This window comes from Marmota flaviventris, chromosome 5, assembly GCF_047511675.1.
Source record: "Marmota flaviventris isolate mMarFla1 chromosome 5, mMarFla1.hap1, whole genome shotgun sequence".
NCBI classification, from domain to species: Eukaryota; Metazoa; Chordata; class Mammalia; order Rodentia; family Sciuridae; genus Marmota; species Marmota flaviventris.
The window spans coordinates 95,672,351-95,960,708 of NC_092502.1; the positions used below are offsets into that span (position 1 = coordinate 95,672,351).

The window sequence follows — 288,358 nt, forward strand, 5'->3', positions numbered from 1 at the left end:
AAAACCATATAAAGGTCTCACCTATATTGGCATCAAGTATCAACACTCAGGGATCAAAAATCTTATTACATAGATCTTTATTGAATCCTAGTAAAGAAAAAATATTATAGTATTTATGAAAGATTGTAAAACAGACTTTATTCAAAGGGGGCCATGGAAATAGGTACAGAGATCACTGCAATGGGGTCTTGTAGTGAAGGAGAGAGATCAGACTCTATTCTGATTCTAATAAAGAGAAATAGGGATTTATAAGCCTGGAGCTGGGTGGGGGTCAGGATGAAAAGTTTCTAAAATTAAACATTAAAGATGAGGGGTTTCTGGCTAAATAGACTTGATAGTATTATTGCTAAAGGATCATCAGAGATTGAGTGTGGTGAGATTCTAAGGGCTAGAGATTTTCACTAAACCGACTTAGAAATTCTTGCTCACACTAGATTCTATAATGACTTAGAGGGAAGCTCAGGGTCAGGACTCCTCAAGAGAAGAACTAAGAAAAGCCTGACTAAAGTTTTAATCAAAGGAGAGAATAATTATCAATCCTATCCAAGGTCACTGCCACCGAAAAGAGACTGTATTTGTGCATGTTGTATTAATTTTGCTACACCTGGGGCAGAGATTATGAAATAATCATTTTTGTGTCCCTATCACCATCATCACTACCATGTAACAATTAGTACCAGGCCTTTAGTATAGTGGTGATTTATGCTGAATTGGACATGACTTTAGAGAAGTTATTCTTTAGTATGTTGTTAAGCCTTCTTTACAATCAAGCCTTCTTGATTTTGAATAGTCCTAAAACAAAAGAAAAAGCATTTCAATCCTAGATGAATGATATTTTGAAAATATTCTCTTTCCTTTTTATTTACTTTCCTTTAGTACCATTCTGTTTCAGAGAAACTAGGTATTTGCTATAGGAAACTTTTTTTTCAGATGTATCCTGACAACTGGGAATAAAAGTAGAATATCATTTTAGAGCCAATGTTAATTGTGTGTTTGAGAATTGTGAAGGGATTCAGGTTTTAGAAAACTAATTGCAAAGGTTTATTTAAAATGTCAAAAACCCAGTCAGTAGCTGAAAGGTTAGGGTTTCATGTCAGATTTTAAAATAAGAAGGATATTGTTTTGTGATCATAGATGTAGTTTATTTTCTCCTGTACACCTTTTTTCCTTTTCATTCCTACTCTACCTGAAAAATGTGATCAATGTTAATTTTTACACTTTTTTTTCTTTGTGGCCCTGAAACAGAAACTATATGGACATAAATATGCTAATGTGTTTGGGAAATAAGAAGTAATTAACCAAGCCACTGAATGAGACATTTTATTTAACTCAAAATATTATTGGTCATCCCCTGCCCTCTACTTATATTTTCTTTTCATACAAGTTCTTCCTATGTCACTCAGGTTGGTCTTGAACTGGCAATCTCCTGCCTCAGCCTCTCCAGTAGCTGGCCTTATGGGCATACACCTCTGTGCCCAGTTCTCCCTTACCCTCCTAATTCCCATTTTCTTCCTTTACTCTGAGCATCAGGAAATCTGAGTTTTTTACTTTCATTGTTTCCAAAATATTAAGATAACTAGAGTAGAGTCTGAAAAAGAGGAAAGACTGTCTTTAAGCAAGTCTGTGGTGGCCAGTAGATGACACCTGCTCTGCATAGCCTGACCTCTGCAACCTAGGGATTAGATGTAATACTTGCAGTCAAAATATTAAGAATCTGACTAAAAATAATACTGGAACATATTTTAAGAACTGAAGCGCAAAGACATTGTGTTTACTTTTTAAAAGTCGATGAAATGTTTCTTGTTAAGATTTCACTGTTGGGTAGTGTGTAATGAAATAGCAATATTTTCATTGTCAAGTTGTGAATTTCTATATTACTTTTCAGGAAGACTAGATTCTGCTTTTTTTTTAATTTGTTCCAGCCATTTCCATTTAGTAGCAGCGAAATTTAGTAGCAGTGACTTAAAGGTAATAGGTGAGGAGTAGAGGGTAAAGGGGAATTGGCCATGTATTGACAATTATTGAAATATGTTTCTCTATGTTCTTCATTTTCTTTAGAAATAAATTAATTAAACATAATAGGAGTGAAATACTAGATGCTTTTTTCTTGAAGTAGACACAGCAATAGATAAAGGCACCAAATTCTTCTGCTGTAAAAGTACCAAACAAACCAGTGTTCAACCAGTTCAACAAGAAAATGTCATTCAGGCCAACTGACTAATGCACCATCTAGCCTGCTTTTTTTTTTCTTTCTTTTAATATTTTTTTTTAGTTGTTGATAAACCTTTATTTTATTTATTTAATGTGGTGTCTCACACACACCAGGCAAGTGCCCTATTGCTGAGGCCCAGCCCCAGCCTTGTGGCCTGCTTTAATAAGAATAAATCATATATAAGCCTTAATGTATGACATCAAAAACAACTTTATTCTATAGATGGTTTGTTCAGATACAGCCCAATCTCCATGCTACCTGAAAAAATATGGTCAATGTTAATTTTCATTGACTAATATTTGTTAAACTTTACAAATACAGTTAGAGCAGTGATACAGGCTTTTCCATATTTATCTTCCTAAATGAACTATGACATTGACATTCACCAATTTTATTCACATAACTATGGAAGTCATATTCTGCTAATTCCCCCAAATGCCCCTTTTCATTTGCCTTGGCATAAGACTAAGGTGTTGTCAAATATCTTTCAAAAAAAAAAAAAAAAGAGAGAGAGAATTGATTCGATATACATAGCTGTCATGAGTCTAATTTCACAAGTTCATTTATTTAGATCACTTCTTTTTCTGCCCATATTTTGTGCCTTTCATTTTTTTTTCTTCTTTTAAAATTATTCTTTCTCCATTAGGCTACATTTTAGGTTGTCCACAATTTGTTGGACTTGTTACTTGCCATGTCCTTTTTAGTGTCAACTTATTTTCTCATTCTTTCAATTTTCTTAGCCAATTTACTAGTCCATATTATCAACAATGTTTGAGAAGTATATGTATCTCCAATTTTACCAATCACAAACGGTATAAATTTGAGGAGTACAAATAACTGTGACAAACTTTACTCATAACTACATCCAACAAAAAGTTCTCCCTTTCCTAATCCTCTAACTACATTTTCACAGAGGGCAGCATTACATCATCTTGCCATCTTGCCTCGCTGTATGGCTCTAGGTTTTGTCATTTTTATCTGTTTTTTATTTGTCCCTTATTAGGAAAACTTCTTGCTATAGGGAAAATCCATCTTTCTGGTATATTTGAATACACTTGATATACAGGAGATACACAGGATACCCAATACACAGGAGATAAGGTAGCCCAAGTGGGACAAAAGTCAAAACTAGTAAAGACTTTCGGAATCATTATAAATTTTATATCTCAAATGCATTTTTAAAAGTCATAATAAAATGTAAATCTTTTAAGCATTAATGATAGCTTATAATGCTAAGATTCTCTAGAAGCAATAACGAAGATGGGACTCTCAATAAAACACTAAAACTACCATACACTTTGACTTCAAAGATAGAAACGGGGAGAGGATTGGCTAATAATCAACAGAAAGGTAAGGGGGAAAGTACAGGGCCACCTTAGCAGCAGAACAGTAAGGACCAGTCACGTCCACTGTTTTTAGTTTTCCAACCATGTTCCATTCCCAGAGATTTCTCCTAGTGGTCCAAGAATTCTTCCTTCCTTGGCTGCCACACCCATCTTTAAAAGAGCTGGGAGTGGGGCTGTGGTTGTGGCTCAGCAATAGAATGCTTGCCTAGCGCGTGCGAGGCCCTGGGTTCGATCCTCAGCAGCACATAAAAATAAATAAATAAAGGTATTGTGTCCAACTACAACTAAAAAGTAAATATTAAGAGAGAGAGAGAGAGAGAGAGCGCTGGGAATGCTTCTGTCTTAGGACCTTTACAGTTCTCACTCCCCTCAACTCCTCCACATCCCTCCAGATAACCAATAGGCCTGCTACTTTCTTAACTCTTTCAAACTTTTGCTCAAATGTAATTTTCCCTCTAAGGTCAATATTTAAACATTGACACTCTCCAAGCTTTTTCCCACTTCTTATTACCTAATGTGAATTTATGTCAACCTACTCCAACCAATTTACTACATCCCATTTGGACACCCTTGCCTGTCGTTTCTTTAAATCCTGAAAGGGGAGCGGTTAAGGGGAGGAGCTAAGTTAAGGACTCACAGACCAGAACAACCGGCTCCTTAGGCTCCGCCCACCTGTGTCATCAGCTGCCGGCCGAAGAACACCGAAGACACTCCCCTCTTAGACGGCTCCGGAAACGCCTCTGTCAGCAGGCTCAGCACGTGGTCGTGACGTCAGCGCGCCCGCGCCAGCCGTCCTGACGCCCCAGGCTTCCGCGGGATCCTGGTGGAGTCACGTCTGCTTCACACTAAGGTGTTGCTGTGATTATTATTATTCTTATTATTTTTTTGTCCAGACCTTCCTTCTGGGCCTGGGCCTGGACGCTAAGATGTACCACAACAGCAGCCAAAAGAGACATTGGACTTTCGCCAGTGAGGAGCAGCTGGCGCGTCTGCGGGCCGACGCTAATCGCAAATTCAAATGCAAAGTGGTGGCAAACGGGAAGGTGAGGTCTCTGGCGGCCACCCGCTCTGCCCCGGCCTCAAAACTTTGAGCAGTTGCGGAGCTCTTTGGGCTTCCAACGCAACCTCTCACTCCCGCTTCCGCCTCCGCCTCCGCGGTGCGGAGTGTGTTTATCCAATAAGTAGGCGAGCATTGTGCCAGGCTCGGTGGGTACGGGGACTAGCAACGCAGTCCCCACAGTAGAGAGGCAGGCTGACTACGTCTTTGTAAAATGGCGAAGAACAGACCATAGATGCTGAGGCAGTGATGTCAGAGATGTCGGGGAAAGCTTTTCCCAGTAGTTGATGGGAAGAAGATGGGAAAAGAACATGCGCCACAAACAGCCGCATTAGTAGAGTGGAAAATCAAAAGCTGCATGGCAGGTGCATGGAATGTTTGAGGACATTTGGCTGAAACTGAGTACCTGTGCAGCAATAGCCTAAATAGGCAAGAAATTTTTAAGCCCAAGTAAGGACTTTGAAATTTATACAGAAACTATGGAGAACTTTTGAAAGATTTTAAATGAGAGGGTAATCATATCAGGTCCTCGTTATAGAAAGAGCCCTCTGGCAACCTGGAGGTGGATTTCTTGAGGGAGTAAGACAGGAAACCTTCAAACCATTTGAAGATGTTTTGCAATGTGACCTCCTAGCCAACTCCCTGTACAGCCCTCAGCCTCCTTTTTAATCTCTCTTACAAGTCCCCCTACCCATTCCATGCCTCCAAGCCTGTTGCTATTGAGCTCCTTTTACACTTAACTGATTTCATATTTTAGTACTTGTATTACTTTGTTAGGGATGGCTTTAAAAAAAAAATCTCTAAGAACTGGGAACTAAAATCATAGAAATTTACTGAGATATTTGCTGTTTTTAATCTCAATTCATGTGACAGTGATTGACAAAGGATGCTGAAAACTTTCCATCCATGAAAAAGGTGTGTCTTCTTTTGAATTTACAATTAATGACATTAAACCTGCAAGCATATACTGTATCATGATTGTTTATGTATTCATGAAGCAACGTCCAGCTTACATGTGAAATGGTATAGTTTTAGTTCATCGGTATTTTTATAAAGATATTTTGTGCTATGCTTAGCAAATCTATAAAGAGAATGGTGGGTGGCATATTTTCCTTTGTTGCAGTTATAAACCTAATTTAATCTGAACAGAAGACAGTTTTACAGTTAATTCACTGAATTTATATTGTAATTTCTGCTCTAAAGGTTCTTCCAAATGATCCAGTCTTTCTTGAACCTCACGAAGAAATGACACTCTGCAAATACTATGAAAAAAGATTACTAGAATTCTGTTCAGTGTTTAAGCCTGCAATGCCAAGGTCTGTTGTGGTAAGTTATTATAGTAATGAAGTATGATGTCCTTTACCTGGCTTATGAAATCTGACCTTTTCTAAATTTCTAAATTCCCTATTCCCTCTAATCTGAAAAAATTCATCTTAGGTTGTATTTGTTTAGTTTTTATCATATCTTTCAATAAAACCCTTAAATTATGAGTTTCTGTATCATATCTTGCAAAGTATTTCAAATCTTATAGAATTTTGAGGTCTGGGTAAGCCATAATATCCTTATTTTATAGAGAAAGAAAAAGATACATTTTCTCTCCAGGTTCTCAACTAGTGAACAATAGAATTCGGAACAAAGATTAGTACTTTTCAATTCTGTCACACTCAATATATGATTGGAATAATGCATTGGAATAATGCAATAGTTAGTAATCATGTCCCAGTTGAAACTCATGCCATAAATTTTTTAAAACCTTCATTAGTAGAAGCTGGGGATTTATCTTTGATTTAGAAATTGTCTTCTGGTTGTTTCGTAGATACAGTTCTGAGATCCCTGTTTGTTTTTGATGGGGAAGACAATGGTAAGGAGAAATAGGTAGCTTATATTAAAAAGCAGAATGATAATGACAAAAGCCAGAGTGGAAGAGTGTATAAAACATTTTTACCTTGCTTATTATCTCACGGGGTTTGTTGTGAAGCTCAAATACAAAAGTCAATATATATTAAGTGTTAAAGTTATGACCCAGTATAGAATCTCTCGTTAGGTGTCTTCATTTTTATAGTTGAAAAAAAAAATTGAAGTATATTAAAATATAAGTTCAAAAATATTTGTTATTTCTTAACTCACAGATCTTTATCTGAGATATTAAAGATTCACAAAGAATTTTAGAATACTTTGTTAGTTTCTATCTTGAAATTTGGCTCTTTGCTGTTAAAGGAAGTATAAAATGAAGTAGTTGGTATAAGTGATTTTAGGATGAAGAAGCAATCCTTAAATTAACTTATGTAGAATTTGTCTTTATGCAACATGTTTATGACTGGTGAAGAATTTTTTATATAAAATGACAAAATTTTTAAAAAAATATTTGAAATGAATATTCTTTTTTTCTGTCATAAAGTAGATTAAATGGTTATTTCAGTAGTTCTAGCCAAATAACATGTTTGTTAAAAATATAGACAGCTCTTCGTTGAATTCAGCCCTGTTCATTATTAGCTATCTGAATAAATCACTTAACCTGGTTGATTCTCAGTTTCTTTTTCTGTAGACATAGTAATACTTCACCAAGTTGTTGTAAGGATTAAAATAGAATGATAGTTTTGTGCTTGGCACAGAGTGGGACACATTCAGTAAATAGTAGATGCTGCTTTTACAGTTCATTTCAGCAGCAGTGATCACAGTTATATCTCAGATCTCCTATGTCATATCTTATTGGATTAGTGGATTGAGAGCAGGTTTATTGTACCAACTATGATTTTCTGTTAGGACTTTTCCAACATTGGTTAGTTAATTTGTGACCATTTGTATTTTTCTGACTCTAGACTTTTTTGAACTCCTTAGTTCTAAAATAAATATATATGTTTTAAAATCCAGTGACCATAAGGATTACTTAGAAGGCTTGATGTCAGATGGCCAAAGGGTGGGAAAGAATCTTCTAACTATGAAATTTTCATAATACTTAATCACAATTTATTTTGATTAAAGGAAAATTAGCAGTTATTGATATTTGTCTGGAGAGCATTTTCAGAGAAACCTTTGCACAAATAAGTTCTTTTTCACAAAATTTATCATGTATCATGTGCCAATAGAGCCTGATAATATATATATGTATATTTTTTTTTAACCTTAGGGTACAGCTTGCATGTATTTCAAGCGTTTTTATCTAAATAACTCTGTAATGGAATATCACCCACGGATAATAATGTGAGTATAAGTTTGTTATTTTCATTAAAGACCTTTATACTGTGTGAATATTTGTGTGTGAGGTGTGTGTATATGTAAGAGACGGGGGATGGGGCAGAGGGACTAGGGAATTTCTCACTAAGGCAATTTAGATTGGCATTCATGTTTCATGTTCAGAATTTAAAATCCTTATTTACTTTTATCTCCTATAATATAGATGGCATCTGAACTTGTCCAAATTCACATTATTTTTCTCAAACTATTTCCTTAATACTGCTTTTTTTTTTTTTTAGTGACACTTTTGTTCTTTCAGTTGCTAAGCTGAGAATCATTTGTGGTGATGCCTTGCTGTCCCCACCCATTCAGTCTACAGATCTTGTAACTTCATTTTAACTTTAGTTAAACAGAGGTCTGTTTTGTTTCTGCTTTGCTAAGCATGGTGCTCTTTAATGAAGATAAAAATAGTATGAGACTCAAGACTTTAAAATCACATTGTTCCTACTTATTTTCTCTTTTTCATTCCCATTCCTACCTGTCAAGCTCAGGTCTTTGATCCTTTGGAACTTCCAAAAGCTCTCTGCAGGAGCTTTCTTCTGGTTTTTGACTCTGAACTCATATAGTCACCACTTGAATTTTATAGGTTTGCCCATGAACTCATCATCCACTACTCAGATGACTTCAGAAATTTCTACTGATGGCCTTCTGAAATGTTCTTTTATTTTTATTTTTTTAATACCTTTATTAATTTTTTTTATATTGTGCTAAGGATTGAACCCAGGGCCTCAAACGAGCTAGGCAAGCACTATACCTCTGAGCCACAACCCCAGCCCTGAAATGTTCTTTTAACTTAAATCTTTTTTCCATAGTCATATGGTACATACATATATACTGTTCTCTTTTTTAACTCCATAGTCATATGGTACATACATGTATACTGTTCTGGTTTTTAACTCTTTTATCTACATTTCATGATACAAACTACTGTTCTTTCTCAATTATTTTTTTTCCAGATTTGAGGTTGAACTATTTGAAACTACCATTGAGTCAATGGCCGAATGCCATGGCAATATTAGATCAACCTGATTTTATAGTTTGTCTTATGAATGCTAATGGATAGAAGTTGAAGAGGAACTCCCCCTCCCCCCCACTAATTTTCTGCAATATTTAACGTAATGACTTGTGAATATTAGGCAATTTTAGAAAGTACTTTTAGAACTAAAACATTTAGCTATTTCTCAAAAGTATATGCATGCACCTTCACTCTCCCTTATTTTTTCTTGTAGGCTTACTTGTGCATTTTTGGCTTGCAAAGTAGATGAATTCAATGTGTCTAGTCCTCAGTTTGTTGGGAACCTTCGGGAGAGTCCTCTTGGACAGGAGAAGGCACTGGAACAGATTTTGGAATACGAGCTACTCCTTATACAACAGCTTAATTTTCATCTTATTGTTCACAATCCTTATAGACCGTTTGAGGGCTTCCTCATTGATATAAAGGTAACTTATTATATGAAGTAAACTAGTGAGTATACTACTTCCTATTCTTTTAAAGAATCTAGAATTTTATAACCTTTAATAATCCTGAATTTCTCTCTTCTTGTGTGTCAGTGTAAATAATATGAGGAACTAAGTAACTCTTTCAATAGTAGGTTTGTTTATACCAGCATCACCAGAAAGTGGTGCATCATGCTATGACTTTATAATAGCTGTGAAATGACTAAATGATAAGAATTTTCAGCTCCATAATAATATTCTGAGACGATAATCATATATGTGGTTTATCACTGAAGGAATTGTTATGTAGCACATAACTGAATATGTAATTTGAATTAAACAGTTGCTCTTTGAAGTGGAAAAAGGATTGAGAAAATGTGGTAACTGGTAGAAACAGAAGAAATGCTTTTGTTTTGTGGAAGAGACTAATACATGTTTCAATACTAATCTAGGGAACTAATAGTGAGAGAAAGATTAAAGGAAAAATGGAAACTATATAGCTCAAGTTTCTCTTTTGGAGCAACGAAGAAGGGGTTGGCCTGGGATGCAAGGAAGAATTAGCATTGGAAGGAATGATAGCCCTTCCTTTTAACAAAAGAAAAAGAAAGTATGGATGAGGATATTGTTAGGCCTGAGAATTTGGTAGTGGCAGGAAATAGTGCCTTTCTTTGTTAAGAGCAAAAATAATTTTCTGAGAATGATCGAGTTTCTGAGAATTATCAGACATTGAGACAGATGGAAATGTTGACCATACTCACTGAAAAATTGGAAAAAAAGTTTTCTATGAAAATATTATCTCTGCTTGGTAGTGTAAAGAAACTTAACATAGTCATGAAACATGAATTTTTAGTAACATTATCAGACTTCTGGCTGTATGTTTTTTTTGGTACTACCCAGAAATCTGGGTATAGTTGCAGAACAGAAGGTTGTTTGCAATCAAATAACAGTTGACGTTAAGTAGAAATGTGTTGGCAATCTATTGGAGAAGGGAATTCAGGAAGGAAGTGGGGACTAGAGAACACTGGTAAGTGGGATCAATTACAGGGATGTGTGTGACCAGAGATTCTGAGCAGGGAGACTTGCTGTTAAGTATTAAGCCAGTGTACTGGGGAAAGAACATTAGTGCTCAGAGTAGAGTGTATCATCATATCAGGGCAGGCATCTTGGGATAATGATAGGCCTGTGTGGACTACACAGTTAAAACTCTGGATATTTTGTTTCCAAGTATAGACAGATTTCGTACTGTTTGAGGTCTTGATTATGAAGATCTGTTATTAATAAGAGGGTTTAGGATTTAGAGTTAATCTTAAAGGATATGAGGAATTATCAGGAAATATAAGGTCTTCCATATATCTCGGGCCTATTCTAAAAATAATTCCGTATGTTTTTGGAGAAGTCTAGTAGATTCAAGAATCATTAAAGTAAACTTTAGAAGAAATTTCCTATCAAAATATGGTGACATGATTCCTAAATATGGCCTTTTATCTGAATCACCTGGATCACTTGGAAAGTCTACCTGGGAATATGCATTTCTTGGATCTACTTTAAATCTACTTGAATCTCTAGAATCTGAATCTCAGGTGGAAAAGGGTAAAGAGAAGGGATTAACATAAATTTAAAATAGCATCAAGTGCTACTGTGCTGGGAACTTGATGTTATCTTAAAGCATATATTTCTTACTGAGGTATTCAGAAAAGTTTGAAAATCACTGAGTTAAAGGATAATATCAGAGAAGACATGTTGTTTGATATTCAGAATTTATTGGCTTAAATTTTATTCATTCTAATAGTGCATACAAAACAATCTCATATTAAAAATTCATTTCTTGTTGTGGTATACAGAAAAGGAGTTCTTTAGCATTTGTATTAAACACTTTCTAGTCAATATAAATATTTTTGAATTGTAAGTACTCTATTAAACAGAAATGGTAACATTTTTTGCAAACTTTATTTCTAGACCCGTTATCCCATGCTGGAGAATCCAGAGATTTTGAGGAAAACAGCTGATGACTTTCTTAATAGAATTGCATTGACTGATGCTTATCTTTTATACACACCTTCGCAAATTGCCTTGACTGCCATATTATCTAGTGCCTCCAGGGCTGGGATTGCTATGGAAAGGTATTAATTTGTGTTTTACCTTAGGTCAGATTCAGTCACTTGATTTAATTCTTACTGGAGTTTAAGTTTTTAAGTAAGGTCCACTTGTGATTCTAGTTCTGTATATTCCTTGTAGCCTCTGAAAAAGTTGATGAGGGAAGAAATGAGATCAGTTGCCTTTTAAAGAAGTCTAAGAATTAAGCAAAGTATGGTTGAATTAAGAAAATACATTTATGATTAAAGTAAAACAGGTAATCTTGGAAAGATTGATATACTTATTAGTATATGGAGAATCTATAAGTTTACAAACTGGTAAACAACTTGAATATAGCAAGTGTATTTGCTTTATTTTAATCGTTACTGCTCTGCTATGAAGCATATGTGAAACATGGAATTCAGTAAAGGTTTGTGGAAAGAATAATACTTTAGATGATGTCCAAATAAATTATAATTGAACCATAAATAGTAATAGCTAACAAATAAATTGCACACCCACCGAGACCCAGGCTGTATGATAAGCACTTTATGTGAATTAAAATCACTTGATTCTCACAATGGTACTCTGTGTAAAGATTAATTAAATGTTATAGATTATGTCCATAAATGAATTTACCAGTACTCTGGTTATAATTTGTTTAATTGGAGAGGAGGAATAATGATGTAACAGACATATTTGCTTTACTCCAGTTGCTTACCAAATTAGACTATTTTTTTACTTTCTTTATTTTTTTTTATTCATGATCTTTAAAATTCTTGTGGCTTTATTCCTAGAAATAGCTGAGGAAGGAAGATAAAACGTTTTAAACTTTAACTGTTTTATATGTTTATGTATCTAGAATTTTGAAGTCCAAATGAGGTGGTAGCAAGCATGAACAAATGTGATTCAGTTATTACCCCACTTAGTAGGAGTATTTATGTTTCCTTGCAGAATAAAGGATTTTGCCTCAGACATCTCTGAGGTATTTCACATATCATAGTATATACCAGGTTACTTTTCTAAAACATGAATAATTCTAAATTTTAAAATACATCTGCATTCAAAATAAGGGATTGTGGGCTTATTTTTTTAAATTTATGGTTTGCTTCTCTGCAAAGAAGAACTAAGCAACTGTCTGTATATAAGTATGTACATTTAATCATAAAATTATTTATACTCCATTTGTTTACTCAGCCATAACATTTATTAACTGCTTTCAAGGTCCTATTGTGAACTGTACTACATTTTAGGAGTGTGAAAATGAACAAGATATAAATCCTTGCCCTACTTAGGAAAGATAGCCATGTAAATCGTTGATATTTATGGAGTTTAGGTGTGGAACTTTCATTTTTTTCCCACAATTTAGATAGCCAAAAGTCATTTAATCTGTTGAAGCATCTTATTCAGTGTATACTGCAGGTTTTTTTGGGGGGTGAGATTTTAGTGATGTGGGAGTTATGTAGTGATATTTTTAGTTAAGCATTCTAAGGTCCAGATTACATTTTTAGTTTAGTTATAATTCCAAAGAGAAAAAAATGAAATTGTGGTACCCTGGTTCATTGCAGCTTAAATAGCTTTTATGACTTTCTCAAGGACTGTAGACATTGAGCATTTTTCCCCTATTAGGGAAATACTTCCATTCATTATAAACTTAAAAGTGATTTACAGGCAATCTTTTGGGATGTCAGAATTGCCATTTACATTTATTGGTTAACAGGAAGGCTCTTGTGATATTGTTTACATTTGGGACAGTGCCTCAAATGACTACTCATAGAATGTTATTTTGGGGTTCTCTTTTCAGTGGATATAGAACTTTATTTCACATTTACTGGTTTGATTTGTTAAGTATTCTTATTTGCCTGTGGATTTTTAACAAATTAAATATTAAAAGTCCAACTCAGAATTGAGATTGAGTTTAAAAACTTTCTTAGATTTAAAGAGTCTGGCCAGCTCTCAAAACCAAGTGTATCACTCTTAAGCTTAAAAAATTGAAAGGAGGGGCTGGGGTTGTAGCTGAGTAGTATAGCTCTTGCCTAGCATGTATGAGGCACTGGGTTGGATTTTCAGCACCACATATAAGTAAATAAACTAAAGGTCCATTGACAACAACAAAAAAAAAATGAATAAAAAAAAAGAAATTGAGAGGAGGAGGAATAAAAAGAAACAAAGATGGCAAAAAGAAGGCAAAAGGGAATGACTAGTTATTTTGAATCACTTATGACCAGAAATGCATTAATTGTCAAAAAAGTTATTGATTTCCATATCCAAAATTAGTTCCCATAATAGACAATGAAGATATAATATCAAATTTACAAGATGGTGTTAAACCTTGTAATAAAGTTTAAATAATCTGAATAGCGATAGCAGTTCTTAAAGTGGTTTTTTAACTATTTTTCCCAAGGGAAAAACTTTTTTGTACTTACGTTTCAAAGATTTACGCTTTAAGAATCTGTTCACTTGGGCTTTTATCGAACTATAGACCAATTTTGGGTACATTAAACTTCAGACTAAGTAAAAACTTAAACATACAAATTGTATTTTCATACTAGTATAGTGATTCTTAGAAAAACATATAATTAGGCTTTGTATCACATTGATGGAAAAGCACTGACACCTTTGATTGGACTTGATACAAATAAGATGTAATAGATTTATAAAGCATGGGGTGATATTGTCATTGGTTTGAATGCCTTTTATTCCTTAGAAGTACAATTATAGGTAACATGATCTTGATATTCAAAGAGAAAATCCTTACTAATGCCAAATTCTAGGTCTATTAGGTAACAAGCTTTATGACTTGGTGAAATACAAGGTCATGATTTGTCCATCCCTATAATTAAAATTCCTTATCCATCAAATGAAGTTAGACTTACAGAAATTCTAAATCAGATAATATAAACATTATAAATATTGATTCTTATTGCTGTTTTCTTACTATTTTCCCTCTGCATTATAAAATTTGAATTAGTTAACTTTGAATAGTGAATATTTTTAAGCTCAAATGAGTTGTAATAAATCCTTAAGACTGTAATTGTTATAAATTATACTTTTATGGAGTTCAAAGGGTTATATAATATTTAAAAAATATATTAATTTAAAAATTGCTTTTGATAAAGAAATGAACCTAGAAGCAAACCATTTATAATGTCAAGTTTTCTAATATGCTGTATGTTTTCAGTAGATTGAAACTGTTTTTTTTTTCTTTGCCAGTTATTTATCAGAGAGTCTAATGCTGAGAGAAAATAGAACTTGCTTGTCACAGTTACTAGATATAATGAAAAGTAAGTAAAACAGAATACTTTACAAATTGGTCTGTTACAAAGCTGTTTTCTGAATAAATATATGGTATTTAACTTAAGATAGCAGATTTTTGTTTAGATTTACTTATATTGGATTTTTGTATTATAGAAGCATTAAAAATACATTGGTGGAGAACAGATAAAAGGTACATGGAAGGAACTAACTTAAGGATAATGTTTGAATTCAGTGAAGGAACTTAGAAGATCCTTCACCCTCAGCCTCTTGAGTGTTAGAATAATAGGCAGGGACCACCACAACATATATAGGTCTTCAGACATATCAGGAAAAGAAAATCCGATTCAGAAGGGGATTTGTGAGCCAGCAAGATTCTTTTAAAGTATACACAATCATGTGATAGGCACTAAGAAAGATCAAAGGAAACTAACTTATGGATAATGTTTAAATTTAGCATGTCTATTTTGTATATATAAGTCAATTTTAACTAGCTAACATGTCACTTGTTGGTCATTTTGTTAGTTGATAATAACAAAGGCCATGGTTCTTAACTAGGGGTAATTTTTACAATTTCTGGAGATATTTTTGACTGTCACAATTTAGAGGGTAGTAATGGTTAACAGCATCTAATAGGTGGAGGTAAGATTGCTTCTGAACATCCTACAGTATACAGGAGAGCTCCTGTAGTAAGCAAAAAAAAATGGCTTCCCAACAGAGATCCAAGTCCTATTCCCTGGAACCTGTCAATGTTACTTTCTATGGCAAAAAAGAACAAAGTGAGATTGTGGGTATTTGTGGATAATTTAACAATCCTGAGATGGTAGCATTGATCTGGATCACTGAGGTGAGGACTAAATGCAGTTACAAAGTTTCTTATGGGAGAAAGGTAGAGAGAAATTTGATACACACAATGTTTAGACAGCAGAGAATTTGAAGATGCTGGTTTTGAAATTTATAGGAATGTGGCCACAAGCCAAAGAATGCTGGCAGCCACTAGAAGTTGGAACAGGCAAGAAATGGATTCCTCATTAGAATCTCCAGAGATAGTTACCCTGCCCATACCTTAATTTTGGCTGAGTGAACCTGATTTCATACTTCTGGGCTACAAAACTTTGAGAGAATATATTTTGGTTATTTAAAAATGCCACATTTATGGTAATTTTAATAGCAGGCTCAGGAAACTAGTCTAGCCCTTTACAGCAAAGAATAATTCAGCCCAGTGTGTCATTAGTGCTAGTGTTGAGAAACCCTGTTTTAAAGACTGAGTAGAATCTCTACATAACTGATTGGCATTCCTCTTCATTCTTATTCTTGCCTATGACACTGATTTTTCACAGCTACTAGACTACTCCTTAGGGTTAAAATTTCTTTTGTTCACAAAATTTTTGTGACTATTATTAATTAAATTTGTAACTAAATGTTGACTAAACCAATAAAATATAAGATTTCAGATCTTGATTTGGGATGACAGTAAATATAAACATTCTTATGTTTACTTTAAAAGTTAGGATGTTTGGGGGCATATAGACTTCATTTCTTATTTCTCCAAAGTGATCTTGAGGGCTGAGGGCTTTCCTCTTTGAGAATGATGGATTTGATCATAAGCTGTAGGTCTTCACTTTTACCACCAGAGGGTTCACTTCCAAAGCTAATTGTTATTTGGCCAGATACCTGGAAGGGAGCCTTAAAGATAAACCACTGTACTCATTTAAAGCTTTGAATTTTATTATTAATTTCTCAGTACTTTTATTTTGTTCCATTTATTTATATAGGAAAAAAATAATTCTCCATAAAATACTGAGTTTGAACAATGTTAAATATTCATGAGTTTAACACAACAAGTATACTGAGTTCTAAGTATTAATTCAGTTGAAAACATTACTTTGTTTGCATTATGAAATAAATCAGTAATATAGTTACCCATTTGGAGCATGTGGCTGGCTAATAATGAGCCTAGATCTTTGTTTCCCTAACCTTGAAATTTATATTCTTTGATTTACTACACTTGAACAACAAGATCAGCTAGAGGATTTTTTAAAATTTTATTTTATTTTTTTACAGTTATAAAGTTACTAATAGTTTTCTTTTAACCTAAAGGAAGATATGACATGGGTTTATTTATTTATTTATTTGGTGGTAGGGTCACTGGAGATTGATTCCAGGAGTACTGTAACACTGTGTCACTAAGCTACATCGTGATTCCATGCCACCGGCCCTACGTATATATATATATATATATAAAATTTATTTATTTTTATTAATTAATTTATTTTTTTAAATTTTGAGGTTGTTGTTGCTAAATTACCCAAGCTGGCTGGCCTTGAACGTAAAAGATCCTTTACCCTCAGCTTCTTGAGCGTTAGAATTACAGGCAGGGACCACCACACCCAACTTGACATGCTTTTTACTATACTAAATGTTCCTTTTTATTACATGTTATATAGTAACAGTTTCTTTTGTAAACAAGAAGTATACTCTTCGCCCTCCGTCTTTAAGATACAAAGTATGTTCCCTATGTTTGTGTAGGAATTTTTAAAAAGAAAAGCTAAAAACTTAAAAGTGAACATGGTAATATTTGTAAAAACATTAAAATACATGTTTATCTTTATGTACCACATAGATGGCATAAAGAGCAGTCAGCTATAAATTACTGGAATTTAAGTGTGGTACTTCTTGGATTTTAATCCAGAATAACAAATCCTGTTAATCATGTCGAGTGTTTTTTTGTGATTTGCTATAACAAGACGGGAGATTATTATTCACTCCCTTTACCATGAGAAACCTTTTTATAATTCAGTGTAAATCATTTTTTATCTCCACACAGGCATGAGAAACTTAGTGAAAAAGTATGAACCACCCAGATCTGAAGAAGTTGCCATTCTAAAACAGAAGTTGGAGCGATGTCATTCTGCAGAGTTTGCACTTAATGTAATTACGTAAGTAGAAAGAATTATTCAGATATACTTATAGCTGTTATCTAATCCAACTAGTTTTAAGACTGTAATTTTATTGTAAAAATTTGTTCGTGTGGGAAAAACTGACTTGTTGATCAGATTTTTTTTTTTTTTTTTTTTTTTTAGCTGAGTACATTTCTAATAGGATTAAACATAATAATTGATTTGGCTTCCCTTGTACAGTTCTGATTCTGCTTTCACCAATGGCTTTGGCTTATAGGTCTTTTCCTATTCTGTTTCTCCTTGTAGGAAATCAGTGGGCAGGCTTTCTAGAGAACTCCTGAACCTTTTCCTGCCATTTGCTCTGAGGAGCAAGCATATGGTTTAATAGTTTCTTTCAGTAACAAATTATATTGAAGATAGAACCAATAGGAAAATGTGCTATTAGATCTTTTCTTACAGCCACGGGAATATCCTTAATGTCTCTTAATTTGTAGGCTAATGTGGAATAACCATAAAATTTACACTGTTTTATATAAAGGATCCACTTAAACTTTAGATGATAGGAATGATGAAACTAAAATGTTCTACATCTTTGGTGGATTGCATTCTAATTAGAAATTTCTTCTACTTTATTAAGATTTATAGTGGGAGTTGGCTGTGGCCTCTGAGAGTTAAGATGTATTTTAAATATTTTGATTCCTATATTTGGTGAATATATGCTAATGGATATGTATGAAAATCCTGAATGACATTTTCAGAACATTCAGAACAGGTATTATGACTCAGAATTCCTTAACTGTACAGTTGTAGTAGGGGAATATCCAGGAATGTATGGAGTGTACAAATTAAAGAACTATTTTTTTTCTTTTGGTACCAGGGATTGAACCCAGGGATACTTAACCACCAAGCCACATCCCCAGCCCCCCAACCCTCGCCTTTTTTTTAAGTTGCTGAGGCTATTTATGAACTTGTGATCCTCCTGCTTGGCCTCCCAAGCCATTGGGATTATAGGTGTGCGCCACTGTGCTCAGCTAAGATACTATTTTATTATAATCATAGCTATAACTTGCATGGCTTAGCATAGATCTTGAAATTGGTAAATTACACCAATTTCCCAGATTTCAGTAGTAACTATAGAGTGTTAGAAGGTTATAAAGAAATAAAAACATTTACTTTAGTGAATAAAAGTATTAGAGAACTCATTGGGTTTTCAGGTTGATTTTGAAATGGGCTTAAGCCAGGAATTGGCAGATTGTGGCCTACCAGCCAGATCTAGCCTTCACTTGTTTATATTGGAACATAGCTACCCATTAGTTTACGTATTATTATAGCTGTATTCATGTCATAGCAGGAAAGTTGAGTGTTGTGACAAACTGATTATATGGCCTGCAAAGCCTAAAATATTTACTCTTTGGCCCTTTAAAGAAAGTTTTCAACCACTGCTTTATTTAGACTATTAAACTATTATTCTTGCTAAGCATTTTACTCCAAGTTATCATCTGCTTAAGACTCTTTGACAATTGAGATTGTACATGAGCACCTGAAGACTGCTTTTCAAATTGTAATATTTTTCTAAAAAATTTAAGACATACTTCTGTAAAATATAATAAAAAATGATTTGCTAGAAAAATGAGACATACAAAAATATAAGTTTAAATTTTATTATGAACAGTCAAAATTGTTCTGTTAAATTGATATGAAAGTTTCTAAATACACAATTTCTATACTACTTATCTCACTGCAAACTGGAAACAGTTCAAGAACCACACTATGAGTAGTACTACTTTAAGACAAAATATTTGTTCTTTGACCTTTAAATTTATTTTATTTTTTTTTCATTACACAAGAACTATATTGTCAGTCAGTCAACATGGGTTAAATCAAAGGTCCCTTTGACCAAAACCCAAATCTCAGGATCTCAGAAGTAACTTATCATTATTTGTTGCCAACTTTTATCAGGGTGTGTGTGTGTGTGTGTGTGTGTGTCTGTCTGTCTGTGTCTGAAATAAGTATATCTGTTTTCCCTTTGTATTTTGTCATACATATTGTACAACACTTATATTAATCTTTGCCAGTGTGGGTGAAAAAAACCTTCACATTTGTATTTTAATTTGAACTTCCCTGGTTACAATGAGGCATTAATATTTCCATGTTTAACATTTATATTTCTTCCATATTGGCTACTTATGACCTTTCCCACTTTTCTGGTGTTTTTATAATGCTTTATATAAGTTCTGTATGCTCATCTTTTTATATGTGATTCAACTATTTTATTGTTTGTTCTCACTTTTTCATATATGATTTCTTTTGCTTTATAATTGTATATCCGAATGTCTTTAGTATTTTTCTCTTTGTTCAGCTTGTAAAACCACTTGGAATTGATTATGAATTTGGTAAATTTTTTCCAAATATTTTTCTCCCCGATTGCTTTTGAATATTTTTTTTCCCATTTAATTGAACTATTCTTTGACAGATTAAATTCCTATGTATATAGTCATTTCCTACCTTCTTTGATCATTGATGTATAGTTGTTAATAATATGCTTTTAATTACCTTAGTTTTTAGTTTCTTTTTATGATAACTAAGATAATATTATTCTTTTTCAGATTCTCTTCCCATAATCTTTCCTTTGTCAGTGGTAGAGTGACATGTTCCAAGAAAAAAAAAAAAAACTAATTAGAACTGCATTCAATTTAAACATTGATTTGAAAAGTAATGTCTTTCCATAATTCTTTTTCTTTCCACTTATCCAGGCCCTGTTCTTTATTACATAAAATTTCAGATTACCCTTGTTAGTTTATTGCCAGTTTATATTTTTTAGTTTCTGTTTCCAGTACCAGATTGCTTATTGATAATTGCCTAATTACAGAAAGAAGAGGAAAGGTTATGAAGATGATGATTATGTATCAAAGAAATCCAAACATGAAGAGGTATGTTTACTACAAAATGAACTTTAACTCATACATTCTGGTATGACATATAGTTGAGATTTATTGTTCTGGATTATGATGGAGATTTAGGTTTTCCAAGTCTTCATTTTTTGCATACTTCTTTCTGTATACTGTCCATTACATAAGGGATTTTTCTTGCTTGCCTTAGCCTGTTCTGAAGCATGTAATAGTTATTTGATGAAGAATCTTTCCTATGTTCCTAGAAGGCAGCAGGGATACAAACACATGCTAAGTTTTTGCTTTGTTTCTTATTCTCCAAGAATTCTTCCCTTGTCTCTTTTCTTTAAAATTGGCAAGCCAGAGATAAAATGAAAAATCAGAGGCAAAAGGTCACAAGTATAAGCTTTACTCCTGATTAGAGTGCTCTGGTGAGATCATGCCAGTATTACTATTAAGATTATGATGAACTTTCCTGTTTTATCTTCTATAAGCATAGGAAAAAGAATATTTTCCTAAGGAGAGGAAAGGAGGTAAAATACACTGATTTTGTTTCAACATCTTATCCTTAACAGGTTTTCTTTTCTGTTTTTTCCTTCTTAGGAAGAATGGACTGATGACGACCTAGTAGATTCTCTCTAACCATTTGAAGTCAATATTGTCAGTGCTAGCGAAAGTAGCAGAAGTAGGAAGCGTATGTGGCACTTTATTCAAAAAGTATAATGTGAAAATATCAAAATATATTAAACTTTTTTTGTTATTTTCCTTTTGTGAAGTTGCTTTGTATAAAAAATGTCTTTATAAAAGCCAAAATGGAAGGAATTAATTTGAACAATCATGCCTCCCCACCACAACTAGTATCAAATTAAAACTGTAATGTGTTTATTGTTTTAAACAAAATGTGATAAGTTGAAAAAAGGTCTTGCAAAAATCCAAACTTAGTGGTCACCTTTAAAAGTGCTAAGGAGTGTGTTTTGCCATCTGGAAACTTTTGTAAATGCTAGCCTGATACACTTATTTGTGCATAACTACTGAATTGCACAACATACTGCAACTATTACTTGGTAATGAAAAGCAGTCATCCTAGGTAGTGAATTTTTTTTTGTCCTTAATTAGTTATCAGAAAACATTTCCAAATATATTTTTTAAAAATCCAATATGCATTCTTGAGTAGCTGTCTAGATAAGAATTTACTTATAATCTACTATAGTACCTTATATGAATCCAGACAAATAGGTGTTACAGTTATTAGTAGTTTTGAAGAATATGGCATCAAATTATTTTGGTATTTATCAGGGCTGTCTCTTCTTTGCCATATGACCTTTTAAGTTACTAAACCTCTGTGTACCAATTTTCCAAGTTGAAAACAGGAAGATAATGTCCACTCCTCATAGGATTAAGCAGTGTCTGCATATGCTAATACTCAACTGCCCTGAATCTAATTCAATTGTGTGAACACACACACTTCAGACTTGGCGCATCCCAGGCTGCACTGTCTATGAAGGTAGGTAGCAGTTTACTTTTGTCTTGGTATATGACAGAAGTATTTATTATGTGCGTATCCATCTCTAATAATTCTTTATATTTTAGGCTTGAGATTTTGGGTTTGTTTTTTGTTTTGTTTCTTTCTTATTCTGGAATGAATGGAATAAAATTGACAAAATGGGACTTGACAAAAACTAGAAGCCAAAGCTTATGGTTCTCCAATATAGTTCAGGTTAAATGGTACTATGCTAGACACAAAATAGAATTCCAAAGTGTTCACAATTTATGTCTTCCTTTCCTTTCAGATCAATAAACCTTGGCATCAGAGCAAGGTCCACATTTATCTCTGAAAATTTCCTACCCAGCCCCATTAAAAAAAATTAACGTTTGAGAGATTTTATAACATTGATCACCTAGTTACCATAGGGTCTACAAAGGTAAGTAAAAAGTTTCCCATTCCAATTTAAGGGAGTCTCTTAAGTCTTTCAGGTTTCTGCTTTTAGTTAAGTGGCAGAAAAGGGAGAAGCATTTCAGACTACAGAATGGCAGATAAATTTGTATGGCTATAGACTGAGGTATGTCTACTGGGAGGGAATTACAATCCCTTGAACTGGAGTGCAGACCTTTTTTCCTGTTAAAACATGTTAGGAGATATCACTAGTCCTTATCTCTTAGTCTTCTATCCTGTAAACCTACAGAAAATAGACCAACTGTGGAACTCTAGCCAAAAAAACAGAAGAAATGGAAAAGAGGAAAGAAGTGATAGGATAAAGAAATAACAAAGGAGAGAATGAAACGCATTGATATCAAGGAAAAGGAGTACAGGATGTATTTTTTGGTATCATCGGTTACCATAAAGCTAACTGACTCTGTAGAAATAATTGCCTTGATAATTGCTGAAAAATGATACTAAGTATCCATATTTTAAATCTTGGGACTGGGGGCATAGTTCAGTGGTAGAACACTGCCTACTTAGCATGCACAAAGCCTTAGGTTCTGTTCCTTGCACTGTAAAGAAAAATAAACCCTTGATTACAAATCATCATTTTCACTCATACATATCAGGTGTAGATTCAAGTGTTGCTCTTGAAATCTAGGCCTTTAGAAAACTTTTCATTACTATGTGAACTGGTGGTCTTCATACCTTGCTTGGATCCTGTCTCACTCAAAACTGTTTACTAACAATAGTTCATATGTCTTATCTCCCCTGTCCAGTAATGGGAAGGAAGGAGATGTTGCTAAAAAAAAAAATACATATGGAATGAATAAATGGAACCCTTTTCCAAAGAGACCATTAGCAAAAATACTGACTGAAGTTTCATCTTCTCCCTGGGCCTTGCTCTGGTGCTAAAGTTTGAACTGCCCCTAAAGGAAGAAGAAAATAATGAAATTAAATGCTTAGCTATATTTAGATATAATTAATCAATTATGCAAGATATCCCTTGGTTTTATTTTAACTTAACCCTTGTGAATATTTCACAAAAATACACAAATAAGCAAATAAAACTATATAGTCAAACTAAATATCCAGCAGATGCAACAAGTAGTCAGATCAGAGATGGATTAGTTGTTTAGTGGCTGATGAGGTTGTTTGCACAAAGGGGTAACATAGAAAAATCAACTTGTAATTAAAAGCATTGGAGCATTTTTTTACAAAACAAAACTGGTAATTTATAAAATGTCTGAAAGAGTAACGTGCATTCAGTACAATGACCAGTAATATTTACTGAGTTCAAGCTATTTACTGTTGTAAACATTTAACAAAAGCATTACAAGCTCTAAATACAGTCTTTGACAATTTCAACAAAATAAGTGGTATGTTTAAAAAATAAAGCTGATGAGCAATAGATCAATTCTATATATTTTCTTTCAACAGTTCCAGAAAGAGAAATAGCACAGTATTTTAAAAAAGTATACAGCAAAGATTGTTCCTATTATAATGGCAAACTCTGGAAACTGTAAATACAAATGAAGTCATTGAACAGTCAAATGGTCATATTCCTAAACAGGAAGGAATTACAGTAAGAACAGTCTGCAATCCAGTTATACGCAATTGTCAATAGAGAATGCTTTTCCTCCTCAGTTGTTTTCATAGTTCTTTTTCCGAGAGACAGCAACACTTTGGCAATTGGTGTATTGAAAATATATTTTCAAAGTTCAAGATACAGTCATAGCATTTTTTGTGAAAGGTGATCTGTACACCAAGGCTCAGAGTTTGGTAAAGATTCCATGTGGAAAAAGTGCAAATATCCTGCACAGATAGCTTACAAAATGGCTGGCACAGTTATTACCGACAGAATCTTGGGTTTTGTTTGCATAGCTCACACATCACTGGAATGTGGAAAGGTGTGCTATTTTTTGGCAAGAGCAAAGGAGACAATTATACTGATGTGAATTACCATGTTGGGCATGCTGAATCCATGCAGATCACTGAGGCAAAGGCTGCTACCTGACATCATTGGTTTTTGTATACTGGTTTTGTTTTTGTTGAAGCAGTTCTGTTATAGCCAGAAGCTTTTTCAGTACATGCTAGACAGAAAGAAACAGTGTGAAAATAATTAGTAAATAAATGAAAGCTTGGGCTGAAATTCAGGTTGGGAATCTGTATTTGAAAGGAGCCACATCAAAGAAAAGGAATTCATAAAACAGATTCATTAGCAATCTACCCCAAGCATAAAATCGTTGGGTTCCTATTATTCAGACTTTGAGTATGTTTAGTTGTGACCAAGATAAAGAATAACAAAAATTTGTTTGTGTTTTGTTATCTCCTAGAATAATCTCTAGATAGATCATCTTGCCAGAATACATATTTGCCATTAAAAACCTAAAGTTATCAAAAAAATTCTAAAGTAGAATTCTAATGAGGGAGACAATTATCTTAATTTGGAAAAAAGAAAATATCTAGAATACCAGGTTGAAGACAACCCAATCACTAAATGCACTGCTTTAATTTCTTTTGCAAAATCCCAAATGATTATCCAGTGTAACAATAATATTCACTGTATATGTAGTGTGCACTTTGATAAAACTGCTCCCACTTAACTTCCTGAAAGTAGCCCTTATCTCAGTTCAGGCCATACAAAACATAATTCATTTTGTTCTCTGCTTCAAGATAAAGAGGAACCAGAATTTTAAAGGACTTAGAGTAGTATTCCAATCTGTATATGTTGAGTCTAATAATATCAAGTAGTATTTCTTAAAGTATGAGCTATGATCCACTTGTATTTAAATCATTGTAAAAGCTTATTAGAAATGTAGTTTCAAAAGCCCACCACAAAATCTCTGGATATGGAATTTGAAATACGTAATTATTTCAGACTTCCCTAATAATTCTCATGTTTCATAATTTGAGAATCACTTTGGCTGTGTACTCCGTATGAGAGAGAGTAACTGAAATAAAAATTTTTAAAAATAACACTATTAATCAGTTCACTTGCCATTTTCACATATGCCATTATGTGAAAGTGTTACACCATCATTTTTTAGTAGAGTTAAAAATTTAGACTAGAGCAGCTCTGCTATTTGGCAGTATCAAAAGTATTTTAGTCTGGGCCCTTTATTATTTGCTGAGATCTTTTTGGTTGATTCTTAAAAATTTAATAACTATTAAAATGTTGATCAGAATTTAGTTATTTACTACATCTCAGAGTCTTATGCTGATATTTTTGCTTAAGTGTTAATAAAACATCATTGTTAATGGTAGCTGGCAAAAACCTACCTGCTGTGCACCTCGCTCATTACTGAGTGTTCTCAGTTCATCTGAATGAGCCACACAAATCTCATGCAGTGCTGCTAAATCACGTGACAGGTCAGTTCTAGAATGCTCTGTAGTGTCCGGAAGTTCAGGTACATTCTTTAAAGGAATCATAAAACTGCATTTAGAAATACAAATCTTTATAATCTCTTCTGAAATGTTCTTAACTGGATATAGTAAACAGAATTTTCAACATAATAACTTCATATTTAAATGTCAGAATTTTTAAAATTGTAAGGGTTCTTGTTGAAATATTCAGCATTAAAAGTTCTGATAAAAATGTGGATTGTCGGGCTGGAGATGTGGCTCAGCAGTAGAGCACTCGCCTAGCATGTGCGATGCCCTCGATCTTCAGCACCACATAAAAATAAAGGTATTGTGTCCAACTAAACTAAAAAATATATATATTTTTAAAAAAATGTGGATTGTCTAACTTCTGTATTCACACGAAAGCCAAGATCCATTTTCTTCCACAGCATGGCAGAATATGGCACAACACTGTGAATCTAAAACAATGGATTTCCTATAAGTTAGCATCTAGAACATATGCTAGATAAAGAGTATAGGGATTAGCTACTAATCTAGATTAAATGCATTTTATGAAACTACTGTAGTTTGTCCAAATTGATCAACATATAGGTAGGAACTAAATTACAGTACAATAAAAAAAAATCTTATCTGTTTTGTAACTGGCTAATATGCTCAAAACAATTACTAATTATACTATCTTTAAGTAAGGTTCATTAAGTAACTTGGTCATTATGGTCAACTTATAGAACTTTTTAACTAGCACTAAATGCTAGAATTATTTCAAACTTTGAAATAAAATTTAACATGGGTTTGGATTATCAATAACTTTATATAAATTCATTCGCCTCTTTAATGATAATGTTTTCTATACATTCCTAAAAATTGGAAAACATTTTTTTGTGGTAAGAAACACAATCAGAACAATATATTCATTCTTATTGACTGTTATTCTTATTCATTCAGTGACTAAAGGATTAAAGACATGTATTGCTTAGTGAACAGGGAAAAAAATTAAACCAGTCATAGCAACAGTTATGTATCATAGATATGCAGGGGGAAACCAAGGAAGCAGAATAGAGAGATGTTTTAGGAATTCGCACTATGCAAATTAATTTGAATTATGCAAGTAGTGAAGGAATAGAAGAGTATGAGGAAACTGAAGGGATATCAGAATATTGCCAGATTACACAGCCTAACTAGAGAATGATAGTAAAGTTGGATTACAGATATTTGTGATTATGGAAAATAAATGGAATTCAAACCACGAATCTAAAAACCTAGAAATATAGCTTAAAATAAGTTATCCAGCCTTAAAGTTGGGCATGCATTTCCCAAACAGCTCATTAAAAATAAAAACAAACAAATCTTTTTCTCTAATCACTAACCAACTGTATTTTTCTGGGTTGTTCTATCTCCAAATTTGCTCAGGAGTTCACAAATAGAAACATAATGGACGTTTAGCATTCACCCTTTTATTTCTCAATCTCCTTATAAATATAGATATTTGCTCTAAAATTCTTTCTCACTAGTTTTTATACCTGACTTGTAAACTAGGAGCCCACAGACAATTCTAATTTGTTTGTCTCAGTGCTGTGATTGCTACTTAAAAATATTTTAACAGAATCTGAATGTATTAAGTAAGGTAAAACATGGGTACCTCAGACTAGCATTCCCTAACATCATACATTTGGCTCAGTTCACACCTGAAAATACTAACATACTGACTTTAAAACTGATTCAATGTGAAAAAAAAATTCTACATAATCCATAAAATTTAATCTTACTAAGAAATGCAGGATCTTAGAAATTATAAATATATCCTCATTTTTTTTAATTTTTTATTGTTGGTTGTTCAAAACATTACAAATTTCTTGATATATCATATTTCACACTTTGATTCAAGTGGGTTATGAACTCCCGTTTTTACCCCATATACAGATTGCAGAATTACATCAGTTACACATCCATTGATTTACATATTGCCATACTAGTGTCTGTTGTGTTCTGCTGCCTTTCCTATCCTCTACTATCCCCCCTCCCCTCCCCTCCCCTCCCCTCCCCTCTTCTCTCTACCCCCTCTACTGTCATTCATTTCTCCCCCTTGTATTATTTTTCCCCTTCCCCTCACTTCCTCTTGTATGTACTTTTGTATAACCCTGAGGGTCTCCTTCCATTTCCATGCAATTTCCCTTCTCTCTCCCTTTCCCTCCCACCTCTCATCCCTGTTTAATGTTAATCTTCTTCTCATGCTCTTCGTCCCTACTCTGATCTTAGTTACTCTCCTTATATCAAAGAAGACATTTGGCATTTGTTTTTTAGGGATTGGCTAGCTTCACTTAGCATAATCTGCTCTAATGCCATCCATTTCCCTGCAAATTCTATGATTTTGTCATTTTTTAATGCAGAGTAATACTCCATTGTGTATAACTGCCACATTTTTTTTATCCATTCGTCTATTGAAGGGCATCTAGGTTGGTTCCACAGTCTTGCTATTGTGAATTGTGCTGCTATGAACATCGATGTAGCAGTGTCCCTGTAGCATGCTCTTTTTAGGTCTTTAGGGAATAGACCGAGAAGGGGAATAGCTGGGTCAAATGGTGGTTCCATTCCCAGCTTTCCAAGAAATCTCCATACTGCTTTCCAAATTGGCTGCACCAATTTGCAGTCCCACCAGCAATGTACAAGTGTACCCTTTTCCCCACATCCTCGCCAGCACTCTATTTATAAAGGCCTGTATGAGGCATAGGTAGAAACACTGAAGCAAAACACCAAATCCATATTTGATTCCTAGAAAAGCCACAAGAACACCCAGTCTCTAGTCTATTTACTTTTTTAATCTGATCAGAACTGTGGATTACCCATCCTGTTTCAAATCTTATAGCAGATGTAAAGTGAAAGCTAAGGAGATAATAAATACCACAGTTACTGATATGGAATAGCCAAGAAGATAATGAACAGCAAGACAGAAACTAATACATTACACAGGTAGGTCAAAAGCCATAATAATGTATGCTTAGCATAAACCATGAGTCTTTATGACTCAAACAAAAATAAAATCTATTTCAGTTCTGGATACAAATCTTCCTAAAGATTTTTAAGTACAGGTCTCAAAGTACTTAAAAATTATATACGTACCCCAAGTTCATCTAAAAACATGATCATACGATGTTTGTTGCTTTTGATGAATGGATTGACACCTTCCATATAAGGCTCCTAAAAATAATTAAAATTAAAAGCTTACCATATCCATCAGAAACAACTGCTTGAAAAACTACACATGTAGCAGGAATTCTTAGAAATCTAATGTCTATAAATAGCAGTTTATAGGACTTAATCACATGACACCATATTTCTTATAAACTGTTATGTTAAGGAGTTATGGCATTTTTAATGAAAGAATGATAAGTTCTGGACCAAAACACAGATCATAATATTAGTCTGGTAGACTCAAATTACTTATATGTACGTTCAAAAGTAATTACTAAAAAAACATCTAGATGTTAGAACCAGCAGAGATTATAAGGAATTTAAAAAATACAGTGTAACATTCCACAATATTAAAATATATAATTTATAACCTGTCTCAGAATTCAGATAAGGAGTTTATAAAACATGGTTTAGCTTTTGAACGTATCAAACTAAAATCCAATAATACTTTAAAATATTCTATAAAACATAAAACGATTAATATTAATACATCTTAAAATGAACAAGAAATTCAATAACACCTCAACAGGCAATTCCAAAGGTGTAGACATGAAAGTCTAAGAGTAATGAAATGAGACACAAAGCAACATTATGCCTATTAAATGGGAAAAAAATGAAAATATCTACTGAGTTTCGACAAGGCTATGGGGAGCAAAAAAATCTTAGGGCAATATAACATAGCAAAAGCTATAATGTGTTTATTTCAATTTGTAATCCTACTTCAAAGTTTAGGAAATAAAGGAGAAGCCTGAAAGGAAGTGTATAAAAGGATACTTATTATAGCAATAATAGTGATAAATAGCCATGTAAATATCCAAAAGTGATTTACTTCCAGGTATGGAAAGAAGTCTGTCACATATTAAGTGCAAAAGCAGTTGACAATATGATCCCAACCAGAATATTAATAGTTATTTAGTATAATCATGTGTGTTTTTAAAACTCACCTGAATTTTAATTTATTTATTGTGACATTTGACTTTACTAATAACTTTGTTCCATGATTTTTATATTTAAAAGCAAGGGAATCCTGAGAAATTTGTTTTCTATACTGGTGAAAATTATTATTTTTACCACATAGGTATCTACTACTTAATACGAAATATCTGCTACTGGAAATTTATTTGAGCTATATTTATGACTTTATCATGTAAAAGTTTCCTTCACAAATGACATTTTAAACAAATTGTTTTTACCTTAGCTCCAAATTCCACAAGATTTGCTAAATTCTGCACAGATTTAGCTACTAATATCAGTGTTCTTGCAGCAATTGGAGATGGCGAATCTATAAGAGAAGTGGGCACAGGTAAACAATTCTAAATTTAGCACTTTAGTATTTCATTGCTCTTAAAATACTAACATTCTTCTATTAAGAACTCATAATGCTTGAAAAAAAGAACTTGAGTTCAAAGGGGAAAAAAGGAATGCACTTTACTGTGCTTCTAGTTTTGTGAAAAGGGCACTATGAAGTTCAGAAATTCCAAACTTGTTGAAACTATTTCAGAATACCTCAAAAAGATTTTTATTCCTAAAGACTGTCATTCCGCATATCTTTTACAACAATTCTCAAAGTCCACATATCTTTCAGAACAATTCACAAAGTTAATTTTAAACCACTAAACAATTTGGAATTTAAGCAATTTCTGGCTCCCAACTTTATTTCCAATTTATCTATAGATAATTTACTTTAAAGAACAAGAACAAAGGTATTCTGGGATCTCTGCTTTATTTATTAATAAACTTCAGAAATATTTTAAAGTTCAGTTAGGATACACTTCTAGAGAACACAGTTGAATGTAAATAAAATTTTTAGCTATTAAATATATAAATATTTATGTCGTAAATATTATAAATAGAAATATTAAAATTAATATAATTATTTACCTGCAATATCCTGTAGGCAGTCTCCCTGACTGCTTGATTTTTTTAGATCATACTCTTAAAGCAGCTGAGCTATAAATATTGTTGAGTAGCAGATAAGAGGCCAACATTAAGATAAATGTTTCCAAAAGAATTCTAAACTCCTGAGTCTTAACAGACTCATAGATTTACTCATTTTAATAGCAATAAAAAATAACTACTGGGATGTGGTGGTTCTAAAAGTAAAAATCAAGATATCCCAAAATATTTTAGTTTTGAGCTTCAAATTATTAGGACAGTCAGGTGCAATGGTGCATGCATGTAATCCCAGAGGCTGAGGCAAGAATACTATAAGTTTGTGGCCAGCATGAGCAATTTTGTGAAACCCACTCTCTAAAAATGAAAAAAGCTGAGGATGTAGCTAAGTGGTAAAGTACCGCAATCAGATTCAATCCCAAAAACTGCAAAAAATTTTCTAAAAATTTTTAAATTATTAGGATAAAAACAGATCTAATGTCTTCTATTAATAATGGCTCATTATTAAATTTGAAATTTAAGTATCACAGTTATTCTTTCTTTGAAAGAAGCCTACAAGTATATCCAAAAGTCATTCTATAATGAACATGTAGGTAAATAAGAAAAACTGAGTCACATTGTATTAGTGGTTAAAAAGGCTGATTAACATCATATAACTGGTAACAAATTTTCATGGGAGGAACCAGCTGTAACATAAACAAAGAGCAGTACTGTGAATTGAGGTAGAATTTTAATTAGATCTTAAAAAGAAACTCCAGTGTACATCAATTGGGCATGGATTAAGCACGCAAAATTTCCCAACTTGCAAAGGCCCAATTATAGTCTGTAAAATGTCTTAAGAATTTGAGACACAAGTAGGGATGAAAAGAAAGTGAAATGTGTATAATTCTGCCATCTCAGCCTTAAAATAGTAGATGAAAGAAAAGCTAGGAAGCCAAATAGAAAAGGTAAAGAAGTGAAGAATGAAAGGGAAGGGTGCTTAGAATTTGATAATTTTCCAAAATCAGATTTAAGAGTATTCTTACCAATTAATATGAACTGTTTGCTAATTTTATTTTCATTTCAAAATTCATCAAAAGCTAATTACCTGAGATGATATTAAACATCCGTGGATTCAGGATGGCAGGACAGATAAGCCGAAGAAAAACAAAACCACTGAATGGGAGGGAAATTTTCTTTTTTAGAAAATAAATATAAACAATTATTAATACTCATAGAACCACAACCTTTACTCTGAATTAACGCAGGGCAGCCCAAAGATAGAAAATTTAAGAAAAAAGTAAATCAAAGCATTGCATTTTGAGAACATGTATATCTACTTCTTGAATATATATTACCCATTTTCTCCAAATTGGGGTTTAGATTAATTTTGGGAAGACATTAAATTTCATACAGCATTTACTATCTTAGCTAAGAATTTCTGAGATGCTATAGTAGTACAAATAAACTCTTTCATAGATGTACAGTTCTGTATTCCTATTACTCTTGATTCTTTTTTATAAACAAAACATCCCAGTAAAGTCTGTTATAAATCAACTTGGTTGTTATCAATTTTGTTGATGAGTCATAAAAATAGAAATCCAAAGGGACTTCTTATTGGTAAATGAAAGTGTTTACTACAGTAAATAGAATGATGAAAAGCTCTTAATAAAGAAAAATACTTTATGAATTCTAAAGTTTATCAAAACTTATAAAGTTCATAAAATAGCAAAAATTAGTAGAAAGCATATGGCATAATGATGAGATTTTATCTGCTGATTTTACTCAGAGAACAATTAACTAACTTATTATATAGATATATTCCTACTGTACCTCCTTTAGTCACTTGTACCAAGACTATATATATTGTCCAGTGGATTATTTTCTTTTAGGAGGAATCCATACTAATACTTGACCTACTAAAAGACAAGCATTATTCCCTAAATAGTTTATAAAAAGTCCATCTAGAGACTACTGGCACAGTCTTTGTTATTTGTTAACCTGCAAATGTATTCTATATTGTTAATTTTGGACTGTTAGAAAATAAATGCTATTTCTCAAACAGCATTTGTAGCAATTATGTAACTATAATTAAATCTTTAAATCTGGATTTCACTCTAGTAGGCTTTGTGAACGTAAAACTTAACCTGGCTCCATGTAAGAATGCAAAAGTGGACAAATCTACTTTGCTAGTTTTTAGAGATTATTTTAAATTTGAAAGGAATATGTAAGTACCTACACATATTTAAAAGGTTGGCCCCTAAAACACCTGGTGATACTATATCAATATTATAGGAGAATTTTCTACTGTGCTTAACAGTTAATTTTCATGATAAACATAACTATTGAAATATTGTTTGTAATCCTTTTCCTTTCCTCTGTTACCACTATAACCAATAAGTAGAGAATTTATAATTTTTAAATATAACCAATCAAGAGAGTTATTTTGAGGTGGTGGTTTTTTTTTTTTTTTTTCTCCTCTCTTTGCATAATAGTGGTACGGGGTCTAACAAAGGGCTTTTGCACATGTTAGGAAAGTGCCCTGGTACTGAGCTATACCCCTACCTACCCAGGAAAAATTTCATGTGTGCAAGAAGTAGAAACACTTGAAAAAATTTAGATTGGAGGGAGGACTAATACACATTTCAAAACTAATTGCTAAAAGACACCAATATATAATATTATATATTGGTGTCTTTTAGTAATTACCTGTTTTTTTGAGATCTGACATAACTGACAGTATATATTTTACATAATAAATTATTAGAAAACTGCTTCATTTCTGATGCATTTGCACTAAACTTCCAATGATGTTGTATTGGTAGGGTTGTGCTTACTAACAAAAGCTTGCAACAATGTTAAAGATATCCGGTTGAATTTGCTTTAGTTCTGTCTTGGTTACTAATATTCCATATATCCTTAGGTGAACAATGTAACTTCTTTAAATCTGTTTCTTCATTGGAAGAGTAAGTTAGAATGATAATAATGAAGTTCCCACATATAAGCTCCCAAATTCCAAAGAATTACCAAAGCAGTTTTACCTAATTATTGTTCAATGATCAAACTGAAATAAGCTTTGGAACTGGAGGCTTTGGCTGAAGATCAGCCCTAAGTAAAAGACTGTGTTACAAATCAATTAATCAGTATATAAATGGTTCAATTATTGCTCTTCTCTCTTAGCACCAAATGTCTCTCTCTTTCTCTATATGTGTATATGTGTACGAATACCTAAATAAAAATGTGTACGTACACACACACAAAAATCAGTGTGTGCTATATAGAATGTTGTAACAAATGAATTAATGAAACTTACCTAACAACTCTTGTTCTCATGGTGGTATTTGTAGGCCATTTGTGTTGAACAGATTTCTGTAAACACCCATAAATATATCTCAGTGTCCTGCCAAAATAACACAATCATCTCAATACAGAAAAAAAAAAGTAAAAAATACTGATTTCACGGCAGCCAAAAGTTTTACCCAAATACACCACATTTTAATTCAACTGGCCTTTCCCCTCAAAAAAGTATTTTGGGAAAAGTAATAAGAAACACATTTAGCAAGAGGTAAGGAAAATATAATCCAGTGAGTTTATCATGATCCAATTTAGACTGCCTGTCTTTAATGAAAGTATGGAACAAATATTGGAATGAGGATAGATAACTATCGTGGTATAAGTTCTGTGGAAAAACACTTTGACTTGTTAATTACATCTACTTGAATAAGAATGTTCGCTAACACTGGAGGCCCTTAAGCAGATATAGAATGATATTGACATCTGGAATACATTTTTTAATTTTTTTCTTTTTTATTGCAGTGCTGGGGAAAGAACCCAGGGCCTTGTGCATGCTAGGTGAGCACTAGTCCAGAGCCACATTCCTAACCCTCTGGTATACATTTTGAACAAGAAATTCAAATAGACAACATGTCTTTCATATCTTCTTAAATCTGAGGTGACAGGCCCCCTTTATTCACTTCACAAGATACTAGATAAGCGACCTATATAAATGCATGGTTTGTTTTCCAAATCTAAGTATTTCATTCGACTTTCTTTAAGAATATTTTTCTCTGGATACTTTCACTCTTTTTCCTTAAGTACAGTTCACCTTGTAAAGATTTAAAACTATAACTTTTTCAGAGTATAATAATATCAGGAATAGACAGCTTACATATACTTTAGAAAAACAATTTTTTCAAAACACAAGTAGACAATTCTTGTCAAATGAAGATTTTACTACTTACGGTGGAAGTATTTCTGAAGCCATGAATATTTTCTCTACAAGTTCTGAAAGTATGTTCAATAGGTGTGCTAAATTAGTGTTCACATCTTCATTTTTTTCTAATTTGGATGGACTTAACTAAGGAACAGATAAATATAAATCCATTTTGGCAATGATAAATACAAATAAATCAAGGTAAACAAACAGTTTTCAAGATTCTCAATTTTTCTATTGTATCCGTCTTTCCTTTTATACTTTGCATAAACGGGAATTTTAAGTAGCTGCTCTATCATTCATTCCCAACTATTCAACTGAAAACCAAGCAGTGATTAATTAATTTTATTTATCTGAAGGAAAAAATGATTAAATAAAAAGGCTTTTCTGAATGAGGTGGGACTTATATAATGGCTAATGAAAATACCAATGCCTTAGGCAGAATCATAATCCTTTCTGAAAACTGAAATCTTAAAATTAAGTTCTGGACTGGTGTCAATGGAGTGGGTTTAAGAAAGTATGAATTCCTTCTATTAGGAGTTCAGGGATTCTCTACAGACTTGCTGCATTTCTGCATCATCTTTCATGGTTAGATCAACTATGGCATTATCCTAGATTTTCAACGCCAGATCACTCATCTCTTCCCTTTACTAAATAAGAACTGACAACTTAGTGCAGAATTAACATAATTTTAAATTATTTTTGTCAATGAATCTTTATTTGTATTTATATGCAGTACTGAGGATTGAATCCAGTGCCTCACACATGCTAGGCAAGCGTTCTACCACTGAGCCACAACAGCAGCCCCAGAATTAACATTTTGACAGTTCCAACATTAAAAGAAATTCCTTATTATTCAAAAAGGTATAATCAGTATCTTTCTTTTTAACTGCTCCACCATGAAAATAATATAATAGCCATGTGAGTTTCTACTCATCATCTTATATATAATGAAGCTTTAATCATACTAAAAACATGATTTTATTTGCTTTCCTTATAATCACCTTTCCCCAAAAGACCTTCCAAGGACAAATCTGTGTTGTGAAGTGTTATGTAGTTTTACAGGTTAAGTAAGCATCCCTAATTGGAAAATCCAAAATCTGAAATGTACCTAGTTACAAAACTTGAGTGTTAACATGTTGCCACAAGTGAAAAATTCTATACTTGACTTCATATGGTGTATCTTAATTAAAGCACAAGCACACTAAAAATATCTTATAACATTACCCTCTGTGTGTATAAAGTATATAAATTAGTTTTGTGTACATGGAAATGTCTAAAATCAGGGGCGAGGGGGAATCCCAAATCTGAAATACTTCTGGTCCCAGCATTTTGGATAAGAGATACTCAATCTGTTCAATAAAAGTCCCTAAAACACTCAAATTTATGTGATGCACATGAAAGTAGCAAATTCTTGTTCATTAGTATAGTAGGAGAAAATCAAAATGAAAATCATGAATTTCGGGTACAATTTAATAGTTTCTAATTCCAAAATAAAGCACATGTGTGATGCTGGAGATTAAACTCAGTACCGTACACATTCTAACAAGTGTTTTATGACTGAGCTACATGCTAAACCCCTACTCCTGAAGTACCTCTTTTTTTAAAAAAAATCTTTTTCACATTTTTATAAATGTATTACATACATGTCCAAATACATTTTATAAATGTATTACAGAAGGTATAACTGCTTTGATGGATAGTTTTAGAAAATGTATTTTCCTTAAAATGCAATTTGTTATAATAATTACTAATTAATATATGCTATTTGCTGAAATACTTAAAGCATTAAATTCTTACCTCACAAGATTGTTTGCTTTCCATTATCTTTAAGATGGAGTCTTTCAAAGCATGATGAACAAATTGTGTAGCAGTGGCTTTCATATATTGCTCCATCAAGGTACTTGCAAGTGTTGTGGCTCTAAACAGAGTAGTGGCTTCATCTACACAAACATTTATATTAAAAGATGATTTGTAGAGGACTCTACTAAGGTGACCAAATTAGAAATTAAATTATTTTTCTGCAACAGTTATAACCTTTAAGTGCACTATGCAGCACTGAAGTATCGATTATAATGACATAATTCTAACAACTCTTTTTTGTAAAAGACTTTCATGTGTGGCAAATCAAAATTAGATCATAAGAAGGAATTAACACCATCATTTTCATATGGAAAAAAGGAAAACTCAGAATCGTTATATCACTTGTCTCAGATCAGTTAGCTAGTTAGTGATAAGACTGAAACCAAAAAATGCCTGCTTTGCTATCTCATTTCATGCTTTGAAAAGTCTGAGTCCATTTCCAAATAATAACATAAAACCCGAGTATAAATTATTAGTTATTGAAACATTTTAATAAATATTACTGGAAAAGAATTTCACTGTAAAATATATACCACTATTTTATCTACTCCTTGACAAATCTATGTATTTTTACAATTTTTATGATTAAAAGGAAATAGTTCTAGACTTTGCAATGTTTTTAGGGAACTTAGAAGCAAATACTGGTACTAAATCAAAGTACTGGGAGGAAATGGATTATTCTGACATTATTAGTAAAGTGGTTAAAAGGACTGTGTGTCCCATGGCCTGGGAACTACTAAGCAAGAAATAAAATTTAACTGACATCAAATGTCCATTAGTAAGTAAAAAGACATTATAGTAAGTATACTAAAGTTTTCTTAATAGAGAAGCTCATTGGGCCATTGATCTAGACTCAGAAATCACTTTCTTAGAGCTTGTAATACATACCTGTTACATCAGGAACATATTAGAAATATTAGCCTCCCATATTAACCAATGTAAGGAGGAATACTGACGTTTCAATTGCAATTTTTAAATGAAAAAACAGAATTAACTTTTCTCTGCTATGATTTAATTATCTGAAGACAGAGCCCAGATATTTACATATTTATATAATAAACATATAAATCTAATTATTAGCCCATTTTTACACATCCATACTCACCTTCCATGCTTATTTCTCTGTCATTTAGTGTACATAACAACAATGATTCAAGCTTTTCATGAAGGAAAATCCTTAGTAGGATGCTAGCCAGTAGTGTTCGGTCTTGTCCACATACATGTGATAAAGCATAGACTACATGAAGTTCTTTTTGCAGTATAAGCTAAAATGGCATTTTAAAAAAGATGGTTGAAAATTCAGAGCATTACATATTCTCGGTGAGACTAACAGGAAATAGTTGTTTTTCATGTTATTTTTAAAGAAGTAGGTCCTGAATAAATTTATTTAAAATACCAGTATGTTTGATGCCTACATATTTCTTAATTCTTTTTTTGGTATTGGGGATTGAACCCAGGGGCTTTTTGCCACTGAGCTATATCCCCAAGCCCTTTTAATTTTTTATTTCGAGACTGGTTCTCACTGAGTTGTTTAGGGGCTCACTGGATTGCTGAGACTGGACTTGAACTTGTGGTCCTCTGGCTTTAGCAGCCCAAGTCACTGGAATTACAGGCATGAGCCACCATGCCTGGCCATATTTCTAGTCTTGTAAGATCAAAATTATACCACATGATTTTTAAGCTCTGGTTATCAGTATGCCACTAAGCTTTGAAATTACTATATTTAACTTAATGGATCTTTTATTAAATGGTAAATGTTTCTATTAAGAATGTCATTAAAAATAATCAGACTGGCGAATAACACAGTACCTCTTTAAATTCACTGTACTCTTCTTCTGGCATGATTTTTTCCATAGAATATCGTGCTCGAACACGCAGAGATCCTGGTTCAATACCTTTTAGTGGTATGTGGGAGCTGAGCAGAAACCATTCGTCTGTGGCATGTCCTTTCTGTAACCTGCTTAACTGGCAGCGCATAAATACTTTGAAAGGAAAACAATGACTTCATTAAATTTCCAGTCTTCTCCACAGTGTTACATGCTTTTTATTAAAGGGGTTTTCTACCACAAATTCAGTACTTATTAGCTTACTTCATTTACTTAATGCCTACTGTATGCTAGGTTGTGATAGATGGGCATGGCATATAGAGATGATTAAGACAGGGTCTTGCAAGAAATCGATTATGGTATAGTGTGATAAGTGCTGTAATAGTGGTTAATGCTTTTTAAAGAAATAGTATCTAATTCAGCCTAGGAAAATTAAAAATTCATTCCAAACAGGTAACTCTTGAGCTGATTTGTAATAGGATAAGTGAAAAAGTAGAGGGGAAAAAAGAGAGATTACAGTCCAAATAGGACGTATGGCTTTCCTTTTCTATGATTACTAAGCACATGAAAGTAAAGGGGAACCACTAAAAAATGTTATGTTTAAATAGTATAGCAATTACAGAATAAACATTTTATAGAGATAAATTCAGGCTTTGATCTATCAGTTAATACATATCACTTCCTTCCCTAAGCTTGAGTTTTAAGATGGTATTAACCTAATTCACCCTGATGTGAATGCTAAATCCCACTGACATCTGTTCTAGCAATAGTCTGAGAAGAAGTGTGCTGCTGCTGAGAACAAGAACTAGGAGCATTTGGAGATTAGAGTGAACAAATAACATACTCTAGTTCAAAGAATCCTTTTTTAATAGAGTACTTTTTTACTTAGATATGCTAAGTACAGGAAAGTAGGAAAAAGTAGAAAGGAAGAAGGGAGAGGGGAAGTCCCACGGAAAAATTACCACTGTTACCATTTATTCTTTATTTGCTGGAGAAAGACGTCTGTTTTAGTCTTAAGGGCTTAGGTTTACAATATGTACAATTTAGCTATTTTTTTCTTAGATACACCCTCTCAAATAATCTAAACTTTAGATTACAGTAAGAAACTATCTCGAATTACAGTACTTTCATTTGTTTTTAATTTCCATTTTAAGATATATCATTGTGATTCTAAAAATAAATAAAGGATGCTATTTGTACTTTAGAAAGTTTCTATATCAACTTACAGATATCAGGATCTTTGCTTTTCTTTGTTTTATTACTAAGCGTGATTTCAAATCTATTGATGTCAGGAGGAAGATCACTACAGAAGCAAGGAGAGAAAGAATTAACAATATGTTCTAACTACTTGATTTCTTCAGTATTAATGCTAAATAAATCCTCAATTTCTGTTAAAAACAAGTGTGCTACACTAAAAACTAGATTTGACAACATATTTTATTATTTGGTATACAGGAATGCCTATAAGCACACTTTTCTACCATTTTTAATGTCCTAAACTACCAATAATTCATTCAAATAGGTCATAGAAACCCTAGTAATCATTTTGTATGTTTTTGGACTTATCAATAATGCTAATTTATATTAATAATTAGGTGAAAAAGCCAAGGTCATAGCACTTTACTAATAAAGGTGAACAAATGCAACACAAAAGAGTTATATTAAAACATCTAGACTTGATTCCTTGTTCTGACAGTATAGATTACAGAGACTCCCCTCCAAAAAAGGAAAGAAAATGCAATATAGTTTTTTTTTTTTTTTTAAGTGATTTAATGTAATGATAAAATAAAACTTACTCAAAGACAAACTCCTCAGACCACACTGGGTTTTGCCCTTCCCTTGCATGAGTTTTTGCTACTTGGACGCTATTCAGGTAGATATTACAATATGGATTAGTAAAATGTTTTACTGGTAGTTTATGGGCTTCTTCAATATGTAAAACAAGGCTGCTGACCTGAAGAAAACACAAAAATGATTACCCCAGGTTGAAAGAATTATACATTAGGTTTCTAAAACAATTATTATGAAATAATAAAAAATAGTGACTTGTTTTTCTGCTTGTCTTCTTTCATGTGACATACTACAGAATGCAACATTTAAGCATTTAAAATAATCCTTCTCACTTAAAATTTATCTCAAATAAAAACACAAATTTTGTAAGTTATTTCTATTATTTTCTTGCAGAGTAATGAAATACACCTTTCTACCATATACAAAAAGTAGACACCTCTCACTACCCTGAATCAAAATCTTGAATGATGGATAATACTAACCTGAAATATTTTATCACTACAAAAGAGAATTCATTAGCTAAAAAATGTTTTTCAAACACTGTGTCTGCCTTGTGATTTTACAGAAAAGGATACAAATCCAAGGAAGCTTAGTTGCTTATCAGTGTTGGTCCAAAATTCAAGACCTTCTGCCTCCTAGTATCAAGTCATCTTTTTCTCTAATCATCTACATGTGTGGACTTGGACAAGTCAGTCTGTTTGAGCCTTGCCTTTCTCTCATGTATAAAATGTATAAAGACTGCACTGAAGGTCATAAGGACTAGAAACAGTATATATAGAGCACATAGCAGAGTATCTGACACACAAAAAAGGCTCACAAATGTTAGCTATGATTATAGCTACAATTATAAGTTTCATACAACATACAATTTGCTGCTATTTGAAAAAATCCAATCTGATTTTCTATAACATTTAAAATTTTTATGTTTTAATGACATATGGCGATTATGTATATAATTAAATGTCCTTGCAAGAAGGGCCAGACTCTAGATTACAGGGTCTGGTTACTTAAATTGCCATTTATCCATTTCCAATAGAATAGTATATTAAATTTGACAAGCGTTTTGGAAATTCTTTGGTCAATAAATATGTATTATATTAAGCCTTTCTAAAAATCCCAAGAATTTAACAATTTTTTCCCCCAATAATCTAGGGATTCCTATGAAGAAAAAAAATCTAAAAGCTGAAGAATATAAAGTTGCTCTTACATACATATAAAAAGAGAACTCCTAGCTTAACTTTCCAAAAATCGAAGTATGGGCCTTGTTATTAATGTTTCAGATTCCTTAAGAGTTATGAAGTAGGTTTCAAAACAATCACTATATAGTAAAAAGCCCCAAAATCACTCAGGTTAGTACTCTATGTCAGATAACCCTTTCAATAATACTTTCAGTTCTACATTTTTGGGATAGGCCAAAACAATTTTTTGAAGGAAAAAAAATTCCCAACTGAATACATTACTTTTCTTGGTTTGAAGAACAGACTAAGAACCAGAGGTAGGTATACAGAAAGCACTGTCTTTCATAAAGAAATAACACATTGTTTCTACTACTAAAGCAAATGGTAGAAAGGCTTTAAAATGCCTGAAAAGATTAACCTTTCTACAGAAATGTTGCAAAAACATAGAAACATAAAAAGATAAAAAGCAATAAATGAAATATAATGAAACTTGACAATTACAAATCAAATAAAGTTTCACCTGACGAAGACGTTTATTACATGTTCCTGGACTACTTTTCCGTAAATTGCAAAATGCCTGCAGACCTTTCATCCAATCCTACAAAAAATAACATACCATTTGAAAGACATACACATTAATTTGTTTGGTTTCCAACTGTCAATTTATTTTCTTCAAATTAAATTTTTTTCTTTAGATTTCCTTTTCTAGTCTAAGACTATTCTATACTATATTTGTGCCCCAATGGAGTAAGGAAAAAAAAATATATATATATATGTAAAAAATTGCTTGAATTTATGTAGAATCCCTACATTAATTTTAAGTATATCAATGAATGACCATTAATTAACCAAAAGTGTTTCTCCTCAACAAGTACTACCTTGGAAGAAATGTCTGTCTGTAGTTAAGCTTTTAACATTTTATGAGGAGAGAAGGCCAATTTCAAAACCAACTGATAATGTGATAACTGATATGAAAAGCATTCTAATTTTTACCTCAGACCACAATATAAAGGTAGAAACATGTAAGTGAGTTGGGTTATTTCCAGCCCTTTAGATATAACATGAGATTTTAGAAATCATTTTGGCCTGATATTTAAATTATAACTACATTTTAAAATGTTAAACATCTACTACTCTGGGAAAAAAAAAGAACAATTTAGGTTTATTAAAAAATCTAAATATTTATTTTAGCTTAAAATTTCTGAAAGACTCTATACTGCTTTATTTTAATTTTTGTCTAGTTTGTTCGCTCTTTCAATGAATCTAAACCGTCTGTATTTAAAGAATATTAAAGGAGAGCAAATCCAATCCAAATCAATTATCACAACTTTCAGAAATAGAAAAGAATAACTAGACACCCTGCAACCCCAACAAATTGACAAATATTTTTCTTCTTCATGACTGAACTTTTATTTCAAGACTTGGGTTCAACCAGTGAAAAATCCCTCATTTGGACTTTTTATGGTACATGGAAAGTAGATTATGGAAAAAGCATATAAAAACATTTTAAGTGAGACTTGGAAAAAAAACTGAAATGTCATCAAGGTATGTGACACATCTTTATTCAGAAAGAAGGAAAATGACAAAATATCTAGAAGATAGGATACTGGCATTTAAATTTCTATCCCTAAATCAATTTCTATCATTAAAAAAAAAAAATCTAAGTTACCAAAATGTTTTGAGCCCTACTTTTCTCATCTTAAAATTGGGAATATATACCTACAAACAAACATGGCATTATTAGGAAAATAAGTATTTGAACTATTTTATAATGATTTGAAATATGACAAACTATAAACTAAGACTCATCATCCATTATATTTTTTCTGAGTCTGAATTTTCATAATTTTTGAGTCAGGGGCCCATACTAGGACCCACAGGATTGTTAAATTATTATTATTAGTTTGTTTTGTTATGTTTTATAGTACTAGGGATAGAACCCAGGGGTTCTATACACTAAGCCTTACATCCAGCCCTTTTGATTCTGAGAAAGGGTCTCAGTTGTTGAGACTGGCTTTGAACTTGCAATTCCTGTTTCAGTCTCCCAGGGTTTGAAGAGCATTTGCCTTATATACATGGTTAGCAAATCTGTTCTACTTCCAATCCAGTGAAGCCACTTTAGTTGCTTCTTAGCCATCTTTAAGTTCCTTCCATAAAGTAAAAGCAGAAATAAATCCATATTTGTACAAAATACAACTAAGCATGCCAGAAATATTAACATTTAAAGAAAATGTTTTTAAAAGGAGACTTTTGAAAACATTTCTTCAAAGACTTACTTAAAAATTTTATGTTACAATGATACTGCATATGGGTCAACGGCTAATGCTAAACTTAGACCAAGAGAATATGTAGAAAGAAAATCCCTAAAATATTTTTCCTCTTGATGATTGAACTTTTTGTTCATACAAGGGTTTAACCAATGTAAACAATAATAGTTAACAAAACTAACTGATTTAACTTTGGATTTCACTGAGACTATCTATAATCTTTAATGCAGAGATTTTATATAAACATTCAAAGACTTGACATAGTTTTTAAAGTTCAATTTTAAATTAAAAATAACCCTTCACTGCATTTGTTTTTGCATTTCTTTCAAAAAAATTTTTACATGTGAAAGTTCTCTTAAAATAAAAAAAGATTAGATTTCAGACATCCTTTTATTGCATCTTAAAGGTAAGAGTTTTCTATTCTAATTTAAAAGAAAACATGAGCTAACAGAAATATTTCCAGTAGTTAAAGAAATAGGATCTGTTTTAAAGTATTTTTTTAGATGTTGATGAATCTTTATTCATTTATTTATATGTGGTTCTGAGAATGGAGCCCAGTGCCTCACACATGCTACGCAAGTACTCTACTATCAAGTCACACCCCAGCTCAAGAAATAGTATCTTACCTCTGCTTGTTCTGGTGTTTCTCCTGCAAAGTAAAAGATGTAATGTTCTTCACTGAAGTGCTGAACTACTATCTGAAAACAGTTTGGCCTTTAAAATACAAACAAAAAGTATACTAAGAAACCTAAGTATTAAAATATTTACATCAACTTTTAAAAAAAATCAATACATAATCTTATACATATTAAACTGTCCTAATTTAGAGAAACAATACCCCATAGTTACTAGAACATGACTAAAAAGAAAATGTCACCTGCATGTATTTTAGAAAATGTTGTTAATACTACTAAAATTTTATCAGTCTTTCCAAGTATAAAGTACTGTGTAAAGACAAACTTTTCCTGTGTGCTGAAAAAAGACACATAAGTTGGTTAGGGCCTTGCTAAATTGCTGAGGCTGGCTTTGAACTTGTGATTCTCTTGCCTCAGACTCCCAGGCTGCTGGGATTGCAGGTGTGCACCAACATGCCTGGCCAGAAGGAATTCTTGATCTAAAATATTTGAATGATCCTATCATGAAGCCTCATCATCAGTCACAAACTTAAATAGAATTTTCATAGACTTTTGTTTCAAAACATTCACTCACTATACTTCATCCTTAATAAGTATTTCTCTGAACAGCCAATGATTTTCTTCTAAATATTTCTGTAATGTCTATAGAATTATCTGTCGTAGTGAAAATGCAGTCTCTAGATACATATGTACAACTTAATTTTCAATTCACAAAAATTGAAATTTTTTTACTGAAAATACTGAGTAGTATCTACTACTATTTGAAAGTGATGACCACAAACAGAATTGGCAGTTTCCATGAAGACTGGTAAAACAAGTAATTCTCCAGCTCCGTGTGAAGCATTATTGCTTCAGCTTTAGCTATTAATTGCATGATCTCATAACAAGCTTCACAAGTTTAACATGATACCATAGGAATATATCTATGAGAAAAGAAGAGGGGTAGGGTGGGGGAAACAAACTGTTTTTCATTTGAAGTTTACATTTCAACTTTTGTCCTCCCACAGGAAATAGATATTTAGTGGCATTGTGCTATTATAATGCACTTGGCATCACTGACTTATTTAGAAATGCTAATACAAATAAAATTTCAGGTTGAGAAGAAAAAGATTTACTGGGTTTAGAAATCAAAGTTTAGAATATTTCTTATAAGTAGCCTAGTAAGTGGGTTGAATTACTTTTAAATAGGCTACTATTTTATCCTGTGAAACTAATGACTTTTTTAGTATTATCACCAAATTGTCTTTTATAGTGGTTTCAAAAGTATCTGTACATTAAAGCCAATTGTAGCTGGGCTTGGTGGTGCATGCCTGTAATCCCAGCGGCTCAAGAGGCTAAGGTAGGAGGATCTCAAGTTCAAAGCCAGCCTCAGCAATTCAGGGAAGCCCTAAGCAACTTAGTAAGACCCTGTCTCAATGTAAAAAATAAAAAATGCTGGGGATGTGACTCAGAGGCTCAAGCACCTCTGATTCAATCTCTGGTACAAAAAGAAAGGGAAAAAAATTGTAAAAGTAACAATGAAAAAATATCTAAATTATATTCTTTTCAAGAATTCATAAATATTTTACAATAATGAAAAAATTAAATTGTATTAATAAACTAAATGTAAAAGCAAACTAATTTATGCATCAACATGAAAAGAAAATATCATTAATGACTGACCAAAACAGGCAAATTAAATAATATTTAGAACATCAGTGATTTAATGAGAAAGACAGAAATAATGAAGTATAGTCACTATAAAGAGTTTTCTGTCTGCAAATGCTATACACCAGTTCTTTTGCTCTAATAAAATAATGATTTAATAGATTATAGAGGGAGCCATATAATTTAAATTAAGTGTTAATTTGAAATGTAAAAATTTTTACTATTTTAATTATAATAACATTGTAAAATTACCAGTATCTCAAAAGGTACCTTAATGATCCATAGCACACTGGTTGAGAAGCTCTGCTTAACTATTCCAAAGAATTTATATCCATCTCAGCTCAAGAACCACCTACTTCCTATTATAGCTGGCCTTCCATATCCATGGGATCCAAACCCACAGATTCAACCAAACACAGATCCAAAATTACTTCTTCTAAATACGTCTGTACTAACTGTACTGAATAAGTACAGACTTTTCCTTCTCATTACTCCTTAAATGACAGTTTGACAACTATTTACATATCACTGACATTGTATTAGGAATTACAAGTAACCTAGAAATAATTTCAAATGCATAGTAGGATTTATGTAGGTTCTATGCAAATACAATACCTTTTTGTTTGGGGGTTTCATGAGATTTTTTGCAGTGCTGGTTATCAAACGCAGAATATCATGCATGCTAAGCCAAGTACTATACCAATAAGCAATATCCTGAGTCCTACTTTGCCATTTTATATAAGGGACTTGAGCATCTGTGGATTTTGGTGTTCACGGTGGTAGAACTAATCCCCCAGACTTAGAAGAGACAGACTACTTATCTCAGTACAGTTGCCTCCTAACATCTCATCCTTACTTAGCACTAATACAGTTATTGATAAACTGCACTAGTTGATATTGAATACTGTTGCTGGATCCCCAACATCTACTTTACCTACACATATATAGTAAATATAGCAGCCTTATTATTCATAGATCAATTCCACCAAAAAGCCTCATTCATCGGGGTAATCTCATTCATCTGCAATCCTAAGAATGGTTCTGAGGTGCCTGTATTCCCAATATTTTCAACAATTAAGGAAATGAATGTTTGCCTATACTGTAGGAAATTGGTTTTGAAGAAAATGCAACATAATAAGGAAAGGCAGAGCAAAACTAAAGAAAAGAAGACAACCAACCACATGTAAAGGCCAAGATTCCATATGATATTTTTTCTAATTGACACAAAAATTGTACATTTTTATGGAATACCATGTGACTGTCTCAATACATGTATTCACTGTGTAATATTAAAATTGGTATAAGCATATTGACTTTCTTTCTCCCTTTAATAGTCTTCTTCTGTGGGTAAGTGATGTTGTCTAGTAGCGTTTTTGTTTGTTTGTTTTTAGTTGTTGATGGACCTTTATTTTATTCATTTATTTATATGTGGTGTGAGAACTGAACCCAGTGCCTCACACATGTGAAGCAAGTGCTCTACCACTGAGCCACAACCCCAGCCTTTTTTTGGTTATTAGTTTTCATGTGTCTATTATAGGTTTTTACTTGATTACTAGGAGGCTTACAATAAAATATCTTTTGATTATAACAAACTTTTTAATTGACAATCACCTAACTTTGTAAAGTTAGGAAAACAAATGCATAGATTAAAAATAGTAATAAAAAATCTACTCTTGCTCTTTATCCTTCTCAGATTTTGAATTTTTGATGTCCCATTTCACATCTTTTCATATTGTCTATCTCTGAACATACTAAGGTAGTTATTATTTATAATTGTTTTGTTTTTTAGTCTTGATTAAAGACATCACGATTTATGTGCCATTTTTACCATATTAGCATGTTCTGAATTTCTCAGTATAATTAATCCTACCAGAAAGTTTTATACCTTCTGATATTTTATTCTTATTCAGCATCTCTTTTCAGTTTGAAGAACTCCCTTTAGTATTTCTTATAGGACTAGTCTAGTGCTGATAAATTATTAGCTTTCATTTGGGAATGTCTATCTCTCATTTCAGAAGGACAGCTTTGCTGGGTACAATATTCTGGTTGGCAGTTTTTTATTTAAATCTCTCTTCCCATTCCACCTTGATTTCTGCTGACAAATTAATTTTCAGATAAATTGATACATCATTATGCATAATTTATTCCTTTTCTCTTGCTTTCAGAATCCTCTCATTAGAGTTTGGTTAGAATGTCTTGGGATAAGAGTTAATGAATTTAAGATTGATGACCTCTGACCTTCCTTTTCCTTGTATTTGTGTACTTCTCTAAGTTTGTGAAGTTCTCTGTTATTCTCTCTTTGCAATCAAGTCCCTCTTGAACCTCAATAACCCAAATCCTTGTTCTTTTAATACTGTCCCATAGTTTCTGTAAGCTTTCTTCATTTCTCTTTTTTTCTTCTCTGACTATATTTTCTAAATAGCTTTAGAGCTCACTGCTGCTTTCTTCTGTTTGATCATTTCTCCTATTGATGTCTTCTGTTGCATCTTCCATTTAATTTATTGTATTTTCAACTACAGGATATCAGTCTGATTCTTAAAAATGACTACAATCTGCCTATTAAACTTCTCTAAGTTTGAGTATGTACAGCTCAGGAATAGAAGGTGCTGGGTTTAATCCCCAGCACCACCATCCCCCCATCTCATCCCATCCCTGCCAAAAAAACTGGCAAATTACTAAACTGTTACTGTGCTTTCCTAAATTTCATTGAGTTTCTTAAAACAACTCTTTTGAATTTTGTGTCATAAAGTTAACATGCTAGTTGCTATGTGGTTGATTTCTGGCACATTTTTTCTCTACTAGATTAGGTCCTGGTTCCCTTTCAATGGATGCTTTTTAATATTTGACAGTATCTCACATTGAAGGATTAGAAATTTACTCCAGTCTTTACAATATGGTTTTAATTTGTGTCTGTCCTTCCAGAAAGTCTAGGTAAGCTGTTTACTATGTTTTCTGACCCTGCAGTCAATGCCACTATTTTCAACACTAGATGGTGCCCCAAGCCCAAGTTTGTTACAAATTCAAGTTAGTATATTGTTCAGCATGGAGGGAAGAAGATGTGTGGTAAAAAACTGAATACAGTCCTGTTGTCTATAACCCTCAGCTTGGGACCAGGGTGGGCCCCTGATGTCTTGTCCACAGTCACTATGGTCAGACACAATGGGTTCTGTCAGCCAGACTCCAAAGCAACAACTTACACTTCTTCCCCCATGTAATGACTCTCTCCATGTTGTGCTTCCTAAGGCTAGGGAAGGGATAGATAGGACAGTCTACAGCTCCTACAAAATGGGTCACATCCAGAGCCCACAGTCCACCAAGACCAGGGCAGCAAAAAGGCAAAACCAAATCCCATACTATGGCCTGCCTGCTATCATAGTCTATTCATAGTCTGAGACCACTGCAGGCAGCTAGAACTTACAAAATACTTCAATAAGTAATAAAAGTGATGAGCACCTCTACAAAGACTCTAGCACGAAGTATTCATAAAGCTTATGGTGAAAGGTAAAGCCATTAATCTTAAGCAAAAATCTAAATATAATTACAAGATGGATTTGTCTTGTAATGCTTGGTATTTAGCTTATAATTTCATATTTGATTTAAAATCAAAAACGTTGAAATCAATGTAAGAAAATTCAAATCTGAAATTTTTTTTGGACTGAAACAATTTAGCTTTTTTTTTTTTTAAATCGAGTTCCTTGGGGAAATGCCTACAGATAAAAGCAGAATTGAGTATACCTAGCATAATCAGATGCACTGAGTTAAAAGAGAATGTGATAAAATTAGAGAATAGGTGAAAAGACCCAAATTAAGTCATTCAAAGGATTATTAAAAGAGGCAGAGAGAAAACAGGTTATAGACGGATCAAGTACTACTACAAATGTCAAAAGATTAATAGAATAATTTTTTAAAAAAGAATATTTTATTAACTATTTTTGATGATAATAAATTATTTTCTAATTATCTTTTGATGATTTCTATATTTAACATGGGTAAATAAACTTGATTTAATGATTTAAAAAGAAAAGATTTCTGCCTAATATAGTGGAGTAGAATTTTAAATACAAGTTAGTCTAAAATAAACAAGGAAAACAAAATTACAAAGTAAATCTAAATTTTTTAGATGATTTTATGTTCTGAAAAGCATTTTTGTTATGCTTTAAAATGATGTGAATATACCTATTATTTTATTAAAATAATTACAAAAGCAAAATAGAGAACCAGTCTTACCTGCCAAAGAGACTATCATGAACAACATACACAGAACAAACACTGAGATCTATTAATCCTTTTGGTTTTGTAGCTCGTTTTTCACTTTCAAAATAAATAAGTTGGGCATCACTGCCCTCTAAGATAAAATATAAATTTTTCCAACGTTTTCCTTTGCCTGTTAAAAAATAATTGTTTTCCTTTAGCCAAGCATGAATTGTAAAATCACATAATAAAAAGCTGATGATTATTAAACACATTTCAATTTTTATTATAAAACTTAAATAATACACCAATCCTTTTTGGAGGGAGGGGGCCACAACACCTTTATTTGATCTATTTATTTTTAATGCACTGCTGATGATCAAACCCAGTGTCTCACACATACTAGGTAAGTGCTCTACCACTGAGCTAAAACTCCAGCCCCTACACCAATCCTTGAATGAGAAAATTTCTGAGACTTCTTTTTGTTTTTAAAATACTTTTTTAGTTGTAGATGAACACGGTACCTTTATTTATTTATTTTTATGTGGTGCTGAGGATAAACCCAGTGCCTCATGCATTCTAGGCAAGCACTCTACCACTGAGCCAAAACTCCAGCCCACTGTAACTTCTTTTTAAAAGTGCCTTCTGTTATACTGCTTATTTTAATGAATCAAAGAACAAATGACAAAGATATTTTAACTGTATCTTCAGAGATTTCACTGTGATAAAATGTTCAAAATTCTTATTTGGGCATAATACTTTATTCTAATCTTAAGGAAAGAATTCTTCCAATAAAACACAACTCAATTTCCTCAAATCATCCCAATGTCAAAAATAAAAACCCCAATACCATGAGTGTGCAAGCAGTTTCTCTCTGTTTACAAAAAAAAAAAAAAGTCATGGAGACAGGGAGCAAAGAAACACTTGGAACTACCTGAGAATTTAAGAACATTCTTGGAAATACATAGGCTGTTTTCTAAAACCCTAGTTGGAAATATGGACAATATACATATACTTGGGCTTAAAGGATGTCAACTTACTAAATTACAATTAAGTTTTATGTCTGATATTTGCAATCTCTCTATCAAATGGATTAATAGTAAAATATTAAACTGGATCTTTATTCTAAAAGTTCACTTACCCTTTTTCAGAAGATAACCTTTCTTAACAATATTTTTATAAAAGGCATCCTTTGTTTTGCGACGTATTGTATTATAGATTTCCTTGCCATCTACTGTATCATTGAGTACTTGTTCTTGATCCTGAGTTTAAAAATATTTAAATTATTTCATGAATTCTTAATCTAAATAAGGAAAAAATATACCAAATCAACCATTAAAAACCAGAGAAAGGGTTTTAATACTAAAATCCAGATGTACCTAACAGATAAGATTCTTTATTTTCCAAAGATATTCTCAGAAAGATTTCCTTATTATTTCTCAAAAACATGGACAACTTTCCCAGAAATTTTCCATACCATTTCCTAAGAACATATCTCATGGAAGACAAATAAGCCATTTCAAACACTATTTTCAATTTGTTATTTTATAGCAAATTATGTTTTATAAATATTAATTTGTCCTACATAACTGGTAAATTAGTAGCCAATCTGAAACATAAAGCAAATTATTGTTTGCTTATGTACAAGTAAAAAAAAAAATTAAGTGAACATAGAAAACTGAACCCAGCTGAACTTTAAACACCTGAACAAAACACACCCCCCATCTCAAATACCTAACAGTTCGCATAGTTCACTACTGTGTGATATGTCTGTCTCACCCATCTATCTATCCACGCCTGGTGTTACACTTCAGATAATTCTCATTCTACCACTTCACAATTTTCTCATGTTTCAACACCCCACTTCCACACATAAACTTCAAGTTTTTATCAAGTGAAAGTGTCATATTTATTATAATATTTATATATTTCTTAATCATTTAGAATGTATAAAGTTATGCCACATTTTTATTAGGAACCCTGTCTTTTGATGTGTCACTGATGAAGTGAGAAGTGTTAGACTTCTAACTTCACTTTCCTTCCCCACAAGCCCTGTGGTTTTTATTGCTTGATTTTGCATATATTACATTATAGCATAGCTGATACATAGGAATGCATCTATCACATTATAGCACAGCTGATATTAATCACTAAAATGTCCAAATAACGCCAAGAATTAAGTTAGAATGTAAAGAAAAGAGTGCTTTCAATCAAGATCTTCCCAGAATAAATCAATCTTCAATTTTACTATTGATTGGGGTCCTGTTAACTCAATTTTAGTGTTTTGATTCCTTTTTCAACCAGTTCTTATATTTGCAAGAAATGGTATTTTATAAATTTTAGTCTTAAGAGACTTTGTGAGTCCATTCAATCCTTTTATAAATCTAAGATGCATTCTGGGATTTTCATAATCTTCTTTGTCCCACATTTTGAGACATTCTATTGTTTCATCATCCTTTATTTCATTATTACTCAACAGTTATTCCCAAGTATGCTAAAAAATATACTAAAATAGTAAGAAAATAGAAGCATGAATTACCTAGAGCAGAGGTGGCCAATTGTAGCATGCATGCTAAATCCAGCCCACCACCTGTTTTTGTACATAAAGTTTTACTGGAACACAGCTGTGCTCATTCTTTCACATATTATATGTGGTTGCTTTCAACTACAAATGCAGTTTAGCAGTTGTGACAGATTGAATGTCCACAAAACCTAAAATATTTACTATCTGGCCCTTCACAGAAATACTCTACCAACCTCTGGCTTAGGAAATGATGCAATACTAAAATAATCAGCTCTATTGCATCATTCTTTTATTTCTTTACTATGTTGCCAAATATTGCAGCATCTCTTGAAAAAAGATAAAAGGCCACCTTTGTTGTCTTTTTATTAGCTTTCATGGAAGAAAGTTAAAAATTCATAACTCTTAATTATCTGCACTGATAAAGAGAAAAAATTGACAGATTAAATGTTTACCATTTATCAAAATAACATGATGAATTTAAAGAAACAGGTCCACACTGGACTCTACTGTGATGGCAAATTGATTTTGATGATCAAAATCTTACGACTATGAGTCCTCACATGATAATATACTTAATCACTTTTCTGAAACTTAAAAAAACCAATGAGTGAGCCATATTATTTCTAAGGGGAAAAAGGAAATATAATGTTATCATCTAGTTAGCAATTTAATAGAAAAGACATTATCACACTATATTTTGGGATAACCCGGATTATCCTGTTTTGCTAAACAAAATGAGAAATGAAATTTTTGTGCACAGATTTTTAACATAAATTTTAAGTAGAAAAATATGGAAGGCACTTTGCATAAAAAAAAAAGGTTACTGAAGGAAAACAGCTGATGTAGAAATTTAATTTACTGGAATAGTCAATCTAATTTGGTATTTATAAACCTAAACACTACAATTATCTTACACTTATGGAACAAAGAAGACTATACTCTCCAACAAAATTATGAGCCTTTAATGTTTTCAAAAGTACTGCATTTGGCAAATCAAAACTACTCTTAAGATTTCATCTCACTCCAGTCAGAACAGCAACTATTAAGAATACAGACAACAATAAGTGTTGGCAAGGAATGTGGGGGAAAAGGCACACTCATACATTGCTGGTGGGACTGCAAAATGCTGCAGCCAATATGGAAAGCAGTATGGAGGCCCCTCAGAAAACTGGGAATGGAACCACCATTTGACCCAGCTGTCCCCCTCTTTGGTCTCTACCCAAAGGATTTAAAAATAGCATACTGCAGGGACACAGCCACATCAATGTTTATTGCAACACAATTCACAAATAGCTAAACTATAGAACCAACCTAGATGCCCTTCAGTAGATGAATGGATAAAGAAAATGTGGTATATATACACAAAGGAATATTACTGAGCAATAAAAGAGAATAAAATCATGGCATTTGCAGGTAAATGGATGGAGTTGGAGAAAATAATGCTAAGTGAAGTTAGCTAATCCCCAAAACCAAATGCCAGATGTTTTCTCTGATATAAGGAGGCTGATTCATAGTGGGGTTAGGAGGAGGAGCATGGGAAAATTAGATGAACTCTAGAAAGGGCAAAGGAGAGGGAGGAGAAGGAAGGGGGCAAGGGGTATAGAAACAATGGTGGAATGAGATGAAAATCATTACCCTAAGTATATATATGAAGACAAGAATGGTGTGAATATACTTTGTATACAACCAGAGACTTGAAAAATTGTGCTCTATATGTGTTATATAATTGTAATGCATTCTGCTGTCATATATAACAAATCAGAATTTTTAAAAAAATTTAAAAAGTATTACATTTGATGATACAAGTACAAGAAAGAACCATAAGCTAGGAGAACCCAGTAGCAATGTACTTAAAATCTGCTACCAGTATTGCATTTTTATGGTAAAAGTTCAAGAGTCATGGTAATTATAAGCAGGACTTAGTAGAAATCTAGAATTACCAATATAAAATGGGTATGTTTCAGGCTGGGACTATAGCTCAGTGGCCGAGTGCTTGCCTACCACTGGATTTAAACCTTAACATCACATAAAAATAAACAAAATAAAGGCATTCTGTCCATCTACAAAAAAATTTTTTTTTAAAAAGTGAGATATGTTTCAAGTACACAGAAAGGAGCTAAAGAGCAATTAGCTGCATTCAAAAGACTTGTCTATTTCAGGAATGTAAACCTATAGAAACAAGGAAATACAGAACAAAAAAAAATTGCTAAACTTCAGTTTTTAATCACATTTTCTAAAAAAGTTGTTTTGGTCCATTTCAATTGCCAGTACTACCCGCTTTCTTTCCCTCCTCCCACCCCTTGGACCCCTTCCTCTACTCTACTGGTCTTCCTTCTATCAATTCATTTTTTAATTGGTATATTGTACTTTACATAGAATTGGAATTCATTGTGATATATTTGTACATGCACATAGCAATGAAGCAAATTATGCTAATGCATTTATGAATGTCAAAATGAACCCCCAATCATGTATAACTATAATGTACTAATTTTAAAAAAACGTGTGGAGGTAGGAAACAAATTGTTTTGATATTATTTCTTTATTCTTACCTGTATAAATTATGTGTAAAGATACTTATGAATATAAAAATTTAAGAGGTTACAAAGAACAAAACGGTAAATCATGATGACCACTTCCTGGTAATACAAATTTATACTTATCAATCTTTATTTCAGTGGTGATAAGACTGTTTTAGCTGTAGAATAGGTCATATTTGTCATTAAGACATACTACATTAATATTTGTGTCTAAATACCTGATTTCAAGATAATCTGTTTATGTCTTAAAAATTAAATTAAGGTAAGTTGTGTTATTTTAACCCTACAAATGCTAAAACATTCTAATAAAATATAAGACACTATGGGGAAGAACACAACTTTGCTTTCCAAGCTCTAGAAAAACCAGTGGAAGATCGAAGGGAAGGTTTCTCTATGTGTTCCTTATCTCAGCCCACTCGCTACATAATTCTAGAGAGGGAGATCACAAATCTGACATATATCTCCTAAAGCACAGAAGATAGTCTGATTAGTGAGAGTCTGACAGCCACTGAAACAAGTCTTTGCATAGAGATATGGCACGCTCCTGAAGCCAGACTTCAATAACAAATCTTGCCTTTGTCACTTAATGGCTAGGAAAACTCCATTTAATAATTCAATACAATAAATGTTTGTTGATTGTGCCTTTTCTAGTTTTTTTTTTTTTTTGCTCATCTATTTGTTTGTTTTGTGGTACTGGGATTGAACCTGGTGTGCTTTACTACTGAGATATTTTCCAGTCCTTTTATCTTTTGAGACACGGACTCACTAAATTTCAAAGGCTGACAAATTTGCGATCCTCCTGCCTCAGCCAGGGAATTATAGGCATTTGCCACTGTGCTTAGCTCTGTTCTAGTTTTTGAGATACAACAGTAAACAAATCAAAAATGTCTATCTTCATGGAACTTATATTCTAACCAGGGAAAGATGATAAATGCTTTACAAGATAGAGTAAGCTGCAGTGACACATCTAGGTATCTAAATAACTCTCATTGTGAAGCTAATTTTTTAGCAAAAAGTTGAAAGACAAGAGTTAAGCAATTGGATTTCTGAAAGAAAATAATTTGGGGCAGAGTGAAAAACTAGTGACAATATCCTAAGAAAGGAAAAAGTATGACATTTAAAAAGCAAATAGCACTTGAAGCAAGTATGTATGTAAAAGAGTGACAGACAAGGATAGTAGAAGGAGATGAGTGTAAGAGAACTAATGAAACACCACTGTAGAGCCCTGTATGCCATAGTAGGGACTTTGGCTTTAACTCTTAACTGAAATGTAGAACATCTGCAAGTGTTAAGCAGTGGAGTGACATGATCTAACTCACATTTTAAATGATCCCTTCGGTCTTTTGTGTGGTATAAGGGGACAAAGGTAGACACAGTGGGATGAAGTCAGTTTCTGGTGTTGTTCACATTCTAGATATATTTTGAAGCACAGTTAGCAGGAAACTCCTGACAGGTCAGATACAAAGTACAGAAAAGAAAGAGAGGAGTCAAGATGACTTTAATGCCTTAAGTAATTAACTTAACCTCTTTGGTCTAAGTTTCTCTACTTGTAAAATAGTCACAGTGTAAACCTCAACAAATTGTGAAATAATTAAAAGAATTAACATGTATAAAAACCTGTGCTTAGAATATGGTGCTCAATAATGTTAGTTACTTTTATTGTGAAGTGTGTTATCTCAAAAGGCTCACTCTTTTTTTCTAGAGCCTGTCTCAAGAAGCATTAGTTCAGAACTCTGCTGTTTCCATTCCACCATCTTAGCTTGAGTCTGGGAATGCAGAGTTACATTAGGATAAGTGAGCTGATTTTACTAATCAGTTTGTTCATCAGCAAAAGAATATTACTGCCTTTATGTTCTCTAATAGTGAGAATCCTACTAAAAGTCTAAGTGAGTATTTAATTCCCCAACTTCTGTTGTAACCTATTTTTACTTCAGGACCAAAATAATAGACTACAAATAGTATTTAATAGTGCCCATATAGCAATCAAATTGCTTTATAATAAGCAATAAGTTATTTTTTAGGTATTCTATACTTATAGACATTCTGCAAAGGGCAGCAATTTGAAGCTTATTCAGTTATAAAACAAGACAAATAAGAGTGAGGTACTTTATTTCAAGTAATTCTTAAAACAACCTTGCAACATTTATTAAAAGTGTTAGATGCCACATACTACTTATTTTTCTAACTATAAAATGTTAGAAAACTACAAGCAAAAATTTAGGATGGAAATTTTTATTATTTAATGTGTGGACAGATATAATTTATAGACTTATGAAAGAAATTTAAAATCACTAACTCAACCAGTCAATATGAATTAGAATTAAGAATATTGAAATGTAACAGATGTATGTTAGAATCTGTTACATTTCAATATTCTTAATTCTATTCATACAATTCTGTATGGTAGAATCTGTCATCTGAAGACAAAGGCACTTCTGACCCCTAATAAAAGGCCTTAGCAGTGTTTCTAGAAAGCATATACCATACTGTATGTTTTTTTTTTTAAAGTCTGTTTTACATAAAATTAGAGCAAGCAGCCAAGCTCAACCAGAACTACCAAAAAAAGTGGTGCATCTGTGTTGACTAGTTATTAGAAAGTTTTCAAGAAGGAAGTGAAACTTAAGATTGATTTTAAACTAGCAGCATTTAGATAGAGACTGACATGAAGATAGGAAGGAGTACAAATAGATTTAAAACACTTAGTTAAAAAATAATAATAAAAAAATTTAGTTACAGGTAGAAAAAAGTGGTTGCTTCATTCTAGAGAACATAGTCATTCATTCAACTAACACTTATGAATTATTTAATGGTGTCAAGTACTATTTGAGGAATAAGGAAAAACAATTCAAAGGGGGAAAAAATCATTATCATGACCTTATATTCTACTAGAAAAACATGGGAAAATGTATTAAAATGTGACAAGATTATGATGATTCTTGAATTTATGCTCAGCTTCAAAATAATGATTTCTCACTTAGTAACTACAACAAGTTGTAGATAACAACCATCTGAAATTAACTTGCTGGTAGTAGACAAAAACTGGAAAATCGGAGACATTCCAAATTAATGAACAATTCAGCTGTATACCCAAACCTCTTACATAATCCTTTTTAATCTCTGAGTTATCAATACCTCTTTTTTACACACTGGAAATTCTTAAATTACTCTGTAAAGCACTTTTTTCTAACCTTTTCCCTATCGTATTTCTGAAAGTATGAGTTAAAAGTAGAGGTTAATCACCCTGTGAATTGAGCAACCAAGATTTAACAGGCTAATTTGAGGCTAATCACTCCTCTTTAGTTTTGGATTTTACTTGCTCATACCTTCTCTTGGGCCTTGTACAACAGGTACTGCCACTACATATCCGCACCCCCCGCCCATCACTATCACTTTCCTCTTTACCATAGTCTTAGTTTACGAAGAGTATACAGACATACTCAAACTCTCTGGCGATAATACTATAGTCAAAGAAATAAAAAACTGAAACCCCTCTGGGCACTAGTCCTCTTCTATCATTGTGTGTGTGCATGTGTGTTTCATTTCCTTTCCTACTGAGCTTACCTAGATATTTCTGGTTGTGATTCATCCATGCTACCTCCACTTTTGCCTCTAATAACTCACTCCTTAACCCCATGCTTCTTGGCTTCTGTCCCCATCACATTTCTATTCTCAAAAAGCCACCAAGGACTTCCTAATTATCTAGAATCAACAGATAAAAACTAAGAAATTCTCTTAGGATTCATTTTTTGAAAGAATCGCAGTAAACTAAATATTGTTTAGTTTTAATTGAATGAATGTTTGCATAACATATCACCAAAATGCATTTTAAAATACAATGCTAATTAATGAAAAAAGAAAAATAACACTGACCTGCATTGGAACCGGTTCCTTAAGATAATATCCTTCAACAATCTGTTCTTTTCTATAATGATCTATGATATCCCCAATGCTATTAAAATAAAAATAACATAATTGGTTTCACAAAATATCTAAATCTTTTAAAATACAACTAAATCCTGTTACCAAGGGTCATCTATTCACAAGTTTCTTTCAAAGCATGTAACTTGGATATATTAATAGAATAAATGATCTTACATTATTTTAGAAAAAGAAGAATGTTTCTAACATAGGTTCACAGGTCAAAAGAAGTGAGCCAGAGATTCTAATTTCCTATTTACATCAAGTGAACAGTCAAGTCAACCATATACTCAGAGCCACCATCAGGAAATGATTAAACATTTTTTGTTTTATACCAGAGTACTTAAAACATATTAAGAACTGACAGGGGAAAACAATGGCATTTATTTAGGAAGTAGAGTTCAGATAAACTAACAATTTTTATCGTGGAAATATTTATATATTATGCTTTCCCATCAGATGCAGTGGTCATAAATGAATAGTAGGTGAAAGCAGAGGAGAAGAAAGGGAAAGGAAAAAATAAGAGTGAAGAGCTAATTTTACCTTTATGATTAGCACCAGACCAAGAAAGGCTTACTGATGATTCTGATAAAAAAGTATTATCAACTGTTCTAAATATTTGGGAAATATTGCAAATAAAACAAAACTAAAAATAAAATGGTATAATGTATTTTAACACAAAATTTAGCTTGCCATAATGAGTTTTTTAATATATAAAAGTGCTTCTTGGGTTTGGGGATGTGGCTCAAGCGGTAGCGCGCTCATCTGGCGTGCGCCGGGCGCTGGGTTCGATCCTCAGTACCACATAAAAATAAAATAAAGATGTTGTGTCCACCGAAAACTAAAAAATAAATATTAAAAATCTCTCTCTCTAAATAAACAAACAAACAAATAAATAAAATATAAGTGCTTCTCTATTATCACTAGAACACTTTATTGCCCTGAATATTTAAATCCTTGAATTTTAAACCTTCCTTTAATATAATAGAGGAATGGGTATTTTTAAGGGAGCTAAGAAACATTTCTCCAAATAAGTCTGGTTTAACCTACCCCTTGATTTTTTTTCCATTATATTTCCTATTGATACATGGAATACATATGTATATGTCACAACTGGAATATATATGTATGTGTGTATATATGGCTCCAAATATATCTTTCCTATACTACAAAATTAATTTAAACCAAATGTAAATAATATTCAAAAGCAAAACTTGAAAACTAATAAAAAATAATTATAAGTGAAGATTAACTAAATATCAGAGGCAGTATTCAACACAAGGCAAAGGGGTGAGGTTAAAAATGAGACAGATAAAAAGGTATTATCATATATAGTACTGGGGATTAAACCCAGGGGCCTTTTGCCACTGGGCTACATTCCCAGTTCTTTTTGTTTTTCATTTTGAGACAGAGTTTCACTAAGTTGCTTAGGGCATCCATAAGTTGCTGAGGCTGGCCTCAAACTTGTGATTCTTCTGCCTCAGCCTCCTTAGTTGCTGGGATTACAGGCATATACCACTGCACTCAGCTGGTTATAAATTTATGCAGTACCCCATAAATCCAAAAATATTTAAAAGAAAAAAAATCACCAAATATAACTGAAAATAGCTAGATACTATCACAAAGACAATTGTGTTATATACAGTAAAAAACATCAAATCTATAAAAATTAGTAAATATCAAAGGTTTCTGGTCAGTAACTATCAAATGCAATCAATCTTATGTGCCACTCTGTTATAATATAATACTTTCCATGAGCTGAAGGAATATAGCTCGTGAACTCTGTAATAACGTATACAGTTCAGAATATACAGGAGCAATTTAAAAGTGTGTAGCAAATAATAACTTTTCACCAAAAAACTAGGCTTACAAGATTAAAAAAAAAAAAAAAAGTACTCCACTTCATACCCAGATGCACCTTAAAAAAGAGACAGCAAAAAGTAAAATTTCTTAGACATTTCATAAGAGTTCTAGCTATGAAATCAGGCAGACTTACATCTCAGAGTGTTCAGTATAAACTTATTGGTGAAATAAATGTGAGTTTTTAAAGACATTATATCCTGTAATTTCAGTTAAGTACTTAATACATAAAACTATGTGCCACTCTTGTTGAAACCTAGATAAATGTTAAAAATCTTCAAGGTCTGATGAAAATCCTTTCTTTTCCCTCTTACCATTACCTGAACTACTCTATTCTGACTCTTGTGCATATTTGTACATCTTCTCAATTTATCAGTCTATATTCCTACCATCTTTCCTAAAAGACCTGAGCACTAATAATTCAGAAATGGTATCTTTTTCTTTAATGTGTATGTATAGGATCTATGCAGTGTATTTCACAACAGATTATCTAATAAGTGTTTACTAAATTAAATTTGCTAAATTCCTCCCCTATTTTCTAAACTTTTGAATATAGGAACATCAGAGTTAAGTCTCAATAATTTCTAAAAGAAACAGACATAACTGCTACTCTCTTAATTACAAGGTTAATGCACAAATAGTTAATGGGGAGACACTATAGCAGAGCATGGCTGTGTCAGACTTACTGAATAATCTTGAGTTTTACACATTTATATCTAAACAATGTTAACCATGAAGATGTATCTTCCTAGAAATTGTTTCTGACATTAATGCTGAAATGGAATATGTAATTCTAAGACAACTAGAAAAACTTCCATTTTCCCCTCATCAGAGTTACAATTTGGGCCTTCCTTTAAAAAAAATTAAAACTAGAAACTATAAGACACCTGAATTTTATAGGAAATAAAAGTCAAGGATTTGGGGGAAGAGTCAGGCTCGAATTACCATGTATTTTAAAAAAGTCCTCATTTTGCAGCCAGACTAATAATTCTATAACAGTTGAGAAAGAAATATACTTCAAATTCTTTTCTTATTCCATTATGGTCTTTATCAACAAAGACTACCTTTATAGGTTTTACAGACTATCTTCAGTGAGTAATAAGAATTCCCATTGTTGCAGAACATATACGTTTGTTAATAACTAAAATAACGTCTGTCAATAACCTATGGATATTTACCAATAACCAAACTTACAAAAAATAAAACTTATGAAATTATTTAATCTTAAGCAAATCTTAATTTGAACATTTATTCAGTTAAGAATATTTATTTTTAATTTTTAATTTTATATTGTTCCAAATCTCTAGAAAACTAGACAATGGGAAAAATTAATTTATAAAGAGCTCAAATTGCAGCCACCTGGATTTTCAGTGAGGATGTCTAGAACCCAGATTGCAATGTTGAACGTATTCAAACACAGCTTATATATAAGGTATGCAAAAGGGTCCAACTACCTTGAACTATCTTTCATTTGATGTTTTAGAACTGTCCACTGACCCTCTGGTAGGCAACCAGAAGAATCTGCCACTGGAATTTTTTGTTTTGTTTTCCAAATAAACCAGCTGCTAGATCTGCATCTACTTAAAGGTCAAGCTGAAAATAAGAAAAATTCTAATTGGGAAGGAGAAAGATAGAGTGGTATGAAGGTATTAATCACGTAAACGTCAGTTCTTTAAAATAAGACTACACCAGCCTCCAAAGGAGCAAAATGATGGTCTACTCTAGAGTATGAGAAAACATTTCATTCAGTAATGAAGAGGTGACTTTTTCTTTTGCAGAAAAAAATACTGACATGCTATCATATGGTTTCCTCTATTATTTTACTTCCATAATCAAGCAACTAAAATTCATTCTGAGTTTCAGGACAAGAGTTTACTCTGAAGGAGAGAAGTCAGAACCAATCATGATATATAAAAACTACTGACTGGAGAACAGAGCAATTACATAGTAACATATGTATAAATCTCAGGTAACTCTTGAGGAACCTTTATTTTCTTTTTTTGCTATTAAAATGGCTCATTGATAAAAGAATGTACTAGATTTTCTTTTCCTTAAATTAGATGTTTTACTCTTCATGCAGATAGTATATAGATTTAGCAAATTTGTTACAAAAAGCTTGTATATAATTTTTTTTTTAAGTCACAAGTTATTTTGGAAGGAAATAAGTTATTATTTTAACACTGTGTAAAATATTCTTGGATATGACTACTACTAAATTATAGTAAAAAAGTCAGGAACTTAATTTTGAATCTAATTTGTTTTCAATATTGTAACTATTTTTGCCAAAAGTAAAAGATAACTAAACATTTCTCAAGATTTACCTGTTATAATATCGGCCTCCCATCATAAACTGATTGTTTGGTGTTGGACATATTTTGAATCGCTGAATATTTTCATTGGTCCGAAAATAAAGTGAATAATCACCAGGAGTATTATCTGAGGGCCTCACAAGAAAACTGCAGACTTGGCCAACTGTAAAAATTAAGCTGTTAGTTTTATTTCCTAATTATCAAATAAAAAAGAAAAGATGTTAAGTAGTATAATTATAAAGTACAAAGTCATAACCATATGCAAAATTTCAAATTTTCACCAGAAAATTAATTCTTTTATTCTTTCTTTCCTTCTTTCTTCCCCCTCCTCCACCTCCCCCTCTACCCCTCTTTCTTTCTTTCTTTCAGGATTCTTTCTTTTTTGGTCCTGGGGATTGATCCCAGGGTTGTTTTACCACTGAGTAATATTCCAGTCCTTTTTATTTTTTATTTTGAGACAGGGTCTGCTAAGATGCTGAAACTGGCCTCAAACCTGTGACCCTCATGCCTCACTCAGTCTCTTGATTCACGGGGACTTATAGGTGTGCGCCACTGAGCCCAGCAGGAACTTGTTTTTTAAGACAATCTTTTTGTATTTCCTGATTTATGCTTCACAAACACCCATGGTGACTGGCTACTATATGCCAGATATTTGTTAAAAGCTTTATTTCATAAAAATGCAGAATAGAAATTCTGCAGCAGTAACTTCTGGTCAATAATGTCTGTAACTGGCATAACTTAGAAAGAACTACCTAGCCAGAAATGTGGGGATAGTGACTAAAACTGCTACACTGTTTGTAAATCCCCTTAATAAAAACATTCTAAAAAGAAAACCAATTTTGCATTTGAATAGTCTATACTTAATCGGTGTTTCCAATTAAAAAGTAAAGGCTATTTCATCAGTACCACACACACAAAAATGGCTATAATAGAAGAATGGCAAAAAAAAAAAAAATAGATTCAAAACAACTGAAATGAGTAATTATCAAAAATCAATACTCATGTACTACATTTTATTTAATATAATCCTAAAAATACACATGGAAGCAAATTATCATACATCAAGTATCTTCAAGTCAATTTTAGACTTTTCACATCTTCAAGTGGCAATGACTCCTAATACTGAGATGCTTTTGCCTTTTGTCTGTTTCAGACCTAATAACATGAAAAAGATTAGGACTTATTTTTAAGAAAACATAAGGAACATTTAGAATATCAGATATAATTCTGTGTAAATTATTAATAGTTCTAATCTAACCATGATCAAGTAACTTCATGTTCAATACAAAGAAGTAAAAAGTAAACCTCCTTAAACTGAATCTTAAAGGGCTAAATACAAAGTAAACATAAAAGTTGCAAGAAACTGACTGGAATTTAATACAGGCTAAAATGAAAGTACTTCTAATTGGATACAATAAATCTTGGTGACAAGAAACCAGGATACTCTGTTTCTTTAAGAATGTGAGATAGAAATTACAAAATTGTACATGCAAGTTCTAAGCCCAGTTTTCAAGGAAGAAAATTCCACCAGATTCTCAAAATAGCACGACTCAAAAAATACAAATTAATGTAAGATATTAAGTTTTCATATTAACATGTAAAACAAGAAGGGGTACCCCAAGTATTCAGTGATGCAAGTTCCCCTAAATTCACTAAAATATACCTTTTTGGTACCACCTTGAAAGTGGAGATAGCATGTCATTGTGGTTTGGTGTTTGCTCTTAATTACTACCACATGGTATTATCATGTTCTTTAATTTATGTTTTGAACTTACTTAATATAGGTTAACTATATAAACCCCTCAAATATTGCCTCGAATCTTTCAAAAGATTAAGTATTAACTTAAAATGTAATACCTTATTGCATTTTAAAACAATTCGGATCACATCTTTAATAACCTTTAATAATTAATCTTAATAATGTTTAATAATATCACCCTTAATCATCAGTAAGAGAATCTATTGTACCAAATACAGAAACTATCAAGCAAATCTTAAAGAACTAAAACTTCTAAATTATATATTATGGATTAAATCTGTCTTGTAATCTTTATAAGATATGGTTCACTGAAGAAGCATTTGGTAGTTAAATTAATTCAGCCTTTAATACTTAGTAAGAATAAAAATGATAGTATAGTTTTTATTTTAAATAATAAACCGACAATACAAAGTCAGTCTTTGTGTTTTCTTACATCCACAGAGTTTTGAGATATGTTAAAATTAATATATTTTAAGTAAGACTCAATTATATAATTCCATGAAAGTATAAGAATAAATACAAGAATGTTTGCTGTAGATGAATGAAAAAAAGAATGCCAACATACCACTCCTCTATTGGGGCCCGGCAAATTATGGTATTCATAGAATAGAAAACTTACAACTATTAAAAATAATAAAAATTTATATCTGTAGATTTTGAATGCTCTCCCAATATATACACAAATATGGAAAAAAGTATTTTACTTGTTCTTATAAGTGTGTGTATGCATAAGGGTAAGAAAGGGAGATACATATAAACACAGAACACTTCTAAAAACAGAAAACAACAATTATCAACATGTGTCACATCAGGGGAAGGGTAAAGAGACAGGCTAGGGTAAAAGAATAACACACTTTATGGAATTAGACACCACATGTGTGTTTCAACTAGAAACAAATAAACAAAATACAAGCTTCTCAGCACTGGGCAAGAAATTATAATATGCATAAACATTAATTTAGAATGCTAAAGGCATATACAATGCATGAAAATTGGTTGGTTCACTTTTTTATTCTTTTAAAATACAGACTTTAAAAAGGCAAGTGAATATAAAAGTACCTGTCATTAGTAAATTATAAGCTTCTTGTTTGGAAATCTTCCCATGGAACCATCTTAAAAAGAGAACAAATTAAATATATGAATCAAAAGTCCTTTTGGTTGCTATCAGTTGTTCAAAACTAAATCAACATAATCACAATTCAAACAGAAATGTGAAATAAATGCAACACAATTGATCAAATTATTTCAGTTCTAATACATTGTTATATTTTGTAAACATATTATGCTTAATTTCAACAAAATATGGAAAAACTAGGAACTACCAAGTACAAACTACAATTTCCATATTAATTACCAATAATAAAAATAGCAATGATTTTAATCTTCATAATGTCTGTTAATTGCTTACATCATAGTTAGCTCTTTTTTCTTTTGGGGGGCAGAGGGGAAAAAAGGGATAGTACAGGTAGAGCCCACCCTAGAACTGCTCCAGAAAAAATACTTAATGAATTAATTTTTCTTATATTTCTCTCATAATAAATTTACCTATAATTTAATAATCTCTCTCTTCCAATAAAATGAAAATGTTGATGCATACTTTAGTGAAAGCCAGTAAATAAGATTGGATGATGATAACAAGTGAATACCAACATTAAGTACTAAAAGAAAAGGACACAGTGTTCCTAATTTTATGTGAGTTAATAGCTTATCAAACTAGATTGGTAAAGTATTTTATATTTTATATTCCAAAATTAAGCCTCTAGAAATTATTATAAATGGCATTATGAATATTGAATAGCATAAATACAATGACTAAAGCACTCCAAACTGCCTTAAAAGGTAGAGAAGTTCCATATTGCTTTCACGTATAAGTTAAATGACCATTTGCTACAAATGTTACAGCATGACTTCCCTATTCTAAGGGAATTTCAACTAGATGACCTCCAAGGTCAGTCCTATATTTGTATAGCTAGTAAAAGAAGAAAATTCAAAGAGGATGAAAAAGCAATACATAGGATTTAGAGATGAACAAAATATCCTAAAGCCCAAATGACAGTATCTTTTTCTGAAGTTATTCCTATATAAAATTTATATAATTCAAACACATACATGGTTTACACAAATGATAAAGATAAGTACTTGCTCTTAAGAGATCCCCATTCTACTTAGAAAAAAAAAAAATAAAACAATATTCAAAATATATCAAGTGCAGTGATTGGTATGTTCTGAGGGTAGTTTGGGAACAAAAGAGAAAGGCACCAATTCTTAACTGTGTGTAAGAGTTAACAATGAAGGAAGAGTCACTGAATACCAAATCATTCAGTAAAGACATATATCAATAAATGCATAATGAATGAAGAAAAATCCTGGCCTACAAAGCAGATAAAGCAAAGGCATAAAGGAGAAAAACAGGATTATGCATTTGAAGACCTACAAACTACAGAGTATAAAACTAGAAATGACAAGTGATAACACTAGTAAAAGACACAGTAGATAGATCACAGATGGTCTTTGTAGGCTCTGCCAAGGTAAATATGGTGAAAAATTGGTTAATTTCAGGTGAGAAAGTGATACCATCAGATCATGTATTCTTAGGTAAAACATTCTGGCTATTGGAAGAGAGAATCCGAGCAATCTAAAAGACTCAGGAGACAAACTTGAGGGTTCCTGCAGTATCAGGTACTAATAAGAGAAGAAAGGGCCTGTTGAATATAATTACTTAATATTAAGAAGAAGACACACATTTAAGAAATATTTTAGGAGGTAAAATCATCAGAACTTGGTATCTACATCATGGAATCAGGGAGCTGTAAAGAAACTCAGCCAAAGTTGTGCCATCTATTTAATCTCAAAGGGGACTCAGTGTTACAAATGATATTTAAAGGATTTAAGATACTTTACTGCCAGTCTTCGTCCTAAGAAATTACAGGATGTGAATACACATAAAATAAATCAACACTACAAATTTAGCATGTGCTAAAGTAAGTAAGAAATTATGAAATCTTTAAAAATGAGAGACTAGTTTAAAAAAGACTACCCACTTAATAAAGAATCACACTTGGACACCATGGAAAATTGGATGTGGCTTCAAATATTTATAGCATTTGACCTATATTTTTAAAACTAAATCTACACTATTTTTAAAGTACAGATAAAAATGTATGTTTATAGTTCCTCTTAAAAATCAGGAGGATTTCATTCTAGACTCATACTCTTGAACACATCAATTCGACAGGTCACCTTACAATAGGCAACAACTTTCTAGTTTTCAATCTCCCACAATCTTAATACCAAGAGTAAAGGTCAGCTGCCATTTATCATCACTCTTAAACTGTTGTTTTTTGACAAGAGGGGAACAGTTTCTATGTACCTTGATCTGTATCAAAGAGGGAAAAATAATAAAAATCATGATTATTGTGTATGGAGACAAATGGTGTGTGTGTGTGTGTGTATATGTGTGTGTGTGTGTGTGTGTGTGTGTGGGTCTCCAAAACTTCATTTGCTTACATTATCTAACTCCTCTCCAAGCATTAAAATTTATAACTTCTAATAATAGGTAGGGAGGAGACTTCAAACTAACATATTCAACTAGTCTCAGTAATGCAGTTCCTTTTGTAGCTATAAAGAACAATAGGAAAAATGAACACAGAAAATATTTCATATATTCTACTTAAGGAAGAGCAGGAAACTAAGTAAGGTAACAGAACATATTCAGTTTAGTATATTAAACAATGGTTAGAGAATAGAAAAAGCAAATAGTTGAGGCAAGCTTTAAATTCTATCCATAAATGCTAACAGGATGGTTAAGAAGGGAAAAAATCTTCTAAAAAGGTATTAGAAGATTAGCAGTATATTAAAACAATACAAACAAGACAGAATTGTGATTAATAGTTAAAATCTTATAAAGAAAACTCATATACATAAAATCAGTCTAAAACAGTTATGAAAAGAAAATCCTTTCTTAATCTTACTAAAATTATGTAGAACTCTGATCTCAGGGTAAAGTTCTTTGGCAAAAAGAAAAAGAACTTGAACCAAAAAAAATAATAAAAGGTGTGGCCACAAAAACAAGAAATAGTATGAGTAATCAGTAAGAAAATTAAGAGGAATTATGACATTCACTAATGTTATTAATGTAATGTTTACCAGAAAGTCATTAGTTTCATGATATAAGAATAATACATAGGTAACTGGCCACCATTTATTTAAAAATAAGACTTTAACACTAGGTCCTTAGGAAAAGTGTTTATAAATTAGTTCTCTGAGCAAAAAAAAGAAAGTATAAGTCATTCTTTTGACTTTTAAATATTTGGCTATTAAAATTTTTTTTGGCAATTTTCCAATTAGTAGCTTTACAATATATTTTTTTCTTTTAATAATTAACAAAAACTCACATTTTGCCTTCATGTGGATCTTCTTCCCGGCCCTAAAGGGAAGACATTAAAACAGTATTTTATATAATTAACTATTAATCTACTTTTTAAAAAATTCATAAAAATCATATCTTCAAACACATCTCCACAATGCTCTTCATATTTATGTGTATATGAGAAAAGGCTTATCAAGAATTCTCTCCACAGAACTCTCTAGCGTACACTTCTCATCATGTTGCCATTTGTCTAATTCCTCTTTTTCCCCTTTATCAAACTACTTCTATAGCTCAACTACACAGTACAATTACCTCCATATCCCACAGCACCACTCTAATCTGAATCAGTTTCAACAGTAGCTTTGTTCTGCATTAAGACAACAAAACCAAATAAAAACAAATTTTTAAAAGCAAACATTTAATGCCTTTTTCCAGTCTACAAACACCTCATTCTGTACCACAAACCTCACTCAAGTACACTTCTCCTGTCTCATACTACCAATTCTCTAGGTATCTTTACCACTATCACGCCTAAACTATCCATTTGTTAACCTACATTTTCTCACCACTGAGGCTTTTTTGTTGTTATTGTCATTGTTGTTCTTAGAATGTCTTTTCCACTCACCACCTGCCTCTTAGATAAAACCTAAACCATCCATGCAGGGTCTATCTCAAATGCTACCTCCTTGAAGAAACATTCTGAGACCCTAAAAAGTGAATATCAATTTTTGCTTTGAATTCAAAAGACATTCTCCTTTTACCATCTTTTGAAACTTATTTTATTATATATGTCAATTTTCTAAGACACACCTACTGTTATTCATTCCATAATAAAGGCTATAAGCACCTCAAGTCCTAAATTTCTATGTTCTCACCATCATTACCACCACTACCACCATAAGCACCAGCACAAGGCCAGTACACAGTTTTCACTGCAAATCTATTAAACTATAGTCTTAGTACCTAAAGTACCTGGCACTGAGTTGCCAATGAATAAATAATAAAGGAAAAAATAGAAAAATGGTCTAACTATACATGGATTTGTGTCTTTCAATTGATTCTCATTAAATATCTAAATAGAATAAAATCACTTAATGAATGCTAGCTATATGTAAAGCAGTATGCTAAAAAAAAAACTGTATGAATGAACAGCATCATCACTGACCTCTTTTAGAAGAGGTTTACACAATAAATTAATTAAATACAGGTTAACAGAATACAGAACTAACACAGTGCTATGGAAACACAGGAGGAAACAATTTAGTCTCAAAGAATCTAGGAAGTCATAAAATCTCTATGAAAGAAGGAGGGACATCTGAACTTAGCTGATGAAGATGAATCTTACAAGGCAATCTATAATGGCAGAATGTCAAGGAAGAGGGAAATACATAAGCATAGGAACATTCATTACTCAACAAAGATTTACTCAATGGCTACTAATGCCAGATACTAATCTAGGCAATAGGGATGTATCAGCAAATGAGAACAAAATTCCACATACATTCTAGAATTAAGACATAATAGTATAAATATGCTTGAAGAACAGTAATTAGAATTCTAGAAAGGGAAATTTCTTCAATCTAGCTACTAAACAAATGCCTGAAACATCTTTGTTGTCTAGACAATGTACAAATAGCTTTCTAATCTACAAGGAATTCACTAACTTCTAGTAAAGCCCATTGTGAAAATTACTCTAAATATTTGAGTAAAAATTGTTCAGAAGTTTAACCTGGAATTATTCCACTCTTAATTCAAAAGATGACTATATTCATTTTTAAGAGCCACATCACACTATTTACTCACAATGAATTGTTTTTCTTTTTCATTCCTTATATTTATGTAAGGAATGTATTTATGGACCCTTTATCTCAGACAAGGCTATTTATTATTTTTCTGCAAAAATAGATAACTTTCACTTATCGTTATTAAAGTTTATCTTGCTAAATTTGATCCAGAATTTTAAAAGTTCAGGAAAAGTTCGACTATACTTTAATTCCTTTAAATAATCAGAATAGGGAAGAGGTGGTAACAGGGAAAAGGAATCGTAATGTAAAAATTCAAAGAAATTGTATAAGAAAACCAGCACAGACAGAAAAATGCTTCAGTTTCAACATTTCTCACCTATGCAGAATGAATAACTACTGTAGAATATAGAATACTATTCTTGGGGTTCCAACTCTTTCATTAAGTAACAAGTGTGTAATATATCATACCATTTCAATTCCTTCCACCTTTCCTCAGTATATTTTACTTCTGTGAACTAAGACATATTTGCTAGAATAGGCAGAAAAATAGTAGCAAAGTATATTTTACTGACATTTTCCTGAAGCAATAATCAAAAGCATAGGTTTCAGTACATTATCAGGCCTGTGGCATAATTTAAAAACAGGAGCTCTGAGGGTTATCAAAGATTACAGAAAGCCATCCCATCTCTCTAGACAAATATGAAAGGTAAGAATAAATTTCAAAACTACAACATAATGTTTAAAGTATTTCAGTGGTATTAAATACAGTCTCTGAAGTACAAATACAGCTGAATCCTATCTTAAAATGGACATATAGGATAATTTTTACTGTATGCTAACATGACTAACAAAATATTATGACAATAAAACAAGGGGAATATTCAAAATATAAAATCAGGAGATAATAAATGTGTAATATAAGAGAATTTCTCCAAGGTTAAATTGTACATATATTTGGAAAATAGAACAATATGAAACTAAATATGTGTAACCATTAGGGATTCCATTAATTAGTTTAGACAATTTCATTTATAAGGAAGCCTAGGAGGGCAAAAGATGGATCAAAATAAGCACAAATGTTAACATTTTTAATTCATAAAATCATGAAAGCTTTCTGAAAACCAGCAGCTACATATTACGATATTTTAGCTTGTTTTTTTAAAACAAGTAGTGTTTACTAAGAGTAAATACATTTTAATGAAAAACTCCATATATATATATATATATATATATATATATATATATATATATATATTTTTTTTTTTTTTTTTTTTTTTTTTTTTTAAATCTTTCAAAAAAGAACTTTATCCTTAGGTAATTACCAAGTTTTAATGAAATATTTGGAATGTGGAGTTCAGAATTAAAAAAAAAAAAAAAAACTTACCACCTCTTCTACTAGATCTTCAACAATAAGGCCTTGTTCATCCGTTCTTAGATTTGTAACCCACATCCATCCATCTTCTAATTCATTATGAACAATGAACATATCTCCTTTTAAGAAACTAAAATGCCAATTGTAAATTTATTAAAGTTAAAAATTTTAAACATACACATTTGAATATTTATATACCACAACACAGAAACAGTATGATATTAGAAAAATGTAAAGGATTTGAGTCAAATATCCTGGATTTTTGTTCTGCTTCTGTCATCTATAACCTGAAGACTCTTAATAATCTGAATCTTAATTTCCTCATGTATAAAATGGGTTTAATAATATTACCTACACTATCACTGGGTTATTATGAAATTCAAATTAAAATCACTATTTGTAAACAGTCACTGATTACATATTCTGCATGTTTTGGGGTGTAATTCCAAGAAAATCAAATTTAAAAAATTTAGGTTTCAATGTTATTATGCTTTCAGAAGTAGATTAGATATACAAGTAAATACAAAATAAATATAATCAATACATAATACATATATGAGAAATAGTTACTTCAGAAAAATATTAGATAAACTAGCTTTTATTATGTAGATGCTCGTATCAATTAATACTTCTCTAGACAAAACATTAGGGCCAAATAAATTATTCCTTTACAGAACCACCTAAATAAGCACATTAAAGAAAATTCTGATGAATTGTGTACAAATATGTAACAACAAATCCCATCACTATGTACAACTATAGTGCACCAATAAAAAATGTGAGGGAAAAAACAAAGAAGAGACATATTACAATGAAGTCTACAACTATAATTCTCCATAAAAGTGTTTTTAAAAACATAAAAATTGAAAGAAAAAAAATAAACGAAAATTCTGGGTTTAAATGAATATTAAACATTTGACAAAACTTTAAAAAAAAATGCTGGGAATGTAGTACAATGATATATTACTCATGTTTGAGGCCTTGGCTTCAATCCCCAGCATCACAACAAACAAACAAAAACTAGGTGTGGTAGCACTTCACTGTAATCTGAGCTATCTAGGAGGCTGAGACAGAGGATCACCAAGTTCAAGGCCAGCATGACCCTGTCTAGGTAAAAAGAGTTGGGGATGTAGCTAATTGTTAGAACTTTCCTGGGTTCATTTTTCAGTATCAAAAAAAAAAGAAAAGAAAAAACAATTGGAAAAGAAAATCAAAAGGGCATATGGACAAGAACCAAAATATGGCAAATTTCATTTCTTGGTTTAAAGCAGTCATAAGAGTATTTTTTGTTTTTTAAGTTTCAGTTGTTATTGCTGCTATGTAAACTTTTTATGGAATAAAAAAAAAAAATTTAAGCAAAAGCTTACTTGTACAAACCTAAAATTCATTCAATATTATTTTGCTTTGGCTCCCCCCAAAAAATAAGTTAAAGTATTTCATGAAATCTCATTTTCAGATATTTTTATTTCAAAAATAAATTCAAAGGTATGCATAAAGCTAAAAATTATACTTATGACTTCATAAAAATTTATATCATCAAATTAAAATGTATACATTCCCTCTCTAATTAAATTCCTATTTCCCTAGAGCAGTAGTTCCTTTTTTTGTTAGTCATCTCCAGGACCCTGTTACACTCCTAGATGACATTTATGTATATTAATTATATTTTTATTATAACTGTATCATTATTAATATCTATTGATATTTACCATATTAAATTTTTTTAATGATTTTTTTAAAGACAGAGAGAGAGAGAGAGAGACAGAGAGAGAGAGACAGAGAGAGAGAGAGAGAATTTTTAATATTTATTTTTTTTTTAGTTTTTGGCGGACACAATATCTTTGTTTGTATGTGGTGCTGAGGATCGAACCCGGGCCGCACTCATGCCAGGCGAGCGCACTACTGCTTGAGCCACATCCCCAGCCCCTACCATATTAAAATTTAAAACATAGATCTTTTTAAGTATTTATCAATTTTTTTTGGGGGGGGGATACAGGGGAATTGAACCCAAGGGCACTTTACCACTGAACTATATCCCCAGTCATTTTTATTTTTGTTTTGAGATAGGGTCTCCTTAAATTGCTTATAGCCTCACTAAGCTACTACGACTGGACTTGAACAGGTGATCCTCTTGCCTCAGCCTCCCAAGTCACTGGGATTTCAGGTATGTGCCACATATGCCCAGCTTACTAATTCCTTTAATGAAATTAACATATTCCATTACATTAAAAAATTAAAAATTTTTAACTTTTGAGGGTTTGGTGGGAACTAATGTTTGACATTTTTGCAAATCTCTTAATGTCTGATCTAACTGAAAACTGATAGATACTCAAATCTGTTTCTGTAATCTATTGCTATATGATTTTTTGCTTGAGGTATATGAAGAAAATATAACTTCATACAAATATGTAGCTATGAACTGTTAGTTTCAATAGCCTTTTCTGATAATTATAGATATTCTATGATACTATACCCAAAACTCAAGAATCGGTACCTTCTTGAGGATAAGCTGCATAATATGGAAACTAAAACTATGTGTCAAGAAACTTTCTATATGCCTTCTGTTAACATCCACTGTTCTACTTTGTACTTTGTTTGGATCTTTTACCTATGCATAATTTTCTAACATCAGACATTGATCACAGCCTGGCATGACGGACACCCTTGTAATTCTAGCAATTCAGGAAGCTGAGGAAGAAGGATCACAAATTCAAGGCCAGCCTCAACAAGTTAATCAGACCCTGCCTCAAAATTAAAACAAAAGGGCTTAGTAGTTGAGTCCCTCTGGATTCAATTCCTGGTACCAAAAAACTTAAAACAAAATATTAATTTTATGTATCAAATCCTTTGGGCCACAGGAAACCCAGATTAAAAATTATTTCTGAATTTGTCTGTGAGGGCATCTGAATAAAATTAGTATTTGAATTAGTGGACTACCCTCCTCAAAGTGGGTGGGCATCATTATAATCCTTTTAAGTGTCTGAATAGGAAGGGGGAAAAAAACAACACCATGAAAGAAAAAGGAATTTGCCTTTTTTTTTTTTTCTGCATCACTGGTTAATTTGGGACATTTCCTGTCATCTTCTCCTTCCCTAGACTGAGATTTCCACTGACTCCAGGTTCTCAGGCCTTTGGACATGGAATAAATTATCCCACTGTCTTCCCCAGCTCTCTAGCTTGCATATGGCAGATCACAGAACTTCCATAATTGTATGAGCCAATTCATCAAATAAATCTTTTCTGGAGAACTGCAGCTAAATACATGGACCTGAATGGGTATCAAGGATCCTCTGAGTTATGCAGAATATATTTTGAGAACCTGCTACATAATCCCACTGGAAACTGACAAATTTTCTAAAACTCCTTAGTTTGTACTTCAGCTCAGTTCTCCTTTATTAAATGCATTGGTTCCTTTCTCTCCCTTTTTTTTTTTTTCAAACTGGCCTTTCAGACAAAGATCACAAATAAACACATGTCAACAGTAATTAAAAAAGAAGCCATTATTTTGAAGATAATCACACAAAAATGGAATTCCTACTTTGAGACTGAGATTCTTGAATCTCATTTTTTAATACTGTCTTTCCAGAAATTTTTAGTACCACAAAGTTTTCACTACATTTTAAATGCTGCTATTGATTTCTATGTTTTTTAATTTGTAACATATTTTCTTTACTTAAATTTAGAACTTCACTTTTTATTATACAAAATAATATTTGAGAATTATGTAGCTCAAAAAAATAAACAAAGACATTGCATATAAAAATTAAATTATTTTGGCTTATTTGGGTAGTCTAAAGTAAAAACGCATACTTTAGATGTGTTACAAATAATGATATTGTGTTAGTCATCTTTGCATCGCTGTAACCAAAATACCTGATAAAAACAACTTAGAGAAGGAAAAAATTCATTTTGGCTCTTGGTTTCAAAGGTTTCCTCCATAGCCAAACAAGTCCATTTCTCTGGGCCTAAGGTGAGAACATGGTGGAAGGATGTATCAGAGGGAAGTTACTTTCCTCATGACAGCCAGGATGCAGAAGAAGAAAAGAGGCCACAGGAAAGATGAATCCTTTTGGGGCATATTGGCAGTGAGGTGTCAGTAGTGTGGATTATCTGCTAAGGAAAATTACTGGCTGTAGAGTGGCCCAGGCTAAAAGTCAGCCCATGGGCACTGCATTGCAACCAGAGACGTCAAAGTAGTAGGGCTATCCAAGGCTATTTCAGAGGACATCTTGCCACCACATGTCCTAGAGTTACAGGACATGTTTGCCCAGTTGTATTTTGGTCCAATCCCTTCTTTCTATGCCCCTACTCCTTCCTTTTGGACTAGGAATGTTTACTCTATACCATTATATATTGGATATATGTAAGTTGCTTTTGATACTTACACCAAAAGTTTGCTGTGAGTCTCAAAGGAGACTTTGGACTTGGACTTTGTGGGCAAACTTGGGACTGTTCAGACCTTGAGACTCTTGAAGAAGAATTAAATGCATTTTGCATTGTGAGGTAGATGTGAACTTTTAGGGGGATAGGAGTGGAGTATTATGAATTGGATATGAGGTGTCCCTCAAAATCTGTGTTAATACAGAAATGTTTAGAAGTGAAATGATTGAATTGTGAAATCTGTAACCTAAGCAGTCCATCCTAGTCCATCCTAGCTGCTATTGATTTCAAAGAGAAACTACTCAGAATCAATAATAATTCAGAAATAGTCTTAACAACTTATAGGTAAAAAACAAAGTTTCTACTGAAGAGTTAAACAGCTTATAAAATGACAATGATAATTTGGTTATTAAATTATAGAATGAACTAAATTATATAGAAATAATAAAAACAGAAAACTATCATGCTCTATAGTTCTATAACATTCTTAACATTTAAAATTATTCACTCATTACATAATATAGAAGCTTAATTATCATTATAATTTCATTTGTAGCTGAGGCATAAATGTCATGGGGTAATAAAAATTAAAACAGAGTATGTATTATAAGAGAACTCTCCTTACTCTGTCAGAGATAGGGTGTAATAAAAACTGTTCTTTCTCCTGTCATTTTCACTGTGGCTAGCCAGATTCAAATTCTCAGTCTGACAAGCCAAACCAGTAGTATGAAACAACTAACCCCCAAATAAAGGCAGTTTTACCTTTTTATATGCTATTCCCTCAAATTTCAAACCTTTCCTAGTCTAAGAGCAACAAATCTTCAATTCCTAGCTTGAAATGCCTATTTCTGGTGCCTACTACATGAGAAACATTATAAAATACCTTATTTCATCAGTGTCTGGTACTTTTGTATAAGGCAGAATGGCTCGCACACGCCTTCTATCTTCTACTGGCTAGAAATTATTAAAAAAAAAAAAATCAAGATTTAAAAATGACAAATCATCTATCCTTCAAAGTCAAAGAGGTATGTCCAAACAAAGTTATAGCCAATAAAGTCCACATTATATACTCCATAGTATCATTCAACTTAATTTTTACTGACTAAATACTCAAAGCTTAAAAATGTTTGATGCTCTTATTTTTATGTTTTTATAGAAATTCCTTCAAAAGTCTAACCAATATGTGTTTTATCAGGTAATAAAAATGATTTTTTTAATTTTAAGTAATCTACATGCAACATATAAATTTCCTTTCTGCCATGATGTAGAAGCCAACTTTTGCAGCCATTTCCCAATTAGCACTATGAAATCATAATTACTCCAAATATATTCAAAAAATATTTGTGAAGCTATTAATAATTTTCTTAAAATGTATTACTTAAATACAAAATTAAAGAAAAAATACTTTTTTTAAAAGAAGTTTCAAAGACATTTTAGTCAAGTTCTACTCGCCTCTGGTGGTGCAACTGGATAAAGTAGTTTTTCTCCTTTAAGCAAACAAGAAACGTGACTATAATAACCTATTAGGTCTGACAGTGAAGAAAAACGTCTTCCACCAATGTAGTAATCGCCACACATAGCAATAATCCTGTTTGGACAGGAAAAAAATACAGTATAACAATAATCTTTACAGCCAATTTTTTTTTTTTTTTTTTTTTTGTAGTTCTGGGGATGAAACCTAGGTCCTAGCACATTCCAGGCAAGCACTGTACCACTGAGCTATAATTCCAACCTCTATAGTCAATTTGTAAGACCAAATTTAACAAAGAAATTATAAAACTATAAATTTCATATTCTTTTAAGTATATCCCTGTTTTAAAAATATCATTTGCTAATATCTTAACCACAGGCAAATTACTTGGGGTTATTTTTTTAAAAAAACATATATACATATAGAAGCATATGATATGAAATACATATCAGACTTAAAAACTTCAATTACATAATTCAATCAAGTATTTAAAAATTCATTCTCTGCTATCTCCCCTTCATTTTCCATATTTAAGACTGAGTTAGCAATTTTAGTAAGTTTTCTCTACCCAAAATTCACTCAAAGATATCTTGAAATTTATATAGAAATATAATTTTACCTAAAAAATTATTATACTATCAAATATTAAATTAGATTACTATTAAATTGTGTAAAATTATACTTTATGTGAATATGTAAGAAGTATGATAATACTCTTAAAGCTTATTTTAAAATCTAAACATCAAAGATACATGAATATTTTATAAGTTAACATTATTGACAACAGATGATTTTTTTCAATTTCTCCCACACAAATTAAATAGAATAATATAGGTAAATATATTTTTATACACATATTTTGGTATCTGTACTTGAAAAATCATATACCTGTTTCACTGAAGCAAATGTCTACAGAATTTCAGAACATTGAAGCTAATCTTGTTTTTAAGCAGTGTTTCTGGTGCTTTGTTACTCTGTAGTCTTACACGTACACATTTCTTTTATTTCAGCTTTAAATTTTTTTCAGAGTTTATTTTTAATTCTTTGTACTTTAAAAGTGGTAAGTATATTTGGGGATTAGTACAGTAATCATCAATAATCATGTTTTTAAGCAAAAAATGTAAACCTTTCAATAATGCCTATTCTAAACCACTGATTAAATCATTTAATTGAGAATAAGTTTTCTCCTCTATTACTTAAATATCACTGGGTCATTCACATTTTCATAAGCAGTCATATTTATGAATACTGCATCAAAACAACTATACTATGCAACCTCACAATAGGAATAAAGACTTACCTAAAATGGTTGACAACATTTGTCTGGCTAAGAAATGAAAGTACAAAGGATCCTGGCCTCCGATCACTCTCTCTTATAAGGTAGCTGCCAGACTTCCCTGCCTGCCTGAGGCGTTCTTCTGCTATAGTTCTATCAAGTTTTCCATGATACCACCTAGAGCAAAAAAGATAAAAGAGATGAGAATAAAAACAGCAACCCTAAAATTACTAAGTTGGCTGAAAAACATACCACAAATTTTAAATATCTACATGTAACTTAAAACATTTATATTTTACTCTGAGCCAGTTATTAAAATTGTAACTCAGTTGTTTACCTTTTCTCAGTTTCTCTAAATACATGCACTTACTCACTTTTAAGTTTGTTCTATAAACTCAGGTCCAATCATACACAAACCTCTTCTAGGGCTGGGGTTGTGGCTCAGTGGTAGAGCTTGCCTAACACGTTTGAGATACTGGGTTCAATTCTCACTCAGCACCACATATAAATAAATAAATAAATAAATAAATAAATAAAGGTCCATTAACAATTAAAAAAATAATTGAAAAATTCTTCTATTTTTACCCATCTTCCAACCTCCACGTTCATCTATTCAAATTACAAACACTACTGGAATCAATTAGAAAAATAAAAGATGGATAAATGGAAATGATTTATGTAGAACTAATCTATGCATTAAGGAACCAATACTTGACATTAACAAGGCACAGGAACCTATGAGAAAATAAAATGTTTTAGTTAAGTGTCTATGCCCTGTGACAGGAAAAAAGCATTATGCTGTCTGAAGGCTGTGGTTCCTTTGTTTTATCTCCTTTTCTTTTTTTTTTTTCTCTTTCTTCTTTTATTTTTTCCCTCTTTTCTTCCTTTTTTTAAAGCTGACGACTGAACCCTAGGATGCTTTACCACTGAACTATATCCCCATCCCTTTTTATTCTTTAGTTTGACATAGGGTCTCACCCAGTTGCTCAAGGGCATTGCTAAATTGCTGAGGCTGGCCTGTGGAACCTGACATCCTCCTCTCCACCTCTGGAGTCCCTGGAATTATTACAGAGGTACACCACCACAGCCAGGATGCTGCTTTAATAATTTCTTATTTCTAAATGAAGCTGATCATTCCCCCTTGATTCTAACATGATCTATTCCATGACCACATATTTGAACTCAACTTCCCAAGTTTATAAAAATAAAAAATAAAATGTGGGGAATAAATAGCTCCTTTGTCCCTTTAAGCTATCAGATATTCTGCTTAAATAACTAGCTAAAACTAGACCATCCACGCTTTCAATCTATACTTATAAAGCCTCATGAATCAATATAAACAGAAACATACTTAGAAAGAGAACTATTATATGAGAAGTAAACCTATAAAGTAAATATAAAATATTCTTACATTTTTTATGTGCTAGCTAAACTTATCCTTATGTATTGGTAGTCTCACTTAAAGTATTCAGAAAAAAAAACCAAAAATATATAAGTGAATTGTTATGGTTGCAAGTGAGGTGTCCCCCAAAACCTCATGGGTGAGACAATGCAAGAAAGTTGAAAGAAGAAATGACAGAGGCTGGGGCTGTATGTAGCTCGGTGGCAGAGTGCTTGCCTTGTACATGTGTGGCACTGGGATCAATCCTCAGCAACACATAAAAGTAAACAAATAAAGGCATTCTGTCCATCTAGAACTAATTTTATTTTTTTAAAGAAAGAAATGACTGGGTTATATATGAAAGCTTTAACCCAATCAGTAAATTAATCCCCTGAGGGGATTATTTGACCAGTAACTGAATACATGTACTTCATGGCTAGAGGAGGGGAGTCCCTAAGGGCTGCCTTTGGGTTATATATTTGGTATCTGAGTGGAGTCTCTCTGCTTCCTAATCATCATGTGAGATGCTTCCCTCCACCACACTTTTCCACCATGATGTTCTGCCTCACTTCAAACTCTGAGGAATGGAGGAACTGTCTGCGGACTGGGACCTCTGAAACCATGAGCTCCCAAATAAACTTTTCCCCCTCTACAATTTTCTGATGAGATCTTTTAGTCACAGCAGCAAAAACACTGACTAAAACATGAATGATAAATAAAACTGTTATACTACTCTATTTTTATAAGCCTGATACAATGAAAGATTATCCTTGACTAGTTTGTTTTTTAAATTCTAGTTTGGTTTTTTAAATTCACAAAATTGAGAATTTCTCAAAAGAATTATCTTTTGTTTTCTTCTAAAAGCAAGCCTATTTATTTAGAGGCCTGTGCATAAAATTGCAAATAAAATAATAAGACAATCGTACTGTCATTATAACCTAAAAAGAAAAACGTAATTATAAACTGTAAGAAGGGAAAAAACAATCTCATATCTCATTATCTTTAATGTGATTGACAAAGTAAATTTTACTTTCAAGAGCTGTTTCATTTTTATCACTTTTTTTAATCTAAAAGAAAAAGTTAAGTTAGCTGGGTGCAGTGGTGCATGCCTGTAATCCCAGTGGCGTATGAGGATCACAAATTCAAAGCCAGTCTCAGCAAAAGCAAGGCACTAAGCAACTCAGTGAGACCCTGTCTCTAAATAAAATACAAAATAGGGCTAGGGATTAGGCTCAGTGGTTGACTGCCACTGAGTTCAATTCCCAGTACCCCCTCGCGGCTCAAGTAAAAAGACAACAACTAGAGATCACTAAAGGTCCCTTCCAAGAGTTCAAATTTAATGACATATGAAGACAGAAGTTTGAAATTTCAGGCTAGAAATTTATTTAATTATGAAAGTATGAGACATTCTTAGAATATAAAATATAGATTTTTTTTCATTACCTAATGCTGTGGAGATATTCCACAAAGCAGATTTACACATCAAAGGAAGAAAAAATTAAGAAAAATTTTAAGCAAACCATTATTTTTGTTAACTTAAGATTGTTAAATTTCTTCTGTGTTTTAGGCAAAATAATAAGATTAAAAGATTTTGTTTAATCTCCACTTTGTAAATTTAGCATAAGATGATACAAAATTTCATGGAGTATTACACAAGTTGGGCTTTCAGTGTTTACCTTTATGTATGTCAACATTTTAGCATTAAAATGGGTAATCAGGAATGGGGCCTTGGCTCAGTGGTAGGGTGCTTGCCTGGCAAGTGTGAGGCACTGGGTTTGATCCTCAGCACCACATGAAAATAAATAAATAAACTAAAGTATTATGTCCATCTGCAATTAAAAAAATATCTTTAAAAAATAGGTAATCAGTTCAAAACAGACATTAAACAACTTTATTTCCTGAATATTGTTGATTCCCTTTTATGCCAAAAGTATGTAACTCTAAAGAAACAAAGTAAAATATGTCAATTCTTGATTATGACTATAAACTGCAATTAAGTTATCCATCAATCAATCATCTTCTAGAATATATGTAATTGACCGGCTCCTCAGAAAGTTCTAAAATATTTTAATACTACAAACCTCTAGATGATCTGGGAAAACCAAGTAAAATTAAGTATGGGAATTTTAACTATTTTTATTGTTTACTTCGAATTATCATGGTGAATCCTAGCAACAAAAATATTTTAAATGCCTCTGCCCAGATACTTGTAACTACTACTTATTTTTATTTATTTTTTTTTGTAGTTGTAGGTGGACAGAATACCTTTATTTTATTTGTATATGGTGCTAAGGATTGAACCCATTGCCTCGCACATGCTAGGCAAGCACTCTGCCATTGAGCTATAGCCCCAATCCCTTGTAACTTACTTTTAAAGCAGAAAAAGCACTTTAACTACATTGATACATGAAGTCTGTATCCCATTTAAAAAATCAAAATAATAGTTAACATATTAGATTTTAAAAAGTCACTTAAATCGCATATATCAATATAATATGCAACCAAAACAAATATTTTACAAATAATAGTGAGGTAGGATTTAATTCAGACATTTCACAGATTTATAGAACCCAACTAAATTTCTTTTTTTTTATTTAATATTTTTCAGTTGTAGTTGACACAATACCTTTATTTAATTTATTTATTTATATGTGATGCTGAAGTTCGAACCCAGGGTCTCGCATATGCTAAGTGAGCGCTCTACCACTGAGTCACAACCCCAACCCCCCAACTAAATTTCTATATCAATTAAAACCTAGGCCTTTTACTCAAAAACAATGCTTCTCAATCTTTTTTCATCCATAAATCTCTTTTTATAAACATTCAAGAGACTCAGAGTCCCTAAGGTAGCAGCAGTTCCTCATGATCATATTTTCTACTGAACTCCAGAAGCCAAAAAATTGCTACTTTTAACTTTCTTATATCTATAATGCAATTTTATTTTAGATATAAAGTGATATGGAATATTGCTTCTTAAAAAAACACATGCTCAATAACAAAGATACGATACTCCCCAAGAATAGACAGTTCCCTATGGATATCTAAAATATTCAGTTAAAAAAAATATGCTAGGCTTTCTGCCTTTGCAAACAGTTATAGCAGCAGCATTACAAAGAAATAAAAGAAAATATTTAATCAACCCCACTTATGTCCAAGTGTTTACAGTCAAGGCCTTATTATATCTCTTTTAAGGGTAGCTGGTGATTGTTTTTAAATAAAGTTGTGGGGGGATTTCAATTGGGATCCAGAATATTTAAAACTTCAAACACAGTCAAAAGTGCTACCTTGGAAAATAAGGATATTTTGAGTATAACACGAGATTACTAAAATAATGTAATGGCAAGTCCAATCACCTGAACTTTACAAATCTGCTGAGATTTATGGCAATTGTAACTCAGAGATAGGAATAATTTTCAAAAGTGTTTCCTGACTGGGGGAAGAAGTATTAAATCATAAAACATAATGATGTAAAACACAAGTTATTTAGTTTAACTTTCTTGCCGATGTTTAAAAAAAAAAGTGTTCACAGAGTTCTGATCTTTGAGGGCTATTATGCATATCCAAAAAGAATATGAAAATAGTTTAGGCTAATACAACTCAAAGAAGAATGGTTATACTGACATCCCCTAAATTTGTTCCAAAAGAAACTAAACTGACCAATAGAGGACCAAGACTTACTAGATACAAATTGTCAGAAAGTTTCTTCACAGATATGAGAAAGACTATATATTTTTATGCAATTACTATCACTTGTAAAAATAAGGAAAATAACTTGATTCAACCTCAGTATAAATTAAATACTCATTCTAAACTCCTTTCATAAAATACAAAAACAAAAAATATCACATATGCTATGGAGTATAATGGTTAAGAGTAAAGACTCTGGAACTTTCCATCACAGCTCTGCCACCTACCTGTTGCAAATTACTTAATCTGTGTTCCAGTTTCCTAATTTACAACAGGATATATGATAACAGTGCCTACCTCATTAAAGGTTGGCTTGATATTACAGGATGAGCATACATAATCCAAAAATCTAGAATCCCAAACACTTTGAAATCCAAAACTTTTAACACTGATGTGACACTCAAAAATTTTCAGATTTTAGAACATTTCAGACTTTGGATTTTGGATTAGGAATGATCAACCAGTAAAGTCTATGAAAAACCTGAAAAACTTCAAAATCTGACATAAAATTCTGGTCCCAAGCATTTCAGATAGGGAATACTCAACCTGTATTATTCAATGAGCTAAAACATATAAAGATGGTTAGATGAGGATAATGCATATAGTAGAATCCCACTAAACATTAACTTAATTATTATTAAACCAATATCAAGGGGGAATAAAGGGCACTAAAGTCTATAAAACTGAATATGTAACTTTATCAATGAAAACTCTCAGATTTTATGACTGCTACCTGAAGATGATCCAACTGGAAACTATCTTAAGTCCTAATTATCTTCCTTTTTTCCAGTCTTGCTTACTGTCCATTTAATTTTGGGAAAAGAAGAAACTAATCTTTGTTTCTATTAAAGCACTGATTTTAGGAGAAAACTACTTTCAAAACTGGTTTTTGGGGCTGGGGTTGTGGCTCGCCAGGCAGGTGCGCGGCGCTGGGTTCGATCCTCAGCACCACATACAAATAAAGATGTTGTGTCCGCCAAAAACTAAAAAATAAATAAATAAATATTTAAAAATCCCCCCCTCTCTTAAAAAAACTGGTTTTTGAACATCACAGATTATACATATTAATCTAATTAGGGTAGGACATGCCATTGTATTCATAAACTAGAAATTTTTCCATTTGTCTTTGCAATTCCACAGGAAATCCTTAAACAGCCCTACTGTTTGCCCAAGGTGCATATATTCTTTGGAGAGATGGCAAGGATGATATGTATTTTAGGTGCTGTGACTTAAATTTGTCTAATATAACACTTTAATAAAAAATACTTAATGTCTTCCTTCCTATTTTAAAAATAAATTATCCCTCTTTTTTCTGTGTGTCTCTCTCTTTTAAGAAAGATGGAGAAAAGAAACAGTAAGTTCAAGAAGTAAAATGCCTATCCCCTCAGCTAATTTTGCAAATTTTTGTCAAGAAATCTTACAGGTGGATATAGAGTCCCTGATTTCATTTTATTAAAATCACAAGTTAATTTATCTAAGATATCCTAACATCCAAAATAAAACTACATATTACATAAAAGAACAATAAAAGAGACACCTTAGATAAGTTTAGGAATTGTTCTACTTTTAAATGTCAAATCGCTTTAATAGTCTTTATTAATGTGTGCCATGTACTGTTGGAGTATATCTGAGAAGCCTCAGAGGATATTTGTACTTTTTAATTTGTCTTCCCTGATGGGAAATAATAGAGAAATCTACACAATGAAAAAGCAACCAATGTGAATATAAACAGACACTTCATTCAAATTGTACAATAATTTAAAACTAACTTGACAATCCTAAATGGAAACTGTCTACCACAGTAGAAAACAACTAAAATAATGCTAATATCTACAGACTTGCTTTTTAATAAAAAGGAAAATAAATTGAATTTCCCAACAGATTGTTGTTTTTACTTTCTAATATGCTCTTCCTTTTATTTATATTACTGGTAGGCACAAGGTTTTTGTTGTTATTACATATTGAACCCATTGTGTCATCCATGAGTACTCTACCACTGAACTACACCCCCAGCCTTTTTTAAAATTGTAGTTTGAGATAAGGTCTCCCTAAACTTCCCCAGGCTAGCATCGAACTTACCATCTTCCTGCCTTGGCCTCCCAAGTAGCTGGAATTATAGACGTGCCCCCTTCCGCCCCACCCAACCCCTGTTGACACCAGAGTTCTTATTGAAAAACATATATGCAGAAATCCCAATTGCCAGAAAATTTCCTCTCACATGAATCAAGTGGTTGTATGCCTACTCATAAAGGTCTTCTGCAACTCTCAATCTTATACACACTTATACATGTCTTTTCTGAAATTAAACTGGTTATTTCAGATTATTGTACAAAGTATATATTTGCTGACTATAAATCTAACGTTCCTTATTTCCTTTTTAACAAACAGTTCCTATAATCTTATAGGCTGAGCTAAAGGTAAAGAAAAATAGTAGCCAACAAAGATTTTCTCCCATTCTGTAGGCTCTCTCTTCATGCTTTTAGTCATTTCCTTTGTTGTGCATAAACTTTTTAATTTGAAGCCATTCCACATATTCATCCTGGTTGTATTTCTTGAACTTTAGGAGTCTTGTTAAGGAACTTGCTGCCTGTGTCAACATGTTGGGAGTGTTGACCCAATGTTTTCTTCTACCAGTTGCAGTGTTACTGGTCTAATTCCTAGGTCTTTGGTCCACTTCCAGTTGATTTTTTTGCAGAATGAGAGACAGGGAATCTAGTTTCATTCTTCTACATATAGATAATTCAAGTTTTCCCAGCATCATTTGTTAAAAAACTATCTTTCTTTCAATGTATATTTTTTAAAAATTTGTCAAGATCAGACAAATTTTTGGCTGTATTTATGTGGATTTGCCTCTGTGTCTTTTATTCTATTACATGGTCTTCAAGTCTGCTTTTGTGCCAGTACCATACAGTTTTGTTCCTATAGCTATGCAGTATAATTTGAGATCAGAAATTATGATGCTTCCAGCATTACTGTCATAGCTCAGTATTGCTTTGGCTATTCCGGATTTTTTTCTTTCCCTACAATTTTAGAATTATTTCCTCCGGTTCTGTGAAAAATGTCATTGCATTTTTTTCCAGGTATTCTTCCAATAAGAAATTAATATCCAGCATATGTAAAGAACTCATAAAACTTAACGCCCCCCAAATAACCCAATCAATAAATGAACAAATGATCTAAACAGACATTTCTCAAAAAAAGAAATACAAATGGCCAGCAAATATATGAAAAAATATTCAACATCCTCAGCAATCAGAGAAATGCAATCAAAACCACAATGAGGTTTCATCTCACTGCAGTTAAAATGGCAACCATCAAGAATACAAATAATAACAAATGCTGGCAAGGATGTGGACAACCATCAAGAATACAAATAATAACATTGCTAGTAGGACTATGAATTAGTACAACCTTGAAAGGAATATGGAGATTACTCAGAAATCTAGGAATGGAACTACCATATGACCCAGCTATCCCACTCCTTGGAATTTATCCAAAAGAACTACAAAGCATACAACAGTGATATAGCTACATCAAAGTTTATAGCAGCACAATTCACAATAGCCAAATTATGAAACCAGCTCAGATGCTCCTCAGTAGATGAATGGGTAAAGAAAATGGCTTTACTCAGCCATAAATAAGACTAAAATAATGGTATTTACTGGTACATGGGTACATCATACTATGTGAAATATGCCAGACTCAGAAAATCAAGGGTCTAATGTTTTCTCTTATATGCAGAAGCTAGAGCAAAATAAGGAAAAGACAGTGGTTGGAGAAGGAATCAGATATCATGAATATAATGGGAACATCAGTGGAGTAGAAAAAGTAGATCAAGAGGGAAGGAGGAGGGATGGGAAAGGGGAGAAGATGAATAATAAATTTAACAAAAATCATACTATGGACATATAAACGTATCACAGTAAACTCTACCTTTATGTACATGTATAAAGCATCAATCAAAAATAAACAACTGAAAGGAACATTAGTAGAGTAAAAGGAAAATAGGGGAAGGGAAAGGTGTAGGTGAGGGGGAACTGGGGACTAAAATGGAGTAAATAAAATTTCATGAGTGTACAATTGTGTCAAAATGAATTCAATTGTTATGTATAATAATAATGCACTGATTCAAAAAAGTTGAAAGAATACAAATAACAATAATTGCTAGTGAGAATGTGGAAAAGGTACATATATTTCATTAGTGGCCCTGCAAACTAATACAATCTCTTTGGAAAGCAGTATGGAGATTCCTAAAAAGACTAGAAATGGAACCACAACTCCTTGGTATTTATCCAAAGAAACTAAAATCAGCCTATTATAATGATACATGCATACCAATGTTTATAGCAGTACAATTCACAAGAGCCAAGTTATAGAACCAGCCTAGATGCTCATCAACAAATAGATAATGAAAATTTGGTATATATATATAACAAAGTTTTACTCAGCCATAAAGAAGAATAAAATTATGTCATTTTCCAGTAAATGGATGGGAACATCATAACTGACTCAGAAAGTCAAGGGTAGAAAATTCTTTCTCGTATGTTGAAGCTGGCAATGGGGGTTAATAAAAAAATAAATAAATAAAAGAGGGCAGAATCTCACCAAAATAGATTTTGGGGACCAATGTGGACTCATTTGGAAGACCAACAGAGTATAGGAAGGGGACCAACTAGGAGGGAGGCAGGGAGGCATTGGGAAGTACTAGGGAACAAAATTAACCAAATTATGCTATGTCCTTATATGAATATACCACAATGAATCCTGCTACATATATATAATGATAATGCAGTGATTAAATAACAACAATAATAATAGAAGGGCACAAGCATATTAGAGGGAGGGAAGAAGAAAGGGAAAAGGAAAGTACCAGCGAATGAGATTGATCCAATGATGTTATGTGTATGTTCATAACAAAGATGGCAAAATAAGTATAGTAAACCTTTGACCAACTATGTACATTACTTAAACTTGACAAGAAATACTTGTATATATACACTGGATACTCTTGGTATGTTCAAGGCAGGTATCAAGAGTGTTATGTTATGTATAATAATAATGCACTGATTCAAAAAAGTTGAAAGAATACAAATAACAATAATTGCTAGTGAGAATGTGGAAAAGATACATACAAAGGTATACACACACACGTGCGTGAATGTATTTATGTACCTCAGACCAAATTACCTAAAGGTAGAGCATAAATAATTTTCTTTTTTGAATTTTTTTTAGTTGTAGATAAAAAATTGATATTTTATTTATTTTTATGTGGTGCTAAAGTTCAAACCCAGTGCCTCATACATGCTACACAAGCGCTCTACCACTGAGCTACAACCACAGCCCACTGAAATACATTTTCTTTTGCAATAGATAACATATTTACAGAGTCCAAAAACAGGTTTTGCTTTTGAGGAAGTATTTCTAGAGAAACAACACCGTCCTATATGTTCTATCCACCCAAAATTAAGTCTGCTGAAAGACTAATATCAAAATTAAGAATCCATGTTAGTTTATACTGAAATTCACTCAACCAAGATTGCACCATTTTTCACTCCCTATTAACTCCCATCATCCTAGAAAGATAATGCAAAATAGAAAAAGTCACACCTCTCAAAAATATCATGCAGTAATCAAGTGTTGAAAAAGAGAGAGACAGACAGACAGACAGACAGAAATAGTACACTACCACATAGCAGAAAGCTAAGATCAGGTCCTATATCACATCTTCTGATCTTTTATTATATCTGTGTACTTTGAATTCTTTAAAAAAAGCTGTTAATTTTTACAGATATGTTTTTCTTAGAACTTCGACAATTACAGTATCATACTACTCAGCACATGAAGACAGGGCAAGGAAATGACTTGTGACCATCTGGTCCAATGCACTGTTGCAACATCACTGTACACTACCTTGAAGTAATCCTTTACTTAAAAAGAAAAAAAAATATTTTTCTTGACAATGTTCAATCTTAAACTTTGGAAAGTATATTGGTTCATTAGGTACCTAATGCAACTAAAACACTTAACCTTTATTTTAAGAAATATCTTTAAACCATTGAACTTGAAGGCTAAAAGCAAATTTAACTTTTTTTTTTTTTTTTTTAAGATAGGGTGTTGGTAAATTGCTAACGCCGGCCTTGAAAAAATGATCCTCCTACCTCAGCATCCCCAGTAGTGGGGCTTATAGGCATGGGCCACCAGCTCCTAATAGTACCTTTCATTTAGTCCATCTCCAAAAAACTGGATGCCACTCATATGGTTTATTGTAAAAATACAGCAGCAAACACTGAAGAGCACTATGACATGGAAGTTTATAATACAGAGGAGAAAACAAACAAGATATTACAATCTTGTATAATAAGTAGTAGGGTATAGGGGCACATAGAAAACATCTGTCTCAATCTTAAGATTTTAGTATACCCTTCCTGACAAAAGCAGATGTATAAACCAAACCGAAACCTATAAGATTAGTGACAACTTACTTGGAAAAAGCAAAGAATTGAGAAAGTAGGCAACAATAATATCACAGGAAGAGAGAAAATCAGACAAAAAAAAATTATGATTTATGGACAGATATATGAACAAAATACTTTTAAACATTCAAAGTATACCTTATAAACTTAACTATCATTTAAGAGGAAATGGAAACAACATAAGCTTTCAAATTAGAGATTTATAATCTTGCTAAATTTCTTTCAGTTCCTCAAACAGAAATATACTCATAGAAAAATTTTAAAGTTAAAAATATTTCAGACCTACCCTCTAAACTGGTCTCAGCAATAACCCTATTAGGGGTGTGAAGGATGGATATTATCTACTGTAACACTCAAACTTCTCCAAAATATGTTTATTATTTTCTTGGACGTACCCTGTATCCGAAACAAATTGTATTTATTCATCAATGATTTTTTAAGCACTTACTACAGTGGGTCAGGCACTGTTTTAAACATTACTTTTCTCCCTATATGCTTTCTCATTTTTAATAAATGAAAGTGAAAAAAATTATGATTTACTCAAAGGTCATCCTAAAATTAAGGCATTTCCTATGAATTTCAGTTCAAACTATAACCTCTATGAAGATAATTTCCACATTTCCCTCTCTAAATCTGACTTCCCCTCTAAGCTCCAGCGGTAAGTTACCTGTTAAGAAACTTTATCTTGAGAATGTAGCTGCATCTAAAAAACTGCAACCTCTATAAATATACACAGGTGCACATACCTGCTGCTCTTCTTCTTTATTCATTCATATTTTTAATAGCCAACAGCATCCTTCCTAGTGCCAAACTCAAAACTTCAAAATCAACTTTGATTAGTTCCCATCTCCCTAACCATATAGCTATTGCCCATTTATAGACTGCACTTACAACTTATTTCAGATTATTCCTCAATTTTCCATTTCTTCATGGATTAATTCAGGCACTCTTTCCTTTTTCATACTGTTTCCATCCTTTCTGCAACTACGTGAATAATGGTCAGTTTTATTAAAGAGAAAGATTATCTTTCCTTAAAAACAGAAGAGACAAAAGACAATGGATAAAGAGATATTATTTGCAATCCTGGAATGGAAAAGGCCAAATATAAAACTGCCTGAAGGCAAAAAGTAGAGAAAATTATTTTGAGATGAAACTTCTGTGAAGGAAGAAACCTCAGTCTAATTCTAGTTTAATTTTTTAAGGTCTCAAGTAAGTAAAGGGATAAATGAACTTGAAAATACTCAACTCCCAATATTCAACTGCCTCAATAAAGTAGTAGTCAAGGACATGAAGAAGGAAGTAGGCTTTCAGCAGTATGTTAAAATAAAAAATATATTAGAAGTCTGGAAAATATGAATAAAAGCTCTGCAGAGCCACTTTAAAGGCACTGAAAAAGTTATCACAAATTTGTAGTATCCAAGTAGTACATTCAGGTAACTTTTCCCCAGAAACTCATCCTCTTTGACATTGTAGAGTAGTATTAATTCCAAAGATCGTTTCCCACATGGAAGAAGAAATTAGTCCATAGTTACCAGAAACCAGCTTTTTGTATCTATAATAATGAGAGGCTTTGATTGTTTATGTGCAGAAGTTCCCCCAAAACTGGGAAAAACATAGATACACCAAGGATATTGCAACTTTCTTATTCCAACACTCCACACTCCACTCAGTTTTTAATCTCTGTAAGAAAGGTCTAGAAATCTTGGAGAAAAAAGACATTCAGAGTGAAAGGAATTGCTGAAGTACCAGTCTACGTATTAATTTTTAAAAATTAAACTTTTCTTTCACTTATAGTGTACTTTACTGTAATAGAAAAGCTAACAGGCTGATATTCTCAAGTCACCATTTCTCGTTTGCTACATAAAGTAATACAAAAAACAATTGTTCAATCCTCTTCTATACAAGCATTATTATATGAAGAGCTTTTGTTTGTCTGTTGTTCTTTATTTTGGGTTTGTTTTTATAGTGCTATGAATTTAACCCAGGGCCTTGCATGTGGTAGGTAAGCACTCTACCACTAAGCCCTATCTCAGGTCATTTTATCCTCCATTTATTTTGAGACAAGGTCTCACTAAGCATCCCAGGCTGGCATTGAAATTGTGATCCTTTTGCTTCAGCCTCCCAAATAGTTTGGATTGTAGGAGTGTACCATCATGCCTAGTCCAACAAGAGATATTAAACAGTACTCTATATGCTATATTAACTCCAGATTCAAGTTGTTCTCTGAAATTCCTCACCAAACCATACATAATAGCTTTTACCTGTACCATTAACAGCAGCTGTGATATGATTCTATATTCATTTTGAAGAGTAAATAAGACAACTAAAATAATATAATCATATTAATTAAAACCCTTTGTATTTTAAATAATTTGGAAACACTCTGCCTTGACCCCAAACGTCATCTCAAAAAGTGTATTTAAGGAGGTTTTGTTTAAGAGCTCCAAAACAAACTTTAAAGTTACCACTTATATAATCTAGGTCACAAATATACCATTGTTTTTATCCAGTATCATGATAAAAAGTGTTCAACAATGTAAATCATTTCTAACTCTCCCATCAACTTTAAAGACAGTATTGCATTTCTATCAGCTGGTGAATCTTTCAATCTGGATATCTCAACTAACAATTAAATCCAACATATTAAAAAAAAAAAAAAAAGACCTCATAGTCATAGTCTTCCTACAGCCTTCCTCTTCTACTTTTTATCTTTACATCAATCCAGTCAACCAAGCTATTAGAACATCTGCTGTTTTATAAGGTTAAAAAAATACATCCAATTCAACATACTGCAAACTTCTCATGAGTTTATCTGTCTTACTCCTCTGTCCTATTTCTTTCATATTCAATCAGTCAAAAAGCCTTTTTAGGAATCCCACTTTCTCAATGCTCTTTGTTCCATCTTATCATTTCCTTTTCCTGTCAATATCCTTTCTCATAGTATCCAGTAATAATTCCCACAAAAGATCTTCCAGTTTACTGATTGTCTATCTCCTTATACACCTGTAATATTCTAATATTATGGCTAAGCCGTAAATCACAAATCAAAACTTGAACTGAGATATTAAACAGTCCCATTGCTTATAAATTGAAATCCATGGTATTCATTCAGTAATCTTGGCCAATTTCCACTGGACTACTTGCCACTACCTAAACATACCAATCATGCACTTTCAAGCTTCTATCCCTTTGATCATACTATTATTTTAATCTGAAATGCCCTTATTGCCAACTCTTTGCCTAAAGAAATTCATCTCATTATTCAGTGCCTAGTTAAAGTGTCATCTCCTTGATTGTTCACAATTAATCTTATATCATGTCCCTTGCTTAGTTCTTTTTTGGGAGGTGTTTTTTCTGTTAGTCATTTTCACCACTAAATCAAAGGTACTTAAGAACACTGGGAACAAGTAAATCATATTCACAATTCTCTATCACCTGGCACAATGCCATAAAGATAATAGCCCTAGCCTACACATAAATTCTAAAGTCATAATCCCTTACTGGAATCCACATTATCTAGCCAAATTAAAGAAGTCTTGTGTTCTCCCACTCAAACTATTTCCTCAGCCAGCATAGTCCTCCCATCCCACTATAGAGATCTTTAAATTCTGCCTCCAAACTAGTACAACTTAAAAATGGAAAAATTAAAAATATATTTTAAACAATTTAAATATGAATTTTAAAATAACAGATGATGGGATTATTGTTAATATGGCTAATGTATTATTTACATAAAACATTTTTCATAACAAAATTATGTAAAGAGTAGCACTATTTTACATTTTGCATAACTCTTTAATATATAACTTAATAACAACAGCTAGATTTTCATATCCATTTCTGCATTTAATCTGTTGCTGTATGTTTTGTTTCACAGTACATAAAGATATAACCTAACATAGTTACTTTTAATTTAGATGAAATGTTCAATCTGACCATACTTAAAAACATCTATACTCCATTCCATTAAATCCATTGGTCTGTCATTTACTCATATGTATTTTGTAGCATTATGCAATGGTCATTTGAAAAATATTGGTTTGCTGAGCTACATAGATTTTCCAGGTGGAAAATTTACAATTTTTATTTCATTTACAATGCCAAAGCATCACATTCCTTATATCATTATTACACAAATACTGATATTCCCAAAAAAGGTTTGGCTCTAGCCCAACTCATGGGAGTTAGCATTTAAGCCTTTGAAATACTCTACTTAATAAGAGTGCTTTTGCTTACTGGGAGCCTTGATCCACACCAGAGAGTTTATGCTAAAAATGTGCTTTATGGTGGGGGCCTTGGTCCACTCAAAATCAGTTTCACATCTGGAGTCAAAATGATGGGAGTAACAAAAGTTACTAACATAAACCACATGGGTGTTTCCAGCCCACATAATCAACCCCCAATAAAAATCTTAGACACCAAGGGTCAGGTGTGTTTTCCTGGTTGTAGATATTTCATTAATATTATCATACATACATTATTGCTGGAAAATTAAGCACTATCCATATGACTCCAGAAGAACAGGAAAACCAGAAGTTTTTATCTAGTCTTTCCTGAACTCTTCGCTATGCAGCTTTTGGCCACTGCTGATTATAATCTCTTTTTACTATAATAATAATGCTTTACTTAGGTAATAGTTTACCAAACTATTACTATAACTGCTGTGTTCTGTTACTCCTGTTAGCAAATGACTAAACCCGAATTTTGTCTTAGAGACTTCCAAAAAATCAATTTCATAGAAAAGTCATTAAGTATGAAGTTCCTAAATTCTCAGTTGCAGATATAAGGTTCCCAAAATTCTAATTTTGCATAAAATTGTCAAATACCATCAGTTCTTTTTCAAGAAAAAGTCTGTCAAATACTCAAGTCTTAAAAACCTCTTTGTCTTTCAGTCATTCTTCAATGCAAAACTAATGAGCCATAAAATAAGTGGCTAGCTCAGCTCTCAACTGAAATAATCACATAATTGCTTTTCCTCAAGATGCTGAACCTCCACATGCAGTGTTATATGTATTTTCCTTTTCAATAACAGACTATTAAGCAGACATATATTCTGATTGCAACTTAATAAATTATTAATTTGTACTGTTCCATCAAAGACACCCTTAAATTGAGACAGGCTTTTTTATCTTTTTCACAAGTATGTGGTAGCAAAGAATATGATGACTGGTTAGTACAATGAGGTATCACTGCATTAATTTGTAAGAAGGAAACAGAAATTTTACCTCATCACTTTGTACCACCAGAACAAATGTCAAGAATGTGATAATGACAAATAATGTCTTACTATTACATAATTCATTTGACTTCATGAATCTCCTGAAAGAGTCTCAGGGAACTCCAGGATTTGGAACAAATAGTCTAGTGAAAGTAGACTAAATAAGACTCAATTACAAGAAAGCTATTCCAACTGCTCTTTTGAATAATCTAAATCTGTCAGCTTTCACACAAAAGACACAAACATCTTCAATATTATAACCAAAGTTTTAATTTAATTCCTCCCTTTCTATTTTGTTAGGCCAAGCCCACCTAGCCTCCACTAGTTATGGAATTTCTGGTTGTCATTGCTTTTAAATAAGATCAACTCTGTTATAAGAAATAAGCATAGAAATTTTGGAAATAAATCATTTCCATGTAATTTAGTAATTCAATTCACATTATATTTTATTGATATATTTCAAATTTTGTTAAGCTTCTTAGCTTTGGCAGCATTCTGCTTACAAACATTTTAATGATCCATTCCAGTCTCTTCAAATTACTAATTTTCCTTAACTAAATCATGGAATTCTTTTAATTTTTCTAAATGTATGGAATTCTTTAAAATTCCTTTGTAGTTGATGGTTTGCTATATTTGTTACCTTTAATATAATTTCAGCAACAACTTAGGAAAGTCTTACAGATAAATTCTAAGTTATTCACAAAGAAACTTCAAAATAGACATTTAAAAAAAAAAAAAAAAGCCTTAAGAAAAAAGAATACCTACCACCTAGTTGATCTTCAAACTCAACAAGCTCCTTGACATCACTTGCCACAGTCTACAACCTAAGACTATTCTCTGGTTAAGACTATATATCTCTCCTTCCCCTAAAATGCTACCCAACAGGTAGCAGATCTTTCTACTAGTATGTACACATCAATCCTAGAAAAGGACCCTATCACATATATTAAAACTGTAATATATAATGGGAAGCACATCACAAAAGTATTCAGTAAATATTGCTGTAACACTCATGCTTAAAAAATAATCAACAAATTCTAAAACTGTACCAAAAATAAATGCCAATAATTATATTTATCAAACTATAAAAATGTTTATATGTAAAATATTGATAACAAAAATACTTAACAGATAAAAAAACAAAGACCTGACAATATAAAAAGTATATCAAAATAAAAGTAGGAAGTGCACATGTGCTCATATACATGCAAGGATCGTCACTATAGTGCAATATCGTAGGATTAGGTAAAAATAAAGGTAAATAAACTATGTATATCCAATAGAAAACTGTGTAGCCACTTAAGAGAATAAAATAATTCAAACATACATAAATAAATATACAAACAATGCCTTATATACTTATATACTACCATATACTTATATACTACCATATACTACTTTCAAGTCTTTGCACAAAAATTTCATTCAGTGAGACCTATCTTGACTACTCTCTCTTCTGGCATTGCCAATACCCCTTTATTCTTTTGTTGTTTGTTTTCTTTTTTCTCATAGCACTTATTACTTTTCACATTCTATACAATTTATTCTTTTATGATATTTACTACTTTTCTTCTTCTGGCAAAATGTAGCCTACAAGGAAACAGGTAGAGCCCAGCATTAAGTTAGGGAAAAAAAAAAAAAAAAACATCTGCTAAACAAATGTACAGAAATGTGGCCAAGAGTTGACCACAGAAAGTATATTTGGGGAACTAATGTCAATAAAAGAAGAGGATCTTTTTAATTAAAAAATATAAATGTATATATTCCATTTTTTCCTGTGCATAAATGTATACTGCCTACTGAAAAACTTTTTGGTGATGGAGGTAGGAGGTAGTAGGGGTGGGGAGGAGAACTAGGACCCTGTGCATGCTAAGCATGTGCTCTACTACCAAGCTACTCCCACAGCCCTGGAAAATTTAAGATTCCTCATAACACAGTCACATACTTCATAGATATACAATAATGTATACAAGTTATACATATGCATATATAAATACATGTATATATACACAATAGCAATGATCACTATTAGAAACAATAAGATTAGGGAGTGGATACTTTTTTCTTGCATTGTTTGGGTTTTTTTAATTTTTTTTAGTTGTACATAGACACAATATCTTTATTTTATTTATTTTTATGTGGCACTGAGGATAGAACCCAGTGCCTCACATGTGCTAGGCAAACACTCTACCACTGAGCCACAACCCCAGTCCCCCTTGCATTGTTTGTTTTTAAACAAGAGCTATCACATAATACTTTCACATTACTTAGAGCAGAATAATCCTCCAACCAAGAAAAGCTAGAAAAAGAAAATAAAATACAAAAATAAGTCAATAAAAAGAAAGCTGACTGTTTTTAATCATCTAAGAGCTGTTGAGGAAATCAGAACTTCATGAATCAACATTTCAGAAAAAGTAGGAACCTCAAAAAGTAACTGCACTATTCAGGAGCCACTTGATACTTTTTTCCCTCAGAATATTGTCTATTATGGTCACAATGCAGAAGGCTGAGAATGTATTCAAAAGACCCAGATCCTCTGCCTGGATTCTAACAGGAAGAAAAGAATTCAGCTGAATTTTCAGTCAATCTCACAAAGCTGGTAGGCCAACTATTAAAAGCTGTAAAGGGCCAGGATTTCAATCATAAAAGGGAAACAGAGAACTGAACCACAATCTATTTCCCCTCTAGACATCTTCACTGAGTTCTGAAGCTATACTGATAAGAATGAAGCAAAGTCTATATAGCAAAAAAGGAGTAAGAAATTTTGTTATCCAGGTGATCTGATTGCATTCTATCAGCTTAGCAGAAGGAAAAGCCATCTTTTACAGCAAACTATCATTCAGGTATTCTATAAACTACCAAACACAATGTCTGGCATTTAATTAAAACTTAATAGCATGCCAAGACACAGGACACAATGGGGGGCAGGGAAGGAATAAACAAAAGTATAGTATAAGAGTTTAGAAAAAAAAGAAAACATGGTTCTTAGAGAAATAAAATCAATAGATCCTAGCAAGACTGATCAAAGATGAAAATGTCACAAAGTATCAATTTTGGATCCACAGGTGAGTAACTTTTAAAATGAGGGACTTTAAAATAACAATTATTTGGGGCTGGGGATGTTATAGCTCAGCACCTGCCTAGAGTGCCTGAGGCCCTGGGTTTAATCCACAGCATTGAACTGAACCCAGTAAGAGAAAGAAAGAAAACACATAAGCACATGCCATTATCAAGGCACATTACAGCAAAGTTGCTAAAAAACAAAAACAAGACTAAATCACAAAAGTAATCAGAAAGACATTATCTTCATTGAAATAGTAATAAGAATTTTTGCTAACTTTAAAAAAGTACTCCAAGTGAGACAAAATGGAATATCTTCACATTTTTTAAGGAAAATAAGTATGAACACAGAAACAATATCCTTCACAATAAGTATGCTTTCAGATAAACAAAAAGTAAATCTGTTTGACAACAGATGTTTACCAAAAAATCCTAAAAGAAGATCTGTAGCCAAAACATGTTCCTACAGAGAAGGGTGGAAATGCAGTATAAAATGAAGAGTATCAAAAAGAATAAAATCATGGGTGAATCTAAATATACACTGAATTTATAAAGCAGTAACAATAATTTAATATGTATTAAAACATATGTATGATGAAAATACAGGACATTAATTTAAAAATCAGGAGAAGGATAAGTAAGGTTCAAGGATTCTAAGTTTTTAAAATTGTTAGGAAAAACAAAAATTTTCAATGGACTATAATAAGGCAACAATATGTTGTAATCTCTAGGATAATCACTAAAAGACTAAGATTTACAAATTGTATTTTTTAAATCCACTTAAAAGAGAGACATCTTAATAAGAATGCAGAAATTTTTAAAAGGATAGAAAAAATTCTACCACACTATTGCTAATTAAGAGCTCATGTGTTAAGCAATGCAACAATATTTAGAGGAGAAATGATTGAATTATGAGGGCTATGACCACGTCAGTGAATCAAATCACTTGTTTAATAATTTGAATGAATTTAGTGAAAGACTGTGAAAATTACAGGCAGGTGGAACATGGCTAAAGGAAGCGATGGGGGCATGTCCTTTGGGACTGTAATTGTCTTTGGCCCCCTCACTTCTCTCTACCTCTCTCTCTTTGCTTCCCAACTATCATGAATTGAGCCATTTTCCTCCACCATACCCTTCCAACATGTTTCTGCCTTGAAGCCAGTCAACAATGGACTGAAGTCTCTGAAACTGTGAACCTTGAACCAAAATAAACTTTTCTACTCTAAGTTGTTCTTGTCAGGTATTTTGGTTATAGCAATGAAAAGCTAGCTAGCAAAACAAACTAGATTTTAAGATAAAAATTATTATTAGAGGTAATCACAATAATAAAGGGATCAATTCATCGGGAATTTAATTCTAAATGTGCATATACCCAATAATGCAACATAAAAATACATAACTTATAAAATACATAGTTCTATATAGAAATACATATAAAAATCCCCTAAAAACCTCAGCACCATGTATAAATAAATAAAATAAAGGTATTGTGTCCATCTACAACTAAAAATATTATTTTAAAATGTTAGCATTAGTGTACACATGTCTATAAAACAATTATTGGGCAATCAAATATATATTGTAAACACTTCATAACAGTGCTCTGTCCAGACATAATCTTTCCCCTCATATATCTCATTTTTTTTGTATTTAACTCCCAATACTGCCTTATGTTTATATAAGCCAACACTTTGGTAACTTTTGCTAATTCTCTCATGTTCTGTTCTATAACTTAAAACTTTAGTCAGCATTAGCAGCTGAATTGAAGGTTAACAAAGCCAGGCCCGAGTCCTGCTTCATTTCTTCCTACCTTTACATGACTACTGCCTCATATTCACCGAGATCAGAGAGATAACAGAAATTCATGCTTCTACTCATTTAGCATGTGTATTTTTTTGCCTCTTAGGATTTTGTCACTACTTTTCACTTTCTGTGTTCATTAAGTAATTACATAAACTTCAATAATATCAATCACACTTTAAACTTAAAAAAAAAAACAACTCTGAATGGTTTATTGTCACATTTTATGTTCTTCCATCCTCAATAGTCCTTATTCTAGAACTCATCATTTCAGCATGTGTAGAATAAAACAATCAGAATTGTAGATATTTCAAAAACAAATGCATGTGATTTTATTCAAAAATTTTTCTGTCATGCTTCTATAATATTTGTCATTAATAAGTAGAATAAGCTTCTTGGCGAAGAAGACTTTCTCATTCCCTCCAAATCTAAACAAGTACCAATAAGGTTATCTATTCTTGCCTTTTGGTCATCTCTTCCTGGACACACACGATAGTGTGTCAAGAAAAAAAAAATACAGGAAAACAACATGATTTCTTGGCATTACTGTCTCTATGTAAGTGTTAACATTCCACACACTTACATACTTGATTCCTTTACTTTTTCAATATTTATATAGGTTTCCACTGGGCATGGTAACAAAGACCTGTAATCCCAGATACTCAGTGGGGTCTGAGGCAGCAGTATGGCAAGTCTGAGGCCAGTCACAGTCCCTGAGTGAAACTCCTTTGTAAGGCACCCCTGGGTTCAATGCCTAGTACCAAAAAAAAAAAAAAAATCTTTCTGATTCTCATGACAATTCACATCAGTCTCACCTACCATCAAAAAGATAAATGTTTCCCTTTTGTAGAAACCATATACACAACGCTTGCTCTACAGCATATACACTAAAAATTAGAATGATACAGAGGAAGATCAGCATGGCCTCTGCTCAAATATGGCATGCAAATTTGTGAAGCATTCTGTATTTTTAAAGTATTCTTACCATACCCACACACACACACACAGAGCAGATATGTCAATTTACCAGACTGTAAAAATTACTTCACTACATATGTATATCAAAATATCAAGTTACATCTGAAATTTATATTTAAAATGAAAAAAAGAACCATACAAAAATCTTATATGTAAAATACATACTATTAAAGTCTTTTTGAAAATTAAATGTCAACATCACTATAAATTTTTAAAAGTAAAATGCTACCATTATACACAAAAGTAAACGCTGAATCATGATAAAATTATTTTCAGTACAGTAATTTACTAAAAACATACAGGTTTAACAAAGCCTACAATATGGGTCCTTTCTCTAATCTACTTTTACTGCAAGCACCAGATAGTCAGAAACTTAGTTAATTGCAATTACTGTATTTCTCAAAACATGCTCTGAACTTAACGAAAGAGGTGAAAGACCTCTACAATGAAACTACAGAATGCTACAGAAAGAAATTAAAGATGACTTTAGAAGATAGAAATATCTTCCTTGTTCTTGGATAGGCAGAATTAATACTGTCAAAATGGCCATACAACTAAAAGCACTGTACAGATTTAATGCAATTCTAATCAAAATACCTATGACATTCCTCATAGAAACAGAAAAAGGAGTCATGAAATTCATCTGGAAAAATAAGAGACCCAGAATAGCTAAAACAATCCTTAGCAAGAAGAGTGAAGCAAGTGGCATCACTATACCAGACCTTAAACTATACTACAGAGTAATAGTAACAAAAACAGCATGGTATTGGCACCAAAATAGACTTGTAAGACCAATGGTATAGAATAGAGGACACAGAGACTAACCCACATACTTATAGTTATCCTTCTTATATTTGACAAAGGCGCCAAAAGCATACATTAGAGAAAAGATAGCCTCTTCAACAAATGGTGCTGGGAAAATTGGAAATCCATATGCAACAAAATGAAATTAAACCCTTATCTCTCACCATGCACAAAACTCAACACAAAGTGGATCAAGGACCTGCGAATCAAGGACCTACAAATTAAACCAGAGAAACTGCGTCTGTTAGAAGAAAAAGTAGGCCCAAATCTCCATCATGTCAGATTAGGCCCCAACTTCCTTAATAAGACTCTCATAGTATAAGAATTAATATCAAGAATCAATAAATGGGATGGATTCAAACTAAAAAGCTTCTTCTCAGCAAAAGAAACAATCTGTGAGGTGAATAGACTGCCTACTGATTGGGAACAAATTCTTACCACATGCATGTCAGACAGGGCACTAATCTCTAGAATATATAAAGAACTTGGGCTGGGGTTGTGGCTCAGTGGTAAAGTGCTTGCCTAGCATGCATGAGGTACTGGGTTTGATTCTCAGCACCACATACAAATAAATAAAATAAAGGTCCATTAACAACTAAAAGTATTAAAAAAAAAAAAAAAGAACTCAAAATTCTTAACACCAAAAAAACAAATAACTCAATCAATAAATGGGCCAAGGAACTGAACAAGCACTTCTCAGAAGACAATCAATCAACAAATATATGAAAAAATGTTCAAAATCTCGAGCAATTAGACAAATGCAAATCAAAACTACTCTAAGATTTCATCTCACTCTAGTCAGAATGCCAGCTATTAAGAATACAAACAACAAAAAGTGTTGGCAAGGAATGTGGAGAAAAAGACACCTCATACATTGCTGGTGGGACTGCAAATTGGTGCAGCCAATATGGAAAGCAGTATAGAGAATCCTTAGAAAACTGAGAATGGAACCACCATTTGACCCAGCTATCCCACTCCTCAGTCTATACCTCAGTCTATAAAAACAGCATACTACAGGGACACAGCCACGTCAATGTTTATAGCAGCACAATGCACAACAACTAAACTGTGGAACTAACCTAGATGCTCTTCAGTAGATGAATGGATGAAGAACATGTGATATACATACATAATGGAATATTATTCAGCATTAAGAGAGAATAAAATCATGGCATTTGCAGGTAAATGGATGGAGTTAGAGAAGATAATGCTAAGTGAAGTTAGCCAATCCCAAAAAACCAAATGCCGAATGATTTCTCTGATTTAAGGATGCTGATCCATAATATGCTGGAGGGGGAGGGGGAATATGGGAGGATTAAATGAACTCTAGATAGGGCAAAGAGAAAAAGGGAAGGGAGAGGAAGGAGGGGCATAGGGGTAGGAAAGAAGGTGGAATGCGATGATCATCATTACCCTAAGTACATGTATAAAGACACAAGGATGTGACTCTACTTTGTGTACAACCAGTCATATGAAAAATTGTGCTCTATATTTGTAATATGAATTATAATGCATTCTGTTTTCATATACAACAAATTAGATTTTTTTTTTAAAAAGAAAACAAAAAATAAAGAACATGCTCTGTTCACTAAGCATGTAAGTTTAGGAAAAGCAGAGTTAAACAAAAAAGGCAGTTTAGTATAATAAGGCTTTTAGAACACCTCTGCTAATGTGCATTCTGGATTTGCAAAGGAGGGAAAAAAAAAAAAAAAACGAGACTCAAAATTCAGAAGTTCCCAAATTATTAAACTGTCAAAAAGGTCAAAGAATACAAATTCCTTTAACTACACAACAAAGTACATTGTTTAAGAAATTCTAACAAGTTTATGAAACAGATAATACTTGTTAACTTGATAGTAGTTCCCTCTCTTTGTTCAAAACTGTCTTCTGATAAAATGTCTACCATATTTTTTTAGGTTTCAATTAAGTGTTTCAATAAATATTAAAAATAAAGCATCACTTACTGTCAAATGTACTGAAGTAAAAAAGAATAAATGCAAGCTCAATAACTATCTAAAAAGACAGTTAAATATTTATAAATAGGAATTTTTTAAAAACTTATCAAATTTCATCTTTTTGCTAGTTTGAAAGAACTGTTCCTCTTACTTGGCTATCTCCTCTATCAACCCTTCTCTTAAAAGACTTCCAAATTCCCACAAAAGAATCTCTTTCCAACCTCTTTAAAAAAAAAAAATAACTTCAAATCCCTTTCATCTGGATGCAGAGGTGCATGCATATAATCTCAGGGACTCAGGAGGCTGAGTCAAGAGAATTCTAAATTCAAGACCAACCTCTTCAACTTGGTGAAGCCCCAAGCAATGCAAGGAGAACCCTGTTTCACAATTTAAAAAATGAAAAGGGCTAGGGATGTGGCTCTAAGAACCCCCGGATTAAATCCCTAGTACCAAAACAAACAACCACCACCCTCCTTTTAGACACATCCAGATTCCCATCTGGCAATAACAAAGTTAGAAGTCACCACTTCATTCTTTCTAACAAAAAAGTAAAAAGCTGAACAAACTGAAAAATCAATACTCTTGTTAAATTCTTCAGAGAAATGAGTCCTCAGGGCAAACCACTGCTCCAAAAATTGAGCAACTGGCAAATGCAGAAAATCACAGCACACCAGAACAGAAACCCACAAGAAAACCCACAGAGAAACTTGCCTGGGAACCAGTGCCAGAGTAGAGAAGCCTCAGTGTGAACAGGTCTGAGTTAAAATCTCCAGAGAACCCAATCATATGGTTTCATCTCCAGGAACTCTCCCAGGTCCCACAGTAAATACAGGAGATAAATCTCCCCATGCTTGTGATAGGGAGAAGTGGAAGGGGAACAATTTTAAAATATACCAGAGCATTCTATATTCTTAACAAGGCCTGCCTTCAGCAAAACTAATTACCAAAGCCTGACATACCTGTAGGAAAAAGGAAATATACGACTCCAGCTCCCTTTACTGACATACTAATAAAAGGCAAAAACCACAGTTTAAAGAGACAGCAAAAACATCAAAACCAGACATTATCAAGAGATATGGAAATTATTAGACTGGGAATTTTTTTAAAACCATGATTAATTTTATGCTAAGTGTTTTAATGAAATGGAAGACAACATTTAAACACATGGATAATGTAAACAGAGAGATGGAAATTCTAAAGATAAAGAAGAAGTCCTAGAAATCAAAACACTATAACAGAAATGAAGAATGCTTCTAGTAGGCTCATTAGTAGACTGACACAGTTGAGGAAAGGATCTGAGCATACAGTTATGACAATAGATATTACTTCCAAAAGGGAAAAGTAAGAAGAAAAAGACTGATTAAAAAAAAAAAAATCTTAAGCAACCACAAAAGGTCTAACTTAAGGAAAAAAATATTTTCATTAGTGCATTTGAGCTATATACATAATAATTGGGTTCATTCTGAAATAATCATACATGCTAATTTAATTCACTCCATTTCAGTCCCCAGTGCCTCCTTTAATCCCTCCCCACTTTCCTCCACCTATTTCCCAAAAGGTACAAATTTCTGTATAACATGAAAATGAAAAGGTAAAGAAAAAGAAACAAGAAATATTTGAAACAATAATGACTGAGAATTTCCCCAAAATAATGTCAGATCCATAAACTCAGAACTCCAGACAAAACAAATGCCCCACAAAATAACACTTCTATGCATATCATATTCAAACTTCAAAAAAAAAAATCAAAGAAAAAAACCTTGAAAGAAGCCAGAAATTGAAAAATACTTTACCTAAAGAAAACCAAGCTAAGGATTCCACCCAGCATCTCAAAAACAATGCAAGCAAAAAAAAAAAAAAATGAATAAAAATTTAAAGAGCTAAGAGGAAAACAACACCAACCTAAAATTTTGTACCCTGCAAAATTATCCTTCAAAGTGTAGGATAAATAAAGATATTCTCAAAGAGAAAATGAATGGATTTATTGTCAACAGATCTGTCTTGCACAATATGTTAAAGCAGCTCATCACAGAAAAGGAAAATGATATGGATAGAAATTCTGATCTACATAAAAAGAAAAAGAGCATAGGAAAGAATGAATAGCAAGCACAAAAGAATGAATAAGCAAAGATAAAAGGTAAAATAAATTTTTTTTCTTATTCTTAATCTAATAGGTAACAATTTGTTCAACATAATAGCAACAAGGTATCTAATTATGCATGATCTAATTATGCATACTTGTAAGTAGAACAAATGACTGCAGGAATATAAAGTACAGAGGTAAGAAGTAGGAATATTTTGCTACTATAAAGTATTTGCACTACAGATGTAGGAATATACTATTACTTGAAAATGGACTTGGATAAGTTATAAATGTATACTGCAAAATCCAAAGCAAATACTTTTTTTTTTTTAATTTTTTATTGTTGGCTGTTCAAAACATTACATAGTTCTTGATATATCATATTTCACAATTTGATTCAAGTGGGTTATGAGCTCCCATTTTTACCCCATATACAGATTGCAGAATCACATCAGTTACACATCCATTGATTTACATATTGCCATACTAGTGTCTGTTGTATTCTGCTGCCTTTCCTATCCTCCACTATCCCCCCCCTCCCCTCCCCTCCCCTCTTCTCTCTCTGCCCCCTCTACTGACATTCGTTTGCCCCCCTTGTATTATTTTTCCCCTTCCCCTCACTTCCTCTTGTATGTACTTTTGTATAACTCTGAGGGTCTCCTTCCATTTCCATGCATTTTCCCTATTTATTCTATCATTTACCCTTTTTGTTGTACATTGTGTGTTCCACACTTTTTGCTGTTTGTGGTTTTAATTGAGTATTTTATGTTTCTATTCTCTTTCTCGGCATTTTAATTACATTTTAAAAAAGGCAATTAAAAAACAATTAAAAGCCTTTTTTAAAATGTAATTAAAATGCCGAGAAAGAGAATAGAATCATAAAATACTCAATTAAAACCACAAACAGCAAAAAGTGTGGAACACACAATGTACAACAAAAAGGGTAAATGATAGAATAAATAATAAATACAGTGGATATTAATCTCACTACCCTAGACAACAATAGTCTAAACTCACTACCCTAGACAACAGTAGTCTAAATACATTAACTTAAAGACATTGTCAGAGTCTTTAAGTTAATTGTCAGAGTCTTTAATTTAGAATTCAACACGCTTCTATCAAAAATGGACAGATCCAGCAGGCAAAAAAATCACTGACTCAACAGAATTCTCAAATCAACTTGATATAAATGACATCTATAGACTACTTCATCAAACAACAGATTTCACATTCTTTTCAAGTACCCAAGGCATTGACCAACACGCCCCACATTACATTCTGGGACATAAAAGGTACCACAACAAATTTACAGAAATAGAAATCACACAATATTTTCTATCAGACCACAACGAATTTAACCTGAAATCAATGAAAAAAAAAAAAGATGGAAAATCTCAATACATGAAGATTATACAACACAATTCCTAAGAACACACAGTTCAAATACAGACCAATATCTTTCATTAACATAGATGTGAATATTCTCCAATAAAATACTAGTAAATCAAATCTCACAATGTATAAAAAGAATTAAACACTATAACCAATTTATCAAGGCTGATTAAAGACTTTAAAAATCAATTAATGCAAGCAATCACAATGAAAAACTTTTTAAAAATCACAAGATATCAGTGGATACAAAAAAAAAAACACTTGACAAAAATCCAAACTCCATTTATGACTAAAATATTTGCTCAGCAAAATAGGAATAGAGGGAACTTCCATAAAGAGCATTTACCAAAAAAAAAAAAAAAAATGTGGCAGTTATACACAATGGAGTATTACTCTGCATTAAAAAATGACAAAATCATAGAATTTACAGGGAAATGGATGGCATTAGAGCAGATTATGCTAAGTGAAGCTAGCCAATCCCTAAAAAACAAATGCCAAATGTCTTCTTTGATATAAGGAGAGTAACTAAGAACAGAGTAGGGTCAAAGAGCATGAGAAGAAGATTAACATTAAACAGGGATGAGAGGTGGGAGGGAAAGGGAGAGAGAAGGGAAATTGCATGGAAATGGAAGGAGACCCTCAGAGTTATACAAAAGTACATACAAGAGGAAGTGAGGGGAAAGGGAAAAATAATACAAGGGGGACAAATGAATGTCAGTAGAGGGGGCAGAGAGAGAAGAGGGGAGGGGAGGGGAGGGGAGGGGAGGGGGGATAGTAGAGGATAGGAAAGGCAGCAGAACACAACAGACACTAGTATGGCAATATGTAAATCAATGGATGTGTAACTGATGTGATTCTGCAATCTGTATATGGGGTAAAAATGGGAGCTCATAACCCACTTGAATCAAAGTGTGAAATATGATATATCAAGAACTATGTAATGTTTTGAACAACCAACAATAAAAAATTAAAAAAAAAAAAAAAACCTACAGCAAGCATCACATGTAATGGTAAGAACCTCAAAACTATCTCACTAAGATGGAGAACAAAGCAAGCAAAATTTGCCTTACCATTTATCTGTTCTACCACTACTTTTAAACACTGTACTTGAAGTGATGGCTAATGCAATAAGACGAAAAAAAACTTTTTTAAAAATAAAAGGTTTAGTGATTGAGAAGAAATAACACTATCTTTGTCAGATAAAGACATACCAGATGACAAGACTGTCAATGTAAAAAAGAAGAAAAAAAAAAAAACACCTTACAGAACTAATAAGCAATTATAGCAAGGCTGCAGGATACAAGAGTTAATGGCTTTCCTATATAAGCCAGCAATGAAAATGTGAAATTTGAAAATTAAAAACATAGTACCTTTATACTACCACCCCCAAAAAATTATAAAATAATTAAGTATAAATCTAACAAAATATGTACAAGATCTGTATGAGAAAAACTGTAAAGTTCTGATAAAAACCAGCAAACAACAAAATAAATGAAGAAAAAAAGTCCATGTTCATGGATAGGGAGACTCAATATTATCACAATGTGAGTTTTCAACCTGATATACACATTCAATGCAAACCCAACCAAAATCCCAGCAGGTTATTTTGTGGATATCAACAAACTAATTTTAAAGTTTATATGGAAAGGAAAAAAGATCCAGAAAAGTCATTGTAATATTGAAAGAACAAAGTTGGGGGACTAGAAATTCATTTTTGAGACTTTGCATAATGCTGCTATAATCAAGACAATGTGGTATTGGCAAAAGGATATATAAGCAGGACAACAGAATAGAGAACCAAAAATAGACTCAAATAAATATAATCAGGGCTAGGGCTATAGCTCAGTGACAGAGTGCTTGCCTTGCACTTGTGAGGAACTGGGTTAGATCCTCAGCACCACATATAAGTAAGTTTAAAAAAAAAAATAAAGGTCCACTGGCAACTGAAAATATATTTAAAAAATAAATAAATGTAATCAACTAATTTGACAAAGGAGCAAGGTACCTTGACTTAGTATGTACAACTCAATCTAGAGTTAGTCAAATTTGAAGAATTGACTGAACCTAAGGTTGTGGATCTATTCTAACAAAGGTCACAAGTAATTAATAAAGAAACCACAAGGACAATTAATCCATTAACAAAAATAAATGTCTGCATATCTCTCTGCCCAGCTTAACCTCCCTGGCAGGCCTGCCAAGAGGGGAAGCCAAACTCTAATCATAACTTTTATAATGGCGAATGTCAACTGGTGAATTTCAAAGATGTGATTAATAGGGGGAAAGAAATCACCACTTCACAACATCATTACAAGAGGAAAATAAATGATTCAGGCAAAAATCATCAATGGATATTGAAACAATTGGGTATTTACTGACTGCTTATTAGCTACAAAGAAAAAAGTACCTTTTATAATGGCAAAATATGGTACAAACAAGCTCAAATCATTAATGCAAATCATTAATAGGACAAGTGACATCTGTACCTGTAAGTTATGCATTAAGAACTAATGACCAATGAACTATTTCTACTAATAATGGTTAACCCAAAACTAATCATGAGGAAGCAATCAAATACAAATTGAGACACATTCTGGGGGGGGAGGGACCCTATCCTGGACTCTTCAAAAATGTTGATGTCATGAAAGAAAAAAACACTTGAAGGAATTGTTCTACATTAAAGAAGACTAAGGGGACATAACAATTAAATGCAATTCATTAAAATCAAAAGCAGATATAAAGGACATTATAGCAACAATTAAGAACATCTATACATAATATTATATTGATAGTAAATTCATTATATTTGGTTATGAAAGTTATTTCCCTATTCCTAGAAAATTCACGAAGATTTAGCATTTAAAAAAGAAAGGACGGGGCTGGGGTTGTGGTGCAGAGGTAAAGCACTTGCTACCATGCATGAGAAGTAAAACCTATTTCTTCTGTGAGTCATCATCAAAATTAGGTTTGAAAGCTACTACTGTCTGGACAATGGAGACTCTCAAAAATGTTTCAAGAGACCATCTAAGATTTGTCTTTACAAGATCATGCTGGAAACAATATAAAGTGGTTTTTCAAATTCAATTTAGTTGCTTTCCACTAATTTTTGTTTTCAGTAGAATAGAACAAAATTAAAATAAGAATAGGATGCATCATGAATAGTAATTAAAAAGGACATTTTTTTCATTAAATTTTACTTTCTTTTTTTTTCCAATTTTGACACATACAAGTACTGTGTCACAATGTATAAAGAAGTTCACTTCAGTTGAAGTCAAAACATTTTGAAAATCATTAATAATGAGAACTGTTAATTGGTTGAAGGAGACATTAAGAACAAGAAGAAAATTAACAGACTACTTCAATAGGAAGAAAGAGAAAATGAGGGTTTGAAACAAAAAGAAAGAGAGAGAGAGAGAGAGAAATGTTAGTTAAGATTCTAAAGCAATTTAGGAGGTAGAATAAACAATCTTGGCAACTAATTAGACCAGAATGAGAGAGAAGGAGAAATCTTAAAAATAAAAATAAATTATTTTTAAAGGTTAAGAAAAAGATCGCATTTCTATGGATTCCACAAATCTACACTACTAAACATAAGCCCTTAAGATGACATTCAATAATATAATAGGTCTCCAAGGTATTATATTTCATCTTTCTTTTATTGTTCTCCTTCATAAGCCCTGTGTAGAAGGCAAATACTATTTCCACAAAAATAAACTCTTATGTGATTAAAAGTACTATTCCCCCACAGCAATCTAAGACTCTACATGATTTCTACCACTAAACTGTATTGTTACATGTTATCTGATCATATTACAAACCCCAAAAACAATGTCAATGAAAAATATTAGTTATTTTCAATGCAATTTTGACAATATTTTAAAAAAAAGGCTTCATGATAAAAACATTCTGATCTTAAGATCATAAAAAGAGGATAATATTAACAAATTCTAATATTTTACCTAGAGGATTTAATCTGCAATCTGTCTGAGATTAGTGTTTCTTTCTTCCAAATCCCATAAGAAAATAATCAGGTTTATGCAATAAATTAATGCAAACACATAAAACCAAAACACATAATTAACTCCTTTTTAATTGCCAGCAATAGCAAAGAGAATTCTTAAGTGATTCTATTAACATTGTATTTCTCCTACCACCAGCAATAAGCATTGCAAGGTGTCCCATAAATAATATAAATATAGTAACAATTCCACTCTACATACCTAGATTGCCTTTCTTAAGTAGGAACTAAAAAGCAATAAAATATTCCTAAATATTCATATGGTCACTACTTAACCCAGTGATTAGCAATTCCTCTGAATCTGTGCTTTGGCAGCCACCCTAAATTACAAATTAAGTGGATACAAAAAGTTAAGTATGTACCTGTCTATCTATCTACAAATGTAGAGAGATACCTACAGTCATTTAAACAATATTCTACACAGTTGTTGCTCAATAAATAAGTTAACAATGATTTAGTTTAAAAAATATTCTCTTCAAAGAAGATAACCTAAGAAAACAAAGCAAAAAAAAAGGCCTATCATTGCTTCCCATTCAACTTAAGAAAGTTATTTCCATCACTTAGTAAATGCTTGTACAGAGACAACAAAGTTTCTTCCTGTATTGCCTGAGATAACCTTTCAGAATGCATGTATATATGTATCTAAACATAAGTCAATTTCCTCAAAAACCACAACTTAAAAATTTAACTAGAACAAAATAAATGAGTAGCCATGTAACAATTAAAATAATGAATTCATAATTTAAAACCTTTTAAAAAGTAGGGGAGGAATGTACAAGTGTACCCTTTTCCCCACATCCTCCCCAGCACTTATTGTTGTTTGACTTCCTAATGGCTGCCAATCTTACTGGAGTGAGATGGTATCTTAGGGTGGTTTTGATTTGCATTTCTCTGACTGCTAGAGATGGTGAGCATTTTTTCATGTACTTGTTGATTGACTGTATGTCCTCCTCTGAGAAGTGTCTGTTCAGGTCCTTGGCCCATTTGTTGATTGGGTTGTTTGTTATCTTATTGTCTAATTTTTTGAGTTCTTTGTATACTCTGGATATTAGGGCTCTATCTGAAGTGTGAGGAGTAAAGATTTGTTCCCAGGATGTAGGCTCCCTATTTACCTCTCTTATTGTTTCTTTTGCTGAGAAAAAACTTTTTAGTTTGAGTAAGTCCCATTTGTTGATTCTAGTTATTAACTTTTGTGCTATGGGTGTCCTATTGAGGAATTTGGAGCCCGACCCCACCGTACATTGCTGGTGGGACTGCAAATTGGTGCAGCCAATTTGGAAAGCAGGATGGAGATTTCTTGGAAAGCTGGGAATGGAGCCACCATTTGACCCAGCTATTCCCCTTCTCGGTCTATTCCCTAAAGACCTAAAAAGAGCATGCTACAGGGACACTGCTACATCGATGTTCATAGCAGCACAATTCACAATAGCAAGACTGTGGAACCAACCTAGATGCCCTTCAATAGACGAATGGATAAAAAAAAATGTGGCAGTTATACACAATGGAGTATTACTCTGCATTAAAAAATGACAAAATCATAGAATTTACAGGGAAATGGATGGCATTAGAGCAGATTATGCTAAGTGAAGCTAGCCAATCCCTAAAAAACAAATGCCAAATGTCTTCTTTGATATAAGGAGAGTAACTAAGAACAGAGTAGGGACGAAGAGCAGGAGAAGAAGATTAACATTAAACAGGGATGAGAGGTGGAAGGGAAAGGGAGAGAGAAGGGAAATTGCATGGAAATGGAAGGAGACCCTCAGGGTTATACAAAAGTACATACAAGAGGAAGTGAGGGGAAAGGGAAAAATAATACAAGGGGGAGAAATGAATGACAGTAGAGGGGGTAGAGAGAGAAGAGGGGAGGGGAGGGGAGGGGAGGGGGGATAGTAGAGGATAGGAAAGGCAGCAGAACACAACAGACACTAGTATGGCAATATGTAAATCAATGGATGTGTAACTGATGTGATTCTGCAATCTGTATATGGGGTAAAAATGGGAGTTCATAACCCACTTGAATCAAAGTGTGAAATATGATATATCAAGAAATTTGTAATGTTTTGAACAACCAACAATAAAAAAATTTTAAAAAAAAAAAGTAGGGGAGGAGAAAAGACCAAAATACAAAAAAAAAAAAAAAAGTCCACAGGCCCAGATAGTCTCACTGGTGAATTTAACCAAATATTTAAAGAACACTTAATAAATATTTCATAAATTCTTCGAAGAACTAGAAGAGGAAGGAAAACTTCCTACGTTATATTATTAGGTCAGTATAGTTCAAATACTGAAACCAGTGAAAGACATACGGAGGAAACTTATAGACCAGTATCTCTCTTGAACTTAAGACAAAAAAATCCTCAACATGTTATCAGGAACCTGAATTCAGCAATCTTTGAAAGGGATTATATACCATGACCGTGTAGGATTCATTCCAGATATGCAAGCTGGCTTAACATTCAAAAATCCACATCAACCAGCTTAAAAAAAAAAAAAAATCATTTGCTCATAAAAAGCGACTCAGGAAAAACACCTGACAAAATCCAACAAACCATTCATAATAAAAACTCTCAGAAGAGCAGAAGAAAGTGACCTACCTCAACCTGATAAAGAGCACCTACCAACTACATAAACTACAAGCCTATAGTTAACATCATAGGCTTAATGGTTGAACACTAAATCCTTTCTATTTAAGACAACTAACAAACTATGGCATGGATTTCCACTCTCACCACTCTTATCCAACATGGGCACACACATCAGAAACAAAGAAAACTGTCCACATTTACAGATGACATGATTGTATAGAAAATCCCATGGAATCTAAAAATTCTAGGAACTAAAAGGTAAGCTTGGCAAGACTGCAAGATAAAAGACCAAAATACAAAAACCAATTGCGTTTTTTTATGACAATTCTATATACTATGAGCATGTGGAAACTAAAATTAAAACACAATAACATTTACAAAACATTTCAAATAAAATAAACAGATTAAATATAAATTTAGCAAAAGATTACAGGATTTATATACTGAAAATTATAAAATGTTCATTTAAAAAAAACAAGACTTAGAGAAATACATGAAGGCACACATCCCATGTGTACCCATGACAATAAAGACATCAATTCTGCCAAAAATCATCCATAAATCAATGCAATTCCTAAAGGAATCTCAGCAAAGATTTTGTAAACAGGGAATAGCATGTTTTAAAACTTAAATGTAAAGGCAACATCACTAAAATACTAACACATAATGAAAAAGTATAAAGGGAAGAAATCACTCCACTTGACATTATACATAATAACAATAGTAATCAAGTGTGATACAGTAGTCCCCCCATCTCAGAGGATATGGTAAGACCCCCAGTGGGTAACTGAAACCAAAGACAACACTGAAGCCTATATATAGTATGTTTTTCTCTACCTATGATAAGTGTAATTTACAAATTGGCACAGTGAGAAATTAACAACAATAAAAAATGGCAAAATAGAACAATTATAACAATATACTTTTAAAAAGTTATTTAATACTTGATGAATTATTAACTTGTGGAATTTTCAATTTAGTATTTTGGACCACAGCTGATGAAAAATAAAAATGAGGAAAGTGAAACAGGGTAAATGCAGACTACTGTATTAATTAGTACATGGAGACACACAGATTCATGGAACAGAACAGAAAATCAAAAGGTAGACCCACACAAATATGCCCAACTGATTTTTAATAAAAGTGCAAGAACAAATGAGGAAGGATACTTGCTTTTTCAACAAATGGTGCTAGAGCAATTTAACTATAGTAGGCAAAAAATGTGAACCTCAATTTGAACCTCATATTTTATACAAAAATTAACTTATTATGGATCATGAACTTACTATACAACAAAACTATATAACTTTTAGAAACAGTAAAAACAGGAGAAAATATTTGAGATCTAATCAAGGCAAAAAATTCTTTGAAATTACCTCTAAAAGCAAAGAGTTCTTAGACTTACCTCTAAAAACACAATCCATTAAAGGAAAACCTGATATATTAGGCCTCATCAAAATAAAACTATTTGTTCTACAAAAGGCTCTATTAAGAACTAAAAGGTAAAAAAAGACAAGCTACAGACTGGAAGAAAATATTTGCAAAGTACATATGCAACAAAGGACTAATATTTGGAATTTATAAAGAATTATCAAAATTCAGCACTAAAAAAAAAAATCCTATTGGAAAATGAGCAAAATATAGGAACAGACATTTAGCAAAGAGGATGTATGTACATACAAGCGTTAATGAGCATGTGAAAAGATTTTCAACATTAGCAATCATGAGAAAAATGAAGATCAAAACCACAATGAGATATCACTAAACATATATCAGAATGGCTAAAACAAAAAATGGTGACAATATCAAATGCTGGTGAAGATACAGAAAAAATGAATCATTCATACATTGCTGGTGGGATTGTAAAAGGACATAGCCATTTTAGAAAACAGATTGGCAATTTCTTATAAAAGTGAACATGCTCTTGGGCATTTATACGAAAGAATGAAAAACTTGTGCTTATATTCACATAAAACTTACACATAAATTAAATAGTAACCAAAACTGGAAGAGGTCCAAATAAAGTTAAACAAACTGTGGTACATCCATAATTGTGGAATACTACTCAGCAATGAAAAGGAGCAAAGTTTTAATACATAAAAAAATTTAGATGAAGTTGGAGGAAATTATGCTGAGTGACTAATGACAAGGTTACATATTCCATGGTCAATTTATACAACCATTTTTAAATGACAAAATGAGCAGCAGATTATTGATTGCCAGGGGTTAGAAGGGAGAGAAGTAGAGAAAATTTGTTATAGAAATATGGCACAAGGGATCCTAGTGGGGATGAAACTTTCCTGTACCTCTAATATGACGATGATTACATGAATCTACACATGTAATAAAACTGCACAGTACTAAATACACCACATGCAAATGCATGCACACACTCAAGTGAATGTATAAAATGAGCAAAATCTGAAGAAGTGCATTATATCAATGTCAATTTCCTGGTTTTAACATTGCACTTTTATAGTTACACAAGATGTTACCACTGAGGTAAAATGAGTGAAGGATACATGTCTTGATTATTTCTTTAAACTGCATGGAATCGATAACTATCTCAAAAGAAAAAGCTTAATTTAAAAATTGAGATCAATATTTAAATAAACAAACAAGGACAGAAGAGGGATACCGTTTTATTATATGTCTGAAGTAAGAATCCAGTCTAGAGAGTTATACCTACAAAAAAGACAAAAAGAGTTGAGATCTCTAAGTCTTTCCCTAAGCTTGACACAGACATATTAGAGAAAGAAAATTTTTTCAAATATTGAATATTTTCAATATTAAAAGTAAATTAATAATTAATGATGTTAAAAGTAAATATTAAAAGTAATATTGAATGTTATTACAAGAAACATACAATAAGTACAGAAAACTTGCTGGAGTGATATCTCACCCACAGGATTTTCCATAGCTACCACAGTCATGTGTAAAGATCTTCCTAAAAAAAACAGATATGAATTTAAATAAGCTTTCCATCTTTCAACACAGTTATAGCCAAGAGATATAAGGCACTGACTCATAAAAAAAAGAAGGTAAAGTAAGACAAGGTTTCCTTTTCTACAGTGAGAACTCTATTCAAGTAGTAGCTGTATTTAATCTGTTCCAAAATTATTCAAATCCATACTTAAATATGCAAAATTATCCATGTATTAGTCAGTGCAAGCTGCCATAGCAAAATGCTACAGTCTGAAAGGTTTAAAGAACAGAAAAAAAAAATTTCACAGTTCTGGAGGCTGGAAGTTGAAAGATCAAAGTGCCAGCAGAGTCAATTTCTCCAAAGGCATCTCTCCTTCACTGGCAGATTATAGCTTTCTCCGTGTCCTCACATGACCTTTTCTTTGTGCATGCACACCCCTGTGTTTCTTCTTATAAGGAGACCAGTCCTATTGGAATTGTGAGCTATACTTTATGATCCCATTAACCTTAATTACCTTTTTAAAGGCCCTGTATTCAAATACAGTCACATTGAGGGTTGGATATTCAATCTATAATGGGAGGGGGGTACATAATATAGTCCCTAACACCAAATTGACTACCAACCCTGCTGTATACTGTTTTGTATGGTATACATACATATATGTGAGGTATTCTATGTACTGAAAGGGAACAAAGCAAAGGAAAAAGCATAGTACATATTGAGCATATCCAATCTGAAAACTTGAAATTCATTCAGATTTCAAATTTGGGATGCTCAACTGGTAAAGTCTATGCAAATATTCCAGAATCTGAAACACTTCTCATCCCAAGCACTTAAGATAAGAGATACTCAACCTGTATTTGCATTAGAATTCCATTACCATTACAGTTTTCTCAATATTAAATATTAAGATAATATTTGTCAACTAAAGGAACTGAATAAGATATCAAGTTATAAGAACTGAATAAGATATTTATGTAAAAGCCTGACATCTAGAAAATGATTAGCAAATTCAGGGTAGTAGGCCTTTGCCTTCTAGTCCCTTTAAAAATGGAAGAAAAAAAAGTAACTTGATTATAAATTTTACCCAAATCTAGACACAGCGGAAAAAATATGAGAACAAAAGTCTATCTCAGTTCTACCACTTCCTTGCTATGTGAATTTAAGCAAGCTATTCTACCTCAGTCAGCTTCCAAACTTGGGCAATAAGTGTTCCCTCAATCACTAAAATGCATATCAAAAGGTAATCAAACTTTATAAAAATTCTAATTACGATTATAGTATGAAATTTCAACATCATTCTTTCATTTACTGTCTTTCATTCCTTCAACTCTACAACAAATATACTCTGAATTTATAAAACTTACTTGTACAATGTGTCTATAGGTTAATTCTTATCATCTTATTTCTCAGAATAATCCCTCATTTTAAGTAATCCTATATGTTCTTATAATTTTGTCATGTAGTGTTCATTTTTTTACTCATTAAATCATATAATCACTAAAATGACTAAAATTATACCACAAACTCTGCTGAGATAAGATATATGAAGATGTTATCATTAAGTTGTACCTAGTAACAATTATTTTTAACTTAGCCCCAAACTGAATTATATTGCAGGTGATTTGGAGATAACACACCCATCAAACAAATATCTACAACAAACCATATGCAGTATCCTGATGATATTTTTGGTTTAAAACTAAGATAATGGTAGCCAAAAGATAACATCTATTGTTGTGATATGACTCATGTAATGAAAGACAACTTATCATGTTGGGGCTAAGGAAGGAACTTATATTTGTCCTTTCTCCCATCCCAGTCTTCCCACTAATATCTAATATTATCCTGCAATACATACAAATGAATAATACATGTGGTACACTACCTTTAATTGACCTCAAGAAATCTCACCTCCCGTATTTGTGTTCTTATATAGTCACCTCCCACACTAAATTTCCAAAGGATCACTGGACTAGCATTGGCCATTGAAACATTAGCAAGCACGAGGAATACAGAGGTTTGGTAAGTATTAGCACACTGGGGTTTATTCTTTAAGAACATGTTCTTGTTCTCTTAGAATGTTTCTTGCTATTAAAAAGCCCACACTTCTTTAAATGTAGAGGCTAGAGGGAGGAAAGAAAGAGGAGAAATGTCCAGTAAAATGCCCAGCTATCCACCAGCTTTAAAAGCCATCACAGATGAGGCACCAGCTTTATGAGTTAAGAAGCTGTCTTGGAATTATAGCCAACAGATGACACGTGGAACAGTCACCATCAAGCCTTGCCTGAATTTTATAATTAAAAAATAATAATAATTGTTGGTGGTTTTGCAAATAAGTTTTGGAAAGTTATGCAACAACAGATATCCAAAACAAGTAAAGCGAAAAGAATATTTCCTGTTAGGTAATAAGCAACAAAAAAAGGTCAGTTGGGTCCAGGATTGTGGCTCAGTGGTAGAGCACTTGCCTAGCATGCATGAGGCACTGGGTTCAATCCCCTAAACCACACACAAACAAACAAATAAAATAGAGGTATTGTGTCCATCTACAATTAAAAAAAAAAAAAAGGTCAGTAGTAATTCCTACTGCAAATTATAACAAATATTTGCCCTACTGAAGTTACTGTTTTGGGTATTTTAGTGTTGTTGAAGGCATTCTGTTCTTTTCTCTAATGAGACCAGTAAAGAAATAGAAGTAAAACAACCAGAAAGGACTGCTCTTCGTTTTCCCTTTTTTCTTCCTGATTTATGGCTGTCCTTGTTCTTTTTCCATCAAGAAAGTTTGCCTAGTTTACCCAGAGTAGCTTACCAATCATTCAGACCAATCGCACCCTTCAGTTTTGCTCTGTACCTCAGTAACTACAGGCACCCTCTTTAACCTCCCTCTATAACACAGGTAAAGTTCAGCAGAGACTACTCCTCACTAAGGACCAAAAGCTTATTACACTCATTTAACTCATAATTCTTTGACCCGATATAATCCTTAGGCAAAGGAAATCAGAACCTATAATCTCTTATTTAGAAAATAAACTAAGCAGCAGGAAAACTATACCTGCTACTTTCCCTCAATGAATCTATTTTAATTATATAAATTTCTTATTTTAGCCCCCATTCCCTTTGCTCATAATTCAGTTATGATATTAACCTTACTCTAGCTTTAATATAGTAGTTATTGGTTTACTTAACTTCCTCCTACTAGAATTAAAACTTCCCTGGAAGAGGGACTCATTAAGAAAGGGAGCATTTTACTCATTGCCGTAATCCCTGAAGCACCTCTACCACTTATACAAATACAGTAAAATTATCTTGAGTCCTGGTCAGCACCTACTCTGTCCATAACTAATCTTTGCAATTCTCACCATTACTTTTATTAAGAAACAATGACTCACCCATACTTATAATGAAATCAGTAACAATGTTAATGAATGCTACATGTCCTAACATTAACCTTCAACAATTATTTAACTTAATTAAGCATGATTTTACTTTTATAAAGACAGTAAAATTATTTTTAAGGAAAAAAAGAAGCTATTATAATTCTGTTTTCTCTTCTTTAAGAACACAGGCTTTACATGCCTAAATATTATTAGGTCCAGGGCAAGACCTAAGCCAGATGCCAGGCAAACAATATCAAAGGCAAAGCATGCCTGGTGGAAACTACAGCAAAATGGAGAGCCAACTACCCATATAAAACTGGCAACCACTACTCAGCTCTAACAATCTACTCGCAATCAGGAACAGCCACCAGGTATAGCCACGTCCTGTGACTTTTCAAGAGGTTACAAAAATTAAGACTTCTTAAATGTGACATCTTCTTATTTTTAAAAGATGGCAACTAATTACTAAATATTCCAAGTAGACTAAAAGCAAACAATATATATCTGTGGGTTGGATTCTCATCAAAGGCCTCTGGTACTCCAGGCTAACAGTTCAAAAATCTCTAAATTATTAAAAGTACACTAGGAGAACAATTCCCATTTATCATCACCCTTCAGTCCTATAGAAAAGTAACAAGGACTATGAAAAAGTTCCATAAAATTACAAAGTACCACTGACAAACTCCTTTAATTTAAACTTTCTTTCTATTGAAAAAGAAATGCCAGCAGTTTTAGATACAGAAATTTTCACAGCAGAAAAAAAAAAATACAGGGAGAATTTTTTTTTTATTTCAAAAAACTTGAAAAAGGAAGATATTTTTAAAAATAATAGTTAAACTTACACACTTTCAGCCTTAACCAAACTCATGAAAATGCTTAGTAATAAGCATGAGACTAATGATGCATCATGCACACAGACAGGCTACAAAATACTAATAGTGTTAATATATTTCCATTGATCGGTCAAAAGTTAAACTTACACACTTTCAGCCTTAACCAAACTCATGAAAATGCTTAGTAATAAGCATGAGACTAATGATGCATCATGCACACAGACAGGCTACAAAATACTAATAGTGTTAATATATTTCCATTGATCGGTCTACAGACTGCCACTGGACTCTCGAGTTCAACAGCACAAAACCAGCTGAAAACAAGGTTAAACATTTTCCTGACCAGAGAACCCTAGTCTATCAAACTATTAGTTCTCAATAATGTGACCCACACCTTTGTAATACCACGCTATCAATAACTAAAATGATCAGTTATTAGTAGTCAAATATTTATTTAATCCAAGAACACTTCTTCAATTCTTTCTACAAAAGTTGACATTATTTAAACAAGTTGTCAAGTCTGTTTCCTTCCATATAAAAATAAAAATTTATATAGAACATTTGAATGTCACTTCTAGAAATGTTTTACCTTTTGCTGGAAGCCCTTATAAAATTAAAATAAAGTTTTAAATAAAATCAATCATGGTAGGCTTGTCTTTGGAGTTCAAAACATTCTCTAAAACAGCTCTCTGAGCCAGTGTGGTATTAGCACCTGTAGTCCCAGTTACTTGAGAGAATGGGCAGGAAGATAACTTTAACTCAGGAGTTTGAGGCCAGGCTGGGCAATATACTGAGCCCTTATCTCAAAATAATTAAATAGCTATTAATAAAGAAGATGTTCTAACAAAAGAATTAGTAAGCAATCTATTGACAATAAACTTACATTACTGTTATTTGGGGGGACTGCTTATTTATTAGGACACTAACTATATACCAGGCACTGTGCTGAATAGTTCAGAATTCTCATTAAATCTTAAAAATAACCATAAGAGAGGTACCATTATTAACCCTATTTTACAGATGTGAACGCTAGCATTTCCAAATCACTCATCAAGTAACACAGACAAATTCCAGCCCAAATCTTGACCAACTTCACAATTTGCATGCTTAACAACTACACTTTATTGCCTCCAAGAATTCTGGGTTGATATCTAAGGCACATATTTTTTTAAAAGAGAGAGAAGAGGAAATTTGTATTTCTGAATGACAAAAGTTTATAACTACATTAGAAAATAGGATGGTGATGTATCCCAGTGGGTAGAGCTTTTTGCCTGGTATGAGCAAAGAAAGCATGAGGTTTGATTTCCAGCACTGGAAAAAATAAATACTAGAAATGGAGGGTACTTTTTATAACATTAACAATTCCAATATAGTCATACCAATTTTATTCTTATTCCTAAATATATATAATGATAAAAGTGTCACCTAATGAAATTCTCACAAACACAATTTTTCCTAAGTACTCAATCAGGTTTATTATTAAAAAGTTAATGGGAACACTTTGTACTTTCCACTCAATTTTGCTGTAAACCGAAAACTTTTCTTAAAAAAGTCTATTAAAAACAATGTAAGAACTATAATGCTAAATATGCCCAAGCCAATTCAGTTATGAAATGACACAAGACTATATCCTTTCAATATTAGAAGCTGCATTCTGTTTATTATAACCACAGTACTAAGCATGTACTGGGCATTTAATAAATATTTGTGTAACTGTAAGGTGTGTAAAAATGGAATTTTGAACACTTCCAGAACATTCCCAGGAAAGTATGCAATACACAAATATATGTTGGAACAAAATTAGATCAAAAAAATAAACTGCTGAATAACATAAAAGGAATACAACATTTCTATACCGTGGCTGGCATAAATAAGATTACTTTCCACCTTAATTATCAAAAAGTATAGCCTTAAGTAAAAAATGATTATTACAGAATCTTTTCCTAATTAGTTTTTTAAGTCCTTTCTAAATCCTCTAAAGAAGCTTATAAAAAAATCTTTTGAATTGTCCATATGAACCAAATCTTTTTTTCCTAATATAATATTTTCTTAATATTAATTTAAAAATGATGAAATGATGTATCAAGCAAGTGTTGCATACTACCACATCACATCTCAACATTTTCTTCTCATGGAGGCCCACCTTTATAAATACATACCTAGTTTCATTTACGAAGAGTAGATGTAAGGAATAGGTTCTACCTCATACAAAAGTGATTTGTCCTATATGTTCTGAAGTAAACTATCAAAATTAAGTTTCAAATGGAATACTATATTGCCCACCAACAAAAAGTGCTGAAGAGAAGAACCATTAGTTATTGGTTTTCTTCAATTTGTATTTACAAAGTCTCAATGTAAAAGTATTACACAAATACTAATAAACAGAAATTCCATAGAACAAGTTACAAACATTGTTGGAAGTGTAGGGCCTTAATCATACGTGTAATTCACAGAGCTTTTTTTTTTTTTTTTCTGATTTCTCATAAGTAATCGAAGCACTTCTAAATCACTTTTAGTGATTTTGGTAGACAGAAGCTGGGATTTGCAATTTAACAAAAAGAAAGCATTCTGACCAAAGCGTTTTCCAAATTTTATTAATATAACACTCATTTCATTATTTACACTTTAGTTTCTCACTAAACATCCAGCTTCGATGGGGAACAAACACAGGTTATTATAGGCTGTGACTGCCTTAATAGCTACAGGCTCGGCTGAATCCTGGGACACCACCTCAGTTTGGGAGGGGCAAACCCATATCTGATTCTCACTAGATACACATTTTCCCCATGCTTCCCATCTTAAATTTTTACATTTTCCCAGAGGAGCAATAAATACACGAAAACTCCAGGGATAGTATGCCTGTAGGGGAGATTACTGATCAAATTAAATTCCGATCCATGAAACCTGAAGCTTCAAAACTTTTCCGAACATATCACAGCTGAAAGAACAAGGTAGGCTTTAGTCTATTCCCACTTCTTGCCTGGTGCCATCTACTCCAATCCAAGAACAGAAATCATGACTTACTGGTTAGTTGGAGGAGCAGTCAGCGGTATGGCCACCTCTTCCTCCTCGTATTCTGGTCCATCCAGAGAGTCACCTTCGTCCACTGTGCCAAGGCCCGCGCCCAAACTGGGCAGCTGAGGCGGCGGCGGCAGAGGGGGAAATCCGCCGCCTGGCCCGAGGGTCTCAGAAGGCAATGAAATGGTCCCCTTCGTGAGAGCCATCTCTCCACCAGGTCCGGCGGCAGCAGTAGCACCAGCCACGCCAGCAGCAGCGCCTCCCCCTGTCAGTCCAGCTCCCCCGAGTACCCCCGCCACGGACCCGGCTCCTAGGAACCCTGACCCCAAAGCAGCTCCGCCACCCAGAGTCGCGGCCACTCCAGCCTCCACTAGCCCAGGATAGGGGGCAGCTGCCACGGGCAAGGCGGCGGGTATCTTCACCCGACACACTGCCGGATAGGCGCTGGAGCCCGCTGCCGCACCGCCTCCTGCTCCGGCAGTCACCGGGCCGCCTTCCTCACTGCCGGCCTCGGCCGCCATCATGTTGAAGCCCGCTCTACCCTGCCTACCCTGCCTGCCCGGGAGCCCCGGGGGCCAGTAGGCCCCGGCTCCGAGCCGCCCCACCCAGACGCGTCCCCACTTCAGCTCCCTAGGCGGAGGAAACAACAACAAAAGGAGAGAGTCCGCCGCCGCGCCCCCTCTTCGGGCCACAGCCCAAGATCGGGAGCAGCCTGGGATACGGGAAGCGAAGTGGGCAAAAAACCCAATGCCAGCACAAACGCCACCCAAACCTCACCTTACACACCCACACTCACGCACACACATGCACAGAAGCGGAAAACTTCCTGGCTTCAGTAAAGAGGAAGGGAAGCCCAGGGAAAGCGGCTGAGACGGCTGCTGCTCCTTCAGCCGCCGCCGCCGCCGCTTCTTCACCACCCCAGTTCCGGCCACCCCCACCGCAGCCACAGTCGGTGCCGCTGCTGGGGCTGGGGCCACTGCAGCCGCTTCATCCTCCACCCGGCAGGAGCCGCGAGGGGTGGGGAGGAGAGGAGGAAGAGGGGCGGGGTAGTGGGGAAATTGAACTGCTCACTACCTGGAGCACTCAGTTAGTGAAACCCGAGAGAGAAAGGAAGGCGGGGTAGGGGAGGACGGGCGGAGGGAAGGAAGGGCGGCAAAGGAGGAGGGAGAGGGCAGCTTCTACGCAGGCGCATTCCAGTCGCAGGGCCGAGGGGCCGGGCCTGGAGGGAGGAAAGGGAAGAGTAGGGAGGGAAGGAAGCGGCGGGGACGCGCTCGCCGCGTCCCTTGGGCTCCGAGCGCGTGGCGGTGCGGTCCCTTCTCCAGTCGCTGTGGCCAGCGGCGCGCGCCTGCCTCACCGGGCTTTGTCTGATGCGCGGGAGGGAAGAGTACTTAAGAACGCGACGGGAGTGCTGCAGGAACCTGCCTGCGGTGTAGAGGAAGGAAAGGAAAACGAAAATGCCCGAAGCTAGTTCCCTACTTTCTGACCTGTGGAAAAAACCGCCTCAGCCGGCGGCACAGAAACTAGAAGGGGCAAGTAGCCTGCTGCAAAGATCAGGGCAGTACTATTAATGTGCTCTTCGTTCTTGTGTTGCATTATACAAATCAGCATATAACAATTACATGTTTAAAAAAAATAAATAAACTAGATCCTGCCACTCAAGAAAGGAAACGAAATGGATAAAGGGAGCTATGTGAGAAAGAGGGATGGAAATTTTTGGTAGAAATAGTAGCTGTGAAGTCACATTTCTGCCACATATGTATGTTTTCTTCCCCTGCTGTCTCACATAAACGTATTTTCCTGTGCCATTATAAATCTGTCAGGTACTAATGAAGAAGTAGGAAAACGAAAGGTGCCGCAGAAGACAAATCAATCTACTTTTGTCCTGCTTTTTGCGCAAGACTGCAGAACATGATCCACAATGCATGTGTCAATGGACAGAGCACCTTTATGTGAAACCTCAAGAATGTCCCAGAGTGCCAGTTGTATGTAGTTTCCAAAATTATCAATAAATTCAAGTTTTACCCTTCAAATAGCCAAAGAGAGGGGCTTTGTTTTGTCTTTTATCCTAAAGTATATATAAATTATTAAGTTGTCCTTTAGTATACTCAGGGGATTGCTTCCAGTACCAAAATCTGAGAATGATCAAGTCCCTTACATAAAATGGCGTGATATTTGCTTATATGCACATCCTCTCATACACTAAGTCATCTCTAGATTACCTATAATACGTAATACAATGTAAATATCATGTACACGGTTATTGCATTGTATTGTTCAGGGAATAATGTCATGAAAAAAAGTCTGTCCATGTTCAATACAAATGCAGTTTGTTTGGTTTTTTTTTCTTTCTTTCTTAGAGAGATAATTTTTTAATATTTATTTTTTAATTTTCGGTAGACACGACATCTTTATTTTATTTTTGTGTGGTGCTGAGGATCAAACCCAGCGCCCCGCGCACATGCCAGGAGAGCGCACTACAGCTTGAGCCACATCCTAGCCCACAGATGCAGTTATTTTTTCAAATAATAGTGTATGCCTCTTAAATAGTGTAACTGAGAAAACAAAGATGCATTAGTCTCAAAAGCTGGACTTCATACAGTGGATTCAGACCAGAAATAATAGCCCTGGAACTTGTAAGAAAGGACAATTCTCAGGCCCCACCTAAGACCTTCTGAATTAGCAACTGTACAGCAATCTATTTTTTAACCAGTCCTCCCAGTATTGTACACTTAAATTTCAGAACCAATATACTAGAGTCTAATATGATAATCAGGATGTAGGTAAGCAATGCCTTTAAAATGTTCTGAAAGAACAAATAGGTGTCATTCAGTAAATGGTGAATAAGACATGTGGATACTGGGTTCCTATGCTCTGTGCTATTCTACAAAGGAGGTTAGGAAGTGAGAAAAATACAGAATGAAGCAGTTTCACGATCCTTAAAATAAATAACAAAGTACTACTTCTTGTGGGCATTCTGAGAATAATTTTTTCTTTTAAATGTAGACCCCCAGAGTTATAAGATCATCAAAGTACCTACTGTGCCTGCTACCTAATGTATGAACCCCAAGTACAACTTCTCCAAATTTTCAAATAGTTGGTGCTTAAAAACCAGTCCTCCAACTCTCCACCCCTATCAGCACCATCAGCTATGGAATGAACTTGAACTATCAGTTTCTCACTATCCCCTGGCAATCACACATCTCTAAATGCTCAAACCCCATCTACTGGAGAATCCGCCATCAGGATTACTACTCTAATCACCTAATTACCTTCTTCTTCTGTTTTGCTCCTTCCCTGCCCACCCCCAGTAGGGATTGAACCCAGGGGCACTTAACCATTGAGCCACATCTTCAGCCCTTTTTATTTTTTTTCTTTTGAGATGAGTCTCATTATGTTGCTTAGACTGACTTTGAACTTGCAATCCTCCTGCAAGAAGTGGTTTCTAATTATTGCCTGATTCCAATACATACTCTGCCTGTTCTTTTAGTAAAAATGTATTTTCATCTAGAAAATAAAATAGAAGCAAAAAGTAGTTATGTGCTGGGCACAGAATAGCTCATTGACTGCAAAATGGTAAATATTTAAGAAAAACTATTGTGAATATTATGATAGCACCTTTGAGAAGTAGATTAATAAAATATTTTCATTAAAAGTGCCTTATATTTGCAGATATTTTTAAAGGGTTCAAAGTGCTTTCTTGTGCACTGTCTCTTTCAGAACTCTGAAAAAGTATGACAATATTATTATTCTCAGTTGGCAGATTTGTAAGGCTTTTGAGTTCTAAAGGTGTGGTCAGTTCATCTCAAGAGATGGATGTCTATTATAAGGATTTCCGGAGAAGCAAGGCAGAACAAGAAAACTGTTCCACAATAAATGTCTAGTGTCATAGGGAACTGTAATAACTCTTATTGTTCAGGATCCAGAAGCAGCTCTTGGGAATTAGCAGGCATGCTCATGGCCATGTCTGAAGAATCAAAACTGTGTTATTATCTCTTTGGGTCACTATACCATTCCCATGACTTAAGCGCTCTGTCACTGCTTCACTGTTCCTCCCAACACAATCACTGTTTCTACTGATTCTCCACCCCCAGTACCACCATTGCTCTCTCCATACTTCTCTACTTTATGATTCCTACTTAGTAGTGGTTTTCACTGCTTTTGTTTCTACTTATAACATGCCAAGGGTACAATGGTGAACTGAAGTAGTTGGGTCTTTGATCTTATGGAGCACATAGGTTAGAAAGAGAGGTAAACATTTAACCAAGTAGCCACAGAGATAAATGTAGCATTTGTGGTAGACTGGGGGTATAGCTCAGTTGTAAGTTACTTGACTAACTTGCCTGAGGCTCTATATTCTATCCATAGCACCCCAAAAAATAAAATAAAAGCTGCATTTAATACTAAGATAAATTATATTAGGAAGAGAACTTGAACTAATTTGAACACAACAGTCTTTATGGTCACTTGATCTAAGTCTTTGAGTGTTCAGAGCATTTTGGTGTAATAATGTAGACACAGTAAATCAGCCCCAAACAGGAAATATTGCAACAGATTGTCTTTGAATCCCACCTCTGTCACCACTAGCTCTGTAACTCTGGCAGAGTTACTTAACCTCTCTCAGTCTCCATTTTCACATCTCTTATATGCATGGAAAAAAATACTTTTTTGCTAGGTTTGGTTCTCCCAAGAAGCAGACCCTGAAACTGAACTGGAATTTAAGTTATTTGGAAGGTAATCCCAATAAACCCTATTGCAGAGAGAGGAAGGTGAAAAAAGAAAAGGAAGGAAGCCAACAAAATGTGCATTATCAAACAAGTAACCACTGAAGATGGGGAAAGGGTGTCAGTTCCATAGGGTTACAATAGAAGACTATGTAAAACATGTCTCAGGTTTTTATGAAGATTTAAAGTAAGGAAATAGTGGAACAAGAGAGGCTTTCAATGATTTGCATCTATAACCATTGATAAAAGTCTTGTTGAGACAATGAGCTTTACACTCATAAAATGGTAGCATAATAATATACTATAATTATAATGTCAGTACATAATGGATCATGAATGGTATAAATGACAGTGATGCTGGTTTAGAAAACTTGGCTTGTTTCCTGGATTAAAAGGGCTGTTGGTAGAGTGCTTGCCTTGCATGCACAAGGCCCTAGGTTCAATCCCCTGAGCCACAAAAAAAGTGGGGGGGGGGGAGGCAAAGCTTTCTTTGAACTTCTATTAACTTTCATTATTAACTTCTTTAATAATAACAGAAAAGAGATCAGATCTCCCAAACAAAGAGATAGGAAAGATGAAGAAACAAAGTGATCATTTTTTGGAGATAGAGAATAAATAAGCCAGCTTTACTAGAGTGGAGAATTTGTGTTCAGAAAGGAATATGAAGTTGTAAATTAGAACAAGATTATGGAACATTTTTAACGCCAATCAGAGGCTTTTGGCTTTTATCTGGGGACAAATAGGCAGGTGCAGAAGATTATTGAATAAAGCAGATTATGATAGAAACAAAAATCTATGGTTGAGGGGGCTAGAGTTATGGCTCAGTGGTAGAGCGTTTGCCTGGCATGTGTGAGGCCCTGGATTCGATCCTCAGCACCACATAAAGATGAAATAAAATAAAATAAAGGTATTGTATTCATCTACAACTATAAGAAAAGGTATTTTTTTTAAAAAAAAAATCTATGAATGAGCATTGAGTCTTAGATCTTGAAAAGCACATTGGATTTGCCTAATATAAGTCCTATGCGAATGTAAAAGACTTTTCTAGAAAGTTTGTGACTTGTAGGAAAATTTTCAGTGAGTCAGTGTTAAAATCTGGCATAACTGTAAATGTTAGAAAGTTTAATCAGAAACGTGATTCTGATCAATTTCTCACATTGGTCCTAGTTCATGTTTCTAAATCTATAATATAGAGAGACCCCTTAAAATACTTGAAGCTAACAGTTTCCCAAGAAAAATTTCTTATGTGAAAATTCTGGTTTCTTTCATCAGATTTCAAAAAGCCAGATGTGGAGGCCTCACCATCTTGTTCACAATCCTCTATACACATTCCCATTGTTGCTGTCATTTGGTCATGGTTTGATACACAGCAGCAAAGACATATTCTAACCAACCTACTGTGGATAAACTTTATGTACCTTGTTCTAAGATCCATTAATGAAGTCTAAGATTAGCAGATATTCATATCACAACATTTGGATGACATATAAATGCTGGCCCCTTCCTCCTGCAAATATTTCCTTTATTTAGTGTTCAAAAATGCCATTTTCTTCAGTCACTGGTATCAGACTCCTTTGCCAGATGATTTCCATCTTCTCAAGTTCTAAATATTTGTAGTTTCCTTGGCTTTTTCACTTTGTATTATTTTTTTCCCAATAATTCTATCTAAATCTATGAATTTAAATACCATGTATATGTAGACGATTCCCAAATATCTCCAACTCTAGCCTCTTAGCTCAAACTGTCCTAACAGGGGCAATGGCCACCGTCTCATTGGGGGCTTCTGCTTCCTGTCCAGGAGGATGTAAGCCAACTAAAACTTAAAGTCTCAAATAATTAGTGAACAGCAAAACACAAATGGCCAGAAATATATTTACAAAAGCAAAGCCTCTGATAGATCTAGTCCACATGGGTGCTAAAACTAGACAAAGACAATATGGCTCCAGTGGTTTATTTAAGGGGCTACATCAAAGGCAGGGATAAGTTTTCAAGGATGGGGTCTAGTAGTCAGCAGGTTGACTGGCATCTTCTAAGGTCACACTCATCTCAGGTGCTGTGTGCATCTCTGGCAGAGTTTGAGGAGGAAGTTTACCTGCATCAGGTGATCAATCCCTGTGGGGGTTCCACATGAAGTTTTCAATACCAGTCTTATCCCCTAATTAGGCTACGTTGAGCAACATAGTCCACATGCAGCCCACTGTCAGCTTGTGACACTGTCCCTTGGCACTCCACGTGAACATCTCACATCCAAAAGAGAATTCTAAAATGCACCACACATAATAACACTATCTTCAGTATCCCCCAGGTAGTGCATGGTGTCACACTCACCTACTGGCCAAAAACCTAGATGACATTATCTAATTCCTCTCTTTCTCACATCTCACATTTAATTCATCAGCATGTCCTGTCACCTCTGCCTTCAAATTATATACTATGTCTTTCCATTGGGCTATTAGAACAAAATGTCATAAACTGGGTAGCTTATAAACAACAGAAATTTATTTCTCACAGTTCTGGAGACTGGGAAATCCAAGCTAAAAGTATCAGCAGATTTGGAAGCTGGGGAGGGCCCATTTCCTGATGCATAGATGGCACCTTCTTACTGCATCCTTACACTTTAAGGGGACAAGTTAGTTCTCTGAGGATTCTTTTCTAAGGATGCTAATCTATTCATGAGGGCTCCACCTTCATGACTCATCACTTTCCAAAGATCCCACTTCCCAATACCATAACCTTGAGGGTTAGTGTTTCAACCAATGAATATAAGAGGGACACAAGCACTCAGATTACAGCACTGTATTTTAGCACATTTCAACCTTGATTGCTACTACCCCAGTCTAAGCCACTATCATCTCTTACCTGAACTACAATAAAATCAATCTTTTACCAATTTCTTTCCTCCACTTTTACTCTACACACATTTGCCAGAGTGACCTTCTAAAACTATAAATCAAATCACTTCAAATCCCTTTTTAAAAATTCTTCCATCACATATAATAAAATGCAGACATCTTCTGATGGTCTCAATGGCCCTATTTGACATGGTTCCTGTGTTTCTCTTAAACCTCATCTTCTGCCACATACATGTACTCTTCAATGATAGTTCTGTCACACTGAGTTATCTTGCTATTTTTTGAATATACCAGGAAACCTCGTATCGCAGAGATTTTAGGATTACTATATCTGTGATATGGATTTAGGATAAAGAGAGAGATATTAAAGAAATCAACCACAAGCCATCTAGAAGTGTGCAAACAAAGGAAAAACTGATGTGAAATTGTGTAGTTCCATCCTTCTTCCACCTCTTGTCCAGTCCCTAGCACTGGCCCTCTATAAATATTAACATCCTACACCAATGGGTTGCTCTCTTTTCTAGAGATAACCGTATTCTCCCTTGAGTGCACATTACTTGCTTTACCCCAAAGGCATCTCTTTTGAAATTGCCCTTTCTGCTCACTTGAATATGTATCTACTTTCCTGAATAAACTTGGTGTCCATGCCTTTGGTGCATGTTGAAATTCTTTTCCCTCATGTATGCCAAGAAACCAGCTGGTCTTAAGTTGAGTGCCCCCTTCCCTCTGGGCACTCCTTAGACCCTTCTCCAGACACATCTCCTACCACATATACTCTGCATGAAATACTTTAACTAGAGCTTTGACTGGCTTCCTTCCTTCCTTTCATTGAAGTGTGCTTAAATGTCATAGCCTCATTAAGTTCTTCTCTGACCCTTAACCACGAAAAGCCTCCACCAAAGAAGAAGAATCAAAGGATAAGTAAATAGAAGTGACATGTCATTGGGTATTTCTGACAACAATCTTGTACTTTCCCCTTGCCATAAGGATAAAATATACCAGACATAGGCCATTGCTTTAGTCAGGATCCCAAAATAAGATGAAGCATGGTGGCACATGCCTGTAACCCCAGCAACTCAGAGGGCTGAAGCAAGAGGATCACAAGTTCAAGGCCAGCCTCAGCAACTTAGTGAGACCCTAAGCAACTTAACTTCGCAAGACCCTGTCTCAAAATGAAAAATAAAAAGGACTGAGGATATGGCTCAGTGGTAAAGCATCCTGGATTCTATCCCCTGTACTAAAACAACAAATGATGGGTAGAACAACATCAGGCCAGCATGTAATATGAGCAAGGAATAAATTATTGTTATTTTAAGTAACAGAATTCTAGGATTGATTATTTCTGAAATAAAGTTGACTGATCAACATCTATAACAACTGGAATAAGATATACTAAAAAAAAAAGTCATTTTTGGGTTAAATTCATGGACAGAAGAATGCTGCAGTTTTATGTAAGCCCCAAATCTGGATTACAAAATAACTTTGGTTACCATTTGGAAATAACCAGAAATATCTTCCATAAGATTATGAAGTTGGCAGTTGCCACCAGGAAGAGGATCCTCTTGAGAACTTTAACAATGCTGGCACCCAAATCTAGAATTGTGAGAAATAAGTTTCTGTAATTTATAAGCCACTCATGCTATGGTAATCTGTTATAACAGCTAACACTAAGACAGCTTTGGAATGTGTATTGTCTACATAACTGTGAACCAAAGATAAGTCGAAATTCCTTGATTTATTTACAGAATCCCAGTAATAATTAAAGCACACATAATTAGGGTTTTGTTTGGGGATGGAGAGTTATTTGTATTTTAGACTGAGGTATTAAAATTAATTTTATATTTCACCATTTTACCATTTCTTTATTTGCTTTATTAGTAAGTTATTGTTATTGTTGTTAATATTAGTGGAAGTTGAGGTGAAAAGCCAGGGCCTTGTGCAAACTATTCAGGTACTCTATTACTGAGTTACATTCACAGCCTTGTTTATTAGTAAAATCTAAAGCCAATGAGGGTTTATGAATTTGTGATTGGTTATTTTATATAAATGTTTTTTATGTCTTATAATAAAGATATCCATTATGTTTCTATACTTGTTTGAGATGCTTAAACTAACTAGAAAAGCATTTTAAGGATTTTCATTTTGAAAAATCAAAACAAATACAGTAGATTAAAAAATACATGGGGCTACGGTTATAGCTCAATGGTAGAGTGCTTGCCTTGCACATGTAAGGCACTGGGTTTGATCCTCAGAACCACATAAAAATAAGTAAAATAAAATAAAGATATTGTGTCCACCTTAAAAAAAATCTTTAAAAAATGTAGTGACATTATTTGGGCACATAGCCTGACTTCTTTAAAATGTTCTTTCCTTAAATAAAATAATAGCCTTTTAAGACTTGGCATTAAGCTTATAGCATGAAATGATTTTGATCTAAAATCTCTTAAATGCATTATTATATTGATGTTATTTCCTGAGCCTTCCAACTGAGGTCATGTACAATATGCTGCTTATATAATCTCTAACCTTGGATGATATAAATCTATTTAGTTTTTTGTTCTATTAAACCAATTGTTTTCACCTAATTAAATAATTATTGAAAGATTGTGCAGTTATATGTATTACTTTCTATATATTTTATAGCTATAAAATCTTCATATAATATCCATCTGCTATGAATGAAAGTTCTGAATTTAAAAAACAAAGCTCTGTGATTCATTTTCATCTAAAAATAATTTGCTGCCTCTATAACATTTTTTTTTTTATAGATGGATCTCATTATGGTCCCCAGGCTCGTCTTCAACCTGGGCTTAAGTAGTCTCGGTCTCTGAACTGTCTGGGACTACAGGTGTATGCCATTCCACCCAGTTCCTAGCAATTATTTTTTATTTTTAAGTTGATTTATTTTTCTTTTTGGATAAATTAATGTGATATTAACATTTTCTTTCATTTTACATACTAGGTGAACATATTTTCTGTAATTTTGGCTTATTTAAAACGAATCCATTGTTCCTTTTTTTTCTTTTTGTGGTGCTGGGGATAGAACCGATAATCTCACACATGCTAGGCACCCTACCACAGAGGCATATCACTAGCTCAGTTCCCCGCTTTAACAATAGTACTTATAATTTATATGTTTCTAAAAATTCTGTATCCCAAATTCTATAGTAGCAAATATTTTATATTTTTATAAATATTTTGATCTATTGTTCTAATATATTACCACTCATTTTTATTTATGTAATTAAAATATAAGCAATGTGATGCCAAGAGTTAAGAACCCTACAGGGAAAGAACCCAGATTATGGCAGATCCTGAGTTGTTTATCCACAATCGTCCTCACACCTCCCATATTGCTAAGTGAACTTTTTCCAACCACCCTTGCAACTAAACATGATATGTGAACTTCAGTTCATTTATAGCTTCAAGATTTATGTCATAGTTAAAACACTTTCTTCATTATAAGACTACTAGAAAATCTCCCAAGTTATATTCTGGTGTTCTTTATGGTTTAACTTTTTATGTTGTTTTAATATTTGGTTCACCTGAAATCTATTTTGATATAAGGAATGAGGTACTTATCCCCCTTTTCTAAACATAACTTCCTCTTTTCATGAACTTTTTGTTGTTATTTTGCTTGTTCTTCCATTACACAACTATCTAACTTTCAAAAAAATTTTTGACTCTCAGCAGTAAAGTATTATTAAAGAGGGAAAGTAACATTAAGACTTTCATATTTTAATTATCTTTGGCATTCGGGGAACGTTTCTATTATATTTAAACATTTGGATAATGCAAGATAAAAAAAACCTACTTAAAATTCCTCTCCTCTCCTACACCCCATACAAACATCCACTTCATAGTGAAAATACCATGGAAGAAAAACCTTCATGAATAAATGTAAGATATGATGATGTGCCCAAAATTTTGTTGAAAAAAATTTTTTGGCATATCATAGAGATGTCTGGTACCACAGAATTTAAAAAGTCAAATAGAGGCCTTCTACTATTTTTTATATGTTTGTTTTGTTTCATTTTTAACTTTATTTTATTTGTTTATATGAGGATTGAACCCAGTGTTTCACACATAGTAGGCAAGCATTCTACCACTGAACTACAGCCCCAGCCCATACTATTTTTTTTTAAGAGAGGAATCACTTCCTACTCTTAAAAGAGAAGAGATATGGTTCATGAATATCCTTTTCCTCTCAGTGAATCATAATTATCTTTACATGTAGAAATAAAATGCAACCACTTACAAGTATCATCAGTTAGGGCCGTAGGTTATAGGAAGATCCCTTTCAAAATAATATGTATGCTTATCAAATATATTTGAGACTACATGTATATTATACATGAAAATACATATGTATAGATACACATATACATACACAACACATAGGCATATACATAAAATAAAACTGACAAAACATTGATACTTGTTGAAGTTAGATGAAGTACATGGGAGTTTACCATCCTATTTCTCCTACTTTTTTATGTTTGATTAGTTTCAAAATGAAGAAAAAAGAGTAATATTTTAAACTTCTGTAAATCATTTGTATGATGATCTTCATATGAAGATCCTTAGAACAATGGGGTAAGAGTTTCTCTGCCAAGAGGTGATTCACTTCAGAAATATGAATTCAAATCAACCATTTAATCAACTGGGATTAAAAATCTGTTTCCCAAACAATTTGGAGATAACCTTTATCTAAATAAATAAAAAATAAGGAAAGAAAGAAGAAAGAAAATGAAAAAAAAGGAAGAGCCTAAAAGGAAGGTAGTTTAGGTATATATATGGTTCTAAAGCTGGGCGTGATGCTGCACACCTATAATCTCAACAACGCAGGAGGTTGAGGCAGGAGGATCTCAAGTTCAAAGCCAGCCTCAGCAATTTAGCAAGATCCTGTCTCAAAATAAAAAATAAAACAGGTTGAGGATGTGGCTCAGTGGTTAAGGGCCCTGGGCTCAATCTCTAGTATGAAATAATAACAACAACAAATGGTTCTGAAGACGTCTATAAAATATTTCTGAAAGCATAACGCCTTTCCATTACACGGAAGTTGCATCACAACATTCTGTTTAGTGTGGCTGACTGTTATGAGTCAATATTACATCCCTGATTTTAGGACATTATGTCATAGTTTTGTACCTATTTATTATTTCTTTAGAGAACAAAGACTCTCTGCACTATAGTTTTGAGCTATTAAGGCAAATTTAGATTTTAAAATAAAAACAGTACGGCATTTAGATTAGTAAGGACCAAAATAGATAAATAAACATCTGACTTCCATTTCAATCTTAAGATTCAAATATTCTTTAATTTAATGTGCAAGATTGAACAGAAAGAGGTTTATCTTCATTAAAGTAACATTTGTATTGAATTCACACTTAAAATTTTCTTTTCTTTTCTTTTTTTTTTTTTTTTTTTTTTTTTTGTGTGTGTGTGTGTGGTGCTGGGGATCGAACCTAGGGCCTTGTGCTTACATGGCAAGCACTCTGCCAACTGAGCTATATCCCCAGCCCCACTTAAAATTTTCTATAGCTTCATTTTCAACAGAATTTATTTCTACAGTGTTAGTCAAAAAAATTAGAAATAAGGTTTTTGTTGAATGTTGTATGCCCTGTTCCCCACTAGATCCTTCCCATAAATGACACAAGCCCCAAATTAATCATGTTTATTCTCATCCTCATCTTCCACTAATCAATTAATCAATCAATACAAATGAATGAAACAAGAAAAAAATGAATGGGGTAGAAGCTACCAAAGAATATAAAAAACTGTTTTCAAGTACTTTGCAAAAGAGAGTAACTGAATAAGAATGGCTTACTTTACTTCATAAAAAGTTGGCAAAGAAGAAAAGAACAAATAGGAGAAAAGAACCTTTTGAAGGCAGGTTAGGGAATTGTGTTTTATTATTGTTTGTTTTATTTTTGGTAGGCAGAGAGAGTAAATGCTAGGGAAAACAAGATTGTAACAAAAAGTTTTATGAAGTTTTGAAGAGTGATCAGAATATGCTTATAGAATCCTGTATTATTTATTTTGGATGTGTTCCTAAATTGACATGAGTCTGAGGTTGAAATAAGTAGGCCCAGTATTATTCAGGTTTTAGATCTATAAAATGAACTTACTTTAAGTAACCTCAGTGTGTATTAATGGTGCTCCTTAAGGTTAACATTAAAACATTGATTTCATTATCAATGATTCAAATATTAAATAAGGTTAAATCAAAAGATTGACAAGAAATATTATCTATGGAATTCCCAACTTGCTCATTTATTTTTCCCCTAAATTCAGAACACAGTATAATGAAAAAATCATAGACACTGTTTTTAGTTAAAATAGCTCTTGTGTTCAGATCCACTACATACCAGTTGGATGATGATAGGCAAATCAAATTTAATGAACTATTCTTCTATATATGTAGTTTCAATGTCTAAATTCTTTTTTAGTTCTAGGAATTTTATTTAGTATTTTTTCAAAATTCCCTACTATCATTTGAAAATATGTTTTGTTCTCTATTTTTTTAATATATTTTGAAACATACCTACTTTATAGTCGATATCTAATGATTCTATTTCCTAAAGTTCTCAGGGGTCTAAACATATTATTTGTTGTCTTTAACTTATGATGAAGGATCTCCTCATGGGTTTTATGACTTTCAATTTTGGGTACTTTTTTTTTTTCATACAGGGGATTGAACTCAGAGGTGCTTAACCACTGAGCTATATCCCCAGCCCTTTTAAATATTTTATTTAGAGACAGGGTTTCGCTAAGTTGCTTAGTGCCTCACTAAGATGCTGAGGCTTGCTTTGACTTGTGATCATCCTGCCTCAGTCTCCCAAGTCACTGGGAATACAAGTATGTGCCACTCACTGTACCTTGTGGATTTTGAGTACATTTTAACAACAGTCTTATTTGTGAGAATCCTGCATATTATGTAAAAGGATTTATATTTTTGCATCTAGGCAATATAGAGTAACAGAGACTAGATTTACTTTCCTGCTTAAAACAACTAAAAATATGGACAACATCTATAATGTAAAAGTTTTCAAAGATAATAGACATTAAATAACAAAGAAAATAATTCCTGAGAGATGGAAAGCAAGTGAGGTAAACTCCACTGAGAGATGGGAAACAATTTAGTGTATCCAGGGAAGTGATATACAGGAAGAGCCTGGCAGTTTTTCTGAGATAACAAGGAGTAACTAGAAATTTGGAAATGCCAAGTGGGTTAGAATTTTTGGGTCAGAGTCTCAAGAAAGAGAAAGTTGAATAGAAAGAAAATATCAGAGATTTGTAAAAGGTACCCCTCAAGTCTATACACCTTAATGAAAAGTCAGAGATGACAGAGTTTATATAGAAGCAAAACCCAACTATATGAAATCTACAAGAAATGCATACTAATGATAAGATATAGTTGAAAGGTAAAAATGGAAACAAGATATACCATGGAAACTGTAATCAAAAGAATGTTGAAAATTAGATTTCAAAGAAAAGAATATTACCAGTGATAAAGAGGGTCATGTTTTAGAGTGATTTGGATTTGTTTCTGAGTAGTGTTGGCTTTTATATCAATGGATATACAGAGGAGAATAGGCTTTAGACCCAGAAAAGGCAAACAGTTGCCTTTATAGCTGAGATTTTTTGGTGTAAAGGTTTCCAGCCCCTACAGAGTGTGGAATATAATCTGAAAACTGAACGCTTGTTCTGATGGCAGTTTGAAGTAGAGGATTTGTTTTCTAATCTAGAATATAGTGCAATGAACAAGCTTTCCTATTGCCTGACGTGGGTGGGTTAATTTTTTTCTACTTCATTCTTTTCACTAGATTCCAGGGAGTCCATTTTTTTTGTGGAGGGTCTCAGTTCTAAACCTTTACCTTGCCTGATTCAGGCTTCACTTCTCAATGTATTTATGATTCCAGTGAATCAGAACATCTTTAGAGGCCCACCTTGAGACAACTCCAGCATCAGTTCACACTTTTGTTTTTCCTTTTGTGGTTCCAGTGATCAAACTAGGGCATTGTGCAGGTTAGGAAAGCACTCTTACCACTAAGCTATCTCCTTAGCCCCTCAGTTTACACTTTTATCTTTGGTTTTTAGTTTCCTCTTTATATTTAACCTCTGGGGATTTCCTTTACTTTCTTGCAAGCTCAGCTGTATATTTAAAAATAAATTTGTCATTTTAAAAAATATTTTATTTTTTAGTTATAGTTGGACACAATACCTTTATTTTATTTATTTATTTATTTATTTTTCATCTTTAAGGTGTGCACTTTTATTGAACTGGTCTCAAGTCAGTGTACAGGTAAGCCCTGGCTGCCTCCACACCTTAGCCCACTCCCAGGGAGACGAAAAGCCTTCATACATCTCAAGTTGGGGGACAAAAAGGGGGCCACGATGGCTGACCATTCAAAATAAAACAAAATAAAAAAGTATTAAGGCTAAGATTAAAAAAATTTGCATTACATAATTTACACAAAAGCAATGCTGTCACCTCCCCTGTATGGACTCGCGTGAGGACTGGGCCATCCTCCAGGAGGAGGAGTGGGGCGGCTTTTGGGAGGGCGAGGGACTTCCTGTAACAATGCATCTCACTATATTTGAAATGACTATTAAAAAAAAAGAACAATGTACAATCAAAGTCCTCGGCCATATTGTAGAACTTTGGGGATGCTCGCTCCAACCGACTGCTGTCACCTTCACCGTTCCAGTTTTTAAATCCTGAGTCAAAAGCGCCAAAACAAAAAGGAAAAAAAAAAAAAAAAAAACAAATAAAGCCATGCCAATCTCATCTCGTTTTCTGCGCAAAGTTAGGTTTTGTCAAGAAAGGGTGTAACGCAGCTAAGTAACAGTCCGCCTAGAAGCATTTACGGTGGACAATGGAGGGGCCAGATTCGTCGTACTCCTGCTTGCTGATCCACATCTGCTGGAAGGTAGACAGAGAGGCCAGGATGGAGCCGCCAATCCACACAGAGTACTTGCGCTCAGGGGGAGCAATGATCTTGATCTTCATTGTGCTGGGTGCCAGGGCTGTGATCTCCTTCTGCATCCTGTCAGCAATGCCTGGGTACATGGTGGTGCCACCAGACAGCACTGTGTTGGCATAGAGGTCCTTGCGAATGTCAACGTCACACTTCATGATGGAATTGAAAGTAGTTTCATGGATGCCACAGGATTCCATGCCCAGGAAAGAAGGCTGGAAGAGTGCCTCAGGGCAGCGGAATCGCTCATTGCCAATGGTGATCACCTGACCATCAGGCAGCTCGTAGCTCTTTTCCAGGGAGGAGCTAGAGGCTGCAGTGGCCATCTCCTGCTCGAAGTCCAGGGCAACGTAGCACAGCTTCTCCTTGATGTCACGCACGATTTCCCGCTCGGCTGTGGTGGTGAAACTGTAGCCACGCTCAGTCAGGATCTTCATGAGGTAGTCTGTCAGGTCCCGGCCAGCCAGGTCCAGACGCAGGATGGCGTGGGGAAGGGCATACCCCTCGTAGATGGGCACTGTGTGGGTGACCCCATCACCGGAGACCATCACAATGCCAGTGGTACGGCCAGTGGCATACAGGGACAGCACAGCCTGGAAGGCCACATACATGGCTGGGGTGTTGAAGGTCTCAAACATGTTCTGGGTCATCTTCTCACGGTTGGCCTTAGGGTTCAGGGGAGCCTCGGTCAGCAGCACAGGGTGCTCCTCAGGAGCCACACGCAGCTCGTTGTAGAAGGTGTGGTGCCAAATCTTCTCCATGTCGTCCCAGTTGGTGACGATGCCATGCTCAATGGGGTACTTCAGGGTCAGGATGCCTCTCTTGCTCTGGGCCTCGTCACCCACATAGGAATCCTTCTGACCCATGCCCACCATCACACCCTGGTGCCGCGGGCGCCCCACGATGGAGGGAAAGATGGCCCGGGGAGCATCGTCGCCCGCGAAGCCGGCCTTGCACATGCCGGAGCCGTTGTCAACAACGAGCGCAGCGATATCGTCATCCAAGGCGAGCTGGGTGGCGGGTGTGGACTGGCGGCGGTGGAGCGGCGAGGAGACTGTACTCGCAGGATGGACGCGGTCTCGGCAGTGTTTATTTTATTTATTTATTTTTATGTGGGGCTTAGGATCGAACCCAGGGTCTTGCACATGCTAGGCAAGTGCTCTACCACTGAGCCACAACCCCAGCCCATGTCAGGATTTATCCAGTGTTTTTTCATTGTGTTTTGTTGCAGATTTTCCAGATAAAGATTGCCATTTTGGTAGTAATGGAAGTCTGTGCTCCTCTAAGTGAAATGGGAATTAATAGTGGACATTATAAGAGTAAGGTTTGGAGATAATATTCAAGAAATGCTGAACACAGTACCTAGGCCACAATTAGTGCCCAATACAGGTGGTTGTTATGGAGTGGGTGACTACAGTGTCAAAGCATAGTGCTCTGCAGAATTTAAAACTGGGGAGAATGCACTCTGCACATTACAAAAATGGGTTGAACAAAGGTTTTGTTATTTTTTTCAGACTTTCTGTAGGACTTCTATCAAGTTCTTTTTCAAGAACTTATAATTTTTGATGTTTGTGGTTGTGAATTATAATTTCTTTCTTTCATGAGACATTATTCACTTTTTGTGAGGAAGAAATCATATATAAAATGGTATAATTATCTAAGAATGACTATTGTGTAAAGGGACTATGTACTAGACAGGAGGTTAGGAGAGTTCATCCATACCTTTGTTAATAATCACTGTTGAAGAAACTGAGACATAAAAGCAACAGTCCCCCCCCCCCCCAAAGGAGTTGGTGATCTGGTATAAATATTAGACATATACATACTTGCAAAAAAAACCCTAGATTATCAGATAATATGTGCTTTTAAAAAGTAAATATCATAAATAATAAGTACCATGGAAGGTTAGAAGAGGACAAGCACTTTTGGTTGAAATAGGAAAGACTATACAGCCTATGTGAGATGATAATTATCCTTTACAGCTGAGTAGAATCAGATAGGTGGAGAATGAAGGTTGGAGGAGGAGGAGGAGGAGGAGGAGGAGGAGGAGGAGGAGGAGGAGGAGGAGGAGGAGGAGGAGGAGGAGGAGGAAGAGGAGGAGGAGGAGGAGGAGGAGGAGGAGGAGGAGGAGGAGGAGGAGGAGGAGGAGGAGGAGGAGGAGGAGGAGGAGGAGGAGGAGGAGGAGGAGGAGGAGGAGGAGGAGGAGGAAGAAGAAGGTAAAAGCAAATTGAGGAAGGTCCTGAATGCCAGGACTTGTATTTTAAACATTGAAGGGTCAATGAAGGTTGAGACCAAGTGACATAAAGAGATTTATTTTTTAAAGAATAATTGACACTGTAGATATTATATGATTTTTTTTTACTTATGTATCTTCCTCTTTACATTAGAACACAAGCTTCCTGAGAGCAGATGCTTTGGTTGTCTTGTTCACTGCTGTACTCTTAGCATTTATACATTTCTGAATGATTGAAGGAAGGAAGGAAGGAAGAATTCATCTGGTAGCAGTATGCAGAATTAATTAGATATGAGGGAAGTTAGAAGCAAGACAAAGTATCCAGGTTTTTGACACAAAGCAGGCATGGTGAGAATAGATACAAAGGGAAACATTGTAAATCTACTGTACTGGGCCAGAAGGCTCAAGAAGCAAGATTCTTAATTTACAGGTTAAGGCAGTTCCAGAGTGTGACATGATGCTTTAAGACAACAGGCTCTTTGTTAATGTTTATTTAATGAATGAGGGGAAAGATATAACTAAGTAACTCCATTTGTTATGGGGATAAGGAAGGAAAGGGCATGAAGGATGACTTTGAGGTTTCTATTATTAGCCACTGGGAGGATGATGATGCCATGAATAGAAATTTACAAATTAGGAAGCTGTTCCTGGGCAGAAAATGTTACATCTTATTTTAGAAAGGTTGAATACAATTTAAGCTAAGCTTTAAATATATATGCACATATATTATATATGTAATAAATATGTATGTATACATACATATATGTGTAATATATATGCTTGTAGTTACTAAACAATTTCAATGACAGTTTAATGTTTCACAAGTATGCTATTTTTGCATATCTTTTTGTAAATGAGTTCTAGAGTTACCCTTGAAATCCTTGCATAGGTTATTTGTCTTATAATGATTTTAGTATAAAAAGTTAGAATATTAGTAATCTAAATGGGTTTCTTTCTATTTTTCAATTGCATATTGTTCCACAGGTGTCAAGTTTCATTTATACAAGATGAATATACCCTGGAGATCTGCTGTACAATGTGGTGCCTGCAGCTAACAATATTGTATTTTTTACCTAAAAATAATTTGTCAGGAGAGTAGATCTCATATTAAGTATTCTAAGCACATTTTAAAAAGTCGTGTATTACACCTTAGTATGTTAATGTTGAATTTGTATCTTATGTTTACTTTTTAAAATCTGTGTAATATTTGACACTGAACTACAATAGTTATATCTTTTTTTCTTAAATATATCTTTTACATTTCTTTTTTTTTAAACATTTTTATTCATTTATTTATTCATTTTGTGTCTTATTTTTTTTAAATTTTAATATTTATTTTTTAGTTTTCGGCGGACACAACATCTTTGTTTGTATGTGGTGCTGAGGATCGAACACATGCCAGGCAAGCGCGCTACCGCTTAAGCTACATCCCCAGCCCTCTTTTACATTTCTAATAGTCATGTCATAACAGAGTGGATTTTAAATTAATTAAATCTTTCTTATGTTGGGAATTTATATATGATTAATATGTACCTGTGGTAAGCAGTAATCTAAAACGATCCCAAGATCCCCACTGCCTGCAGACTCCTCTAGCTGTTTGGGCAGAATCATGAAAATAATGATGGTTATCCCCTTTATGAGGTTATGTTATATAAGTTTACACCTGATTCTACTTCAGGAAGCAACTCTTACTGGCTTGAACAACTGCTAGATTGTGGAGGCCGTCACCTCTAGAAGCTGTGAATGATCTCCAGCTGACAACCACCAAGAAACTAGGGAACTTAGTCCTGCAGCGGCAAGAAAATTAATTCAGGCAACAATCAGGGAATTTGGAAGAGGATCCAAGAGCCTCCAATATAAAGATAGCTCTAGTTGACACCTTAATTTTAGGTCCATGAGATCCCGAGGAACTGACTCAACTGCCTTGGATCAGGCCTTCTACCCATGAAAAATGTGACATAATAATTTTATGCTATTTTCAAACTCCTACATTTGTGATCATTTATTATGCAACAATAAAAAATTAACACAGTACCTATAACTTTATCCACAATCCTTCTTTATTTGTATCATATCTTATTTTTGAAATTTTAGACAGTGATGGTCTCAATTTATATATCTATTTTTACTTATCTATTAGGATCAGTGTTCTTTGTCATAGTATTAATAGTTACATTATTTAGAGATTATTATGAATTCATTGTTTTTTAGAACACCTTATTAGAAGATCATTGACAAGATACAACCTTTTTCTCATTCTTTGTTAATCACATAATTCAGGTGATAGCATTTGTACTTACATGTTTAAAATACAAAATAGTGTTCAGATATTAGTAATCATTGACACTACAAACAAAGGCGTGAAACATTTTCATGAGTACATGTGTGTGTGTGGAAAGAGAATGAGAGGAGGTATTATTAGTATGGGATTTTTAAATTTAAAATAAGTATTTAGTGCTTATGTTTTTATGTGAAGTTTTAGTAGTAAGCTTATCAATGTTTTAAATATTAATTTTAGTTAACCAACATTTTAGAAACATAGGGACATGTTAGTGAAGTGCCTTTTGTGTGTCTATTAAGAAAACTTTGTCTACTCCAAAGACATTCTGTTTTCCTCTAGAAGCTTTATAATTTACCTCTCACATTTAGCTCCATAAATCATCTGGGACTGATTTTGATATGTAGTCCTTTAGTTATTCTATATTCACAGTCATATTATCTGTACATAGCATATTTATTTGTTTCTGATCCTTATGATTCTATTTTTCTAAATTTTTTAATACCTTTATTTTTATTTACTTATTTTTATGTGGTGCTGAGGATTGAACCTAGTGCCTCACATGTGCCAGGCAAGCACTCTACCACTGAGCCACAACCCCAGCCCATGCTTTTTATTTTTATTGTGCAAGTACTTGAAAAGAATTTGTATTATGATATTGTCAGATGAACTATTCTGTCTGTACTGAATTATTCTCATTTGTTAAATGTGTTGCTTAGATTTTCTTTGCCCACAGTGATATTTTGTCTGCTTTTTGTTGTTGTTGTTGTCTTTTAAGAGAGGTTTGTTGAAGTTTCTAATATGTTATGTTATATTTCTCCTTTGAGCTTTTTTTGTTGTTGTTTTATAGGTGTTTAAGGCTATATTATTTGGTGCATACAGTTTTAGAATTATGATTTTCCTCGTGGATTACTCCCTTTGCTGTTATAAAATTTCCCTGTTTGTCACTAGTAAAATTTCTTTTTTCTATATGAATACACCACAGTGAATTCCACCACCGTGTATATACACAAGAATGGGGTCCTAATTAGAATAAGACATATTCCATATTTGTATAATTATATCAGAATAGATTCTACTGTCATGTATAACTAAAAGGAAACAATATTTTTTTTTCTTGGTGTGCATGGGGTGGGGGAGGAGCATATACTGGAGATCAAACCCAGGGGCAATCTACCATTCTATACGTCTCACTTTTCATTTTTCTTTCAAGACGGGGTCTCACTAAGTTGCTGAGGCTGACCTCAGACTTGAGATCTTCTTGCCTCAGCTTCCTTAGTTGCCAGGATTATAGGCGTGAACCACTGCATTTGGCTCTTTAAAGTTTCTTGCCTTTAAGTCAACTTTGTTCTGGCATTATTATACAGGTATTGATTAATTAATTAGAGCATAATGGTAAATACAGATAGAATACCACCTCAGATTATACCTCAGATACTCTTCAGCTAACTAGCCTATAACAATAAAATCAGAGCAATTTGAATATCTAAGTAATGAGAGATAAGGGAAAAAGGAATTAACTGAAAGTGAATCAATGAAAAGTTTTACAGTGTAAAGACAGAAATTTAGAGATCATAATAGAAATATTTTTTCAGCTGTCCTTAACTATGGATTTTCAGAAATTTATTGTAGAAGACCTTATCAACAATGAGATCTAGAGAGATTGATCAGTAACCAGCTAGATGGCTAGATGTACTAGTCAATGGAATGTAATTATTGTTCCACACATCTTCAGGAATCCTTAATAAATCCGTTTTTCTTTATAAAAATCATAAGTAACTCAGCTAATTATTATGATTAGTAGTGAATTCATTTGAGATAATTACCTCATGCTTAGAGTGGGCAAGGGTAGATAAATAATATGCCTATCAGAATGGTATTCAACAATTCTCCTTGGTGTTTGATTAAAATTTTTCATTGTACCATTTTATTTTGCTTTCATGACACATTCTTTGTTTTTTTCCCTCCTAATGACTACATATAAAGTTGCCCAAAATATATCCACTTAATGGCTATCACCTTAAAAAAAATTCATAAGAATTTACTTGTAAGACTGCTGAAAAATTTTCTTAAAATTGTTGAGTAGTAACTCTTCCTGACAACTCATTGACATCAGCCAGATTTAAAGCCCAGTTATAACAAATTTATTGAACACTGATATGAATAGTTTGGCTTCTCCTTTTTATCGTTTCTTTTTTTTCTCATTTGTGTTTATTAAAATTTATTTTGTGAATGATTTATCTTAAGTTACCTGAATCTTTTGGAAAAGCAGCAATTTATAAATAAATACCATGAATGCCAAAAGTCATTTTCTCCTATAATGTAAAAGTCAAAGCATTTAAAAAGCAGGAATCTTCATCTTTTTAAATGCTTCTCTGGAGCCTATACTTTTATTTTTTATGTAACACCAAGACATCCAATGCTGATTTAGTTTCTAACCATTTATGTTAATTGGTGGCTTTGTGAAACTATAGCGTACTTATTTCTAAGAGCTTGGTTTGTATATTTATTTAAATATTTTCCAATTTTACATACCATATTTGAGAGGAAGATAGAATAAAATTCAAAATTGCTAATTGCAAGCCCAACCATAAATTTAATAGTATAGCCATTCTAAATGAAATAAATCATATTTTATGTACTAAAAATGTATGTATAAATTATGTCCAACTATATTCAAAATAGAGTTGAGGTGAGTTTGTGGATGAATTTACTCTCAGATTCTTTAATTTAATTATAAAGTATTAATGGAAATATATAGGCATTCCCCCATATGCACAGGTTCTGCATCCATGCATTCAACCAACTGTGGAATGAAAATATTCTAAACTAAAAAATATGTTTGTACTGAACATGTAGACTTTTTTCCTTATCATTATCCCCTATACAATATACTTAACATTTCACTGTAACAGGTATATAAATAACCTAGGATGATTTGAAGTATACAGGAAGTTGTTCATAGGTTATATGGAAATATTACATCATTTTATATCAAGGATGTGAACATCCATGGATTTTTGGTATCTGAAGGGGTCCTAGTATCAATACCCCACAGATACTGAGGGACTACTATATATTCATTTTTACACATACTTTTTCAGTGCTTGCCATCTAGATTTTAGTTTTAGTATTTCTTTTCTATTTATGATGACATCCTAAGATCACCTGAACACATATGAATAATGCAAGAAGTGTGATTATTAAAAAGTGGGTATAAAAATCAAGAATTTTGTGGACAATATACTGACTTATTTGGATGTGCCTCCAACTATAGTCCTCTCAGAGTCTGGCATAGATACTACCGTTGGAGTTAGCAGTTGTAAAAACACAATTGCACTAAATGGGTAAGGGTGGTGTAGAGAATAGCAGCAGTTCCCAGTGCCCATTTGGTTCAGGCCACAAATCTATTCATCTACATAGTTTACACTTTGCTCTCTTATAAAATTATCTTACCTTTACCATATGTCATACTAAATTTTCATTCATTCTACAAATATTTATGGCATTCCTATAATAGTATATTACTTTCCTAGTGCTACATCACAAATCATCACACACTTAGCAGCTTGAAAGAATCCAAATTTGCCAGCTTACAATTCTCGAGGTTGGAAGTTCAAGCATGACACCACTGGATTCTACCTCTGTTCAGGGTCTCACCAGGCTAGGATCAAGGTGTTAGTTGAGCTGTGTTTCCCACTTGGGGCTCACGCTGTCATCCATGCTTGCTCAGATCATTGGCAGAATTTAGTTTCTGTGATTGCAGGACTGAGGTCTCTAATTTCTTGCTGGCCATTAGCAGGGAGCTCCTCTCAGGTCCTATCTGTTTCCTGCCTCAGGGCTTATTAAAAATGCAGCTTTTGCTATCATTTTTAGAATTAAAAAAATTTAATACTAGAACTTGAATCCAGGGGCACTTTACTACTCACCCATATCCCATCACTTTGTTAAAAAATTTTTTTGAGTCAGGGTCTTGTTAAATTGTACAAGTTGACCTTGAACTTGTATTCTTCCTGCTATAGCCTCCTGAGTAGCCTGGAATTACAGGTGAGAAGCACTGAATCTGGCTGTTGCTTTCTTTTTAGATCAGTCAGTACATATTTCTCTGGTTTCTTCTTGTGGGATTAGCAGAGAAAACTCTGTTTTTAAAGACTCATGTAGTAAGTTTAGGCCTACAAGAATGATCTTCCTAACTTAAGTTGAATGATTTTGAACATTAATTATATCTGTAAAATCCCTTCACAGTCATACTTAGATTAATGTTGGAACAAGTGGGAGAAGCTATGTAAATATCAGGGACTGGGTATCTTGAATGATCATCTTAGAATTCTGCCTAAAATAGTTAGATTTTACACTCTGTTCCATTACTTAGGAAAAACATACCAAAAAAATTCCAGTCCATGTAAAGCACATACTCTAGAGAGTTTAAAGGAAAAATGTTTGTGTAATACCTTATTTCAGGATCTGTAGGAGATAGTCATCAAAATAGGCTAATGTACCTGCTTTACATTTGTTATTCCCTGCTAGTATTTAATTAACTATTCTTAACAGATGGCTTTTTTTTTTTGGTATGTGCTTATAAATGTGTACATCATGAAAATGTCTGAGTTGTTTATTTCTTATTTTACATTCATGGAATTTCAGAACTGAGGAAAAGGAATTTGAACATTATGCCACTCTTTGTTAGCATTAAAGGATAAAGTAACTGAAAAGAGAATTTTCCTGCTAATAGTTAATAAAATATCAAGGTGCTATTACATGTTTTTTGAATATGTATACTTCTTTTCAAATCATAACAGATGTGACCATCCCTAATGAGTGCATTTCTTGAAATAGAGCAGAAACTTAAATAGCTAGAATGGGCAGGATACCAAGGAAACAGACTAATCAGACAGATGGTGACTGTTTCCTAGGGAAAGTCTGAGTAAACCAATAACTCTGCAGCAGTGAGCTGAAAATAAAGGAACACTGTGGGTATGGAAAACTTAACATTTTTTTTCATATATTCTTTTCATTGTGTTACAATAAATTATTGAATTTACATACTTATTTTTTTCTACCATAGATAATATGATGAAATTTAGTTGTTTCCTTTATTATGATATTCCTTCTTTGTACTAGCAAAATTTAGTCAAAATTTAACTTTAATAATTAAGATATAGCAATGAATTTATTTTTTCTGCCTAATACCTTTTGAGTATTTGTAATACTTTTTGAGAGCTATTGTCTTTAAAATTATTTAATCTTCTTGAAATGTTTTATTTTTAATTTCATAAAATAGGTTTATAAATGATTGTATTCTGGTTATATAAAAAATAATCCACTGAAATACATTTGGTAAATAATGAAATTTTGCATAAAATGCAGAAGTAAAAAATAAAAATGCTATCAGGAAACCAGGAACGGAATAAAAACACAAAAAGGTATCTCTGGCACAATGCCCTGAAGGTCAACAGCCATGGCCAAAAGCATGAGGTAATGTCACAAATAAGAAAACACCCTTAGTTGGATCCTTGTCACTCTAAGAGCATTAATGTTTCTGTAAAAATGTAATCTGTATAGTGATTTATAAAGTTGTCAGTCTAACATTGCATCTCATTTCTATCTCAATATACCCTGATCAGACAAAGCAATTCTTATAAGTAAAGGCATCATATAGGAAAGTTAATTTGCCACAATTTACAGAGTAGTTAAAATGGTAATTATTAGCATTGAGTCTTCTGATTCTGAATCCGATATATATACTCTGGGCTGAAAAATGGAAGTCAGAAGAGAAAGTGGCTATTAATCAAAGACAGGCCCCCCCTCATTCAATACCTTAATATCCACTTATCCCACAATGTGATTGTATTTTTTAATTATTTAATAGTTGTAGATGGACAGCATGTTTTTATTTTATTTATTTTTATGTGGTACTAGGGATTGAATCCAGTGCCTTACGCATACTAAGCAAGCGCTCTGCCATGGAGCTACAACCCCAGCCTTGTGATTGTATTCTTACTAGAGCACATTGCTTTTAGTTTATAAAGATAATGTTTTGGTGTTAGCGATATTAAATACAAACAAACAAACAACAACAACAACAAAAAACTTCTGTCCCCCAAAACTCCTCCTGTCTTCAATATCTTTCTGGAAGTTGTGAAGAATTTGAATTGTTTCATAGAAATTCCCTGGAATAAATTTATTTGCCAGATTATCTCTCTTTGTATCAGTTGAAAGAAATCAAAAGGTACAACCACAAAACAAAGGAAATTAGTCCTTACAGGGATGAATCTCTCAGACTGAATCCATGGGCTAAAGATAACTCCCACAAACATTCAAGTCCATTGGAGAAAAATAGGAAGGATGAATTTGAAAAAGGCACTGAAGAGGAACTAAGTTTTGGGGGATCTGTGGTCTGAAGCAACACCCTTTGGTACTGTTAAGTTCTCTTAAAAGAGAACAACTCTCTTTGCACAGTGTTCCGTAAGTCTGCCTTCCTCTCCTGTCTGTCACAACATAAAGGTTTTATCTTAGGAAGACTACAAGTGAATGATCCATAGTAGTCTTCTGAGAACAAAACTCTGATGTACAAAGGCTTAAATTTTTCCTTGTATCTAGGTAGAAACACTAAAAATTTAATTTTTTATGAAGGATGTGTACGTGCAAGTCAGGGTAACCACTGTTTCTAGGACATTTTTCTTATATTTCTGGACAAATCTCCAAACATTATCCAGTGTTCCTTGCAGTCAGGAGATATCCATGAGACAGACTCTAGGTTTAGAGCAGATCTGTATGATCATATTCCATCCTTCCTTTCATTTACTTTTTCGCTAATGCCAGAGTGTTCTTGAAAGTCATGAAAATCTTTAGCTGTCTTGGTCTGTTTATGTATAAGAGAAAGAAATTTCCATTATGTTTCCATCATTACACATTTTGGGTAAAATTACTATAACTGTGGGCAGTTAGCCTACTTAAGCTAATTTAATGTCCTAGACAAAGTGTCCCAGCATTCTCTTCATGAATGAGAACAGTTGCCCATTCATTCCTGTAGCAATTCTTTGTACCTGACACTATTGTCTCACCACTGAGCTTCCTGTATCATTTCTGCAGAAAACAATGTGTTCCCAGGTCATTTTAGCTCAACTGCAAACCCACTCTACCTCTGATCTCAACTGTTGTGTGTACTTTAACACAAAGGACCTGACCTAATCAGTTGAAATTTCTGTCTACTGAATATAATGCTGGATGAGGAGTAGCTATGACAAGCATGACCAGCCATGCTTGTCTCTTTAGTTAGATGAACAAAACCTCCAGCATACCAGATCAACTAGAATAAAAACTTAATCAAGCTAAATGTCACCAGATTCAAAGACCTACATCATGTGTCCACAATTGTTTTATGACTGGACTGCTTAATCAGAAAGAACATTCTAAATCTCAAATATCAAATGATTGACATGGGATTTGATTTTCACAAAATCTTGCCTGGGAACCTGCACTTTTCTTTCCAGTAAAATCTTATATATATAGTCAGAGAGCTCAACTCTGATGCATCACTCCTCTTCTCTGAGGTGAGGGGTGTCTACGCTCTGCCTTTGGGGTGTGTATACCTTTTTATTTTTATTTTTTGCTCTCCTTTAATAAATCTTGCTTTTGCCTTGTTATTGATGCATCCTGAAATTCTTTTCAGTGGCATAAGTCAAAAAGTGGCCTGGTCCCTCTTGGAAGGACCTTGTCGGACCTCTGTCCAGTGATAACATGAGTCCTTGGGGGGGACACTTCATATCCAAAGGGACTTTATTTGCTTATCTGCTTATTTTTTAATATTTTATTTTGAAAAAAAAGTTGTAAAATATTACAAGAGTTTCTTTACTTCAGTAGGCTTATTTCAAGTGTTAACATCTTGCCTGAGAACAATGATCAAGTGAGAAATTAATATTGACAGAATGCCACCAATTTAAAGATCATTTTTCATCTGGTCCAGGATCACACACTGCATTTAGGCAGAGTATCTGCTTGGTGCCTTCCAGTCTGTGAGAGTTCTTCAGTCTTTCCTCGACTTTTGGTTCCTTGTGGTTCATGACCTGGTACTATTGAAGAATGATGGTCAGGTTTTTTGAAGAATGTTCCAGTTTGTGTTTGATATTTCTTTCTGATTTCATTCAAGACTACCACAGTAGTGATGTTGGGCCCTTTTCAATGCATCTTGCAGGGAGTCTCTAGTTTCTCTTCTGTTCACTACTGAACTTCAGCATTTGCCCACAGCTATCCACCTCAGCATGCAGCTGTTGTCCAGTTGTTTTAATTCTGTCTCGTGGAGAAACAGGTTGAGTTCTGGGTGCCTCCAATCTGCTTCTTCTTCACTCTCCTTATTTTTTAACAGTCATTGTCTCTTCCAACCCTCATCCATTATCAGGTATTTTAAGTAGAGTGTACAAATGGTAACTTTTTTTTTTTCTGGAAAAAGAAGTCATTACCCATTATAAATATCAAATGATAGTTTTACCCTGTAAAGATCTTTGTTTTATAGCATCAATCTTTAAAAATTAAAATAGATTAAATTCTCCTGAAAAAATGTAAAGATTTTTCAGGTTGGATTTTTTCAAATAACTAAAATCATTGTTAGGTTAAAGAGGTTAACAGTGATAAAAAGATCAATTCACCATGATGATTTTATTATTATTTTTTATTTGTTGTTTTTAGATATGCACGACAGTAGAGTATATTTTGACATGTTATACATATATGGAGCAAAACCCATTCCAATTAGGATCCCATTCTTGTGGTTGTATATAATGTGGAGTTACATTCATTGTGTATCCATAAGGAGAGTTATGTCTGATTCATTCTACTGTGTTTCCTATTCCCACCCCTCCTCCCTTCCCATCATTCCCCTAATACAAGTCTAATCCAATGAACTTGTATTTTTCCCCCTCCCTTGTTGTGGATTAGCATCCACATATCATAGCAAACATTTGGCCTTTGGTTTTTTGGGATTGGCTTATTTCACTTAGCATAATAGTCTCTAGTTCCATCCATTTACCAGCAAATGCCATAATTTCATTCTTCTTTATGGCTGAATAATATTCTATTGTGTATATGTACCACATTTTCTTTATTTGTTCATCTATTGAAGGATACCTAGGTTGATTCCACAGCTTGGCTATTATGAATTGAGCTACTATAAACATTCATGTGGCTGTTTCACTGCAATATGCTGATTTTAAATCCTTTGGGTTTAAACCTAGGAGTGGGATAGCTGGCTCAAATGGTGGTTCCATTCCAAGTTTTCTTAGGCATCTCCATACTGCTTTCCATGGTGGTTGTACCAATTTGCAGACCCACCAGCAACATACGAGTGTACTTTTTTCCCGCATCCTTGCCAACATTTATTGTTACTTTTATTCTTGATAATTGCCATTCTGACTGGAGTGAGATAAAATCTCAGTGTAGTTTTAATTTTGCATTCACTTAACTGCTGGAGATGTTGAACATTTTTTCATATATATTTTTTTATCAAAATTCACTCACAGAAATTGTTAATGTTCCAGATTGGGAAATAACACTTGCACATTTATTACCCCAAAATCAGTCATTTGGGTTCAATAAAGTTATAAGAAGCTGATGAAAGCATTTGAGTTGTAATCTAAAAATGAAGAGGAGAAAATGGATATTAATATCATCATGGTAATATCATCATAGGCTTCTTAAAATTCTATTGAGCCCAAATGACTGACTTTGGGTAATAAAATGTCCCAGTGCTATTTCTTGATCTGGAACATCTACACTTTCTGTGAGTAAATTTTCAGAACTTCCTCTCATTCTTCAGTAATTTTGTGATCTGTAGTTGAGTTGGATGAGCTGTTGATAGTAGTGCATGCTTTCTACTCTTCTCCTTCCTGATCAGTCTGTAGTAGAATTATTCTACTACTATTCATTATCGTATGTTAGGGGTGTGTGTGTGTGTGTGTGTGTGTGTGTGTGTGTTTGGGATATACGGTAAAGATAAGTTGTGTATTAATTTCACTAAATTTCATTTCAGGAGAACCCAAACATTCACATATTACATCAGACTAAATTCCTTAGATATGTTATTTTTTTTTTAGCTGAATGCCCTGACTAGCAAGGACTTGGGGCTGTCTTCCCTAAGGAGATGAATATATCCTTCATGTATAAATGAAAGTGAAATTATAACAGAATGTTCCTTTTCTCCTTCCTGAAAAATAGTGCAAATGTGTTTCTTGGATTTCTTACAGTTGAGTTGGACTCATAGATAGACATAATCTTAAAATACCAAAAATCATAAGAAAATTATATTTAAAATTTCACAAAGATAAATATAAAACCTAACTCAAATGGGAAAAAATTCTATAAAAAATTCCAGTTACCAAAATTAACTCTAGGCAGCTTTTTGTTGCTGGGACTAAAATATCTGACATAACTTAGAAGGTGAAGATTTATATTGGCACATGGTTTTAGAGTTTTAAGTCCATGGCCAGCTAGCTCCATTGTTTTGGGCCTGAGGTGAGGCTAACTATGGCAGAAGGGTATAACAGAGGAAAGCTATCAGCTCATGCCAGCCTGGAAGCAGAGGAGGTGGGGCAGAGAGAAGATAAATCTTTCCAGGTATGCCCATAGTGACCTACCCCCTCCAAATAGTTCTCTCCTCCCAGTAAGTAGACCATTCATCCTTCAGTAGATTCATCCACAGATGAGGTCAATGCCCTCACGATCCAATCACTTCCCCCAAACCCCACCTTTAATCACAGGAGACTTCGGGGGACATTCCAGATCCAAACTATAACAAAAAGTGCCTGAGGAGATGGCCATCAGAGACACTGAATCAGTGGGCAAAGTGTCTATCCAAAATAAAGGCAGCAAATTCAAAAAAATTTATACAAGTTTACCAAAGGCTTCAAATCACAGGAAATATCTCTCTTTTGCATAAAATATACACAAAATAGAAAAAGAGGGAAATTTTCTAATTCCTTTGATGAGGTTAATGTATTCTAATTAACCAAACTAGAAAAACAAGAGAAATAAAAATTGTAGGTTAATCTCCCCAATGAGTATACATATACATATCTGAAAATGTTGACAAACTGAATCAAGGATTTTTAAAAATGCATTATGATCAAATTGGTTTATCTGAAGTATTATAAAATCTCCATTAATATATGAAGCAAGAATTAATGCCTGTTATCTCCAACAATAATCATCATTGCTCCAAAGTTTCTAACCAATGAATTAAAAATAAGTAAGAAATAGCCATTATATGGGCTAGGAAGATTCAAATATTTGTTACTTTAAGATGGTTTACATATAAAATATAATAGTATGTACAGCCCAAAACTAGAATAGGATAGGTAAGCAAAGTTTCTACACATAAGAAGAAGAAGGTTTCTACATATATCCAAAGCAATTGCATATTGTATCCATGTACACTGACATGATAGCCTTCACATTTTTCCATACAATGAATAAATCAATTTTACTGATATTCTCCTACCAGATAGTGATAGTCTAAAGTTATATTAATAAAAGAATGGTTTTATTCATAAATATAAATTAGACCAGTAAAACAAAAACTAGAGATACAAACAGGCTCACATATGGGAGAACTTGGCATTTGACAAATATGGCATTACAATTCAGGGGTCAAAGGAAATTGACTGAAAAAATAATGCCAGAACAATTGAGTAGTCATAGGAGAAAAAAAATAAAACAAGAGTTCTGCCTCACACGATGTACAAGAATATATTCTAGATGAACAAAATGTAAATGTAAAGAAACTTAAATATAAGGGCAAAGCTTAAAGACTTCTAGAATAAGACAAGAGTATTTATAATTTCAAGGTAATGAAGAATTTTCTCTCTCTTTCTCTCTTTCTCTCTGTGCTGAGGATGGAACCCAGGTCTTGGACTTGCTAGACAAGTATTCTACCACTGGGCTACATGCCCAGACTGTGAAGGACTTTTTATATTAGACAAAATAACATAAAGTCTAAAAAAATCTGATCATTTTTACAACATTAAGATAAAAAATATGTTGCATAAAGTACACTAAAATAAAGTTAAAAGACAAGTCATAACGTCTTAGTCCACTCAGACGGCTATAACAAGAATATCAGGGCTGGGGTTGTGGCTCAGTGGTAGAGTGCTTGTCTAGCATGTGTGGATCACTGGGTTCGATCCTCAGCACCACATTAAAAAAAAATGAAGGTATTGTGTCCATCTACAACTAAAGGAATAAATGTTTTTTTTTTAAAGAATATCATAGGCTGGAGGACTTAAATCACAAGGATTGTTTCTCACAGATGTTTATAGTTCTTGGGCTGGAAAGTCTAAGATCCAAGATGCTGGTATCTAGTGAGGGCCTACTTCCTACTTTACAGACAGCCTCTTCTTCCCTTCTCATACTCACATGGCAGAAAAAGCAGGATGACCATCTTCCTCCTGTAAGAACACTAACACTAACACTATTCATGAGTGCTCCACTGTTATGACCAAACTATCTCCCAAAGTCCCTACCTCCAAGTGCCATCACATTGGGGTTAGGATTTCAGCATGAATTTAGGGGAGACACAAACATTTGATCCACAAAATAGACTGAGAGACAATATGATATATACAATTTAGAAAATAATTCATATTTAGACTGTATAAAGAGCTTCTTAAATAGACAAGAAATAGAGAAAAAGAACAAAGATATAAACTCAGTTCACAGAAGATGAGACCCAGATAGTCAAAACACATAAAAAATTTGCTACCATTTCAGAAAAATGTAAATGTGAATAGTTGAGTTTACCAATGAAACACAACATATTCCAAAAATTTAAATGACTCAAAAAACCTGAAATGTTAGCAAATAAATCACATGTGCACACACACATACACACACACACAAGTGCTGATAGGAGTGAGTTGATACTTGACTTGATACTGTTAGTTGCCTATACAATAATACACACAAACACACACACACACACACACAAGTGCTGATAGGAATAAGTTGATACTTGACTTGATACTGTTAGTTGCCTATACAATATCCATTGCCTCTTCCTTCCTAAAGAACAGAAATACAATTTTGTTTAGGACAAAGAGTGTTCAGTTCCAAATGATGAATCATGACAATCTTGTCTTCCTTCTCTCAGTCTTTCTTGCAAATAGTGTTTCTATGTGACACTGTTTTGGCCAATGAACCATAAAGAGAAATACTCTGGGGATGTTTCTGTGAAAACTTCTGCTGTCTTTCCTTCCTGTCCACCCTTCTTTTTGATGCCAAAAAAATGATGACTGTATCTATGGCATATAAATTAAATGACTACCATGTCACAAAGAACAAAATATACAGAGAATTGCAAACATATTGCTTACTGTTGTAGGTTCTCTTAGGCTTGTAAGCAAATGCAATCCTACTTGACAAAAACCATATTAGTGAACAATTTATAGATATCAGTACAGATTTTCTTATTTTAAAAGTCAAGAATTTCATATCTGTTTCTGTATTATATAAGAAATCTTATATAATAAATCTTATAAATTATAATAAATCTTATAAGGAGATATGCATCAGGCCTGTAGAGCAACACAGATTATAAAACACTGGAAACAATCTAATTGTCCCTTAATGGGGGTGTGAACAATAAACTTTTATGTATTTATGCACAAGTGACTGTCATATCACCATGAACAAAATACAAAGAGAATTGCAAACATGAATTACTGATACAGATCAGATTAACAGAGTGAACTAGATCTACAAACATCAATACAGATGCTTCTCAAAACTGTAATTTTTAATTACAAAGAGTAAGTGGCTCAGCATAGAGCCACTACAGTCTTCCACTTTGCCAACTGAGCTATTGAAAAAGACACACTCATACATTGCTGGTAGGACAGCAAATTGGTGCAACCACTATGGAAAGCAGTATGGAGATTCCTCAGAAAACTTGGAATGGAACCACCATTTGACCTAATCATCCTACTCCTAGGTTTATACCCAAGGGCTTAAAATCAACATACTAGAGTGACACAGCCACATCAATGTTTATAGAGACTCAATCATAATAGCTAAACTATGGAACCAACTTAGGTGACTTTCAAAGATGAATGGATAAAGAAACTGTGGTATATACACACAATGGAATATTATTCAGCTTTAAAGAAGAATGAAATTATGGCATTTGCAGGTAAATGGATGGAGCTGGAGATTATCATGTTAAGTGAAATAAGCCAATCCCAAAGAACCAAAGACCAAATGTTTTCTCTGATATGTGGATGCTAATTCATAATAAGAGTTGGGGGAAGGATAGAGGTATTTTGGACTAGACAGAGGGGAGTGAAGGGATGGAAGGGCTCACGGGGGTAGAAATGATAGTATAATGAATCAGATATTACTATCCTATGCACATATGATTACATGATAACTCTCCATCATGCACAATCAGATGAATGAGAAGTTATACTCCATTTATGTATGATGTGTCAAAATACATTCTACTGTCATTGTATAACTAATTAGAACAAATAAAAACATTAAAAATAAGAGTAAGGAGCACAGGATAACATATTAAGATATCATTTATATAAAATCCAGTGCACATTAACTAATTTTATGTTGTTCAGGGTCCTATATTTATATAGCAAGGTCAAGAAATAATACCACCTTCAGACTTGTGTTTACTTTAGAAAAGTTGTGAGGAACATCAATTTGGAGGAAACTACCAAAAGAATGTAAAGCATATTTTATTTAGTATCAAGTGAGTGTTTTATTCTTTAAATAAAAGACTAAAACAGGCATGGCAATATGTTTATATTGTATTCTATACTGAATTATAATTGTATGGTTGTTATTTTATTTTTGGGGGGATACTGGGGATTGAACTCAGAGGCACTTGACCACTAAGCCACATCCTCAGCCCTATTTTGTATTTGAGACAAGGTCTCACTGAGTTGCTTAGTGTCTTGCTATTGCTGAGGCTGGCTTTGAACTCATGATTCTTCTGCCTCAGCCTCCTGAGCCATTGGGATTATATGCGTGAATCACCATGCCTGACTTGTTTATTATTTTATTCATACTTTACTGTGTGTTTGAAATAGTTACGTTTTAAAAATTAATTAAAACAGTAAGGGAGAGATTCATCAATCCCACTACTGGGTATATTATATTCAAAGGAAGGAAGTCAGCATTCACATCTTTATTGCAGCCCTATTCATGGTAGCCAAGATATAAAATCAACCTAGGTGTCTACTGGTGTAGTGGATAAATCATTTGAAACAATGTGATGGGAATAAAGGACATTATATTAAATGAAATTAATCAAAAACAGAAAGGCCAGTACTACATGTTCTCACTTATATATGGAAGCTGAAATGTTGATCACATAGAAGTGGAGAGTGGAACAGTAGAGCCTAGAAAGGGAATGGAGAGAGGGCAGAGAGAGGATAGTTAATAGACAGAGGGGCCACAGCTGGATAGGAGGAATAGCTTCTAACGTTGTGTAGCATGGTAGAATAACTATGGTTGAAACAAATCTTCCATATTCTAAAATGGTTACTGAAGAAGATTTGGAATGTTCCTAACACAAATAAGTGTAAATGTTTGAGGTGAGAGAGATGCCAATTTCCCTGATCTGATCATGACACATTATATAAATATATTGAAATGCCTACTGTCCTCAATAAATATGTACATTTACTATGTGTCAATTAAAAATAAAATATTCTATTAAAAAAGTAAGAAAGAGAATGTGTTCAATTTCTATGAAGAGAGTTATAAAATTTTTTGAGAAACAAAAATGAAACTCTGAATCTCTGAGAAGATTTAACCTTATTTCTGGATGGGAAAAAAAATCTTTGCAACAATATAAATCATTCACAGAAAAATAAACAAATGCAATGTAACCTAATTAAAAATCCCAGTAGAATTTCTTATGGAACTTTATAAGACAACCTTTAATGTCCTTTGAAATATGAGAATAACTATTAAATATTTATGAGAGAAAAAAATAGAAGAAAGCTTTTGTCTACTTTTTTAGGGTTCTCCAGAGAAGCAGAATTAATTGTGTGTGTGTGTGTGTGTGTGTGTGTGTGTGTGTGTGTGTGTACAGAGAAAAAGACAGATGGGATTTTAAGGAATTGACTGACAATTGACTGTGGAGGCTTGGTAAGTCCCAAATCTTCAGGGTAGACCAACAGACTGGAGACCAGAGGAAGAGCCGCATTTGGAGACCAGACAGTTGACCAGTTGGCAGAATTCCCTCTTTCTCTGGGGAGATTAGAGTAAGGCCTTTTAATATTAAGGCCTTCACTGTTTGGATGAGGACCCTGTACATTTTAGAGGACAATCTGCTTTACTCAAAGCCTGCTGATTTTTATTTATCTTATTTGATTGTGATATGGGAGATTAAACCCAGGGGCACTTAAGCACTGACCTACATCCCAATCCCTATTCCTTTTTTATTTTGAAACAAGTTTTCACTTGGCCTGGGATTCCAAGATTGGCCTGGGACTTGCAATCCTCCAGTCTTGGTCTCTGGAGTCACTGGATAATAGGTGTGTGCCACCATACTCAGCAAGTCCACTCCTTTAAATATTAATCGCATCTAAAAAATAGAAACATTTAAAGTAATGTTTTACCAGCTACCTCTACAATGACCTAGCCAAGTTGACACCAAATTAACCATCACATTCACAATATATAATAATGCAATTTTAAAACCTTGAAATGGATATAAAAAGGACTTCCTGAAAGTGATGATATGAGAGTGAACAAGGCTCATAGAAGCTTCTCCAATAACTGAGAAGTCAATCAGAAGAATATAAAGGTTGAATGTCCCTCATCTGAAATGCAGTTCTCCAGAAGACACCACCTGGGTGTTCTTAATGCCATTCATATTATCATTTGACATATCTATCTGGAGATAGCATCAGATCTCACAAGACCAGTATCCACTCCAGGTGCCAATTTCAAACCCCAGGTTATGGCCTGTACTTCTGACCAACTGGCTATAAATCGGGGTGCCATGACTCTCTCCTGGGGTTTGATTAATTTGCTAGAGTTGCTCACAGAACCCAGGAAATCATCTTACTTATATTTACTGTTATTACACTTTTATTACCTTTATTATAATTATCTTTATTATAGAGGATGTTACAAAAGATACAGATGAACAGACAGATGAATAGGATGGATAGGGCAAGGTATGGAGAAATGGGTTATGAAGTTTCATGCCCTGATTGGCTGTGTCACCCTTCAGTAATTTCCACCTGTTCTCTCTGGAAGCTCTCCCAAAACCTGCTCTTTGGGTTTTTAATAAAGTTTTATTCATGATTAATTACATCCTTGATCATTGGTGATCACTTCAACATTCAGCTCCTTTCTTCCCCTCAGAGGCTGGGGGTTAGGGCTGAAAATTCCAATCCTGTAATCATGCCTTGGGTTTTTTTTTTTTTTTTTTTTTTTTTTTTTTAATCCCCATCCTGAAGCTATTAAGGAGTCCCAGCAACCAGCCATCTCATTAACAGAGAAATGTCACCCTTATCATTCTTGAGCTTCCAAGGGTTTTAGAAGCAATATGATAAACTGTATGATAGCCAGAAAAAGTTTCCACAGCTCACATATATATTTCAGAATATAACCACTGCCTTTCCTGGGTCTTCAGTTTATAGATGGCATATTGTGGAACTTCTCATTTTCTACGATCACATGAGCCAATTTCTTATAATAAATCTCCTTTCCCCCCCACCACACCCTTGGGTTTGCCTATTAGAGAATATTCAACTAATACAAAGATTAACCTGTGGAGTTTTTCCCCCTGGAGATTGAGCTCCTCCTTCCTGGTTTGTCTATGCTTAACTCCCAAACCTCCAAACAGAATCTGAGAGCTGGAAGAGAGCTGCAGTTGGTTTGTTCCTGCATGTGGTAGAACACTTTCAAAAACTAGGCACCCAGGCCAAACCAGACCACGCACATTATAATCTCTTGGGGTGGGGGCAACAGAAGATTTTCACTTCCCAGTACATCCAAATGTATGATATGGCAATGCTAATGGGATAAGTGCACAAAGTCCCTAGAGCCTGGTGAGGGAAAGGTGAACAAATAATTTTCCTTTATTAAAAATGGGAAAAAAATCAATTGTTGGATGCATGTTTTTTACCTAGCAGCCTTTTAGGAAAACAAAAAATGTCTCATGTTTAGTCTTTCCCTTAAAGATAAAAAAAAAAAAATCACAGGGTACACTAAGTGAGAAGTAACTTCTTTTTGAAAGAAATTTGTGGTATGGGCAGGGAATTTTGAATATAAACTGAAAATTTTTCCATCTTTATGTGAGCTAGTTGAAAATAATTGAGCACAAGTCTTATAAAAATTCTTATCTGCATGCTAAACAGAGTTTCCTGATTCTAAATCTTTCCAAATAAAGAGTTTCAATGAGTTTTAAATTCATTTTTTTACATAAAAATATTATATAATTTGATTGGTTTATAGGAAAGCAGAGTAGCATCAGGGCAAACTAAAATTTACTACAGTAGATAAAATCTTTATGAAAAACCTTTGTAAACTTGGTAAATGAAATTGAAAATGAGCATGAAATTTAATAAATAGAGTTGTGTATTTCTTTCATTTATATAAATAGTTTTGTGAGGTTTCTTTCTCATCTAGAAATTTTGTACTGATATAAACTAAACTTGGTACCAGATCTTCAAATCACTTTTTGTTTAAATTAGGGCCTTAAAAAGTAAAATCAATAAAGTATTTTCAATCGTAAAATGATTAATGATTCTCTAGTAAGAGAAAAATAATAGTATTGCCAAGCTCAGTGGTGCACACCTGTAATCCCAGTGACTCTGGAGGCTGAGGCAGGAGGATTGTGAGTTCAAAGCCAGCCTCAGCAAAAGCAAGGTGCTAAGCAACTCAGTGAGACCCTGTCTCTAAATAAAATACAAAATAGGGCTGGGAATGTGGCTTAGCGCTCGAGTGCCCCTGAGTTCAATCTCCGGTACCCCAAAAATAAAAAAATAATAAAAACAACAGGGCCTGGGGTTGTAGCTCAGTGGTAGAGTGCTTGCCTCGCACACGTGAGGCACCGGGTTCAATCCTCAGCATCACATAAAAATAAATAAATAGAAATAAAATTATTGTGTTCATCTACAACTAAAAATTATTTTTTAAAAATGATAAAAAGTAACAGTATTAATAAATAAAATTATCTTAAATATAATTTATTTTATTAGTATATTTTATCACTTAAAATTTATTTTATGATAAACATATCTTTAGAATACCATGTTGGTGATAAATAAATAAATAGTATGTGCTTGGAATCCCTGGTTAATAAGACTATGTGATTTAGGAAACAAATACAAAAAAAAAAAATCTCAATTGAACAGGTGCTCTGTGTGCCAATTAAGTTTTACTGCCCCTCCTGGGTGGTGATTCCTTTCAAAGACAGCATCTTCAATCCTGTCATTGTTCTTAGAGATTGCAAGAATCATGTGGATAAAATACCCTAAACTTTAGCCTCTCTATTGATTGATATCTCCGCTTTCACTGTCTTCCTCAAACCCACCTTTGCCACTTATTCACATGAGCACTGAAACTTATCACTACTAATGAAATCACCTCCTTAATCTTTAGGTGTCCTATTTTATGACCATCGCTCCCTACTCTTCTAATTCACCTTTCTTAGTCTTCCACTTGCTGAACCTTTTTAACCTCTAAACTACTGACCCCTCTACCCTGTCTGTACTTCAGTAACTGAACATTTGTGAAAAAACTAGGCTGACTGGTAACACTTGAAATTGACAACAAAACCCTCAACCAGCCATTCAGTACTTCCTAGCACTCTCGTATGTTTTCCTAGTAAATTTGCTTTTCACTCTCTCAGATGACTGCTTGAAATCACCTATTCACCCTACACAGCCTTCTTTGAACATAACTGAGAAAATAGAAGGCATCAAAGTAAACTCCCTTATCTTCGCTCACTAAATCTAACCAAATAGAACCTGTGCCCTCCTCCTTTCAATGAAAGACATATCCCTGCCCCTATCAAATGCAGATCGGTTTACTTTTCTCTGGATTTAATCCCTCTTGTTTGTTCATGAACTAGGACTTATCTCTCCTCTACCAACACTCCCACTCTTTCTACTGGATCAAACCTATCAACATAACTAATATGTCTAAGTTTTTTTTAAAAGTATATACTTGTATCAATTCTATTCCATATATCATCCTACTCCTTTCCAAGTATCTTACAAGTATCTTGAGCATGCTATCAACGCTCACTATCACCTCTTTCTTTCTTTCAATTAATTCTTCATCCTTTTCTAATCTAGTTTCTGTTTCCACCTTTGCACTGAAACTTCTTTTGTCAAGGTCTGCCACAATCTTCATTGCCAAACCCCACTCCTCTGTTTTGACCTCACTAGATGGCTTGACAGCATTAAACACAGCAATGCTCTCACACGACCCTCTGCTGGTTTTCTTCTTTCCTTACTTTTGCTTCTCCTTCTCTATGCCAAACAGAACTACCCCTTTTTCCAATTCTCTCACAACTTTCCCCTTGATCTCATTTAGTACCTTGTTGGTGCCAAATGCTTTCAACACTAATTTCCAACAGTTTCAGTCAGCTTTTTTGCTACTGTAACTAAAAGATTCTACCAGAACAACTATGGAGGAGGAAAGGTTTATTTGAGGGCTCATGGTTTCAGAGGTCTTAGTCCATAGAAGGCCAGTTCCATTCCTCAGGGCTTAAGGTGAGGCAGGACAACATTGAAGAAGAGTGAGGCAGAGGGAAACAGCTCACATCATGCATGATCAGAAAGCAGAGAGTTGATTCTCCACTTGCCAGATACAAATATATATCCCAAAGCCATGCCCCAATCCCCACCTCCTCCAGCCACAACCTACCACTTTAGTTACTACTCAGTTAATCCCCATGAGGGGATTAACTCACTGATTGGGTTGATTCTCACAACCCAATCATTTCTCCTCTGAACCTTCTTGCATTGTCTCACACGTGAGCTACTGGGGGACACCTCACATCCAAACCTTAACGCTAACCCAGTGTCCAAATATAATTTTTTTAGTTGCTTTACAAACCTAGTCTTTTGCTACTGTTCTCCATCTCAGTACTTGGCAGCATCATTCATCCATCTCATTGATCATCTAGTTCATTTGTTTCTACTCTCCTCTAATATCTCATTTGACACCCCATCTTTATACCACCATCCTAAATTAACCCACAACAATGTCTTTCTATACTATTTGAAATAGCTTCCCAACTCGTCTTGCTTTTTCTTTTGCTCTTTTACAAAAACATTTTTTTCCCCAAATCAATCAGTAATCATTGTTTAGAAACATAAATTGGACATGTCACTTGTTACTTAGATTATTTATTTGTTTGTTTTTGGTACCAGGGACCAAACCCAGGAGTGCTTAACCACTGAGCCACATCCCCAGTCCTTTTTCTTTTTTATTTTGAGACCGGGCCTTGCTAAGCTGCTGAAGCTAGCCTCAAACTTGCGATCTTCCTGCCTCAGTCTCCCGAGTCTCTGGAATTATAGGTACGTAGCACCACACCTGGCACTTAGATTAATTTAATGGCTTCTCATTAACTTACAAATAAATCCATACTTCTTACACTGACCTACAAGACTATGGGTGGTGTGGCTGGCTCTATTTTTACATGCCACTTTTTGTCCATTGTATTCTCCCTTGTTTATTCTATATCCATCCAGTTATCTCCTCCTCTCTTTCTCAAGGGCTTTCTGAGGCCATGCATTTGCACTTCCTGTTCTCTTTGCCTACAAAGATTTTACCTCAGCATTTTGCATAGTTGGTTCATTTTCATCATTCAGTTCTCAGCTTAAAGACCATGTCCTTACAGAGTTCTTTGTTCAAGACACAACTGCACTGAACACATTTACTTTTTACTGCATCTCTCTTTGAAGCCCTTCTTATGATGTCTGTCTGTCTTACTTGTCTGTTTCTTCTTTATGATGCATCACAGAACATAGGTTCTATGTTGATGGACGTTGTGTCTTGTTTACCACTTCACTTTTGGGATCTGGTACAATATCTGACATCAGTTCTCAATAAATATTTATGATTAAATGATTGAAGACTTTTTCCTTGACTTCATACTACATGATTTTGATTTTCTTCTCACCATTATTCCTATTCATAGTTCCTCATTTTAACCCTAGTAATCATCTGTCTTAGTCAGTTCAGACTGCTCTAACAAAATACCACAGGGTGGGTGGCTTAAACAACAGAAATTTATTTTCTCACAGTGTGGAGTCTGCAAGATCAAGATTCTGGCCAACTCAGTGTCTGTTGAAAGTTCCTGGCCTGGCTTATGGGCAGCCAACTTCTTGATACAGCCTCATGTGGACTTTTTCTTGGTGCATGGACTTGGAGGAAGGAGTTGGGGAAAAGAGCAAACTTTTTGATATCTCTTTTTATAAGGACAACAGTTTTATCAGATCATGGTTCTGTACTTATGACCTTATTTAACCTTAATTACCTTCCTTGGAGCCCCCATCTCCACACATAGCCACCCTGGAAATTAAACCATCATTATATGAATTTTGGGAGGACACACCATCTCTTCCTCAGTAATTTCATTCCTCTTAAATATTGAGTGTGTATACGTGTGCTTCTCTCTAATGAACTCCTAGGTAGGTCTTACTTAAGCCTGTTCACACTTTTATGTTGTTATCTTTATATAGACAAATGCCCTGATTTGCACTTCAGTATGTACTCCCTTTCCCTTCTCCAGACAAGACCCTGTAAGTAGTTGTTCCATATACATTTACTGGTTTATTGATTAAATCTACATCCACAGTTCTAGTCCCAAATTTTCACCCGACATGAAGTTTTTCATCTCCAGCTGCTAAGTATATTTACATTTGGATTATCTATTTTTGTCTCAAATTTAGTGTGTTCCAAACTCATCATTTGCTCAATCACCAGCAAGCTTCCTCTCTCATTTTTTCTCTTTGTCACTGTAATTCATTTTCCTGACTATTTGGGCCTAAAACTTTGGCATGATCTAAGACTGAGTCATTACTTTTTCATCTACTTTATCCAATCAATAACCAAACTAGTGTAACTTCCATTAAAATCTACCATAAAATGTTTCCCTGAAAATTCTCTGTCATTTAAAAAATAACCTTTTTATTTTAGAAGAACTTTAAGTTTACATAAAATTGCAGGGCTGGGGTTGTAGCTCAGTGGTAGAGTGTTTACCTCACATGTAGGTTTGATCCTCAGCACCACATAAAAATAAAATAAAATAAAATAAAGGTATTGGGTCCATCTACAACTAAAAAAATAAAAATCGCAAAGATTGTTCAGAGTATTCCTTAATGCCCTCCATCCAGTTTTCCAACATCAACATCTTAACATTATTATGGCACGTCTAGTAAACTAATGACACAATATTGATGCATGTTTAAACATTATTTTTATGTGTATTTTAATTGTTGATGGGCATTTATTATATTCATTTATCTATATGCAGTTCTGAGAATCAAACCCAGTGCCTCATACATGCTAGGCAAGTGTTCTACCACTGAGCCACAACCCCAGCCCTTGATGCATTTTTTTAAAACTAAAGTGCATGCTGCCTTATTTTTTACCTAAGGTTTTTTTTTTTTTCTGTTTTAAAACCCTACCCAGGATGCCACATTACATTTAATTGTAATGTTGTAGTGAATTCTTATATTTTTATGTTGCCTCAGCTCCATTTTGAATATTGGATTTTCTTGTATCAGAAGCAGGGTTCAGTCACCCTTGACACAGTGTCTGGTTCCACACTTCCTCTCAGTTCCTCAATGTGGTTGATTTAGATATCTGCCTTATTCAGCTTCCTCCTAGTGATGATCTCTCTATGGGATAGCCTAGATACAGCCTACTTGACTGGCCTTGGTAACCTTCTACCTGCTAGGACTCTGCAGCTACCCTACAGTGACAACCTGAAACTCATGACTGATGGTTTAAACTTGCCAATTAAAACTCCCCAGGGGAAACCTGTTTGGATAACACTTTGGATCCAATAAAGGCAGTGGCCTGCAGATCTCTCTGTTTCTCTCTGTCTGGCTCCTCATTCTTTTCTCAAGTGACCTAAGACAGAGGACTGCCTTCCTGTCTTAGTCTGTTTTGTGCTGTTATAATAGAATACCACAGACTGTGTATTTATAAACAATAGCAGTTAATTTGCAAAGTCCAAGACTGAGGGGCCACATCTGATAAAGGCATTCTTGTTGTATTATAACATGTAAGTCATCACATGGTGAGAAAATATGAGGGAGGGAGGGAGGGGAGAGAGAAGAGGGAGAGGGACAGGGAGGGAGAGAAAGAGAGAGAGAGAAAGGGCAAGTATCTTTTTACCAAGAGCCTACTCTTAAGATAACTAACCCTCTTCCTCAATAACTGCATTAGTTCTCACTTCCTAAATTAATACTCATTAATACTGCTGTATGAGGATTAAATTTCTAACACATGAAATTTTGAAGGACACATTCAAACCATAGCACCTCCTAACTCATTCCACTCTGCTTGCCCAGGATCTGTATGTAAACATCATTGAACTTGTTTCCTGTTGTCATAGTGTATTGCATTTGTGCCTACCATCTGAAGAACTAGGAACTATCACACGCTGGATTTTCCCCAGAATGCTGAAGAGAAATCAAGTTTGAGCTCCCAGTGCCTGAGCAGGTATAAATTAATCATGAAATCCGTCAAGAACCATAAGTGCATCTGACACTATAAACACATTTTCTATGTGAGGAATGCCTTGGTTAGAGGTCAGACCAGCTAGGTGTTGTTGAGATGTCCCATGGAAGATTCATTGTAAACACTCATGTCCATCTACCCATCTTTCCTATTAGGGCTGGGTCGCAAGCTGTTCTGGTACTGGAACCCCAATTTAGCTGGGAGTTCTCAAAACACTTGTCTTCTTAGGCTTTTTTGGCTATGACAGCTTCTCAGATTTTCCATATTATAGATTACCCTCACAGTTTTGAGAAGTACTAGTCATGTATTTTGCAGAATGCTCTTTGATTGCAGCTTGTATAAAGTTTTTCTTATCATCAGACTACAGCTAGGAGTTTTTTGGAGTAAGACTATGGAGACAAAGTGTCAATCTCATCACGTCAAGTCAAGAGAACATGTTGTCAACATGATATCATGTTGATGTAAACCTTGATTACCCAGTAGAGGAGGTGTTTGTCAAGTTTCTCCACTGTAGAAATCATTCTCTTTCCCCTGTTCCATACTACATTCTTGAAAAGGAAGTCACTAAATGCAGCCCCCTCCCACCCAAGGAGTGAGAAGTTATGTTCCCCTCCTTGAGGACATAGGCTATTCACAAATTACTTGAAATTCTACATAGTTTTTCTGCTTTTCTCTATCTATTTATTCAATCATCTATTATATCAGTATGACATTATACTATTTATTTTATTGCTCAAGTTGTTCCAGCTTTATCATTTGGGAGCTCTTTCCTCAGCTCCTGTTCCTTTGAGTATTTTATTGTTAGGGTTTTTCTTCTTTTTTAAAAAGCACTTCATTATATTCTGGCTCTATAAGATGCTCTGGGGTCATCTTGTATATACTGCATGTATTAATTTTCTATTGCTACTGCAACAATTTACCACAAAATTGGTGGTTTAAAACAGCACAGCTTTTAAAAGTTTTATCATTCTAGAAGTTGGAATTTCAAAATTCTAAGTAGGCTAAAAATTGAGATATATGAAAGGCTGCATTTCTTCTGGAGGCTCCAGGGGAGAATTTTTTTTATCTTCTCTATCTTTTAGAGATTTTTAATATTCCTGTCTCTTAGCCCCAGTGCTTTCATTTTCAAAACCAACAATGTTGGGTCAGTTCCTTGCCATGCTAAAAACATCTCTCTGGTTCTCTTTTCCTGTTTCTCTCTTCTACATTTAAGGACTCTTATGGTTACATTGGGCTCATCTGTTAAAGCCATAGCAATCTGCCCTTATTAGAGTCAGTTAATTAGCAACCTTAAATTCTTCTGCTACCTGAATTTCCCTTTGCCATTTTACATAATGTATTTGGAAATCCTAGGAATTATAATGTGAACATCACTGGGGACTGTTATTCTGCTTACCATTCTGCCACAGTCATAGAATCAAGCATTTCTCCAAGCATTCTGCTGGGATGCAATGCCACTATGAGGTAGTTCCATGTAGGCCCTCTCAACTGACAATACAAGGAAATATATGTATGTATATTCATATGTATATATAAACATATCTACAAATATTTCTATTGGTATCTATATGAAGTTAAAGAGAAATTCATGCCAATTTCTTCACCTCTGGTCTAGTATCTATCCTTTTTTATTTTAAATCTTTAAACCTAGCCTTAGACACTGCAAGCACAAATTACTCTAAAGCCTCTTTACTGAGTGGTCACTTGGCTTAGGGCCTTATTTATTGTACATAGCACCAACCAATCAATTTTCCTTAATTATCACTTTTATCAGGTAAATATGCTTAGAAACAACCAAAAATATTCCATTCAATAACAATGGGTGCACAATTTAAGCCAAAATTTTGGGCTTATAAAGCTTTCTAGAATCCATGTCCACACTAACCAGTCACCTTTATTTCTCCAAATTCCCTACTACAGCCCACTGTCTTCTCAAAACCTCACAGCACCCCTGCACATGTTAATTAAGTCAATAGTCCTTCACAAGGAATCATTTCAGTTCTTAACATTGTAGTTTTACATTTATAAATATTTTCTTCTCCAATAGTTCATATGTGTCTAATCCCATTTATTATAGAAAATTTGTTTATTCCAAATGCTATTGATCTCCTCCAGCTAATGTTAATTTTCTGTCCTTTAAATTCTATAGCACTTGAACAGAGAATTTATGATACCTTAGTCTTAAAAAATATTTAATAATCCCAGTAAGTAGTGCTCAGTATATATTACTGAACAAGTTTATCAATTTTTATTTACTTTGCCTTTTTGCAGTGCTGGTGACAAGTTTGTTGACTTATTTATTTTTAATTTCTTTAAGTTTGTAGGTCTTTCTAACAGAAGTCTGATTACTCTTTTCCCTCTGTTTTGCTATATGGTAAAGGTAGGAAAATTCACCATTCTTTAAAAATATCTTTAATTTTTAAGACAGGAACTCAGTTTTAGTCATTATATACTTCTTCAAGAGGTCAGTATGTTTAAGAATGGATTAAACAAAGGCCCAACCCTTTGATGGACTGAATCAGATATCACTTTATTAATGTTCTAGGCTCAAAGCCATCACCCTTACAATGGGCACTCCAGGAAAAAGCCCTAATCCAGTAAAAACAGCCCAGTGAGCAAGGAAAAATGTGTTCATGATATCTGTTGAAGCTTCTCTGGGGTATTCCGACACTTGTCTTCATGCTCCAGGTCCTGATGTGGCTTATCCCAGTGAAATCAGCTTTCTGAGCATGGATTATAGCAGACAGAACATCCTTTTGACTTCATATTACTAACCTCTCACTACAACTGCTATATGAGGCTGACTCTCGGCAGCATGGGATTCACTTGAATAGCTGTTGCACAGATACAATCACTGAATTCCAGCTTGTTTCCACAAGAGAATTTATAGTACTAAGACAGACTAAAATTGAACTGCCTCCTATGGGCTAATATCATCCCCCCAGATTTCTGTTCTTCACATATTAATTCACCAGCAAGATGCAGAGCTTCCTTCAGTATAGACTATGATATATCTCAAAGTAGGTATGATTTACTAGTAAGTTGATGAAACAACATAAGGAAAAACGGAAGATCTGGCAAAGTATCCTGGGGCAAAGATGAAAACAACTAATTATTTTGTATTAATTTTAAAATATTCAAATTATAATTTATATCCTAATTCATACTATAACTGTGTTTGATAATAAAAATGTAATATTTACTTCAAACAAAAACTAAAAAAACCCCAAGAACTCAAGACCAGTGGCTGGGAGAAATCAACCGGAGACTTATAATAAGAAGAATTCCCAAATCTCAAATCCAGAAATTTTGATTGGGCATGTAGTTTAGTTTCCTATTGCTGTTGTAATAAATTACTATAACGTAGTGACTTAAACAACAAAAATTTATTATCTTACATTTCTGTCAGTACAGATAGAAGTCCAAACAGTTTTCATTTGGTTAAAATCAGTTCCATTCTAGAGGTTCTAGAGGAGAATCTGGTTTCCTCCCCACTTCAGAATCTCCCCCTTATTTTTAAAGCCAGACACACTGCATTTCTGTGTTTGTCTTACATAGTCACATTTTCCTCTGATCGATTCTCCTTTTGTGTTTCTTATTCCATCTACCTTTACAAACCCTGTTACCTGAATAATCTCCATCTTTTAAGTTCAGCGCCTAGTAACTTTTGTTCCATCTGCAACTTTAATTCTCATTTGTTAGATAACATATAACAGTCAATGGATTTTTGGATTAGGCTGTGGACATCTTTAAGGGGTCATTATTCTATCCACCACAGGAGCCAAGTGGTGGAACCCAGAAAACAACTTTGTTAACAACCATTCCAGCCGATTCTAATAAAAAGTAATCAGGATAGCACACTTTGAGAAACACTCCTCTAGACATTTATGCATAGCAGCTATATTTATTCAACTTTGGAACTAAGACAAACACGAAACAGTTGGTTTAAACAGCAGATTTGATGCAAAGAGAAAATTAAAATCAGATTTTGGTAAGTACAGTTGTTTAGAAAGAATCATTTACACAGGGAAAGGAGTCCTTGGCAGATTTCTTAATTTTTACAGGGGTTCCATTTTAAGGTGTTATAGGATGGTGACACAATTTTATTACCAATTTTAAGAAACATCTTGCAGAGTGAATATGAGATATCAGGAAAGACAACTTGAATATAATTTAATATATGAAATTAAATTTTTACTGAGTTTTAAGGCTATACTTGGTTACATGTTCTTTATTCTTTGGAGATAGAGACATTTATTTATTTATTTTTTTAACATTCATGGCATGCCAAAATGTTCCTTTATTTCACAACTAACAACTATGCTAAGAATCATGTTTGATCCTTTAATATATATTTTTGAAAATATTGCTAAGATTTATATAACTTATAAGAATAAATTCAGCAATTTCATTGTATAGTGTGTTCTTATTTAATGGTATTTAAAAATATTATCTACTTTTGCATAGCCTTGGTATTGGTTTATTGCTCATAAGTTCTATGAAAGCTCAAGAAAAAATAATTTTGAAAATTATATTTGAAAAAATAAGTAGTCATAAGATTCAGTATCAGATGAATGTTAACATTTAGAATACTTTGAAAAATGGGTCTTCATTAGTTCTCTCTATTCTTTTAAATACAAAATATTAAAGTCTGTTTATATGCTTAAATTTTATAAAGTACTTTTTAGAGCAGAAGCATGGAAGAACTATTTACACTATTGTGGGAGAAAATAAAAATGAAAATACTTTGGGGAATCATGAAATTTTAATACTGAACAAACAAATTAATTAAACCAATATTTAATTGGTCCAACTAACCTGAAATGTTAATTCTCATAACAATCCATGAGTAAAATATAATTATCCTTCATTTCATAGAGAGAAAACATGATATGTTGAGTGATTTCTCTCATAGCTATTAAGTAGTTGTGCTAATTAAGTATCCAAACTTGAGTTTTTGACTCTAAGGTAAACATTCTCCATTGTATAATCAGGCTTAAATATGCTTTATTTACCATGCTACTGTTTTTTGCAGGGAGACAAAGATTTTACTTTTTTATAATTCACTAATCCACAAGGGTAGAAGGCAGGAATCAGTTGGGAAAAAGTGAGTGGGTGTTTGCTCTATAGTTGGGAGGTGATGGCTTCTGGAACTGGCTCTATCATAAGTTGAACAGAAGACCTTATTTGTAGAATTTAGTAACTGGTCAAGAGTTCTACTAGAGCGTGTCTTAGTCCATTTTTTGCTACCATAACCGTGCCCTAGGACTGAATTATCTGTAGAGAACAAAATTTATTTCTCACAATTCTGGAGGCTGGGACGTCTGAAATCACGGTACTGGCATCTGGTGCAGCTCTTCTTGCTCACATGGCAGAAGGTAGAAAGGCAAAAGAGTAATGAACACTCTCCAGCAAGTCCACTTGTACATTCATCCATAGTAAGGGCACAATCCTCATGACCTAAACACTACCCCAAAGATTCTCTCTTCTAATCTTGGTAGAATGGAGGATAAATTTCCAACATATTAATATTGGGAGGTACATTCAGACCACAGCAGGTCTCTAATGCACAATGTTAAATAATTTGGTATCTTGCATGTCACTAAAACAAAGTGTCCTCTATTTGCAACAATTATTTCTCCATAAGAGATATTTTTGTGCATTCAGGTTTTTCAATTGTTGAGACATATTTTTACTATATTTCATCATCTAACATTTGGTACTGCTCCTAGCTATGGCAGAAGGAGCTCAACAGAGTCCAAATCCCGAAAGCACTGAGTGGGAGATTTTTCTGAATCAGACCATGGCTTTTTAAGTAGCCATGATCCTGCTATAACACTGACCCTGGACCAGGGCTCCCCATGCTAGGTACTTTGAGTGACACAAATCAATTAAGGTATAATCCTATTCTTAACTAAAAATACAGACAATCACAAGCCAGCTTTGACTCCTCAACATAGCTATGAATTCTAAATCCTTCTAGGGTGTAATTATGAAACTTTTAAGTCAACACTAAATCATTCAGATGAAAAAATCTGAGTTTTTGGACTTGAAATTCAATCAGTAGTATCCCAAAGAATTTAAAGCAAAAAACATTTTAACAGAAATTTAAATATAAACACTAATAAAGTATATGACTCACTTTATCAATCCAAGATGATACTACTGAACAGTGTTTTCCAGAAAAATGAGATGTGCACCACCAGTAATACCCAAGATGATATTTGGAGACACAGTGAATGATCCCAAGATGTGCATGGATATAGCATTAATTCCTACCAAATCACTTAAAAACAAAGTTATTTCTTCTGCAAACAACTTTCAAACCTTGTGATTATATCAGGGAGAATGTCTTGGTTTGTGTTAACCTGTATGTACATTTCTCTTATTCTTCATTTTAACCAGCTACAGCAGACTTCTAATAGTCTTCATTAGGTAAGATACTGCCTAAAATATACTACAGATTGATTATCCCTTAGCTGAAATGCTTGGGATCAAAAGGGTTTTGGATTTCAGAGAAAAAGAGAGTGAGGGAAGGGGAGAGGGAGAGGAAACACATATGTGTTTGCATGCATTAGAGTGGGAGAATCTGCTCATGCAGGAAAAAGATATATAACACCTGACAGGGAGTGGAAGGGTCTTTTCTCCCTTAGGGATGCTGAATAAACTGTGTCTCGGGCACGTGTGTTTTGACTGGGACCCAGAACATGAAATCAGGTGTGAAGTTTTCCACTGGTGGCATTATGTCAGAACTCAAAAGGTTTGGCATTTTGGAGCACTTCAGATTTCAGATTATTGGATTCAGATACTCAACCTATACTATGTTTTATTGTTTTTACTTTATTGTATTTCTATTTCCTGTTACTTTCTATTTATAGTACATACTTTTGGTTTTGTATTTGTGGTGTTAAAAGTTTTTTTCTTGATATTAATGTTAAATGAAAAAAGTCAATTTCAAAAAATCACATAACTTATCATGCTAAAATAAGGCAAAAAGTGAAGAGGAAATGGAAATAACTGAAGATTGGCAAACACTGGCTTAGAATAACAAGAAGAAAGCTGACCTAGTTGTCTGGAGGAGATTTTGCAGCTAACTTGTTAGGTAACTTTGGGTACATTGCTTAACATTTCTGGGTCTCAGTTTCCATACAAACTGATTGAATACTTTGAGTTAAATACTCTGTAAGGTCTTTTTTTTAATCAATAAACTGGAGTATAATAATAATATTGGTAAAGCTAAGGGTGAGATTAATATAAATTTGTTGGCTAGAAATATATTTTAAGGCAATTAGATTTTCTGCCCTTAATTTTGGGGTTAGTCTTTCCAGAGGCACACTAATCCAGTTAGGTAAGTTTAAAATTGGTACCTTCCTTTCCTTTTCCTTGTTCTCTTCTCTTAAAAGTAATCAATTTGTACTTGATTCTCCAGGCTACCAGAGAACTTTGATGACACAACAGCCAGCCTAATCTGACCTTCCTAGTGGGGGTCCAACTTTCTTACTTTCCTTTCTAATTAAAACTTACCTGTACATTACCCCCATTCAGATTTCCTCTCAGTTAGTTGCTACTGTGGAATGCAAACTGGTGTATATATAATCAATTAATGGTTATGCCATATGACAGCCTGATGAGGTGACCCTCCCTGGAATATTAAGTGTGTTTTTAACTGTTAGAACCAAGGGATGCTGCTATAATAACAGAGTATTAGATTACAGGAGAAATTTTGAGGGGCCTTTCTAATTCTCTTTAAATAACATGATTTAGACAACAATTCATTTCATTTATATTATCATAAGTACAAAATTCATGCATTAGAGTGGGAGAATAATTCTAATATTAGAATTTAAAAGATCTTGAGTTCTAAGTAGCAAGATCATAGTAGAAAGATCATAGTAGATCATACACCCTCTCTTCTTTCAGACAACACCTTTCTAAAAAATAAAGGTAGATAATTTGTTGTTGTTGTTAATGGTTGCACTCCCAAATTTTTAGAGTTTAGATTCCTATAACTGTTATCTCTAGGTTTTCCAGAAGGTTAAGGATCCTTGAGAGCTCTATTCAAAGCTTCCATCCAGATATATTGTTAGGTCCCATTTGTAGAAAGTGGAGATGAAAGTGTGGTTTCTCTTGCCTTAAGTCTAGAACTTTAGGTACTGGCATTATTTCTCCCATGCTTACTTTTTTAAAAAGGAAACTTTCTGCCCCCAGGCTAACCCTAACACAGTCCCATCATACCCCAACCTGTAAGTATGGGATGGTAAAATATTTGCCAGAGATTCTCCTTATTGTTTTTGGCATTCAGTCAGACCACACCTCCAAAGGACTCACTGAACAATCTAAAGTTGGGCCATTTTCCAGACACATATTTCATCATCCTTTTCTCTTCCCCACTGTTAGTCAAAGGTTGATTTTGATACGGAGTATTCAAACAAATGCAGCCTACTTTAGACTGAGATCAACGTGACCTTCCTCAACTGCATTTTGCCCGACTATACTACATGTGATTTTGTTTCTATCACATTGGACAGTTGTTGTTTCTTCTCAGTTGGCTGGCTTCCCAGCAGATACTGATATTGAAAAACAGGTTAGTTTAGTCCATGTCTTTGGGGTTCATGTTCTTTGGGAGGAGAAAATGATTTAAATGAATCTCACCCATTTTAAAATACCTCCATGAAGGTCTACTTACAAAATAAGTCATATGGATTTCAAAACTACTGTCTTGAATGTATATCATGGCAAAGTCTTTCAATTTTTCATTTACATCTCCACTTGTCAAGTCCAAACTTCAGCTTTCCCCCATCATTTAATTACCAAAGAATATAAAAAATTAAGAACTATTTCTGTTTACTTGTCCACATTTCATTCAATTTAATTCATTTTTAGTATAAACCACCCCAAATACTCGTTTTGTATTAGAATTACCTGTGAAAGGCACTGATGGTGGGAAAAGTAGCCCCTTGCCTTAAAAAAAAAAAAAAAAAAAAAAAATATATATATATATATATATATATATATATATATATATATATATATAGTTGTAGATGAACACAATACCTTTATTTTATTTATTTATATTATGTGGTACTGAGGATTGAACCCAGTGCCTCACACATGCTAGGCAAGTGCTTGATCACTGGGCCACAACCCCAGCCCTACTTTTGTTTTATGTGTCCTGTCTTGCTGAACTTCTTAGTGGGCAAATTGTTCTTCAATTGTAGCTGGACTCAGGGAGAAAGTATGATATTGTCAGTAAGGGGAGGAGTGGAATTTGGGAAACTCTAGTTACACTCAGTTACATTTGGTTTAAGATCCAACAAGCCTGGTTTATAGTTCTTTTTCTCCTTCTCCTTCTGCTTCTTTTCTTCCTCCTTGACCTTCTCTCTCTTTTCTTTGTGGTACTGTAGATTGAACCCTGGGTGCTCTAACACTGAGCACCTCAGACCTTTTTAAAAACTTTTTTTTTTTTTTTTTTTGGTAATTTGAGACAGGGTCTCATTGAGTTGCTCAGGCTGATGTTTAACTTGTGATCCTCCTTTCTCAGCTTCCTTAGTTGCTTGGATTATACATGTGTACCATTATGCCTGTCTTATTTTCTTTCTGATTTTAGCCCATTGGTCATAGAGTAGATTTTGGTGTGTGAGTGTGGCAGGGAGAGGGGGTGGTGGTGGTAGAGATAGTCTCATAATTTAAGAGATTATTAGAAAGTCATTTTTCTTCAAGTACAATAATAATAAAAAATGACAAAATGTTTACTTTTTTAAAAAAATGGCTATTTGTTCTTTTTGATTATATATGGCAGTAGAATATATTTTGGCATATCCTACATACCTGGAGTATAACTTCCTATTTTTGTGGTTGTATATGATGTGGAGTTACACTAGTTGTGTATTCACATAAGAACATAGGAAAGTTATGTGTGATTCATTTTTATTATCTTTCCCATTCCCACACCCTCTCCCTTCCCTCATTCCCTTTTGTCTAATTCAGTGAACTTCTCCCCGCACCCTACCCTCCACCCCTGCTTATTCAGCGTCTGAATATCAGAGAGAACATTTGGCCTTTGGTTTTTTGGGATTGGTTTATTTTATATATTTTTTAAAACTTTTTTTTTAGTTGTAGATGGACACAACACCTTTATTTGTTTATTTACTTTTATGTGGTGCTGAGTGTGTCACACATGGTAGGCAAGCTCTCTACCGCTGAGCAACAACCCCAGCCCCTGGGATTGGCTTATTTTGCTTAGCATGATAGCCTCCAGTTCCATCCATTTACTAGTAAATGCCATAATTTCATTCTTCTTTAAGGCTAAGTACTATTCTGTTATGTACATGTACCACATTTTCTTTATCCATTCATCTGTTGAAGGGCACCTAGATTGGTTCCATGGTTTGGCTATTATGAATTGAGCTGCTATATACATTGATGTGGCTTTGTCACTATAGCATGCTGATTTTAAGTCCTGTGGGTGTATGCTGAGGAGAGGGGCAAGAGTTTAATTATAATTGTGCTTCCTGTCTCATTTCTTTTTTTTTTAAAGTTGAATTGAAGGAAAGTTTAAGCATAAGGCCAAGGAAATAGCTCTACCCTATTTTATATCCTAATATATTGAAGAAAAGTTTATATGCATGGCTTCAGTGAGTTGAATTATACACTGTGCTCCAGACTTTATTCTTTGACTTCTAGGCCTGACTTAGTGGGACTGGTAGTCTGAATAGGGATGAGTGAGTTTGGGGACAAATGACATAGTGATTCAAAATGCACATTCTGAATACTTCTTGCTTTATGGTTTTTGACAAGTCACTTCACATCACTTGGTTTCAGTTCCTTCATCAGTTAAACGGGAAAATAATGCCCCATTGTTGGGGGGCTTACTGTGTCAGTACCTGACAATGTCAGTGTTTTTGTTTTAAGTTAGCTGATCCATTTTAAGGAGGAGTAAGCTGTAAGTTTGGCCCGTATTATTTCTGGGTGTATTATTATTAGATTTTGGTAGTATGATTATCCTTACTCAAATCAAAGCTAATTCCTAGTTCTTAGCCCTGTGGATGGACATTTTTTCTGGTTACTGTAATAGTGTTGGAGCCATAAGCCTTCCTTATAATTATGTGTTATGCAAGTGGAATCATTAGTAATGACTTTCTAAAGATTATAAATCTATTTGTAAAATAAATCAACCACATAGGAATAACTTTTAACATCCACTTTTTATACTGGTTGCTGTTTACTTCCAAGGTTCATAATATAAGCTCTATGAAAACCAACTCAGGACTTCTAATAATGCGTCTGATCCACAGTTGTTGATCTGTATTACCATGTGTAGTTAATAAAATATGAAATGGAATAAATTATTTTTTCTTCTCAAAACTTAAAATCCTTGATCAATACCGATGAACAGTCCATGGAGTATAGGATATAGTCTGATTGCAAGATATAATAATCACAGTATTAAGAGCTTATGATAAAGATAATAAAGAAAACTGAAAGACTGATTCCTCCACATCATATGAGAGTGGGGTGAAAGCTTATGAAGCAAGGGATCACTTCTGTTAACTGCTGTATTCCCAGAGCTTAAAATAGTCATAGAATAAACATTGAATAAATACTTGCTGAATAACTGAGCTTAAACTTATTATGATATTAAGAAGCAGTTATTTTGCTTTTTGTATTTCTTTTGTGTGTTAAAGTTACACCAACATAATGTGCACATATGATATTTTCATTTAAAGAATTACCAAAAAAATTTATTACTGTGATGAAAAAGTAAGCAAGCATTTCTTTTTTTTTTTTAAAGAGAGAGAGGAGGGAGGGAGGGAGGGAGAGAGAGAGAGAGAGAGAGAGAGAGAGAGAGAGAGAGAGAATTTTTTAATATTTATTTTTTAGTTTTCGGTGGACACAACATCTTTGTTTGTATGTGGTGCTGAGGATCGAACCCGGGCCGCACGCATGCCAGGCGAGCGCACTACAGCTTGAGCCACATCCCCAGCCCAAGCATTTCTTAAAGTACAATTTATCTTCCTGAAATAATTACAACAGTATAGGTTTCCTCCAGAAAAAAATAATAAAATAAAAGTAATTTTAAAGTATTCAATTTAAATTGATTTTGGCATATACTGTATCTCTCTCTCTTTCACAGTATCTATGCCCTTCTCTTCTCCCCTCCACCTCCTCTATATATTTATATGTATGTGTGAAGAAAGAGTATATAGCTATGTATGCATTATTTATATATTCTTATATATACATATGTAATAAATGGTGTAATAGTTAACCATTTGATGGTGTAAAGACACTTTTTAAAATAAATATTTGTTTGAATATAGATCTATCACTGTACTATGGTAGATGTTCAGTGATTATTTTTTGATTAAATATATTTTACTTAATGAATGTTCTCCTATATGTGTGTATACATTCTGTTTCCAATATATTTGTAATACATATGAATTTTATACTATTTTGTGGAAGTACAGAGTAAATAAAATAATTTTACATATAAATTGGAGCAGAGTGTTCTAGAACACAAACACATAAAATTAGCCAAATTATTTAAATAACTACATTATTTTTTTAGCCTCTAGGATCTAGAATGTGAATTTATAAGTTTATTTTAAAGGTGATAATGAGTAAAAAAAATATTACTCAAACATCTTAAAAGTGTTCTTTTAAAACCAGTGAAAATCTATTCATCCTAAAACACTGAACATAATTGAAGGGCAGGTTTTAATTGTTCATACATACATCAGTAGATGAGGTAAATGCTTAGGTTCTTCATCAGGAACAACCCAAATTACTTATGGAACTAAACTTTTTTTTTTTAACCTCAGTATTTCACAAAAAAATTCAAATCCGATATTTCTGTCTATCTATGTATCTATCTATCAATTTACCTAGAGCATTTAGTAAGAAAAATATACTAAGAAACCCTTTAGTTTCCTTAGAAAAGAGTAAACTCAATATTTCTCAGCATTTACATTTTGTTAAGAGTAGCAACTAGGTTTGTTTAAACTCAGCAACTTCATTAAACTCAACAGTAATGGTGTAAGGCCTTGCAGCTGAGGCTGCTTCTGCTCTGCTTTTGTCCTCTTGGTTCTCCCTGAAGGTCACCTCAACTGATGGGTAGTTACAGCATCTGCCAGCAGCTGGGGCTCTGTCTTGGGCTTTCTCGGGTGACTTGGAGGAGTGTTTTTGACCTGAATACGGAGGAGGACAAAAGCGACTTCTAATTACTTCCTGCTGTCCCCACTCCCAGGACCAACCCTCAAACCAGGAAGGCAGAGGGATTCATGCTCTTGCTTCCTCATTTCAGTGTGATCTGAGGCATGTTCTACATGAAATTGCAGAGGGTCCTCACTCAGGAGAACTGGGCCCCAGTTGCCCACAGCAGAAACTGACTCTTCATATTGTACCCTTTTCTGCTTTACTTTCTTTACATCTTACTTCCTCACTCCTCACTTACAAATAAACAATTTGCACCCAAATCTTGTGTCAGTCAGCTTTCTGATAGGGGAATACCATCTAAGGTTTCATGCTAGAAATAAGATGGCTTCTGAAAGCCAAAGGCTTATTTTGTGTTTACTCTGGGATTCCTGATACTTAACATATCCTCGGTACCTATACATATGAAATATTTTTTTCTAGGCCTCAACAAGATCTGAATCTAATGGAAGACAAACAAGCATTCTAAAGAACAAGGTGTACTGCATCGATTTCTGTAAACAACGGAACAAAAGTACTATGGCAAGTAGTTATTAATTATAAATTTAGAGGCGTGAAGCCTCAAGGAGGTGGTGGTTTTAAATCAGGTGTCTGCAAGATGCCTAAGATTTTATCAAGAGGAGAAAAAGGAGTGAAATGGCATTTCAGGCCAATGAAAGAGCAATGGCAAAGTCACAAAGTATTGGTACATGGACAATTTAGAGAAAACAACAGTGTTCGTGGGTGAAATCTTGGGGGGTGTGAAATAAGAGGGCAGAAAGCAAAGTGAATCTGTTAGTCCAAAGTAGCCTGGAGATTCAAGGAAGCCTTGAAGAGAGTGGGGGAAGAAAGTTTCTGAACTGTACATACAGAGGCTATTTTTTTTTTCATGTGACTTCTAAAAAAACCCTCACCCACGCATTGACAGTCACTTCCTTTGCTCACATTATTTTGAAAGTCTGACTCACTAATAGAGCATTTTTTCCATTTAGAATTTGCATATTTTTATTTTGTTTCTTAAAGAGGACACTAAAAAGAGAAAGGGACTTCTCTTCTTGCCTGAGAGTTCAACAAATATTTCTATTCTGCCGTGTATGTTTATTAGGGTTTATTTCCTTAAGGGTTCTACTTTGAAGTTATCATGCAGCCCTACTTTCACCTGAAGGGGACAATAATATGCTCATTCTCCTCACATAAATAAGCCTGGGGAAAGAAGCATTAGGAAGACCAAGGCAATGGTCATGTAGTAGTGTGGGTGGGGCAAGCATGCTCTGGAAATCAGGAAACCTAGGCTCTAACTCTGGATCTCTCTCACCTAGATTATTGGTCTTGGGTGAATTGTTAAAACTTTCACTACCTGTACCATCTCTATGACCTCTTCTAGTCCCAACCCTTTGTGGTTAAATCAAGGTCAAAGGATAAAATTGAGTCTCTTATGCAAGACACTAAAAAAATGTTATTTAAAAATTAATGACACTATAACTTTTGAAAAACACAAACATCATTGCCACTAATTTCTTTAGAATATCTATTTTTTTTTCATGATTTAATGGAAGCCCCATCAATTAAAATAAGCATAACGGAGCTCATACTTAATAGTAATTTTCTAAAATGCATCTAATGGCACTGGGCCTTGGAGTGTAATCCATTAGTTGCTGTAAAGTTGATAGCATTACATTAAGAAATGAATTACAACCAAAGAACAAGATTCTCAGAGTATTCCTCATTGAAATGTAGACATTATTGAAGGATGATAGATTGCACCCTGTTTTTTGGTATAGTGTTCCCTAAGATATTGTCAAAGCATAAAATAAAAGATTAAAAGAGTTGCTTGCCTCTTTATCCAGATGCTCTGAATAAAGGTGTAGCTGGAAAAGCAGTCAACATAACTTTTTTTGTATCTCTTTTGACCTCACACTTCCTCAGTCAGATGTTGTTATTTTTGTTTTATATTGGAAAATATTTCAGATAGTTTTATGAGTGATTTCTCTTTCCCCCCACATAATAATGATGGGAACACTTTAACTTACAGAGAAATAAATATGGGAACAATAACTGTGGGAGCAGCAAGCTCAGAGTGGGCAGGAGTCTGGGGAAGTTCTGCCCAAGGGGAACTTTGTTCTCAATATTAGCTTTCTTTCATTTAAAAATCTAAAGTGAGAGTATCAGTAGTGTCCAGGGAACTTAAAGAGAAAAACTGCTGGGCTCAATAATTATTATTTTTAAAAACCACGTTAGATTTTAGAGACCTTTAGCTTGATTATTTACTTTTCTGACATCAAACAGTTCTGGGGAATACATAATAAACTATATTTTGAACCTTATGGTACAATGACAAAATAACTATTTTATTTCTGAAACATTTGAAAATACATCCAATATACTTGTTAAGACAAAATTCTATATCTACAAATATTAAAGTCTCAGAAATAGTTTTGGTGAGAAGCAGTGAGGAGACCTGGCTGGAAAGGTGAAGAGAGAAAGAGAATTAGCATCCCAGTATCTCACTCTGCCAGCTGCCCTAATGCACAGTTTATTTATGTTAATGTCTATATTTCTCACAAACAATTCCACGAGGTGGGTATTATCTTTATTTTACAGTTGATAGAATTGAGGTTCATTAAAGTTAATTAACTTGCCCAAGGTACTATCGTTGTGAATGTCAACGATCTCATTTGATTTCAAAAGCTGTGCTTCCTAACACCATGCTGTTTTCTGCATCAGATTACATACCTCTGCTGGAATTTTAAAGCACATACTACACATTTCTTCTCTGAGAATCAAATCACCATCATTTGATTTTAACATAAGTATAGCAAAGGCCCCAAAACATAAGCCTGTCATTGTTAAACCACTTTGGATTTGGGAATCATAGGGCATACCTGGCAGTTTAGTCTGATTGAGTGTTTGATATACTTGGGAGACATGAGGAATGGAATGTTAGAGGTTGGTGAGTGGTCACCAGGAATCACCAGGAACCTGTTGCTTATTGGCAGGGTGGGAATAGGATGAGGCAAGTAAGGCCTTTGTCTCAGGTGTAAAACCAAGGAGGTATCCAAAACTCAGTAATAAAGATAAATAATATTTTATTCCAATTTTAAAAACTAAAATGAACAAATTACAGGTCAGCCACCCCTAGTTTTATAAATAACACAAGGACTCTGAGTTACAAACTGCATATATAGTGGCATTCCTTTATCTTTTAGAGGTGTAAAGAAAAAGGACTAACTCTGAGTCAAATTGGAATGAAGGATAACCTACTGGGTCTAGGTACCCTGTTTTGGGGACTAAGGGACAATATTTTCTCTGATCCCACCTAGGGGAATCTCCTGCTTTCTTAGGGTAGGAACTTGACCTAGGATGACAAAGTGTCTTAGTCTGCTCATATTACCCAGGTTTTAGCACTGAAAGGAGTGCATCCCTGAGAACCCCTCTGTCCTGGGTAAACTTCTGGTCATCCTAACAGAGAAGATATACTTAGAGTCACATTGTAAGAAAAATGAGAATAACATGAAAAATTTGTTTGGAGATGGTTCTTAGACTTCAGCATAAGTAGAAGAAGAATGTTTTAGTTTAAATTTTACTATTAAGTTAGAGTCATGCAACCTGGGTGATGCCACAGGTGATGTAATCTGTATGTTCTTAGGCTAGGCCAGCTTGGGAACGGGGCATGAGGAATCAAAGTCTTGGGTCCTTCAACTCCCTTCCAAACCTGTTACTTATTCCTGGAGTCCCTGGGAGACATTGCATTTGCAATCCAGGGCAAGTCCTTGTAAACTCCAGTGTTTTCCATGGATATTGGATGGATGACCATAACTGTGATTGAGGGTTTGGAGTTTCCAAGGCAGGCAGATCAGCTATTGTCAACACTTCGTGCAGGGTGGGTGACCTCTGCTTTATTTAGTCACACACCCAAAATGAAATTGCTTCCAAATCTCTCATCTTTTCAATGTGTTCCCTCCAGTTAGATTTAAATAGAAGTCTAATGGATTCCCTCCACCCCGGAACCATTTAAGCCAGAGAAACTGAAGTTTCAGAGACCCTTGAGTAGATATGCATTAATTTTTAATTATTTTTCTTAAATAAGATTCTGGGATCTATGCCCTGGTCTGAATTGTGCTCCCTCTATTCACACATTGGAGCTCTAACTTCCAATGTATTTGGAGATAAGGCTTTTTATAAAGTAGAAGAGGATCCTAATCTAAAAGGGATGGTGATCTTATAGAAGAGGAAAAGATAGCTCTTTTTCTTCCCTTTCCTCTCTCTTTCTCCCCGCACTGCATCAAGTGAATAATCATCTGTCTGTAAGCCAGGAAGAGAGCCCTCACCCAAAATCAACTAGCGTCACAGTCTTGAACTTCTGGACTCCAGAACTGTCTGAAAATAAATTTGTTCTATTAAAACCACACAATCTATGGCTTTTTGTTATGGCAGCTCAAGTGGACTAATAGAGTCTATTTTGTCCATGAACTTTTGTGTGTGTGTGTGTGTGTGTGTGTGTGTGTGTGTGTATGTACGTGCATGTGCATGTGTGGTGCTGGGGACTGAACCTAGGGCCTTGTGCATGCTAGGCAAGCACTTTACCAACTGAGCATATCCGTGCCCGCCCCTCCCCCCCCAGCCCTGTATATGAACTTTTATTTAGAAAATCAGGAATGGAAATTAGAATTTGTATCTCTATCTTCCTCAACCCCATATTAGAGTGACAACTAATAGCCTAGAAGAAATATCAATCCAAAGATGCATACTTTTAGATCTGGAGATTAATAGCAATTTAGCAACTAGGAAGCTATTGCAAGCATCAGGAATGATTATGAGAAGAGAATAAAAGCCAAAAGGTAAAAAACAAGTTCCTTTGAGCAAACCAAATGAAACAAATCTCTAGATATGATGGGGGATGGTGTTCTGAATGGAATGGCAGTGGTGGCAGCATAGCTCAATGGTTAAAAGCATGGACTCTGGACTTAAAACCTGGATCTACTACTTGTTATCTGTAGCTTAATCTTTCTTTGTGTCAGTAACTCATCTATATGATGGAGAAAGAACAGTTGTGCATATACAGAATAAATTTTATAAAATATAGGAAGTGTTTAGAACAATGCCTGTTGCACAGTAAATGTGAAATGAAGATTATGTATTTAGTTTATAATAAGATGGTTTCAGTATTCCCTAAATGAATGGCATTCTTATTTGTCCAAAGTACATTTGGCGCTACCCTGTGCCTTGTACTCATAACCAAAGTATCCTTATGTTGCATGAGTTTTATCTTCTAAATATTCCTTAGTCTATGTCCCTCCATCTCTATCATAAAGCATAAGTTTTCTAAGAGAAGTAAAGTATTTTTCCTAGCTTCCCGGGGAAGCTAGGAAAAATACTTTACTTCTCTTAGAAACTCTTTGCAATGGACATGGAGTTTTACAGTTAACTGTGATAGCCTTTGAATTCATCTTGTTTTGCCTTTTCCTCCCCACAATTTGTATCCTATATCTCAGGAAGAGTGGGCTTTTCAAAAGGCATATCTGAATATATTGTTCTTTTCTCTCCACACCACTTCTCCAGCTTGAACCCCTTAAAGTTTCTCATTACATATGATATGAAAATCAACTCTGACATTTATTAACCTTCCCTTTTTTCTTCTACAGTTTGCCCCCTCACTCCTTGAATCTCAGATGTTTGGATTCTTTTTTTTTTCAGTTCCCAGGATATTCTATGTTCCCTCCAACAATATTGTCATTGCAAATGGTCTTCTCTCCATTCTTAATGCTCTCCCTGAAACTCTGCCCACTTTTAACTGGTTAGCAGCAGTTGTCTCATTGTAACTCAGCTCATGCATTTTTTTCCTAAGGGATTTAATGGTGACTCTCTCCCTTTCCTAAATCTAGGAAGATTTCTTTGTTATTTGCTCCATATCCTTTGATAGATTATAAATTCCATGAAAAATTATGTCTTTTTTTGATCACCATCATACCTCTAATACCTAGGAGAGTGCTTGGCTCATAGATGATGCTCAATTAGTATTTATTGAATACATGAACTAATAAAGCAATGACCTTTGGGATAGGGCTCCATTTTGCTGATGAATATTATCTTTACTCTTATTCTGACACAATACGTTAACTCTTCCTTCAGTACAATATGGCCTGGGCATCATGGGCTATGAATCTTAAATCATATTAAGTTATTTATCAATATTGAAATAACTTTTTTTTTGTACTGGGGATCAAACCCAGGGGTGCTTAACCAGGGACCCACATTCTCAAACCTTTTTTTAATGTTTTAATTTCAGACAGGGTCTTGCTAAGTTGCTTAAGGACTCACTAAATTGCTAAGGTTGGCCTCGAAGTTGGAATCTTTCTGCCTCAGCTTCCTGAGTTGCTGGGATTACAGGTATGTACCACCACGCCTTGCAAATCTATATTTACCTAATATTAACTACAGTATTCAGACTTTATCAAAATGCCTGAATACAAAGAAATACTTCCAAACAGCCTACTGAGGGCAAAAAAGTTTCTCCATTGAGTCTTAGACTCATAAGAATTCTTAAATTAAAATTTAGTTTCACTGAAAGAAAGAATTCCTGGAGCTACAAACATTCCATTCATCTAAAAAGTCATGACACTAATCGTGAGGAGTTCAGAAAGTAAGGTTTAATTGAAGATAGTTTTTTTTTGTTTTTACTTTTATGTACTATTTATTCCATGGCTATGAGAAAAAGATATTATTTATTGAGGACCACTTAGAAAAACATCAAATAAAAAATATGTTGTTTTGTCCTGAAAGGCATTATAGTGTCACAAAGTTCATTTTCAAATGTGGAAATGGAGACTAAAGAGATTATTTAATAAGATAGTCCCACTGATACTGATAAAACTAAGTTTCAATGTTCTGAAACTTTTGACTTCAAAGTGCATGCTACTGTTGTGCCATGTGGTCCTGCTTCCCATGGCAGCTTGTCCTCTGCCCAACTGGCCAGGAGATAGTTGATGCCCTGTAAGAGGATTGCTTAGGTACTCTACAGGTTTTAGATTTCATTCTTTCTCCCTCCCTCCTTTCCATCTTCCCTTCTAGAGAAATTATTTGAGTTGCTTAAGGTGAGTTTTCTCTTACTTGCCCAACATTGAGCCATATGTGTACGAGTTTTTAATATATTATCCAGAGTTCCATGACATTGAGAAACACTTAAAAGTGAGGTAGATTTAATTCTTCATGCGTAAAGAAGAAAAAAACCCACTAGCATTCAAATTCTTTGATATTGAAATCATTTTCCACATCACCCCACCTGAAACCCTAAATAAAAGTTGCATGTGCAGGCACTTCAAACCTCCACACATAAACCCTTCCATTTAGATATTTATTTAATTCTACTCCTGGAGTAAGGAGTGCATTACAATTTGGGTAAATAATGATTGCATTGTTCCCTTCTCATATAATTTACTGGGGATTGGCACATCTTAGAGTAAATTGCAAAGACCGGAATTGGATTGAAGTGAAGTGCAGCTGTTACACTCCTGTGTACAAACAGCTTCCAAATAACAGTCTAAAATAGTCTTCCAACAGTGTTCAGTGATCTTGCCAGCAATTTTTCTCATTGCCCTGGGACATAATTCAGCTGAGATAGGAGGCTTAAACCCAAAAGACTGTATTTTACAACAGTTTAGTCAAAATTATTTTTAAAATACAGAAAATGGCCGTAAACTCTGTTATCTTAAAATTAAACTAATATTAAATGGATGCATAAAACATAAAATTGTACATATTAATGGGAATACTGTGTGATGTTTTGATACATGTGCACATCATGTTGTTTAAGTCAGGTTAACATGTTTTTTTAAACATCAATTTCCTAAACTCTATAATTTTTATTCCATATGTGTCAGTCCCACACATCTCCTGGCATCCATCTAACATAAAATTGTTATTTTTCTAGCAGTGGTAATTTCATGTAAAATCTTAAATCTGACCCAAAATATTTTCTCTTGTCTTACTGATTATCTTTACATCAATACCAACCATGGTGTTATACTAAGATAAAATTCAGTTGGTTCATGATCATACCAATAGCTCTATCTATATGTACAAAGAGACACACCTATATCCTGTTTGTTTAAACAGTTTAATTTCGTTGAACTGAAAAATGGATTGAATTATTCTCATTTTGTTTATGGGTATGTAGGCAGTGGGAGTAACAAGAAATAGCTACGATCTTAGTGATCACTATGGATTGCATTGCTGATGAGTTTAAAATAAAGTTTCATTATTTTAGCAAGTTAACTGAGAGTCCAGTGGGACCTCATTATTACATTAAGTGTTGTGTTTACAGAGATGAAAATTCTTTGTCATGCTGCCAAAGCAGTCAGTTTCTTAAGGATATATCCATGCAAACAAGGAGAATTCAGTATTATGGTTGCTATAATAAATGTACATACAAAAATAATAGGGAAATAGAAAAGGATTACTTAATCCCACCTATAAAAAGAGAGTTTCACATGGAAAGCAATGAAAGGTGTTCAACATATTTTGTCAAGGGCAATAAGTCAGGGAAATCATTCTCATAGAGGGAATTAATACACAAAGATACAAAAGTTTGGATCACTTAGGATATTATGGATTTTTTCAGTAATTCAGGAAAGTATGAGCAAGGAAGTGGCAAGAGAACCCTGGATAAACAGGCCAAATCAGAGTGGGAAGAATTTTGTGTGCCATGCTTATAGGATTAGATTTTCATGGCCTAAAGTAGTTGAGAACTTTTGAGAATCTTACACTTACGAGTTTCATCTTTTTGCATGAGAAATATCATTTTGTACCACTGAAAAATGAGAAATTATATCCCATATATGTATGATATATCAAAGTACATAAATGCATTCTACTGTCATATATAACTAATTTTTAAAAAAATTAAAAAATAAATATTATTCTGACAGAAACATTGAAAATGGACTGGATGAGGACCAAACCAAGGCATGGAAACCTATCAAACCTATTATTAGACTATTGCAATAATATATGTTGGGAAGGATAAATGTCTGAACCAGAGAAGATGCCAGAAAGTTGAAGGGAGGGAATTATGACATGTCCTGGGATGGAAGCATAGATCGTGTTGGCAACAGGTTTGATATGGATGGATATTGGGACTGGATAGGAAAGAGTGAGCCTGGAAGCCAAGATGTCTTGAGTTTTTGTCTTATGTGATTAGAGAGCTGGTGGTATCATTTCCTAAGATAATAAATTTAGGAGGTGTATCAGGTGTGGGGAATGTTAAAATTCATTTTGAACATGATAAATGTAAGCTATGTGAGTGACTTTCCAGTTGCCATGTGAGTGTGCTATTGAGTATAGTGCCCTGGATCTAAGCAGGGATTTGGGTATGTGTCTTTGTTCATTTGAGATGCTATAACAAAATATCTGGGTAATTAAAAGACAACAGAAATTTGTTGCTCACAGTTCTGGAGGTTGGGAAATCCAAGATCAAGGAGCTAGCACATTTGCTATCTGGTCAGGGCTGCCTCTGCTTCAAGGATTGTGCCTTCTATTTATGTCCTCAGTAGAGAAGGGTGGGAACAAGTTTCCTCAGGCCTTCTTTATAAGGATTTTCATTCTATCTAGGAAAGTGGAACCTTCATGACCTAGTCACCCCTGAAGATCTCACATCTTAATAGTATTGCATTTAGCATCAGGTTTCAACATGTGAATTTAGGGGTGGAGGGGTCACAAACATTCAAACCATAGTATAAATTATAAAGAAGTTTATAGATGATAGTTGAAAAGATAAACAAAATTGTCCAGAAAACATGGAGCAAGAATAAAAGGCAAAGGGCAGAGATATGAAATACACCAACATTCAGGAAAATAATAGAAGTGGAGAATCCCATAAGTGGAACTGAAAACGAGCCAGTTAAGAAGGAAGAGGAAGATCAACAGGCCTGGTATCACTGAAACCAACACAGTACTATTTGTTTTTCAACAGCATTGAAGACAGCATCTCCCAAAAAGCTTCAAATATTGCCTAGACAACCAATATAGTTTCTTACTTCTACACTTTTCTTTCTCTTGAAATGTCCTCTCCAATCATAGCTTAAATTATAACTCCTCTGTGAAGCCTTCTTTGATCATCGTATCAGTAAGTTACCCTGGATACTTGTGACCAAATCCCTGGTGGCATTACTCAGAAATCCACTTTTTTTTAAAAAAAATTTTCTTTGATATATATACCTTTGTTTTATTTATTTATATGTGTTGCTGAGAATTGAACCCAGTGCCTCACATATGCTAGGCAAGCACTCTACCAATAAGCTACAACCTCAGCCCCAGAAATTAACTTTTTAATTACGTACCCATTGTATTTACCTAAATCAGAGACAATGTGTTTTAATGCAGTGTGTTTAGTCTGTGGTAGGTATATAAGGCTGGTTCTGCTAGAAGCAGAGTCTGAGACAAGGATTCTGGTGCACATAATTCTTAAGTAAGTCTCTCTCTCTTTCTGGTCTCAAGAATTCTTGTCTTGGCCTATTAGTCCCCAGGAGCTGGGGACTAAGTTGAACCATAAAGTTGTCCTTCCTTGAGGCAAGGATTCTGTGGCTTTTGTACTCCTGAATCACATAATGCCAAACCTTTAGAGAAGGTCCCAGCCTTGGAAACAGGCAAATGAAGGGTGTGACCATAAAGGGACATTAGTAGTGTCTATGCTGGTCGGTAGCATTTGTGATTGCTTTGAATGTTCTGGCTCCTGGCTCCTGTGGTCTTTAGTTTGAGGACTATGGTAGAAAGAAACCATCTCCATCTCTTCCTTCCTCTCTGCTTCTCCCTGTTCATATCCACTTGTTTATTCAAAATTAAAAAAAATTAGAAAATTTATCCTATTGAGAAAAAAAAAATTAAGAAGAAAGTAAGCATAAATCCAAAGTCTATCATGTTAAGATCATCATTGTTAACAACCCAGAACATTTTCTTCATTTTAAGATCATTTGGTAAAAATTGGGAACAGAACCACCAACATACCCAGATATCCCTCTCTTCGGTCTATACCCAAAGGACTTAAAAACAGCATACTACAGGGACAGCCACATCAATATTTATAGCAGCACAATTCACAATAGCTAAACTGTGGAACCAACCTAGATGTCCTTCAATAGATGAATGGATAAAAAAATGTTTCATTTATATACAATGGAATATAACTCAGCAATAAAAGAGAATAAAATCATGGCATTTGCAGGTAAAAGGATGGAGTTAGATAATGCTAAGTGAAGTTAGCCAATCCCAAAAAAACCAAATGCTAATGTTTTCTTTGATATAAGCAGACTGATTCATAGTGGGATAGGGAGAGGGAGCATGGGAGGAATAGACGAACTCTAGATAGGGCAGAGGAGTTGGAGAAGAAGGGAGGGGCCATGGGGTTATAAATGATTGTGAAATGTGATGATCATTATTATCCAAAGTACATGTATGAAGACACGAATTGGTGAATATACTAGGTATACAACCAGAGATATGAAAAATTATGCTCTATATGTGTAATAAGAATTGTAATGCATTCTGTCATATATAAATAAAAAAAGATCATCCCATAAATTAAATAAAAAGTCATTTTACTTCTTCTACACAACACTTTGCTATTATTAAATTTATGATTAGGTAAAATTTTATTATGTAATTCAACTATATTTATCGTTACCATTCCCTTAATTTTGAGCTTTTAAGTTTTTCTATATTTTTGATACTTTAATAACATTTTGCATAAAATGCTTCCCCCACAAGCCTGGGGTTGTGGCTCAGTGGTAAAGTGTTTGCCTAACATGTGTGAGGCACTGAGTCTGATCCTCAGCACCACATTAAATAAATAAATAAATAAATAAATAAATAAATAAATAAATAAATAAAATAAAGGTATTGTGTCCAACTACAACTAAAAAAAATATTTAAAAATGCTTTCCCCACAGTTAGATTATCTCCTTAGACTAAATTCCTAAAAATGGAATCACTGGGATAAAAGTCATGACAATTTTAAAGTCCTTGATAGATATTGGAAATTGCTTTTGTGACAGGCTATGCAGTTTAGACTTCCACCAGCAATTTATGAGAGTACCATTCCCCTATACAGTACTACATCAGGGCAGTACACTGTTTTCTTTAAAATTAATTCCTCAATTCCCTTTATTGCAGACAACCATGGAATCACATTTCTTGTATTCCCTTCCAGGGATGCACTATATGTGCTTATGATATTTTTCATATATCGAAGTCTTTAAGGTTTCTAAATACACTCACTGTATAGTTGAATCTGCTAATATTTTACAGGATTTTTTTTTGTGGCTTTCAAGATACCCCAGTTTTTATTTTTCTTTGTCCTTTATCATTGACTAACTGGTTAATATCATTATTTTGGCTGAAGAAGAACCATATTGATTTTTAAAATTGGACAAAGAAAACTTTGTAGAGTGTTTGCGTTGGTTCAATTTATTTCTTTCTTCTCAGGGTAGCCTGTAGGATGATCAAACACAATATATGCCTTGGATTTTCAAAACAATAAAAAAGAGAAAATATCAACTTGATCTCCTCTGAGTGAAGGGCATCCAAAGCAATCCATGCCAATTGCTCAAAGGCTTGAAAAGTGATGAGGATTCTAACGACTGCCATTAGAGAATACAGTGTTTCCAGTAAAGGAGGATATGTGTGTATGTGTGTGTGTGGGGAGTATGAATCAGAATGAAACAAACTATCCCTAGAAGCTAGGTAAGAATAGACAACTATAGTTTCTGAGTTCTCCAAACTGCCAATTAATAGCCTCGACTTAGAAAAGCATGTAAGCTCTCTCAAATTCCCTCCATTTGCTAAATTCCAGTGACATGTGCTTCTATCATATACTGATTGCATACACAGAACCCTTCCAGACTTCAGTAGTGTTGTTTCCTTTTTGTTCATTCTTCTTAAAACATTCTTTCTTTCTTTCTTTTTTTTTTTTTTTGGCTGGGTGTGGTGGTGTACTCCTGTAAGCCTAGGGGCTCCGGAGGCTGAGGAAGAAGGATCACAAGTTCAAATCCAGCCTCAGTAACTTAGTGAGGTCCTAAGTAACTTAGCAAGATCTTATTTCAAAATAAAAAATAAAAATGGCTGGGGATGTGGTTCAGTGGTAAAGTGCCCTGGATTCAATCCTTGGTACCAAACAAAAACAAAAATGAAACAAAAACATCTTTTTTTTTTCTTTCCATATTTTTATTGGTACATTATAGTTGTACATATGATGGGATTTATTGTTATGTATGAATACATACACACAATATAACACTATAATTTGGTAAATATCACTCCCTAGGACATTCCCCTGTCTCCCCACCTCCAATCCCTTGGTTCCTCTTTCTTCTACCCATCTCCCTTTGATTTTCATGAGATCCCTTCACCCCACCTTTCTTTTCCTTCTTTCTCTCCAATTTTCATGTATGAGAGAACACATACAACCTTTGACCATCTATTTGGCTTATTTCACTTAACATAATAATTTCTAGTTCCATCCATTTTCCTGCAAATGACATAATTTTATTTTTCTTTATGAATGTGCAAAACTCCATTGTGTATATATACACCACATTTTGAAAAAATTTGTTCATCCACTGATGGACATCTCCGCTGGTTCCATAAATTGGACTGGGATGCATGCATCACTGTAGTATGATGACTTTAATTCTTTAGGATAAATATCAAGGAGTGGCATAACTGGGTCATATGGTGGCTCCATGACTAGTCTATTTTTTTTTTTTTTTTTTTTGCTGGGGATTGAATCCAGGACACTTTACCCCTGAGCCACATCCCCAACTATTTTTATTTTTTATTTTGAGACAGGATCTTGCTAAGTTACTTAGGGCCTCACTAAATTGCTGAGGCTGGTCTTGAACTTGTGATCCTTCTGCCTCAGGCTCTCAAGTTGCTGGGATTACAGGTGTGTGCCACCTGGTCCAGCTTTATGACTAGTCTTTTGAGGAATTTCCATATTGATTTTGATAATGGTTGTACTAATTTACACTTCTAGCAACACTGTAAGAGTTTTCTTTTTTCTCCACATCCTCTCCAGCATTTATTGTTGTTTGTTGTCTGGACAACTGTCATTCTAACTGGAGTGAGATGAAATCTTCTTGTAGTTTTGATTTTCATTTCCCTAATTGATAATGTTGTTGAACATTTTTTCATATATTTGTTGGCCATTTGTATTTTTTCTTTTGAGGAGTGTTTGTTTAATTTACTTGACCATTTATTAATTGAGTTATTTGGGTTTTTGGTGTTATTTGAGTTTTTTTTTTTTTATGTAGTCTAGATATTAATCTTTCATCAGAGAGTAGCAAACAAAGATTTTCTCCCATTCTGAAAATTCTCTCTTCACTCCTATTTGTTTCCTTTGCTGGGCAGAAACTTTTAAGCCATTTACTAATTCTTGGCATTATTTTCTGAGCCTTAGAGGTCCTACTGAGAAAGTCATTGACTCTGCCTACATGGTGGAGTGTTTACCCTACATTTTCTCCTAAGAATTGCATATTCTGGTCTAATTCCTGGGTCTTTGGTCCATTTTCAGTTGATTTTTGTTCCAGGTGAGAGATAAGGGTCTAGTCTCATTGTTTTACATATGGATAATTGGTTTGCCCTGAATCATTTGTTAAGGAGACTGTCTTTCTTCAATGTATGTTTTTGGCATCTTTATCAAGAATCAGATAACTGTATCTCTGTCCGTATCTTCTATTCTGTACCATTGGTCTATGTATCTGTTTTTATGCCAGTACCATGCAATTTCTGTTACTATAGCCCTTTAGTATGATTTGAAGTCAAGTATTGTGATGTCTCCAGTATTGTTTTTTAGGCTTAGAATTGCTTTGGCTATTGTGTGTCTTTTATTCTTCCAAGTGAATTTTAGAACTATTTTTTCTAGTTCTGTGAAGAATGTCATTAGCATTTTGATGGGGATTGCTTTGAATCTGTATATTGCTTTTGATAGTGTGGCCACTTTGACAATATTAATTCTGCATATCCATGAACATGGGAAGTTCTTCCATCTTTTGAGATCTTCTTCAATTTTTTTATTGAATATTCTATCATTTAAAACATTCTTTTAAGGTATTTTGACGTTCAACTTCAAAAACAAGCAATCAAAACTAAACAGAAGCCTGAATAAATTAACCTAAAGCTAGATATATATGATGCCAGAATTTGAATAAAATGAATGAAAAGTTATTATTAAAATGTGCTATAAAGGCAGTGTAAAATAGGTGTTAGAAAATAATTACAACCATTAAAAAAATTTGCCCTAAAAATCATGTTCTAAATATTTTTAAATAATTTTAGTCTAACTTGTTTTTATTTTGTTAAAATTTCTCAAAAAAATCTAAATCATTCCTAGTACAAACCTGGCAAAACACTAAATGATAGTTTTATCTGAAAAATATGAATTAAAATAAATAGAGTCTGAACTGAGGAAGAGAATTTAACAGGGAACATGAATATTCTTCTGTCTTAGAGACAGTGCAAGATTTCCTTTTCCCTGGGATAAGAGGTGGGAGAAGGAATAGATGAATACTGGGATGAAAATATGTCCTGATTCCCATAATAAAAGAAAATCCATAAACATCTTGAAATGGACTTGACTTTTAAATTTATGTGATCTGTGCATTGGGTTCATGAGGTTCTCCATTTTCTTGCAGTGAAATAAGAATAGGGACCCACTCAGTTTTCTCTCTTGGTAATGGTTGCTTGGAGGGGGGGAACTGGATGAATAACATAGAAGGATTTCCTAGCAGAATAACAATTTAGAAGGATTTTGATGAGACCAGGGATTAGAACTCAAGAACAAACTGAACTACTGGGAGAAACTTTTAACACAAATTTAGTGGGTGGGTAGGAGGGGCTCACACTTTGCAAAATGTGTAATGTTGCAAAGTAACAAAAGAGGAAAAAGATTGAAGGAGAATAGCAAAAGATAGGACAGTAAGAGCATTGTTCTATGATGTAACACCTAAGAAATAGTCAAATATCCAGTGAAAAGAAATTCTAGGCATTGGAACAAAAACTTAAACCTTGCTTTAAAAATATACAGAACAAGCTTACTCTTGATAGTTTTAGTAAGAATCATAGTGTTAGATGTGGTGTTTTTAGGTAAGACGTTGTTTTCTGAGCTCCTCTCCTTCTTTTCTCCCTTGACTCAGATCTCTCCAGACACAGTGTCTGTCTGGTGTTCTCAAACATGCCAGGAAAGCTCCAACTGGGGGCTTTGGCACTGTGGATTTCTTTCACAGAATACCCTTTTCCAGATATTCTTTTAGTAATTCCTTTATCCTTCAAGTCTTTGCTCAGAAGTCACTTTCCCACAGAGACCTCTCTGTTTGATGAAGCAACTAGCCTTCTCCTTTCAGCCCAGATGGCAATCCCTTCCCTAAAATCCTCCCCATCCCTTTTACACTGTTCTATTTCTGTTTTCCCCATAGTGCTTCTGATCTTCTAACATATAGTGCATTTTAGTTATTTTCAACATTTATTATTTATGATCTGTTACCTTTCCCGTCATCCTCCTTCCACCCACCTTCCGTTGTTAGATAGATTGCTAAGCTCGAAAATGGCAAAGATTTTTTTTATTGATATGCCCAAACACCTAGCATTGTTCATAGCATGTGAAAGGTACAAAAGGTATTCACTAAGTGCTTATCATGTGAATAAATGAAGGCTTATGTGATCCACATTAATTGGGAAGTACATATCAGCTAAAGGAGCCAACAGATTTTTCATATCTATCTGCCTTTGCTGCAGGTGGGAGGTGCAGAAACAGGAAGCCAAATAGACTAAGGGTGTGTTTTGTTTCCTGGGAGAACTATTTTGAAACTGGTCTTTTAACTATCCCGTTCATGGTGTTTCCTGAGATTATCTTGCATTTGGATGAGAATTCAATTTTTTTTTTCTCGAAGGTCTGTGTTATATGTTAGCTCACTTTAATCCCTAATTTACAATAAGGAAACAAAAGACCATAAAGGCAAAAACTTGCCCAACGTCTCACATTCGGTAAAATATAATTGCACAGGAGGATACCCAGGTTTTTTGATTCCAGAAGCTCGATCATCACACAGAGAAGACAGCAGGACAATGCCACGAAAGACAGAAGACAAGTGTGTGTGTGTGTGTGTGTGTGTGTGTAAGAGAGAGAGAGAATGGTGTGTGTGTGTATGTGTGTGTGTGTGTCTGCCCATGCACCTGAGTGAAGTGATGTTTGTCCATAGACCAAGATCAGAGGACAAAAACAAGAGACAGTGTTGGAGATAAAGGAGAACATTGTTATTTGCAATGAACTTCATTTTATGGCTCAACATTCAAAACCTGTTTTAAAAACTTAAAGTGAAATCTAAAGTATATTTCAGTGTTCATTTATGCCTCACATATCAAATAATTTAGACTTTATAAATGGATTCATTAGTATTTTCTGCTTCTTATCATTAACTATAATACACATGGAAGATTATCAACCCTCTGAAGTTTAGTCATTATTTTCCAATAATTCTTAGCTCTCTAACTACAAATTCTCAATATTAGATAGGAATTTTTTTTTGCTTTTTGTTAACATATTTATCAGATATTTTATTTCTGGGCTTCAAAACTGTTAACTATAAAGCTATTCTTTTAAGTGTCAACTTTCAATCATTTAGCTGTTTTATTTCTATTTTTTCCCCAGCAGCTGTTCTGTTGTCTAGAAATTGTTCCTTCTATGTTTAAAATTAAAACAGCAAGTACAAAATAAAAATGTCATATGTAAAAGAGGATGGTGAAGTCATAAAAACATGAGGGCTGTGCTCCAAGAAATTAAGATGTATGCTTTAAACTAATAAGTAAACTGCTGCTTTAAAATGCCTCAAGGTCACTGGGTTGATTTTCGGCACTGCATATAAATAAATAAAATAAAGGTCCATTGACAACTAAAAAAAAATACTTAAATCTAATAAAACATTGCAGAATAAAAGAGGAAACAAGGTTGGTTAAGTACATAAAATTGTTGAAGCTGAATGATACAGGGGGTTCATTACAGTATTTTTTTTGTATATCTTTCTTAAAAAAAAATTGAAACCCTGCTTTCATGGAGCCTAGTAAGTCATCACCCTCTTACATTTCAAGCATTGCACTGGTAACTAAATGTTAAATGTTATATTTTCAAGTTATATGAATCTGTTTAAATGTTTTAGTTATGACTTACGGGTCTCAATTAATTTTGAGGATATTCTGACGACCATATGAAAATCCTATGACAAGGACACTCGCCAGGGCTCCCAAAAAGAAATTTTATAGGAGCACACTAATAATACAGGATGTTATAAAATGTTTCTTTAGCCTTTGAACATATCCCAATTTTACTAATGTTACAGAAACTAAGAACCTGAGCTGGCCTGAGCTGGATTTTTAAGAACCAGGTCTGATGGGAGAGTGGAGAAGAACCACAGGGCATGTTGGAAAGAAGAACCAAAGACAGTATTCTTGAATAAAGCTTCAGGAACTAAAGCACAACTCCATAAAGGAGAACAAACCCCAGTCTGAAGTAAAAGACCTGACTGTGATCAGGATTAATGTAACATGTTTGGAAGAGCAAAAATGAAATGGCATCTAGAGACATTGTTGGAGTCATCATGATGTGAAAGGAAGTAACTCATGATCCTATGTTCTTGGTAGGTAGCTAGTTCAGAAATTGTGACAAGGCTGACATTTTTTAGAAAAAGTGGAGACTGATGGTCATCAACAAGGTAATCATATTGTCCTGAGAAAGATGTGAGACAACTCAAAGCACCACACTGGTTTTACTTTAGTGCATTTAATTTTCTTCCATTTATTTGGTTCAGGCTCAGGATAAATTATCTGCCCAAATTGATTTACATGTTTATCCTCCTCATGTAATTAAGAATTCAATGTCAGGGACCATACCTTATTCAAGTTTGTCAATGATTATTTGTTGAAAGAAAGAAAGAAAAAAAGAAAGAAATAAAGAAAGAAAGGAAGGAAGGAAGGAAGAAAGAATTATGCTGACAAATGATAGGAGGGATCACTTGACACACCCCAGCCTGAAGAAGACAGGCTGCTTGCGGATTTATATGAAGTGGCAATTAAAACCCACTTCCCAAGCTTGCAGATGTGAAGTTGGCTACAAAGCTCAACACACAGGCTTTGTTGAATTTTATAGGGACAAAAATAAATTTCATGATACATTCTCTCAGAAAAAGCAGTAATAGCCCTATTTTCATTCTTGTTCACGTTATTGACTGTATAGAGGTTGAAGGCTAGAAACATCTATTCACATGGTTTAAGAGAAAGTCTTAAGATTCTGTGTCCCAAACTGTTTCCACTCTTTTCCATGACTATGCCTATAAATATTTTCAATACCCAAAATGGCACTAATTGACTAAAGAATACAAATATAAGGGGACCTGACTCTAAACTCATAATATGCTTTCTATGGTTTTCCTTCCCAAACTGCACACCAAAGTAGGAAAGACAAACTTCCTAGATAGAACAGATTTCAAAAGGAATGAAAGAGCCCTTACTGAAAACTCCAGTCTCTTAAGCTCCTATTTGGGAAACACATTATAATGAAGTTCCTAATGGTAAGGAACCAACTATAGGGCAGATGTGAGCACAGAGGTTGCTTTGGGAAATAGAGATGTTGGATATCTTTGGATTGAACAGAAAGCAGATGGATATGTTTTCTTCTGGATCCCTATTTCTTTTGGAAATAGTAGATATTTTGTTCTATTCTTTTAAATAATTAATTGTGGGCTTTGAGGGCAGATGACCTTAACCAAATTTCAATTCACAAATTTGTCATATGCCCAAGAAATTTCTGCATTTGATCAACAAGCATAAGCACAAAAATCAAAATAATATACATTTTGAATTTTTGCAACACACAGAAATCTCAGTAGAAATGCTGTTATACATATATGTTTTGATAAGTAACAAAGTTCAAAGGTTTTATATTTTATTCACCCAAGATATTAAAAAGAAACTCTCTGAAGAAGTTTGTGACAAGTGAAACTTCTAGGAGGAAAGGGAATACATATCTCCCATTTTCAATTATACAGTGAACATCTATGCAAACCCTAAATGTGGAAGAACACAAATAAAGCCTTGGGTGATTAAAATGTTACTGATTATAGCACAAAAGAGATAAGAGGTATGCTTGCTTAATTAATTGCTTTTTAATTATTAGGAAAACAGAACATTCCATAAAACATATGTCAGTATTTTTCTTAGTAGTTATTTAGAATATTTTTGTTCTAATAAAGATTTGTTTACAAATCTTTATTAATTGGATGTTATTCATTGGTCTAAAGATACACAGTTGGAGATTAGAATATATTAATTTATATGCAGGAAAGTGGAACATATTAGTTCAGTCTACTTGTGACATAAATTAATTTGAAAAGCAATAAACTTTGAAACATATCCACAAATAAATAAAATAAAAATGTATTATTTCAGCAAAAATTTATCATACTCAGAAAATAAAATAAATGGGTATAAAATAGAAATATATGTAAGCTGGGGATTAATCATTCAGTTTTCAAAAGGGATTCTTTACTTTGAGAAAGTATTTCACTTATTTGTTTAATATAGAATTTGCTTTACAAATACTTTATTTGTTAATACCTTCAAAGGATGTTAGCTCAATGCAAGATATTCTTGTGTTGAGCCAGGTGACATATGTATAAAAAAATTCTTGAATGACATTTGGAAGTATTTCAAAACTACATGTGTCAATTTTAAGTGTATATTTTACTTTCAGTAAGAGTGATGATAAAAATAGTAAAAATAAATTTTAATGGCCTGTCAAAAGTACTATTTTTTAAATACACTATATAAGTATATGGAGTTGATTTTATAGTAAACATTGCAGGTAAATTTTGAGAATAAATGTATAGGTTTCACTGAAACTATTAAATGATAATGGATGTTATACTTCTCATTATCATTCTGTTTAAATCCCTTTTCAGTATGTTTTTATTTCTTGCCATAGATTTAATCTCATCTAAAATCAAATCCATCTTCTTCCCAATTCTGTCACCAAATCTAAATCCTGCCCTACCTTTATGACAGCTCTTCATACCTGTACAAATTCCACACTGCTTATCTTTTAAAGTGATCAACTTGTCTGATAAACCAGATTGGAGGAGGATGGTAGAAGGCAGGAATGGAGCATTAAATGTCTTTGTAACATGCTGAATATCAACTCCAACCCTGCCTAAGGAAAAAGCAAGTAGCGTTTATGAGATGTTTGTGAATGACTCTAAGTTTAAACTTTCAAGGTATGGGCAGAGAAAGGAAGGTGGGAAAGATGAAGATTAGATTTTTAGGGCTCCAAAAATATATGGCTAAAGGATTGTCAACATACCTGATAATCAGTCATACAAAATAATAGTAGCTTTGTCCAAGACCCAGGAAAAACCTAGAGTAATAAATCTATCTTTTTATACTTTACAATAAAGAAAATATTTGAGAGAGCATCCAGTAGGAGGCCCATTATGTACCACTAGCCCTGAGCAGACAGTTCAATGCAGCTGAGGGTTCTATAGTAATAATTGATTTGTGTTATTCTAGGCAACTCCCCCATCTTACTCTCTGCTCAACTTCATCTTCAGATGCAAACAACCTTAGGAACATCATCTCTCCAACATTGTCCTTCTCTGATGTGGGCCATTGAGCAGGATCCATGCTCACACATTCCTCTTGGGAGTAAAATACATTCAAATCCTCAAAGACCACCAGCTCCTCAGAGTCAGCTTTGAAACACAGAGACACAGTCTCCTGTTTCTGCTCGACTCTTCTCTGGGCAGAAGCTTCATGAAGGGACGAGATTGCACTCTGTTCTGAAGGCTTGACCTCACATCCTTCGTAATAACCAAGGTCTCCTTGACCTTCTCACTGGGCTGCACTAGGCTTGGCTTGGGAAAGAAGGTAAGGAAGTGCTCTAGCACCAGAAGGTAAGGAAGTGCTCCAGCACCAGCTTGTGGATGGTCTTGGGTCCAGTAGTGGCATCTCAAAGGAGGTCTTGGCCCATCTTGGAGTCTGGAGGAACTCAGTATAAAGGACTGCTTTGGCCTTGGGAATATGGGAACCACTTTTGCAGCCATCATGCCTTGCAATAAAAGACCACACTCGTTTCTAGGGGATTCTAGAGCCACCTCTTATGGAAGAAAATCTGCCAGATAGCAAAGCTCTTGGAGCCCTTTCACCCCCAGGAGCTGGCTGAGGACGGCTGACAGACCAGGAAACCAGCAAGAGAAGGGGAGAGATCAGCAACTATTCCCTTTTCAGTACTTTTTGCTACCCTTGCTCCTGTTTTTTTGGTCTCCATTACTTCTGTATCTTCTCTTCCTAACCATTTCCCCCCCTCTTCTTTCATTTCTTTCATACCATATATCCACGGTGGTACCAGGTTTATACCAGATATCCATGGTGGTACCAGGTTTTCCAACATTGCTATTGCTCAGTTAGCATATGTTATATTCAAGTCTTATATCTGTATATATATACAGATTAGAATATAGAAATATGGCCCATGGAACTTCTACATTACCCAACTCAGTGAACACCTCAAAATGCCTGCTATAAGAGCTTACCTACAAACCAAACATATTTTAACTTCCTTATATTTATTTGCCTTAACAGAGATTCCTTAAAGCTTGACCTTATTTTCAAAGGATCAATCTAAATGCTGACTGCAAACTCAGAAAATAAGTCCTCTAAAGGCATGTGAATAATAATAATATATCAGATCAGATGGATAAAACAATTCACATGACTTCTAGATATGGTTATCTGCAACATGCCTGAAAGTATGATTTGGTTAAAACACACACACACACATACACACACACACACACACTACTTAAAGTAGGACAGGATCTCCAAATAAAGGAAAAATGCAATGTCCTAGAAGAAATAAGTTCTACAATAGTGCTATCTTTTTCTCCCTCAAAATAAGGCCTATCACTATTTAGTAAAATAGTCATTGTTACCTTTTTCCTTGTCAGCTATGTTATCATCCATGTTATTTGAGTCAAAGAATGAAGCATAAATTAATGAACAAGTATAAAAGTTTTCTCCAATTTGGAAAGTGGGAGTAACAGTACCACTGTCCTGGATTTGCAAACGCCAGTTCCTGATTATGGTGGTACCGGCCACTTGTGATGTCACACTAAAACAGCATATATTTTTATATGGAGGATATTTAAAAAAAATTTTAAATGGTAGTTAATGATATAATCCCTCATGTACTATATGATTCAGGAGTTTGAGTGTCTTTTTTTTCTTAGCCACTTTTTAGATTTACTTGAATTAGATAAAAAGAAAAATTAGATGTAGAATATTTATGATTGAAATTATATCACTTTCTTATAAATCAATAGAACCAAATATTAAGTTTAAAAACAGCAAATGGAGTTAATTTTTTAAAAATCTGGTTAGGGATATACAGAAAATATTGTAGTATAACATTTCTTTTTAGTGTAGCCCATTTCTTAAAGAAATAAATGTGTTTGTCTCAGTTACTTACAATCTCAGAATTTCAGGTCCCTTCTCTACTTGGTTAGTGGTGCTGTGTTAACTGGGCTACAAATGTCTGTTTATAGGGAAAGACTGGATAACTGAGCATTTTTCTCTTTGCTTGGGATTGCTATGACTTTTCCTCATGTTTCTATTCAATTCACTAAACAAGAACATTGGAGGAAATATAGTAGGTACCTGTAGAATCATTTTGGGAAAACAAACACCCTCTTGTCTGTAAGCAAAGGAGGTGCATTTTAAACAGTACAACTTGATACTGGTTTCCCTTTATAGAGCCCAAAAAAAGGGAAGATGTCTCAATTACTTCCATTTGTTCCTGAGTTATTCAAAAGTTGAAATGTTCAATGTCATGCAACTTGTTAGAAGCTCAAGTAAAACCAAAGCCTCAGCCTTCTAGTTCCAGTTCAGTGTCTTGTGCTCTCTTCCACTGTTACCTATTCACTTGATTATCTGTGATATTCACTACTTTCAGTGCGTAGATACGTAAACTACTTTTGGAGTTTTCAAACAAAATCAAATTTACACTCAAACATTTTTGGTATCATGAATAGCAATAACAGTTGAATTTATGAATGAAGGAGCACTTCACAATGTTCATTTATTCCCTTTTTATTTGTAGAGGGAAGGGAAAAATTCTGTCACACGAGTTCCATTGTTCCTTCTAGTATTAATAACCTCTGAATGCATGAATCATACAAGTACACATTGGTATGCAGCAAATGGCAAGATAAATGCCTTTGTAAATTTAAAATGTTGTTATAAATTCCTTTAGTGCACATTTACTACTGAAAGAATAGAATAACAATATCTGCCACAGCTGAAATGAGTATTTATTCTCCCTTTAATGTTGCTGTATCTTGTATCTTCCTGCCCCCACTATTTTCCCCTCTCACTCCCCATCAATTTGTATAATGTGCTCTGTCCATAAATGTGGTGTGGTGGAATCAAAAGAATACAAGCTTTGGCATGAGATAGAAATAGGATTTGAATCCAGGTGTGGGGCTTTGAACTATTTAATTAACCTTTCTCTGGGTCTCAACTTCATCCACTTTACTAACATAAGCCAGCAGAGTCTGGTATGAGGATCAGTGATCATGAATGCAAAATGCCTAGTACAGTGTTGTGAATGTTGTGATGATAGTAATGAAAGCTCTCAGAATTCTTTTTTTTTTTTTTTAAACTGGGGATTGAAGCCAGGGGTGCTTTACCACTGAGCTACATCCCTAACCCTTTTCATTTTTTGAGATAGGTTCTCACTAATTTCCTTAGGCCCTCACTAAGTTTCTGGCCTTGAATTTGTAATCTTCCTGCCTCAGCCTCCTCAGTCGCTGTGACTACAGGTGTGAGCCACTACCCTCCCTGCTCAGATTCTTAGTATATCATTTTTTATAATGAAGTACCTGAGGCATTTAATTTATAAGAGAAAATACATTAGTTTTATTTTGGTTTATGTTTCTGGAGGTCACAGTCCATGATCTAGTTAACCCCATTTCTTTGGACCTCTGGTAAGAAAGACACATCATGGTGAGAGCACATGGTGGAACAAACAGCTCACTTCAAGAACGAGACAGGTTGGTCAGGGTCCCACAATCCTTCTTGGGAGCATGTCCTCAATGGTCCAGCAACCTTCCACTAGGCCTTATCTTCTAATGGTCCACAGCATCTCCCAGTAGCAGCCATCCTGGGAATCTACACATGGACCTTTGGGGGACACTCCCTATATTCAAACTACAGCAGTTGTGTTGTAGCATTACTTCCTATAGGCCTTATGACAATGGTGTCTTCTTGAGTTATTAAAGTACCTTAAAAATTTTTAAAAACCATGTTCTATGCTTCTTTTTGGTTTTGGATGAAAGTATGGTGGTACAAAATGTTGTATTTATTTAATAATGTATAATTGTGATTAGTTAAAATGAAGACTTAATATTAATGTGTACCCAGCAGGAAGAAAGAGAACAAATAAAAAATAAATTATGATAAAAAAATGAATCTCAGACAATGAACACTATGTCTGATACTCCTGAATTGAAAACTGGTGTGAAAGAAGGAATATAAAAACTGTAAAACAGAGATGGGAGTGTAGCTTAGTGGTAGGATGTGTGCCTAGCATGCACAAGTCCCTGGGTTCAATCCCCAGTACAAAAATATTTTTGTATTTTTGTTTAAAATATCTTTATTATGGGAAAATTTTCAATATGTAAAAAAATTTAAAAATCTGTTTAGTGACTCCCCATATGCACATCAATAATATTAATCGTTGGCCATCTTGTTTTATCTATGACTTTTCCTAATCCTCCTGTGCTGAATTATTTTAAAACAAATCCATGTGACCCATCATTTCATCCATAGATGCTTCAATACGTACCACTAAAGGGTAAGAACTGTTTTACAAGACAAAGCAAAATTTAAATATCAATCTAACAAATTAACAATAATTCCTTCATATCATCTAATAACCATGTGTTTCTATGACGTTTCATTTAAAAAATCTGCCTTCTATATGACAATATAATGGTCATTTTTTTTTATTTAGAAGTGTAAGAATCTGTCACATGAAAATTCTGAAGAAATTTGTATTTACAAAAAAAATGTGACAGTTTTCCAACATTTCATCCTAAATTAGTCAGTGACAGTATACTATATTAAAAACATAAACTTTTGGACTGGGAGTGTGACTCAGTGGTGGTGTATTTGCCTAGCATGCATGAGGCCCTGTTTGATCTCCAGAGAATACAAACAAAAGTAAATTTTTAAAATGTTTGTTGCTCCCTTATGTTTTTGTTAATTGTTTACTCATGGCTTTTACTTAGTTTTTAATTGCTTTATCTTACTGACTTGGAAACATTCTACACAAAGCTGTACATGTCCTCAAATTTTTCACATTTTTGTCAGCATTGTTATAATGTTAAAACTTAAGTTTTTCATTCATTATTAGATTAGAACATTGGAGAAAAACAGCTTGTACCTGTTGATTTACTTGCAGTTTTGGTAGACATTATTTTCCCAGCTGCCTTCTAAGCCCAGTCATTATGACTTTGACATGTATTTTGCAAATATTTTTCTTCTTGTCATTTATTTTCTGCCTTTGTTCACAGTAACCTTTTTTGGTGCCAAAATTTCCCTATCTCAGGATGAATGTAAGTAATTTACTAATTTTGTTCTTATACCTTTATCTTTTTTATTTAAAGTTTTAAATCAAAATTATTGTAATATAAGGCATTGGTCAGGTTTTAACATTTATGCCAAAGTTGGAAGCCAATTGTTTCACTACATTTGGATAGACTATTCTTTTCCCAGTGAGTCGATATGCCTTATTATCTAATAAAATATTTTATAAATTTTAAAACATACATGTTTAAAAATGTGTGTGTATTCATAGGTGGATGGCAAAAACAGGGACCTAAGAAAGTGAGATAAGTTTTAACTGAGAATTGATGTTTTATATCAGATTGAAGGTGTACTTCACTGAAAATATAGAAAATAAAAGGAAACTCTTAATACTTTTAGTGAGTAAGCAATGAAAAATGGTTTAAGTGAAGAGATAAAAAGATAAAAAATTTTTCACATATCACAAATCTGCAAGAGATTTATTTTCTAGAGAGCAGAATTGGCTCTTCTGAGTTTACCTACATGTACAATTTCTATGCCTTTCATTTATTTAACATTTATTTGGTCCTTACAAAATGTGTTAGGCATTTTGCTAATGATACAGGAAAGAATATGACACAGCCTATGCCCCTAAAGAGTTCATATTTTCATTGACTGTACGTTTTACATTGGGTTGTAATTGCCTGTTTATGGACCTAATTCCTTCCTGCTCTATGACCTTTTTAGGACAGTGCCCTTCATTTGTTCATGTTCTAATCCCTAGTGTTTAGAATAGTTCTTGACACATAGTAGCTGCTGATCAATGGGTATTTGTTAAGTTCCCTGGGAGTAGAATCCCATTATTTCCAGGGTCATTCATACCCAAAGCCATCTGCCAAGAGGAGATAACTGCCTTCTATGGAGCATTCATTGTCACAAATCAGTGATGTTTTCTGCCCCTACTCAGTCTCCTTTCAATGTTGCCATGCCAGATAACTTCCCTTTCTCCTACAAATCCACTTGCTACCTTTCTCCACCCTGCCTTTTCTCTCCCAGGGCTGACTTGTTTCCTTCATATCAGTAGATTGCAGCTCTCCCAGTGTTCTGGTTGGGTTTTGCCAATGGGAAGTTCCATAGAAGATGGGAGGGAAGAGATAAAGGTCAGAGTATTTCTTGTTCTGCTTTCCTTCTTGTGAGGTTTCCTCAGGCTGGGTAGGTTCCTTCCACAGAAAGTCTTTAGTTCTTTCTCTTAAGGCAGCCTGATGGACTTACTCTGCTTTCCTTTTGGTTCCAATAATTCTTCTTTTTTTCATCCCTTCATGCCTATGGTGATGGCTAACTGGTAGCTAATGGTTCTTGATGATTCATCATGGTTTCAAATACATGCTTCATCTACATCTTTTTGAACAATCTCTTTGCAAATAAAACCTCTTCAAATTATACTATTTAAATGTGCCTTTGATTTGTTTGCTATAAATATTTCATTATATTATTACTCTTACTACTATTACTGCATTTTTTAAAAAAATTTAATTGTAGGTGGACACAATACCTTTATTTAATTTATTTATATATGGTGCTGAGAATCAAACCCAGGGCCTCACACATGTTAGGTGAATGCTCTACTGCTGAGCCACAACCCCAGCCAACTACTATTGCATTTTATGGAGAGAAAGCGTGTGTTAGGATAACCAATAGAGACAGGTGGCAATGGAAGTGTGGTTGTGCATCTTCAGGAAGTCATTTTTTATGTTTGAAGGTCTCTAATAGTCTGAAAAGTTGTCCTGAATACTGGAGTGACCATTTGGCAGAAGACTCAGTGAATATAAAACAGATAAAACGGACACCTCTAAAAATAAATGTGCTCAGAAGTTACAATGATCAGTTAGTAAGTTACAGTGAATCAATGTTTTGTTTTGTTTTACACTTATTTTACTCAACCATTAACCACACCTGTACTAAGACTCTGCAGTTTTCATTTCTTGACAATTTGTCAAGAAAACTTATTAACTATTAGTATCTGGAGGCGGTAATATCCATCCCTAATGAAGAAGTCTGGCTATACATATTAGTTGAGTTACAAAAACTCTTTGTAGACTCCAAGAGAATGAAATAAATCACAATTTCTTTTTCTTTTTTTTTGTATGTGAGGGGTAGGTACTGGTGTTTGAACTCAGGGGCACTCAACCACTGAGCCACATACCCAGCTCTATTTAGTTTTTTATTTAGAGATAGGATCCCACTGAGTTGCTTAGTGCCTCACTGTTGCTGAGGCTGGTTTTGAAATGCTGAGGCTGTTTCAGCCTTCTGAGCCACTGGGATTTCAGGTGTATGCCACTGCAATCACAATTTCTTGATTTTGGTTACTTGACACATTGAAGTGGATAATTCAAGTGTTTGGCAGTATGTTTATCTTTACATTATATATAAAGTAATATATAAACAGGCATATTCTAGACATTTGAAAGTATTTCATTTATTTTTCTACCTGATAAGTTTTTATGACAACCAAGTACATGATGGACTTTACACTAGTTAGGAATGAGAAATGAATATGACATGTATGTTTTATTCAAGGTACTGAAATGAAGATTAAGGGATTATAAAAATGAACTTCATGGGGTTGGGGTTGTGGCTCAGTGGCAGAGCACTCACCTAACAAGTGCAAGGCCCTGGGTTTGATCCTCAGCACCATATAAAAATAAATAAAATAAAGGCATTGTGTCCAACTACAACTAAAAAAATAAATATTTTAAAAAATGAACTTCATTAAAGGTAAAATTTCTTTTCCTTTCTTTTATAAAGACATAGGAAGAATACTTTACTTTCATTATGAGCTTTTTGAAGCAATTGTTCCAGGAATAGTACAAGGGGATCACAGAGATTGGACCCGAAGCTATAAGTGGTTATTGGGGTTTTCCACAGTGATCAATGTGTATGAATTAACCTCCTCTACGTTCTGAGACTTTTTTGTTAGTATTAATATTTTTATAATGTTATCAAAGTTGTAAAAGCACTCTGTGTAGCAAGTTTAGATGGGATAAACTATAGGATTCATTTTTTTTTTTTTTGGTGTAAGAAAGATGTACATCATACAAAGATTCATGGAGAGGAGCCCTTCTGGGTTTGGAGCCAAGGAAGGCATAAGACTTTTTTTGTTGTGTATGTGTGTATAAGTTGTTAAAATAACTGCAATAGGTGCTTCGTGTCACCCTAACATCCCTGACGTTGCAATAATTTTTCTACACACTGAATGACTGTATTCCTTTGAAGCCATGCTACAGCTTTATCATTCCCCACTGAATAAACTTTGGTAGTAGGTGTCATGTGCTGGGGAGCTAACGAACTCTTGTGCTTTTAAGTCACTATTTAATTCATGACTTTGCTCTTAGTCTTTTCTCCTTTCATTTCCTCATGGCACTCCACTTCATTAATAATAGAAAAGTCTTCAGTCTTAACACACTTCATTTTTATGCACTGTTCTTTCAACTGGCATTTGCTGATATTCCTTCCAAGCTGTTTCTATTTATGATGATACCATTATGCTTTAAAAAGGTATCCTTTTTAAAAGCAGGGAAGGAACATTTTAATAAGTCCTATACCAGGAAGAATGTTTTAATTTTTATGCAGTTTAGATAGACCAAAGAATAGATTTAAAATAAAATTATTTTATTTTTAGTAGGGTTCCTAGGATGCTGATTATTTAATCTAGGTAGAAGGGTGTAGGCACTATTGGTGAATTAAATTTTCCCACTTTCTATCATTTACTGTTCTGTCCAGGTCCTACATTTGCTAATTGGCATGGGTTCATAAGTTTTATAAATAAAAATTAATTTTTTTATAAAAGAAAATTCCCTAGACGATGCTTATGAACAAAAGCAAAAATGTAATGTTAAATCTCAAAAGAAAATGTATCATAAACTTAAGGATTTAAAATTCTAAATTAACATTTTTTTCTCCATTTTATGAGAAGTGTCTTCACTTGTCCCTCCACAAAAGACAGTCCTGTTTTTAATATGTTGAGGGCTTGGGTTAATTAAAGAATAATTTTAAAGCACACTGAAAAGATTCAATGGCTTTTTTTGTGATAATTCTGCAAGAAACAGGGATGTGTATATCAGAAGACTAGATTCATTACTCGACTGTAACTGTTTTCTCATTGTATTTTATATACTGCCAAATAATGCTATTATTTGAGATACATGAGATAGTCCTGAATATTTACTATGTATTTTGTTGCCAAGGAGCAGCAGAAGAGTGCAATGGCCCGAGTGCCCAGTGAGCGCCTTTCCTCCTGAAGGCTTCATGGAAGGGATACTCTTTCCTTGCCACACCTTGTGCTGAAACTGATCCTCACTCATGTAAGTGTTCAAGCTATGCTAATGGACCACACACATTCAAAAATCAGTGCAATTGGGCTTTCCATTTTATAAAAGTTACAGGTGAATAAATGTCAAGACTTTTGGTAAAGAGCATTCTTAAACTTCAACTACTTTAAATATTATTAAAGATGATTAATACCTAAACTTCATTTAAGACCCACAGATATGTCTTCTTTTTCAAAACAGAGAGACGAAGCTTGTTTTTTTCCCAATCTGGTTCTTAAATTAACTTGGCTGGGGAAATGATTATAAATAATTAATCAAGAAATGATGTTCACATTTTTTGAAAGTATACATTTTTGTCCAGAACTTAATGCTTTAATTTTAGGAGAGTAGTCTTTAAAGAGTCTTTAAAGAGAAGCCAAATGTGTCTTTACAAATCCAAAGATTTGATTTTCTTTGTCTCATTAATATGTTCCTGGCATTAAGAAAAGCATCCTATTCTAGGTAACTTCTTACTAATGGCCTCACAAAACTCCTTGTCATCTGCATTCCCTCCCTGTGTCCACTGTAAGTGATAATTTGGCAAACAAGTTATTTGTTCTTTACAAAAATATAATCCTCCCCCAGGAAAGAACATATTTATCTTTAAGAATTTATATTTTATATTGTAAGTTTATTTTTTCTTATAAGATTCCATTAATTTTACATTTTAAAGAAAAAGTATTTTATTAATCAGAAAAGAGTATCTAGTTATAAATTGAATAATTGCTATAATCTAATACTTTACCAGCTAGTAACTACAAAATGAGATTGTGCTTTCTTTTAATTCCAAAACTGTCATAGTGTGAGTTTCTACCAGCCTAATCACTGGAAATTAGACTTACGCTTTTGAGAGTTTCCCCGGGTACTGCCTCCCATATGTTCAGGAGCAGGTGGTCTCCTCATTACATTGCCATCTCCGCTGTTGGCCATCCTCATGAGACCACTAACCATATGGACTCAGTTCTGTTTTCCTCTAAGAATGACATCCACTGCTACTGTCTTTCTGATCTGAAGCTTTTCTCCTCTCTAACTCCCCATAGCACAATTGAGACCAGGTTAAAATGTTAGCTAGACTATTAAAGGTTCAGGCCTTATGGAAGGAAAGTGCAACAAAGAAAGTAACTTATTGCTATAAAAGTGGCTACTATTAGAGTACCCAGAACCTGGGATCTCTTCCTGGTTCAGCTTCAGGTTGGCTGGTATCTCCTACTGGGATTGCCCTGACACATCCACTGCTAGCAGCTTCTTCTAAACTCCAAGGTTCAAAGTGAAGATTCCTGTTCAACACAATCCAGTATATACATGTATATACTCTTCAAGGAAAACTCCCCACCTAGCTGTTGAGTTGTGATCTTGCCTTAGGAGCCATGGAAAGACATCAAAACACCATAGCCCAATAGGGCTTTTTGTTTGTTTGTGTTTTTTCCTTCAGCAATGCCTTATTTGAGTGCAGTAATCCAGACCAGAGTGTGTTGGCTTAGCCAGTTCAACTCCTTTGCTGTAGTTTGAAAGAAGGATTGAGTCTGTAGGAACTTTCCATCCTATCTCTGCTTTATATCTCAAGTATTCGTTGAATGCAATAGATTACTCTGCAAATACGCAGTAATTGATACGTATAGTATGGCTTAAATCCAGTTTGTGAAAAAAGACGTTTTCTAAAAATATAATTATATTAAAAAATTTTCCTCAACTTTCCATTTAAAAGCATTTACACTGGAGTGTTTTACTCGGGGTCTCTGTGTGTGTTCTTTTTCTGAAGCAATGGGTTGATACTATCCTTTTTTTTTTTTTTTTTAAACAAAGGACTTCCACTGAGAATGTAGGACTTTCTTATATCATTTTTTTTCTTTTTCTTTTGGTGCTGGGGATTGAACTCAAGGCCTTCTAAAAGTTAAGCACATACTGTACTACAGACCCATACCTCCAGCCCCCTAATAACTTTAAAAGTGGCACTTTAGGGGTCTTGTGAGTATTGTCAGTGGCAGAGACAATGATGTGAAGAGGAGGCTACCAAGTTAAAGAATCCTAAGCTTTACAATCTAGAGTACCATATAAAAACAGAATGTTAAGGGCTACCTTAGAACAACACCTTTTTTACTAGACAAGCCTCAGTTGGATGGGAGGCTGGCTTCTAGTCTCAGCTCTGAACTGCTGCTGCACGTTGGGTCAGACCTGTAGCAAGGATCCCATTCTGGGGCCTAGTCTGGAGATCAATGGCTACTGAAGCATGATCTTCTCGTAGTAGATCCCCAGAGCTCAGAGGGTCACCCTAACTACACATGCATATTTCAAAATTATGCTTGAGTCATGTCCAGTAACATCCATTAGTCAAAGGAAGACAGATGGTCAAACTCCATGTAATGGTCAGGAAATTCACTTAGTCCTTCCTCCACAAGGATGTGGCCAAGGGTGTGGATGTATAATTCTGCTACACAGGAGCAGATAATTCTGTCCATTGATTCACTTTTCTTTTCTGGATGACTACAGATGTTGCCTAGTTTTCTACACAATTCTCTTTTGTCTAATATTATTCCATATCACCATTATTTATAACTGAGATTACTACTCCCTGCTTAAACCAATACTTTCAATATAGGAAAGAGTTAAACATTTTAATAATCCAATGAGTTCATCTTGTTTGTTTGTTTATTTATTTATTTTTGAGACAGATTCCCATTATGCTGCCCAGGTTGACTTTCAACTCTAGAACTCAAATGAGACCCTCCTGCCTCAGACTCCCTAGTAGCTAGAAATACAGGCACATGCCACTATGTCTAGCTTACTATGATTAATTTTTATTATATTTAAAAATCTCCCTTGCTTGTTCTATCTGCCTTTTCCTTCTAAAGTTATGCTTTCATCCTGCTATTACAACTTTGAACATCTAAACATTTTTAAGACTAATGATTTAAGATGCATGCTAGTTTTGTCTTCTAGAAACTTGTGTTATTTATCCAACAAAAATTATTAAGTGTATACAGGGTGCCAGGCACTCAGCAAGAAGGGATAGATTAGAGAAAAAAAAATTACTATTTGTCCTTTCCTTTAAAGAGCTCACAGTAGAGTATGGACCAGACTCTGCCACCTGTGTCTGCAGTGAACTTGCTGTTATTCTGTAGGTATAGTTTTGATCACCTATTCCTTTCTTGTTCTTTCCCTAGCGGGAGTTAATTTGTTCCTTTTTAATATTTGCAAAGCACTTTGCACCATTGAGTTTAAATAATCTTTTGAGATACAAAATAATGCTTTTTTTTCTTCTGTTGTTTCTCTATTCTTTGCCTAGGGCTGTTTTTGGAAAAGAAGCCCCCCTCCCTCCTGAACAAACAAAATACAATAAAACATAAAGCTATTGAGGACATTTTTAACATATGACCCTAGGAAAAATATCAAGATAAAATGGTATGCAACTGGAGGTGGAGAATTCAGGGGAAAGTGGTCGAGAACAAAGGGCCTTTCTTTCAGAAGACAAAGATTCCCTTGGCCTGGGTAAAAGGAAACAGAAAGAAATCTGGAGGTCCTAAGAGCAGAGAGGACTTATGTACTCTGTCTAAGCATGATGGTGTCAGTAATAATAATAGTAACAATAGTAGCAATGATACACATAGCAGCTAACTCTCACTGAATACCTACTATGTGCAAGTATTGCACTCAGCACTTCATATTAAATTATTTCATTTTGTGCTCACAATGACCATATCAGTTAGGAAAAATATATGTCTTCTTTGAAGATGAAGATATGAAGCTTAATTTTTTTTATGCTTAATTTTTTAAAAAAATCTTTTCCCCAGGTCACATAGACATGGCATGACCAGGATGTGAGTGCAAGTGAAACCCAAATCAGTCCCTGCAAACTCTCAATCATTCTCTCTCTCTACAACTAGGCTTCTCATCAAAGAAGATCCAGCGCCTGGGGAACTTAGAGAAAGCAGTCTGTGACTATAAAAATGTTTCTTGTTTCTCCTGTAGGACAAGGAGTGGTTAAAGCTCCCCGATCCCAAGGAATCCTGCAGATAGGTAAAACAAAGAATGAGAAGAGACAAACCTCTCCACCTTTGTTCCTTTCTCATTCCTGCAACACAGGTGAGAAGATGGGAGGAAAGACCAAAGAAGTACTGCTATAGTTTGGATCTGAAATGTCCACCAAAGGCCCATGTGTTAAAGCCTTGTTCCACAGCATATGGCACTATTGGGAGTTGGAGCCTAGTGGGATGGAATGTTCTCCAATTATTGGAGCATGACCTTGAAAGTGATAATGGGACTCCCGCCTCTTTGTCTTGTTCATTCCACAGCATAAGGTGATTGGCTTTGCTTTACCATGTGTTGCCACCATAGTGTGCTGTTTTGGCCTAGACTCAAGGCAATTGAGCCAATTGATTATGGACTGAAACCTCCAAAACTATAAGTCAAAATAATACTTTTCTCTTTATAAGTTGATTATTTCAGGTATTTGTTAGAATAATTGAAAGCTGACTAACACAATCACCAAGGCCAATTTTCTACTGACCTGGAAGATGGGGTTTGATGTAAAAAAAAAAATTAAGCATAATTATAGAAAATAATTAGTACATTTCTTGTACATGTAAGTTTGTAAGGTGAGATTGAGACCTATCATATAGATTACCTTTGCATTGTAATTAGAGAATTTCCTGCAGATTACAGATAGTTAGAAGTTAGGAAATTTCTGTTATTTTTCCCCCACACACATAGTAATGTGCCAAGCATAAGCTGGTTGCATGGATTATTGAAACACTCTTAATAAGGTTTTCCTATTATTGTATTTTTCCCCAGTAAATTCTCTTTACACCCAATGCTAAAGTCTTTATTGTGAATATTAAGTCAATTAATATTTATAGCTTATACTTTAAATGCTCTTGCTTAGAAGTGTGTTTCTTTCTTTTTTTAATCCGTTATTCTTATTTCTTATCCTTCAGATATTTTTTTTGAGAATAAATCAGAGAATGTAACATGAAAACATTTTAGACAAGATGTTTGTTAACTACACTATGAAATTTCCAAGGGCAAAGGGCACTTATGCCCTGTAACCACAATGACTGCAGAATTCATCAAGAAATCAATGTTGATGAGTAGGAAGGAGAAATACAGAATCCTTAGAGGAATGGTGCCAGAAATAATTGCAACAAATGACTAAGAGGCGGCCTCTTACCTGTCAAGAGTCAGATAGTCACACGCTGTCACCTCAGGAAAATCAGGCAAAGAATCATTTCTAGTGTTGGGCAGCATAATGAAAGTCAGCCATTGCTGGCTTCTGTGATGGTAATAGCTAACTAGTTAGCCTGCGGTCCTTCTTAGTCACTTCCTTTCTATTCCTCCTCCTCTTTGTGACTTCTCAGCTTCAGTCCTAGGAGCTCAACAATTTCACTAACCCCAAGTAGATTTTTTTTTTCCTACTGAATAAATATGGAAGCTTTCAGCATTATTTGAATTTATGGAGAACACTTATATCAGCAACTCCAAAGTATATGCATAAACTCACAAATCTGAAATGAAACTATGAGACATTTGAGGAAAAGCATAGGTTTCCCCTTCACAGTGAGCACATTCCCTCACCAACCATCCACTGCACATGCTGGACACTGACCAAGCAATGAAGCACTGCTAAAATCCACAGAATAGCTGGAGAGATAGGCATGCAAACAAACCCTATCCATAAGATACTCAACCCAAGAATAAAGGCACAGCTAAAGGTCCTTGAGAGCACAGACAGGGAAAGGAAATGTAGAAAACGAAGGAGGTTTCTAGAGAAGGGAACTTTCGAACTGGATTTTGAAGGATATTCAGGAGTTGCCAATTGACTTAGAGGGGAAACAGCACCCCAGAAAATGAACAATATTTAAAGACCCAGAATCATAAAAGAGTATGGCATATTTATGAATTGGAAAACAATTCCACGTGGATGATGTTGAGGTAGGATATGAAAAGACAGGAGTGAGAGACCGAGAAAGAGATCAAGTTTGTGATTGGTTTTATGTACCATGCTTACCAACTTAGAGATTGTTATAGGTTTACTGATAAATTCTGATGGCAGCTAATTATTATATTAACTGGTTGGGGACTGATATGAATATTCAACTTCTCTTCTCTGATGACAAAATAATGTTTAGTGGTGTGAGCTGCTGAACCTAGCAGGGACAAAACCTAACAAAACAGCCAGTTTTTACTAAATAGATTTGCATATGATAGATTCCCATGAATGTTCTTGACTTAATAAGGCGTGTATGTGTGTGTGTGTGTGTGTGTGTGTGTGTGTGTGTGTGTGTGTGTTGACATTTGTTTCTATAATTTTACATAGAGAAAGGTGGGCTGGGGTGAAACATAACTTGGAACTCACTCAGGTACTAGAAATTCCTAGTTACGCCTCTTCTCGCTGATACATGGACTGAGTCGCCCTTCAGGTTCCTGTGAGAGGTGAGTAATAGGTATAGTATGTGAATGTTTCCTTGACCCACTCCTCCCTTAGTAAATGGGGAGTATTTTAGTTCAAGATAAGAAGGGAAGGATAGAGAAACCGGTATAAAAGATAAAATCCTTGAGAGAAAATTCTTGTTAGTTTTTCTCAATGGGTTAATCATTTTTTTGTCAAAATTATTTAGCATGGCAGAGTGGTTGCTGACTTCCATGGGCTTTAGAAGGCAGCTTTGAGGATTCTTATTGATTTTATTGTCCTATTGCTGATAGAAGGGCAGATGAGGAAAGGTCATGTTGCTATTTGGGGACAGTATGGACAATGTAATATGCAAATAAAGATCCAGAAAATCATTTTATGTTCTTACTGCCATCTTGGTGGGTCTCAGAATAACTGGTAATAAGAATACCACAGGGATGATTTTCAGGCAATTTTTAACCCAATTAAAAATAGAAAACTTGTATAAGACGTGTATGTGGGCAGAAGGAATAGTAAGAACAGGCAGGGCCTGGTCCACCCTTCCTTCCTTTGTAATCTGATATATAGTATCTTTTCTATTGTTTTCCAGTATAAATTTAAGTTCTTTGTATCTTGCAGTGTCTTAATATTCTGGACTGTGAGTGCTTTTATAAGAGGTTATTTAAATTTTAATTTTCTCCTGACTTAGTTCAGTAAATATCCCAATTTTAGAAATATCTTTAGCTTTGTGTTGAAATCTTTGTTTTTCTTTGCAAACCCAACATTATCTTCTAGCAGGTGCAGATTCTGTGCTTTTTGAGTTCTTAGTGAACATAAATCCCTGGTAGAGATACTTCTCATTCTCAGCATACCATTGACCTGATAATGATGCTTATAAAACAGAGAGATATTTTTCTAGGTTCCATGGTTAAGCATATATTTCAAGAAAGCCCACTGTTTATCAGGAAATGTGGAATCATTTATGGGTTTTTGTAGATATGGATGTATGTCTTTAAGTAAGTTTGCTAGCAATAAAAGTCAGTTTTTCTTTTAAATCGAAACACTTTGGTTGAAATGCAGTTCATAGAAAGTGTGTTATCATGTGAAATTTCTACATTCCCCTTTCTGTGCTTCTGAAGTCATTTGGTTATTAAAACATAATTTAAAATTATAATTTCTGGAGATGAGCATGACCAGGGAGGTGTTCCAGGGCAGATTTGCAAATAAATACACATTTTAGGTACAATTTAAAAAAACACATTTCTCAGTAACGACTTAAGATTCAACTGGGTGAGGGAAAAGAGAAAAAAAAAAAAACTAGTATTTTCTAATATTTGCTTAGTCAGCCTCCTGATTTTCCAGAAGTAAGAAACTGCAAATAATGGAATCCTGATGCTTCTCCCCAACTCCCTCCTCTTTCTTTTTCTGTTTCTCTTTCTCTCAGTATTAGTAGAAGTTATGACATGGATATGGAATCCGAGGACAAAAAATGCTATGTTAACAAGTTTACCTTTAGTGTACCTTACAAACTTTTGGACAGTGATAAACCCCTTCTTTACAACTTGCCCTTGAAAGTTAAAAAAGCTATATATCCATATTAAACTAAATCTAAGCATAAACTCCTACCAATTACTCATGAGAAGCATGTTGAAGCTACCAGGCCCAACTCTGGATAGATGGGTCCTTCTGATTTCTTTCTCCACTCTGATTTGTATCCAGAGCTAGACTCTAACATCCTGACTGCTGCTAGATGTTTTCTTATGAATGCCTCTTTATCACCTAAAACTCTACTTGGCTAAAGTTAAATTGCAACTGTGGTTCCCTTTCTCAGCACAAGTCTCCTCATGTGGCTATACTTTCCTCAGTCAGTGCCAAGACCTATCAAGGTTTCCCCTTCCTCTATTCATTCCTTCCTTCACCACTGACCCCCTTCCTCCTTTCCTCTTATTCCTGTGTGCATTTATTCAACCTGGACATATTAAGTGTTCTCTACCCAGATCTCTGAATACATTGGGTTAATTAGAAGTGTAGGTATTTCCAGATGTAAAAACATTTCACAAAGGAAGAAAATCTAGGCGTTTATTTCCCTCATCATTAGCTTTATAACCCTCAGTCTCAAAAAAAAAAAAAAAAAAAAAAAAAGTGCTGCAGATGAGGGGATAAGATGAGCTCTGTAATTCTTTTGGTTTTTATGTTTTTCACTAGCTTTTCAGGCCAGCTGGCTAAGCAGGGACTATTTCTAGCCTAAAGGAAGCTCTAAGGAAGACCTTGTGATTTAGTTGCTAAGTAAGTATTTCTGCAGATGCTGTTATCTTTAGGTAATGATGCCCTACTTTACAAATGAAACGATACACTTATTTTGGAGTATTAGTTGGATTTTTGAAACTTTGAGCTTTCCAAAGTGGAACTCTGCTATTAACCACTGGTTGTCTAAAGACACTGAACTTCATTTGTACAACATTGCCCTTCATGATGTGCACATTTCTCACTAGCTTTATGACTCCCTTTGTGTCTGAGTGCCTATTAGGACTGAAATATCCTGACTTCCCAGTCAGAATGGAGAGTAGACTTCCTGGTCTAGTTTGTGACATATGAACTCCCAACTCCCTGAAGGTGCAGACATAGGACTTTTCCACACCTCAGAGAGCTACACACTGTGATATGGGTAACTTGGTCCCTTGTCACATGCACTTAATGCTCTTGAGAAGTTCTAGCTTGTGGAGGGATATAATGAACTTTCTGGTTTATCACCAGTGGTTATAATACTTTAAATATCTCAGATTACTTTGGGTTAAGCAGGATTGGAAAATATTATTATTTTTTGGCTGTGGGAGAAAATCATGAAAGATTTATTTTTAATCTCTCACTTGCCTTCTTTACTGCAACTCAAGTTTCATGTGCTTGTTCTTTCCTCTTTTGTTCTTTAGAAATCCCATTTTCTACCTTATATAGAAGCTAAGTGGTCTGTAAACAGAATTTCCTTGGTTCTCTCTCTTGATTTCTCTAGCCTCATTTGGGGAGCAAAACCAACCACCCCGGGTTCTGGGACACACAGTGGGGACATGAACATGCTATGGGAGTCAGACTTGTTTTAAAATACCAACTCTGATGTTGGCTGGCTACATAGTAAATTGGGAAAAGCATTTCACTTCTCTGAGTTTTAGTTTCTGAGTATGTTTTTTTAAAATAGCAATATCTTTTTAATTTTATTTTATTTTTGTAGTTGTAGATGGACAGCAAGCCTTTATTTTGTTTATTTTCATGTGGTGCTGAGGATCAAACCCAGTGCCTTACAGATGATAGGCAAGTACTCTGCTACTGTGCTATAGCCCTAACCCCGTGAATGTTTTAAGAATAAATTAAATAAATCATACACATAATTTAACACACTATTTAACTCAGAGTAGTGACAGACACACAAAAAATTAATTTTTGGCTTTACTTTCTCACTAGGTCTTTTTGTTTTTATTGTTTGTTGCTGTTACAGTCTGATAACTAGGTAATTGCTGATTTTCATGACGTTAATAATATTTTACAGCAAGATATGTTTCTAAGAATCTCAGAATTCTTAGCTGATGCTCACCCACCCACACACATGCTTGGAAAATGTGAAATGAATCCCACTCTTATGAAATTTTCTTATGAAGGGAGAGGGAGAACTAAAAAGTAGTCAAATTTGAGGTTGCAGAGAGGAAATGAAGGAGGTGGGAGTAGTCCCTGAAATTCTTGCTTTCCTTAGTACCATGATAAACATTATTAGATCATGTTCTCTTCTCTGAATATCTTATCAGCTATTTTGTTAGTATTCATCAAGTGTCCAGAGGGATGGCTTAACAATTTGTTTGGTCAAGGAAAAAAAAAAAACCCAGAAAATCATATGCTGCTATAATATTTTAGAGCACAGTATATTGTGGTCCAACTAAGAAATGGAAAAAAAAAACTCAGCAACAAAAATCAGTTAAATATATAGGCCTTCAAATCTACTAAAACATAAAGCTTGACGCCAGCCCTCGCCTTTCTTTATCTTAAATTCCAAAGTGAAGTTTCATTTAATGTCCGTTACCAGCGGTTTTTGCACAATGTCGGACACATTTTCTGACTAATGATCATTTTTTGTCTTTATTAATTTTACTTTTTAATGAAAGTCTCAGTTTCTTTAAAGTCTTAGTATAAACCTACCCAAACTACATTAAAAACAACAAAAGTGGCTTCTCACTGCTGAACAGATAAATAATCCAATTTCTCTGACAAGTAAATGTGAAGTATGCAAAGAACCTAACCAGTATTTTGATAAACACTGTTGAAATACAACAAACTATCTTCACAATTTCTTTCTTTATTTTTTGCTATCACAAGGTTTTCTTATAAACAAATAAAAACCACATTAGTCAATACTGAGAAGTCATTCTCTTGTTCATTAACTGGGAATGTTAGACTGAATTTAGGTGCCTTAATTTTAGAAAACTGTTTTGTTAAGCATGCCTCTAATCCCAGAAGCTCCAGAGGCTGAGGCAGGAGGATCCCAAGTTCAAAGCCAGCCTCAGCAAAAGTGAGGCACTAAGCAACTCAGTGAGACCCTGTCTCTAAATAACATACAAAATAGGGCTGGGGATGTGGCTCAATAGTCGAGTTCCCCTCAGTTCAATCTGCAGTACATCCCCCCTGGAAAAAAAAAAAAAACCTGCCTTGCTAAAATTTCCTTAACCTTTTTTACCTTCTTCATATGACATTTATTCATATTTTTTACTTCAATGATATAGAAATGAAAATATCTTTTGAGTCATTAGTCCACTTGTATTTCTTAAGGGCTGTATGTACCTCCCCTCCAAAGTTCATATGTTGAAATCCTAAACCCCAGAATCTCAGCATGCAACTATATTTGAAAAAAAAAAGGCCTTTAAAAAGCTTTAAAGACCAATAAAATTATGGCATTTGCTGGTAAATGGATGGAGTTAGAGAATATTATGCTAAGTGAAATAAGCCAGTCCCCCCAAATCAAAGGTGGAATGTTTTCTCTGATATGAGATTGTTAATTCACAATGTGGGGGGGGGGCACTAAGGAAGAATAGAGTTACTTTATATTAGGTAGAGGGGAGTGAAGGGAGGGAAGGGGATATGAGGATAGGAAGGACAGTATAATGAAACAGACATTATTACCTTATGCACATATATGACTGCATGACCAATGTGATTCTACAACATGTACAATCAGAAAAATGAAAAATTATACCCTGTTTATGTATGATATATCAAAGTGCATAAATGCATTCTGCTGTCATAATATAACTAATTAAAACAAATAAAAAATTATTTAAGGGTTGGGGTTGTGGCTCAGTGGCAGAGTGCTTGCCTCACACATTGGAAGCACTGGGTTCAATCTTCAGCACCACATAAAAATAAATAAACAAAATAAAGATCTTAAAAAATTATTTAAAAAAGTAATTAAGTAATAAATGAAGTCATTAGGTTGGATCCTAAAATAATATGACTGGTGTCCTTATAAGAAGAGGAGATAAGGACACATACCCACAGAGAAAAAAGACCAGATGGAGATAGCTATCTGCAGGCAAAGGAGAGAGGACTCAGAAGAAATAAATCTTGCAGATACTTTACCTTAGACTTCTGGCCTTGAAAATTATAAGAAAATAAACTTCTGTTGTTTAAGCCACCCAAACTATGGTACTTTGTTATGGTAGCCCTAGTAAACTACTACAGTATCTTAAATTTAGTAATACTATTATCTAACAGAGTTAAGGATTTCCAATATGAGTTTTTTCTTTTGTTGACATTCCATTTAATTTTTTAAAAAATATTTTCAAGGTGATTGGCAAACTTTCTGTGGATGCATATGTTAAATACCAACAAGTGTTCCATAATTCAGGTTGAAACATATCAAATTGACTCTTCCCTTTAATTATAGTGAGTTAATTAGATCTCACTGAATAGTTCAATACTGGGATAATTTTTCAATATTGGTTCTAGAATAACATCTTCCATATGCAATCCATCTCTAAGTCTTATTTCTTGTACCACATTTCTCATGAAACATGGTATCTTACTTCCTCATTTTCCTTTCCAACTTTGACTACCACAATTCAGACACTAATGTTTCTACTGGGATTATATAATAACTTCCCTTATGTCTCCCCCACCCCAACTAACTATCTTTTCCTCCAAAATATTCATTACAGATTCAGAGTCAGAATTATGACATGAAAACCTTTTCATAGCAGATTTCTTCAACAATTCCCATTATTTATAGCATAAGATTTAAACTTTCCTCACAATACATTTCTATATTATTCATGATGATGTGGACCCAGTAGGCTTGTTTTTCTTTGTGTCTCTCCCCAACTTCCAAAGTTCCAACTTTGTGTTACTCATACTGAATTACATGGAGGTTCTAACATGTTTTTTTCCCCTTTCCCAAATATTATTCCTATGTCTTTGCATGTGTTTTTCTTACTTCCTGTAAAACTTTCTCCAGTATTCTCTGACAAACTTCTCATCTTTGACTCTTAGCTCAAATAATACTTCATTTCTTGATGAGTTCAAATAGGCCTTCTGTGCTCCTGAAACATACTGTTCACAGCTCCATGACTATTTTTATGCTAGTTCAATGTCTTTCCATATTGATCTCTTTAGTCTTTGTTTCATGCCTTCATATTATGGTGATTCAGTAACTATTTATTGAGTGAATACAAGAATACAAGAACATAAAATTGCTCAAAAGTGTACATGAAAACCCTATATTCGGCACAAAGTCACTACAAAAGTTTCCACACAATACAATTATGTTCATAGGCTTAGTTTCTTCACAGGAATAATGTTGCAATTGGAAGTTATATATTCTAGAAAAAAGACACAATACTAATACACACACAATACAATACACAAAACTAAGTAAATCATAGTTTTGACCACATGGGAAAAGCAAAAACATGATCATTCTAAACTAATATGGTTAATGAATTATAACATTATGCTACAAGTTCTCTAAGGTAGAGTATATATGTTCTAGATATATTTATCATTTAATATAACTACTGAATCACAAATTTGACATTAATTTTATTAAATCATCTAAAATATATTTAAGATTCCCAGAACACACACACAATAGCAATATATTTAAAATCAAAATTTTATAATTTGGGATGGGGTTTTAGCTCAGTGGAAGAGCACTTGCCTAGCATGTGTGAGGCACTGGGTTTGATTCTCAGCACCAAATATAAATAAACAAAATAAAGTCCATCAACAATTAAAAATACTTATAAAAAATCTTATAATTCTATACTTGAAGTAATATCAAGCATTAACAAAACATTTATTGCTAAATGTCATTTTAATTTTTTAACAATAATTTATTTTGGAATTGGTATGGAGTTGACTTGAACCTCTTAGAGAAGTGCCTGAATTTGCATACACAATTGGTAGGGATGTAAATTAGAATACATATTTGAACACAATTTATCTCTATGTTTTAAGATTCTTCAAATTGTTTTTAGGAGGTGGCCTACTATTTTCAATTGTGGGAAATGATCTTAAAAAATAAATCAGACTTTTAAAATAAAGCTTCCTGTACAAACATCACAACACTATTTAAAATTAAAAAAATAAAAAATCATCAATAAACGTTTGGTTAAGAAGACATGGTTTTGACTCTATACTTAGAAGAACCAAAAATACTTCCAGAAAACTTACAGAATTAATAAATGAATCCAGCAAAGCAGCAGGATATAAAATCAACACCCATAAATGAATGCATTCCTATATCAGTGATGAATCCACTGAAAGAGAAGTGAGGAAAACAAACTCATTCACAATAGCCTCAAAAGAAAAAAAGAAAGGCCCCAAACCCAAAACAACAAACAAACAAAACACTTGGGAATCAATCTAATAAAAGAGGTGAAAGACCTCTGCAAGGAAAACTATAAAACATTAAAAAAGAAATTGAAGAAGACCTTAGAGGATGGAAAGATCTCCGGTGTTCTTGAATAGGCAGAATTAACATTGCCAAAAGTGCAATATAGATTTAATGCAATTCCTATTAAATCCCCTATGATAGTCTTCATTAGAACTAGAGAAAAAGCAATCGTGAAGTTCATTTGGAAAAATAAGAGACCCTGTGTAGTCAAAGCAATCCTTAGCAAGAAGAGGGAAGAAGGAGCATCACAATACCAGACCTTAAACTATACTACAGAGTCATAGTAACAAAAATTGCATGGTATTGGCACCAAAACACACATAGACTGATGGTACAGAAAAGTACCTCTAGAGCTCAAGAAGTAAAAAAAAAAAAAAAAAAAAAAAAAATCAATACATGAGATGGACTCACACTAAAAAGCTTCTTTTCAGTAAAGGAAACAATCAATAATGTGAAGAGAATGGGAGAAAATCTTTATCACATGTTACTTCAGATAAAGCACTAATCTCCAGGATATATAAAGAACTTGAAAAAATTTAATGCCAAAACAAACAAACAAAAAAGAAAAAGCAAAAACCAAATAACATAATCAATAAATGGGCTAAGGAACTGTACAGACACTTCATAGAAGAAATACAATCAATTAACAAATATCTTAAAAATGTCCAACATCTCTATGAACTAGAGACATGCAAATTAAAACAACACTGAGATTTCATCTGACCCTAGTCAGAATGGCAATCATCAAGAATACAAGCAACAATAAATGTTGGTGAGATTGCAAACTGGTGCAACCATTACGGAAAACAGTATGGAGATTCCCCAGAAACCACTATTTGACCTAGCTATCCCATTCCTCGGTTTATGCCCAAAGGACTTAAAATCAGTATACTATAGTGATGTAGACACATCAGTATTTATAGCAGCGCAATGCATAATAGCTAAACTATGGAACCAACCTAGATGCCCTTCAACTGATGAATGGATTAAAAAATGTTGTATATATGCATAATGTAATATTACTAAACCTAAGAACAAAATTATGGCATTTGCAGGTAAATGGATGGAGCTGGAGAATGTCATGCTAAGCAAAATAAGCCAATCCCTCAAAAATAAAGGCTAAATGTTTTCTCTGATGTTCAGATACTAATTCACAATAGTAGGGTAGCTAGGGAAGAATAGAGGTGCTTTGGATTAGACAGAGGGGAGTAAAAGAGGGGAGAGGGTACAGAGGTAGGAAGAATAGTAGAATGAATTGGACATTGTTACCCTATGTGCATATATGATTACATGACTTATGTCATTCTACATCTTGTACAACCAGAAGAATGAGAAGTTATACTCCATTTATATATGGTATGTCAAAATCCATTCTACTGTCATGTATAACTAATTAGAACAAATAAAAAAAGACATAGTTTATCTGTTCAAAAGAATATTTAACTGCCTTTAAAAATTTATAATAACATGGTAAAACATTAATGTTATAATATTGAAAAAGCAAGATATAAAAGTTATCAGTTAGAATGCAGTTATATCAAAATAATCTGAAGATAATATCTGGGAGAAAATTAAATTATTAATGGAGATAGTTGCTGAATTGTGAATAGTTTATATGTCCTACTTTTATTTTTATTTTTTATTTTTAGTTGTAGTTGAACACAATACTTTTATTTTACTTATTTATTTTTATGTGGTACTGAGTGCTAGGCAAGTGCTAGGCAAGTGTTCTACCACTGAGTCACAACCCCAGCCTATGTCCTATTTTTATAACTGGAAATTTATCAATTTTGAAAATTATTATATTGATGTTAGCATTTACTCAGAATTCTATAGGCATAATAAGTAGTTACTTATTGTTGATGGACTTTCTCTTACTGGTTTTTAAAAGTAAGTTCTTTCTATCTTTCCTTGTACTCAGTTTAGTCCAATTTATAATAGCATTTTCTTGTATTGATAACTCTTGGTTTGGGGGTTCATTTTTTTTGGGGGGGGGGAGGGTACTGGGAATTGAACTCAGGGGCAATCAACCACTGAGCCACATCCCCAGCCCCTTTTTTGTATTTTATTTAGAGCACAGGGTCTCACTGAGTTGCTTAGTGCCTCGTTTTTGCTGAGCTGGAAAAATTGAGATTTGAATTTGAGAGTCTCCTGTATCAGCTTCCTGAGCTGCTGGGATTACAGGCATGTACCAAGGCAACCAGCAGCTCTTGGCTTTATTGAGTGTACTTCACCTCACGAAAAGAACTCAGGCCATTTATTATCATTCTAAATAATACTGAATCTGTAAGGGGAATTTTCAATATGCAACTAAAAATATTTTAGAAACTTTCTAAAATAGTACTCGGAGAAGAAAAGATTGAAAATGACCTGCAATATACTGTCCTACACTCGGTTCTCTTCTGATTTTGGAAATGAACATTGAAAGGTCAAGTTTCTACCTTTTAGAGCAGTACTAGCATTCTCATTGAGGTCAGGGACAGTCTATGCCAGCTGTCAGTCCTTTCTTATTTCTTATGTTTAGTATTTCATTCTGGCTTCCCTTGGGATGCTTTTTATTGGTAGGACACAAACTTGTTCACGGTTGAACTCCTTGATCTTGTTTTCATATTTAGTCTTAACTAGGATAGTTCTTATTTTATCACTAAGTATTTAACTATACCATCTCAAAATACATTGATATTTGTCCTTCCAGCATTTCTACTAAAGAATTTTGAGTAAAATGACTTACTAAAAATATCCCATTCTTCTCCGAATCATTTTGAATGATCCTTTCTAAAGGAAGCATATTCCTCTAATCTGGAATTACTAATTCACAGAGGTTCCCTCTTCCTGTCATTTTGAGTGCCAACCTTAAAGTGCAAAGAAGTTAAACTCTTTATTTATAATTTGAAGTTGTTTTAATTCATGAAAAACATGAAAACGAAGATAAATACTTAAATACTGAAATGAGTGATTCCTTTTATTTGTCCCCTAAGTGTTAACTTCAACTATTTGCTTTTAATATCTTCATGGTGCTGAAACAAAACATGTACTTTAGAGGCAGAAAGCCACAGTTTTCTAATCCATGAAACAAAAGATAATCCCTATCCTAGGATCGTTTGTGGATCCAATGTAATTTTATGGTCTGCTGGAACTAGGATGAAACATTGAAAAGTGGCTGAATTCTGGGAGATTGCTTTTCACTTCATTGGTGAAAACACCTAGATGAATGAAGGAGTTCTGGGAAATGAAAAAAATAGAGACAGAATCAGATGGGCAACTGTGACATGATATATTGCTTAGCTACAAAAAAACAGCCAAAAGAATGATGCAAAGACAGAAGAGAAAAATCAAAATTTAGATGGGCAAATTGAATGTGAGGGATGAAGAGAAATGAGAAATGGCGAAAGAGGTATAAAGAGTGCTGAGAGAGAAGAGAAAACTGAGCAAGAGTTGATAAAAGAAGAAAAATTTCTACAACACTCAGTAATCACGAGTATGACTCATTTTGTCTGAAGAAAAGGATGAGCAATGGTGAATAGAGATGGTTAGAGAAGTTGATGGAGGATGTGGTCTTTCCTATGATGAGTTTGAGGGAATGCGTAAGACAGCTCTGTTCTTGAAAACGTTCACTTACTTGTCCTCAAGATTCATATTTGATCCCCATCGCCTTTCATACTTCTTACTCACTAGAATAAGTCAAACATTCTTAAATGAATGAGTGTCTTGGATCCTCTAAAAGTAGACTCTAAGGGGAAGATTAAAGAGTAAGAATTTTGGAAGGTTAGGAAGACTCATTAGAAAGAGTAGGGAAATGAGCAAAAAAAGGAGAAAAAATCCAGGAAAAAGGAAACCTTAATGAGTAGTTTGTCAGGGTCTACCACTGGGGTTCATTTTCTGCTGGGGACCTCAGAGAGGCAATGTTGAATTCCCACTTTTTATTGGGTGAGAGCTGTTGCTGAGGAGAGGAAAAGTCACAGATGAAGTGTTTGTAGAAAGTGTAGTAAAGAGATCTTGAAGATAAATTAGTGCCTTAGTGGTGTTGCCCAGGACTCTGAAGATTTGTATGGCTACCTTTTGTGCTAGAATAAATGTATTTGTATCCTGGAGAACCTGTGAACTTTGTTGCCTTACTTCCCCTCTTCTTCCTTTCCTCTCCTCTTGTTTCCTACTCCTTTTATTTTTTCTTTCAAAAACATTTAATATAATCTTTTTTTAATATTTATTTTTCAGTTTTTGATGGACACAACATCTTTATTTCATTTTTATGTGGTGCTTAGGATCAAACCCAGCACCCCGCGCATGCCAGACGAGCGCGTTACTGCTTGAGCCACATCCCCAGCCCTATTTAATATAATTTATCACTCCCCCATCATTCTCTTGTAGGATTTCTTTTAAAAATTCAGGTGACAGTGATGTTAAAAAAAAAAAAGAATCTTCCAATTTAGAGGAAATTTGAGTTTTTTCCCCTCTAATTATGATATTTAAAAAAGTTTCTAGGATTTGTGAGCATTCAACCTAATTCCATGGTTTTCTGGCATTAATAGGAGCCTAAGGCAAGTGCAGAAGTCAGAATTTGGCCCAAAATACTCACTCAGAGAAATTAATTGCAGAGCATGTTACATTTACTGGATTGTGAATTTTAGTGTTCTTACTCTTTTCACAAAAATTTAAAAGTAATTACTTTTAAACAGAACTGCATCCTCACAAGAAGTGCCAATTTGTGTTATTTGTCAGTTCAAACTTTGAAGTATTAACAGATTGGAACAGAGCGTTTTATTGCTGCCTGCTCTTTGTCTCCATTTGGCCATGGGAAATGTGGAATACATTCTGTTACCAGGCTCCAGAATTTCAAATTTTATTCACTGGCTATTAAAAACAATTGGAATTTTAAAAAATACCTGCATCATGTGAATAACTTTTTAAAGTATTTTGACTGGATGTTGCCTCAGGAAAAGTTATTAAAAACATTGTTCTGGAAGTCAGCTGCCTAGGCTGGTTCAAGTTAAATGTATTTTTTCTATTTAGTTTTTCTTTTTACCTTTTTCTTTTCTTTTAATACTTGCAAATAAAATAGCATTTGCTAATTGTCAGCATATCACTAAAATAGGACATTTCTTAATAAATTTTCCTTTTTTAGAAATATTTTTTTTCTTTCTTTTTTTAGTTGTAGATGGGCACAATACATTTATTTTTATTTTTATGTGTTGCTGAGGATCAAACCCAGTGCCTTCCATATACAAGGTGAGCACTCTACCACTGAGCGACAACCCCAGCCCTAATAAATTTTCTTTTTAACAACAGAAAATTTGTTCAATAATTTGATTCAATATGTAATCAGTACATATTTTCTTTATTTTCCTATTTAAATGTTTAAATTTAAGTATTTTTACATAAATATTTCCATTTAAATATTTAAAATTTCCATATTTTGTAAAATTAAATGGTCATAAGTTTCTCAACTTGAATCCTAAATTAGAGAACCTTATTGTTCTCCATCTTTTTTATAAGTATATTATAATACTTTCTAATTAGCACATAAATCTATAAACCTGTATGATATCAACTTTAGAAGGAGTTAATATACAACTAGTAGTAGAGGTCATTTATACAGTGAGTTTACACAGAGTGTCTGAAAAAGCTTCTGTGGCCATATTAGAGATCAGAACTCCCTATAGCAACATGAAGAAATGTTATTCAATGCATGGTAACTGCTAACACTTTTCTAGGTTTTATATTACACTATTTAACATATAACTGCTTGCTAATTATAAATAATAGTTGAGTGTTAAAAAATTATTGTTGCAAAGAAGTTATAAGATAGAGAAACTACGGAAAATATTTTGGTGGAGGGTGCGTTTAGAAATAAGAAAAAAAAATTAATGCTAAGACTTCATTAGCCATGACCTTATCTGGGTGTTTCTTTCTAAGTGAAATAAACCCTATGACATCAACCCAAACTGTACATGTACAAAATTAATTAATTAATATTCAGAAAAGACATTGTTTAGAAAGATGTTTTAAATAATTACTTTTTTCCAAGTTCTATCAATTTTATTGAGTCATTAAATACCTTTTTTTTTTCCTGAAAACAGTTGTCACATTTACCCAGTTAGAATCATAGAATCATTGAAATTGGAGTCCTTAATTGAGCAGGAAAATATAGATGGCATTTCAAAAATTTCCTCCTTTATAGTTTAGAAGTATATTTTGAATAAACAGATGCCTGCATCCTATAAAAATTTAAATTATTCCCAAAAAGTGATACAATAAAAATTATTTTTCCTATTCTGACTGCTTGTTCCTTAGTTTCCTCCAAGAGACATCTGATATTAATTTCTCGTCTTCCAGAAATATCATGATTTCACAATAATATAAGCAAAACTACATGATCTATTATGTTTAAACAACCATTTATCTTTTCATACCCATGGATTAACATATTGTACTCACAATGTTACCACTTACTTTTAAATTTCTTTTAGTTGCAGATGGACACAATACCTTTATTTTGTTTATTTATTTTTATGTGGTACTGAGGATTGAACCCAGTGCCTCACATGTGTGAGGCAAGTGCTCTTCCACTGAGCCACAACCCCAGCCCCTTATCACTTACTTCTAAAACAAAATATTTATTAGATACTATTTGATAATAATAAATTATAATTCTAACTCACTTTTATGAAATTTCATCACTTTTAAAAGCAACTGTATAGCATTACATTATATGGATATATTTGGCACATTCAGTATCTTGTTAGGCATTTGTTTTCAGGCTTTGCAGCAATGAACATTTTCATCAATCAACATTTTTTTAAACATATATTTTTGTATTAAGGTAGGTGCACAGTTACAGAAAAATTCCTAAATGTTTGGTTTCTTATTTTTATTTTTTAAAAACAATTTGATTTGATTTGTAATAAGCAAGTTGCCCTTCATATAGAATTTTATCAAATATTTTAATTTGGAAAAGCAATTTAAATTTTGTTTCTAAACCACTGAGTTGTCAGTTAGCCTAGGTAATTTTAAATTCTTTTTATTTAAATTTATTTATTTTTCCAAAATAAATGTAAAACTCCCTGATGACTATTATAATGTCTTCTTCATTTGGGTGTACCTCACTAACAAAAAGGCCTTCAAAACTCCTCCAACTGGTAAGAGAAGTGTTTGGCACTGCTATTTCTTTATCAAGTATAAATGGATAATTTCAGTGCTACTTTAGTGTTGACTTGCACCTCATATGATTAAGTTACTGTAAAAGACCTTGCCTTTGGGAAGAACTGGAAAATGAATAAATAATGCAAATGATCATATTTCAAATAATCATATTTCACTGGTGGTGTTGCTTTTATATTATTTTATAATTCTATTTTTGAAGACTTCTTTGAATGTCTATGGTAATTTTTATTTTAATAAAATTTTTTGGTTATCTTTTTCTCCTAATTTTTCTTCTCTAGTATTTGTATACTTGTCTTTTCAGATTTTCTTATTTCCTTCCTCTTCAAAAGACATTGTGGAATAAAAAATAAAACACCAACATCTTGTCAGCTATAATTCAAGTCCAAGCAGAAGGGTGGGTGGGCAAATGAGAGGTACTGTAGAAGAAATCTAAAACTATAAATAAAGCTTTGTTTGTTATGGTAGATAACTCTTTAATGCAGCTAATTGAAACATGAAGACTAGGTTATTACAATAAGCTAAAAATCATTTAAAATCACTAAAAGAGCTGGGCACGGTGGTGCATGCCTTTAATCCCAGCGACTTGGAGGAAGAGACAGGAGGACTGTGAATTCAAAGCCAGTCTCAGCAAAAGTGAGGCACTAAGCAACTCAGTGAGACCCTTTCTCAAAATAAAATACAAAAAAGTTTGGGGATGTGGTTCAATGGTCAAGTGCCCCTGCGTTCAATACCCAGTACCAAAACAAACAAACAAACAAATAAAAAACAAAAACAAAAATACCCCCCAAAACCCAAATAAACAAAACAAACAAACAAACAAACAAAAACCACTAAAAGGAAATCGAATCTTTCCTTGTATAGATGCAGGCTGAATTATTAGACTTTGAAGATCAAGCTTAGGGATTAATACTAGTGGTGATTAGGACAGTGTGTCATTTTGTGACAATCCTGAACTAGTAGTAGCCTCAGGGTGTCATGAGATGACACACTGGTTCAGTGAAGTGAAATAATCTTTAATGACAACTCTGAATTACTCTGAAAAGTTAGTTTTCTAATGAGAACTAACTATTGAAAAAGCACTTGGCAAAGTAACAACAGATTTCCTTTCCTTTGCAAAGAGTATTTTTTTTTTCTTTCTGCCAGCATTTAACACTCAAGCATTTATATTTAGGATATTATTAGTAGGCATAAAAATAAGAGAGAAAGAGAAACAGTGGGAAAGGTATGACTGAGAATATCATTTAGGCTCTAATGGCTATGCAGGATATGGGTATATTTTTTAAAAATTTGAATGCCATATGTATGGAATTGGGAAAATTTATTTTTGACATAGATATATCAGAATTGGCTCTCTGATCCACAAGCAATTTTAAAATGTTTCCTAAAGAAAAGGCTGTCACATTGTGCTCTGAAACCAATATAAAATGTCTCAGTCTCAATCATAGTTTCCATTCTGCTTTCAGAGACCTGATGAACAATTAACACTCAACAAAACAACCACAACTACTGTTCAAGGACTTTCAGAAAACTTGTATTCATTCAAGAAAAATTTATTGGAGGCTAAGGAAATTTAAATTTAAAGAACAAGACTAGTAAGATCCTCACTGTTTTCCCAATTGCATTCATGTTGGGAGATATAGGTTAATCAAGCATATATATTTATAATGTAATTTCAGATTATGCTTAGTTCTATAGGGAAAATAAAAGTGATGGAACAGAACATGCTTAGTGCGTGGGCATTGAGGAGAGGGTCAACATTAGTCAGTGAAAGCACCCTCAATAAGGACACTTGTGCTAAACCTGAATGATGAGGATTCAGCCACATGATTTGGAGAAAGGGCACTTTACAGAGAAATAGCAAGTACAAAATCCTAAAGATGGGAAAGAATGTGTTATGTTCAAAGAAGAAAACAAACCACATGGTGAGGGCAGAAGAAACAATGGGACCAGAGAAATAAAGAGACCTGATTACCTATAACTTCAAAGTCATGGCTGATTGGATTTTTGTTCTAAGTACAACAGGAAGACATTGGAGCACTAGAAGCAGAGGAATGAAACAATTTTCATGATTCAGAATGATTCTATTTTCAACAGGATGAAGATGAAATTGCAGATGGGCAAACTAAAAGCAGAGAGACCCACCAAAGGTTTTTATTCTAGGGCAGATGTTTAACAGCAGTGTTGGGACTGAGGTGGTGGTACTATAGATGGTAAGGGTGATTGGGCTCAGGATTCATTCTGGAGGCAGGGTCTCCTTGATGAGAGGTAGATAGGGGAAGTGAGAGGAAGGAAGGAATCAAGTATTACTCCTAGGATTTGCCCTGGGCAGCTGGTGAGACGGAAGCACACTTACAGAGAAAAGACTGTGGGAGACTAGTTTATGGGAGAGAAACTTAGAAGCTCTATTTTGAGTGTGGGAAGTTTATGGTGCCTATTTGAGGTCTAGGTTGATCTTGACTAAAAGGCTATCCGTAGTCTCAGCAAACTCAAGAGAGCTCTGTGGGTTATCAGCATAATTCTCTCATTCTTGCTTTCCTGAGTATTCTTAATTAGGGGAAACAGAAAAGAATTCACTTATTCATCTGGGAAATAATTAAACATCTATGCTTAAACATTTACACTAGACACTGTTCTAACAGATGTGGAGATGTGGAGAGAGAAATAAACATGATGGAGTTCTATTTGGTATTAACTTTTTTTTTTTTTTTCTTTCAGGTTTAGTTTCAAGAGTGTGGGCGAAAAATGGATGACTCATTTCCGTTCTTTACTAGCTAGTCCAAGGCTGGCAGTCAGTTTGGTCTCTGTTGTCTTTCTCCTCTCTGGTGCTCAGGAGAAACATTCAGAAATAGACTTAGTAGCCTGAATATACAATGTCACCTGCCAAAGCCCTTGAATACAAAAGTAATGAATACAAAATGAATGGTACTATTTATTTTTCCCTCTTGTTCATTATATCCTTTTATTCTTCTATCACCTATTATTTTATAAAGAATCAGAATAAAATAAAGGTCTTTGAGTTTGTGATGATTAATAAAAAGAATTAGATTCAGAAATAACTTAGTTGAAGTCTGTCAAAGAAACACCCAAACATTTCTGAGTAATTGGTTATTGAAGCTTTCCTGGAATTCCATAAAGGGCAAATTGGAAGTTTCTGAATCTGAGGAATTACCTGGTGCTTTTCAATACTGAAATGACAGATTTTTGATGCCACTGACTTAATGTAGGAACATTTCCTGGTTTTCTACTATGGAACATTGAGCCAAAGAGAGAAGCAGAGAAACTATTTATGCTTTGAACTAATTGTGGTCCTAATTAAAATTCAGGCAAACCAAATTTGAGACCATAAAGTCGAGTCAGCCTGACTGCTCAGCCAGCTTCCCTTAATATCCTGCACCCCCTCACCCATCCCTGAAACTGGTTCCTCCAGTTTGCATCTGAATGATGCTATCATCACAGTGAGCTGTGCCAAACTGAGATTACTCTATGCTGTAGTCATAGTCTGGTTTCCTGTCTGGTGAAAAATTATTTCATGGTGGTTAATAGCTCTGGCTTTAGTCAATTAAACTAGGATTTGAATTCTGGCACTGCCATTCATCTGCTGAATGACCTAGGGCAACACACTTATTCTTTCTGTGCCTCAATTTCCTCCTCTATGTTTACATGACAGACTCAAATGAGCGATTGTAGGTAAAGGACTCAGCACAGGGCCTATCATATGGCAGGCATTGTTCATACACCTAAAAGCTACTTAAGGGCAGGTACTATTCTAAGCTCTGGGATAAAGCGAGGACAAGTTAAACTACATCCCTGCCTTCATGGATCTTATAATGAAATCCTTCATAACCTCAATCCCTTTGCTCATTTTGTCTATTTTCAGGATGACATTGGGCAAGTTATGCAGGCAAAAAATGGGTGTTTTATTATGTTCTTCTGTTTGTGTATGTTACAGCCAGAGCAAATATTGCCCACTTCAAGCCCAATCCAGCTTCACGAAGGACGTCTTCATGAGCAGAGGCCCCATGGTAGGGCTCTGCCCAGATCCCAGCCATGCCTGCCCACACTCTCCACTTACTCTGATTCTCACCCCTCCCTTCTCAGTCAGAAAGGCAACTGATAGAGTCTGTGCTACCAGGCTTAGAGCCGTAGCAGAGCTCTCACTGAGAGCTTGGTTGATTTTCCCAAAAATGAATCTTCAGAAGCAATATGCTATGATTTGTGGAATATTTGAGTAGAGGGCTGGGGAGAAGCTGCTGTGTCTGTGTTTATGATGTTGTGTTTGCTTATTAAACATAGATTATAAAATGATTTTCTTCTCCCCTGCCTTTCCATGGTTTCCTACTTTTCTCCATTTCTCTCCCTTTTACCTCCTATCTTTCTCTCTCTTTCTCATGTTTGTGTCATTCACGTTACACAAGATATCATATATTGTGAAGCCAAATTACATACCACATCTTTTGCAAGGTCACTCCCACCATTCCCAGTTGAAAGAAATCTCCCTCCTCTGCACCTTTGTGGACTTTCTCTATAGTGCTATCCATTTAAAGTTACTTAAACCTTATTTGTCTGTATTCATAAACCTTATAATGCACATAGGAATGAACATGAAATAACCCAAGTGGGCAGCTAAGAGCTGAAGCCAGGCCAGGGCCTTTCAGTGGCTAAGACCTGAGGCTTTCCATTGTTTCTCCTTCCCTCCTTGTCTCCACCTTCCTTTCTTTCTTCAAGGTCAAATCAGGTTTAAATACTACACATAGAAATAATCATTGCAATACATAAATTATAATGGAATATAATTGTGTTATTCATATGATTATACAGGTTTTTATTTTTAAAGTAATTTGTGATACACTATAGGTTTCTGGTAATGGGCTATTAAAGTTTTATGATGAGCAAGATCATAAGTGTAAACCAGAGACTACACGTGTAAACTAATACATGCAAATGTAACTATTAGAAGTTTATTTGAGGACTTACTGACAAAAGCCAGGGTGAATGGTTCTTTGGCCCCCATGGTACATACTTTGTGGCCCATAGTATCAGGTAAAGATACAACCAGTAATCAAAATATTAGATAAAAATGAGAGAAATCACAGGAGGATGAAAAGATACAGTGATAGAATTCTGAAAAAGGGCTGAGAATATTTTGGGGAATGGAGCTCATATTAGCTCAGATCCTGAACATAGAACTTGGCTGTTTTGGACTTTCATAGAATATATATATATATATATATATATATATATATATATATATATATATATATATATTCTATGAAATATATATATATATATATATATATATATATATATAGAGAGAGAGAGAGAGAGAGAGAGAGAGAGAGAGCAAACACATGAAGAGACCTAGAAAGATGCTCTCTTACAGGAAAATTGGATTTTTATCAAGATGCAGGAAAAGACTCAAGAGAGAGTACTGATAAGAACAAAGACAAGAGATTTAGCACTTTAACATCTTTGGAGCATCTCTACCCATAATGTCTGTCTCTGAGACCATGTTCCCTACATATCACTAATAAGAGGCTGCCCCAAATAACTGGTAACCCCCTGACCAGAAAGCTTATCTGTTAAGATAAGGAAGATAACAGAAATTTTGCAGAGAAAAGCAGAAACCAGGATCCTGTGGATCTTGAGAGATGAAAGGAGATGTATCAATTCCTTAACTACTTTAGTTCTCATGAATTATTGGTACTTTGCTATGGTTTCAGTAGACATAAATTATTATTTAAAGTTTCCTTGATTTATATTCTACAAGACAGTTCACTTTATTTTATTTTATTATTTTTTTTGCAATGAAAAGGGTCTTGATGAGTACAAGAACCAATGTGTGTTAAAGCTGACAGAGGGGCTGGGTTTGTGGCTCAGTGGTAGAGCGCTTGCCTGGCATGTGTGGGGCACTGGGTTCAATCCTCAGCACCGAATAAAATAAATAAATAAAATAAAGGTATAAAAAGAAAGTTGACAGTCTCTTATTGTCCCAGGAACTTAAGCTCTTAGTCATGGATACAGAGAGAATTACATCTATTTCCTCACCCTAATTAATGTTGTTGAAGCTAGTTTTCCATTGACAGTAGGGAGGAGTGCTTGGATACTTATCCATCATTTGGGTTCACTTTGGGTTCAATCTAAGACAGTTCTTGATGAGGCCTGGATATAGATTGGTGGATCTATTCTTTAGAGTAAAGGCCAACCTGCTGAAGTAACTTGGGATCTTTCAAATACAATGACTTAAATAAGATTAAAGTTTGTCTCTTTTGTGATGATCCTAGTAACAGGTGAGTTCTTCTTAATGTCAGCTGCATTAGCTGTCCTTGTTCATATAGTTACTAGGACTATGATCATGTTCTAACCCACAGGAATGGAGAAAAGTCATGGTGCAGTGTCACCAAAGACTGAAGATAAAACCTGCATCTGTCCTACTACCTACAATCACATCCCGTTGAGCAAGACTCTGTTACTTGACCATATCCGTCTGCAACAAATGCTGGAATATGTACTGTCTAGCTGTGGGGCCACACATATTACAAAACAACATTTGGTATACTGCTATGAAAAGAAAGAAGAGGAAGCAATGACCTTTGGGTTTCAGACACCAGTTAGGAGAATATGTGGAGAGCAGGAGTCTGGATGGAGCACTAGCTCCAGAAAGATTAACACGGTTTGTTTTTTTCTCTTCCTTGAGTATTGACTGGGCTTGAACTTTATATTAATTTGTTCATACACAATTTTAATTTGCTCATTTATTTTTATGTGTATTATTTGTTGTTGAACACTGTATTTCTAATTCATTAAAAGGTGACTACAGGGGCTGGGGCTGGGGCTCACAGGTAGAGTGCTGGCCTAGCATGTGTGAAGCACTGGGTTCGATCCTCAGCACCACATAAAAATAAAATAAAGACGTTATGTCCACCTATAACTAAAAAATAAATATTTTCTAAATATCTTCAAAATATGATTACAAATTTAAATTAAATGACATTTTACTTTGATAAAACTAATAGTTTTATTGGTTTTACAGGGGTGTCATGAACTCTCTCTAAAAAAGAAATAGGCTGGTTGCTGCTGATCCAGTCCTCTGGATGCACCAGCAAAGAAAGTGTGTTTCACTCTGATAAGCCTCTGTAGATCAGAAATTGCTATTTCAAAGCAGAAAGAAATTCCAGCTAGTGGCTGCAGGTGGGGGATAAGTGTGGAATATGTGAAACAAACTTTTATAAAAAATATTTATGTGATAACTCTGCATGGGGGTCACGGTAGGGCAGGCATCAATCAAGCACAATAAAGACAATCAGACAAACCAAAGCATGTGAAGGACACAAGAACCCTGAGTTGAAAAAAATCAGACCTATTCATTTGTATAAACAGTATATCATATACTACCTTAAAAATCTAACTTTAAGATAGCAAAAATCCTCTTTCTCACATTCGTTTATTTTTTCTAGCTTGGATTTTTGAATAAGGAGAAGAATCACAATGCTCTGCTATGATCCCTTCCTTCACGGGCTTAAGGTCCCACAGTGTATTTGACAAGTTCACAGGATTGCCAAGCTCCTCTGATCAGACATGGTTTGCTTGAAATAGGACCTGAGAAGAAAGGTTCCTTGTGAGATCGTGGTGCAAAGATTCTCAAGAGAAGGAGGCGGCCACTGGGGAAAAGCAAGTGAGAAACTACTTTAGAAACAATGTCATTTACCCTTCACAACAAATTTGAAAATGGTCTTCTTGGAATCTTTCTGTATTCTAAGATCTGTTGTTGCTCTAACATTTAGAACTTTCTTGCCCTCTTGACCTTGTCTAAGTACACAGTGGTTCTAAACTATTCTCTGACCTTAGCATTTGGCAAAGATATTTAAAAACTATTTCCTTTGTAGAATGTTTCATTAGTCCCAGGCTCAACCTGATGATTACCTGCATTTGAATTTTCACTGGGCTTCTCCTACTCATTAGGCAGAACTTAATTTTATGACCAACTCTGTCCCAGGTTTTCCAAGCCAGGCTTTTACCCTGTTTTTATGAACTTTTGTGGTCCAAATTTATCCAACAGCACTGTGTAGGACAGACCTGAAAAATGGTACAGGAAATAGAAGAGAAAGATCATTAGGAATTTAAGGTAATTTAATGGCAGAGGCAAGAGGTGTGTGTGTGTGTGTGTGTGTGTGTGTGTGTGTGTGTGCGTGAATGTAATGGAGATTGATCCCAGGACCTTGCATATACCAGATAAAGTGCTTCACCACTAAGACACATTCCCAGCCTAGGTGGAGGAGAGTTCTGAGCAAGGTCTTAAAGGATGAGGTTTGTCCACAGCTAATACCTTTGTGATGCTGTGGGGCAAAAACAGCTGACCATTCATGTGACCCACAGAAAACAGAGCTGGAAGTGTTTTGCAGAAAGTGTTGAGCTGACCTATGTCTGAACCTTGGTTCTTGCGCCTTAATAACTGTGTGTATTTTCTGCTTCCAATTTTGGATACCTCCCAGGATAACCACTTTTGAACTTCCTTGTTGACAGGCTTTGAGGGTCTTCAGAATGGTTAGAAGTTTTTAATATGTACCCCTAAGTCTGCTCTTTGGATCATAGCCAGCCCCTGGCTCTTGTTTGTATAACAATTAGTATTAACCCTGTATGCCTTTGAGTTTCATTTTTGCTCAGTCCTAAGTAGGAGTTAGATGAGATGAAGTGTAGGGAAGATGACCTTCTTTCATAGAGGAGACAGAGACATTCCAATACTAATCTTTAAATAGTCTGAAATCTTGTTGGATGAAGTAAAACAAGCACCAAGAGGAGACAAGTACGCAAACAAAAAATGCAGAGTATGAGCCATGAATTGCATTACAGCATTTGGTTTTACCATGTAATGCCTTTTTAAATATATATTGTTAACTAAATTAATTATTAACTAATTTCTGTCCTTTAGAAAGATGCCACACTTTTTAGAGCAAAATATCCATGGTTTAGCCAGCATATGGCGCCCTCTAGGTTAATTTTTCCAACTGTTCAACACATGGACCCTAAAATTCAGTTGAATATTTAGTTTTCAAGTTACTTTTGTTGATGAAAGTTATATCTGGAATTAAAAAATATTTGGCAAATTCATAAGGATCATTTTTATTATTTATTTATTTTGTGGTACTGGGGACTAAAGCCAGGACCTTGCACATGCTAGGCAAGCACTCTATCACTGAACTATATCCCCTGACTATAGAGATTCTCTTAAAACTAAAATTTGACAACTTTTTTTAGCATATGATGTCATGCTCCCTGTGTGTGGAGATGTGGAAATGGAAAACGTCTTTCTGGGAAAAACACTGACACCTGGAAGGCTTCTGTCAACTTCCAACAAAAGCACTGCACAAAACTGCAGATCAGATGCTATGCAAATATGTTTCCATTTAGTACACTCTATCAAGTACACTCTACCCTGCTATTTTGATACACCTTGGAAAATAATATTATCCATTTTTAGATATTTTCCTTCTACATGAATCCTTCTCATAAAAAGTTTTTCTCTGATAAACTTGCATAATGATCATTTATTAAAATAGCCATTTTATCTGTGAGATTTCCTCCTTCCAATCTTTACTGTGGTGTGTATCGCTGATGCTGTTTGTTATTTTCATCTTTATTTACCTTCTTGCTTCTTCTCTTGTATTTGACTCTGGACTCCTAGAAGATAGGTTTCATGTTAATTTCTCCCATTTCTTTGTAAGATCTCACTTAAAATTGATACTCAAAGGAACAAATTGTGTTGCAACATGTTGTTTTAAAAATTTGTACTGTAAGCTCTTTGAGGTCAGAAAACAATAGTTTGTTCAAAATCCCCATCACCTATTATATTCCCAAGTCTGCAGAAGAACTCAATAAATGTCATATAAATCAATGGAAATTGTATCCAAATGGTACATTTCATCTTACATACCTGTTTTTTTAGTGCTTTCAAGACAAGAAGAGATGTGTTCAGACAAACCAAAGCAACCACCTGGAATAGTCTCATTGTTTTCCTAATCCCAATGGAGATAGCTATATGATGTCGATAATAGATCATAAAGCTACAAAGAAAGATCTGGAACAGGTGTAAAATTTATATTTTACAGGGATAGAGTCTAAAAAGTGATTACACTTTTTTAATACTACTTCAATATTCATGTTTTAGAGACAAGTATAATATAAACAAGCTTGTTAACATTCTCAACTGGAAATATCACATTTAACTTGAAGCTTTTCAACCATTGTTATCTAAGGCAGATGGAAGAGAGTTATTTAAAGGTAACTATTTTTTGTATGTGATATTATGGGAACTATTTTAAGTGGGTTGATGCTGCCAACTGCCACATAGTTGAATCCACAGATGAATGTGAGAATTATACTGCACTATAGCTGATGACCTTCTATAAATTATAGTTCAAGAAGTCAATATGGTGAAATAGCAGAAAAAGGTTATGAAAGGAAAAAAAGTAAAACCAAACTAAGAAAAACTTTGATAATATAGGAGTGAGAGATAAATAAAGCCTTTTATTTTTTAGTTTTGTGATTTAATCAAAACTCCTGCAAGGGGCTGGGATTGTAACTCAGTGGTAGAGTGCTTGCCTAGCACACATGAGACATTAAGTTCCATCTCAGCACCACATTAAAAAACATAAATAGGGGCTGGGGATGTGGCTCAAGCGGTAGCGTGCTCGCCTGGCATGCGTGCGGCCCGGGTTCGATCCTCAGCACCACATACAAACAACGATGTTGTGTCCACCAAAAACTGAAAAATAAATATTAAAAAATTCTCTCTCTTCTCTATAAAAAAAATAAATAAATACATAAATAAAATAAAGGCATTGTGTCCACCTACAACTAAAAAAAGAAAAAAAAATGCTATCCCCTTATGAAAAAACAAAACAACAAAACCCAAAAATCTCCTGGAAGGATTGTTTCACTTATTATATACATCAAACACAAATTTGATGTATATAATAAGTGAAACAATCCAACAGTGGGCAACTGATTTTGGGGGTCTGTGTTAGAGACAAAATTAAGAGCCATGTAACAGAGCTCTTAGTCATCTTTGATGATGTCAAAAAGATAAAACACATGATCCCATTTTGTACATATCTAGTGGCTAATTTTTAAAAAACAAACAGGAGTCCTTTAGAAAAATGAATTAGAGAAGCAAGTCCATTATGTAAAAGTTAACTAAATTTGGTATAAAAGGAAAGGGAATTTTTAGAACCACAGATGCATGACAAGAAGATGGCCTAACAAAATGTCCTAAAATTTCAAAAAGAAATGATTTTACTTAATTTTGTCTTGAAATTAGCCAAAAATTTGTTTCAGAATTTTGGGTAGTAGGGAAATAATTTTTAGAATCACTTCTAAAGATCATAGGTGACTGTTCATATTATTATCCCATGAAGAAGCAGATTTTTAAAGTTCGATCTGAATTTTAACAAAATTGATATCTTTGTTCTTGAGCAATTATGCTTGTATTAAATGGCAAAAGAGAGTGGTTTTCCATAAAGTAGGTGTGGGGTCATACTAGAGTAGAAATAATGGAATCCTAATGTATTACTGAGTGCTGCACAGCTGGGGAGTGAATAAGAACACACACTTCACATGGAGAAGAAAGAGGAGAAGTCTTTTCATTCTGTTCTTTTATCAGTGCTATGACTTCATAACATAAATTCTAATCTGGACTTATTTTGTGATAAGCTTCTCTTTCCTAGTTCTCTTAATTTCTATCATTTTTTTCAGTTCTTATCAAAGATGAAATCCAAAAATGTTAGTACTATTTTTATACCTCTTATAACTTAGTAATGATGAGCTACTAATTCAGTTAATTCTGTACTTTATGACAACTTTGTGCTCACTCACAACACAAGGAGGCTTGAGCCCAACTCTTTTGGAGAGTATGATTCAGTCAGACTGTGATAGCTGTGAAATCCGTTTTTACAAGCTCCTCAGGAAATTGTGGTGAAGATTTAGTCCGCTTCTCAAGGCCAGATGGGAACAGAGTTTCTGATCCATTCACTACCACATGTGCTTCCAGCTAGCAGTGGTGGCTGGTGGATGCTGGGAGTCCTGTTCTTTGTGGCCACTCCTTGCCTAGGGATAAGTTCCACACTATGACTTTCTGGTTAGAGCCCCTGTATTTCTCATGTTTACCCAAAAGAGCAATGGCCTGAGGGTATCTAGACTTATCTTGGTGTGTCAGCATCAGTCTTCTCTCAAAGTATACAGATCTTCACAGTAAGTCTATCTAAGGTGAGTTGATGTCCTCAGTAGGTACCAAAGCTCTCAAACTTTAACTTGCTATTAAAATCACCTGGAGGACTTACCGTTAATAGTTCTCTGGGCCCCAACTGCTGAGTTTTTAGATAATAAGTGTGACCGACCAAACTGTGTGGCCTCCAGATTCATATGTTGCAGTCCTACCCTCCAGTACCTTAGAATGTAACTGTTTTAGAGACAGAACATTTAAAGAGGTAATTAAGGTGAGATGAGGTTATTTGGGTGGGCCCCAATCCAACATAACTGATGTTCAAATAAGAAGAGGAAGGGACACCAGGCACATCTGTGCACAGAGGAAAGGCCATGGACGTACACAACAGATGGTGGCCCTCTACAAGACACCTAGTGAGCCCCTCAAGAGAAGATAAAGCTGCTGAAACCTTGACTTTGGACTTGTAATCTCTGTAACTGTATAAAAATAAATTTCTAAGTCACTCAATCTGTAGTATTTTGTTATGGTAGCCTTAGCAGACGAATACAGTATGTTTGGGGTGGTGGACTCAAGACTTCTAACAAGGTCCCAGATGCTGCTGCTGCTGGCCTGGGGACTACACATGGTGAACTATGAGGCAGGGAAAATCTTTGTAGGATCTCTTTGTTTCACATAAAAACCCTCAAGAAACAGGTACGCTGAACACCCAAAGTCATATAGTCATAAAGCTTCAGTTATGCCCACGTAAGTGGCCTCTCACAACTCACCTTACATGTTTGATTGACAACTTGCTGTTTCGACTGGCACAGAGAAGTTCTGAAAGTGGATTTTCTTGAAATTATTTTTCTTTAAAGTTGTAGCTTACAAGAATCTACTTTATGCTAAAATGTAGGATGACAGAATCAGGATGAAAAATGAAGAAATCTCTATAATTGACAGTACAATTCAATGTAACACAACAAACTGAACTGAGCTGCTACCAGATAATAATTGAATCAGCCCACTACCTCTTCCACTTTACACTTGTGTTTTAAAGTAGACTCTAATGTGTGAAAATAGAGCAAGTTTATGAATCATGAGAATCATATGATGTCTATGCTAAAAAGAACAACAATCAAGAAGACTTCTGAGCTCTAATCCTAAAGATTTCAATTTAGTAGACTGAAAACCTTGAATTTTTTTAAATAAAGATATTTGGAAATTATAATGCTGACAGTGTGAATAACATTCTGTAAGAAATAGTGATCTTGAGAAACGAGTGATATGGAAATATAAAAGATTGGTGTCTGGAAAAATGGGGAGAGATTTGAGAAGTATAATATGGGGGGTGACTGATGACTTTAACTGGTTTTGGAAAACTATAATAAACTAATATAAATATAGCACTTCCCACCTTGAGTCAAACTAAATTCCTTCTTAAGTACTTAAATAGTCTCTCCATTCCCCTTATTTTTGAGAAGTTCAGTTTCCTCTCTAAGACCCCAACTTTGAATTGAGAATAAAAGAGAACATATTACTTAAAAGAGAACGCAAAAACATAACAACAAGCAAAGGAGGTTATGGTAGAGTGGTAGGGAGAACACTAGTCTGGGAGTCTGGGGAATTGGGAATCTAGTTGGGGTTGTATTGTGTGTGTGTATGTGTGTGTGTATGTGTGCACGTGCGTGTGCAAGCATACGGGTATTGATCTCCCCCAGGGCCTTCATATGCTAAGCATATACTCTACTATCCCAGCTCCCGGGCTGTATCTTGATTCTGTTCCTGCTTATCTTTAGGGCTAGGGTAAGCTTAAGAACCAAGGTTCCTAGTTGTATAAAGATGGAATTAGATTAGATGGGATGTAAGGATTCATAAAATTTCAATATTTTATAATTTATCCAAAAGATGTTAATGAAATTATAAGGAGTGAAGACGGAGGATACCTGATATTGAATCCTTCTTAAATCATTAAATAACTGATGATAAGAGGTGATAATAACTGTAGATATTGGGATCACTAAAAGGGTACATAGTTTGATGTACTCCTTTCCATGAGGTCTTTAAACCTGTTGAAAAGCAAGATAAAGGAGATAAACACAGGGATATGTTTCACCTGATTTTTAATAGAGGCCTTGTTAGAAGATGTAGTATTTATTATCAGTAACCATGCTGAACTGAGACAGGCTTCCCAGGCAAGATTTAGGGTGTGGAAGAGCAGCACAAGCCTCTGTTCTTCATGATTTTTATGGACAAGCTTGCTCCTTGGATCTGAATGTGGAGTTATTCACTCTAAATTTACTAATCAGAGAAATCTTTCCCCAAGGGTGGAGTAGAGTGAGTAGAACATGGAAAGAGGCCAACACAGGGGATTCTGAACCTGGAAAAATCTCTCTGTCATGGGGAGATAAGCTTCATCTGCAACTTTCCTCACTATCTCATGACTTTGATGAATTTGACAAAAGAGAATCACTTACTCAAGGTCATGCATTTAGAAAGGGGCAGAGCCAGGACTGGAGCTTGGTTGCAAGTGCTTCCAGAATCAGCTTGCATGATGGCTCTGTCAAAGCCTGGACTGCAGAGATGCCACTTTGTGCAATGTGCATGTAAATCCACATGCTCATGCAGAGGAAAATTAAGTTCTGGTTCAAAGCCTGTGTTTCAACTTGTGATAAACAGCCCTCCCAGCAGCCATTTTCTTTGAATATATATTCATTTAGGTTTTTTTTAAATTAATTTTTTTAAATAAATGACAGCGGAAAGTATTACAATTCTTATTACATGTATACAAAGCACAATTTTTCATATCTCTGGTTGTATACAAAGTATATTCACACCAATTCGTGTCTTCATACATGTACTTTGGATAATGATGTCATACATGTACTTTGGATAATGATGTCTATCACATTCCACCATCCTTGATAATCCCCTGCCCCTTCCCTTTTCCTCCCATACCTCTGCCCTATCTAGAATTCATCTATTCATTTAGTTTTGAGGGAAGAAATACACCTCCAGCTTCTGATACCTGATCTCAGACCATCCTGCTAGGCCAGCAGATACTTCAGAATTACCTGGTATATTCCTGCTCTTGAAGAGTTGTATTGTTCTTTGGTTTCTCACAAATACCAGATTATTAAATTACTTTATTAAAACTCAAAAGTCTCTGGGCTGAATGCGCAGAGGCATGTGGTCTGTTAGCATCAGGCTGCTTCTTTCTAGTTAAGATAAATCCAATATTCTTTAGAGTTTGGGAGGACTGTTTACCTTTAAATCTTACTAGAACTTTTGAATTTGAAAATTAGATGGAAAAAGAAGCTCATGAAAGTAAAATTTATATTCAATTCATATTCACACACATGTACAAAATGCTAGTAACAACAGATGCCTCTGCTTGCAGTAACAGATTTATCCTAAATCTGGATACAATGAACTCCTTTTATTTCCTTAAATAAGCAGATCTTTGGCCAGATTTGCTGGAATATTTTTCTCTTATTAGTTAACAAAATAAATTCAGTTTATATTTTAATTATGCAAAATAATGAAAATTGAATTCTTCATCATTTTACCCTTAGATATTATTTCTATATAATATTTTAACATTTAGATCACCAAACATTTAGAGAATTTCAGGTTTCAAACATTCAGAGATTACTAGAGATCATGTTACTGTTAGGCTAATTAGTTTACTGATTATAGAATATGTATGAGGGGATTCTCACTGTTTTCTCTGATTATATACTCATCAACATGTGATGACATTTTTTTTAATGTATGAAAGGCCGTAAGAGTTGGAAAAACAAGGAAAAATTGTATTATGTTGAAAACACTTGCTCACTGGTATATTCACACATTTTACATGGTCTTATTAAGTGAATTTTAGGTATAATTTTCCAAGAAATGTTGGAAATAATTTGACATTATCCTTTCTATCTTATAGGTAACACTAATTTGCTTCCAACTAAATCATATAGTTTAAAAGGGCAGCATTTCATATAAGGGTCTTAGCAAGTACCTGATTATTGATTACCAGTTATACTCTTTACTAGCTTTTCCCAGAAATTGCTATTCTTTTCCTTTTACTAGGGAAGTCAATTAGTTTTTTTTTCCTTTTCCAAAACTTTGCTTAAATGTTTAATTTTGAAAAGATTCTATGTCTTTTCAGTGATGTGCCATTTTTTCAGTTCTTACATTTAACAATTACACTTTTAAAAATGTATTAATTCTTTTTAGTTATTATAGCATTAGAATTCATTTTCACAAAATTATAAAGCATGGAATATAATTTGCTCTAATTCAGTACCAGTACCTCCACTTTCCCTTCTCCCTGTTCCTGTTCCCTTCCCTCTACTCTATTGATCTTTCTGCTCTTTATATATTTTTTTCAATTAGTGCCTTGAGGATATATATAATGGTGAGATTCACTGTGGTGTTCACGTAAGTATATTGGAAAGTTAAGTCAGATTCATTCCACTGACTGTTCTTCCCTTATATTGTCCCACCTCCTTCCCCCTCCCATCCCCTTTCTCTACTTCACTGATATTTCTTCTATTTTGATGAAATTTCCTCTGCTTTTATGACCCAGTTAACAATTATACTTTAAGTGAATAAAGCCAGTTGTGTGTTTAAACCTGTTGTCTTGATATTTTAACATCCCTTTTCTGACTATTGGAAGTTAACTGTTAAAGAAATTGATTTGTTTTGATAAACTTAATACATCAAATGGAGTCACTTGTTCATTCATTTTTAGAGTTATTTAGTACCTACTGTGTGGAAGGTATTGTAACTACCATAGAAATGATAGTAATAGGGTCATTAATCATTTATCTCAACAATGTTAAGGGAGAGGATCTGGGACCATACACATATGACAGGCCTTTATAAATTACTTCCTGAATCAGATGATTATCTGATATGCCCTAATTTAAATGATAGCTTGGTGCTCCTGAACATTGTTTATTAAAATTTTCTATTGTCATTTGTATTGTTTTCCCCATATAACTTAAAGAGTAATTGTTATCTATGCTTATGGAATTCAGTAAATTTTTGTTCACAAGTAGAGATGGTGAAGATAATGAGTATACACTGTGTAAAATGGGTAGTTCCTAAAGTAATTAGCAATCTAATGGCAATATTATATGTCACAACAGATCATTTTTAGAGGCAACTTAAAATTCTATTAATAAATTACATTTTTTATCATATCATTTTCGAATAAACATCAGTGGAGTAATGGAACCAAGGCATAGAGATTTTTTATATGTGATGCTCAGGAAGAACAAGAGGAAATGACAATGCTGGATCAGCTCACTAAGTTCACAGCATGAAGTCAGTGAGTCTTTCTCCACATTTATAAGGGAGAAAAGGTGTGATTATGCAGCATGAATTGTTTACATTCTTCTCTGAGTTAATTGGAGTCATGTGTACCAGCTTGGGGTTGGTACACAGAAAGGGACATAACTGGAGAACTTTGCTCTAGTTCTACATTACTGCTCCCATAAGACTAGGTTAAGCCACTTTTCCCTAAGATTGGCACCAGATTTTAAGTAGTATCATGCTCAATTTCCATAGCACCTGTTTTGCAAATAGAGGAAAGAAGTCAAAATTAGTGCTGCAATAAAAAAATCAAAATTCTTTACCATGATCCGCAAAACTACAATGAACTCTTTCCAGCCAACTGTGTTACTACATCTCCTGTAACTCTTTTTCATTTAGTCTTCATGCCATTTCTCAGACTTTACAAAGTCTTTCTGGCCTCAGGAACTTTGTACTTACTGGTTTTTTTAAAATACTTTTTTTAGTTGTTGATAGACCTTTTTATTTTAATTATTTATATGTGGTGCTGAGAATCAAACCCAGTGCCTCACACATGCCAGGAAAGTATGCTACCACTGAGCCACAGCCACAGACCTTTTTTTTTTTTTAAATCTGAAACTCTCTCTTCATATCTCCCTGTGATTCTCTTGTGTTGAGGTTCCTGTTCAAGCATCACTCCCTAGTATATCCTTAGTATAACCATCCCTTATTACTATTAAAAATAACAATTCTTTGGCTTCCTAGTCACTTTGTTCTAGTGCAAACCCAGGCTTATTTGACATCAGATCTAGTCCTTGCCTATCTATCAATGGCTGTTTGACTGTGGAGCTGACTCCTGCAGCCTCCATGTCCCAGGCAGGCAAGTCATCTGACTTTTTGCTGCACTTGGCCAATGGGTGGCATCGATGCAGCCATTGAAGAACTCAACTTCCCCCTCTTTGTCTGGAGTGACATCTCTAATAATGCCTGTGTTTTCTCTGTGGCAGTGTATCTCTATCAGATGCACCTCCATCAGGTACACTGCAGTTCTAACTTCCTCCAGATGACCCTAGCACCTAGAATCTGGTAACATGGCCTCTTTCCCTTTTCCCTTCAACCTAGCGCTGATAATGACATTCTGCTTTTGCTAATCTCTGGGAAGTGTCACTATCCTATTTGACTCTTCAACTCTTCTACACTGTCTAATATACTCTTATTTCTGTTTACTTTCTTTAGAATACTTACCACTATATGTAGTTACTTTTGTTATTATCTGTATTGTTTGTACTGCGCTGTACTATCACCATTTTACCTTAGTAGAATGTAAGATTCAAGAAGACGTACTCTTTGTCTTATTTATCGCTATATCACCAGTATCTAGCATATGGTAGTTTCTCAGTTAACATTTTTAGAGTATATATGAATGGATGCATTTCTGAAGGTTTTTCAATACGATACCAGTAATGGTGTTCTTTTTTTTTTTTTTTTCAAGAGAGAGAGAGAGAGAGAGAGAGAGAATTTTTTTTTGTAGATGGACACAACACAATGCCTTTATTTTTATGTGGTGCTGAGAATCGAACCCGGGTCCCGCCCGTGCTAGGCGAGCGCTCTACCACTGAGCCACAATCCCAGCCCCAAATAATGGTGTTCTTATATCAATTAATTCTTTAAACACTGAACATAGTGCAAACGTCATTACTTTTGTTTTTCTAATCCAAATGGAAATTAGGGCATTTTAATTTGCTCTAGAAGAGGGTGAGAAAAAGAACATAAGAAGTTTGATATTGAGATTCAGAGTTCTAAAGCTGGATCAAGACTTTTAGAATTCCAAATGGATTATTCCTATAAGGCTGTGGTGCCCTCATTACTAACAAAGTGGTCTTTTATATATTGCTGTGTATATACTTTCATATCATAATCTTAATAAGGCATGGATGATGGATTAATTTACCAATGCTGTTACTTGGATGGTTTCAACAAACACTTTGCCCACAAACTTCTTTGTGGGCAAAATGCTCATATCACTTTGTGTCCAAATGATATCCTAATGGATATCAGACAAGTTTTTTTCTTTTGATGGCATTATTTTTAATGATGTTACTATTGAAGAAGTTTTTAGTTTTTCTTAAAGACAATGCTCCCTTAGATGCTTGTATGGTTTTGTGGATTATTTAAGACCCCAAAATATTAAAATTAAAAGGTAATCTTTGTAAGTAGCAGTAGAAAATCAAATCCTGGACTACTATATTAATCTATGAATAAATTTATACATCTTCCTCTCTATTCATTGTTACAAACTTATTAGTAAAGATTTCTGCCCAGTATCCAATTCAAAAATATTTTTATGTACTTTTAATAACATAATTCTTCACGAAATAAAGTTAATGAATAATTGTGACAATTAGAACAAGAGTAAATAATGAATGGTAAAAGAAGTTGGATACAAATTTAGTAGGCAAAAGCATGTTATAAGATTCTTAATAGTGTAGAGGTAGGCCAATAATTGGTTCTGAGTTTTCTAGCTACCAACACAGAAAGAGTCTGATGAATTACAAGTTCATAATATCTATATGGCTAACATGAAAATTAATCAGGATAAGCTAAAGTTTTTTAGGTCCCAAGATCTGAAAGAACTTTTTAGTGCATTCTCAGAGTGGGCATACCACTTGTCTCTATAAAGAAGAGTCTCTAATATTGCTTGGTTAGGAAAACACACATGAAACGTGAGATAGAATTCCAGACACAGTGAAACAAAAGGAGTGGAAAGTAGAGCCTGTCATTGTGCCAAGACAGATGGGCGGAGGGCATGCCTCAGAGGAGAAGACTGGCAGAGACCATCTAGGGAAGACTTCTGACTGGATAGGTAAGGCATCTGGGCTCAGAATGGGTTAAATAGCTTTCCCAAAGGCTTGAAGTGTGTACAAAATGCCAAGGTTTAGACTCTAATCAAAATTTCTGACTTCATAGTCAGTGTTCTTCCAACAAACATAACTCCACCAGAAGATTTCTAGAACTCATAAATGAATTCAGCAAAGTAGCAGGGTAAATTAACATTTATAAATCAAGCGTGTTTCTATACATCAGTGATGAATCAGCTGAAAGAGAAATTAAGAAAACCATCCCATTCACAATAGTCTCAAAAAACAAAAACAAAAGAAACAACAACAAGCTGGGAATCAATCTAACAAAAGAGGTAAAAGACCTCTACAATGAAAACTACAGAATGCTAAAGAAAGAAATTGAGGAAAATTGGAGAAGATGAAAAGACCTCCAATGTTCTCCAATAGGCAGAATTAAAATTGTAAAAATGGCCATACTACCAAAAGTTCTATAAAGATTCAATGAACTTTTCATCAAAATTCAAATTACTTTCTTCACAGAAATAGAAAAAGCAGTCATGAAATTCATTTGGAAAAATAAGAAACCCAGAATAGTCAAAGCAACCCTTAGAGAGAAAAGTGAAACAGGAGGTGTCATAATACCAGACCTAAAATTATACTATAGAGCTATAATAACAAAAACAGTATGATATTGGCTCCCAAACAGGTAAGAAGACCAATGGAACACATTAGAAGACACAGAGACAAACACACAAAAATACAGTTACCTTATTCTAGATAAAGTTACCAAAAATATACTTTGGAAAAAAGGTAGCCTCTTTAACAAATGGTGCTGGGAGAACTGGAAATCCTTATGTAGTAGAATGAAATTTAACTCCTATCTCTCACCCTGTACAAAATTCAACTCAAAGTGGATCAAGGACCTAGGTAGTAGGACAGAAACCCTGCACATACTAGAAGAAAATTTAGGCCCAGCACTGCAACATTTGGCTCAGGAACTGATTTCCTTAACAAGACTCCTAAAGCACAAGAAGTAAAATCAAAAATCAATAAATGGGATAGATTCAAACTAAAAAGTTCTTTCACAGCAAAGGAAACATCAAAGAGTGTGAAGAGAGAGCCTAAGGAATGGGAGAACATTTTTACCACCTGCACCTCAGATACAGCATTAATTTCCAGGGTATATAAAGAACTTTAAAAAAAGAAAAAGAACCCAATCAATATATGGGCAAAGGAACTGAACAGACACTTCACAGAAGAAGAAATATGAATGGTCAACAAATATATGAAAAAATGTTCAACATCTTTAGCAATCAGAAAAATGCAAATCAAAACCACTCTAAGATTTCATCTCACTCCAATCAGAATGGCAATTATCAAAAATCAAAGTAATAATAAATGTTGGTGATAATGTGGGAAAAAAGGTACACTTATACATTATGGGTGGGAGGACTGCAAATTGGTGCAACCAGCTCTGGAAAACAGTATAGAGATTCCTCAAAAACTTTGAATGGAACCACCACTTGACCCTGTTATCCCAATTCTTAGTATATATCCCATGGATTTAAAATCAGGATACTAAAGTGATGCAGCGATATTAATGTTTATACCAGCATAAGTCACAATGGCTTAGCTATGATCCAACCTAGGAGCCCTTCAACAGATGAATGGATAAATAAAATGTGGTATCAGAATATTTAAATAAAATCGCAAGAATGGTAGTTTTTGGTTATAGGACTATGAGAACTATGAGGTTATTTTTTGGATTATAGGATTATCAGCTTTTTTCTACTATTTTTCATTTTTTTCTAATGTCCTGGGTACTTTTATTGTTCCATTAGAAAGAAAAGGTAAATCATTAAAAAATTTTTAAGAACCAATAAAACAAAGGATTGAGCAGAATAGTACTTATAGTTCCAGGAACTAAAAACAGACATTAACAGTTGGCAAACACTTTTCCTTCAACAGTTCAAGTTTTTTTTTTTTCCATAGAATTTTCTATTTTGCATGGACATAGTCATTAGTTATTCAGTTTTTTAAAATTGCAAAAATAGTCATTCCCTTTAAAAATAAACTGTACAGAAACATAGAGCAAAGAGTGAATATGTATGTGTATGTATATATTTCTATTAGGAGAAAATGAGTATATATTTTATGAAGCCATATGATACATTTCTCCATACTTAAGCATGAGTGATCATATCTGTTCCAAAATATTATTCCACAAAGTTAATAATGGTAAAGCACTTACCTCCTTCTCCAACATCAAGTCTTCTGCTCTGAGATTCTTTTCAAATGTGTTTCTTTTGCCATATTGCATATTTGTCTTTCTATAGACTGGAATGTAGTCAATTCACTTTTTGTCATCTTTGAATAGAAGTCCACTAGAGGCTATGTAATTAATGTCATTCTGTAAGTAAAGCAATGATGGTTTTTAAAAAGAAAAAAAGTCACACACACACACAGTGGAATTTTACTTAGACATAAAAAAAGAATGATTTTTATGACATTTGCCAGCAAATGGATGAATTTGCAGACTACCATGCTAAATGAAATAAGCCATTCCCCCAAAGCAAAAGGTTGAATGATTTCTCTGATATGTGAAAGCTAACCCACAATAAGGGTTTGGGGACTGAGGGGATGAATGTTCAGTGAATTAGACAAAGGTGAATGGAAGAAAGGGGGAATGGGAAAAGGAAAGAGAGCAGAATGAATCTAACAATTTTCCCACATACATGTATGTAAACATCACAGTGAATCCCACCATCATGTAAATCCACAAGAATGGGATCCTAAATAGAATAAGATATATTTCATGCTTGTATATTTATATCAAAATGGAGTCTACTGTGATGTATAACTAAAAAGAATCAATAAAAAATAAAGCCTAACTTTATCCAGTTTAATGAATCAATGAATATGGCAGGATATGGACAGAACCTAGGCTTTGAGTCAGCAAGCTGGCAGGAAATAAAGATCTCATATGCCAGTGAGTTCAGGGGTTAGTGTGGTAATATAAGAAAGGAAGTGGATGTTGAATTAAATCAAATAGGTATTCTAAGCTGTCTACCAATTGTGTGACCTAGACAAGGTACTCATTATTTCAGAGATTCCATTTCTTCTTCTGTAAAGTAGGAATGATGACACACATCTTGAAGAATTATTTCAAGGATGCAGAAATGTGTGGATAGTAGTTGGCAGATAGTAGGTGCTCAGTAAAATTAGCCTTTAATGTAATTATGATTATTATCAAAGAAGTAATTAAGAAAGAAGATCATTTGATGCATATAGAACTTAAAGATCAGGATAAATATGAAATAAAATAGAAAATAATAATTCACAAATTATAAAGGGCAAGTTTCTTATTTTTCAGATCACAAAGCCAAAGGCAAAGAAAACAGTAGAGACAAGTGAGCAGGGTAAGACATTCTATTTCCCAGAAATGGGAAAGGCTTAATTTGTGCACCATTATGTTGAATCCAGAGCTTTCAATTTGCTTCCTTCTAGCCCAGAAGCATGTCCCAGTACTAGGCCTATTGGGCAGAATGATACTCATTAAAGTGGAAATAAGAGCAGATCTTGCAAGAGCAGAATGCTATTGCAAATTTCATTAAAGAAACAACTATGCATTCTACCGATGTTGGGTACAAATAACATTTACAATTAACCATGGAGGCTGGTGGCAGAACTGTTCAACTGTTGTGTGCTATATGCATCGTTAGAGTCCAGCTGTTCATAAAATGCCAGATGAAGAAAGCAATGACAGAGAAGGAACAGTACAAACGAAGCACTGTGTTCTTTCATCATTTTAAATCTAAACGGATTGATTTTGTAGTACTTACCATGTATAATGTCAAGAAATTTGATTGCACTTTAAATAGAAAAACATCTTCATGTATATTATTTCTCAAATCAACTTGTTAAATTTTTTTTAGCCTTGCTATTTCTATTTTTGAGATGAGGAAACAGAACTTCACATAGAATCAAAAAATGTTATGACTAAGCATTATAAAATCAGTTCCTGAAATTCTTAGTTTGTCAACCAGAACCTCTACAAGTAGTCCCTCACCTCTCTTCAGATTTATTTTTACTTCTTTCCTCAGAAACTATGTATTTGAATCTAACCTACTACTGCCAAAATCATTTCAAATACTGAATCCTAGTTATATAAATTTCCCTTCTTTTTATAGACTCTTCCCATATTTTCTTAGATCAATAAATTATGTTATTTATATTCACTTTGGTAATTGAATTGTTTTTGCATTAATGACTTTTACCATTTTCTTTTCACAGTGCCAAATGTGTTAAGTTCTGAGTAATTTTGAGAAAAGGGAAAACAGAATTCCTGCCTTCTTTGAACTTTTGGTAATGTGAGAGATATCTAAAAGATACATTTATATAAAGTAAATATATAATTTCATATTATGATAGTCGTCATGAAGCAAAATAAAAGCACATTAATGAAAGGGTAACAGGGAGACCTAATTAGATTCAGGAAGAGGAACTTTTCTGAAGAAGTAATTTGTAAGCTGAGAGAAGTTTGACTTTTTTTGCACTTATTTGCCTACTTGTATTCCCCTATATTTAGAAGGCATTCCCCTGCTGAATCTAAGTTCCTATATGCTTGTTCATTTTTATCATATTTAAAGGATCTGGCATAGACCTAGCCTGTTGGACTGGCTCAGGATGTGTTCAGCTGATCTGGATGGGGAGGTAAGGGTAACCATCCTCTTCACTCTTCTTTGTTTAAACAAAATTTGACTTTTAGGACAAGCATCTAGTACTTCTCTTCTGGGACTGATGAAAAATCCTAACAAACAACATGGAGGAATGAGTCTAAATCTAGATCCTAACAGTAGGAGACCAGCTGTCTGTCAAACAGGACATGTAGCTGGGTGAACCCGGCTGGAGGGAAGCCTGTTCCTCTCTGCCCAAAGGAAACTGAACTCATTCTCTCTCCCAGCAGTGTAAGCCCTGAGGCATTTTTGGAAGAATGATAATTATTGTCTTTAAGTAATTCCACATAAGAATGAGGTACTGAGACAAAACTGAAGTAAAAGAAACTTATAGAAAAGAAGAATGCTACTAAAATGGAGAAAAATTTAAAGTGGCAGCATTTCTGCTATGGCCAGACAGAAAAATACTTTTTTTTTTTTTTTTTAGCATACTAAAAAAAATTCTTAATGATTTGTTTGGACTGAATAGAAAATTAACATTATTTCCTTTTATTCCTCATGTCCAGAAAAATCTTAAGTGTGTACTCTGGAGTTGCAACACATTGTGATCTTTCTTAAGACATTTTTTCTAATTAATGACATTGCTTCCTTAGGTGTGAGCTCTACAATTTAAATAGCAGCCTATGTTCAGATGTACCTCATACCATGTCACTTTATTAGAAGAGCAATCTGACATTTTTTTGACAGCTAATGTCTTGTGGATGAATTAGTGACACCTTTAAAAAGAACTCATTATCAGCTTAGTGAACAAAATATGCACTACACAATAGTACAGAATTATAATTTTCAATGTCAGTGATTTTTTGTCTGTATGGGTAGGATGGATTGGGGATCGGCTAAAGCCATTTTAAATACATGATATTCCAGGAGATTAACAAATTTACACTGAGATTCCCTCCATTCTTTTCGACATAAACTAACTCTTCATTTCTCATGACTAGTACCACTCTGAGAAAAATTAAGAAAAAAAAATTGAGCCAGTCTCATGAGTGAGAATTCATCTTTTGAGGAACAAAGTATCATGAATAAACATGCAGACATCTTTTACAAACATCATCAACAGAATTCCTGTGAGCATTAAGGGTGAATGAAATATGGATTGTGCTGTGTGGTCTTAATTCTCAAAAGTTCTTTATGTTTCTGTGACATTGCAGTCAAATTCACATCCTGTGAGAAGTCAGCAAATGGCAAAAAAACAAAAACCAGAATGGAAAGAGGTTAGAAGAACAGCATCCTGCAAGCTGACCTAAGGACATTTTTAGACAAACAATCCTAATCACCAACAGCCGGTGGCAGATTATTTACACATCTCTAGTGCTGGTTATTATATGGATGCCTGAAATTATTTCAGCTATGGAAAGGTGAAATTGTGACGGTGTCAGGTTGAAACCTCATTTGAGAGAATCCCACATTCCACCGAGACTAATGACTGGAAATTCAGACTTGATGAGAGAAGGGACAAGAAGTGAGAACATGACAAAGCTGCACTGGCACCGGCAGAGCTGTTATTTTTCAGAAGAACCTTTGGAAACCAGTCACTTATATTTAACTCCACTCCAGCATATTCAAGTTATGGGATTTCATACCATTGATGTGGAGACGTACTATTTTTAAACTTCTAATATCTCCATCAGAATTGTTTTCACTCAGTGAGTTGAAAAGATTTTGGAAATAACACTGAGATATATTATGTGAAGATTCTATTTTTTATATAATATGCAAAAATTTAAAAAAGGTGAATATTTTCTTTGTTATTCTCTACCAAGACTTTTTTCCCTAATTTCGATGTGTGGTAGTGTTGGTGGCCTGGCATTGGGAAGCAGTGCTCGTTTATCTGTCAGGCTAGGGAGACAACATTTTTCAACTTTTCTACTTGTTTGGTATCCATGAAAACTTTAGTATGGATAATTATAAATATTACTATTGTTCTAGGGAGTAACCTAGTATTGTGGTATGGATATGAGATATCCCCCAAAAGCTCACATGTGAGGCAATGTAAGAAGGTTCAGAGGAAAGTCTAAACCCAATGAGTGAATTAATCCCTGATGGCATTAATTGAAGTGATAGAATGTGGTTGGAGGAAGTCAGAATTGGGGCGTGACTATGGGGTATATTTTGGACCTGGCGAATGGAGTCTCTCTCTGCTTCCTGATCATCATATGAGCTGCTTCCCTCTCCCACACTTTCTACCATGATATTCTGCCTCACCTTGAGCCTCGGGAATGGAGCTGCCTTTCTATAGACTGAGACCTTTGAAACCGTGAGCCCTCAAATAAACTCTTCCTCCTCTACAGTTGTTCTGGTCAGATCCTTTAGTTACAGCAGTGAGAAAGCTGACTAAAACACCCTGGGAACACTACAAATCCTTCTGAATGTAGATTTTCCAAATCTGATTGGTTACCAAACCTTATCCCTCTGATCTCATACACAGATTACCCAATACTCACCTCCTTACCAACCTTACTGTCAAGACTTCAGCTACTGTCATAAGTCTGGCTCACTTTTTACTTGAATTTCTTGGATAAACCTCCCCTGGAATCTTTGTCTCCTGCTGCATTCTCCTGTTTCTTTCTACACATTAATGAAAATTATATAACTGCATTTCAAAAATTCAGATCTAATCATGTCATAACATAGAATACTTCAATGGCTTTCTTTAACTTCCAGTATAAAATTTAAAGTCCTTCAATTGTATCTAAGACTCTTCCTGTGGATCAGCAAGGTTGAAATAGTTGTTATTTCCACATACCATGGTGCCTAGAATTTTATACTTGTTGCCTTCGCTCTAACCTTCCTTCTCTAAAACACAAACAAATTCCACTAACTTTTACTGGTCCTGATCACTCAACTGAAATAGAGGTTCCTCTGGGAACCCTTTTATGCACCATAATAAATTTAGTTTATCTTACTTTCGCCTCAATAACACAAACTTCATTTCTTTCCAAACATCTAGATTCTATTTTTTCTTTTTTTCTAAAAAATATACATTCTTTTAGTTGTCCCATGACCTTTGTTATTTATTTATTTATATGTAGTGGAGAATGAAACCCAGTGTCTCACACATGCTAGGCAAGCGCTCTACCACTAAGCCACAACCCCAGCCCTAGATTCTGTTTTGGTGTTAGTTTGGGAATAATTTCAACATTGATGTGTAAGTTTCTTGAGATAGTGATTGTGTCTTATTTACTTTTAGACCTTTAACAACATGTCAAGCAACATAATAAACATGCCATAAAAGTTTGTTGAAAAGATAAGTGTCTAAAGCTTACGTGCAACTAATTCTAAGTACATTTATAGTTTGAAAGAGATCAAAGATTTATATTAAGAAAATGGATCTTGAAAAGTTGGATGAGTTATCAGTTTCCTTCTTAAGAACTTCTTGGATTTCATTCCCTGCCCCCAACAGACTGCAGTGGTGTAGGTGCTACCTGTCCAAAGCCCCTTAGGTCTACTGTGCTCATAGAAATTATCTCCTACTATAAGAATTACTTGTTGGTTTTCCTGTTTCACCCACTATTTAATGAGCTACTGGAGGACAAGAAGGTTGTTCTGGCATCTTCTATTCTCTCATATTCTGTTCTCAGAGATAACCATAATGCTTAGCACAAAGTACTTAATCAATGAATTTGGATAAATAATACTGACACTTTGAAGCAGATTTATATTAAGAAAATGGATATGCAGTGGTGCATACCTGTAATCCCAGCAATTTGGGAACCCGAGGCAGGAGGATTGCAAATTCAAAACCAGCCTCAGCAACTTACAGAGAATTTCAGAAACTTAGTGAGACCCTGTCTCCAAAAAAAAAGTTTTTATAAAGTGGGAGAGGGGGAGTTTCTGGGGATGAGGCTCAAGGGTTAAGCTCCTCTGGGTTCAATCCCTGGTATAAAATAAAAAATAAGAAAAAAGAAAAAGGAACTTCAAATTGTGGAATTTCTTGTTTTGACCAATTGATGAATAGAATGTGCTGTATCAGAGTGTTCATTGAGTGGATGTAATAGGTATGTTGGAAAGTAGTAATATAGGCAGTAGGGATGTCTCAAACATTTGAATAATGTAATGCAGTTGGATTTTGTCACTTAATGACTAGTTTAATTAGTATGACTATTTGTCATACCCACTTAAACACATAAGGACTTATTTTTCTCTTGTAATGAGATGTATAGAGGTAGATTGCTGGTTAAAAAAGATCAAAGATCAAGAAAAAGGTCTCTGTGGTTCTCTTGACCTTTTTCTTTAGGCTCCAAAATGACTGCCTGAATTCTAGTCATTAGGACCACAGTGTGAGTGGAAATCAGGAGAAAAATGGAAAGGTAGAAAAAATCAGAGTGTCAATGGAAACTGTCAGTAGAGATCTACTGTGTCACTTTAGGGAACTATATAAAACACTGGCTCAATCTCAGGTGATTGTGACATTTGATTAAGTAGCTTTACTTTATTATGCTTTCCTTTATTAAGTATGATGAAATTAATAATCCTCCTGGAAGATCTGTATATGTAAGCAAATAAACTCTTTTCCAAATGAAAACTTAGGGTTTAACTCATTGTTTTATTTAATTGTGATGAATTGCATTCTTTTTACTCCATCTCATCAACAGAAACTTCAAAGTGTCAGTATTATTTATCCAAATTCATTGATTAAGTACTTTGTGCTAAGCATTATGGTTATCTCTGAGAACAGAATATGAGAGAATAGAAGATGCCAGAACAACCTTCTTGTCCTCCAGTAGCTCATTAAATAGTGGGTGAAACAGGAAAACCAACAAGTAATTCTTATAGTAGGAGATAAATTCTATAAGCACAGTAGACCTAAGGGGCTTTGGACAGGTAGCACCTACACCACTGCAGTCTGTTGGGGGCAGGGAATGAAATCCAAGAAGTTCTTAAGAAGGAAACTGATAACTCATCCAACTTTCAAAAGAAGTGGAGGAACTGGGGCAATAAGTCGATTGAAAAGCAGATGTTCAGATATAGGAAGGTATGAGTTTATGATAGATACAAACTCTGAATTCATTTTCAAGAACTACATTTGTACACTTGTATGAATTCCTAGATTCTGAATTACCATTCTTACCATACAATTCCCTTTAAACAGTTAACTCTCAGGGCAGAGACCAGAAATCTATATCAAGGTGTGGGTACTGGGTGCTCACCTTGACTCACCAGTGGGATGGCTGTTGTCTGAACATGGTAGGGAACATAGAGAAGTGAGATAAGAGTGTGTGTGTGTGTGTGGGGGGGGGAAATGTGTGCTTGAGACATCTGAGCAACATCTGAAGGACATGGAGAGTAGGCAAAATGATGAACCATCCTGAAGCTTTTAAGCAAGGTCTAGGATAAAAATGTACATGTGAATTTCTTTCATTCCACACATACTACTTATTACATAATATGTGTCAGATGCCAGAAAAACAATGAGGAAGAAGAAAAAAGTTCCCTCCCCTCAGCATGTTTGCATCCGAGTAATGAACACAGAGAGGTTTTTAAGTGCTCATAGTGGCATTTTAAACTAGGAGATGAGAAGAGAACTGCAGAGCAAGTATGTGCAGTGAGAAGAGATGATTCATAATGAAATCTGGAGTGAGTGGTGACAGACAAAGAGGGGCTCACAACATCCTTTGAAACAGAAGGGAAATCAGAAAAGAAAGGTATCACAGCAATTAAGAAGGGTGGGAATTTGATAATGTGAGTCAAGAGTTGTGAAGGCTGAAGTAAGGTTCTGGAGGCTTAAGGCTGAAAGATTTCCAGTGGCCTTAGGAATGAGGAGGTTATTAGCAATCATGACAGGAACAGATTCAAGGAATTGAAGACAGGCAGAAACATTTCCATATGAGGAGTAATGGGGAGGTGATGAAGGGATAATAAATGTGTCTGCTCCTTTCATAAAGCTTGGCTATTGTAGAATGAAGAGAATAATAGGAATGTGGACGTTTAATAAATACCAAATTAAGAGGCAATATGGTTGTAAATATAGGAAAGTAAATGGATAACTTATGTGATAATGTCCTCAAGTAATTCAGAGAATCTAGAGAATGGACAGGATGAATGAGCCTGCAGGTGGATATGTCTTCTACTGAAATTGAGAGAAGATGCAGTTCCTAATGTCAAATACATGTGCATCTGAGAGAGAGCATGGAGTTGGGGAGTTACTTACATGATGGCTTCTGTTTCTTTGTGAAGGGGACCTAAAAGACTTTGAGGACTTAGGATTGAGGTCTTCATGAGAATGATGAATGTTAAAAATGTAGAGTTGTAGAGGGAGCTGCTTAGGAGCCCACAAAACAATTACCACATGATCTTGAGATACTGTCCAAAGGTAGAGACCAAAAAGCTGTGTTGGTTCCCATCTCTTACCACATGGGTCTACTTCACAGTACTTAAGATTTAGATTCATGGGTGGAGAAAATCCATAACTGAATGTATTATTCTGGGGTTGAGGGCAGGTTGGTTGTGAGAATAAGAGGGCAAAGGATTTAAGGATATTAGCAAGAAATGTTTTAAGTCAGACCCTACCAGATTTTTTGCCTCTTCAAAAATTTGCAATGATTTCTGTAATAGAGAATACTGATGTGCTGAGATGAAGTGCTTCTTAGCTCTCTGAGGGCTGAGCATGGCCAGAAGAGACAGAGCTCTCATGCTCACTTTGTCCAGTGGAGTAAGTAACCTTGAGCATTTAAAATGTTAAAATGAAAACATTCTTCTTTTTAATTTTGTTATGCAAATTGTTGGTAAACATTAGTTTAAGTGATTTATGAGACCTAGATAGATTAGGGATAGCAGTAATGCCTCAAGGAAGCACAGGAAATATAAGTTTATATAAGACAGAAATTAGGATGTGAGTGGAATGACAGAGCCACTCAGGAGATGGGGCTGGGGCCAGAAATGAGGGCATTAGAAATAACAATATCTATGTCCCTGTAGTATGCTGTTTTTAAGTCCTTTGGATTTAGACTAAGGAGAGGGATAGCTGGGTCAAATGGTGGTTCCATTCCCAATTTTCTAAGAAATCTCCACACTGCTCTCCATATTGGCCGCACCAATTTGCAGTCCCACCAGCAATATATGAGTGTGCCTTTTCCCCCACATCCTCGCCAACACTTATTATTGTTTGTATTCATAATAGCTGCCATTTTGACTGTAGTGAGATGAAATCTTAGGGTAGTTTTGATTTGCATTTCTCTAATTGCTAGCGATGATGAAGATGATGAACATTTTTTCATATATTTGTTGGTTGATTGTATATCATCTTCTGAGAAGTGTCTGTTCAGGTCTTTGGCCCATTTGTTGATTGGGTTATTTGTTATTTTGGTGCTTAGCTTTTTGAGTTCTTTATATACCCTAGAGATTAGTGCTCTATCTGATTTGTGAGGGGTAAAGATTTGCTCCCAAGATGTAGGCTCTCTATTCACCTCACAGATTGTTTCTTTTGCTGAGAAGAAACTTTTTAGTTTGAGTCCATCCCATTTATTGATTCTTGATTTTAATTCTTGCACTATAGGAGTCTCACATCAATGTTTGTAGCAGCACAATTCACAATAGCTAAACTGAGGAACAAACCTAGATGCCCTTCAATAGATGAATGGATAAAAAAAATGTGGCATATATACACAATGGAATATTACTCAGCAATAAAAGAGAATAAAATAATGGCATTTGCAGGTAAATGGTTGAAGTTAGACAAGATAATGCTAAGTGAAGTTAGCCAATCCCCCAAAACCAAATTCTGAATGTTTTCTCTGATATAATGAGGCTGATTCATAGTGGGGTAGGGAGGGGGAGTGTGGGAGGAATAGACAACTCTATAGATAGATAGGGCAGAGGGGTTGGAGGGGAAGGGAGGGGGCATGGAGTTAGAAATGATGGTGGAATGTGATGAACATTATTATACAAAGTACATGTATGAAGACATGAAATGGTGTGAATATACTTTGTTTACAACCAGAGATGTGAAAAATTGTGCTCTAAATGTGTAATAAGAATTGTAATGTGTTTTGCTATCATATATAAATTTAAAAAAGTAAAAATTAAAAAAAGAGAAAAAAGATATAACTGAGATTATATCAGTTATAATCTGATGTATATTTTCTCAACACTTTTTAATACAGATGAGACAGTCTGTGATTCTGTGATTGGCTGGAGTTATAATATTATAAAATATTATAATTATAAATATTATAAAAGATATTTCTGAGATTTCTGCCATTCCAGGAACTAACAAAGACATGGGTGTAGCCTCAAAGTTGATCAGTTGGAGGGAAGCAGAGGAGTGGGGCAGGGAGGAAAGGAACTGAGAGCAGTGTTTGGGTTAGACTGTGCCTAGAGATGTTTAAGATCAGATAATGACTGTCAAGATTGCCAGCACTTTTCTTCCTTTCCCCCCTGTTCTTCCTTTTCTGATGTTGTTCTGGAGACAATTTAATTAGGAATTTTATTTTAAGGAGACACTTGGTCTGAAGCCAGATGATTCTCTAATACTAAGGCAGTTTTAGGGATCAAAAGTAATATTTTTTCTTTTTCCTTTAAACAAGTGGTTCCATGGTTTGAAACAAGCGTAAAGGCCATGCATCAAAAAGACTGGATGGAGTAGCTGGGCATGGTGGTGCACACCTGTAATCCTAGCAGCAGAGGCAGACATAGGAGGATCCTAAATTGTAGGCCAGCCTGGGCAACTTAGTGAGACCCTGTTTCAAAAAAAAAAAATAAAATAAATAGGGCTAAGAATGTGGCTCAGTGGCAGATAATCCCCAGTACCACAAAAAATAAAATAAAATAAAAAAGAATGAACCAAATATCTCCTGGAGATAATTTAGAACATAAATTATAGTTCTTTCTGTTGACTTTTAAGTACTTTTAGTGCAGTTATCCAAACAATTTTTTAAATTTAAATCTTTTTTCCCATCTCACAAATTGTGAAGTCATAAATCTTAAAATCTGACTTTTCAGAACATCTTTGTTATAACTTTAAATGCTTCAGGTTTTCTGTATGATTTTCCTGTGCAAAATAATTTGCATCAACTAACTAATGATCCTCATAAACCTTCCTGAAAGTATACCTTTTCACAGATAGCTTCGAAGACACTTCCAAGTGTATATTTTCTCAACACTTTTTAATATAGATGAGACAGTCTGTGGTTCTGTGATTGGCTGGAGTTATAGTGTCTGCTTAGCTGGCCTCTACTTTTTACTCCATAGCATCAATATACAGGATGTTTGAATATAAAATATTTTTGTTTCCTTGTTCTCTGTTAACTCCAAGGAAAGCTCTGAAATTTAGTTCTGTTTTTACATCACTAAGCCAAGAGATAATTCGTTCTTTCTTTTACTCTTTTTTCCCCTTCTTTCCTTTCTCCTGTTTTTCTCACCTTTGTTGCAACTTCATAAAAGGCACCTTATGAGAAATAGTGATCTTTACTTATATTGCAAAAGGGCCCGTGATATCAAAATTTAAAGACTATTATCTAAAAATATTATTTCAGAAAAATTCAATATTATAGGAAAGGCTATATTTTGTAGTTCTCGTTTTAGCAATGTGGTATAATGTGCTACTATGTTGCAAGTAAAATAGAATTTTCAAATTATGTATTTTTTCAGTGTATATGTAAATACATGTAGTTTTACTGCTTGCTGTTCCAACAAATTGCAGTCATTCAAAATGAAATGTAATAGACTTCTTTAAAGGATTTGTGGATATAATTTTCAAATATATATTTGTGACAGATAAACTATTCAAATCTAAATATGGCATAGATAACTTATAAATCTGTTTATAGACATTTGGACTAAACTTTCACAACAGGAGAGAAATAAAATTAACTTGTTCAGATTGTGCTCATGTTTAAGATAAAGGGGGTGGGGGAGTGGTGTTTTCTATTAGATCTAATGTTAAAGTGCAACCACAGAGGAGAAATAGTTTCAGAATGCTCTGTGAAAGTAGCAAATATGAAATAAAAATATGAATGTGTGATGAAAAGCAAACCATCTCTCAAGGGCAGAATTTTCAAAGGGAACTTGCTCTAAAATCTCTTTAGATGTTCAATCTGTAGTAGGAGCATTTAATCTTTTTTGCTCAGCTTTGAAATTGTACCCGTTTAAATCTGCTTTGTGCCATTTTAGAAAGGTATATATGTTTGAGAAGATGTCTGAATCATCTCTCAAATTAATGCCAAAGGCAAAAAACTAGTTCTTTGAATTTATCTTACCGGGACAAAATCAGAAGTTTTGCTGGTTATAATTTTAGAGAAACAGGGAAATGCACCAACTGATTTCTGTATGTTGCTTATGGACTGTTTAAAAGAAAATTTAGCTTTTGTTACTGCTGTGGAAATGTTGAAATGACGGCTATAGGTGTTAAAATGTCTTCATTTGTATTTAGAATTAAGATTGTAATTGATGTTAAGACTCTGAAGGATTCTCTCTCCCTCTATCCAGAGATTCGAAATTTCAGAACTCTTCCTAATAATCTTGTGATGTGCTTAGATTCTTCTCAAGCAGGAAAGATAGAGCAAGAATGTCCATGGAAGAGGAAATGTGAGAATTAAAGTATCACATTTCAATCAACTGAATTAAACTAATGTCTGTGTGGAAACTGTCCCTTTAAAATAGACTAGAATTGTCTCTTTTGTAACATATCCCTCCTGGTTCTGCTTTGTCTTGAAAATATTATATTTAGTGTAGACAACTAAATATACACAAATGTCTTTAAATTAACATCATAGATTTCAAAATTATTGTTTAAAGGTAAACTTTTTTCTTCAGCAAAGTGCATGAAATTCACAAGCCTGTAAGTTATTAAGCCATATGTCTGTGAGATTCCTTTCTGAACTAATGCCCCCTTAACTAAGTGCTTGAGACTTGTTTTAACAAGTCACCTCTTAGCACATTTTTTTAGGTTTTACTCATTATATCCAGGACCTCTCAATAGCTTTTTTTACTCTTGAAGTAAGATCATTTTACTCATTAATTTGATGTATCTCCTTAGGCAAATTTGTTGATTATGTAAAACATTCAGGAATTTATTCACTCATCTCTTGATTAAAATAAATCAAAAGAATACTGAACAACTACTTTTTACCATTTTAAATTAATGTGTATATCTAGTCTTGGGATATTCATTATGGACAAGCATATATTTCTTTTCTGTGACTGGCCTGCAATCTACCAGAGGTATACTATGTATTCAGAAATAACTATAAATTAGAAGAAAATAGTGCTTCAGGAAAAGAGAAAACCATTTTAAAGGAAGTTCAAAAAAAAAAAAAAAGAGAGATGAAAGTAGCTACATGCTGGTTTAGTGTTTTGTTTTCATTCAGTCCATCTTGCAACCAGGGATCATTTCAAAGTGGTTATTTCAGGAGAAACAAGAAGACAACTGGAACCTACTTAAGAGAGATTTTGTTTATGAAACATCTTCTGATAATTCCTGACCCCAGGCACCTTTGTCTGTTTCTAGGTATTGAAACCCAATACTGAGCATCCGGCCACCTTCTTTCAGAAGGCAGCTTCCTCTTCTGTATGGTGGAGGAGGGGTGGAGAGGGAAGTTCAGCACAGCTATCTCCCCTCAATCTTCTTCAGGGTTGTGCATTATTTTCCAGAGACTTCTAGCAATCTATCCAAGGTCATCACATTGGACTTGGAAAATCTGCAAAATTAATTTTGCTGTATATTTGTAATAATTTCAAAAAGAACTAATAATAAGGTAGAAAAGGAAATACTTAGAAACTAGATAAATAGGACATTTGTCAGAGTACCAGAGAAAAGGCACCAAAATAATTTAGATCACCTTCACAGGGTGGTCTCATGAGAATTTCTCAAGTTGTAACTGATTCTATTTTCCTGGGATTTTTAATCTCTTTCTAGCTGCTTCTTCAGTTCTCATGGTGATATTTACCAGTCACCTCTCCCTTGATTTATCCTACTAGCCAAAATGTTCCTGCTCTCTGTGTCAAAATCTTTCTTTCTACATAGATCAGTATGAGATATTCTTCTCTAGAAGAGCTTCTGGGGTCCTTCGGTTGGTCAGAGATACAGTTAAAGCATCATCTTGAATTGTTGCCTCTGGTTTTCTTCTTCTTTGGTCCAAGGAAGATGAATTTTCCATATTGAGTTTTCATTTGGACAATTGTACTAATGTGAACTGCAGACCCATTTATTAAATTATAATATGCTAAGGGCAAATGTATGCACCTCTACCAAAGGAAAGTATTAATTTCCAGAAATAGCAAAATCCAAACTCATATTGAAGAATGAAACGTTTCTTGAACAAATCCCAATTTTCTTCTCATGGAGTCAGTTCATCAAATTTTAAAAAATTAATTAATTATTATTATCATTTTTTTAGTTGTAGTTGGACACAATACCTTTACTTTTTTTAATCTATTTTTATAGATAGGTGCTGAGGATTGAACCCAGAGCCTCACATCTGCTAGGTGAGCATTCTACTGCTGAGCCACAACTCCAGCCCCAGTGCATCAACTTTTATTGTTATGAACCATATCAAAATTTAGTGGCTCAAAGCAATGTTATTTAGTTTATTGACTGTGTGTTGGTGATTTGATCTGTGATTATCTCATCATGTTGTTTCTGATTATAAGTTATTGGGTGTAAACTCTGTATCTGATGTCAGCTGTTAGTTTACCTGGGGCACTGGTCATTATGGTCTTGCTCACATGATAGGTGGATTATTCACTGTAAAGTGTGATAGGACTATCTGAGCTCCATGTCTCTCCTTGTCCAGTACACCTGTTTGTACCTTCCATCAGGCCCCATCACACCATCCAGCAAATCCACTCTCATCATTCAACAGATGTATTCAGCCGGGTTTATTCATGTGGTAGTTGAAGGGTTCCCAGAGAAACAAGAAGGCAAGTCCCAAAGTGTACAGCATTCCAATCCTCTCCTGTTACACTTATTAAAGTACTGTTGAGTAATGCAAGTCATGTGACCAATCCAGATTTAAGGGGTAGAGAAATATGTTCCACCTATGGATAGAGGTATCTACAAAGCTGAATGACAACACTGTGGATGTGGACAGGGGAAGAGTTTGTGATCATTTACAATATCAGAAAGCTCTAGTTTTGTACAAAGCAGAAATTTCTGCTTAGAGCTTACAAGAAGAAAGGGGCCACATTATGCTTTAATGGTTGATACTTTAGTTCTGGAAGGAGCCCCAGTTGATAGTTTTTTATTTCCCCAGAATTTTGCCACTAGCAGAGGATGAGATTGGGTAAAGAGATGAGTTACCCAATTTTTCTCATTTTAACTTATTATTATACTGATGGACTCAAGAGAATAATACTAAATAGAATTGTCTGAGTGTGTCATTTTTTAAATTGTGAGGGTCACAATTTATGACCACCTTTTTTAGTATGGGACAATCAAAATCACTATTTAGCAGTGTAAAAGGAACAATTGGTTGTATTTTTTTCCTAAACTTTTTGATTTGTTTAAAAATATTTAAATAAGCCATGTACTCACATCTAGAGCCAAGTGGGTTTATTATTTACAGAAAATTCACACAACATGAAAGATTCTAAAACCCCTTGGGTTAAGGAGTTATCTTCAAAAACACCTCCTAAAAAGGCAAATGTATTTCAGAAAGTGAGGATGGGAGAAATGAAATGTCTAGATAAAAAAACAAAGTTTTGATACAAAGAAATCTAGAGCAGAAAAAAATTCTGAAGGAAGTAGAAGAGAAATACAGATATACGATGATATGGTATTTTAAGAGGTCACAGTTGCTGGATATTTATAAAGAGAGTTTGAGAAAGGTGAGAATTCTGAAAGTGTACATCATTTGCTTCATATTTCTATCTAGTGCCTATGTAGTCTCACATGGTCTAGTCCTGCATGCATGTTCTCTCCCAATTTGGTATTTGAATTTCATTTTCAAAAATAATTTCTGAAAATAATAAGGGAGTAAAAGTATGCTGCCAAATTGCACTAGATCATATAAGCTGCGCTAATACAATGATACATGTTTTTAGCATGATTTTCATTTATTTAAAGAATAATAGGATTTATTACTTTTGAGTTTCTTATTTATTTTGAAAAAAGAAAAAAAGCAGTAAAAAAATTGATGAGATGTGCTTAGTTGACATACAGTCTCTTAAAACTTCTCTGTAAGAGTTAAGAAAAGATGGGTGAAATCTGCCCTTTATGTATTTGCCTATCTCCACCCTGTTCATTTTATTGAAGATATAGAACATTTAGTACAAGGGGACACCGTTAGAAAATATGTGGATGCTAATTCTCAATGGGGGGTGTTTAGGAAAGAAGAAAAGTACTTTGGATTAGACAAAGGGGAATGAAGGGAAGGGAGGGGGAATGGGAATAGGAAAGATAGTAGGATGAATTGGACATACTGTCCTATGTGAATAAATGATTACACGAACAATATGATTCTACATCATGTACAACCAGAAGAAGGAGAAGTTATACTCCATATTTGTATAATACGTCAAAATACAGTCTTCTATCATGTATAACTAATTAGAACAAACTCCTATAGTTTAAAATTTGCCAGAGTCCACATAATGTAGCTCACAGATTTACAATCAAGTAGATGCCCAACAACTTAACAAACTCAAAAATTAAGTTGGGAAGTTATAAATGAGACATGAACTAAGTAAACTTAGTGTTTTCTGTGTGAAAGCTACATCCTATGCGTGTGCTGAGACCACCTGGGCTGGGATCAAATGACCATATTTCAGCAAGAGGGAAGGGTTTATAGAAGAGATGATATTTTACAAGTTCTTTCTGAGAAAGAAAGAGGAGGGTTTGGTCATCAGTCAGAAGCTCTAGAGTTTTGCTCTTCTGATGTTGGTAGTTTGACAGTAGCCATGTCTGATGTTGGTAGTTTGACAGTAGCTTTGAATTTATCTCAGCCTTGAATTTTTGAGTATCTTCTTCACACTGGCAATATACTGAAAATGGATGTGGAGATACATAGTCGGAAAATACATAGATAGTTAAAGTTGAAATTAATTTGGGTGCCTTTTCTTCCTTCTTTGGTCTACTGGTCTCAGACTCTTGCTTTTTCCATTTATGACATTCTAAGTCAAGAGAAGGCTCTCTTTACAGAAAACTTCCCAGACCACCCTGCCACCAAGGCATTTTATGTTCTAGGATCTAGTTTCTTTATACATCTGTAGGCAACTCTTGCTTTTATCTTCTCAGCTAAATTAGTTCCTGCATGTTAAAAAAAGGGGGAAGTGGTGAACCGCCCCCACGGAAGGCTTTATTTGGTTTTTAAATGCGGGTTTGTTACGATCCTGTTGTGGTTATTATAGGAGACAAATTTAGCACTTTGAGCTATGTGTTTTCCAGAGGAAGTGTTTAAAGAATTTTGCAAAATGTTGAAGGTTAACATTTCAGTGCTACAACTTGTTAAAGGTCAGGTTCTGTTTTGTGATTAAGTTTGAGAGAATTCTTGGGGAATGTGAGTGACAATTAAAAAGGAAATATAATCCAGTGCCTGCATTTCTGCACTTTCTTATTCCTACAACTAACTATCCATTATTAACTGAACATTCTTTGCATTTCACTTCTTCTTCAACTTAACTCTTTGTTGGAAACAATTCAAAGGGCTTTTCCAACTGTTAGTGGGTGGTGATTTTACATGCAACAATAGCACAGTGTTACAATGCTGAAAGAACTGTTGTCTTAATTTTTCTTACACTTTGGGTCTGTATTTGTATATATGCAAAAAATCCCTCAGCACAACACAACATGACTGCTTGTTTAGGACACACATGACAAGAATTAACTCATTTGTTGGTGCCATAATGATGTAACTTGAAATTCCACGTTACTAAAAATCTAAATAGGTAGACTGGGTTTTGACAATGAAAGAGATATCAGTTAATCTGATACAATTTCAAAGTTTTTAGTTGCATTGTTTGAATCATTACTTTTAACTCTAAATTTATTTTGATTTTTTTTTAACCCAATGATCAGTTATTTTCACACCATGTAGAAAAGTTATATCACGTGTGAAACAATTTTACTCCTTCAGGCTCCTGGAACAATGCTGGTATTCTCTTTAATTGTGTAACATATTATAGGCAAACAACTGATCATTTGAAGGAAATATTAAATCACTATTATGCTTAAAAATGTCATTCCAAGAGAAGGAAAGAGGAAGAACCTGAAAATACCAGTGACTGACAATCCTTTTCCAAAGGTCATTAAAGGGCTTGTTATCACACATATCATCTACATTCCAGAAATATTATTATTTGGGAGGAAGGGGATTAGTACTTATTTAAGCAGATAGAAAGGAAGAAATTCTCCTAACAATGAGAATATTGTTCTTAATAGGAATGCTCTTGCTATGGTCAATCTGCTAAGTGATTTACAAATGACATCTTAACCAATACTAACAAATAGGTAAGGTAGATTACTGTACAGACTCCATTTCACAGATGAGGCAATTAGAACATAGGGCAATTAAGTTTCTTGTCATTGAAGTAATGATTGGAGAGTCTAGGACTGAACCCAAGCACATTTAATCTAAACATTTTGATGCAATTTGCAATACTTACAGTTATGCTCTGGTAGAGAGTACGTGGTCACTAGAGCTACTGTCAAGCTTAAGATGCAATAGCATCTGAAGTGCTATTCAAGCTCTGAAAAACTCATCATCCTCGTTGACAAAACATATATTTGTTCCTTTTACTTTCTAATGAAATTCCTATGCTGGTTTATATAGTAACTTAAATTTGTTGGTTTATTTTTTAACCTTTATTTTATTTATTTGTTTTCATGTGGTGCTGAGGATCGAACCCAGGGCCTCACACATGCTCTACCAACTAAGGGACAAACCCAGACCCTTAAATTTGTTTTATTGCTTTGCTCCTTACCACCTTTCCCTTCCTGTCCACTGCCTTACAGAACCAAGCAGATTAGGAAGCAGAATTTTAGTTCATTTAAATTTTTTTTCCAGTGTAAAACTTTGTATGGCAAGTCAAACAAGTGGCATGTTAAAGTATTTATTACAATTGTTATGGTGATGATGATGATGATGATAGAAACAGAACAGAAAGTGCTGACAAGGTCTCTATTCCTATAGAGAACAGCACTTGAGCAAGTGTGTTAAGTACAGAATAATGTTGACATTAGAAAGCTGTCAGGCTGCTTCTGTTTTACTCACTGGGTCATGATTCTAGGTGTGTGTTGTACACCTCCGGTTAAAACAGGCTTTTGGCAGCTGCTTGTTCTTGCTACTTAATATCATTTTTTACTTGTGCAGATTCCTCAGTCTTCATTCTGACAGCTCAGCAGATTCCTGCCATGACTGGCTCCGCCTCAGTTCCTCCTTCTCTATTTCTAATCTCTCCATGCATAACTCAAGATTCAGCATCCTGCTTTCCATTTGTGACATTTTAATCCACTGCCCCCACTTCCTGTGTTATTCCTTTATTTTCAACTCTATGGATAAAATTTAGTTCAATATTTAATTCATAATTAAATGATATTTAGTTATCATCACTGTTTTCATGTTTTATTTTGTTTTATATAATTGTCTGCAATGCATTTTTGCTAAACTATATTAAAAGCTCCTCAGAACTGAAATATTTCTTTCTTTGATGGCAGTTAAGAACAGTGTTGAGTGCCAATAGTCATTGCTTTGAATTATAATAAATTTGAAAAACAGCAGAGTGCCCCACCCTGCCCCTGCCCAATACCTCATTTCTCTCAGCAGTTTTCTAGAGTAGTATTTAATATGCTATTTTATTTATAAAGAATTGTTGGAGGCACGTTTGATATGTTGACTTACTACTCCATATCCAGTCTGTCAGGGACTTAGGTATTCCTCCTTTTTTATTAATGTTTCTTGAATTCTCTTCTTTTCTAATGTCCCACTGTAGGTTAGGTTCTTATGCTGACATGTTTGAATTATAAACTTAAGTCTTACATCTTACATGCATCAATTATGTCATCCTCCCCCAAAATTGACCTGCATAATTTCCTAAAGCTCCCCTCCCATTGTGTTCTCTTATCACAGAAACTGTAATGACTTCTTGACCTATCAGTTTCAAGTTCTTCAGCTATGTGTACAAGACCAGACCACCTGAACTATATACATTTATTTTTCACAGCTTCCTAAGAATACATGCAGTCTTTTTTGCTCAGATTGATTTCATTTGTTTCCTCTCCATGCATACTATATTCATTCTCATCTCTCTTACTTTGGTTGAATTAATTTTGTGATTGAGAATGTCTTAGCTACTGTCCTTTTCTTATACACCAATCAGATCTTCCTGTGACCTTCTTGAAACATTATATAGACACTCAAACATTTGTATATGATGATAACTAGCTATCTTTCCTATATGCATATGGCAAAAATATTTATTTCATAATTTCACTTTTAATTGCTTTAAATTATTGTTTTATTTTTCTTAGCAGTTAAACTGTAACATTAGCTTTAGATTAGTTGTGATTTATTTACTGTTCAGACATAATTTGGTATTCTAGAAGTATTCTGGTTCTTATTGTGGTCTTCATTATCAACAAAGGCCTGCCTGCATTTTGAGAGTAGGAAAAATATTCAAGATCTGAAGGCTTGGGTTTATCCTTAATAAGCAACAACAAGAATCAGGGAAGAATGCTAAATCTTTAAGTTGTTTTTGTTTTCTTTTTCAATTTCTAAAATAAATGACACTGTTAGCAGTGACCAATAGATTTCTTTGTATTTAAGAAAATACTTTGTAAGATCAGATTCAAGTTATTTTTAAAAAGAGCTTCAGTAAGTCATAAGCTATCTTCACTATAAGATTAAAAACTCAGAAGGTCCTTCCCTTATTTTCTTAGAACACAAATTTAGGCAATTAAAAAACATCAAAGTGGGTTAAAAAGACAGAATCTAACTTAAGCTTCCTCCTGACCACCTGTGTAGTATATTGTCACCACGGGGGCCATTGGTCTCCTGGCTTTGTTTCCTGCTTAGTGGACTGCCAGGAGGATGGGCTTAGGGTGTGACTTTGCTCATTTCCTTTTTGTCACCTCCCAAAGCCTTGATTTGTTTGCTTTATCTAAGACCTCTGCGCTACCTCCTAAGCCTGGCTTCCTGTCCGCAGCTGTCCACTTGTTTCCATGGATCCAGCTCAAATGGAAGAAAATCAGCCAAGGGCCTGGAAGTCTACTCTGTTTTTAATGACCTCCTCAAACTTCTCAAATATCCTTCAATGCTGGCATCAGCCAGATCATAGGAGAAGATACTAGGGGTGACTCAAACATTGAGCATTTTGCACACACACAAAAAAATGTCCAGCTTTTTGCTGACTAAAACTGTATGAAGTAGGGGAGGAAAATTCTGGGGCACAGCACTATTTTATATTGTGCTTATGGTCTGGATTTCACAGTATTTCCTAGTTCCTTATGTTAGTGAGGAATGAGTGTGACATCCTTTCATAGTGGTGCTCTAGGGAATCATTCTCACTTATTCTAAGAAGGATTAGGAGGAGTCAGAAGTCTGAGTTGGGGGGGCGGGGCGGCAATGGCAGTAAACCCACCCTCAATACCAGGACTAGATGGGGTTAACAGTAAAGAAATAGACGTCCTAGATAAAGTATGGAGTGCCACACTTCTGTGTGCATTGAATATAGGCATTTCTTTCCCATCCAAGCCTGAATTTTTTACAAAAGAGATTTCTGTAGAAGGAGTTGGACCTGATAGAGCTGCATTCTAACAGAGGTATTTTTAGGTTTCTTCCATACATTTACATCTCTGAAGGTATAGATACAAGTTCAAGAGACAGAGGTGACACCTGTAGATTTGATAGGACAGGCTTGTGCACTGGAGGGCAGTCCTTTGAAAACAGTGCACACCTCCCCAAGGGCAAGAGAGAAAATGCATGCAAGTGACCTGGGTGCTTTGATTAAGGTCACTATCAAAGTGTGTTACTGGGTGAAGGACAATGTTATTCATTTGGATTCTTCCCAGGTTTTCTAGTGGAGATTTTGGCTAATAGAATTTTGATTTTTTAATCCAAGATTAACCCGTTTTTTAAAAAAATATTTTTTTAGTTGTTCATGGAACTTTATTTTATTTATTTATAAGTGGAGCTAAGAATTTAACCCAGGGCTTTACACATGCTAGGTAAGCGCTCCACTGAGCTATAACCCCAGCCTCTTAACCTGTTATTTCTTAACCAAGATTTTTAATGACACAGGGTTAAATTCAGGGGTGGGCAGAGTCAGTTAAGCACATTGTATTTGTCTTTTAATCATTTTTAATGTTTTTCATTAGCATAAAATATTCAACTACAGTTACCCACTTTTATCTTGGAACTGCAAAGTACATAGAGACTGTTGTGACAAGGACATTCAGGGCCAAATCATCTTACATTATATAAATGCTCCAGTATGAATTGATAATTGCATATAAAGTCTATAGCATGTAGCTAAGGCTCAGTAAATTTACACTACTATTACTGTGCTGCAGCTGCTACCTTCTAGAATATTAGAAACCTAATGTGAAGTTAGGTTTAATCTTTTGGGAGGGTACTTACTCAAATTTTATAATTCACTACTAACACAAATGGAAATCAAAGCTCCAGAAATGTAGCTTTCTAAAATATATTTATTATGTAGAAGACAACTTATACTGTATATATACTGTGTGTGTGTATATATATATGTATATACACACATATATATACATATATATATATATATACTTATGTACACACACATATATATATGTATACATATGTATATTTTTGGCAAAATAGAGACCATATTCCCATGTTCCATAATGCTAATGGTATATTTAAGTATAAGAAATGTTACTGTTTTAGTGCAATAATTAGTCTATTTTACATAATCCACTTTTATGGTTATAGGCATCTAACCTACTAAGGAATAATAAGATTGCAACACTAATATTTCATCTTCTGGTAATTTTGAAGCATTTAGGCCAGACAAGAAGTGATAGGAAAAATGTTCAGCACAAGCTTACTTTGACAAATACAATAATATAATGTGTGGACACTTTTATATAAGACGTATGTGTGTGTGTGTGTGTGTGTGTGTGTGTGTGCATACAGAGAGAGAATGCAAAATCTGTTACATATACTTCATTATCGCATATAAATTTCTTGCAAATAAATTTCTGATTCCAAAATATAGGAACTAGCCTGTATAATATAAAGATCAACAGAATTTTCTCAGAGCCCTCAATAAATACGTTTGAATAATCATATGTATCAGTCTCATTATATAAGCCTTTGTCACTAAACACAAAGAATAATATAGTCAGTTTGGCCCCCAATTAAATAAGTCTCTGATTAAATCAATGTATTATTATTATTATATGGCACATTGAATTTTACTCTTTTATTTAACTTCATGATAAATACTTTATAGATAATCTCTATATTTTAACAATTTGGAAATGAGAGGAAATTGTCTAGAAATGGAGATATTGATAGTATATTCTTAGAATCATTGAATGCTTTACTTGGTACTTTTGCATGCCAATTTGAATATAAGTTTTAGGACAGTTTGAGGTTATATATTCCCTGAAGGATGATCTGGAAATTCTATTTCTCAAAGCTCACCAATCTTCCCAGGTGAAACTGGAATAAGCTGAAAGTCCTCCACACATCCTGAGATGCTAGTAGGTCCAACTGTGCATAGGGAAAGTTGGACATTTCCCATAGAAGAAATAAGCTGACTTTCAGCCCTTTGCCTTTTCATATATAAATTAGCTGATAGTCATAAATTTTGATATGAATATACAGTAAAATAACAAAATGCTAAATTTTGAAGAGTTCAGGTATAAGGTGAACTCCTAATTTCAGGAAGAAGAATGGTGTTTAAAAATATTAATCTAAGGGGCTGGGGTTGTGACTCAGCGGTAGAGCGCTTGCCTAGCATGTGTGAGGCCCTGGGTTCGATCCTCAGCACCACATAAAAATAAATAAGTAAAACAAAGGTATTGTGTCCAACTACAACTAAAAAATAAATATTTTAAAAAATATTAATCGAATAAAATGTAGGAATTATCATTTAGGCTTATTTCTAGTTTCAGTTCAGTATTTCTCAATGAAAAAGTTATTAAAAGGCAAAATGGGAGGTGGTAGATGAAACACAAAAGTAAATTTTTTTTTTCAAAATGACGTTTTATATTTATTATATATGTGACAAATAATAAATCTGTTTTCCAGAGCAATTTCTTTTTCAAATTGCATCCTTAAGAAATGGTGGTAGCTTGTGAATTTCTAAAAATAAAAAAAGAACATTAGAAAAATATTTACATGAAATATATCAGAAGTTATAGTGTCAGGAATAGTTAATTTAGTTCTGCAATTGATGGAATATTTATAATCAGCTCCTTCAAGGGGAAATTTTCTTATAGGAAGCTATGTGAGGATGTGAACTCTGGAGCCAATTTCCTGGGTTCAAGTTCTGCCTCTGCCAGTTACCAGGTGTTTGGTGGTTGGGCAAGCTACAGCCTACCTGCCTCAGTTTACTCATCTTAAAAGCAGTGATAAAAAGGTCTTAGCAACTCTCAGCACTACTTTTAACATTTAATATAAATATCTCTATCTATATATACTTCTAGAGTCTAAATATATAATATAATTATGTATATATATAAAACTATCTATATGGAACAGATTTTTATCTTTGACAAGTTAAAAAAAATGGCCATATAGTAACAGGGTTAGTGGCCATAACCCTTCCCCATTCCTGGGCCTGTTTCTCTGGTTGACCTCCATCCTCACAGCCCTGAGTGGAGCCACAACCCTCTGTGGAGCAGGATCAGTGCTGGGAGGAGGGGCAGGAACACCAGAAATGGCATTTCTGTTCTCTTCTTAACTGAAGTTAAGCACTTTAAAAAAAAATTTAAAATATGCCAAATTTAAAGTCAATCAAGACTCATTTATTTCCGTATCAAGATATTTTCTTAGTATCTATAAAAACATGTCTTGATAATATCCTTTTCCTTTATGCTCTTGAAGCTAATTGAGCTTCAGCTGGTCTCCCCACCCCCAACCCCATGGTCATTCATTCACATGTGCCATCTATGCTTTGCTTTGAGAACAAATGAGATTTCACTGTTAAAATTCCAAGTGAATTAACTAACACAAGAGTGACATTCATCTTCTATCTGTCTTTAATGCTTCCTTTGTTTCTTTACCTTTTCTGTGTTTAATTAAAATGACACTTATTTTTCAGCTTCTTTTTCTGTAGATAAGACCCATAGCCAGCTGGTTCAACAGAAAAGAGTAACTGTAAAAATAAATCCTTCCAGAGAAATAAACCCTTTCAATGTTGAAGTATTTCATTTTCACACTATTACAAATGTTGTTTTAGGCCATGATACTCTGAACATCTAGATTCCATAATGATAAGCACATCACTCATTGATTTGACATCATTTAATTTATCTGAACAAATGAGACAATTTCCAGGCACCTTTCTTGTTATCTGATATAATGAAAGGAATAGTTCAAATATTTGTGGTTACATATGCATTAACACCCTGATGCTAAGGTGATAACAAAATTCTCAAATTTGTCCAACCTTATTCCGTGTGTTTCTTTATTATATATAGTATAAGATCTTAACAGAGACAGCATTTTTCTTTAAATCAGTGACAAAATGTCACTCAGCCTTGTAAGACTGACTCATTTCAAAACTTACTTTGGAAATGTGTTATAGTGTTATGCCTTAAGTTACAGATTTAGAAGATATTCTTTATGAGTTTTTTGAATTTCAAGAAATATATGTGATAATACAGTGTTATGCATTTCAGCATATTCTGCTTTAAATTGTCAGTTGATCATTTAATGGTAAACTTTTTTTTTTCTCTTTCATACATTATCTTCAGATTAACTTTGAATTTGACATTTCATACCAAATGGAATATTTTTACTGCTTAGCTTACCATAATCGTTTCACTCCTTTGTAGTCTCCTTTAGGCAAAACATCTTGAATTTATAATTCCTGCCTTGAAATATCTTAGGAAACTGAATTCATTTTGGTACATAAAAATACCAGCATACTAGAACTTTATAGGGAGACCCTTGCCTACCACATCTAAAAGAGGTAGAAAACAGGTAGAAAAAGAGGTAAAGGTATTACCTTCATTGTTTTCTATTTTTTTTTAAACTAAATTAATATTATTGATTTGTTAATTTAAAATAAGTTGACCTTTGCCAGGTGCAGTGTCACATAACTCAAAAGACTGAAGCAGGAGGGTTGCAAGTTTGAGGCCAGCCCAGGCAACTTAGTGAGATCCTCAGCAATGTAACAAGACCCTGTCTCAAAATTAAATAAACAAAGAACTGGAGACATAGCCCAGTGGTGAAACACACCTGGGTTCAGTTCCCAATATACTCCCCCGCCCCCACTGCAAAAAAGACTAGTTAATCCACTGAATACAAGATCATATTTCAAAAAAATTTTAAAAAAACATGTTACAAATCAAATGTATAGTTTCCAAAGCTTCCTTCCCATTGTTCTCCTTTTCCTCATTTATTCCCTTCACTATTCACATACTGCTAACCATTGTCCTTTGTTTTGTACTACCCCAGTGTTTCTTTAGGCAAATAAATGAAATTATATATCCTTATCTTTCTGTGCTATACACAAAAGATTTATCTCCGACCCAATAATTTTACAACTGGCTTCATTAAATTAACAATGTATCTCATATACATGCCATAGCCATGTTAGCTGTGATCACATGCTATACATTAGCTCACCAATCCTTTTCCAGCCTGTGTAACTGAAGCCCTGTTCCCTGCTACCAGTGTCTCCCTATTTCTCCCTTCCCCATCCCTGCTAACCACATTGTACTCTCTGATTCTATGAATTTGACTTTTTTGGATTCCACATATAAGTGAGACCATGTAATATCTTTTCTGTTTGTGTTTGGTTTATTTCAATTAGCATAAAGACCAGAACAATTCGTGTTGTCACCAATGACAGGCTGCTTTTGTTTTTCAAGGTTTATTAATATTTGATTGTGTGGGTGTGCCTTAATTTACTTTCCTATTCATCTGTTTCCATCTCTAGGCTATTGTTTAATAGTGTAATGTAAAGCATAGTCATGATATTTAATAATACTGTATTATGTCCTTGAAATTTGCTGAGAATCTTAAGTGTTCTCATTACACATACATACATATGCACATACTCACAAAACTATGTGAAGAGATAGCTATATCAATCAGCTTGATTATAGTAATCAGTTCACTATGTATTTGTATATCAAAACATCATGTTGTACTTGTTAAATATGTGTGATTTTCATTTAAAAATTCCTTAAGCAAAAAACTAATGATTATGCCTCACAGATATTTTTGCATAAGAAACCTTCCACATTTTTTTTTATAGCTGCATAGTATACCATTCAGTAGATGCATTATACTTTCCTAACCAAATTTCTGTTGGTAGTTTAGAACATTCTAGTCCTTTGCTCTTATGGATGTTGTTGCAATGAAAAATATTGCTTATTTTTCCTTGTTTAGCGTAACATACATTCTCAGAAGTGAAACTGCTAAGCAAAGTTTTATATATTTTTAATTAAAAATATTTTCCAAATTGCTTTCCATCATCAGCAATGATTGCAACTCTTTTCGTATTGGCTTGTCAGTAGACTACCTTCAGAATTTCAGGGTTTTTGATAATTTTCTAGGTGAAAAATGGACTCAGCTTATTTTAAATGACTATGTATTTTTTTATATTATGGAGATTGGGCTGTCATTCATAGTACAAAGATTACCCTTTGTCAGTCATTTGTCTTTGCTTACTATTTCTTGTAAAATTATAAGAATCAAGTATATACTATAAGAATTAAATATTTTCTTTTCCTTTCTCCCCTTTTCCCTTTTCTCTTTTCTTTCTTCATAACAAAATGTAAAAAGACTATCCTTATATTTTTGAAGTCAGAAAGATTTTCAATAAGACACAAAAAGCAAAATCTCAAAGGCAAAAAAAATGACAATTTGACTACATCAAACCTAAAAACAGGTGAATGTCAGAAATTATTATATGTAAAATTAAAAGATAAGCAATTATATGGAAGAAAATAATTGCCTCACATAAACAATAGGTTGTTTTCTAGAAAGTAAATAAATCCTAAAATAATTGATAGGAGAAAATCAAATAGACAAAGTTTCAAACATGTAAATTCACAAAAGAGGAAATCTAAATGAGCAATAAATACATAACAATATGTTGAAACCACAGGAATCAGGAAAATGCGATCTTAAAACAAGAGGTCACGTTGCTACTCATTTTGTTTGCAGAAATGAAAAAGTTTGAAAGTATCATGTGTGGGGAAAACAAGTGTTCTCATAGGTGGATAATGATGGGAGTGTGGATCACTC

The 288,358-nt window shown here is 34.1% G+C and overlaps 3 protein-coding genes, 1 long non-coding RNA gene and 1 other non-coding gene across 7 annotated transcripts; 3 read left to right on the plus strand and 2 right to left on the minus strand.

Moving 5' to 3' along the window:
• Window positions 1-4,342: 4,342 nt before the first annotated feature.
• Ccnh (cyclin H) lies at window positions 4,343-21,167 on the plus strand. Of its 3 annotated transcripts, XM_071612437.1 has the most exons (10): window positions 4,538-4,601; window positions 5,489-5,530; window positions 5,819-5,941; window positions 7,743-7,816; window positions 9,079-9,289; window positions 11,243-11,406; window positions 14,573-14,643; window positions 17,442-17,553; window positions 20,384-20,444; window positions 21,006-21,167. In XM_071612437.1, exons 2-10 carry the CDS (start codon window positions 5,522-5,524, stop codon window positions 21,042-21,044), a joined length of 864 nt encoding a protein of 287 aa, XP_071468538.1. In that variant the 5' UTR covers window positions 4,538-4,601; window positions 5,489-5,521; the 3' UTR covers window positions 21,045-21,167. The 3 variants fall into 3 exon arrangements, with proteins under 3 accessions (XP_027783321.1, XP_027783323.1, XP_071468538.1); XM_027927520.2 differs by lacking the exon at window positions 5,489-5,530 and having other exon boundaries at window positions 4,343-4,601; XM_027927522.2 differs by lacking the exons at window positions 4,538-4,601; window positions 5,489-5,530 and adding an exon at window positions 4,343-4,408.
• Rasa1 (RAS p21 protein activator 1) lies at window positions 19,162-126,614 on the minus strand. The gene is made up of 26 exons (XM_071612438.1): window positions 125,476-126,614; window positions 79,909-80,061; window positions 78,590-78,725; window positions 78,021-78,091; window positions 72,770-72,887; window positions 69,666-69,697; window positions 66,331-66,383; window positions 63,525-63,675; window positions 59,296-59,374; window positions 51,503-51,623; window positions 50,398-50,554; window positions 44,515-44,602; window positions 42,142-42,219; window positions 40,449-40,606; window positions 39,879-39,955; window positions 38,636-38,808; window positions 37,932-38,091; window positions 36,764-36,906; window positions 34,992-35,107; window positions 34,064-34,150; window positions 31,859-31,926; window positions 30,072-30,160; window positions 28,807-28,884; window positions 25,606-25,740; window positions 24,287-24,416; window positions 19,162-23,252 (listed from the first exon to the last, which is right to left on the minus strand). The coding sequence occupies exons 1-25, from the start codon at window positions 125,991-125,993 to the stop codon at window positions 24,333-24,335; spliced, it is 3,123 nt and encodes a 1,040-aa protein (XP_071468539.1). The 5' UTR covers window positions 125,994-126,614; the 3' UTR covers window positions 19,162-23,252; window positions 24,287-24,332.
• LOC114086663 (U6 spliceosomal RNA) lies at window positions 102,368-102,475 on the plus strand. Its single transcript, XR_003581663.1, has one exon. It is a non-coding gene; the product is annotated as a U6 spliceosomal RNA (small nuclear RNA).
• A 15,207-nt stretch (window positions 126,615-141,821) lies between the features above and the next one.
• On the minus strand, window positions 141,822-143,000 carry LOC114086318 (actin, cytoplasmic 2-like). Its single transcript, XM_027927550.2, has one exon. The coding sequence runs from the start codon at window positions 142,983-142,985 to the stop codon at window positions 141,903-141,905; it is 1,083 nt and encodes a 360-aa protein (XP_027783351.2). The 5' UTR covers window positions 142,986-143,000; the 3' UTR covers window positions 141,822-141,902.
• A 118,930-nt stretch (window positions 143,001-261,930) lies between these two features.
• LOC114086636 (uncharacterized) lies at window positions 261,931-263,769 on the plus strand. The gene is made up of 2 exons (XR_003581651.1): window positions 261,931-261,987; window positions 263,165-263,769. It is a non-coding gene; the product is annotated as an uncharacterized lncRNA (long non-coding RNA).
• The last annotated feature ends 24,589 nt before the right edge of the window (window positions 263,770-288,358 follow it).

Bases quoted from the DNA above. Each gene is read 5' to 3' on its own strand.
- LOC114086318 (XM_027927550.2), bottom strand. From the start codon at position 142,985: ATGTGCAAGGCCGGCTTCGCGGGCGACGATGCTCCCCGGGCCATCTTT.
- Rasa1 (XM_071612438.1), bottom strand. From the start codon at position 125,993: ATGATGGCGGCCGAGGCCGGCAGTGAGGAAGGCGGCCCGGTGACTGCC. The intron at 34,151-34,991 runs GTAAGTAGTAAA...TTATTTTGGCAG, and splicing joins GCTTCAGAAATACTTCCACC to GACACTGAGATATATTTATG. The intron at 30,161-31,858 runs GTAATTAGCTTT...CTTCTCTTATAG, and splicing joins GATGTTTAATATCATCTCAG to ATTCGCCATCTCCAATTGCT.
- Ccnh (XM_027927520.2), top strand. From the start codon at position 4,485: ATGTACCACAACAGCAGCCAAAAGAGACATTGGACTTTCGCCAGTGAG. The intron at 7,817-9,078 runs GTGAGTATAAGT...TTTTTCTTGTAG, and splicing joins TATCACCCACGGATAATAAT to GCTTACTTGTGCATTTTTGG. The intron at 11,407-14,572 runs GTATTAATTTGT...TTTCTTTGCCAG, and splicing joins GCTGGGATTGCTATGGAAAG to TTATTTATCAGAGAGTCTAA.